The 288,358-nt window shown below is 46.5% G+C and overlaps 1 protein-coding gene and 1 long non-coding RNA gene across 6 annotated transcripts; one reads left to right on the plus strand and one right to left on the minus strand.

Annotated features, from left to right (window-relative positions):
* Window positions 1-40,551: 40,551 nt before the first annotated feature.
* Window positions 40,552-224,465, minus strand: LOC147114649 (DNA topoisomerase 1-like). 5 transcript variants are annotated; one of them, XM_085992493.1, is made up of 25 exons: window positions 224,330-224,465; window positions 224,174-224,213; window positions 185,294-185,435; window positions 184,140-184,239; window positions 180,178-180,227; window positions 176,417-176,525; window positions 172,626-172,681; window positions 169,188-169,289; window positions 167,489-167,605; window positions 160,086-160,178; window positions 141,794-141,857; window positions 127,104-127,273; window positions 117,132-117,247; window positions 114,062-114,183; window positions 92,090-92,212; window positions 86,138-86,325; window positions 83,241-83,385; window positions 62,125-62,268; window positions 50,121-50,306; window positions 46,181-46,249; window positions 45,871-45,985; window positions 44,131-44,258; window positions 42,487-42,581; window positions 41,385-41,534; window positions 40,552-40,750 (listed from the first exon to the last, which is right to left on the minus strand). In XM_085992493.1, exons 1-25 carry the CDS (start codon window positions 224,360-224,362, stop codon window positions 40,648-40,650), a joined length of 2,760 nt encoding a protein of 919 aa, XP_085848619.1. In that variant the 5' UTR covers window positions 224,363-224,465; the 3' UTR covers window positions 40,552-40,647. The 5 variants fall into 5 exon arrangements, with proteins under 5 accessions (XP_085848619.1, XP_085848621.1, XP_085848620.1 ...); XM_085992495.1 differs by lacking the exon at window positions 169,188-169,289 and having other exon boundaries at window positions 224,330-224,463; XM_085992494.1 differs by lacking the exon at window positions 160,086-160,178 and having other exon boundaries at window positions 224,330-224,463.
* On the plus strand, window positions 223,976-230,975 carry LOC147114650 (uncharacterized). The gene is made up of 2 exons (XR_015078971.1): window positions 223,976-224,200; window positions 230,226-230,975. It is a non-coding gene; the product is annotated as an uncharacterized LOC147114650 (long non-coding RNA).
* Window positions 230,976-288,358: the final 57,383 nt, after the last annotated feature.

The following is a 288,358-nucleotide window of genomic DNA, read 5'->3' on the forward strand; positions in this document are numbered from 1 at the left end:
TTCTTGGATGATGAAAAAGATGAAGAGTAAGATGAAGCAGAAAAAGAGCGCGTATGACAGATGTCAGGTTGAGAATACAAGTGAGAATCAGACTGAATATAGAAAGTTCAGAGGGGAAGTGAAAAGAAATAAGGGGGGCAAAGAGAGAGAGTATGAGAATAGATTGGCAGCTAACATAAAAGGGAATTCAAAAGTCTTCTATAGGCATATATAAATAATAAACAGGTAGTAGGAGGGGTGGGGCTGATTAGGGACCAAAAAGGAGACCTACACATGGAAGCAGAGGGCATAGCTGAGGTACCAAATGAGTACTTTGCATCTGTCTTCACCAAGAAGATGCTACCAAAGTCATAGTGAAAGAGGTGAAAGAGTGGAGATACTGGATGAGATAAGAATTGATAAAGGAGGTACTAGAAAGGCTGTCTGTACTTAAAGTTAATAAGTCACCAGGACTGGATGGGATGCATCCTAGGATGCTGAGGGAGGTTAAGGAGGAAATCGTGGAGGAACTGGCCATAATCTTCCAATCTTCCTTAGATACAGGGGTGGTGCCAGAGGACTGGAGAATTGCAAATGCTACACCCTTATTTAAAACGGGTGTAAGGATAAACCCAGCAACTACAGGCCAGTCAGTTTAACCTAGTGGGGAAGCTTTTAGAAACGATAATCAGGGACAAAGTTAACAGTCACTTGGACAAGTGTGGATTAATTAAGGAAAGCCAGCATAGATTTGTTAAAGGCAAATTGTGTTTTACTAACTTAATCGAGTTTTTTGATGAGGCAACAGAGAGGGTTGATGAGGGCAATGCGGTTGATGTGGTGTATATGGATTTCAAAAAGGCATTTGATAAAGTGCTTGCCAGCAAAGATAATAGGCTTGCCAGCAAAGTTGAAGCCCATGGAATTAAAGGGACAGTGGCAGCATGGATACGGAATTGGTTAAGTGACAGGAAACAGAGAGTAGTGGTGAACGGTTGTTTTTTGGACTGGAGGAAGTGGTGTTCCCCAGGGGTCGGTACTAGGACCACTGCTTTTCTTGATATATATTAATGACTTGGAAGTACAGGGCACAATTTCAAAATTTGCAAATGACACAAAAACTTGGAACAGTGAGAAGGATAGTGATAGACTTCAAAAGGACATAGACAAGCTGGTGAAATGGGCAGACACATGACAGATGAAATTTAACGCAGAAAAATACGAAGTGATACATTTTGGTAGGAAGAATGAGGAGAGGCAATATAAACTAAAGGGTATAATTCTAAAGGGGGTGCATGAACAGAGAGATCAGGGATATATGTGCACAAATCGTTGAAGTTGGCAGGGCAGGTTGAGAAAGTAAAAAAAAAGTTAAAAAGTGCAAATCCTTTCCCCCCCCCCCCAAATATAGCAATGGCCTTTTCCCTAAATTACTTGCAACTGCTGCATTTTGCCACAATGGACTCTCACAATGGAACTTGATCCACAGGAGCTGTGACCAGGTCAACAGCACCACAGAGAGCTCTTGGAGGCAGCAAGTGGAGGCAATGGGTGTGGAGCAGCTGGAGACAGTACCAGACAGAAGGCCTACATAATATCAGACCATGGTATCTGTTATCAGGGATGACGTATCTGAGGTCAAAGCGGTCGATTTTGTGTGGGTAGTGTTATGTTCATTAATAACTAGACATTCTTATTATGAACAGCTAGCTTCTAGCTAGACATTTATTCAGTACACGTTCTCTAGGTACAGCATCTGTAGAGATTCAGCATGTGTACTTCTGTGTGCAGGCAGCCATCTTGACTACTGCCTTGTGGGTAGCCTAGTGCATCGTGGGTAGTGTAGTCTTAAACACATACAACCAAACACACAGCAGTATACAGCTCTATACAGCTCTACGGCTCCATCTAGTGTACTATTCTAGAATGACATGTTATTGATCATTACATCCCCTTTCTTTGAGGTTAAACAAAATCAATATCAATCAATATCAATCAACTTTCAAGAAACACGATAAAGAAGATATCAGTAACACTTTTGTTAGTGCTCTATAAACATAAACATTTTCACAACAGTCAATACATTTTCGATATGGTTTTCTTTGTACTCAAAGATTAAGTCTATCAGGCTTTTTTACTTCACATGTGGATCTTCTCAGCACGGGTAAGTCTGATGTGTTTTCATGAGATTGTTCTGGTGGTGAATGACAAGATTCAGTTGCGGCATTGTCATCGACTTGCTGTTGGATAGTTTCTTGTGTTTTCAGGAGGGAACGGCGGTTCCTCCTGAGAATCTGTCCTTCCTCAGTTCTAACAGTGTATGACGTTGGTCGTACTTCCTCAAGAACTGTAGCTTTCCTGTTCCATGCATCTGGATCCTCAATCCTGACAACATCATCCCTTGTCAATGGTTTCAGAGTTTTGGATGACTTGTCACAGTATGATTTCTGTTTCAGCTTTAGCAATTGAAGTTTCTGTCTCAGTTCCTTACTTTGCTTTTCATTTGCACAGCAGGGCAGCGTGGTGCGCAACTTGCGACCCATTAGTAGTTCAGCAGGTGAAGAACCACAGTCTAAAGGTGAGGCTCGGTAGCTCAGCAGGGCGAGATAAGGATCGGACTTGCTTTCTGTCGCTTTCTTCAGTAGCTGCTTGAGAACTTGAACACCTTTCTCTGCCTTACCATTTGACTGAGCATACAAAGGACTGGATGTGATGTGCTGAAAGTCATACTGTGCTGCAAACTGTTGCCACTCCTTACAGATGAAGCACGGACCATTGTCGCTAACGGCAATCCTGGGAATTCCATGTCTGGCGAAGATGGATTTCACATGCATTATGACACTGCTTGCTGTGGTGCTTGAGAGCAGCACCATCTCAGGATAGTTAGAATAGTAGTCAATCACTATTAGATATTCTTTACCATTCAAATGAAAGAGGTCCATACCAACATTTTGCCATGGTGCTGTTGGTATGTCAGCTACTATCATTGGTTCCTTTGTTTGTTTGTTTTGGTGTTTCTGACATGTCTCACATTTGCCTATCATGTTCTCAATGTCCTTATTTATGCCAGGCCAATAAACAGTGTCTCTTGCTCTCCTTTTGCATTTTTCAATTCCGAGGTGTCCTTCATGAATCCTTTTGAGCATGTCTTGACGTAGAGCCTGTGGAATGACTATTCTGTTCTGTTTTAGTAATAGTCCACTTGCAACACTCAATTCTGACCTTATGTGAAAATATTTTGGACAGGAACCTTTTGGCCAACCATGATGAATGTTCTCTATTACTGTTTGTAACACTGTATCTTTCATAGGTCTCATTCTTTTTGGGAGAACAATGTGTATCAAATTTCTTTAGCACATCGTCTAAATTTTCTCTGTTCTCCTCTGGATTAAATACAAATGTATTAAATACCTCTATCGCCTGTGGGCCTGCAACCGTGAGCAGCAACGCTATTTTCCTTGCATCTGGCTTCGTACCGAACCCAATGGCAGCAATGTAGAGTTCAAATTGTTGTTTGAAAGTCCGCCAATTGTAGTCGACATTTCCCGTGAGATTCAAAAACTCCAGTGGCTTCAAATTCTCCATGTCGCGTTTCACAATTTTGAGCAGATCTTCACCAATCCTGGTACCATGTTATGTTCATTAATAACTAGACATTCTTATTATGAACAGCTAGCTTCTAGCTAGACATTTATTCAGTACACGTTCTCTAGGTACAGCATCTGTAGAGATTCAGCATGTGTACTTCTGTGTGCAGGCAGCCATCTTGACTACTGCCTTGTGGGTAGCCTAGTGCATCGTGGGTAGTGTAAACTTAAACACATACAACCAAACACACAGCAGTATACAGCTCTATACAGCTCTACGGCTCCATCTAGCGTACCATTCTAGAATGACATGTTATTGATCATTACAGGTAGGAGATGAGAAGAGATGTCACAACATGAAAGGTGGGATGGATATGTTAATGAGTGGTTTGTGAGTTTCTTTGTGAATCATTTGATTGATTGTGCGCGAATTATTTTTTTGATTTTACTGGTATATAGTGAGATGGGCAAGGAACTATCATGACAGCTGAATGTAGGAGAAAATAAATCTATAATATGATTGGGAGAAATTTTGTTTTTATGCAGCTTGATTGGTTATTTTCTAATTATTCACCAATTAGAGGCAAACAGAAGAAAATTAATCAACATGAAAGACAAATTTTTGATCAGATAACTGTATTACATAACCTATAGACTGACTTATTATTGTATAATGTACATAGACTGATATCCATTATTATTTAAACCATTTGAACTCCTTGATTAAATTCCAACATGCATCTCATTCTGTAGTTTCCTTTATAAACCAACCAAACTTTTCAATTGAATTCCAGCACGTAACTCACTTCTGGGTATCCCTTATTCTATATATAAACCATTTGAACCCTTTGATTAGATTCTAGCCTGTAACGCAGTCTCAGGTATCCATTATTATTCTGTATTAAAAAAAATTGAATTCCTCAATTTGATTGCAGTCTCTAACTCATTGTTGGTATCCGTGATTCTGTGTATAAACCAGTTTAGTCCACCGATTAGATTGCAGTGTATAACTTACTGCTAAGTATCCATTAGATATCAACACTCTGGCCTGTTTATTTTTATGGTGTATCAGGAGTAGGAATCCTGGTTGTTTTCTTTTTATCTGTCAAGCACATGGATGCTGAAGCCAATTGTAGCTCTCCTACTTCATTTACTTCATCTTCCCTCCTGCTCTTTTCACAGTCAGTCATGTCCTTCTCTGTGGACCTTGGTCTTTGCTAATGTTTTCTCATGTTAAGAAAATCCAACATTTTTTGCCAACTATCTGATTTTATTTATTTTTTAATCCAAATTTAAATGTGAAAATGCCATTACTTAATATTAGCTAGTTGTTTTCCATAGATGTTTCTGTGGCTTGGCATACATTTAAAAGCAGCACTACCTGTCTCTAAACTGGTTTTTAGTCGTTCTGTTTGCATCTGGACGCACCTTAATCTATTCATCTGTTGTCAACGGTTGTTAGGTGTATGCACTTGATTAATCAGTTAAAAGCCCTATATGCTTTAAATAGTCGAATGGCTAATATTGCATTACTATCACCAACTCAAGTTGTTGTAGCTAATAATATTTATTTATAATAGCAAAATACTTAACTCTGTTTCTCTCTCCATGGATGCTGCCTGGCCTGCTGAGTTTTTCCAGCGTTTTCTGTTGTTATTTATTTATTTATGTTTTACTCCCGTTGTGCCAATTAGGTATTCTCCCCTGGAGTATTGGCAAGAATGATTGTAATTAGGTAATCTCTGATGTATGTCGTAATGTGGATTTTTTTTGTTGAATTGCAGAAGGTCAAGAGCTGGAGGAAATGGCAGAGGAATTCAGATCAATTGGAGATCGCCCATGGTGGAGGCTTGGTTCCTAATTTCAGGGTCAAAAGGGGCATTTGTTACAGGGATGGAATATGCATTCTGTGCTTGGGGCAGTAGGAAATAAATAGAGGGTGAGTTGGAAAAGTAGTTGAAAGACAAAGGCAGGAATTATGAAGCAAGTGCAACTGAGTGGAGTGGATGGGGATTAATTACATAAAGACTTGCATTTATATAGCACCTTTCATGATCTCAGGATGTCCCAAAGCGCTTTACTACTTTTTGAAATGTAGTCACTGTTGTAATGTACAAAATATTACATGCAGTGGCTAGGCTCAGGCAGCGATTGGCTTGAGCTCCCCCAGGCCTTTCTTAATAGGTTTAAAGGAGCATGCCTGGGACAACTACAGATTTTAATTTACATAACCAGCTTGGATTCAGAACTCAATGCAAGTTGATCAAATTTTCAGGTGATATCAAATTGGCAGGGGCAGTGGATTCAGCTCACAAATTAAAAAATTAGTTGAATAAAATATAAAAGTCGGTAGAAAAATAGTTGAAATTGAATGCAGAAAAGTATTAAGAATTGCACATACCAAAAAAGAGTGGATGGGCAGACTCCACAAATGTTGAAATAGGCTTACCCCTTATCCTTAGACTGTGACCCCTGGTTCTACATACGAACATAAGAAGTAGGAGCAGGAGTAGGCCATACGGCCCTTCGGGCCTGCTCCGCCATTCAATAGGATCATGGCTGATCCGAACCTAGACTCACGTCCACTTCCCTGCCCGCTCCCCGTAACCCTTAATTACCTTATCAGCTAGGAAACTGTCTATCTCCATTTTAAATTTATTTAATGTCGCAGCTTCCACAGCTCTCTGAGGTAGCAAATTCCATAGATTTACTACCCTCTGAGTGAAGAAGATTCTCCTCATCTCAGTTTTGAAACTGCAGCCCCTTATTCTAAGATTATGCCCCCTAGTTCTAGTCTCACCCATCAGTGGAAACATCCTCCCCGCATCCACCCGATCAAGCCCCCTCACAATCTTATATGTTTCGATAAGATCGCCTCTCATTCTTCTGAATTCCAACGAGTAGAGGCCCAGCCTACTCAAACTTTCCTCATAAGTCAACCCCCTCATCTCCGGAATCAACCGAGTGAACCTTCTCTGAACTGCCTCGAGAGCAATTATATCTTTTCTTAAATATGGAAACCAAAACTGTACGCAGTATTCCAGGTGTGGCCTCACCAGTACCCTGTATAAATGAAGCAAGACTTCCCTGCTTTTATACTCCATCCCCCTTGCAATAAAAGCCAAGATTCCATTGGCCTTCCTGATCACCTGCTGTACCTGCATACTAACCTTCTGTGTTTCATGTACCAGGACCCCCTGATCCCTTTGTACTGTAGCACTTTGCAGTTTCTCTCTATTTAAATAATAACTTGCTCTTTGATTTTTTCTGCCAAAGTGCATAACCTCACACTTTCCAACATTATATTCCATTTGCCAAATTTCTGCCCACTCACTTAGCCTGTCTATGTCCTTTTGCAGGTTTTTTATGTCCTCCTCACTCACTGCTTTCCCTCCCATCTTTGTATCATCGGCAAACTTGGATATGTTGCACCTGGTCCCCTCCTCCAAGTCGTTAATATAGATTGTAAAGAGTTGGGGTCCCAGCGCTGACCCCTGCGGAACACCACTAGTTACTGATTGCCAACCCGAGAATGAACCATTTATCCCAACTCTCTGTTTTTTGTTAGATAGCCAATCTTCCACCCATGCCAGTATATTACCCCCAATCCTGTAATTTTTTATCTTGTGCAGTAATCTTTTGTGTGGCACCTTGTCAAATGCCTTTTGGAAGCCCAAATACACCACATCCACTGGTTCCCCTTTATCCACCCTGTTTGTTACGTTCTCAAAGGATTCGAGCAAATTTGTCAAACATGACTTCCCCTTCATAAAACCATGCTGACTCTGTCCGATTAAATTATGCTTATCCAAATGTCCTGTTACTGCTTCCTTAATAATGGACTCCAACATTTTACCAACCACAGATGTTAGGCTAACTGGTCTATAGTTTGCAGCCTTTTGTCTACCTCCCTTTTTAAATAAGGGCGTTACATTAGTAGTTTTCCAATTTGCTGGGACCTTTCCTGAATCCAGGGAGTTTTGGAAAATTACCACCAACGCATCCGCAATCCCTACCACTACTTCTCTCAAGACCCTAGGATGTAAGCCATCAGGTCCAGGGGATTTATTCGCCTTAAGTCCCATTATCTTACCGAGTACCATCTCCTTAGTGATTTTAATCGTGTTTAGCTCCTCCCCCCCTATAGCCCCCTGTTTGTCCAGTGTTGGGATATTTTTAGTGTCCTCTACTGTAAAGACTGATACAAAATATTTGTTCAGCGTTTTTGCCATCTCCATGTTCCCCAATATTAATTTCCCGGTCTCGTCCTCTAAGGGACCAACATTCACTTTAGCCACCCTTTTTCTTCTTATATAACTGTAGAAATTCTTGCTATCTGTTTTTATATTTTTTGCTAGTTTACTTTCATAATCTATCTTCCCTTTCTTAATTAATCTTTTAGTTATTCTTTGCTGGCTTTTAAATGCTTCCCAATCTTCTATCCTCCCACTAGATTTGACTACTTTATATGCCCTTGTTTTCAGTCGGATACTATCCTTTATTACTTTACTTAGCCACGGATGGCTGTCTTTTCTTTTACGCCCCTTTTTCCTCAGTGGAATATATTTTTCTTGAAAGTTGTGAAATATCTCCTTGAATGTACACCACTGCTCATGTACCGTCTTACACCTTAATCTATTTTCCCAGTCCACTTTAGTCAACTCTGCTCTCATACCTTCATAGTCTCCTTTATTTAAGGATAGTACGCTGGTTTGAGATCCAACTCTCTCACCTTCCAACTGAATTTGGAATTCAACCATGTTATGGTCACTCATTCCAAGGGGATCCTTTACTAGGACATTTTTTATTAATCCTGTCTCATTAAACAGGACCAGATCTAAGATTGCCTGCCCCCTGGTTGGTTCAGTAACATACTGCTGAAGGAACCCATCCCTAATGCACTCTATGAACTCTTCCTCAAGACTGCCCTGCCCAATTTGATTTGTCCAGTCAATATGAAAGTTAAAATCTCCCATGATTGTAGCTATTCCCTTATTACAAGCCCCAACTATTTCCTGATTTATACTCTGACCAATAGAGTTGCAACTGTTAGGAGGCCTATAGACTATGCCCACTAGTGACTTTTTCCCCTTATTATTCCTTATCTCCACCCAAACCGTTGTTTGGATACCCCTGAATGTTTAGTTCCCAGTCATGGTCACCCTGCAGCCATGTCTCCGTAATGGCCACCAGATCATACCCATGTGTAGTTATTTGTACCGTCAACTCGTCTATTTTGTTACGAATGCTGCGTGCATTCAGATAAAAAACTTTAAAATATGTTTTGTGACAATTTATTCCTGCTTTTATCCCCTTTACTACTTTACCTTTATCTTTATATATTCTGTCCCTTCCTGACATGCTCTGGTTTTTAATTCCCCCACTGCTACCTTGCTCTATTGCCTTCTTCGCTGACATTTTTATTTTTCGCTCTCTTGAAACCTCCCCCCCACTAATTAGTTTAAAGCTCTCTCTACAGCCCTAGTTATTCGATTCACCAGGATTCTAGTCCCAGCACTGGCCAAGTGAAGTCCGTCCCAACGGAACAGCTCTCTCCCGTCCCAGTACTGGTGCCAGTGTCCCAAGAAGCAAAACCCATTTCTCCCACACCAGTCTTTCAGTCACGCATTTAACTCTCTGATTTTATTTACCCTAGCCAAATTTGCTCGTGGCTCAGGTAGTAATCCAGAGATTATTACCCTTGTGGTTCTGCTTTTTAATTTGGCCCCTAGCTGCTCATACTCCCTCAGCAGAACCTCTTTCCTTGTCCTATCTATGTCATTGGTACCAACATGGACCACGACAACTGGATCCTCCCCCTCCCACTCCAAGTTTCTCTCCAGCCCAGAGGAGATGTCCTTAACCCTGGCACCGGGCAGGCAACACAACCTTTAGGACTCTCACTCTCGGCTGCAAAGAACCCTATCTATCCCCCTAATGATACTATTCCTGACCATCGGGAACATCCTTCCAGCATCTAGTCTCTCTAGTCCTGTTAGAATTTTATAACTTTCAATGAGATCCCCTCTCATTCTTCTAAACTCCAGCGAGTACAAGCCCAATCGACCCAATCTCTCCTCATATGTCATTCCTGCCATCCCAGGTATCAACCTGGTGAATCTTCGCTGCACTCCTTCCATGGCAAGAACATCCTTCCACAGATAAGGCGACCAAAACTGCACACAATACTCAAGATGTGGTCTCACCAAGGCCCTGTACAACTGCAACAAGACATCCTTGTTCCTGTACTCAAACCCTCTCGCTACGAAGGCCAACATACCATTTGCCTTCTTAACCGCCTGCTGCACCTGCATGCTTACCTTCAGCGACTGGTGCACAAGGACGCCCAGGTCTCATTGCACTTCCCCTTCTCCCAATCTATTGCCATTCAGATAATAATCTGCCTTCTCGATTTTTGACACCAAAGTGGATAACCTCGCATTTATCCACGTTCTATTGCATCTGCCATTCTTCTGCCCAATCACCCAACCTGTCCAAATCATACTGGAGTTTCTTGGCATCCTCCTCACAGCACACACGCCCACCCAGCTTTGTGTCATCTGCAAACTTGGAGATATTACATAGTCATAGAGTTTTACAGCACAGAAAGAGGCCCTTCGGCCCATCGTGTCTGCGCCGTCCATCAATCCCTGTCCAGTCTAATCCCATTTTCCAGCATTTGGTCCATAGCCTTGTATGCAATGGCATTTCAAGTGCTCATCCAAATGCTTCTTGAATGTTGTGAGGGTTCCTGCCTCTACCACCCTTTCAGGCAGAGAGTTCCAGATTCCAACCACCCTCTGGGTGAAAAAGTTCCTCCTCAAATCCCCTCTAAATCTCCTGCCCCTTACCTTGAATCTATGCCCCCTTGTTATTGACCCCCCTACTAAGGGGAAAAGTTCCTCTTTATCTACCCTATCTATGCCCCTCATCATTTTGTACACCTCAATCAGGTCCCCCCTCAGCCTTCTTTGCTCCAATGAAAACAACCCCAGCCTGTTTAGTCTTTCTTCATAGCTGAGGCGCTCCATCCCAGGTAACATCCTGGTGAATCTTCTCTGCACCCTCTCTAAAGCAATCACATCCTTCCTATAGTGAGGCGACCAGAACTGCACACAGTACTCCAGCTGTGGCCTCACCGGCGTTTTGTACAGCTCCATCATAACCTCCCTGCTCTTATATTCTATGCCTCGGCTAATGAAGGCAAGTATCCCATATGCCTTTTTAACCACCTTATCTACCTGTTCCGCTGCCTTCAGGGATCTATGTACATGCACACCAAGGTCCCTCTGACCCTCTGTACTTCCTAGGGTCCTACCACTCATTGTGTACTCCCTTGCCTTATTTGTCCGTCCAAAATGCATCACCTCGCACTTTTCAGGGTTAAATTCCATTTGCCACTTTTCCGCCCATCTGACCAACTCGTTTATATCTTCCTGTAGCCTGAGGCTTTCCTCCTCACAATTTACCACCCCACCAATTTTCGTGTCATCTGCGAACTTACTGATCATACCTTTAACATTCTCATCCAAATCATTTATGTAGATCACAAACAGCAAGGGACCCAGCACCGATCCCTGAGGTACCCCACTGGACACAGGCTTCCAGTCACAAAAGCAACCTTCGACCATCACCCTCTGCCTCCTGCCACTCAGCCAGTTTAGGATCCAACGCGCCAAGGCACCCTGGATCCCATGGGCTCTTACCTTCTTGACCAGTCTCCTATGCGGGACTTTGTCAAAAGCTTTACTGAAGTCCATGTAAACCACATCCACAGCATTTCCCTCATCCACACACCTAGTCACCCCCTCGAAAAATTCAATCAGATTTGTCAGACATGATTTACCCTTGACAAAGCCATGTTGACTATCCCCGATTAATCCTTGCCTCTCCAAGTGGAGACTAATTTTGTCCCTCAGAATTTTTTCCAATAATTTCCCTACCACAGATGTTAGGCTCACTGGCCTGTAATTCCCTGGTTTATCCCTGCTACCCTTCTTGAATAATGGTACTACGTTAGCTGTTCTCCAGTCCTCTGGTACATCCCCTGTGGCCAGAGAGGTTCTGAAAATTTGTGTCAGAGCCCCTGCAATCTCCTCCCTTGCCTCACACAACAGCCTGGGATACATCTCATCCGGGCCTGGGGATTTATCCACTTTTTGGCCTGCTAAAACCGCTAGTACCTCCTCCCTCCCGATGCTAATATGTTCAAGTATGTCACAGTCCCCTTGCCCGATTTCTATGTCTACATCATCTTTCTCCATAGTGAACACAGATGCAAAAAATTCATTTAAAACCCCGCCTACATCATCTGGCTCTACACACAGATTGCCACTTTGGTCCCTAATGGGCCCTACCCTTTCCCTGGTTATCCTCTTGCCCTTAATATACTTATAAAACATCTTAGGATTTTCCTTTATTTTGCTCGCCAGTGTTATTTCATGGCCCCTCCTCGCCCTCCTAATTTCTTTTTTAAGTATGCCCCTGCACTTTTTATACTCCTCTAGGGCTTCCTCTGTCTTTAGTCTTTTGTAACTGCCAAAAGCCCCCCTTTTTTTCCTAATGCATTTTTGTATATCCCTTGTCATCCAAGGTTCCCTTTGCTTGTTGGTCCCACCCTTGACCTTTACAGGAACATGTTGGCGTTGTACTCTCTCTATTTCCCTTCTGAAAGCCTCCCACTGCTTTGATGTGGATTTTCCTATAAGTAGCTGCTTCCAGTCCACTTTGGCCAGATCCTGCCTTATCATATTAAAATCGGCCATCCCCCAATTTAGAACCCTTATTTCCGGGCCGTCATTGTCTTTTTCCATGACCACCTTAAATCTCACCGAATTATGGTCACTGTCGCCAAAATGCTCTCCTACTGACACTTCCACCACTTGCCCGGCTACATTCCCTAGAATTAGGTCCAGTACCGCCCCCTCTCTTGTAGGACTTTCTACATGTTGGCTCAAAAAGCTCTCCTGCGTGCACTTTAAGAATTCTGCACCCTCTAAGCCTTTCACACTCTGACTATCCCAATTAATATTGGGGAAGTTGAAATCCCCCACTATTATTACCCTATTATTTTCGCACTTCTCTGAGATTTGCCTACATATCTGTTCCTCTATCTCCCCCTGACTGTTTGGAGGCCTATAGTACACTCCCAGCAAGGTGCTTGCCCCCTTTTTGTTTTTAATTTCTACCCATATGGCCTCATTAGAGGAACCCGCTAATATATCATCCCTCCTTACAGCAGTAATCGACTCCTTAATTAGTATTGCAACACCCCCTCCCCTTTTACACCCCCCTCTGTCTCTCCTGAAGATTCTATACCCCGGAATATTGAGCTGCCAGTCCTGACCCTCCCTCAACCATGTCTCCGTGATAGGAACAATATCGTACTCCCATGTGTTCAACAACAACTTCAGTTCATCCACCTTATTTGCAAGACTCCTTGCATTAAAATAAATGCCTTCCAGCCTTGCCATATTCCCTTTTGCCCTCACATATTTTCTCTGCCTTCCCAGCTGACTTGTTTTTTCCTCTGTATTTGGCTGTAAATCACCCCCTACTATAGCTCCACTCTGTATCCCATCCCCCTGCCAAGTTAGTTTAAACCCCCCCCAGCAGTGCTAGCAAACCTCCCCGCAAGGATATTGGTCCCCCTCTGGTTCAGGTGTAGACCGTCCGACTTGTACAAGCCCCACCTTCCTCAGAAGCAGGCACAGTGATCCAGGAAACTAAAGCCCTCCCCCCTGCACCATCCCTTTAGCCACGCATTCATCTGTTCTATCTTCCTATTCCTATACTCACTAGCACGTGGCACCTAAATTCTTGCTGCAGGACCTCATCCCTCTTTTTACCTATGTCGTTGGTACCAATGTGGACCACGACCACTGGCTGTTCACCCTCCCCCTCCAGAATGCCCTGCAGCCGCTCAGTGACATCCTTGACGCTGGCACCAGGGAGGCAACAAACCATCCTGGATTCACGTCTACGGCCACAGAAACGCCTATCTGTTCCCCTTACTATAGAATCCCCTACCACTATTGCTCTCCCACTCTTTTTCCTCCCTTCCTGGGCAGCAGGAGCACCCCCAGTGCCAGGAAGTTGGCTGCTGCTGCCTTCCCCTGGTGAGTCATCCCCCTCAACAGTATCTAGTTCCCTCGTCCAGATCATTAATATATATTCTGAATAGCTGGGGTCCAAGGACCAATCCCTGCGGTACCCCACTAGTCAGTGCCTGCCACTCGGAAAAAGAGCCATTTAGTCCAACTCTTTGCTTTCTGTCTGCCAACCAATTCTCTATCCAAGTCAATACCTTGCCCCCAATCCCATGTGCCTTAATTTTACACGCTAATCTCTTATGCGGGACCTTATTGAAAGCCTTTTCAAAGTCTAAATCACCACATCCACTGGTTCTCCCTTATCTATTTTACCAGTTACATCCTCAAAAAGTTCCAGTAGATTAGTCAAGCACGATTTACCTTTTGTAAATCCATGTTGACTTTGTCCGATCCTGTCACTGTTTTCCAAGTGCTCTGCTATTACATCTTTTATAATGGACTCTAGCATTTTCCCCGCTACCGATGTCAGGCTTACTGGTCTGTAATTCCCCGTTTTCTCTCTACCACCTTTTTTGAACAGTGGGGTAACATTAGCTACCCTCCAATCCATGGGTACTGTTCCAGAGTCTATCAAATTTTGGAAGATGACCAGCAATGCATTTACTATTTCTGGGGCCACTTCCTTAAGTACCCTAGGATGTAGATTATCAGGCCCTGGGGATTCATCGGCCCTCAATCCCATCAATTTCTCTAACACCATTTCCCTACAAATACTGATTTCTATCAGTTCCTCCCTTTCATTAGACCCTATGTCCCCCGACATCTCTGGGAGGTTATTTGTGTCCTCCTTTGTGAAGACAGAACCAAAGTATGTATTTAATTGGTCTGCCATTTCTTTGTTCCCCATTATAAATTCCCCTGATTCTGACTGCAAGGGACTTCCGCTTGACTTCACCAATCTTTTTCTCTTCACATATTTATAAAAGCTTTTACAGTCAGTTTTTATGTTCCCTGAAAGCTTACTCTCATACTCTATTTTCCCCCTCTTAATTAATCCCTTTGTCCTCCTTTGTTGAATCCTATACTGCTCCCAATCCTCAGGTTTACTGCTTTTTCTGGCCAATTTATATGCCCTCTCCTTGGATCTTATGCTATCTCTAATTTCCCTTGTTAGCCATGGTTGAGTCACCTTTTTTGTTTTATTTTTATGCCAAACTGGGATGAACAAATTCTGTAGTTCATCCATGCGATCTTTGAATGTTTGCCATTGCCTATCCACCGTCAACCCTTTGAGTGACATTCCCCAATCAATCCTACCCAACTCACACCTCATACCATCGTAGTCTCCTTTATTTAAATTCAGGACCCTAGTCTCTGAGTCAACTACTTCACTCTCCATCTTAATGAAGAATTCTATCATATTATGATCGATCTGACCCAAGGGCCCTCGTACAACAAAATTGCTAATTAATCCTTTCTCATTACACAACATCCAGTCTAAGATGGCCTGATCTCTAGTTGGTTGCTCGACATATTGGTCCAGGAATCCATCCCGTATATACTCCAGGATTTCCTCCTCCACAATATTGTTACTAATTTGGTTAGCCCAATCTATATGTAGATTAAAGTCACCCATGATAACTGCTGTGCCCTTATTGCACGCTTCTCTAATTTCCCTTTTAATGCCATCCCCAACCTCTGCATTACTGTTTGGAGGTCTATATACCACTCCCACTAACATTTTCTGCCCCTTGGTATTTCTCAGTTCTACGCATACAGATTCCACATCATCAGAGCTAATATCCTTCCTTACAATTGTGTTAATCCCCTCTTTAACCAGCAATGCTACCCCACCTCCTTTTCCATTTTGCCTATCTTTCCTGAATATTGAATACCCCTGGATGTTGAGTTCCCAGCCTTGGCCACTCTGGAGCCATGTTTCCGTAATCCCAATCATATCATATTCGTTTACCTCTATTTGCGTAGCTAATTCATCCATCTTATTACGAATGCTCCTTGCATTTAGACACAAAGCCTTCAGGCTTGTTTTTTTAACGCTCTTAGGGCTAGATTTTCAGTTTAGGCAGTTTTGGGGCGCTAGCTTTAGCGCCCGCCCGAAGTTAGCGCCCGCCCCAAAGTAGCGCCCCGTTGCCGGGAATTCAGTGGCTTCGCCCTAAGAGGTTGGTGGAGCGCTAAAAGAGGCGTTCCACTACTCTCTTTAGGCGCTAAGCCGGCGGTCCAGAGGGATAGCGCCCAGGCGGGGCGCAGCACGGGTGCGGTCATTTTTGCACTGACAGCAGACCCCGTGGTGCCGACCAGCTCTTAAAGGGGGAAGGGACGAATTGGTCTGCTGCCACGCCCTGCACACTGCAGCCTTGCAAAGAGGCCTCAACACTACTGCTCAGCCCCAGGGAGTCATGGCAACGCCAGAGAAGGCCCGTCAGCGTGCCCTGCGCTTCTCAGAGGGTGATCTGGACATCATGCTCACAGCTCTGGAGGTGAGGCGCAAGATCTTGTTTCCAGACAGTGGGAGGAATCCAACCCACCACGACTACACCAAAGCCTGGAAGCAGATCGCCCAGAGGGTGACGTTCACCGGCGAGGCCCCCAGGACCCACACACAATGCCGTAAGAAGTACAACGATCTGACCAGGATTGTGAGGGTGAGTAGCCTTTCCAGTCTCCTCCTCATTCTTGCATGTACACCTGACATGATGGGCAAAGGGACCTGAAAGTCCTTTTGGCCAGCCCTCAGCCAGCAGCATTGGGACAGTCATGAGCATCAAATGGCCATTCGGCACTCTACACTTTGGCCAAGCTATTCCACCATGGGAGGCAGTGCACACTACATCAGGGCTTCACTCTGTCCAAGCTATTCCACCATGGGAGGCAGTGCACACTACATCAGGGCTTCACTGCGCACTTACAGCCCGTCCTTTCTCTTGCAGGCTAAAGTAGCGTTTAATCGCCAGGCCCGTGCCAGGGGTGGCCGCGCCAAGCTGCAGAAGCTCACTCGGCTGGAGGAGCGCGTGTGTGTGCTCATGGGAGCACGTGTGATTGTCCCCACAGCGTGCGGTGTATCCGACCCTCCACTGCCCGGCAATGGTAAGGACCTCGCCTTTTGGCCCTCTCGCGTCGCACTGGCCCATCCGAGCTACCTCCTTTGCCACTGTCCCACCAATGCGCTGAATCCCACCAGTCCTAACTCCCTCGCTGACGCCGTCTCCTCACTCTGAAGCTACTCTTGTGCATTCCTGCTTTCAGCTGGTGACGACCAGGACCCTGAGGCTGCCAGTGACAGCACCTCCAACCAGGAGGAGGAGGAGGAGCAAGCCGGACCTTCGGGGGAACAGTCACGTCCCGCAGGAGAGGAGGAAATGCTCGACACCTCCTCACTGGACGAGTGCCTGGAGGAACTGTCGCAGGGCAATGCAGCTTCTGGGACCAGTGGCGTCCAGCCACCCAGCAGCCGTGCGCGTGGCCCGCGGCCTTCCCCCCAAAGGGGGGAAGGATCAGAGGGGAGTGCTGCTGCTCGGCACACTCGCCGTCACCAACGCGGCAAGGGTCCCCTAGTTCGGCCCCCTCCTCCCCAGCGGGAGAGTCGCGACTCCAGTCCGGACACCTTCACTTCGGAGGAGGTGCGGAAGCTCGATCAGATGGCCGACGACTCGGACCGGCGCCACACGGAGCTCATGAGCGTGGTGGGGCGCATGCCTGAGGCCATCGAGTCGCTGGCGACCAGTGTGCGCGAGTTCGGGGCAGCAACTGCCGCGACTGGCCGCATGCTAACTGATGCCGTCAAGACCCTGGCGGATGTGATGCGCGCGCACACCAGGACCACAGGGCCACTCACTGCTGCCACACGCGCTGTCTCAGGCAGGCATCGCCAGGGCAGGCGCCGCGCTGGACCATCCCAGCAAGCCGGCCGTCGGCTGATTGCTGCGGATCCTGCAGTGCGGGCCCGGCCGAGTGCCACCGCGCCACAGCACCAGCCAGCGCATCCCAGACGCCAGCTGGCCCACATTGCACCATCCGTCGCCGCCATTCCCCCTCTGGGGCGTCAAGGGCAAGCGGCTGCAGCTGATGGTGGCCAGGCTCAGGCGCGCCACTCAGGAGACGGCCCCTCGAGGCCCAAACGCCGTGTAGGCCGCCCCCCAGCGGCATCTGGCGGAAGGGCATCTGAGCCTCAGGCGCCTTCCCCCAGCCTCGCAGCAGCCACTGGGCAGAGCTTGCGAAGGAGCAGCAGGCAGGGCAGGGGAGGCAAAATGCTGGCCAAGGTCTCGCCCTCGCGGGCCACTCAGTAGAGGGTGTGGCCAGCTTTCCTTTAATATGGCGGTGGCCATCTTTATTTTGCCCATGGTTGTGCTTTTGGAGGGCTTTTTTTTTGCGTTAGGCCGACGTTGAGGCCCGGTTTCAATAAAGGTGGAGTGGCTCCTCCCCAGTTTGTGGGAGTGAGTCGTTTGTTGGGCTTTTTGTGGGGCCCGTTTATTGTTTTTGGGGATTCATGTGGGAAGGGCTTTTCATTTTTGTTTAATAAAAAATTATCTTTATTCATGCAGTCTCCATGGTTGTTCTTCTTAGTGTTTGTTGGCTTCGCCGGCTGAGGGCTTGTGGAGCGGCTGCATTCATCTTCCCTCATGGCCCCTGGCCATTCCCTGACAGGGGGCTTAGAAGTACCGTGTAATAAGGTGGCGTCGTGCGGCCCTTGGCCCTGGTCGCTCCCTCCTGGGAACGTACTCCTGCTCCTCCTCCTCCTCCTCCTCCTCCTCCTCATGCTCCTCCTGCTCCTCCTCCTGAGGTGCTGGTCCAACGTCAGGTGGCAGTGCCTGAGTCCTGCGGATAGCCAGGTTGTGTAGCATGCAGCAAACCACCACAAATTGGGAGACCCGGTCCGGCGAATACTGGAGAGCTCCTCCGGAGCGATCAAGGCAGCGGAACCGCTGCTTGAGGACCCCAATAGTTAGCTCGATGATGTTGCGGGTGGTTTGATGGCTCTCGTTGTAGGCCTCTTCAGCAGCGGTCCTGGGCGCGCGGAGCGGGGTCATGAGCCAGGTGCACAAAGGATAGCCTTTGTCCCCGAGTAGCCATCCTCTTGGGGGAGGCTGTGCCTGGAACATGTCATGCACAGTACTCTGCCGCAGGATAAAGGCATCGTGGCTGCTGCCTGGGAAGCTGGCATTGACTGCCATGATGCGCTGCTTGTGGTCACAGACCAGCTGCACATTCAGAGAATGGTAGCCCTTCCTGTTGCGATACTGCTCGCCATGCTCCAGAGGGGCCCGCAAAGCCACATGCGTACAGTCAATGGCGCCCTGCACCAAGGGGAATTCCCCGAGTCTGGAAAATCCCAATGCGCGCTGATGCTGGCTCTCCAGGGCCATGGGGAAGGAGATGAATTGGCTTCTCCTTCTGAACAGTGCTTCGGTCACCTGGCGGATGCAGCGATGCGCGCCGTACTGGGAGATGTTTGCTATGTCCCCAGCAGCGTATTGGAAGGAGCCGGTGGCATAGAAGTTCAATGCCACTGTCACCTTCACTTCCACCGACAGAGACGTCCTGCACCTGAGCTTTGGCCGCAGATCTCGGCGAAGCAGGTGGCAGATCTCTGCAATCACCCCCTTCCGGAATCGGAGCCTTTTAACACATCGCGCGGCACTCATGTTTAGGTAGGAGCGCTGCTGGCGGTATAGCCTGACTGGGTAAGGCCTACGTGGCCGACGCCTGTAGCCCCCTCTGCCTCTAGCCAGGGCTGCCCCTCTCACAATACGTCTGCGAGCCCTACGGACATGGAGCTGCAGCTCCGCGTTGGCACCCCATGCAACCCCCATCAAATCCTGGCAAACACTCTAATTTCCAAATGGCCACTTGCAGCGCTGTTGCCTGAGTCCAAAAATACCTGGCTCTTGCTGCTTGAAACCAGTTAGCTATCCTCCTTGTTGTGTCTCCAGAAATGCGTGGCACAAGACTGTTTTCTGAAATAATGGATGGCCTTTATACTGGAGAGGACGTTCCCTTTAATTAGCGCCCCCCGGGGCCCGCGCTGGTTGTGTTGCGTTCCTTTTTCCAAACGCTCCGGCCGCCCGCCGCACAATGGGGCGGTCCGACTGAAGTTTGCAATCGGGGCGGCCAAAGGGCGTTGCACGAGGATGTGACGTCATTTTCTGCGCGCGCATCCGGGCGGGCGCTAAACTTTGCGCCGGCGCTAACGGGCAACTTAATTTGGGGCGGGGCGCAAACTGCGCTGCGCCCGGGCGCTACACGCATAGCGCCCGGAAATCACTTCTCTTAAGGCGCTAACTGCTGGCGCAAGCAACTGAAAATCTAGCCCTTAGATCTTTTAGAATTATTATTTACTGTGGCCATATTTGATTTAAACCCTTGGGCCTAGAAATTGAGTTTGCGCTGCGCCAGGGCTTTAGCGCCGGAAGTTAGCGCCGGCGCTAAAGCCCTTTGCGCGCGCCAAAAATTCAGTAGCGCCGCGCCCAAACGGCTGCCGGCGCTACTGAAGGGTTTTAGCGCCTGAAAACTGGCGCAACGCGCCGCATTGCGGCGCTATTCCGGCGCTGCGGCACCCGCTGCGGTGCGGCAGGCTCGGGAAGTGCAGGCCTCCTCCTTCCGTTAAGGAGGAGCTGCCTGCACCCGGCCGCGGCCCGCGCAAATCTCATCAAAAATGAGCCCGGCACCTCGGACAAGTGCCGGGCTTGCATCTGTTCCGGGGGGGGGAGCGGGGAGAAGTCCGGGGAGGGAGCTGCGGGCAGGCGGCCGGCGGGAAAGCGGCCGGCCGCCGCGCCTCCTTAAAGCGCCGGCGCAGACTCCGGCAACACTCGTTTGCCGGAGTCTTAGTTGCGGCTGCCACTGGCGAGGCGGCCGCAACTGAATTTCGGCTTGGGGCCGGGTTACCACGGCAACCGGGACGCTGCGCACACCGATGACATCATCGGTGCCGGCGCAGCGCTACCGGTCTACCGCCGCGGAAGGGCACCAGGCAATTTAGGAACCGGCGCCAATTGCAGCGCTAGGCCCTCTAGCGCCGCAAAATCGGTGCTAAGGGCACTGAATTTCTAGGCCCTGATGTCTCTGTCTGCCATTTTTGTTTTTCTCCTTCCTGTCTTTTGCTTTTATCCTTGTTTCCCTGTCCTCTGTCTCCCCGCTCAGGTTCCCAACCCCCTGCCATTTTAGTTTAAACCTTCCCCCAGAGCACTAGCAAACACTCCCCCTAGGACATCAGTCCCAGCCCTGCCCAGGTGCAAACTGTCCGTTTTGTACTGGTCCCACCTCCCCCAGAACCAGTTCTAATGTCCCAGGAATTTGAATCCCTCTCCCTTGCACCATTCCTCTAGCCACGTATTCATCTGAAATATCCTTCTATTTCTACTCTGACTAGCACGTGGCACTGGTAGCAATCCAGAGATTACTACCTTTGAGGTCCTATTTTTTAATTTACCTCCTAACTCCCTATATTCAACTTTTAGGACCTCATCCCGGTTTTTACCAATATCGTTGGTACCTATATGCACCACGACAACTGGCTGTTCACCCTCCCCTTCCAAAATGTTCTGCAGCCGCTCTGAGACATCCTTGACCCTTGCACCAGGGAGGCAACACACCATCCTGGAGTCTTGTTTGCGGCCGCAGAAATGCCTATCTATTCCCCTTACAATAGAATCCCCTATCACTATAGCTCTCCCACTCTTTTTCCTCCCGTCTTGTGCAGCAGAACCACCCCTGGTGCCAGGAAGTTGGCTGCTGCTGCCTTCCCCTGGTAAGCCATCCCCCCTATCAGTATCCAAAGTGGTATATCTGTTTAAGAGGGGGATGGCCACAGGGGACTCCTGCACTTCCTGCCTGCGCCTACTACCCTGCTTGTTGGTCACCCATTCCCTTTCTGCCTGTGCAACCTTTGCCTGCGGTGTGACCAACTTGATATCCACGATGTCCTCTGCATCGCGAATTGTCCAGTATGTATCCAATCGCAGCTCTAGCGCCGCAATGCGGTCTGCCAGTAGCTGCAGCTGGATACACTTCCTGCACACATGGTTGCCAGGGGCATGGGAGCGATTCAAACCGCTCACAAACAGCCAGAGGCATAACTGACTGAGTGCATGTGCCAACCCCACCACCCCCTACAGAAATGGCAACCGCGGCAGGACACCGGCAACAGGGTTGCGATACAGTAGACAATGGTTCGGATGAGCAAACCATGATGGAGGAAAGGATTTCTGATTATGTGTTTAGCAAGGTGAATATCACTAAGAAGTGGATCACCACTCTGTTAAAGGCTGGGCGTCCGGTTGATGCAGCAGCTAAGTGGACAGAGGGAAAGGAACACAAGAAGTCCTTAGAGAAGGCAGTTTTAAAAAGCAGGTCCAGCTGTTGGACAGGATCGTTGCAGCACAGGCAGTCGAGTTAAGGGAGTCAGCCCTGGAGATCCAGGATAAGGCTCTCACAGGGGAGAAGTTATTAGTAACTTTGCAGGCTTTGAATCAGGAGAGAGTGCATTTAATGGGAGAACACAAGGCCCAGTTGGAATACCTACGGTGCCAAGTCACCGAGGCCAAGGGAAATGAGTTAAGGTTGCGGGAGAAAAACGCCCGCTTGGCAAGGCAGATTAGGGAACAGGAAGAGAAAGTACAGGAGGTAAAGGCCGCTTACAAGCTAGTGAGCAAGCAGGGGTTTGAGGAGGAAGACCACGGCCCCTGTAAAGAGATGATAGAAAATCTGAGCCGGGCCCTCCGGAAGGCAAAAGGCATGGTATGCCTCATAAGCCCAAAGGCAGGCCAGGCAGATTTTATGGGGAACGAGGGGAGGACAGTTCCAACGTCACCGGTAGTGCCTAGGGACGACCCAGTTGAGAGAGAGATCTTACGACCACCACCCGTAGCGCCAAGTTTCAGCGAGGTTTGGCAACAAGGGGGGGTGGAGGCGGAGGTGGAGCAATTCCCGCCCGAGAGGTCGGAACCAGGACCAATGTGCCCAGCACGGCATCGGAGGTTCGGCCCACCTGCCAATGGCGACAATGAGGGACCCCTCCAAAACCAGTTCGTATTACCCCTTAACACCCAACAGCTTAGGGCTATGGTCAACCATATCCCGAGGCTCTCTGAAAAGGGAGACCCCTCGATCCACTTCAGGGAAGTAGAGCAGGCAGCCAGCGTCAACGGCTGTGATGACGCTGAGAAGGCCAAGATGCTGCTATTCTCCCTGGAGAGTAGTCTCCTCCAATCCCTCTCTGACGAGTGTAAAAGGGGGCAGAGTGGGTACGAGGAGCTTAGAGATGCGGTTCTGGAGGCCATGGGGATGAATGAGGGAAGTCCTTTCTCCCGGGTGGAGAAGACGATCCAGCTACCGGGGGAAACCCCGCAGGCTTTTGCGGACTGGCTGTGGCCGGTGTACCGGAGGGCCTGTCTGGGGACGCCGGACCAAGTGTTCCTGAACGGGGATCTCCTGGCCCATTAGCTCCGTTGACTGGTGGCGAACAGCTTGCCACAGGTCCGGGCCAAGGCAGAAGCCTGGTTCAACCCCAAAAATCCCCAGACCACCGAACTCACGGTGATTAGGCAGCTCACTCTGGCCTATAAAAATGGTAGGGGAGCCGATGCACACCCACCCAAAGGGAAGGTGCATGAGGCAAAACCCGGACCGTGTAGGAAAGAGTGGCACCAGGAAGGGAGTAACCCCCCCAACACAAAAACCAATTGTTACGGGTGTGGGAAGGATGGTCACTGGCAGAAGGAGCGCAAAAACCCTTGGAAAGATAACAAGGGAAAGCATTCCACAGCCCCAGCCCAAAAGGCGGGGGCAGGGATCCCTTCCGCAGAGGTCAGGTCACTTTTGGACACCATGAGGTCCTTATTGACTGGCCAGGGGAGAGTAGCAGCCGCCACCGGTGCTCTGACCCCATCAGCCCCATCCAACCCACAGCCGTGACTAGAACAAGCGCAGCCTGTCTACCTGTGTTCTCTCCGGTATGATGAGTGGAAAAGACCCCTTTTGGAGATGGAAGTGGAAAAGGTGATGGGGACCTATCTGTTAGACACGGGGGCATCATGCACCTCGGTCTACTCAGCTAACCGCACCATCTCGCCTCTCTCTAACGGGGTCCCATACAGTCTATCGGGGTTCGTGGGTAAAGAACAGGCTGGCTCGTTTTCCATCCTGCTCACCATTCGGCTAGGACCGCTCCGCTCCAAGTGGACCTGTGTCCTGATGAAATGGGAAGTAGAGGGTGGAAGAGGGGTCCTGGGGGCCGACTTTATTGTGGGCCATGGGATCCTAGTGGATTTAAGAAATCATTGCCTTTGGGGGGCAGGTAAAGTAAACAACGGTGAGATCGTAGTAATCCCGGGTTGGAAGGGGACCCTCTGCACCATGAAGCCCAAAGAGGATTGTGATGAAATATATGCCTTCATCACCCCCTGTGTTTTACCTGCTTTGTATTGTGTGTGTACCGCCCCCTTTTTCCTATTGTGTGTATTGGCTACGCCCCTGTCTTTTGCCATATAAAGGTCTCAAGAGCTGTATGAGTCATTCTAGCAGGCGAACCCGATGTGTAAAGACCTGCAAAGTTCTTCGTGATTAAAAGCCTTTAGTTGAATCCTTAAACTCCTTGTCTTTGAGTTATCGATGGCACATCAATTTTAATCACTGAAACAACAAGATGGATCGACTACTGAAACCAGAGCGCTTGGATCTGGACCCCCATGCCTCAGATGCAGCCACACAGTTCGGACACTGGTTCCAATGCTTCGAATTTTTCATTGCAAACTCATCCACCGCCATAGCAGCCGCCACCGGAGACGGGAAACTGGGAATCCTGCGAAACTGGGTGAGCCATCGGGTCTCCCCTCTCATCCAAGACGCCACCAGCTACGGGGATGCCTGCACCATTCTGAAGGCCCACTACGTGCGGCCAATAAACGAGGTGTACGCCAGGCATCTTCTGACTACTCGCACGCAGCGGCATGGTGAGTCACTAGAGGACTTTATGCTAAGCCTAAAAGTGCTGGGCAGAGACTGTAACTGTAAGGCCGTGTCTGCCACCGTGTACACGGAGGAGCTGATCCGAGACTCCTTTATTGCGGGCCTCAGCTCAAATTACATTCGGCAGAAGCTGTTTGAAAAGGAGGGACTGGACTTAAAACAGGCTATGGGTATAGCGCGATCGCTGGATATGGCCCAGAGGAACTCTGAATCCTGTTCCCCAGGCCATGCTGCCCACTCCGCCTCGTGCGCGCCATGGGGGCCGCCATCTTGGAAGCCATCTTCACCTCCCAGGTCTCAGGCCAGCCCAGCACCATCGGAGCCCCAGCCCCCACCCAGGAGCCCCACTACTGCCGCGATGCATCGGGACCCGAAATGCTACTTCTGCGGCCAGGACAAACACTCCAGGCATCTGTGCCCAGCGAAGGGCACCACCTGTTTTAAATGCGGGAAGAAAGGACATTTCAGCAAAGTCTGCAGAGGGAACCCCGCCTCCAACTCCACCACCGCCGCGTGCGCGCCGTGGGAGCGGCCATCTTGGAAGCCATCTTGTCCACCCTCATGGAGTCCACCATCTTGCCCCGACTACACGGACCTCCAGGACCCACTGGTGGCCTCGATCACAGTGGATCAATCCAGGCCGCATCCGTTGTCTAAATCGATGATGGACATAGAGGTAAACGGGAACAAGGTTAAATGCTTGATTGACTGCGGGAGCACCAAAAGCTTTATTCATCCTAGCCTGGTAAAACGACTTTCACTAACGATAGTCCCCACACAGGGCAAAATCGCCATGGCTGATAAGACTCATACCTCAAAAATCACAGGTTTCTGCGCGGTTATGCTGTCGGTAAAAGGCACTGATTACAGAGATTTTAAACTATTGATAATGCCAGATCTCTGTGTGACTGTGATCTTGGGTCTGGACTTCCAGTGCCACCACCAAAGTATCATGCTTACCTACGGTGGGTCCCAGCCGCCCCTCACAGTGTGCGGTCTGGCTACCCTGAAGGTCAAGCCCCCCTCTCTGTTCGCCAACCTCGCACCCAACTGTCGACCCATAGCGACCAAGAGTAGGTGGTACAGCTGGGAGGATAGACGGTTCATTGCGTCGGAAGTAGAAAGACTCAAGCGGGAGGGTATCATCGAATGCAGTACCAGCCCGTGGCGCGCCCAGGTAGTAGTAGTTAAGGGTAGCGAAAAGAAGCGGATGGTGATAGATTATAGCCAGATGGTTAATCTATACACCCAGCTAGATGCCTACCCTCTGCCCCGCATAGCGGATATGGTTAACCAAATCGCGCAATACCGGGTGTTTTCCACCATCGACCTAAAATCGGCATACCACCAGCTCCCCATTAGGCCGGAGGACCGTCCATACACCGCCTTCGAGGCGAACAGACGCCTCTACCACTTCCTCAGAGTCCCCTTTGGGGTAACGAATGGGGTCTCGGTCTTCCAGCGGGAGATGGACCGCATGGTCGATAAGAACCAGTTAACAGCCACCTACCCATACCTAGACAACGTCACCATCTGCGGCCACGACCAGCAAGACCACGACTGGAACCTCGCGAGATTTCTGAAAACCGCCCTCAGACTCAATCTCACCTACAACGAGGATAAGTGTGTCTTTAGCACCACGCGCCTCTGTATCCTGGGCTGCGTGGTGGAAAACGGGAAAATCGGTCCGGACCCCGACCGATTGCGCCCCCTACGGGAGCTACCCCTACCAAACACTCCCAAGGCCCTGAAAAGGTGCCTGGGGCTCTTCTCCTATTACGCCCAATGGGTCCCCAATTATTCCGACAAGGCCCGTCCCCTCCTGAAATCAACGTCCTTCCCGCTCACGGCCGAGGCCCACGCCGCCTTCAACAGCATTAAACATGACATTGAGAAGGCCGCGCTGCGGGCAGTGGACAAAAACATCCCTTTCCAGGTCGAAAGCGATGCGTCCGATTTTGCCTTAGCAGCCACCCTCAACCAGAATGGGCGGCCCGTAGCCTTTTTCTCAAGAACCCTCCAAGGGCCCGAGATCAGGCACTCCTCGGTAGAGAAGGAGGCCCAGGCCATAGTGGAGGCAGTGCGGCACTGGAGGCACTACCTAGCCGGCAAACGCTTCACCCTGCTTACCGACCAGCGGTCGGTAGCCTTCATGTTTAACACCAAACAGAGGGGGAAGATCAAGAACGACAAAATTCTCAGGTGGCGGATCGAACTCTCCACATTTGAGTACGACATAATATATAGGCCGGGGGCCCTCAACGAATCCCCCGACGCCCTATCACGAGGGATGTGTGCCACCATCCAGGGGGACAGGCTACAGGGCCTCCACAATGGCCTCTGCCACCCAGGGGTCACCCGGCTATTCCACTTTATAAAATCCCGTAACCTGCCCTATTCTATCGAGGAGGTCCGGTCTATGACCAGGGACTGCCGCACCTGTGCGGAATGCAAGCCCCATTTTTTCAGGCCCGACCGAGCCCACCTGATCAAAGCTACACGGCCATTCGAGCGCCTGAGCTTAGATTTCAAGGGACCACTCCCCTCCACCGACCGCAATGTGTACTTTCTCAACATTGTGGACGAGTACTCCCGCTTCCCATTCACCTACCCCTGCCCAGACATGACCAGTGCCACGGTCATCAAGTGCCTCGGCAACCTGTTTTGCACGTTCGGCATGCTCAACTACATCCACACTGACAGGGGGGCGTCGTTCATGAGCGACGAACTGCGCCAATACCTGCTGTCGAAGGGGATAGCCACGAGTCGGACCACTAGTTATAACCCCCGAGGTTATGGGCAAGTGGAGAGGGAGAACGCGATAGTGTGGAAGGCGGTCACCTTAGCACTAAGGTCTAAAGGCCTCCCCACCTCCCGCTGGCAAGAGGTCCTCCCAGACGTGCTCCACTCGATAAGGTCGCTACTGTGCACTGCTACTAACGCCACTCCTCACGAGAAGATGTTTGTTTTTCCCCGCAAATCAACCTCAGGAGTGTCCCTACCCTCGTGGCTCTCCACCCCAGGGACCGTCCTATTACGAAAGCATGTGAGGGGCCACAAAATGGATCCACTTGTGGAGGCAGTACACCTACTCCACGCAAACCCACAGTATGCATACGTCAAGCACGCCGACGGGCGTGAGGACACCGTGTCCATAAAGGACCTCGCCTCGGCAGGAAGCGACGACGACCCATCACTACCACCCCCAGAAGAACCACCACCACCCCCAGGCTTACCACCCCCAGAAGTACCTGCAACACCCCCAACACATGGGTATGCCAAGGAGGGCACCACGGACTCCTGGTTGGAACCCGTGGTACTGTTGCGACGCTCAGGAAGGACTATCATACCCCCGGACAGACTAAATCTGTAGAAGGGGTGAATGTGATGAAATATATGCCTTCATCAGCCCCTGTGTTTTACCTGCTTTGTATTGTGTGTGTACCGCCCCCTTTTTCCTATTGTGTGTATTGGCTACGCCCCTGTCTTTTGCCATATAAAGGTCTCAAGAGCTGTATGAGTCATTCTAGCAGGCGAACCCGATGTGTAAAGACCTGCAAAGTTCTTAGTGATTAAAAGCCTTTAGTTGAATCCTTAAACTCCTTGTCTTTGAGTTATCGATGGCACATCAAGGATTATAACCTCGGGCTCATGGTCAGCAACACCCCACGGGAGTTCCAGGCATTTGTGCAGGCCCACCTGGCCATATTTGCCACTCACAAACACGACTGCGGGAGGGTCACAGGGTTTGAGGTCAGCGTAGACGGGGACCCCATGGCCCGACCACAGAAACAGTATAACTTCCCCAGGGAAGCAGAGCCAGACATGGAAGCAGCCATGTCCTCGTTAGTGCAGCAGGGAGTGCTGAGACCGATAGCTAGCTACCCACGTGAATTTTCCGTTATGGCCGGTCAGAAAGCCGGACAATTCCTGGAGGGCCACCGTGGACTATTGTGTGCTCAATAATAACATCCCAGCCTGTACACCCACAGTAGCAGCAGTCGCCGACCTCATAGGGAGTATTCCACCATCTGCAACCACTTTCACGATGCTGGATATTTCCAATGGGTTTTGGTCCATCCCTGTAAGGAGGGAGGATCAGTACAAGTTTGCCTTTACGTTTAAAGGGCAACAGTACACGTGGAACTGTTTGCCGCAGGGCTTCCACAACAGCCCCAACATTTTCCATCAGTGCATGGCGAACAGTTTAAGGGATTTTAGCCAGCCCAGGCAGTTGGTCCAATTTGTGGATGACCTGCTCCTGTTCACTGATTCGAAAGAGGAGCATGGCCCACTATTGGCTGAACAGCTGGAGCGGCTAGGGCAGAAGGGTTTCAAGGTGAATCCCAAGAAAGCGCAGATCGGCCAGCAGGAGGTGAAATTCCTCGGCCTGACCGTGCGCGCTGGAGAAAGGGCCATAGATAAGGTAAGGAGGGAGGCGGTACAAGAACTACTGGTCCCTAACACAGTAACGGGTGTGAGGTCGTTTCTAGGGCTAACCGGGTACTGTAGAGACTTTATTGAGGACTATGCAGCCACCGCAGCCCCTCTGCTCCGAATCCTACACAAGGGAGTGGAGTGGCTTTGGGATGAGGGTTGCCGGGCAGCATTCATCAGGCTCAAGAAAGACTTGCAGACCGCACCAGCTCTAGGGGCCATAGATGGGGGGAAAGAGTTTTTCCTGGAGGTAGCAGCCAGCAGGGACAGCCTGAGTACTATGCTGCTCCAAGAGCGGCATGGCCGGCTGTGGCCGGTGGTCTACTCCTCCCGGATACTCACAGATGTGGAGAGGAGCTAATCCAACTGTGAGCAGCACCTTTTGGCCACACATTGGGCTGTGAAAAGATCACTGATCTTCACAGGCACCTCTCCCATCACCCTCCTCACCCATCACACACCCACCCAGATGCTTCTGGGCGGGAAGATCAAAGATGGGACAGTGAGCAGTGCCTGCATTGCCCGCTGGGCCTTGCTCCTCTCACAGATGGATCTGAAGGTGAAGGGTCTCTGTGAACCAAAGCTCGCAGCCAACCTGGTATATCCTGGAGCAGCCCACCGGTGTTCCATTGAAGGGGTTTGGGAAGTAAACCTAGGTTTACGGGCTGGGATACATCCCACAGGTTGCGAAATCTATGTAGACGGTTCCAGCACGGTATCTGCTGGCGAGCGTCTCACGGGGTGTGGAGTTTACGACCCAGCGGCGAACATTGCCCTGGCGATTAAGCTCCCAGCACCATGAGCGCCCAGCAGGCTGAACTGTCCGCGGTAGTGTACGTTGTTACACACCCCAAAATCTTCCCCGCCCCCTACACGATTTGCTCAGACAGCATGTTCATGTGCAATTTGTGTATGGAGTACCTGGCCATCTGGTCCTGCTGTGGATACACCTCTGCTGACGGGAGACCCCTCACAGTAAAACCCCTGCTGGAAAAGATCCTGGCAGCAGTGGGGGAGGAAGGGGAGGTTTTCATTCACAAGGTGAAAGCCCATTCCTCCACAGAACCCCACGGCCAAGGCAACCAGCAGGCTGACTTGCTCGCCAAGGAGAGTGCCCGCACAGGCACTTTCTGGGACCCATTTGGGTCCAGACCCATCGCGGCGGTCAGAGGTAGGGATGGGACCCAAGGGAGTGTAGGGGTAGCATTAGCCCCAGACCTTAAGACGGTCCAAGCCCAAGACCCCGTCCTCAAAGCAGTCCTTAGCGCTGTAGCTGAGGGAAAGGGAGTAGAGGGTCCGTACGGCACAGCGACCCTCTCCGTTAAAGAAGGTATGCTGTTTCGGGGGGAGCAGTGGGTTGTGCCGCAGCAGCACCAGAGGGAATTCCTTCAGTTGGCCCATGAGGGTCCAGGAGCGGGACACCCCGGGCCTGAGACCACCTGGCAATAGGTGGAACAGGTGGGATGGTGGCCGGGACTCAGGGACGATGTCCGCGAGTTCTGTGCAGGCTGTCTTGTGTGCGCTGCGAATAACCCCGACCCTCACAAAAGGAAGGTACCTATGGGGCACGTCAGGAGGGTAGAGGGACCATGGCAGTCGATACAAGTCGACTACATCGGGCCCCTGCCCACTGCCCAGGGAGGCTATAAGTACTGCCTAGTCCTGGTGGACGTGTTTACCAAATGGGTAGAGGCCTTTCCCTGCAGAACAGCCACAGCTCTGGGTACTGCTAGGATCCTGGTCCGGGAAGTGTTCTCGCGGTGGGGACTACCACAGTATGTGGAGTCCGACCAAGGGAGTCACTTCACCGGACAGGTGATGCAGAACACCCTGATGCTATTAGGCATTGAAGGGAAATGGCATGGCCCACAACCCGCAGCATCAGGGATTGTGGAACGTATGAATCGGACCCTAAAGGAAAGGTTAAGGAAGGAGATGGTAGACTTGCCCCGTAAATGGGCTGAAGTCCTACCGCTGGTTTTGATGGGGATCCGAGCCAGCCAGTCTAAAAGCACGGGGTATTCCCCGTACGAGCTAATGACTGGCAGGGTTATGCGGACCCCCACCCATGTACTAGCCCTGGTGCTCACGGAAGGTCAGCTCAGGGAGGTAAACCAGGACAGGTTCGCCCAAAACCTCTTTGAGCACCTGAAGCAGGTCCAGGAGCAGGCGGCTGGGAACATGGGAAGGCAGCATCCGAGTAACCGATTGCTGCTCGAACTGAGAAAGCACCACGAGTGGGAGTTAGGAGATCAGGTCATGGTAAGAAACTATGCCCGAGTAGGAAGTTTGGAGCCATTGTACATGGGGCCCTACAGCATTGTAGATAAAGCCAGCCCCATGGTATACGCCGTGAAGATGCCCCGGCGTACAAAATGGTTCCATATCAACCAGTGTAAGCTGTTTACACCTGAAAGGGGAAAACAGCCAGATGAGGTAAGGTCTGAGGTTAAAGATCCTCAGCCTGCAGCAGGAGCGAGTTCACAGGCTGCACAGACAGGCGCTGTGGCTTGCTTGAAGGGAGGGGCCATCCCGCCCATCGATTGGGACCCCCCCCCAATCTTCTGGGACCCAGACGAGGGGGAGGGACCTGAGGGCGAAAACCCCGCCCCGGACCCAGCCATGGGACCTGGGGGCGGAGACTCTCAGTTCGCAGCAGCAGGCTGCGAAGAGTTACCTGCCCCTAGCCCAGGTTCGGGAGAGGTCAAGCCTGAGCGAGCAGCGGTTCGGGTTAAAGGCCCATCGGCCAAGAAAGCCCCACCTGCCAAGGCCCCTAGAAGGTCCCCACGGACGCCCCAGCTGAGAAAGCCATGGTCACCAGCCCTCCAGTTACCAAGGGCCGCCCCTCGAGTCAGGGAGAGGTTCAAGGACAGAGGTCCTCAGCCAGCAGCCACGGGCTGCGAGGGACCAACACTGCAGGACGGTGCGGCCACACCGGAGGTAGCGGTGAGCCGCAGTCCAACCAGGAATTAGCCTGGCCGCCCGGAGACGGGCGGCGGATGTATATAGTTTTAGTTTAAGCTTTGGTTATTGTTAAGTTAGGTTTTTAGAAGTTTAAGTATTTAGCTTAAGTTTGGGTGTTTTAGTTTAAGTTAAATAAGGTGATGGGTAGTTTTAAGTAAGTAATCTGCTAAGAGTGTGTATATTTGGGTCGAGGTCGCGGGACCCGACCATGCTTCACCAAGCCAGAGAATCTCTTGGGGACCTGGCTGCATGTTTTTGCATCTTTTGCAGAAAGACTTTCAGGATGGAGGGGATTGTGATCCTATTCGCCCTGATTGGGATGAGCGTTGGAAGACGAGGCGACGTACAGGATTCCCACATCTACGGGTGCTCGGGAGATAGAGCACCTATAGCGACCGATGGAAGCGGTGAACGGGATGTGGAGGAGACCGCCGTCTACGTCCACGAGGGAAGGTGGCCAGGCTGGCTGGGGTCCAATTCATCTCAGTACTCCAGCCAAACCGGATTCACGTACGGGGAAGCCTCCCTCCTGTGCCCCAGGGTACGGGTCGTTACCACGAGGGTCAGCATCACCGTTGGAAAGCGAATATGTTTAATGTGTAAAGGACACATTCCTCTGGATAGGTGGTGGTGGCTCAGAAAGCTGAGCAAAGATATGAGGAACCCTGAAGTCGAGTGGGAACGGTTGGGGAACAACACCCACCGGACGATTACAGGGACTCATGGAGGATTAAGTACGTGTTGGGACAAGTGGTGGGAACCAGACCAAGGGACTTATATCTGTATGTGGGGGTCAGAGAAGGTCTGCCCCGCAGGCATATCCATTATTTTCCACCGGCAGTGGCAAGACGCCAGGGAGGGGATGAGGTGGGATACCAGCCTGAAGGCGTGCGCAGTCCCATTCTCCCCGATCCCAGTCAATGCCACTGAGCTTGTAACCCACCCCCGTAAGCCCCTGCCCACGGCGCAGGCAGCGAGGATACACAGGGAAGATTGCCCCACCACCACCAAGGGACCAGGGAATGCATTGGTACTAGTACCTACCGATCAGATGCTGTACCAGGGGGTACACTACGTGGTAGCCTCCGTGATTTTAAATCTCACCGAGGTACATTTACCGGAGTGGTGCCCCAAAGAAACAGAGCAGCTATACCAGGCCCTATTAAAGGACATGTTCAAGAAGTTCTATGAGTTCGATTTCGCCCACGTGGACAAAACCGAACTGTACACCACACACCGAGAATTTTTGGGTAATGCAGGGAGGCAAAGAAGGGGAGTATGGAATGATGTTTTTACTGCGTTTAATACTGGGTCCTCTGTCATCAACAGTTTGGATGACTTAGAGCAGCAGACCCAGATAAACGGCCTAAAAACACAGTTAAAGAAAATATTACTGGATGAGAACAAGGTAGTGGGCTCGGAGTTGCATGAGAACCAGGCCATGATGGTCCATTTAAAGGAAATCATAGTGCAGTTGGAAAAGCACGCAAAGACGGTAAATGCCCTCATAAGGGAGGACAGAAATGCTTCTGACCAGGCTGCGCAGAATGAGGTGTGCGTGCTATACGGGGCGTGGTTACTGGGCGAGGGCCGCAGTAATCTGGAGGATTTAAAACAGGGTTTATTCCCCTCCTGGATTAGCAACAAGCACCTCGCAGCCCTCCACCCATTTGAGAATGCATTAAGCCCGTGCCAACTCCGGCTAGCCTCCGAAGCCTACCCAGTCCCCGTGGATTGTGGGCGGTCCAACCACACAATCATGGGAGTAGTAGTTAGGATGCTGGTCATGGGTAGGACAGCCCGACCCATGCCGGTATACAGGGTTGAGAACATTGGAGTCATTCAAGGGGGTGCACACATTCGTTTCACAGCGGTCCCACCTTACGTCATAAAGTGGGAGCACGCTATGACAGGTACTGACCTCTCAGAGTGCCGGAGCCAGGGAGCACACATAATCCTGTGTCCCCAGCACTTGAATGCCTATTCAAAACTGCAGTGTGGGTTCAGAGCTGCTGGCGTGAAGCCTATAAATTGCACCATGGAGGCAATGGCACAAGGCCATGTTCCCCCGCAAGTAGCATATATAGGAGGTGGGACATATTGTGTCACCACCGGCGTGTCCCACTACCAGCATGGACAGCATAGCTGGTGCCTGGTTAGTGACAGCAGTTTCTGTTTTAAACCCGAGGCAGAAGTTCAAGTGGCCCAGGAATGAATTGTCCCCATTCCTGAACCCTCCACTGTTCACCTCACTGTGAAGAATTTTATGAATTTGCAAAAGTACGTAGTGCACTTTGGCTACGAAATTCCCCCTCTCCCTGAACACCTTACCAAAATACTCAAAGCCGTTATAGTTTCGCAGAAACATTTTTACACTCTAGAGCAGAAAACAGTAGAGATAGGGACTAAGATATTAGATATTGTGATTCCACCCTGGTGGGGCATTTTCAATAACATAGAGGTCCCTTCGTGGATCAGACTGGTTTTCCACATTCTTGTGGTTTGCCAGCTAGGGATAGTGTTGTATTTAGTTTGCATTCAGTGTAAGGGAAAAGGTCAGTTGTTAGAATTCCGAAACCAGAGGATCTGGAAGGAACATTATGTAAAGGTGGAGGGAGATACGCCTGTTTAAGTCTGTTTTCCTTGTATTCTGATTAAAGATGATTGTTTTTTTGTGTTTAATGTTTTTAATAAAGGTTTTTCTGTTTTTTTTTGCGACGCATTTAATAAAGATGTGTATGTACCAAGTGGTTCAGGGGTGTTGGACCCCTCCATGCTTGGATGTGTGTAAAGTCTGTAATTTATCCTATGTATGCTTTTGTACACTACATTTTCGCGGAATGGGAAGTGCATGTGTCGTGGGTATATTAGATAGGTAATTACAGGGGAAGGTTGACTATGGAGGGTCAGAAAAATTTTGCTCACCTTGTAAGAATGATACTTCAAGCAAGTTTTAGTATCACAAGTGGGAGTGTAGGATTCACAAAATTTCCACATTTCCCCAAGGTTATTACAGGTAGACTATCCCTTATCCGCACTTCCGAAAACCTCTGAAAACCGAAAGCTTTTTCGTGGAGCGTAACTGGAGTATTTATGTTCTATATTTATCCCACTATTTAATTTACCAAATTATTACTGTACAAATAAACTGTAATACTATTTATAGTCTTTATTTATCCCACTCAGTGTGAATATTCATAAGGTTCGCTGCAGAAATATTAATGTGTTTGCTTACGGGGTGCTGCCCAGACCCCTGCTAGGGTGTTACATACTGATTCTGAATACCATTCTGAAATCCGAAAAATTCCGAATTCCGAAAAACATCTGGTCCCAAGGGTTTCGGATAAGGGATAGTGCACCTGTATTAATAAAAGGGACACTGCGTGGACATTTTAATAAAAGGGTACCCAAAGATGGCGTCCGCACCTCGTGGCCGAAAGCCTGTAAAATTTTAAAAGCATGGACTCTGTGGCACAAGCTGCTTTTGGAGAAATCGAAACCTAAAATGCAGTTTCTGTGAAGGGCTTTTGTATTTTAAAAAGCAGACAGCAGGACTTTGAATATGTATTAAGTCAAATCGGAGACAGATCAAAACCAGTTAGGCCTATACTTAAGGCCATCAAGCAGTTTGCATAAATAATCGGAAACAGCTTAGGGAAGCCATCGAGGCTGGTCAGGCTGATTAAGATGCATTAATAACAATACAGCTCAGACATCAGGCCAGTAGATGCGATTACCGGCCATCTAAAAAGTTAGTTTAGATTGCTACCATTATTTAAACTAGCCTGCCAAGATTGGGACAATGAACTAACCTGATTTGGCGCACAGATAAGGGCCATCCGAAGGAGTATAACTGAAGGCCCCGGGTAACAATCTCTCTCTCTGGCTCTCGCTCCTTGCCCTCGTGGCTGCTGCTCTTCCCCCGTCCCGCGCTTACCACCTGGCCACCGCCCGTGCCTTTCCCCATCCCATCAGGAACGCCCGACATTGCACCAGGCGGACACGGACAAACCAGGCCAGGCGAGGCAGGACGAGACGAGGTGAGGAGGCGGGACGAATGGGAAGACAATTGAAGAAAAGCTTTGAATAATCGGGCCTTCAATCCAGCCGACCTGTGACTATCTTCATGCAAACTCCAACTGCCGCTTGAGGGAGAGGAACCATCATCCCTGCAAGGTAAAGTACCCAAGCAAAGACTTTAACCTTAGGGTACTGGTACCTGGACGACGCCCTTGCAGCACCCCGAGACCACATGACGACAGCAGGCTCCAGAGAGCACAAAGAGCGAACCCCAAGCCTCAACGTTGTTTGAATTCAGCAGATTTTGATTGGTGAGCATAAATTCTGGCCCCTCATAGCTTAATCTAGTTAGGTATAGGGGGTGGGATAAGGAGATTATTAAGATAGTTGTTTTCCCTTGATGTGCTGTGTGTTCCCCATTCCCTGTATAAGTATAGTTATTTTGTATTTGCCTGTAATTTTACACTAGTAACTTCTCATAAGTTTGTGTTAATTTCTATTTTGTTTAATAAAATCTTGGTTTTGCTTACATCCAAACCACCTGCCTACTCGAGTTTTCTGTATCGCCGCCTGTACCTAAGTCCGGTGTCTAGAACGCAGGGGCGTGGGAGCGATTCGAACCGCTCACAAACAGCCAGAGGCATAACTGACTGGGCGCACGCGCCAACCCCACCACCCTCTACAGTAGATAAAGGGGAACCAGTGGATGTAGTATATTTGGATTTCCAAAAGGCATTCAATAAGGAGCCACATAAAACGTTATTACACAAGATTAGGGCTCATGGGGTTGGGGGTAATATAGTAGCATGGATAGAGGATTGGTTAACTGACAGAAAACAGAGAGTAGGGATAAACAGATCTTTTTCAGGTTGGCAGGCTGTAACTAGTGGGGTGCCGCAAGGATCAGTGTTGGGACCTCAGCTATTTACGATCTATATTAATGACCTAGATGAAGGGACCGAGTGTAATGTATCCAAGTTTCCTGATGATACAAAGCTAGGTGGGACAGTAAGCTGTGAGAACACAGAGTCTGCAAAGGGATATAAATGGACTAAGTGAGTGGGCAGTAAGGTGGCAGATGGAGTATAATGTAGGGAAATGTGAGGTTATTCACTTTGGTAGGAAGAATAGAAAAACAGAATATTTTTTAAATGCTGAGCAACTTTCAAATGTTGGTGTTCAGAGATATTTGGGTGTCCTCGTGCAAGAAACACAGAAAGCTAGCATGCAGGTACAGCAAGCAATAAGAAAGGCAAATGGCAAGGGGGGGGGGAAGTAGAGGGCCTTGGTGAGACCACACCTAGAGTATTGTGCACAATTTTGGTCTCCTTATCTAAGGAAGGATATACTTGCCTTGGAGGCGGTGCAATGAAGGTTCACTAGTTTGATTCCTGGAATGAGGGCTGTCCTATGATGAGAGATTGTGTAGAATGGGCCTATACTCTCGGGAGTTTAAAAGAATGAGAGGTGATCATATTGAAACATACAAAATTCTGAAGGGGAATCGACAGGGTAGATGCTGAGAGATTGTTTCCCCTGGCTGGAGTGTCTAGAACTAGGGGGCATAGTCTCAGGATAAGGGGTAGGCCATTTAAGACCAATATGAGGAGGAATTTCTTCACTAAGAGGGTTGTGAATCTTTGGAAATCTCTGCCCCAGAGGACTATGCATGCTGAGTCTTTGAGTATATTCAAGGCTGAGATAGATTGATTTTTGGACTCTAAGGGAATCAAGGGATATGGAGATCGGGCGGGAAAGTGGAGTTGAGGTCGATAATCAGCCACAATCTTATTGAATGGCGGCGCAGACTTGAGGGGCCTACTCCTGCTCTTATTTTTTATGTTCTTATGTGGTCCAGAGCTGAGTGGTCCTGGTGGAACCCAAACTGGGCAATAGTGAGCAGGTTATTGGTAAGTGGCGCTTGATAGCACTCTCAACGGCCCCTTCCATCACTTTGCTGATGATTGAGAATAGGCTGATGGGGCAGTAATTGCCAGATTGGATTTGTCCTGCTTTTTGTGGCCAGGACATACCTGGGCAATTTTCCACTTTGTCAGGTAGATGTCAGTGTCGTACTGGAACAGCTTGGCCAGAGGCATGGCTAGTTCTGGAGCACAAGTCTTCAGCACTGCAACCGGAATGTTGTTGGGCCCATAGCCTTTGCCGTATCCAGTGCGCTCAGCCGTTTCTTGATATCACGTGGAGTGAATCGAAGTACGTGGAGTATAAAACGGAGAGAGCTAGGAGTCTTAGCCATACATCTTAGAACCTGATGCTCAACAAACCAGTACAGAACAGTAATAAACAAAAGCCAATAGAATGAGTCTTGACAAAGGGTTTTGACCTGAAACGTTGACTCTATTTCTCTCTCCACAGATGTTGCCTGGCCTGGAGAGTTTTTCCAGCATTTTCTGTTGTTACTTAGAATGTTGAACTATATAGCCAAAACAGTAGAATGCAATTTAGAAGAGGTAGTAAACAAACTTTATTGTACTCTGGTCAGATTGCACCTTGAATACGACATCCGGTCCTGGTCACTGAGACACAAGAGATAGAGGCTATATCCTAACATCAAACGGCTGAACTATGAGGAAAGACTGGAGGGATGAGCTTTTCAGACTGGGAAGCAGAGATCAGAGAGATATAGACAATATTAATTGGAATAGAAATGGTAAACCTGCAATTACTTTAAACAGAGAGTAGGACAAAGAGAAACAGATTCAAGCTAGTCAAGTCAATTTAGGACCGTCTGAAAATTCTTCATACAAGGCATATTCAAAATATGAAACAGACTTTATATATAGAGTAATGGAGGCAAAAACCCTGGAATCATTTAATAAAAAATGCAGGGAGTGGCAGAAGCATAAGGTTGTTCTGAATGGATGAATTAAGATGGGTTGAATGGTCTTCATCCTCTGTAATTATCATGTGATCTTATAACTGGATTATTTTAAGTGTATTAGTGGAGAAAAGGTGAAAGCATTTTGTTGATGTGGATCAAGATATTTTGAATTTATATTTTCCTTGGCTTGCCCTTTTAAGACTGCTGGGGTGGCTGAATTGAGAAGAGTCAGAAGAGAAGGGCATTGGTCGACGTGGATGGGTGAATAGGAAACTACATTTCAATGTACACACAGTTGTCTGTAATAGGCCCAGGGCCAGAAACCTGGCTTCGCCCTCCTCGGATAAACTTGCCTCATTTCTGGTATTCTGGATTGATAGTTACCTGTGGTGCTCACTTCCCTCTTCTTGAAGACTTGGTTGGTCCTATCACGTTCAACACAATGCCACAGATAGCAACTCTCCTCTTGGCAACTTGTTTCTGGGAGGCTTTGCTTATTTTGCACCTGTCATTTTGTTAATTTTAAGCTGGTACATTTGACTTTAAACCAAAGCAAACATCACACTACTGTACTAGATTATGGTTTAGCAAAACTCAATTCAAATAAGTGACATTGAAATTTGCAATTGAGAGTAGACACTTACGTTTGCCCGTAAATTAAACAAACATTCTCTTTGTTTACGTGGTGTTTGTTCTGTCTATGGAGGCATGAGGTGGGATCAAGATTTGGTGTTCTGTTGCTTGGTGATTTCCTTTATGTAGGCCTGCTATTTTCAGCTTTCTGTTCTGGTTCTTCAGATTTATTTGTTGGGGAGGGACAATATACATAGCAGAAAATCTTATGCCAGTTACTAGTTCTGTTGTGAGAAGAGGATTTCAGAGCATTGTCTATTGCTTTCCGGTTGTTCCTTAAACTTCTCATTTTTTCAGGTCCAGCATATGGAAAAATATTGAGGTTATTGAAATTATTCTGGGGAAAATATTTTTTTTAAAGATTGTTTCAGGTGGCCTTATCACATAACATCACATAACATTAAACTCACACCTATGGGTACAATCTTTTTAGAATGTTTTGACTGTGCACTGTATTTAATATACAATTAATAGATTCCTCTTTGCTTTCTTAGGCCTAGGACATAGGAATTACCTGACCCTGAACCCAGATGAACACCAATCTACAAACACAATGGGCAGATGCTCTAATTTTCCAACCCGCTGTTTCATAGTACTTGGTTCCCATTCAACTGTTGTGTAATGCTTATAATCATTTGTTTTTGCTCGATGCTATTGTCAATGGCTTGAGCGACACTGACATACTGCTTTGTTGTGGGTGATATTCACCTGCAATTGCAGTGCAGTGTTTGAGCACTTATACAGGTAACATCCCAAGAATTTTGAGGTGATTGAGAGATGTATTGAGGTGCTATATAAATGCAAGTTTATTTATTTTTTTCTTTCGAAGCACCTCATGGCTTCCCAACGTGCGCTTACAGACATGCTGCAATACAGCACTACTAAGCCAAAACTTTTACTTTCATTAAGCTTTACATATTTCAATAACTTTAATCTCAATTCTTTCCAATGAACATTTCCTATGAACTGTGCAACAAAGCAAATTTATCAAAAAATGATATATATTATAAATCTGTAAATAATACAAACCTATTGAAAGAAACACAGATTCAGTGAACAGTGTTCAAGTGCAAATCTTTATAATGTAACATCTTTTTTTGACTCCCTGAGGTATTGTGTAATTGCTTCTCGAGGTGAACATTTGCATTTTGTTTTAGAATTCAAAGTCCTCATCGGTCATATCGATAGCCCAGGCAAATTTCTCTCTCTGCGTCTTGTTGTAGATCTTCTCAATTGCAACGCCCCACTTCTTGCACCTTCAACAAAGAAAGGAGATAATTGGGTAAACATATAGCTCACATTTAGGCTGCCAGTAATTTTACTGTAATTTCATAAATATGCAAGATTATACAAAAAGTTAATACAATGACAAGAGTTGACATCTTTTACCAAATCCAAAACCAGGCAAGATGAAAAACAGTCAAAGGGTAGGATCAGGGCCTGAGTTCTGACATTTGGGGGATGAAGGAGAAAGAGAAATATCTCAAAAAGACTTGTTAGAAATATGCTAGAAAAAAAACAATGAATGCTAATTTGAAATAAAAACAGAAAATGCTGGTCAGTCAATATCTGAAAAAGAGGAGAGACAAGGTCAAGTTTTTAGAGGAGAAACTTTGTTAGAACAGAATCGGAATCTGGTCTCCAGTTTATGCTTTAGAATAGTTCCAGGCACCTCACTCAAAAACTGAATTTGGCGAGTGGGGGTACAACAATATTAAAATATCTGAACGCTGCCTCTACGGCCAACTGTTTGGCTCGTAACTGCCATACCCAACCAACATTGTTTTTCGTAGTTTAGATTATTCAGGACATCAAATGATATCAATCCAATGGCCACATTGCGGCAGCTGAGGTAGCGTTGTATGCCAAAAACTTTGTAGTTTTACTGACCAAGCCACGGTGATCCTGGGATCAAGGTAGTTGAGTTTGGACGTGCCCAACGCAATCTGCTTGTTCTCCTCTCTGTCTGTTGCTTGAACCTCCAGCTTCATCAGTTGTTCCTCTAACCTCTCTAACTGCTTCTTCTTCTTCTCCACCACCCTGCACAAAGAAACTTCATGTCAGTCCCTTTAGAACAAGATCATTTCAACAAAAGTCATCTTCATTTCTAGTCTCCTTGCTCCAACAGGGCAAGCAGGTCATTTCACAATTCTTTGGGAAGCGATAGCAAAGTCAAGACGGCTCACTTCTAGGCCAAGATTTCATCACGGCTCTCTTCACCCCCACCTCCCCCATCCCAAACAATTTACTTTCCAACTTATGCTGGGATACAATTCCACAGCTCCTCTGGTTGCTCCTTTCCGACGGGGCCATTATCAACATGTGGTTATTGACTGAACGTTGACAGAGCATTTGATGAAAGGGTACAATCACAGCGGTGTCTGGTTCTCACTAGACATCTTTCAAGAGTTGATAAGGTAGAGAGATAGAGAGAGAGAAACTATTTCCTCTGGTGGGGAATCCAGAACAAGAGGGCATAACCGTAAAATTTGAGCTAGGCCGTTCAGGGGTAATGCAAGGAAACACTCCTTCACACAAAGGGTAGTGGAAATCTGGAACTCTCTCCTCCAAAAAGCTGTTGAGGCTAGGCGAATTGAAAATTCCAAAACCGAGACTGATGGATTTTTGTTAGGGAAGGATATTAAGGGTTATGGAACCAAGGCGGGTAGATGGTGTTAAAATACAGATCAGCTATGATCTAAGTGAATGGTGGAACAGGCTCAAGAGAGCTGAATGGCCTCCACCTGTTCCTAGCCTACCAGTGCTGGGCTCAGCTCTGTATAGCACCATTTTGCCAATTGATCAAAGTAGGAGAGTAATGCTTCTTTTTAAAACAGAGAATGTGAATATTGCAAAAGTAGACAATTATTTTCTCCCATTTGAACTACAAAAATTGAGATTAAAAAACATTTTATTCTTTCCTATTGAAGGCCCTTGCTTCAACAGGAAGCTGTGTAATGAGTCTGTGTGGTCCTACTCAGGAAATACTTACTGTTTTGATCTTTCATCTTTTTTCATTTTGTAATCCACCTTGGCATTTTTCAGATCTTTCTTGGTCATATTAAGAAGTTCTTTTTTTGCTTCAATCTGCCAATAGAAAAATATGAACTCTAAATCACAGCCTGTTTGTTACTGCCACGTTTACAGATTACCAGCCCAAGAATCATCAGTCAGAAAGGGATCTCACAGGTAACCTCCCTTTCCTCTTCCTAAGCATGGCTGGCCCTTCAGTCACTCATCCAACTGGACATTCCTCAAGTGTGAACCTAGACAAAGTGCGTCAACCATCTATTTGACCATGATGGCCTCAGTCAAATCCTCACTGGATTTCAACAGATGCAGCATTCAGAGTAGTAGGTGCCAGATCCTAGCTGATTAAACTGCCCACTCGAAGTGGCACAGAGGTAGACTATAGCATCCCACTGCTATGCCAACAATGGAGATCAAAGCTGGAATTGGACTCTACTGCATTTCCACATCAGGTGGAGCTGAACCTCCTCTAGCTTAAAAAAAAATTCTGTATCAAACAATGTTCCCGCTTTTTTTTTTTTTTAACGTAAATTGTTACGATCCGGAATGCACTGCCTGAAAGGGTGGTGGAAGCAGATTCAATAGTAACATTCAAAAGGAAATTGGATATGTAAATCGAAAAGTAAAAACTTGAAGGGCTATGGGGCAAGAGCAGGGGAGTGGGACTAATTAGACAGCTCTTTCAAAGAGCTGGCATTAGGTACGATGGGTCAAGTGGCCTCCTTCTGTGCTGTAAGATTCTATTTTTTATTTTTACAGACACAACCCATTCCCTCTTACTGATGGCATTGTTGAGCACTGTGGAAGTAATGGTTGTCAAGTGTAGCCATCTGCAGGTTTTTACTGATATTGGAGCCCCTAGGCTGCAATCCTGAGCAGGGCTGTTTTAAAAGGTTACTCTCTCATCTACCACTAGAAACATACGTGTGCTCAATTTTTTTTACTTCAAAATAAAATGCATTCTTCACAAATTTTTCAACATATTTCTTTCTTTCTCTCACTCCACAGCTGGTAACCTCTAAAACCATGCCAAACAAATGGAGCAACAAATCTGCTGAGAATAACAGGTGATGTGAGATAAGTCATAAGTGGCTCCAGGCTGTAGCATCAGTACCTCAGAAAGTGATTCAAAAGTACCATCATGCGCGATTTAAGAGGTGACCTAATTGAAGTTTTCAAAATTATGAAGAGAATTGGTAAAAATATTCCAGGCAAATTGTTCACTATGGTAAAGACTTTGGATACAAGTTAAAAATTAGAAAGTTAGGAACGTGTAGGGAGGTCCAGTGGAATGTTTCCAGCCGAGGTGTAATGGCATTGTGGGACTAGTTATCCAAGAAAGGCCTTTAAGCCAGATGGTATAAATGGGTTTGCAGCACAATCTGAAATGTTTCGAGAGGAAGGATTGAGAGATGCGGTGAGAAGTTGGATAGAAACGGCTGAGAATCCATTAAAAATGATGAGTTTGCTTGCACTGAATGTCCTGTTCCCATTATTATTAGAATATGTAAGAAACACAATATTCACTTTGTGCTAGTTCAATGAATGAGTATTGTTGTGTTTATTGCAGTGTGCATTTTCTGCTCTGGTTGTCAAGACATTCTACCTTGATCTGAATGTTTTTCATGGATTTCTCAAAGGTTTTCGGGGGCGCCCTCTGGTGGTTGCAGAGAATGGCCACTGCTCTGTTGGCTCGGTTGTAGGCCAGGACTTTTTCTGCGATACTTTCTTCGGCTGTAAAGAAAAAAAAAGCAAACCATGTCCTTGATCAAATAACTGAATTACAGTAAAAGCTGCTTATTTAATTGTTTCAGGTGGGTAAGGTTTTAGAAAAGGCAGAAATCCTGTGGCATCAACTTTTTGTCAAGGATCACAAATCATAGGAACATTAGGTCATTCATCCACTTAAGCCGGTTTTACAATTCAATTAGATCATGGCTGACCTGTAGTACCTTAACTCGATTTACCCACCTTTGCTCCATATCCCTCGATACCCTTATCCAACAAAATCTATCAATCTCAGTCCTGAAAGCTCCAATTGACCCATCATTCACAGCCTTTTTAGGGAGAGAGATCCAGATTTGCACTACCTTTTGTGTGACAAAGTGTTTCCGGATTTCACTCTGCTTTTCTATTTTTCCTACCTAAGTGTATAACTTCACATTATATTCCATTTGCCATGTTCTTGCCCACTCACTTAGCCTGTCTATATCCCCTTGAAGCCTCCTTGCATTCTCCTCACAACTTACAATCCCACCCAGCTTTGTATCATCAGCAAACTTGGATATATTACATTTGGTCCCCTCATCCAAATCATTGATGTAGATTGTGAATAGCAGAAGCCCAAGCACTGATCCTTGCGATACCCCACTAGTTACAACCTGTCAACCTGAAAATGACCCATTTATTCCAATTCCGTTTTCTGTCAGTTAACCAATCCTTAATCCATGCTAGTATATAACCCCCAATCCCATGAGCCCTAATTTTGTTTAATAACCTCTTGTGCAGCACCTTATCGAATTCCTTGAGGATCCAAATACACCACATCCACTGGTTCTCCCTTAACTATTCTGCTAGTTACAACCTCAAAAAACTCCAACAGATTTGTCATACATGATTTCCCTTTCATAAATCCGTGTTGACTCTGCCCAATCTGATTATTATTTTCCCAAGTGCCCTGCTATCACGTCCTTAATAATAGATTCTAGCATTTTCCTACTACTGTACTGATGTGAGGCTAACAGGTCTGTAGTTCCCTGTTTTCTCTCTTCCCTCCTTTCTTAAATAGTGGGGTTACATTTGCTACCTTCCAATCTGCAGGAACCGTTCTAGAATCTATGGAATTTTGGAAGATGACAACCAATGCATCCACTATCTCTATAGCCATTTCTTTTAAAACCCTAGGATGTAGGCAATCAGGTCCAGGGGATTTATCGGCTTTCAGTCCCATTAATTTCTCCAGTACTACTTTTTTACTAATACTAATTCTTTCAGTTCCTCATTCTCACTAGACCCTTGGTTCTCCATTTACGGATTTTTTTTTGTGTCTTTTTCTGTGAAGACAGACAAAGTATTTGTTTAATTTCTCTGCCATATAAAGTGCAGAAAGAGGTTGATGTTTTCGGTGCAGTTAAAGCCTAAAGCAAGGCGATATTCTGTTGCTTATCGGAGTCACAAGGAAGATTCTGTAGCTAAAGCATAATCTAAAGTTAGGTTTTTTGTACCGTATCCCATTTCTGATGAAAGGTCAGTCATACCTGAACCATTAACCCAACTCCATTTTCTATTCTTATTCAGATTCGATTTTATGCCAACAAAAGGATTCAATGACAGGATAATCACTTACGGTCAGTCAATTCTACCAACTGTTCTTGCAGTGTGATGGAGGCATTGTACGTTCGGAACACTTTGGCAGTGAGCCCCTCCATCAACTCCTGAAGGTGCTTGTTCAGATCAGAGGTCTAAAGATAGAAAATAAAACTCTAGTTCTTTTTCTTAGCTCCAGAAAGAGGTCTAGATTAGTCTATGGTCGGTGGTAGTAAGCTGATCTAAACAGATTCCTCTCAGCATTAATTCGTACAGGTATACATGAGGGTAGAAAAAACTGAGCATTAGATAAATGTACATTAGTGAGATTCACAAAAAACAAAACATACGTTCAATCTGTCAAACAGGTCATCTGTAGGATCCTTATTCTCCATGAATAATTTTAGATTCTTGAACACCTGGGAGAAAGAAATACAAATATCATTAAGGAATTGTATATGCTGCACAAATACAGGCATAAGAAAGAAACAAAGAACGTGCAATTATATAGCTCCTTTCACGACCACAGGATGTCCCAAAGCACTTTATAGCCAATTAAGAACTTTTGAAGTGCAGTCACTGTTGTAATGTAGGAAATGCAGCCATCAAATTGCGCACAGGAAGGTCCTGCAAACAGCAATGAAATATATAACCAAATAATTTTTTTGTTGGTCGTTATTGGTTGAGGGATAAATATTGGCCAGGACACCGGGGAGAACTCCCTTGCTCGTCTTCGAATAATCCCGTAGGATCTCTTATGTCCACCCGAGAGAGCAGACGGGTTCTCGGTTTAACATTTCATCGGAAAGACAACACCTCTGACAGTGTAGCACTTCCTCAGTACTGCAGTGAAATGTCAGCCTGGATTATAAGAACACAAGACATAGGAGCAGTAGGCCATTCGGACCCTCGAGCCTGCTCCGCCATTCAATAAGATCATGGCTGATCTTGTATCTCAACTCCACTTTCCTGCACAATCCCCATATCCCTTGATTCCCTTAATATCCAAAAATCTATCGATCTCCGTCTTGATTATAGTCAACGACTGAGCCTCCACTGCCCTCTGGGGTAGAGAATTTCAAAGATTCACCACCCTCTGAGTGAAGAAATTTCTCCTCATCTCAGTCCTAAATGGCCGACCCCTTATTCGGAGACTGTGACCCTTAGTTCTAGACTCCCCAGCCAGGGGAAACATCCTCCCTGCATCTACCCTGTCAAGCCCTGTAAGAATTTTGTATGTTTCAATGAGATCACCTCTCATTCTTCTAAACTCCAGAGAATATAGGCCTAGTCTACTCAATCTGTCCTCATGGGACAATCCCCCCATCCCAGGAACCAGTCTGGTGAACCTTCGTTGCACTCCCTCTATGGCAAATATATCCTTCCTTTGGCAAGGAGACCAAAACTGTACACAATACTCCAGGGGTGGTCTCACCAGGGCCCTATATAATTGCAGTAAGACACCTTTACTCTTATACTCAAATCCTCTTGCAATAAAGGCCAACATACCATTTGCTTTCCTAATTGCTTGCTGTACCTGCATGTTCACTTTCAGTGATTCGTGCACAAAGACACCCAGGTCCCTCTGAAGACCAACATTTCCCAATCTCTCACCATTTAAAAAATGTTCTTGCCCACTCACTTAGCCTGTTTGCATCCTCCTCACAACTTACATTCCCACCTAGCTTTGTATCATCAGCAATCTTGGATATATATTACATTTGGTCCCTTCATCCAAATCATTGATATAAATTATGAATAGCTGAGGCCCAAGCACTGATCCTTGCGGTACCCCACGAGTTACAGCCTGCCAATCTTAAAAGGAGCCGTTTATTCCTACTCTGTTTTCTGTGTTAACCAATCCTCAATCCATGCTAGTATATTACCCCCAATCCCATGAGCCTTAATTTTGTAATAACCTCGTGTAGCACCTTATCGAATGCCTTCTGAAAATCCAAATACACCACATCCACTGGTTTCCCCCTCATCTATTCTGCTAGTTACAACCTCAAAAAACTAACAGATTCGTCAAACATGATTTCCCTTTCATAAATCAGTGTTGACTCTGCCCAATCCTATTATTATTTTCTAAGTGCCCTTTTACCACGTCCTTAATATATTCTAGCATTTTCCCCTACTACTGATGTCAGGCTAACTGGTCTGTAGTTGCCGTTTTCTCTCTCCCGCCTTTCTTATATGTTCAAGTCTCTGGAGTGGGCTTGAACCCACAACCTACTGACTCAGAGGGGAGAGCTACAAACTGAGCCATGGCTGACATTTTATGAGGCATAGTCATATAATGAGGAAAGATCATGTGACCGTCTAGAGTGTTTCATTATAATCCAGGACCAGAATCACAGGATTGCAGTCACTAGGATTTTAGTAAAGTTCAATAATATGCAAGTGAAATACTCCTATTGTGCCCACTACAAAAAAGTACTCAGATACAATTATAGATGTTCTTCCAAATTTGGGTTCTGTTTGGACGGCATCTTGAAGTATTTAACACTCATCGAGTTAGTGGTGGAGGCAACCTGCGATGCAACTAATCAGAGGTGATGAATTAAGAGCACCTCTTCTAATGGCTCAGAGGAATTAGCCAGAGTAACTAAGTCACACAGACCAGGAAGATCCTAGCTTACTAGGATTCTCACTTCTGATTGTTATGCAGTGGACCCTGTTGGAAGTGGCTGTCTGGTGAGGACAGAATTGGGGTCAGCTATAATGTCTCATGCAATCTAGTGACCCCATCCGCTGTTCCAAAAATTTCAAATCCAATCATGTTAACCAAAGGCTTACACTAAAATCAAATGACAAAAGTTAGCACACACTTCACTGTGTTCTGCAGTTTTCATAATACATCATTTTTGACATGTGCTAAGTACTTAATTGGCTGTAAAAAGCACTTTGGGACGTCCGGTGGTCGTGAAAGGTGATATATAAATGCAAGTCTTTCAAGTCCACAGTATTCAATTTACTGTTGAACCAGCTGATGATATAGTTGTGACTATATATAGAGGGAGATGCTAGGACACAAGTTGCTGAACTGTTGGGACCAAGAGAACACCATACCAAGGAAGCTAACTAGTCAAGGATGACTAATGTAGGATGCAAGGTTAGACATTCTAGAATTTCGTTCAATTCCCCTTTGGGGCAGGGCTGGGAGAAAATCTTGCGGAATCCTACCTCGGGAGATTACATTTTCAGGATCGAGTCTGGGCTAGATTGTTACACTATCTGTAAAAGGAATTAGCAACTACCTGTAATAGGATTAACGGTCGTCTCTCAAACCGACCTTGTGTTCTTAAAGAATGTGGTATAATTCCCCCCCACCCCCTACATTCACTTCTCAAAACTAGGAGGAACAATTCCCTCGTTACTAATCCATTCAGTGAAAATCTGAGAACTAGAATCGATATTCATATTGGCTATTTGAGTATTAGCACAGAGCATAAGTGCACCAAACCAGAGTGGTATGATGGAGGCTGTGCTTTTGATTGCACCTCACAGTAAGTTCACAATCTCAACTATGATGTCTGGCGGGGGCTCGGTGTTTCAGCAGGTAACTGGTGTAGTACCAAAAGTCTTACACATCAGAAAGGTCCTGGGTTTGAACTGTGGTGCCAATTTAGCCAATTGCAAATGCAACAGGGACAAGGGATTAAAAATTTGCCTTGGTATCCTCAGATTTGGAGAAGCAAGGACGATAAAATCCCAAAAGGCTACCCATCACTTTCCAGCAACCGTACTGGGAATACACATGTACGGGCAAGGTTCAGGTTTGGCTGTAGTGCTCCACTATGACCAAATAACCTGCTACACTCATTGTCTCACTCGCATTAGTATATGGCTTGATGGGGATGGGTAGCTCTCTGGTGCTATTCTTAATGCTAGCCCAGACAAATTTTGTCACCAGTACATGAAAACTGAGCCAGATCTCATCCTCACCCAAAATTCCCATTTTCAGCAACATTCAACAGCAATCAGGAGACGACGACAATGTCCCTTCAGTAGCTCAGACATCAAGGTCAATTTAGCAAGCTCATTGTAGTCCCTTCGACTCAGCTCAACATAGGCCATGTTGCTGGTCTGTGTGACTCAGCACTGCACCATTTGACACATTCACAACTGAACCACTGAAGGAGTTTGTACAGATTTGAACAATCATATTTTTGGTTCTAAACAGCCATTAATGAAATATAATTGAATCAACCAAATTAAGGCAGGCTAAGATGCTGAATGGTGTTACGTAGTGGCATTTGCATTTCTTACTGGAGATGCAGTCTGTACCTGTTTTTCCACTGGAACCTCGTTGTAGTATCTAATAGAGTCCTTTCCCAGGAAGTCAAATTCTACCACGCACTGCAATCCACCATGGCTATCATGCAATTTAATATGCTCAACACGGAGTGAGCAGCAACCAACTGTATCGGCAGTCTCTCCTTCCTCCTTCTCATTCCCAGCTCTCAACGCTAGCTACAGAAGCACAGAAAATAAGCTACTTAATTAAAGTGCGGGTTAAAAAGTAACCTTATTGAATGAAATACAACTATCCAATCATTGCCCATGCATTGTAGCTTGAAGGAACTTATTCAATCTTCCTCCATTGGGATGACAATGATGTGATGTGAACAGTGAGCAATTCCAGGTGCTGTCTTCTCTCTTCTGCCCCCCCCCCCCCCCCACTCCCACAAATTGTCCACCTTTACCCTTTTTCTTAATGACCTGGCTAACACTGCACTCTAGGTTCTACGTTAGTGGTGTCCAACCTGCAGCTCTCCCAAGGCCTGGCAATTTGCTCCATGGAGCCCGAGCTTACTTTGTGCTCAAGTCTTATTTGCTGGTTTGGCCTGGAGTTAGTAAACAGATGTTTTATTAGTAGATAAATACAAAATCCTGACAGCAAGATCTTTTGATGATATCAGAAAAGTGAGATATATACAAATTAATGGAAATGCAGTTATGAACACCAATGCTTTACAGTGATGTGGTCAACAGAAAAGCACACATTCAACACTATTTCCAACTGCTGCCTCCAAAACTGTAGCTTAGTAACTGCACCATGTAGCATAGTAGAGAGTCATAAAGGGCAAGAAGGATCCAGTCCCTGTCTGTGTCTAGTCAGTTCATCACAGCTATGAAATAGCGAGGTTATGAATGAATAGGAAGGGAAAGAAATATGATAGAAGTGTTTTAAATTATGAAAGGATGGGACAGAGAACATCGCGGGAGGCCCAAGGAGCATAAATACAGCGCAGGCGCAGCAAGAGCATCGCATAACAATCAGGGAGAAAAAGTAACCTCACAACCAGGCGGAGCACAAGGAATTACAGGTAAGTATTTAGGATATGTTGTTTGGCAGTTAGTGTTGCGTTAGCTTAAGAATTTAGTTTATTGGTTAGTGTTTAATGGTTAGTTTTTTTAGTGGTTAGAGTTTGTGTTTGCTAAACAGTTAAACAGCCATAAAGCTAAACAAACAATTTTAAATTACTGTTAGCCAACATGGCAGGGCAGCTGTGGTCGGTCACATGCACATCATGTGGGAACTCCACAACACAAGTGCCACCAAACTGCTCGAGCTCAAAGTTTGAGCTTGAGGGGCAGTTGGCATCACTACAGTGCAAACAGGAAGCTAAGAGGTTTGTAGATAGCACGTTTCAGGAGGTGGTCACCCTGCAGTTAGAGAGTTTGGGCGGTGAGGGAGTGGGTGACCAGGCAGACTAGGAGGAAAAGGCAGGCAATGCAGGAGTGTGGCACTCAAACCGATATTTAGTGTTGAATACCAGCGAGGGTGATGACACCTTGGGGGAGTGCAGTCGGAAACAAATCCTCAGCACTGAGTGAGTCTCGGCTTCAGGGGGGGGGGGGGGGGGGGGGGCACAAGAAACTGTAGCACTGCAGTTGTTAGGAGGATTCAATAGTCATTGGAGTAGACAAGCGTTTCTGCAACAACAGATGCGGCGTGTTGCCTTCCTGGTACCAGGGTAAAGGATATCACTGAACGGATGCAGGACATTCTGTGAAGGGAAGGTCAATAGCCAGAAGTTGTGGTCCATATTGGAACCAATGACAAAATTAGGAAAAGGTTGAGGTCCTACAGACAGACTTTCAGCAGCTAGGAAAGAGATTAAACAACTGGACCTCAAAGGTGGTAATTACTGATTACTCCCAGTGCTACATGCTAGTGAGTACAGAAACAGGAAAATAGTGCAGGTGAATGTGTGGCTGGAGAAGTGGTGCAGGAGGGAGGGCTTCAGATTACTGGGGCATTTGGACCAGTTCTGGGGCAGGAGGAACCTGTGCAAGCTGGACGGGTTGCACCAGAACAGGGCTGGGACCAATGTACTGGCAAAGAGGTTAACTAACTGATGCTGTGGGAGAAGAGTTTAAACTAATTTTGCAGGGGGAGGGGCACCAGAACGCAGCAGCAGAGAGGAGACAAGGTGTATAGAAAACTAGGAGGGTCAAACAGCAACAGAACAAAAAATAATGTAGAAAGTGCAGGAAGCAAATGGAAAAAAAGTAAAGCAGACTAGCATGGTGTTGGAATGCATGTGTGTTAATGCAAGGAGTGTTACAAATAAGCTGAGGAGCTACAGGTGCAAGTTGCCACATAGGATTATGATAATAGTGGCTATAGCAGAAACCTAGCTTAAACATGGGCAGGAATGGGAACTAGACATTCCTGGCTACAATGTATTCAGGAGGGATAGGGAAGCGAAGGGAAAAGAAAGGAGGCGGGGTGGCAGTATTGATCAAGGATAATATTACAGTTCTACAGAGGGACGATATATTAGAGGGTTCAAAGACTGAATATATTTGATTAGAGTTAAGGAACAGAAAAGGAGCCGTTACATTGCTGGGTGTTTACTATAGACCCCCAAATGGCACAAAGAAGATAGAGGAGCAAATCTGTAGGCACATTTCAGAGAAATGTAAAAATAATAGAGCAGTAATAACAGGGGATTTTAATTGCCGTAATACAGACTGGGAGGAAAAAGAGTAAAGGAGGGTGAAAAAGTCTTAAATTGCGTACACAAGAACTTTCTTAAATCAATATGTTTCTAGCCCAATGAAGCAGTGCTGGATCTAGTTCTGGCAAGTGGAGTGTGTTTCAGTGGGAGAACATCTGGATAATAGTGAGCATAATATAATTAGGTTTAAAGTAGTTATGGACAGGGACAAAGAAAAATCAAAGGTGAAAATAGCAAACTAGAATAGAGCCAATTTCAATAACTTGAGAAAGGATCTAGCACAGGCGAACTGGAAAAAAAGATTGGCCAGTAAATGAGCAAAGGTAGACCTTCAAGGTGGAGATAGTTTGGATAAAAATCAAGCATATTCCCATAAGGAGGAAAGATAAGGCATCCAAAGCTGGATGACAAAGAAAATAAGAGGTTAAAATAAAACAGGAAAAGTAGTTGACAAATGTCAGGCGTAGAATACAATCGAAAACTAGGCAGAATACAGTGAGTGCAGGGGGAAATTAAGAGAGAATACAAGGGCGGCAAAGAAAGAGTGTGAGAAATGATGAGCAGGTAACAAAGAATCAAAAAATCTTTTTTAAACATATAAAAAGTAAAAGTATAGTTAAAGAAATGGTGGGGCTGATTAGGGACAAAAAAGGCAATCTTCTTGTGGAGGCAGAGGACGTGACCGAGGTACTGAATGAGTATGTTACATCTGTCTTCGCAAGAGAGGATGAAGTTAATGTTAGAGTAGAGGGGGAGTAGAGATATTGGATTGTATAACAATAGATAGAACAGAGGTGCTAAATAGGTTGGCATCACTCAAAGTTAACAAGTAGTGAGTATAGGAACAGGAGGATAGAGCAGATGAATGCATGGCTAAAGAGTTGGTGCAGGAGGGAGGGCTTTAGTTTCCTGGATCACTAGGTCTGGGTCTGGGTCTGCTTCTGGGGAAGGTGGGACTTGTACAAGTCGGACGGGTTGCACCTGAACCGGAACGGGACCAACATCCTTGTGGGGAGGTTTGCTAGTGCTGTTTGGGGGGGGGGGGGGGGGGGTTTAAACTAACTTGGCAGGGGGATGGGATACGGAGTGGAGCTATAGTAGGGGGTGATGCACAGATATAGAGGAAAAAACAAGTCAGCCTGGAAGACAGAGCAAATATGTAACGACACAAGGGAGTATGGCAAGACTGGATGGCATTTATTTTAATGCACAGAGTCTTGCGATTAAGGCAGATGAATTGAAGGTGTTGATGAACACATGGGAGTATGATATTGTTGCTATCACAGAGACATGGTTGAGGGAGGGGCAGGACTGGCAGCTCAATATTCCGGGGTATAGAATCTTCAGGCGAGACAGAGGGGGGTGTAAAAGAGGGGGTGTCGCAATATTAATCAAGGAGTCAATTACTGCAGTAAGGAGGGATGATATCTTAGCAGGTCCCTCTAATGAGGCCATATGGGTAGAACTTAAAATCAAAAAGGGGGCAAGCACATTGCTGGGAGTGAACTATAGGCCCCCAAACAGTCAGGGGGAGATAGAGGAACAGATATGTAGGCAAATCTCAGAAGTGTAGAAATAATAGGGTAATAATAGTAGGGGATTTCAACTTCCCCAATATTAACTGGGATAGTCAGAGTGTGAAAGGTTTAGAGGGTGCAGAATTCTTAAAGTGCATCCAGGAGAGCTTTTTGAGCTAGCATGTAGAAAGTCCTACAAGAGAGGGGGCAGTACTGGACCTAATTCTAGGGAATGTAGCTGGGCAAGTGGTAGAAGTGTCAGTAGGAGAGCATTTTGGTGACGGTGACAATAATTCGGTGAGATTTAAGGTAGTCATGGAAAAGGACAAAGATGGACCGGAAATTAAAGGTTCTAAATTGGGGGAAGGCCGATTTTATATGATAAGGCAGGATCTGGCCAAAGTGGACTGGGATCAGCTACTTGTAGGAAAAGCCACATCAGAGGGAGTCTTTCAGAAAGGAAATAGAGAAAGTACAACACCAACATGTTCCCGTAAAGGTCAAAGGTGGGACCAACAAGCCCAGGGAACCCTGGATGTCAAGGGATATACAAGAATGGATTAGGAAAAAAAAGGGATGCTTTTGGCAGATTCAAAGGACTAAAAACAGTGAAAGCCCTAGAGGAGTATAGAAAGTGCAGGGGGGTACTTAAAGAAATTAGGAGAGCGAAGAGGGGGCATGAAAAAACACTGGCAGGCAAAATAAAAAGGTAAATTCCAAGGTGTTTAAGTATATTAAGGGCAAGAGGATAACCAGGGAAAGAGTAGGGCCCATTAGGGACCAAAGTGGCAATCTGTGTGGAGCCAGAAGATGTAGGTGGGGTTTTAAATGAATATTATGCATCTGTGTTCACTATGGAGAAGGACGATGTAGGCATAGAAATCAGGCAGGGGGATTGTGATATACTTGAACAAAATAGTATTGAGAGGGAGGAGGTACTAGCAGTTTTAGCGGGCTTAAAAGTGGACAAATCCCCAGGCCCAGACGAGATGTATCCCAGGCTGCTGTGTGAGGCAAGGGAGGAGATTGCAGGGGCTATGACACAAATTTTCAGAACCTTTCTGGCCACAGGGGAGGTGCCAGAGGACTGGAGGACAGCTAACATAGTACCATTATTCAAGAAGGGTAGTAGGGATAAACCAGGGAATTACAGGCCAGTGAGCCTAACATCAGTGGTAGGGAAATTATTGGAAAAAAATCTGAGGGACAGAATTAGTCTCCACTTGGAGAGGCAAGGATTAATTAAGGATAGTCAGCATGGCTTTGTCAGGGGGAGATCATGTCTAACCAATTTGATTGAATTTTCCGAGCAGGTGACTAGGTGTGTGGATGAGGGTAGTGCAGTTGATGTAGTCTACATGGACTTCAGTAAAGCTTTTGACAAAGTCCTGCATGGGAGACTGGTCAAGAAGGTAAGAGCCCATGGGATCCAGGGAAATTTGGCACATTGGATCCAAAATTGGCTTAGTGGCAAGAGGCAGAGGGTGATGGTCGAAGGTTGTTTTTGTGACTGGAAGCCTGTGTCCAGTGGTGTACTGCAGGGATCGGTGCTGGGTCCTTTGCTGTTTGTAGTGTACATTAATGATTAGATATGAATGTAGGAGGTATGATCAGTGAGTTCGCAGATGACACGAAAATTGGTGGAGTGGTAAATAGTGAGGAGGGAAGCCTCAGGCTACAGGACGAACTAATTGGGTTGGTCAGATGGGCAGAACAGTGGCAAATGGAATTTAACCCTGAAAAGTGTGAGGTGATGCATTTTGGGAGGACTAACAAGGCAAGGGAATACACAATGAATGGTAGGACCCTAGGAAGGGCAGAGGATCAGAGGGACCTTGGTGTGCATGTACATAGATCCCTGAAGGCAGCAGGACAGGTGGATAAGGTGGTTAAAAAGGCATATGGGATACTTGCCTTCATTAGCCGAGGCATAGAATACAAGAGCAGGTTATGATGGAGCTGTACAAAACGCTAGTTAGGCCACAGCTGGAATACTGTGTGCAGTTCTGGTCGCCACACTATAGGAAGGATGTGATTGCATTAGAGAGGGTGCAGAGGAGATTCACCAGGATGTTACCTGGGCTGGAGCGCTTCAGCTATGAAGAGAGACTGGACAGGCTAGGGTTGTTTTCCTTAGAGCAGAGAAGGCTGAGGGGGGGACCTGATTGAGGTGTACAAAATTATGAGGGGCACAGATAGGGTAGATAGAAATGAACTTTTCCCCTTAGTAGAGGGGTCAATAACCAGGGGGCATAGTTTCAAGGTAAGGAGCAGGAGGTTTAGAGGGGATTTGAGGAAAAACTTTCACCCAGAGGGTGGTTAGAATCTGGAACTCACTGCCTGAAAGGGTGGTAAAGGCAGGAACACTCAACATTCAAGAAGCATTTAGATGAGCACTTGAAATGCCATAGCATACAAGGCTATGGACCAAGTGCTGGAAAAAAGGATTCGAATAGATAGGGCTTGATGGCTGGCGCAGACATGATGGGCCGAAGGGCCTCTTTCTGTGCTGTATAACTCTATGGGCTCGATTTTGTCAATGGGGAGCTTTTGGAGGCAGGACTCCCACTTTTTGGGTTGTAGTCCCGCCTCCCATCGACTTGTGGGCAACCCACGTTAGTTTCCCTTAATTGACCTGGTTAAGCCCGCCCAGCGGGCTTAGCAGGCCAATTAAGGGACACCCGGTTACTGGTGACGTGAGCGATTGACATTTCATCAAGAGCTTTTGACAGATGAAAAATCAGCGTTTGACAGCTCTGTGAAGCTGTCAAACTCTGACAATCTGTCTTCTAACTTGAGTCCTTCTACTCAGACTCAGTTAGAGAGCTCTCCAGACCAGAAAGCAGAGGCTGCAGCTTTTGACAGTTCAGCAGCCATTCTGCTTTCTGTGCCGGTGAGCTGAGGGACTCCCGAGAACTGAAGGAAGGAAGCCTGCAGGAGAAAGTAAAGGTAAGTAAAACTTATTAAAACACTTACCTCTGCACACATCCACCCATCACTCACCTGCACAACGGACATCTCGACCCCTCCAACACCTTCTGACCGACGGTCCGCCTCGCTAACTTGGCGTGGTTCGGAGCCGTCGGACAGTCCACACTTCAGGACTAAAAATAGGGATTAGGCAAAAAACTGCCTGTTAACAGGCAGTTAATTGGCACTCATCCCCTTCCGAACTCGGGGAGGCGGCTCTCAGCACAATTTGGGTACCCGCCTCCTGGGACATTGGCACGGAGGCGGGATGGTTTCCTACCCCCCGATTCTGCAATTTTCCCACCACTCCCGCCTCCAAACCCACCCCCTCGGGGCTTGGAAAATCGAGCCCAGAGACTCTATGGGCTGGATTTTGTCAATGGGGACGTGATGGAGGTGGGACTCCCACTTTTTGGGTTGTAGTCCCGCCTCCATCGATTTGTGGCCAACCCACGCTATTTCCCCTTGATTGACCTTGTTGAGCCCAGGCCAATTAAGGGACACCCAGTTACAGGTGACGTCAGGGATTGACATTTCATCTGTCAAGAACTTTTGACAGATGAAATATCAGCATTTGACAGCTCTGTGAAGCTGTCAAACACTGACAATCTGACTTCTAACTTGAGTCCTTCTCCACAGACTCGGTTAGAAATCTCTCCAGAACAGAAAGCAGAATGCTGCAACTTTTGACAGCTCGCGGCCATTCTGCTTTCTGTGCCGGTGAGATGAGGGACTCCCGAGACCTGAAGGAAGGAAGCCTGCATTAGTAAGTAAAACTTCTTCAAACACTTTGCACACACCAAACACACTTACCTCTGCACTCATCACTCACTTGAACACTGGACATCTCGAAACCTCCAAGCCCTTCAGCCTGACGGTCCACCTCGCTAACTTGGCGTGGTTTGGAGCCGTTGGGCAGCCCACACTTCAGGGCTAAAAATAGGGATTAGGCCAAAAACTGCCCGTTAACTGGCAGTTAATTGGCACTAATCCCCTTCCCGCCTCGGGGAGGCGGCTCCCAGCACAGGTCGGGTACCCGCCTCCTGGGAAACGGGCATGGAGGCAGGAAGGGTTCGTGCCCCGATTCTGCAATTTTCCCCCCACTCCCGCCTCCAAACCCACCTCCACAGGGCTTGGAAATTCGAGCCCTATGACTAAGTCACCCGGTCCAGATGGGATGCATCCTGGATTGCGGAGGTAAGTTGGGATGGAGATAGCAGAAGCTCTGACCATAATCTTTCAATCCTCCTTGGATATGACGGTGGTGCAAGAGGACTGGAAGATTAATAATGTTACACCTCTGTTCAAAAAAGGGGAGAGGGATAAACCCAGTAACTGCACGCTAATCAGTCTAATGTCAGTGGTGGGAAAACAGCTAGAGACCACTGTTGAGGACAAAATTAATTCTCACTTGGAGCATGGGTTAATAAAGGGACAGCCAGCATGGATTTGTTAATAGCAAATCGTGTCTGATTAATCTGATTGAATTCCATACATGTATCTACTGCACTACCTTCATTAACCCTTTTTGTTATTTCATCAAAGAATTCAAAAAGTATTTGATAAAGTACCTCATAGCAGACTTATTCAGAAAATAGAAGCACATGGTTTTAAAGGAATAGTGGTAACTTGGGTACATAATTGGTTAAAGGGATAAGAGGCAGAGAATAGTGGTGAACAATGTTTTTCTGAATGGAGAAGTATGCACAGTGGGGGCCCTTGGGGTTGGTATTAGGGCAAATGCTTTTCTTGTTATATAGAAAATGACCTGGACTTGGGTAGAGGGAGTACAATTTGGAAGTGTGTGGATGATACAAAACGTGCCAATGTAGTAAATAATGAGCATGATAGTAGCAGACTTCAAGAGGACATAGACAGAGTGGCGAATTGGGCAGATGCAATTTAATGCAGATATAAGTGTGAAGTGCACACTTTGGGAGAAATAACATGGAGGGGCAGTATAATATAAATGGTACTATTTTGAGGGGGTGGAAGAATAGAGGGACCGAAGGGGGCATAATCACAAATCTTTGAAGGTGGCCGGGCAAGTTGATAAGGAAGTTAAGCGTATGGGATACTTGGCTTTGTAAATTAGGGCATTGAATACAAAAACAAGGAAGTCATGCTAAACCTTTACAAATCTCTGGTTAAGCCTCAACTGGAGTAGTGTGCACACCTCTGGCCACCACACTTTGGGAAAGATGTCAAGGCCCTGGAGAGGGTAGAGAGGAGGTTTACTAGGATGATACCAGGGATGAGGGCACTCAGTTATGTGGCGAGATTGAAGAAGCTGAAATTGTTCTTCTTAGAGCAGAGAAGGTTAAGGGGACTAATTTGCAGGGTTATGGGGAAAAAAGCAGGGGGTGTGGGACTAAATTGGACAGCTCTTTCAAAGAGCCGCACAGGCATGATGGGCTGAATGGCTTCCTTCTGTGCTGTAACATTCTATGATGCTGGTGTCACGACCAAGGGGCCATAGATGCAAGGTAAGTGTAAGGGAGCAAGAAAGATTCCTTTACAGAGTTGTGAAGCAGTAGAATTCACTTCCAGAGTGAGCGGTTGAGGCAGAGGCTAGGCCAACATTCAAGATTAGATTGGAGAGGTAAACGAAGGAAAAGGGGATAAAAAGATACGGAAACTGGGTGGGTAAATGCGGTTCAGATTAATTGATTGCATGGAACATCAACATGGACTGTTTGAGCCATGTTGTAACTTTTACATATTTTTAGGACTAGGTAAATTCATAGAACCATAGAAACTTACAGCACAGAAGGAGGGCATTTGGCCTGTGCTGGCTCTTTGAAAGAGCAATCATGCTCCGTCACACATCCACGCTTTTTGTCCGTAACCTTGTACGTTCCTCATCCTCAAGTACCTGTCTAATTCCCTTTGAAAATTATTTATGAAATAAGCTTCCACCACCTTTACAGGTAGAGCTTTCCAGATCCCAACAACTCAAAAAAAAACTGTCCTCAACTCCCTCTAGATCTTTTCCAATGATTTTAAATCTAGGACCTCTGATTTTTGACCCACTTGCCAGAGGGAATAGTTTTTCTCCATCTACTCTATCAAAACCTATCATCTTGAAAATCTCCATTAGGTCGCCTCTTAACCTTCTCTGTTCCAAGGAAAATAGTCTTAACTTTTCCAACCTTTCCTCATAACTGAAGTCCCTCATCCCTTGTAATATCCTGGTAAACCTCCTCTGTACCCTTTCTAAGGCCTTTACATCTTTGCTGAAGTGTGCTGCCCAGAATTGTCCACAATACTCCAGCTGAGGTTTTAACCAGTAATTTATAAATTTTTAGCATGATCTCATTGCTTTTATATTCTATTCCTCTAACAATATACCCAAGTAACTCAGATGCTTTTTTAACTACCTTATCAACTTGCCCTGCTACCTTTAAGAATGCATATATATGGACACCAAGATCATCTACACATCAAAATTATGCTATTTATAGTATACTGTCTTTCCATATTAGTCCTCCCAAAGTGCATCACTTCACATATCTGCATTGAACTCCATCTGCCGTGCTTCTGCCCATTTCACCATTCTGTCTGTCATCCTGAAGTCTACAACTATCCTCAGCACTATCTACTACATTGCCAAGTTTAGCATCATCTGCAAACTTTATGATGTTCTCCCTAGGTCATTTATAAAGATTGAAGAGAGTAATGGACCTAAAACTGATCCTTGAACACCACTGCAAACCACCACCTAGTCTGAAAGACATTCATCCATCACCACCCTTTGCTTCCTGTCACTGAGCCAATTCTGAATCTATACCACCACTTTCCCTTAATTCCATGGGCTTTCATCTTAACAAGCCTCCTGTGTGGCACTTCGTTAAATGCCTTCCCAAAGTCCATTTATACACAACATCTACTGCACTACCTTGATCATCCTTCTTTGTTACTTCATCAAAGAATTTAATTGTTAGTCAGAATGATTTGCCTTTAGCAAATCTATGCTGGCTCTCCTTGATTAACCCATGCCTTTCTAAATGAAAGTTTATTTTGTCCCTGATGATGGTTTCCAATAACTTTCCCACCACCAATGTTAGACTGACTGGCCTGTAGTTTATTCCTCTCCCTTTTCTTGAATAACATTAGCAACCTTCCAAGTTCCCCTCCAAGTCACACACCATCCTGACTTGGAAGTAAATTGCCGTTCCTTCATTGTCACTGGGTCAAAATGCTGGAACTCCTTTCCTAACAGCACAGTGGGAGTACCTTCACCACACAGGTGGCTCACCAGCACCTCTCAAGGGCAACTGGGGATGGGCAATAAATGCTGGCCTTGCCAGCGACGCACACATCCAATGAATGAATAAAAAGTAGTCTTCTGGCACTAATCCTGTATCCATTGAGGATTGAAAGATTGTGACCAATGCTTTTGCTATTTCTACCTTTGCTTCTTTCAGCAATCTAGGATGCATTCCATTCAGACCAGGTGACTTACCAACTTTCAGCAATGCTAATCTTTTTAATATATCTTCTCTATCTAGTACTATCCTGTCCATAACTTCTTTCTCCTCTTTTAGTGTAACCTTCACATCAACCGCTGCCTTTGTGAAGACAAATGCAAGTACTTATTTAATACTTTAGCCATATCCTCTGCCTCTATGAAGATTTCCCTTTGGGTCCTTAATACACCCAACTATTTCCCCATGATAATTGCTTACACTTTATAAATTGTTCATGGTCTGGAAGAAAAGGTCAAATGGCCTTTTCTTGCACCATGTTTTGTTATGAAAAGTTCTCCTGCATTGACCTCATTCACCTTGAACAGTGTAAAACAAATACAGTATAAACACAAAAACATTGTACTTTGTCAATGAAATACAGTGCCACTGCTCGTTGTCGTGATTTCATTTCCCTCGATTTCCAGTCTACACGATACTGAGTTCGGATTGCAGCAATCCTGTCCTTCAGGCGCCGGGCTACTTCATACTTCTGCCAGTCCTTTTCACCCTGATAGTATTACCAGAAAACAATACAAAGTTAGTCCTGTTCATCAGTTACTTACTGGAGATAACATTTTACTTTACTGTAGAGTTAAAGAAAATGGATCCAGAGCACCTCGCCCTCAGCACCTCAATAGCTTGTGTGGAACTGATCGATATAGATCCAGAAATTCCCAAGTTCATTCAAGTTTGTGTGGAGTTAGCTAATCTCAACTAGGACAGTCGTAGAGATACTATAATCAGTATCAGCACCCCTGGGCTACACTACTACTACAACAACAACTAGTATTTATATAGTGCCTTTAACGTAGTAAAACATCAAGGCGGTTCACAGGAGTGTTAGAAGACACAAAGATTTGACACCGAGCCACACAAGGAGAAATTAGGGCAATGACCAAAAGCTTGGTCAAACTGGTAGGTTTTAAAGAGCGTCTTAAAAAGAGGTAGAGAATTCCAGGGCTTAGGGCCTAGGGAGCTGAATGCACGGCCACCAATGGTTGAGCAATTAAAATCAGGGATGCTCAAGAGGAGCGGAGAGATCTCAGGGGGTTGTGGTGCTGGAGGAGATGAGAGAGATAGGGAGGGACAAGGCCATGGAGGGATTTGAAAACAAGTGAGAATTTTTAAAATCGTGGCGTTGCTCAGCGGGGAGCCAATGTAGGTCACCGAGCACAGTAGTGATGGGTGAACGGGACTGGTGCAAGTTAGGGCATGGACAGTAGAGTTTTGGATGACCTCAAGTTTACGTCAGGTAGAACATGGGAGGTCAGCCAGGAGCACGTTGGAATAATAAAGTCTAGAGGTAACAAAGGCATGGATGAGGGTTTCAGCAGCAGATGAGCTGAGTCAGGGGTGGAGACGGGCGATGTTACAGAGGTGGAAAGAGGCGGTCTGAGTTGTGGCATGGATATGTGGTTGGAAGATCATTTCAGGGTCAAATATGACACCAAGGTTGCGAACAGTCTGGTTCAGCCTCAGACAGACGCTAGGGAGAGGGATGGAGTCGGTGGCTAGGGAAGAGAGTTTGTGGCAGGGACCGAAGACAATGGCTTCGTTCTTCCCAATATTTAATTGGAGGAAATTTCTGCTCCTCTAGTACTGGATGTCGGACAAGCAGACTGACAATTTAGAGACCGTGGAGGGGTCGAGAGAGGTGGTGAGGTACAGCTGGGTGTCGACATGTTGAAACTGACACTGTGTTTTCGGATGATGTTGCTGAGGGGCAGCATATAGATGAGAAATAGGAGGGGGTCAAGGATAGATCTTTAGTGGACACCTAAGACAACAATGCGGGAGCAGGAAGAGAAACCATTGCAGGTTCTCTGGCTACGATTAGATAGAAAAGAATGGAGCCAGGTGGAGTGCAGTCACACCCAACTGGACGACAGTGGAGAGGCGTTGGAGAAAGATGGGGTGGTCAACCGTGTCAAAGGCTGCAGACAGGTTGAGAAGGATGAGGAGTGATAGTTTAGCTTTGTCACAATCACAAAGGATGCTATTTGTGACTTTGATGAGAGCTGTTTCGGTACTCTAGTGGGGCGGAAACCTGAGGGTTTCAAACATGGAGATCCGGGAAAGATGGGCATGGATTTGGGTGGCAACAACATGTCAAGGACTTTGAAGAGGAAAGGGAGGTTGGAGATGGGGTGGTAGTTTGCTAGGACGGAGGGATCAATGGTTGTTTTTTTTGAGAGGGGTGATGACGGCAGATTTGGAGAGGGGGACAGTACCCGAGGAGAGAATGCTTAACAATGTCAGCTAACATGGGAGATAGAAAAGGAAGTTGGGTGGTCAGCAATTTAGTGGGGAATCGGGTTGAGTGAGCAGGAAGTGGGTCTCATGGACAAAATGAGCACAAAGAGGTCATGAGGGGAGATTGGAGAGAAACTGGAGAAAGATGAGAGTTCAAGGCTAGGGCGGGGGATGCTTAGAAAAAGTTTGGCCTGGTGGGCTCAGGAAAGGCATGGAAGTGGCAGAGGCAGCTGATCAGATGGTCTCAATCTTGGAGACAAAAGTCCATGAGCTCCTCACACTTGATGTTGGAGACGACGGGAGAGGGGTTTAAGATGGTTAGCAGTAGAGAATAGAAGCTGGCGGTTATCTTTGCATTCCAGAATGATCCTGGAATAGTGAGCAGTTTTGGCAGGCGAGAGCAGGACCCGATAATGCTTTGCGGTCAAGCCAGATCTGGTGGAAAATGGCTAAACATGTTGACAACCATATCCGTTCAAGTTCCTTGGACTTATGAGGGTCGTACCAGGGGGAACGGCCAGGGTGAGAGAGTGTAACGGTTTTAATAGGGACTAGGGCATCAAAGGTGGTGGCGAGGGTGTGTTTGAGCAAATCGGTAACTGCATAAATGACGTGGTGAATGGAGAGCCAAAGGCTGGACAGTTGGGATTTCTAAGTGCAGTTGTAAGCGAGTTGGGAGAGTTTTTTTCCCCGGAGCGGACACAGAAGTAAGGTTGGGGGCGGGGGAGAAAGAGAAGAAAAGGGGGATGTGGGTGGAGAGAGATGGCCTTATCTGCGATTGACACGATGGGAGTAGCGAGGCTACGAGAGATGGCAAGGTCGAGGGAGAGCCATGAATATGGGTTGGGGAGTTTACATGAAGGGAGAGATTTAGGGAGGATAGGAGAGTAGTGAACTCAGAGGAGAGCCTGATGAATTGAGAGGAGATGATAGAGATGAGAGGGGAAGCAGCCAGCTCTTCCCCCTCTGCATGGCTATCGAGAGATTCTGGCTTGAAAGCGTGCATGTGTGTACATTGGATGAGGAAGAATCAGGCTTAGATTTGATGCTCCCTATGGTCCAACAGCCTTAGACATGGTGTAGCTTCACATACAAAGGCTGCTGCTTCTAGAAGGGGACCCCATCCCCCCAAACACCTGCCAGTATCTTCAGAAGAGATACTGGATGGCTATTGCTGCCCCTGAAATGTATTCCCTCACCCCTACCAGCATGTTAGTACTTGCAGGAGGAGAAGAGTTGAAAATTTGATGAGGGGGAGAATGAGGGGGGCCTTGATTTCTCAAAACTTTAAAAAAAGGATTTAATAAAGGATGGGAAGGACTTCAACCACTCAATCAGATCTGTACCCGCACACAACGAGATCTGTAATCTTTATGTTCTGCATTCTTTTACCCACGTTATGGTAACCATCAGCAGTGCAGTGTGTTCTATAGAAAAGCTGACATTAGTGAATGTGCAACAGAAGTGTTATTCATACAGGAGCCAGGCAACATCTGATACACGATATTCCCACAACACATAACAAATGAATGCCAATGACTCCTATACCAACATAGGTCATTTCAGTTAACTTTCGGAGCACAGCTAACAAACTCACTAATGAAGGACATAAGAAATAGGAGCAGGAGTAGGCCCTTCGAGCCTGCACCTCCATTCAATAAGATCATGGCTGATCTTTTACCTCATCTCCACTTTCCTGCACTATCCCCATATCCCTCGATTCCCCCAATATTCAAAAATCTATCGATCTCTGTTTTGAATATAGTCAACGACTGAGCCTCCACAGCCCTCTGGGGTAGAGAATTCCAAAGATTCACCACTCTCTGAGTGAAAAGATTTCTCCTCATCTCAATCCTAAATGGCCAACCCCTTATTTTGGACTCTCCAGCCAGGGGAAACATCCTCCCTGCATCTACCCTGTCAAGCCCTGTAAGAATTTTGTATGTTTCAATGAGATCACCTCTCATTCTTCTAGGTTTCAGAGAATATAGGCCTAGTCTACTCAATCTCTCGTCATAGGACAATCCCCCTATCCCAGGAACCAGTCTGGTGAACCTTCGTTGCACTCCCTCTATGGCAAGTATATCCTTCCTTAGGTAAGGAGACTAAAACTGTACACAATACTCCAGGGGTGGTCTCACCAGGGCCCTATATAATTGCAGTGAGACATTTTTACTCTTATACTCAAATCCTCTTGTAATAAAGGCCAACATACCATTTGCTTTCTTAATTGCTTGCTGTACCTGCATGTTAACTTTCAGTGATTCTTGTACAAGGACACCCAGGTCCCTCTGAATACCAACATTTCCCAATCTCTCACCATTTAAAAAATACTCTGCTTTTCTTTTTTTCCTACCAAAGTGGATAACCACATTATATTCCATTTGCCATGTTCTTGCCCACTCACTTAGCCTGTCTATATCCCCTTGAAGCCTCCTTGCATCCTCCTCACAACTTACATTCCCACCCAGCTTTGTATCATCAGCAAACTTGGATATATTACATTTGGTCCCCTCATCCAAATCACTGATGTAGATTGTGAATAGCTGAGGCCCAAGCACTGATCCTTGCGGTACCCCACTAGTTACAGCCTGCCAACCTGAAAATGACCCGTTTATTCCTACTCGCTGTTTTCTGTCCGTTAACCAATCCTCAATAAGAACATAAGAAATAGGAGCAGGAGTAGGCCAATCGGCCCCTCGAGCCTGCTCCGCCATTCAAGATCATGGCTGATCTGGTCCTAACCTCAAATCTTCTATCACTCTGCATCCACCCGAACCCATGTGATCTCCCGGGAGAGGCGAAAAACCAGATAAAAGACCCAATGGCCAATTTGGGAGAAGAAAATCTGGGAAATTCCTCTCTGACCCATCTAGGCGATCAAAATTCTTCCAGCTCACTCTGTCCCTATATTTTCTACAGTACTTATGCTAGTATATTACCCCCAATCCCATGAGCCCTAATTTTGTTTAGAAACATAGAAAAATAGGAGGAGTAGGCCATTCGGCTCTTTGAGCCTGCTCTGCCATTCGAGCCTGCTCCGCCATTCAATATGATCATGGCAGATCCTCTATCTCAATACCATATTCCCACTCTCTCCCCATACCCCTTGATGCCTTTTGTGTCTGGAAATCTATCTATCTACTTCTTAAATATATTCAGTGACTTGGCCCCCACAGCCTTCTGTGGTAGAGAATTCCACAGGTTCACCACCCTCAGAAGAAATTTCTCATCAGTCCTAAATGTCCTATCCCATATCCTGAGACTGTGACCCCTTGTTCTAGACCCCCCCAGCCAGAGGAAACATCCTCCCTGCATCCAGTCTGTCTAGCCCGGTCAGAAGTTTATGTTTCAGTGAGATCCCCTCTCATTCTTCTAAACTCTAGTGAATACAGGCTTAGTCGACCCAATCTCTCCTCATACGACAGTCCTGCCATCCCAAGAATCAGTCTGGTGAACCTTTGCTGCACTCCCTCTATGGCAAGTATATCCTTTTTTAGGTAAGGAGACTAAAACTGCACACACTACTCCAGGACATCCTTGCTCCTGTTTTCAAATCCTCTTGCAATGAAGGCCAACATACCATTTGCCTTCCTAACTGCTTGCTGCACCTGCATGTTTGCTTTCAGTGACTGGTGTACAAGGACACCCAGGTCCCTCTGTATATCAACATTTCCGAATCTATCACCATTTAAATAATTCTCTGCCTTTGTTTTTCCTACCGAAGTGAATAACTTCACATTTATCCACGTTATACTGCATCTGCCATGTATTTGCCCACTCACTCAACTTGTCTAAATCACCTTGAAGCCTCTTTGCATCCACCTCAACTCAAAATCCCACCTAGTTTTGTCTCGTCAGCAAACTTGGAAATATTACATTTGGTTCCCTCATCCAAATCATTGATATATAGTGTGAATAGCTGAGGCCCAAGCACGCATCCCTGCGGCACCACACTAGTCACCCTGAAAAAGACCCATTTATTCTTACTCTGTTTCCTGTCTGTTAACCAATTTTCAATCCATGCCAGTATATTACCCCCAATCACATGTGCTTTAATTTTGCACACTAACCTCTTATGTGGGACTTTATCAAACACCTTCTGAAAATCCAAATACACCACATCCACTGGCTCTCCCTTATCTATTCTACCAGTTACATCCTCAAAAAACTCCAGTAGGTTTGTCAAACACGACTTCCCTTTCATAAACCTATGTTGACATCTAATCCCGTTGATATTTTCTAAGTGTCCTGTTATCAGGTCTAGGGAGTTGGTCACACTGCAGGTAAAGGCTGCACAGGCAGGAAGGGAATGGGTGACTGCCAGGCAGAGTAGTAGGCGCAGGCAGGTAGTGCAGGGGTCCCCTGTGGCTATCCCCCTCTCAATCAGATATACCGCTTTGGATATTGTTGGGGGAGATGGCTTATCGGGGGGAAGGCAGCAGTAGCCAACTTCCTGGCACCATGGGTGGTTCTGCTGCACAGGACGGGAGGAAAAAGAGCAGGAAGGATGTTCCCGATGGCAGGGCAGTCCAGAACCAGGGGTCACAGTCTAAGGATAAGGGGTAAGCCATTTAGGACAGAGATGAGGAGGAATTTCTTCACCCAGAGAGTGGTGAACCTGTGGAATTCTCTACCTCAGAAGGCAGTTGAGGCCAATTCATTAAATATATTCAAGAAGGGGTTAGATATATTTCTTAAGGCTAAAGGGATCAAGGGATATGGGGAGAAAGCAGGGACACGGTACTGAATTTGGATGATCAACTATGATCTCATTAAATGGCAGAGCAGGCTCGAGGGGCCGAATGGCCTACTCCTGCTCCTATCTTCTATGTTTCTATAATAGACTCTAGCATTTTCCCTACTACTGATGTTGGGCTAACCGGTCTGTAGTTCCTGGTTTTCTCTCTACCTCCTTTTTTAAATAGTGCGGTTACATTTGCCACCCTCCAATCTGCAGGTACTGTTCCATAATCTATAGAATTTTGGATGATGACAACCAATGCATCCAATATTTCCATGGCTACCTCTTTTAGTACTCTGGGATGCAGATTATCAGGCCCTGGGGATTTATCAGCTTTCAGTCCCATTAATTTCTCCAGCACTATTTTCCTTTAATTCCTCCTTCTCACTGGAGTCTTGGTTCCCCAGCATTTCTGGGAAGTTATTTGTGTCCTCTTCCATGAAGACAGAACCAAAGTATTTGTTTAATTGCTCAACCATTTCTTCATTCCCCATTATAAATTCTCCCATCTCTGACTGTAAAGGACCTACATTTACCTTCGCCAGTCTTTTCCGTTTCACATACCTATAAAAGCTTTTACAATCCGTTTTTATATTTTTCGCTAGTTTGTGCTCATTCTATTTTCCATTTATCAATTTCTTGGTCCCCCTTTGCTGATTTCTAAAAAGATCCTAATCCTCAGGCTGACCGCTTTTTCTGGCAACTTTATAAGATTACGCCTTTGACTTAATACTAGCTTTAATTTCTTTTATTAGCCATGGTTGGATCACTTTTCCTTTTGGGTTTTTAATGCCCTGGAGGAATATATGTTTGTTGCAAATTATGCATTATTTCCTTGAATGTTAGCCATTGTATGTCCACCTTCATACCTTTTAGTGTAGTCTCCCACTTTTAGTGTAGTCTCCCACTCTACCATGGCCAACTTGTCCCTCATACCCTTGTCGTTTCCTCTGTTTAGACTGAAGACCTTAGTTTCAGATTGGACTGCATCACTCTCAAACTTAATGTAAAATTCAATCATATTATGCTCACTTGTCCCTAAAGGCCCCTTTACCACAAGATTATTGATTAGCCCTTTCTCATTACACAGTACCAGATCCAGAATAGCCTGTTCCCTGGTTGGCTCCTCCACATATCGATCCAGGAAACTATCTCGCATGCATTCCAAGAATTTGTCCTCCGCCCCATTAGTGGTAATTTGATTTGCCCAGTCAATATGTAAATTAAAGTCCCCCATGATTACTGTATTGCCCTTGTTACATGCACTTCTAATTTCTTGATTGATACGTGCCCTACATTACCACTACCATTTGGTGGCCTATACACAACTCCCACCAATGTTTTCCACCCTTTGCTGTTTCTTGGCTCCACCCAAACTGATTCCAGTTCTACATCACAATCTGCTGAGCCAAGATCTTTTATCTCTACCGTACCGATCTCATCCCTTATTAACAGCGCTACGCTACCTCCTTTTCCTTTTTGTCTGTCCTTCCTAAATGTTAAGTACCCTGGAACATTCAGTTCCCAGCTTTGGTCCAGGTACAGAGATCATTAAAATGTCATGAATAGATACAGAAAATAATCAAAAAGGCTAATGGAATGCTGGCCTTTATATCTAGGAGGACTAGAATAGCATAATTACAACTATAGCCATACAAAGCCCTGGTTAGACCACACCTGGAGTACTGTGAGCAGTTCTGGGCACCACACCTTAGGAAGGATATATTGGCCTTGGAGGGAGTGCAGCATAGGTTTACCAGAATGATACCCGGACTCCAGGGGTTAAAATACAAGGAGAGATTACACAAACTAGAGTTGTATTCTCTGGAATTTAGACGGTTAACAGGTGATTTGATCGATGTTTTCAAGATATTAAGGGGAACCAATAGGATAGAGAGAGAGAAACTATTTCCACTGGTTGGGGAGTCTAGGACTAGGGGACAGAGTCTACAAATTAGAGCCAGATCTTACACACAAAGGGGGAGAAATTCGGTTGGTAGCGCCAGCAATTAGCACCTAAAGAGGCCGAGAAGTGGGGCGCTAACCAACTAGCGCCCGGGCGCAGTGAACCCTGCGCCTCTTCCCATATTGAGTGGACTTTTAGTGCCAGCGCTAAATCTTAGCGCCCGCTCACGGGCGCAGGCAGATCATGACGTCATTTCAGTGTGCAACGCCTTTTTGGCGCCCCGGACTGGAAATTCAGTGGCGCCCCCCTCCGTTCCGCCTGGCGCTAATAAGGACAGCTTACCTGGAACGTTCCCCAGTCGCTCTCGGGCTGGGGGGGCGTTCTTTAAAGGGGACTGCACTGGTATAAAAGCGGCAGCCATTTTGGGAGCACAACTTCTTCGAGAGTTTCACAGAGTTGCTGAGCTGCACTCAGAGCCATTTCACCAGTGAGCCAGCGCTGGCAGAGGAACTTCAGCCTTCTGACCATCACCTTGCTGCTGGTGAGCATTTACAACGGGAAAACTTTCTTGTGCGCTATTATGGGGGCTGCATTGGAGGGGAACGTCCTGCTGCTGAACCATCTGGAAAGGGCACAGAGAGGCAGGGAGAGAGGGGCAGGCATGGCCAGACGGAGGAGGGCCAACAGACGTCGCCACATCAGACCGTACGCTGCCAGGGTTTTCCGACAGCAGTTCTCTTACTTGAACATGTCAGAGGAGCAGTGTCTCTCAAGGCTGCGCTTCAGAAAGGAGGTGGTGACTGAGCTGTGCCACCTGCTTCAGCCAGATCTGCAGCCTCAGATAAGGTGCAGGACCTCTGTCGGTGGCTGTCAAGATGACTGTTGCCCTGAACTTCTACGCGAGCGGCTCCTTTCAGGCCGCAACTGGGGACATAGCCAACATATCGCAATTTGCGGTGCATTGCTGCATCCGTCAAGTAACTGATGCCCTGTTTAAAAGGAGGCGGCAGTACATCTCCTTCCCTCTGACACTGGGCAAGCAGCGGGAGCGCACAGAAGGCTTCGCAGCAATAGCGGACTTCCCCATGGTGCAGGGCGCCATTGACTGCACGCACGTGGCTTTGCGGGCGCCTGTATTGAATCCGGAGGAGTTCCGCAACCGCAAGGGGTTCCATTCCTTGAATGTGCAGCTGGTCTGTGACCACCGACAGCTGATCCTCGCAGTCAATGCGCAGTTCCCAGGCAGCAGCCACGACGCCTTCATCCTGCGCCAGACTTCAGTTGCAGACCTTTGAGGCCCCGGCTCACCCAGGAGGCTGGCTTCGCAGTGACAAGGGCTATCCTCTGTGCCCATGGCTGATGACCCCGCTCCGTTCGCCCAGCACCCCTGCTGAAGAGCGCTACAATGTGAGCCATCAGGCAACGAGGAACATTGTGGAGCACACAATCGGTGTGCTGAAGCAGCGGTTCCGCTGTCTGGACCATTCCGGAGGCGCCCTGCAGTACTCACCTGAGCGAGTCTCCCACTTCGTGGTTGTATGTTGCATGCTGCATAACCTCGCTATCCTACGCACCCAGCCAATGCCAGCAGACACTGAAGCACCAGCAGAGGAGGAGGAGGAGGAGGAGGAGGAGGACCAAGACGGGAGGGAGGCACAAACTGGAAAGGCCGTCCGTCAGAGGCTGATCAGAAGTCGCTTCTAGGCCCCTCTCACGGAATGCTTGGTGCCATTCGAAGAGCAGCAATGGAACCGTTCTGATAACCCAAAGCCTATGAAGGGCAATATGAATGTAAATAGCAGACATGGCCAATGTAAATAAAAACATTTGTTTATTTTGCAAAATGTGCTTCCTTCCAACATGACAAAGCAATGGCAACAGAAAGCAAAACTAACACTCTAACACATAAGTGTCTCATACACCCGGTAGACTATCCAAAACATAACTAACATTCAGACCAGGTGACTCGCACACCCGGGAGACTATCCAAAACATAACTAACATTCAGACCAGGTGACTCGCACACCCGGGAGACTATCCAAAACATAACTAACATTCAGACCAGCATCCACGGCCTTGATTTCTACAAATAAGACGTTTCAGCAGCACCTTCTACTCTTTCCCCCTTGATGGTGATCTACTTCTCTTGCGAGAACGGCCCCTTCCCTCCCTGCAACTCCTCCGTAATGGGACCCCAGTGGCTGCATCAAGGCTGGGGGAGGTCTGCTGACTGTCCGAAAGCGCAGATGCCCGAGGGACGACCTCTGGGCTTGGAGGGCCCGGATGCTGACTGCTCCAACTGTGCATGGGTGGAAGCAGTCTGTCCTGCAGGTGGTGGCAGCTGCAGTGGAAACGTGCCAGTGGTGGCATGAGAATGCTGTCATCCTGAGGGCGGACACCTGCTCTGTGGTCGGCCGACACACTGGCACTCTTGACGGGGCAGTACCGCAGCATGCGCACCAATCGGCTGGTCCACAGATTGCTGGCCTGCTGTGGTGCTGCAAGGGCCCCGGGTAATCTTGCCTGATCCAGCGAGGGTGGCAGCAGTCAGTGGTCACGTGGCCTCAATCTGAGTTTGCATGAGACCAGCGAGTGACTGCGTGGCAGCACTCAGCACTTCCGTGGCAGGTGCCAGTGCTTCGGTGAAGCCCTGGACAGTCCTTTCCAGTGCTTCGGTGAAGCCCGGGACAGTCCTTTCCAGGGCTGCCCCGAAGTCCTGGACAGTCCTTTCCAGTGCTGTCCCAAAGTCCTGCGCACTCCTTGCCTGTGCTGCCCCGAAGTCCTGCGCACTCCTTGCCTGTGCTGCGCCGAAGTCTTGGACACTCCTTGCCAGTGTCTCGATGGATTCAGGCATCCTTGCCACTGCAGCCATGAGCTCAGTGTACCCAAGCCGAGCCTGGGCGCGCATTTCTGCGAGGGCACGCACCTCTTCTGCGCTCTGTGCAGCAGTACTCGCAGCCTGACTCGCCCTCCGGGGAGACGGCCCCCGAGCTTCCCTACCCCCCTTGCGTTGCTGCAGCCCGCTGGGTCCTGGAGCTGGTTCCTCCTCAGAGCCTGCCCCCCTCCAGGGAAGTACTATCCCCAGTCTGCAGATGGGCTGGCTCGCCGGAGGGTGGTACGGATGGTCCGGCTTCCTCCTGCTCGTCGCCTCCGGAGTCAGTGGCAGCTTGAGGGCCCGGCTCCCGAGCTGGTGATGCAGCATCTGAAAGCAGGGAGGTTGAAGAGTGGCTTTAGCAAAAGGACAGGGTGGCAGCAAGGGACGCATGAGTGCTGCAATGCTCTGACATGGGTCCAGAGTGAAAAAGCATGCTGGTGGGGGGAACAAGTGGAAGGAGAGAGTTCAAAAAGGTGATGACCTTACCATCGCTGTGCACAATGGGGTCGGCAGCTCCAGTGGTGACACGGCCAATCATCCAGCTTCCAACAATCTGGTGGACTCGTTCCTCCAGGTCCGTGAGTGTCTGCCGGCAAGGCCGACCTCCTCCGGTACGAAGCTGCTCCCTCCGGTTCCTGGCCAGCTTGGCCTGCAGGAGAAAGGACGGGAAGTGATGATACATTATGCCCTGAGCTGACATCACATGCCCCCCATGGTAGAATAGCCCTTACATTATGCCCGGAGCTGAATGTGCGTGTGTGTTTCCAGAAAGGGCCATGTGTGCTGGCTGACAGATGGCCATTGGGGCTTCGCGCACCCTCTGGCCATAAAGTCAGGTGCAGATTGATGCGCTATCAATTACTCATAAAAGACTGAGAGTTAGAAGAGTAACTAAAGGCTTTTATTAACAACAGAATGGAGGTCTGCCTCGAGTGGTCGACCGGTCCAGGATACCAAGGGCTGGGGAGCAGTCACCTTTATACTAGGACCTGTGGGAGGAGTCAGCCGAGGCATGTCCAGGCATGTACACAGTGGAATACAAACAGGAATACAAACAGTGGTTTACCACACAGATGGAGGGATGAAGATGATTGCGAAAAAGACACTCACCCTAACGACCAGAGTGAGGTCGTTGAACTTCTTCCTGCATTGCACAGGAGTCCTGGGCACGATGCTGCTGGAGGCAACTCTTTGACAAACATCCCTCCAAGCTCTGCAGTACTCGCTCGGATGAGGCCTCCTGCCATTGTCGGGGTACAGCACAGCTCGCTGGTGCTCCACTGTGCCAACCAAAGCATCCAATGCCCCATCTGTAAAGCGCTCCGCTCTCTGCCTCACCCTCTCCATCTGTTGAAAGTTTGGAACGCCACAGAATGCACAGCGCCGATTTTGAGGCCTACAAGGCACAGGCCTAGAAATTCAGTTGGGCGCGCCAGCCGTTAGCGCCTTAGGAGGAGTAGATCTCGAGCGCTAGGCGCTTAGCGCCCGGGCGCAGCGCGATCTGCGCCTCGCCCCAACTTCAGTACACATTTAGCGCCGGCGCAAAGTCTTAGCGCGCGCCCTGCTGCGCGCGCAGATCATGACGTCATTTCCTAGTGCAACGCCCTTTGTGCGCCCCGAACCGGAACTTCACTCGCGCCGGCCCATTGTGCGCCGGGCGGCCCTAACGACTGTGAAGTGGAACGGTACACAGCCGAGGCGGGCCGCGGGGAGCGCTAATTAAAGAGCACTTACCCTGCACTATAAAGGCCAGCCATTTTGCAGCATTCACTCTTGTGCAACGGTTTTTTGGAGAGAGACCAAGGAGAAGGAGAGCTTACTGGTTTGGACCAACACTAGGACAGGTATTTTTGGCTCAGGCCAGAGCTTAGCAATTATCTTTGCCTTCATTGAGAGCTCAGTGTTTGCCAGCATAGAATGGGGGCTGCATTGGGTGCCAACGCCAACTTTCAGCCTTATGCCAGAAGGGCTTACAGACGCCGTGAGTGGCAGCCCTGGCTAGACGCAGAGGGGGCAACAGGCGTCGCCAACTGAGGCCTTACCCACCCAGGGTATACCGCTAGCAGTCCTCCTATCTGACCATGTCTGCCGCGAAGTGTGTTAGGAGGCTGCGATTCAGAAGGGAGGTGGTTGCAGACATCTGCCAGCTGCTTCACAGAGATCTGCAGCCACAGCTGATGCGCAGGACGTCTCTGTCGGTGGCAGTGAAGGTGACGGTGGCTCTCAACTTCTATGCCACCGGCTCCTTCCAATCCGCTGCTGGGGACATCGCTAACATCTCCCAGTTCGCCGTGCATTGCTGCATCCGCCAGGTGACCGATGCCCTTTTCAGAAGGAGACAGCAATTCATCTCCTTCCCCATGACCCTGGACAAGCAGTAGCAGCGTGCAGTGGGATTTGCAAGAATAGCGGGCTTCCCCATGGTGCAGGGCGCCATTGACTGCACGCATGTGGCTTTGCGGGCACCTCTGGAGCATGCCGAGGATTACCGCAACCGGAAGGGCTACCATTCCCTCAACGTACAGCTGGTGTGTGACCACAGGCAGCGCATCCTAGCTGTCAATGCCCGCTTTCCAGGCAGCAGCCACGATGCCTTTATCCTGCGACAGACAACTGTGGCTGACATGTTCCAGGCACAGCCTCACCCAAGAGGATGGCTTATCGGAGACAAAGGCTATCCTTTGTGTACCTGGTTCATGACCCCGCTCCGCGCGCCCATGACCCCTGCTGAAGAGGCATACAACGAGAGCCATCAAGCGACTAGGAACATCATAGAACAAACAATCGGCGTCCTCAAGCAACGGTTCCGCTGTCTCGATCGCTCCGGGGGAGCCCTCCAGTATTCGCAAGAGCGAGTCTCCCAATTCATCGTCGTTTGCTGCATGCTGCACAACCTGGCTATCCGCAGGACTCAGGCACTGCCACCTCACGTTGGACCACCACCTCAGGAGGAGGAGCATGAGGAGGAGGAGGACGAGGAGTACCAGCCCAGGAGGGAGGCAGAAGGTCCAAGGGCCGCCCGTCGGCGGCTTATTGAACGTCACTTCTAGGCCCCCTGTCAGGGAATGGCTTGTGCCAATGAAAGAACATGATTGCAGCCGCTCCGCAAGCCCTCAGCCGGTTAAGGCAACAAACACTTCAAAGATCAAACATGGACAATGTTAATAAATAAAATGCTTTATTGTACAAACTCAGGGCCCTTCCCACATGAAAACCAAAAACAGACGAAACCCCCAAAAAACACTCAAACACATTACTCGCTCCCACAACCTGGAGAGGATTAACAAAACAGTGCAACTAAAATGGCCGTCATCCTCGGCCTTCGTAAAAAACAAACATCACATCCTCGACCTTCAAAAAACAAACATCCAATTCTCGGCCTTCAAAAAACAAACACATCTGGCCACACATTCGACTTTTTGGCCCGCTAGGGCGATGCCTTGGCCATTTTTGTGTGGCCCCTGCCCGCCCTGCTGCTCCTCCTCAAAGTAAGGCCATTGGCTGCTGCAAGGCTGGGGGCAGGCTCCTGAGGGGCACATGTCGTGACGGCAGATACCCTTGGGGGTCGGCCTAGTCGAGGTCTGGCCGTCGAGCGGGCGGCTGTTGAATGCTGCAGCTGTGGCTGGCCAACATCAGTCGCTGCAGCAGCTCCTGGCAGCTCCACTGGGGGAGTGGCAGTGGCGGCTGGAGGAATGGGGGCAAGCTGGCGGATGGCAGGCGCTCGCTGGTCGCCTGAGACACTGGCACTCGCCCGGGCCAGCACTGCAGCATGTGCACCAATCTGCCGAGGGACAGACCGCTGTGCTGCTGCAGCGCGCCGGGTGCCCTGGCAATGCCTGGCTGACACAGCGAGTGTGGCAGCAGTGAGTGCCCGTGTTGCCCTGTTCAGTGACCTCATCAGAGCACCCACTGACTGCACGGCACCACTGATCAGCTGCCCACTCGCTGCCTGAGCTGCCCCGAATGCCGCCCGACTCGCTGCCTGCTCTGCCCCGAATTCCGCCAAACTGATGGCCTGTGAGGCCCCGACGTCGGTCACACTCCGAGAGGGGGACTCTATGGCCTCAGGCAACCGTGCCCCTACCCCCATGAGCTCCGTGTGCCGGCGCTCCGAGTCCGCGGACAAGTCCTCGAGGCATCCCATCTCCTCGGCGAAGACCATCTCCGGACTGGAGGTCGGACTCTCCCTCTGGGGAGAAGGCCGCCGAGCTGGCCGACCCTTCCTGCGTTGCTGGACGCCGCTGGGCCCAGCAATTGGACTCCCCTCCGACCCTTCCCCCCTCTGGGGAGGAGGCCGCTGAGCTTCCACCCCCCCTCCCGCGTTTCTGCAGGCCGCAGGTCCCATGAGCTCCCCTCCCCTCCGACACTTCCGCCACGCTCCCCTCCAGGGAAGACGTGTCCCCTACATTGGCATGGGTTGCCGCGGCTGAGGGTTCCCCTGATGGGCCGCCTTCCTCTTGCTCCTCCTCCTCTTCTGAGGGGCTGTCACTGGCAAGTTCAGGGACCTCCTCCTCACCATCTGAAAGCAGGAAAGCACAAGACTAGCTTTAGAGTGAGGAGAGGGCGTCAGCGAGGGATGCATGAGTGGTGGCATTCAGCGCATTGGTCGGACAGTGGCAAAGGATGTAGATCTGATGCGCAAGTGGGACGAGAGAGGTCCAAAAGGTGATGTCCTTACCATTGGTGCCCAGAACAGGGTCGGCTTCTCCACATGCAACGGGGCCAATCACCCGGCCACCCATGATGCGCTCCACGCGATGTTGCAGCTCGGTGAGCGGCTGGATCTGGAGTCGGCCTCCCCCGGTCGCAGTCCGGCTCTTCTTCCTATTGGCCAGCTTGGCCTGCAAGAGAAAGGACGGCCTCTAAGTACAGTGTGTAGCCCTGATCTTGTGTGCACTGCCTCCCATGGTGGAATAGCTTGGCCAGTGTGTTAAGTGCAGAATGTGCAATTGATGTTCATGCCTGTCCCATAGCTGCTGCATGAGGGCTGGCCATTAGGGCTTTCAGGTCCCTTTGCCCATAATGCGAGGTGCATATGCAAGGATGAGGAGGACACTGGAAAGGGTACTCATCCTGACAATCCGAGTGAGGTCATTAAACTTTTTGCGGCATTGGACACCGCTCCTGGGGACCTCGCTGTTGGCTGACACCTTGCTGGCGACATGCCTCCAGGCTCTCCGGTAGACGCGGCCCGGCGCCTTCCTGCCATTGTCCGGGTACAAAATATGGCGCCTCTTCTCCACAGCACCAACCAGCACACTCAGATCAAGCTCTGAGAAGCGCTGCGCTCGTTCACGGGCCTTCTCCATACTTTGAGGCGCTATTTGGGTCCAGCAGCAGTGTTCAGGCCTAGCTGGAGGGCTCCACTATCCAGGGCGTGGCAGCAGACCAAGTCGACCCTTCCCCCTTAAGAGCTGGCCGGCGCCAGGGTGTCTGCTGTCAATCACGAGATGGCCGCACCTGCGCTGCGCCCGGCCTCGGCGCTCTCGCTCAGCACCTCCGGCTTAGCGCCTAAAGAGAGGCGTGCAGCGTCAGTTTTAGCACTCGACCAAACTCTTAGGGCGAAGCAAATGAATATCGGAGAAGTGGCCTCGATTTTGCGCCGGGCGCAAACTTTAGCGGCCGCTCGACTTTACCGCCCCAAAAGTGGCTACAATGAATTTCTAGGCCACAGAGTGTGGCAGCTGATCCTAATTGACCTGCCCCCTTAAGAGCTGGCCGGTGCCAGCATGTCTCGGGGAAATCGATTATTGACAGCACCTGCGCTGCGCCCGGCCGGCGAGAAATTGAGTAGCGCCGCCGGGTTAGCGCCTTAAGAGTCCTGTGCAGCACCTGATTTTACGCCGCAATCACCTTGAGGGGCGCAGCAACCCAGTATCGCTCGAGGTAGCGATAAGTTGCGCCTGGCGATAAAATTTGCGCAGCGCCAATTCTAGCGCCCCAAATGGGGCTATACCGAATTTCTCCCCCAAAGTGTGGTAAAAGTTTGGAACTCTTCTGCAAATGGCAACTGATACTAGATCAATTATTAATTTTAAATCTGAGATAGGTTTTTGTTAAGCAAAGGTATTAAGGGATATGAGGCAAAGGCAGATATATGGAGTTAGGTTGCATGATCTCACTGAATGGGAGAACAGGCTTGAGGGGCTAAATGGCCTACTCCTGTTCCTATGTTCCTAGATGTTTCAAAAATTGCCTGTATGGTTGATAGTGAGGAAGAAAGCTGTAGACTGTAGGAAGATATCAATGGACTGGTCAGGTGGGCAGAAAAGTGGTAGATGGAATTCAATCCGGAGAAGTGTGAGGTAGTACATTCGGGGAGGGCTAACAAGGCATGGGAATACACAATCAATGGTAGGATACTGAGAAGTGTAGAGGAACAGAGGGACCTTGGAGTGCATGTCCACAGATCCCTGAAGATAGCAAGATAGGTAGATAAGATAGTTAAGAAAGCATACGAGATACTTGCCTTAAACACTTACAGCTACATGACTGAACTCAACACCTGTGTGCATGGAAAATCACAGCTGTAGGTTTGCATTCCAACACTGACAAAGTGCATTAGTGTGGAGATGCCGGTGTTGGACTGGGGTGGACAAATGTAAGAAATCACACACCACCAGGTTATAGTCCATAAGCTTTATTTGAAATCACAAGCTTTCGGAGCGCTGCTCCTTCGTCAGGTGAAGTGGAGAGATGCATAAAAGCACAGCTTATACAGTCAGAGAATAATGTCAGATGTTTACAGGTAATCTTTCTAACTGCCATTTATCACACCTCAGCAGAGAGATAATCACAGCAATCAAAGGTGTAAATGGTGTCCAAACAGGTCAGTCAGGAAAACATTACATCAAAGAACAATGAGGTGGGGTCACAAGGGGTCAAATGTTGCAGATGCTGGGGTCTGTATGAAAAACAAAAAAAGACAAAACTTTTTTTTTTGCTGGGAATCACAGCAGGTCCGGCCGCATCTGTGTGGAGAGAACAAGCCAACGACAACTCGAGTCTGGATGACCCTACGTCAGGTGGGGTTACATGTAGCGTGACATGAACCCAAGATCTCGGTTGAGGCCGTCCTCATGGGTGCGGAACTTGGCTATCAGTTACTGCTCGACGATTTTGCGTTGTCGTGTGTCTCGAAGGCCGCCTTGGAGAATGCTTACCCGAAGATCGGAGGCTGAATGTCCCACCAGGTACATGGTACATACTCATGTGACTCGGCCAACGTTGTCTACCTCATACATTGCAGGAAAGGATGCCCCGGAGCATGGTACATCGGCGAGACCATGCAGACACTGCGATAACGGATGAACGGACACCGCGCAACAATCGCCAGGCAGGAGTGTTCCCTCCCAGTCAGGGAACATTTCAGCAGTCAAGGACATTCAGCCTCCGATCTTCGGGTAAGCATTCTCCAAGGCGGCCTTCGAGACACACGACAACGCAAAATCGTCGAGCAGAAACTGATAGCCAAGTTCCGCACCCATGAGGACGGCCTCAACCGAGATCTTGGGTTCATGTCACGCTACATGCAACCCCACCTGATGTGGGGTCATCCAGACTCGAGTCGTCGTTGGCTTGTTCTCGCCACACAGATGCGGCCGGACCTGCTGTGATTTCCAGCAAAAAAATGTTTTTTGTCTGTTTTTTTGTTTTTCATACAGACCCAAGCATCTGCAACATTTGACCTCTTGTGACCCCACCTCATTGTTCTTTGATGTAATGTTTTCCTGACTGACCTGTTTGGACACCATTTACACCTTTGATTGCTGTGATTATCTCTCTGCCGAGGTGTGATAAATGGCAGTTAGAAAGATTACCTGTAAACATCTGACATTATTCTCTGACTATATAAGCTGTGTTTTTATGCATCTCTTCACTTCACCTGACGAAGGAGCAGCGCTCCGAAAGCTTGTGATTTCAAATAAAGCTGTTGGACTATAACCTGGTGTTGTGTGATTTCTTACAAAAGTGCATTAGGGCATTCCAAAGATTAAGTGAACAACGCTGGTCCAGAACATTTGTAAGCTGTTCCCAGTACAGTAACCTTATTGGATCTGTTTGCACAAACATGTTGCAAAGGGAGGATTGACCATTAACTGATTTATTTCACTTTTAAGAAAAGGGCCTAGAAATTAGGCTGGGGCGCCAAAGTGGCGCAAAAGTCGCCTGAGCGCAGGATTTAGCGCAGCGTTTGAGGCTTCAGCGATCGTCAGATATTCAGTTTCATTGCCCCTCGAGGGACACGGGGCGAGACTCGAGGCGCTCCCCGTCCCTCTTAGGGCGCTGGAACTGAATATCGCAGCGCAACGTGCCGCAGCGCCACACGCTGTGGTACTGCAGGCCTTCCTCCCACTGTTAAGGGGGAGGGGCCTGCAACAGCGCGATCCCCACTCGCGAGTGCCGGCAAACGAGCCCGGCACCAAGAAGTGGTGCCAGGCTCTCGGGAAACAGCCAGCAATGCCGCGGGGGGGGGGGGGGGGGGGGGGTGGTTAGGAGGCCGGGGACGGAGGTGCTGGCAGGCGGCCGCCCCGCACCTCCACCTTAACTTGCGCCGCTGCCGGCACAGTAAGGCCCCGTGAACCAGGCGTGGGTAGCGAATGGCGCAACTGCGGCGTTCGCTACCAAATATCGCGAACGGGGCGCTGCGCACACCGATGACGTCATCGGTGGCGGCGCAGCGCAAAAGGCTAACGCTACCATTATCGCCCCAAGTCAGTATCGCGGGAGGTGCAGCCAGTGGCGCTACAGCCACTGCCTGCCTCTTTAGGCGCTAACAAGTGGCGCTACTCACCCAATTTCTCCCCCAATGTGTTTAAAGGTGGCTGCAGAACTCATTAGAATGGTGTTCTTAAGCAGAAGTGGTTTTGTAGCAGCAGTCGTCTGGTATCATGCTCAAATGTAGAGCCTTGGCAGTGAATATAAATGGGTTATTGGACGAGGATGTTGCCTGGGTTGGTGAATTTTAGCTACGAGGAAAGATTGGCTAGGCTGGGTTTGTTTTCTTTGGAACAGAGGAGGCTGAGGGGGAGACCGAATTTGAGGTGTATAAAATTGAGGGGCTTAGATAGAAAGGATAGGAAGGACCTATTTCCCTTAGCAGAAGGGTCAATAACCAGGGGGCATAGATTTAAAGTAATTGGTCAGAGGTTTAGAGGAGATGCGGGGGGAAATTTCTTCACCCAGGGGATGTTGGGGGGTCTGGAACTCACTGCCTGAAAGGGTGGTAGAGGCAGAAACCCTCATCACAATTAAAAAGTGCTTGGATGTGCACTTGAAGTGCCGTAACCTACAGGGCTACAGATCAAGAGCTGAAAAGTGGGATTAAGCTGGATAGCTTTGTCGGCTGGCACAGACAAAATGGGTCGAAAAGACCTCCTTTCGTGCTGTAAATTTTTATGATTCTAAGTAGCTTCACTCCCCCCCCCTCCCCCCCAATTTACCTTATAAATTCTCAATTTGGAATAATTCAATCAAATATCCTCAACCTTCTCATGAAAAGGGCCCCAATCTAGAAGGCTAGGTTAAGTAAAGTGGCAGTGATTAGATGTCACTGAGCTTGTTTTTAAAAGATTATAGGTTGCAACAGGAAGGCAAGATGGAGTTCTAGAAATTTGTGGCCCTGGGAAAGAACAAGTCAATAAATCTTGTGCCTATTAAACCAAGAAGAAAATGATAATCATTCTGTCAGAGAACACATACCTTAAGTTTGGAACTCGGGTTGAGCATGATGTATTTAATGAGTCCCTGGACATTTTCTGTCCATGATGCCAGCCAGGTTACTTTATTATCGAAACGCACCTCCTTCCACTCGTGATTTTCTGGGGGAACTGGGATCTGGGAATCCCTGAATAAAATAAGCTTAATTTAGAAAAACAGACTGTCTGAACAGGTTAGACTATCGCAAATTATATTTGTGAACTAGACTACTCAGTGACAGATCAGCAGACTGGTTTCATTTAAATGTATAGAAGGTGACAGGGCAGCCTCCTGTATTGCATTCAGGATTTAAGATATCCTGAGTTCGGTGATATTTTAAGAGCATTTACTACAAAGATTTTTTAGTACCTGGGTGCTTGGATATAGAACTATAATTGATTATCTAATGAGGAAAAAGATTGCACTGACTATGTATACAGCCCAACAGCCAGTAGCTCTGAAAATATACAGACCGGTAAGCCTGACATCAGTAGGTGGGGAAAATGCTAGAGTCCATTATAAAAGATGTAATAGCAGAGCACTTGGAAAACAGTTCACAAAAGGTAAATCGTGCTGGACTAATCTACTGGAATTTTTTGAGGATGCAACTGGTAAAATAGATAAGGGAGAACCAGTGTATGTGGTGTATCTGGACTTTCAGAAGGCCTTTGATAAGGTCCCGCATAAGAGATTAGCGTGTAAAGTTAAGGCACATGGGATTGGGGGCTAGGGATTGACTTGGATAGAGAACTGGTTGGCAGACAGAAAGCAAAGAGTTGGAATAAACGGGTCCTTTTCCGAGTGGCAGGCAGTGACTAGTGGGGTACCGCAGGGATCGGTCCTTGGACCCCAGCTAATCACAATATATATTAATGATCCAGAGAAGGGAACTAGATGTAATATCTCCAAATTTGCAGACGACACAAAGCTGGGTGGGCGTGTGCGCTGTGAGGAGGATGTCGAGAAACTCCAGGATGATTTGGACATGTTGGGTGATTGGGCAGAAACATGGCAGATGCAATATAACGTGGATAAATGTGAGGTTGTCCACTTTGGTGGCAAAAACAGGAAGGCAGATTATTATCTAAATGGCAATAGATTTGGAGAAGGGGAAGTGCAACGAGACCTGGGTGTCCTTGTGCACCAGTCGCTGAAGGTAAGCATGCAGGTGCAGCAGGCGGTTAAAGGCGGCAAATGGTATGTTGGCCTTCGTAGCGAGAGGGTTGGAGTACAGGAACAAGGATGTCTTGTTGCAGTTGTACAGGGCCTTGGTGAGACCACATCTTGAGTATTGTGTGCAGTTTTGGTCGTCTTATTTGAGGAAGGATGTTCTTGCCATGGAAGGAGTTCAGCGAAGATTCACCAGGCTGATACCTGGGATGGCAGGAATGACGTATGAGGAGAGATTGGGTCGATTGGGCTTGTACTCGCTGGAGTTTAGAAGAATGAGAGGGGATCTCATTGAAACTTATAAAATTCTGACAGGACTGGACAGACTAGATGCAGGAAGGATGTTCCCGATGGTCAGGGAGTCCAGAACCAGGGCACACAGTCTAAGGATAAAGGGTAGGCCATTTTAGGACAGAAATGAGGAGGAATTTCTTCACCCAGAGAGTGGTGAACCTGTGGAATTCTCTACCACAGGTGGTGATGGAGGCCAGTTCATTAAATATATTCAAGAAAGAGTTGGATATATTTCTTAAGGCTAAAGGGATCAAGGGGTATGGGGAGAAAGCAGGGACCGGGTACTGAATTTGGATGATCAGCCATGATCGCATTGAATGGCGGAGCAGGCTCGAGGGACTGAATGGCCTACTCCTGCTCCTATCTTCTATGTTTCTATATGCGTGCAAGCAATCCTGGCATTTACACTGGGTCAGGGTGATGTCTATCAATGCCTTTGCTGCTGACCCTTCCGGAGACTGCAGGATCAGGAGGAGGGCACCTAAATTATATGGGGCTAATGGAAACCTGCCTGCCCCAAGCTGCTGTGAAATCCAGCCTCAACCTGCCAAGTCATCCCCACCACCAGGAACTTAGCAATTTGACTAACGTAATACCCTTGCACAAGGGGGACTCAAAGTACCAAATTAATAATACTACCAGATCTGCCTATTTCTGATTGACGCTCCCTGTTGGGAGCAGGAGGCCAGTGAAATTACTTTTATAAAAGACAGAAAGAAAGAAAGAAAGAAAGAGAAAAAGAGAGCGAGAGAGAGCGCGAGAGCGAGCGAAAATGGAGAAAAGAGAGAGAAAGAAAGAAAGAAAAAGAAAGTAGTGAGCAAGTGCAGGTCTTTGTGTCTCTGCTTCTTTCCCTTTGGGTGACAAGCCATTTTCCCTTGCTTAGACTCCCAAGGTGGGCCCCACTTCTGCTGGGTTACTTTTTGCTTCATATGAAACAGCAAGGCAATTCCCCCCTCTGCACCCCACACAAATAGAAGTGATTGTCACAAGAAACAAGTGAAACTCAGCCACAACCATATTGGGAAAATGGTTAAGCAATGGGATCAGTTCACATGTTCAAAAAGGAAATGGCACGGGTGAGAGGAACAAGATGGAAAGATAAAAACAGAGAGGACTTCTTCACTCAGAGGGTAGTAAATCTATGGAATTTGCTACCTCAGAGAGCTGTGGAAGCTGCGACATTAAATACATTTAAAACGGAGACAGACAGTTTCCTAGCTGATAAGGGAATTAAGGGTTATGGGGAGCGGGCAGGGAGGTGGACGTGAGTCTAGGTTCGGATCAGCCATGATCCTATTGAATGGCGGAGCAGGCCCGAGGGGCCGTATGGCCTACTCCTGCTCCTACTTCTTATGTTCTTATGTAGGACCTAAACGACAGGGCAGGCTGGATTCCCCGTATTGCTATTTCTTGCATTCATCACATAAACCACTTACTTGCTGCAGTTGATAGTAACATCTTCAGGCATGATCCTTTTCTTTAGCTTTCCCATCTTTGGATGGTTGCCACGCCCACGAAACAGCCCCGGTGGCTCGATTTTGAAGTTAGCGATTCTTTCCCGATGCCCATCCATTACACAGTAGCCATACTCCTCGGTGATTGCATCTTGCTCTAACTTTAGTTTCTGTAGCGAAAGAGTGGATTTTCACTGGACAATTCTAAGTTTATTGAGATTTAGGGGTCCATGTACAGAAATCACAAACTAGTGGACAGGAACAACAATTTTTTTTTTTGAAAGGCTAATGGAATGTTGGCCTTTATCTCAAGGGGCCAAGGTGGATAAATGGAGTTGATACAGATCAGCCATGATCTAATTGAATGGCACAACAGCCTTCAGGAGCTGTTCCTATTTTCCTCTATTCAATTAGATCATGGCTGATCTGTATCAACTCCATTTATCCACCTTGCTTCAATATCCCTTAATACCCTTACCTAACAAAGATCTATCAATCTCAGTTTTGAAATTTCCAATTGACCTATCTTCAGCAGATTTTTGGGGGAAGAGTGTTCCAGATTTCCACCACCCTTTGTATGAAGTAATGCTTCCTGATATCACCCCTGAATGTCCTAATTCTAATTTTAAGATTTAGCCCTCTTGTTCTAGACTCCCCTACTAGAGAAAATAAGTTTATTTTTATCTACCGTATCAAATCCTTTAATTATCTTAAATACCTCAATTAGTTCACCCCATAATCTTCTACACTCAGAGGAATACAAGTCTAATCTAGGCAATCTGTCCTCATAATTTAACCCTTTTAGCCTGGTACCATTCGGGTGAATCTGCACTACATCCCTACCAAGGCCAAAATATCCTTCCGGAGGTGCAGTGGCCAGAACTGAACGCAGTACTCCAGGTGCAGTCTAATCAGAGCTTTATACAACTGTAGCATAACGTCCACCCTTTTTATTCCAGCCCCCATGAGAAAGGCCAACATTCCATTAATTCCATTTTGTTTGAGAGGTCATGCCTCTGCTGTTTCTGACATCAGCGCCATTGAGTAACGGTTTCAGTGCACTCATGTGATGTGACTAATGTCATCTTTGGACTGGCAGTCTGGCGCTTAGCAGTTTATGCTTTGTACATTTTTATGATTCAAACATTCAGAAAAGACTCAAAAGGCCACAAAATATTTTGGAAATGAATCCTACAAGTCTGAAGAAAAAAACCTCACTACTGGTAATATGCACATCAGGTCAACCAATATTCATCAGAGAAAAGGTTAAATATGTTGGGCAGGATTCACCAAATCTCAACTAACTTGTTAGAAATGGACTGCAAATAGTATAGCAAGGCACATGCTTGCCACAGCTGCACCAATATCAATATAGTCACCACAGCCAATCACTTCTGGATTTCTTCCCCACGTTCTGCCTTTGAACTCTAGCCTCACACAGAAAATGTGCTGGATCACATCACCTGACTTAACCAGTATCAATCTACAACCAGAATAGCAAGTACAGGAAACTCTTTGGTATCCGGCACCGACGGGACCGGGATGGTGCCAGTTGATTAAAAATTCCAGATGATGGAGAGGGTTATCTACCGAGGCTATTTTTAACAAACAAAAATGAAAGAAATAAAGAAATGTGCAGTATACAGTGATTGGGTACTCACCTACAGAATGTTGTTAAATGAATGGTGGAAGATGCTTAAGTACAGTACTGCCAGTTGAGGGTAATCCATAACTCTTTAATGACTTCCGACAGCGCCAAGAGGCCGAGTAGTGGCAGTTTGGAGAACTACCCCCACTGACTAACTCGGCCACTGCGGGAGACTCGGACTCGGCAACATTTCCGGTTATTGAGGTGTTGTTTTCGGAGTATGAATTTTGCCGGTTAATAGAGAATTCTGGATATTTAGGTGCTGTTTAAACGAGTTTCCTGTATCTGAATTTATTTTTCATAAAAACGTAAACATTTATTTAGCTTAATTTCACCATATTTGTTGTCTGTGCTATTTATGTTTTACTCATATTCTGCCTTTCTCTTCTGAAGACACCAAGGTAAAAGACAATGTACAGCAGTAGCCTGTTGGCACCTTAGCCAAGTGGTCAGTCCTTAAATGTGAGCTTTGACAATCAGTGGAGTCAGCCTATTCGCTGACGGGAGCATCACAGTCGAGTCTGATCCTATACTCACTATGTTCTCATGCAGTCCTGCAGAAGTCACCGGATAGTGATCAGGAGCAAGTGTGCTGGATAATTTTGGCTTGCCTAGTCCTGGGGTGCTGAGGCCAATTATGCCATCCCTATTACTGCCCATGGTACTGATCAGCTCACTCAACACCAACTAGGAAGTGAACCAGAGATCTTCCTGGTTTGTATGGTTCAATTCCACACTGTCTTCATCAATGGAGCCATCAGCTTCTATTTGTTCTGTAAATAGAATGTGCATCAGGGCAGCTGGTCAAAATAAGCTAGTCATGTTACAGACAAGGCGCCAATCTCATGAATCCTCCATTTCCATGTTCGCCATGAGGTGCTTTTTGCTCTGGGTAAGGGGTGCATTTTTGTATTCATTAAGTCGCCTGATGTCGGCAGTAAGAAATTCAATCTTCTTTCAATTCGGTCACCACCGTCACTGACAGGTCAGGTATAGCCAAGTTTAAATGCAGAGCAAAGATTTCTTTAATCTGTATCTCAAACCAACTCCTACACCACCAGTGTGACATTTTTGCATTTCTCATACCAATCATCCTCTGGCCTCAGTGGGACTAGCTAATAATAATTGTTGCTAAGGCAGCAGTTTGTGACGTCAGCCTATATCTCATTGAAACATAAGATTCTGAGAGGACTTGACAGGGTAGATGCTGATAGAAACGTAGAAACAGAAGATAGGAGCAGGAGTAGGCCATTCAGCCCCTCGAGCCTGCTCTGCCATTTAATGAGATCATGGCTGATCATCCAAATTCAGTACCCTGTCCCTGCTTTCTCCCCATATCCCTTTAGCCTTAAGAAATATATCTAACTCCTTCTTGAATGTATTTAATGAATTGGCCTCAACTGCCTTTTGTGGTAGAGAACTACACAGGTTCACCACACTCTGGGTGAAGAAATTCCTCCTCATCTCAGTCCTAAATGGCTTACCCCTTATCCTTAGACTGATACCCCTGGTTCTGGACTCTCCCGATCGGGAACATCCTTCCTACATCTAGTCTGTCTAGTCCTGTTAGAATTTTATAAGTTTCAATGAGATCCCCTCTCATTCTTTTAAACTCTAGCGAATAGAAGCCTAATCGACCCAATCTCTTCATTCCTGCCATCCCAGGCATCAGTCTGGTGAATCGTCGCTGCACGCCCTCCATGGCAAGAACATCCTTCCACAGATAAGGCGACCAAAACTGCACACAATACTCAAGGTGTGGTCTCACCAAGGCCCTGTACAACTGCAGCAAGACATCCTTGCTCCTGCACTCGAATCCTCTCGCTATGAAGGCCAACATACCATTTGCCTTCTTAACCGCCTGCTGCACCTGCATGCTTACCTTCAGCGACTGGTGCACAAGGACACCCAGGTCTCGTTGCACTTCCCCTTTTCCCAATCTATTGCTGTTCAGATAATAATCTGCCTTCCTGTTTTTGCCACCAAAGTGGATAACCTCGCATTTATCCACATTATACTGCATCTGCCAAAATCATACTGGAGTTTCTCTGCATCCTCCTCACAGCACACACGCCCACCCAGCTTTGTCTCATCTGCAAACGTGGAGATATTACATCTAGTTCCCTCGTCTAGATCATTAATATATATTGTGAATAGCTGGGGTCCTAGCACCGATCCCTGCGGTACCCCACTAGTCACCGCCTGCCACTCGGAAAGAGACCCGTTTATTCCAACTTTGCTTCCTGTCTGCCAACCAGTTCTCTATCCAAGTCAGTACCTTACCCCCAATCCCATGTGCTTTAACTTTGCACATAATCTCTTATGCGGGACCTTATCAAAAGCCTTCTGAAAGTCCAAATACACCACATCCACTGGTTCTTCCTTATCTATTCTATCAGTTACATCCTCAAAAAATTCCAGTAGATTAGTCAAGCATGATTTACCTTTTGTAAATCCATGTTGACTTTGTCCGATCCTGTCACTGTTTTCCAAGTGATCAGCTGTTTCCCCTGGCTGGAGAGTTTAGAACTAAGGAGCATAGTCTCAGGTTAAGGGGTTGGCCATTTAGGACAGAGATGGGGAGAAATTTCATAGAAACATAGAAGATAGGAGCAGGAGTAGGCCATTCGGCCCTTCGAGCCTGCTCCGCCATTCAACGAGATCATGGCTGATCATCCAAACCCTAACACCCGGTCCCTACACCGACAGCCATCCCACCCAAGCCCTATCCCCGTAACCCCACGTATTTAATCCCCCCTAACAGTTACTAAGGGTCAATTTTTTTATCATGGCCAATCAACCTAACCCGCACATCTTTGGACTGTGGGAGGAAACCGGAGCACCCAGAGGAAACCCACGCAAACACGGGGAGAATGTGCAAACTCCACACAGACAGTCACCCGAGGCCGGAATTGAACCCGGGTCCCTGGCGCTGTGAGGCAACAGTGCTAACCACTATGCCACCGTGCTGCCCCTCAGTTGTGAATCTTTGGAATTCGCTAGCCCTGAAGGCAGTGGATTCTCCATCGTTGCGTATATTCAAAGTATATTCATAGGTTTTTGGACTCTAGGGGAATCGAGGGATATGGGGATCAGGCGGGAAAGGGGAGTTGAGGTCGAAGATCAGCCAATATCGTATTGAATGGCGGAGCAGGCTCGAGGGATCTTTGGCCTACTCCTGCTCCTATTTCTTATGCACAGTACAAAACTGGGCTGAGACTCTCAGGTCATTTCAAGTCTTACACCCAGAGACATTTTTAAAATAAAGTTAGTTGGATAAAAGCATGGAATCCACCACTGCGCTACAGAATTTTCTAAGTAAGCTATTGATAAATGTAGGATTTTCATTGGCCGGGCAGAGGTCACCAACCTGAAACTTTAACGCGGTTTCTCTCACCACAGAGGCTGCCTGACCTGCTGAGTATTTCCAGCATTTTCTGTTTTATTTCAGATTTCCAGCATCCGCAGTATTTTGCTTTTGTATTAGAGCTTATTGTGCAGATTGGCAGCAGCAAAGGCTTATGGAAGTATATGCAAGGATAGTGCTGGTCTTTAACCAGCTGAAACCACAAGTTGACAAGGACAGAGCACGAGTAAGCTTTCCCTCGCTAGTCTAACTAGGAACAGTTACCCATTAAGGTGTTGGCTTGCACGATTATCTGGTACTGAATGAAAGGGATTTCAATCTCCAGGGGTAGGTTATCCCATCAGGTCCCATTAATGCACCAGGCTGCCTGATCAATAATCAACAGTCCCTTGGAGTACTATGGCAGTGGAGAAGCCAACAGTAGAGATGGAGAGATTTTACCCCAACACATCAGTATGAACCAGGTCACCACAGAAGTTCACAGCAAAGGAGGCAGCCATTTCAACTACTGAGTCTGTGCTGGCTCTTTGATAGAGCAATTCAAACAAATTCCACTACCAAACACTCTCTCCATAACACTGTCTTAAAGAGTTTTCCCACAACTGATGTTAGACTAACTGGTCTCTAGTTACCTATTTCATCTTTCTCTCTCTTCTTGAGCAAAGATATTGTACTGATTTATCTCCAATCCTATGACAAATTTGCATATTTAAAGAGCAGACAAGTTTGGGCTCGACTGTGATGTGCCTCCCTGCTTGAATAGCTTGCTGGCATTCACCATCTAGGCTCTCACAAATAGTCATTTGGGTGAGCTGCCAATACCTGTTGGATTGTACCCAGTACCCCAGCATGAATCAGTGCCTAAGGACAGGAGAGGAAGTTAGCAACAATTTCTTCTACTTGACAAATATATTCTCACCTGCTTCTCCTCCTTGGGCAACATTTTCTTGGCCTCTGCTTTTTCAGTGAAGTAGCGATGCAGGTTGCTGAAATCGCATTTACTTAGGTTGGTGATCGTCATCCTCTCATACTTGTTCATTTCCTGTACTCCAGAGGAAGTCCATAACAGTAAATGGGTTACGTTGCATTAGCAGACAGGATTCATCACTCAGATAGGCTCACAGCCTTTCATTTTTATTACCTTCAGGACTTATTATGCAAAACTGTACTACTTGGGCACCAAATCATGCTACACATGGTAGTGTAGAAAATCGTAGCTGTCATGGAGAATAGTATTTGTATAATGCCTTATAACCAATGAATGACCTTTGAAGTGCAGTGACTATTACATAAGCAAACTGAGCTGCTGAACTGCACACAACAAAATTCCAAATAATGTGGCAAGTGATTGTTGTGGGATATACGAACATATGAAAATGACAGGCAGGAAAAGATCATCAAGTCTGCCCCACTCGTGATGCCTGAAGCATAGTGATTAGACACTCCCTTCCCACCTGTAGCCATGTAACCTCCTGGGAGAGGCCAAAAAAGAGAAAAGCCATAGAGCAATTTAGGGGCCAAAAATGTGGAAAATCTCTCTCCAATCCAGTTAAGGAAATAAAATTAGTCCAGGAGACCACATTGATCATGCTTATATTACCTTGTTCACCCACCTTTTATAGGATGTGATCTCTGCTCCAGCCTGGAACTGGTTTAGTTCTCTTTTGAAAATATGCAGAGGGTCTGGACCCACTGTACGACCCGGAAACTTGTTCCATGGCAAAAGACACACCTAACACTAATCTGGTCCTACCTTTGCGTAATTTATACACATGACCCCTGGTCTTCCCCAATCCCTCAGCAGGAAACTATCACGATGTAATGTACAATCACGAGAAAGTCCATAACAATGAATGATGCAGTCAGTTATCAGAATCGATAGTGGGATGCAATTCATCCAAATAGCATGTATTCAAATTAACAACACTAACCCAAACAAGCTACTTTAATTCTTTTACCTTAAATAGCTAACAAGGCAGTGCAGTGATTTTGTTTGATTTTTAAAAAAATACTTAAAACCTATGATACTTAGCATTGCTATATCTGTTCCATTATACCTGCATGGTTCCGATGAGGCTCATCACCAGGTTGGGTACAAAATTCAATGAATCACCTCAGCAGAATTCATGGTAGATACATTTGAAATGCTTACAAGGTACAAGTATGCCACTTGATGCATGAAGATCAAACTGAATGGTATCATTAGACTATGTTATGTGTAATAATAGGAGACATGTTATTTTCAAAATACCACAAATAGAAGAAACGCAATGTGTTAATACACAGAAACATAGTCCATGCATCAGTGGAAAAGGTCATAGAGTCATAGAGTAATACAGCACAGATAGAGGCCCTTCGGCCCATCGTGTCCGCGCCGGCCATCAAGCCCTGTCTAATCTAATCCCATATTCCAGCATTTGGCCCGTAGCCTTGTATGCTATGGCATTTCAAGTGCTCATCCAAATGCTTCTTAAATGTTGTGAGGGTTTCTGCCTCCACAACCCTTTCGGGCAGTGAGTTCCAGACTCCAACCACCCTCTGGGTGAAAAAGTTCTCTCTCAAATCCCCTCTAAACCTCCCGCCCTTTACCTTGAATCTATGCCCCCTAGTTATTGACCCCTCTACTAAGGGAAAAAGCTCCTCAGCATCCATCCTATCTATGCCCCTCATAATTTTGTACACCTCAATCATGTCCCCCCTCAGCCTCCTCTGCTCCAAGGAAAACAAACCCAATCTGCCCAGTCTCTCTTCATAGCTGAAGCGCTCCAGCCCTGGTAACATCCTGGTGAACCTCCTCTGCACCCTCTCGAACGCGATCACATCCTTCCTGTAGTGTGGCGACCAGAACTGCACACAGTATTCCAGCTGTGGCCTAACCAGTGTTTTATACAGCTCCATCATAACCTCCTTGCTCTTATATTCAATGCCTCGGCTAATGCCTTTTTTACCACCTTATCCACCTGTTCCGCCGCCTTCAGGGATCTGTGTACTTGCACACCCAGATCCCTCTGACCCTCCGTCTTGCCTAGGGTCTTACCATTCATTGTGTATTCCCTTGCCTTGTTAGTCCCCCCCAAAGTGCATCACCTCGCACTTTTCCGGGTTAAATTCCATTTGCCACTGTTCCGCCCATCTGACCAACCCATCTATATCGTCCTGCAGACTGAGGCTACCCTCCTCGCTATTTACCACCCTACCAATTTTTGTATCATCCGCGAACTAACTGATCATACCCTTTACATTCATATCCAAGTCATTAATGTAGACCACAAACAGCAAGGGACCCAGCACCGATCCCTGTGGTACCCCACTGGCCACAGGCTTCCAGTCACAAAAACAACCTTCGACCATCACCCTCTGCCTTCTGCCACTAAGCCAGTTTTGTATCCAATGTGCCAAGGCACCCTGGATTCCATGGGCTCTTACCTTCTTGACTAGCCTCCTGTGCGGGACTTTATCGAAGGCCTTACTGAAATCCATGTATACCACATCCACTGCGTTACCCTCATCCACACACCTAGTCACCCCCTCAAAAAATTCAATCAAATTAGTCAGACATGATCTTCCCTTGACAAAGCCATGTTGACTATCCCTGATTAATCCTTGCCTCTCCAAGTGGAGACAAATTTTGTCCCTCAGGACTTTTTCCAATAATTTTCCTACCACTGATGTTAGGCTCACTGGCCTGTAGTTCCCCGGTTTTTCCCTACTTCCCTTCTTGAATAATGGTACTACATTAGCAGTTCTCCAGTCCTCTGGCAGATCCCCTGTGGCCAGAGAGGTCCTGAATATATGTGTTAGAGCCCCCGCAATCTCTTCCTTTGCCTCACACAGCAGCCTGGGATACATTTCATCCGGGCCTGGGGATTTATCCATTTTTAGGCCAGCTAAAACCGCCAATACCTCCTCCCTCTCGATGTTAATATGTTCGAGCATATCACAGTCCCCCCGCCCTATTTCTATGTCTACATCGTCCTTCTCCATAGTGAAAACAGATGCAAAAAATTCATTTAGAACCCCTCCTACATCTTCCGGCTCCACACACAGATTGCCACTTTTGTCCCTAATGGGCCCTATTTTTTCCCTAGTCATCCTCTTACCCTTAATATACTTATAAAACATCTTCGGATTTTTCTTTATTTTGCTCGCCAGTGTTATTTCATGGCCCCTCCTTGATCTCCTAATTTCTTTTTTAAGTATCCCCCTGCACTTTTTGTACTCCTCTAGGGCTTCCTCCGTCTTTAGCCTTTTGTATCTACCAAAAGCCCTCCTTTTTTTCCTAATCCATTCTCGTATATCCCCTGACATCCACGGTTCCGTGGTTTTTGGAACCACTCTTGACCTTTACGGGAACATGTTGCCATTGTATGATCTCAATCTCCCTTCTGAAAGCCTCCCATTGCTCCGAAGCGGATTTTCCTACAAGTAGCTGATCCCAGTCCATTTTGGCCAGATCCTGCCTTATCCTATTAAAATCGGCCTTCCCCCAATTTAGAACCTTTATTTCCGGCCCATCCCTGTCCTTTTCCATGACCACCTTAAATCTTACCATATTATGGTCACTATCACCAAAGTGCTCACCTACTAGCACTTTTTCCACTTGGCCGGCCACATTCCCTAGAATTAGGTCCAGTACCGCCCCCTCTCTTGTAGGACTTTCTACATGCTGGCTCAAAAAGCTCTCCTGGATGCACTTTAAGAATTCTACACCCTCTGAGCCTTTCACACTCTGACTATCCCAGTTAATATTGGGGAAGTTGAAATCCCCCATTATTATTACCCTATTATTTGCACATTTCTCTGAGATTTGCCTACATATCTGTTCCTCTATCTCCCCCTGAGTGTTTGGAGGCCTATAGTACACTCCCAGCAAAGTGCTTGCCCCCTTTTTGTTTTTAAACTCCACCCATATGGCCTCATTAGAGGACCCTGCTAATATATCATCCCTCCTTACTGCAGTAATTGACTCCTTAATTAATATTGCGACACCCCCTCCTCTTATACCTCCCCCTCTGTCTCGCCTGAAGATTCTGTACCCCGTGTGATGAAATATATTCCATTCATCACTGCCTGTTTTCTGTGTCTTGTAACTGCCTGCTTTCTGTGTCTTTTCCCTTCCCCCAGTCCTCATGTATTATGTATTGGAATGTGCTGGAATTGGTTGTGTGCAGGGCTCCGCCCATACCTGGCTCCTTTGTAATCTAAGTCAGTCGGGCATCAGCCTCCTGAAGGAAGACATCTCTCTAGTTTACGTGTTATGTTCTAAGTTAATAAAAGCCTTACTTTTGTTCTGCTAACTTCGAGTCTCGGAATAATTGAGGCACATCAATTTTATTAACTTAATTTTCAACACTATGGATCAACTCCTGAAACCCGAACGTTTGGATTTGGATCAACATGCTCCGGACGCATCAGCACGCTTCGGACACTGGTTTGACTGTATGGAATTCTTCCTGGACAATTCCGCAGCCGTCAAAGACGCTACGGACACTGCGAAGATGAGACTCGGAATGCTACGGAATTGGGTAAGCCACCGGGTTTACCCCCTCATCCAAGACGCCGATACGTACCTGGCCGCCTGCAACACCTTAAAGGCGCATTACCAGCAGCCTACGAATGAGGTGTATGCTAGGCATCTACTCGCTACTCGCGCACAGCGACCTGGGGAATCGGTGGAGGAGTTCCTAAGCATCCTGAAAAAGCTTGGCAAGGACTGTAAGTGCCGAGATGTAAAAGCCGCAGTGTACACCGACGAGCTTGTTCGCGATGCCTTTATCACAGGCCTCAGCTCCACTCACATCCGGCAAAGACTGCTGGAAAAAACGGAGTTGGACCTGAAACAGGCTGCGGACACCGCGCGGTCCCTGGAGATGGCCCAGAGAAACTCGGACACCTACTCTTCAGCCCGCGCCGCCCACGTGTGCGCCGCCATCTTGGAAGGCATCTTCCCCGCCCGGCAGCCCGACACCGGCGGGGCCCAGCTCTCCCCCCAGAAGCCCTACGACAGCCGCGACGCGTCAAGGACCCAACTGCTACTTCTGCGGGCAGCCAAAGCACACCAGAAACCTGTGCCCGGCGAAAGGCACCACCTGCTTTAAGTGCGGTAAGAAGGGGCACTTCGGGAAGGTGTGCAGAGGGAACCCCGCCGGAAAACCAACCGCCGGAAAACCCGCCACCGCCGCGTGTGCGCCGTGGGAGCGGCCATCTTGCCCGACCTCGTGGGGTCCGCCATCTTATGAGCAGACAGCGTGGACGCCATCTTGTCTCGATCAGGGCCCTACAGTGGCATCGGTCACAGTGGACCAGACCAGGCCGCATCCGCTATCCAAATCAATGGTGGACATCGAGGTAAACGGGTGCCGGGTTAAATGCTTAATTGACAGTGGAAGCACGGAGAGTTTTATTCACCCTGAACTGGCACAACAACTCTCCCTAAAGGTGGTCCCTGCTCAGGGTACCATCTCTATGGCTGATAAAACCCAGACATCGACCATTCTGGGTTACTGCACGGTACAATTGTGCGTTAACGGAACTGTGTATGATAATTTTAAAGTATTAATCATGAAGAATCTATGTGCGAGCGTGATCTTGGGTTTGGATTTCCAGTGCAACCACCAAAGCATCACGCTCAAGTACGGTGGGTCCCAGCCGCCCCTCAGTGCGCGGTCTGGCTACCCTGAAGGTAAAGCCGCCTTCGCTATTCGCAAACCTTACCCCTAACTGCCGGCCAATAGCGACCAAAAGCAGGAGGTACAGCTGGGAGGACAGGCGGTTTATCGCGACCGAGGTAGACAGGCTCCTGAAAGAGCGCATTATTGAACACAGCAACAGCCCGTGGCGCGCCCAAGTGGTAGTGGTAAGGGGTAGCGAGAAGAAACGGATGGTGATCGACTATAGTCAAACGATCAACAGGTACACCCTACTAGACGCCTACCCGCTACCCCGCATATCAGAAATGGTGAACCAAATCGCCCAATACCGGGTGTTCTCCACCATCGACCTCAAGTCAGCGTACCACCAGCTCCCTATCAGACCAGAGGACCGCCCGTACACCGCCTTCGAGGCGAACGGACGCCTCTACCAATTCCTCAGAGTCCCCTTTGGGGTGACGAACGGGGTCTCGGTCTTTCAGAGGGAGATGGATCGCATGGTCGATGACCACCACTTGCAGGCAACCTTCCCCTACCTCGACAACGTCACCATCTGCGGTCACAACCAGCAGGATCACGACTCGAACCTCGAGAGGTTCCTGAAAACCGCACAAAAACTCAACCTCACCTATAACGAGGACAAGTGCGTTTTCAACACCACGCGCCTCTGCATACTGGGCAGCGTGGTGGAGAATGGGGAAATCGGACCAGACCCCGACCGATTGCGCCCCCTACGGGAGCTGCCCCTGCCCAACACTCCCAAAGCCCTGAAAAGGTGCCTGGGGTTATTTTCTTACTATTCCCAATGGGTCCCCAACTACTCCGACAAAGCCCGCCCCCTCTTGAAAGCATCCTCTTTTCCGCTCTCTGCTGAGGCCCACGCCGCCTTCAAAAGCATTAAGCAGGATATTGAGCGGGCCACGCTACAGGCAGTGGACGAGAACACTCCATTTCAAGTGGAAAGTGATGCGTCCGATTTCGCCTTGGCGGCCACCCTCAACCAGGCGGGGCGGCCTGTAGCTTTCTTCTCGAGGACCCTCCAAGGCCCCGAGATCAGACACTCCTCCGTGGAAAAGGAGGCCCAAGCCATCGTGGAGGCAGTGCGCCACTGGCGCCACTACCTAGCCGGCAAACGCTTCACCCTACTTACCGACCAGCGATCGGTAGCGTTTATGTTCAACAATAAACAGAGGGGGAAGATTAAAAATGATAAGATTCTTAGGTGGCGGATCGAGCTCTCCACTTTCGAGTACGACATCATTTACCGGCCAGGGGCCCTTAACGAATCCCCTGACGCCCTCTCACGAGGGATGTGTGCCAGCGCCACCGAGGATCGGCTACAGACCCTCCACAACGACCTCTGCCACCCAGGGGTCACGCGGCTGTTCCACTTCATAAAGTCCCGTAACTTACCCTACTCGATTGAGGAAGTTTGGTCTCTGACCAGGAACTGCCGCACTTGCGCTGAGTGCAAGCCTCGGTTCTGCCGCCCAGATAGAGCCCACTTAATCAAAGCTACACGGCCCTTCGAGCGGCTCAGCTTAGATTTCAAGGGCCCCCTCCCGTCCGTCGACCGCAATGTTTACTTCCTGAACATTGTGGACGAATACTCCCGTTTCCCATTCGCCTTCCCCTGCCCAGACATGACCAGCGCCACGGTCATTAAATGCCTCAACAGCCTGTTCTGCCTGCCAAGCTATATCCACACGGATAGGGGGGCGTCCTTCATGAGTGAAGAGCTACGCCAGTACATGCTGTCCAAGGGGATCGCCACGAGCCGTACCACCAGCTACAACCCCCGGGGTAACGGCCAGGTGGAGCGAGAGAACGGGACAGTGTGGAAAGCAGTCACTCTAGCTCTAAGGACCAAGGGCCTCCCTATCTCCCGCTGGCAGGAAGTCCTCTCGGATGTGCTCCATTCGATACGGTCGCTATGGTGTACGGCCACTAATGCCACGCCTCATGAACGAATGTTTGTCTTTCCTCGGAAATCCACCTGAGGCGTATCCATGCCGTCATGGCTCTCCACCCCAGGTCCGGTACTCGTGCGAAGGCATGTGAGGGGCCACAAGACGGACCCTCTCGTGGAGCCAGTACACCTACTCCACGCCAACCCCCAATACGCATATGTCCGGCACGCCGACAGAAGGGAGGACACCGTGCCCATAAAAGATGTCGCCCCAGCCGGCATCGACAACAACCACGGCAATAGCAGCGACGACGATCACAGCAACCCTTACCCACCCACTACTCTTTCATCACCCCCGGAAGAACATCGACCAACGGCACCCCCACCAACAACTTCAACAACCACTTCAACAACCCCGGCGGCACCCCCGGCAGAGACCCAGGAGGCTACCGGGGACACCCAGCCGACACCCGCGGCACCACAACAGCCACGTCGGTCGCAGAGGACTATCAAACCCCCGAACAGACTAAATCTATAGAAGGGGTGAATGTGATGAAATATATTCCATTCATCACTGCCTGTTTTCTGTGTCTTGTAACTGCCTGCTTTCTGTGTCTTTTCCCTTCCCCCAGTCCTCATGTATTATGTATTGGAATGTGCTGGAATTGGTTGTGTGCAGGGCTCCGCCCATACCTGGCTCCTTTGTAATCTAAGTCAGTCGGGCATCAGCCTCCTGAAGGAAGACATCTCTCTAGTTTACGTGTTATGTTCTAAGTTAATAAAAGCCTTACTTTTGTTCTGCTAACTTCGAGTCTCGGAATAATTGAGGCACATCACCCCGGAATATTGAGCTGCCAGTCTTGCCCCTCCCTCAACCATGTCTCCGTGATAGCAACAATATCATACTCCCATGTGTTTATTAGCACCTTCAGTTCATCCACCTTATTTGCAAGACTCCTTGCATTAAAATAGATGCCATCCAGCCTTGCCCTTATATATTTGCCCTGTCTACCAAGCGGACTTGTTTTTTTCTCTATAATTGGCAGCACATCCCCCCCTATTTCAGCTCCCCTCTGTATCCCATCCCCCTGCCAAGTTAGTTTAAACCCCCCCCAACAGTGCTAGCAAACCTCCCCGCAAGGATATTTGTCCCGCTCTGGTTCAGGTGCAACCCGTCCGACTTGTACAAGTCCCACCTTTCCCAGAAGCAGGCCCAGTGATCCAGGAAAGTAAAACCCTCCCCCCTACACCAACTCTTTAGCCACGCATTCATCTGCTCGATCCTCCCATTCCTATACTTACTAGCACGTGGCACTGGGAGTAATCCAGAGATTACAACCTTTGAGGTCCTGCTCTTTAATCTGTTACCTAGCTCCCTAAATTCTTGATGCAGGACCTCATCCCTCTTTTTACCTATGTCGTTGGTACCAATGTGGACCACGACCACTGGCTGTTCACCCTCCCCCTCCAGAATGCCCTGCAGCCGCTCAGTGACATCCTTGACCCTGGCACCAGGGAGGCAACAAACCATCCTGGATTCACGTCTACGGCCACAGAAACGCCTATCTGTTCCCCTTACTATAGAATCCCCTACCACTATTGCTCTCTGTGGTAAACCACTGTTCGTATTCCTGTTTGTATTCCACTGTGTACATGCCTGGACATGCCTCGGCTGACTCCTCCCACAGGTCCTAGTATAAAGGTGACTGCTCCCCAGCCCTTTGTATCCTGGACCGGTCGACCACACGAGGCAGACCTCCATTCTGTTGTTAATAAAAGCCTTTAGTTACTCTTCTAACTCTCAGTCTTTTATGAGTAATTGATAGCGCATCAATTTTATTAACAACATTTTTATAATGGAGAAGATCCTCACACCAGCATGCCTGGACTTAGATCATCGGGAGGCGGACTCATCCACCAAGTTTACTCACTGGCTTAAGTGTTTCGAAAAATTCCTGACCGCCTCCGAAGCAATCAAATCGGACGAGGACAAACTGGATGTCCTGACCTCCAAAGTGAACCACCGAGTGCACTCGGTCATCCAAGACGCGACCTCGTACGCGGACGCTATCAAGCTCCTCAAGGACCAGTACACGCGCCCAGTGAACGAAGTGTACGCCAGGCACCTCCTGGGGAGTCGTAAACAACAACCTGGGGAATCGACCGTGGAATACCTTCAGGCACTGTCTGTGCTTGGCCGGGCCTGTGGTTGTAAGGATGTAAAGGCCGCCGTGTACACAGAGGAACTTATCCGGGATGCTTTTGTAGCGGGCCACAGATCCAATTACACCCGACAGCGACTGTTGGAGCAGAGTAACCTCGACCTCAACAAGGCCTCTGAACTCGCACTATTGTTGGATGCAGCCTACCAGGGCATGGATGCCTACTCCTCTGCACCGTGGACGCCGCGGGGAATGACAGCCTGGGACACGGTAGGACCGCCTCATAGCGCCGTGCCACCCCAGCCACACCCCAACAACGGCCCAACTACCGCAGCAGTGTCCCAAGGCCAGAAATGCTACTTCTGTGGCCAGGCAAAACACCCCAGAGCGCGCTGCCCGGCGAAAAACGCGATCTGCTCGGGCTGCGGGAAGAAGGGACACTACGCTAGCGTCTGCAGGGCCAAAGCCACCCCGAACCCCAGCAGCGCCGCGTGTGGGCCGCCATCTTGGACCTCCCCGGCCATGTGCGAATCACCGGTACAGCAGCCATTTTGGACGCCTCCAGCCACATGGGGATCATGGACGCCGCCATCTTGGACGACAGCCGGGACGCAGCAGGCCCCCGACACCGCCTCATCTGATACCCGCAACGACACACCGACCCCTACGCTGGCATCCGTTACACTGGACCAAGCGAGACCGCACCAACTGGCCAGTTCCACAATGGACATTAAGGTAAATGGTCACGATACAATCTGCCTTTTTGACTCTGGGAGCACGGAGAGCTTCATCCACCCCGACACGGTGCGGCGTTGCTCTCTCCCAGTCCTGCCTGCGCAACAGCGGATTTCTATGGCCTCCGAGTCCCAGTCGGCGGACATCGGCGGCTACTGCGTGGTGACACTCGTAGTAGACGGGACCGTGTACGATCATTTTAAACTTCTGGTCCTGCTGGGGTTAGATTTTCAGTGCCACCTTAAAAGTGTTACGATGGCGTACGGTGGACCCCTACCCCCACTCACAGTCCGCAGCCAGCAGCTTCCAAATTGCCCGCCGCGCACCAGGTGCAACCTCTCCACACTCAGTCACCCCCCCACCACTGTTTGCTAACCTCACCCCCGACTGTAAGCCCATCGCCACAAAGAGCAGGCGATACAGTGCCGGGGACAGGGTTTTCATTAAAACCGAAGTGGAGCGGCTCCTGAAAGAAGGGATTATTGAGGGCAGCACCAGCCCCTGGCGAGCCCAGGTTGTGGTCGTTAAGACCGGCGAGAAGCAGCGCCTGGTCATCGACTACAGCCAGACAATAAATCGCTACACCCTGCTGGACGCCTACCCACTCCCCCGTATAGCTGATATGGTCAACCAGATCGCGCAGTACCGCGTCTTCTCGACCATTGACCTGAAATCAGCGTACCACCAGCTCCCCATCCGCCCTGAGGACCGCCAGTACACTGCCTTTGAGGCAAACGGCCGCCTCTTATCACTTCCTTAGGGTTCCCTTTGGCGTCACCAACGGGGTCTCCGTCTTCCAAAGGGAGATGGACCGGATGGTAGATCAAAATGCGTTGCAGGCCACTTTCCCATATCTGGACAATGTGACCATCTGCGGCCGTGACTTGCAGGACCATGACGCAAACCTCGAAAAATTCCTCCGCACCGCCCAACTCCTAAACCTGACATATAACAAGGAGAAGTGCATATTCCGCACAAACCGCCTCGCCATCCTTGGCTGTGTTGTGGAACACGGAGTCATCGGCCCCGACCCCGACCGGATGCGTCCCCTTATGGAACTCCCACTGCCCCACTGCCTCAAGGCCCTGAAGAGGTGCCTAGGGTTTTTCTCCTATTACGCCCAGTGGGTCCCCTACTATGCGGACAAGGCCCGTCCGCTGATCAAGTCCACCTCTTTTCCCTTGACGGCAGAGGCCCGCTTAGCCTTCCACCGTATCAAGGAGGACATTGCCAAAGCCACCATGCACGCAGTGGACGAATCCATCCCCTTCCAGGTGGAAAGCGACGCGTCCGACTTTGCCCTGGCCGCTACCCTCAATCAGGCGGGGAGACCCGTGGCCTTCTTTTCACGAACCCTCCAAGGCCCGGAGACCAGACACTCCGCTGTTGAGAAGGAGGCCCAGGCGATTGTGGAGGCTGTGCGTCATTGGAGGCACTACCTGGCCGGAAAACGATTTACCCTGCTCACTGACCAGCGTTCAGTTGCTTTTATGTTTAACAACAAGCAGAGGGGCAAAATCAAAAATGACAAGATCTTGAGGTGGAGAATCGAACTTTCCACCTACAACTACGAAATCTTGTACCGGCCCGGGAAGCTAAATGAACCCCCGGATGCGCTATCGCGTGGCACCTGCGCCAGCGCGCAGATCGATAGACTGCGGGCCCTCCACAATGACCTCTGCCACCCGGGGGTCACCAGGTTCTTCCACCTCATCAAGGCCCGCAACCTGCCTTACTCTATTGAGGAGGTCAGGACCATGACCAGGAACTGCCAAGTCTGTGCTGAGTGCAAACCGCACTTTTATAGACCAGACAGGGCCCACCTGATAAAGGCCACTCGCCCCTTAGCGTTGATTTTAAAGGGCCTCTCCCCTCCTCCGACCGCAATGTGTACTTCCTCAATATTATTGATGAGTACTCCCGTTTCCCGTTCGCCTTCCCCTGCCCGGACATGACCAGTGCCACGGTCATTAAATGTCTGAACAACCTCTTCACCCTGTTCGGCTTCCCCAGCTATATCCATAGCGACCGGGGCTCATCGTTTATGAGCGACGAACTCAGTCAGTACCTGCTAACTAGGGGTATTGCCACAAGCAGGACCACCAGTTACAACCCCCGGGGGAACGGACAGGTGGAAAGAGAAAATGCGACAGTTTGGAAGGCCGTCCTGCTAGCCTTAAAGTCTAGGGGCCTTCCAACCTCCCGCTGGCAGGATGTGCTCCCCGATGCGCTCCACTCTATTCGGTCACTGCTCTGCACTGCCACTAACGCCACCCCTCATGAGAAAATGTTTGTCTTCCCAAGGAAGTCCACATCGGGGACATCGCTACCGCCATGGCTGACGTCCCCAGGGCCGGTCCTACTGAGAAGACACGTGAGGACCCATAAAATGGACCCCCTGGTCGAGAGGGTCGACCTCCTCCACGCCAACCCCCAGTATGCTTACATCGCATACCCGGACGGGCGGGAGGACACAGTCTCCATAAGAGACCTTGCACCCTCGGGGGCCGCAGTAACCCACTACCACCCCCCCCCCCCCACGATCCGATATCCAGCCCCAGCAGACGGCAGGCCTGGGCCCCGCGACCCGCTCGACATCTACGAGGACGACACGCCTGTGCCACAGCCTACGCTGGACTCGACGCCAGAAGCTTCACTACCCCTGCCGTCGCCACGCCGATCACAGCGGCAGCCAAGACCTCCGGAGAGACTCCAATACACTAACTTTTAATACACTTCACCCCGCCGGATTCAATTTTAAACAAGGGGTGAATGTGGTAAACCACTGTTCGTATTCCTGTTTGTCCTGTTTGTATTCCACTGTGTACATGCCTGGACATGCCTCGGCTGACTCCTCCCACAGGTCCTAGTATAAAGGTGACTGCTCCCCAGCCCTTTGTATCCTGGACCGGTCGACCACGCGAGGCAGACCTCCATTCTGTTGTTAATAAAAGCCTTTAGTTACTCTTCTAACTCTCAGTCTTTTATGAGTAATTGATAGCGCATCACTCTCCCACTCTTTTTCCCCCCTTCCTGGGCAGCAGGAGCACCCCCAGTGCCAGGAAGTTGGCTGCTGCTGCCTTCCCCTGGTGAGTCATCCCCCTCAACAGTATCCAAAGCGGTATACTTGTTTGAAAGGGGGATGTCCGCAGGGGTTCCCTGCACTACCTGCCTGCCTTTGTTGCTCCGCCTGGTCACCCCCTGTGCTGCCCTACCCTGAGGCGTGAACAACTCGCTAAACGTGCTATCCACGAGCCTCTCAGCATCGCGCATGCTCCAAAATTCATCCACCCGCAGCTCGAGCGCCGCAATGCGGGCTGCAAGTAGCTGCAGCTGGATGCATTTCCCGCACACATGGTCGTCAGGGACACTGGCAGCGTCCCTGATTTCCCACATGGAGCAAGAGGAGCAGAACACGGGTCTGAGCTCTCCTGCCATGACTTACTCCTTTAATTAATTAAAAAATTTATTCAATACCCCAGTTACAGGTATACTCTAGGGCGCTTTATTTACCAACTGTCCCCACTACACCAGAGACCCTAGAAATTTAACACCACAGAAGTCAAGCTTGTATTGAAGAGAAATACTCACCAACCAATCACTTACCTGCTCCCTGGTGACGTCACACTCTGATTACTTTTTACCTCTCTCCTCTGCTGTTGATTTGGTATGCCTCGCTGCTCCCTCTGGTCGGGCCTCGTTGGTGGAGCCGGTTTTTAAGCCGGGCTCCGCCTTACCTCGCCTCGCTGCTCCCTCTGGTCGGGCCTCGTTGGTGGAGCCGGTTTTTAAGCCGGGCTCCGCCTCACCTCGCCTCGCTGCTCCCTCTGGTCAGGCCTCGTTGGTGGAGCCGGTTTTTAAGCCGGGCTCCGCCTCACCTCGCCTCGCTGCTCCCTCTGGTCGGGCCTCGTTGGTGGAGCCGTTTTTTAAGCCGGGCTCCGCCTCACCTCGCCTCGCTGCTCCCTCTGGTCGGGCCTCGTTGGTGGAGCCGGTTTTTAAGCCGGGCTCCGCCTCACCTCGCTGCTCCCTCTGGTCGGGCCTCGTTGGTGGAGCCGGTTTTTAAGCCGGGCTCCGCCTCACCTCGCCTCGCTGCTCCCTCTGGTCGGGCCTCGTTGGTGGAGCCGGTTTTTAAGCCGGGCTCCGCCTCACCTCGCCTCGCTGCTCCCTCTGGTCGGGCCTCGTTGGTGGAGCCGGTTTTTTGGTCTCGATCTTGGCTGTGCAGTTTGTCACTGAATAAAAGATTACTTCTCTACAGAGAAAAGGGGGAAATTAAATAGAAGGAACACTTCCCCATGTCTGTCAATTCTTGGAAGAATTATCACTTCAACCCGATCTTCAACGGCACCATCATCACGGAGTTTCCCAGCATCAACATCCTGGGAGAAAATCACCAATGACCAGAAACTTGACTGGACCAGCCATCTCAACAAGGTGGCTGTAAGAGCAAAGCAGAGCATGGCTCCTAGAAGTGGATCCCCTCCTGACTACTCGGAAGCCTCTCCTTCAAACTACAGACTTGAGCCATGTAGATGTTGAATACTCACCTCTCATCTAGATGGGAACAGCTGCTAACAGAAGAAGCTGGACACCATCCAGGACAAAGTAGTTCACTTGATTGGTGCCCTTGCCACTGGACTCAAAATCCAGCCCCCTCTATCACCAGTGCAATGTGGCTGCAGTACGTACTAAAAACAGGATGCACTGCAGCAATTCACCGCGCTAAATTTGACAGCACCTGCCAGGCCCTTGATCTCCAACACCAAAGAGGGCAAAAACTGTAAAATCATGCAAGTGAATCACCTGCAAGTTTCCTCCAAGTCACATACCATTCTGACCTAGACATATACTACTGTTTCTTCTTCGTCACTAGGTCAAAGTAAGCACATAACATAAGAATTAGGAGAAGGAGTAGGTCATATAGCCCTTCGAGCCTGCTCTGCCATTCAGTAAGATCATAGCTGATCTTCACCTCAACTCTACTTTCCTGCCAGATACCCATATCCCTCGATTCCTCTATAGTCCAAAAATCTATCTATTTATCTAGCTCAGCCTTGAATATGCTCAACGATGCAGCCTCCAAAGCCCTTTGGGGTAGAGAATTCCAAAGATTCACAACCTTCAGGTGAAGAAATTCCTCCTCATCTCAGTCTTAAATGGCCGACCCCTTATCCTGAGACTATGCCCCCTAGTTCTAGACATTCCAGCCAAGGGAAACAATCTCGCGGCATCGAAGCTGTCAATCCCCCTCAGAATTTTGTAGGTTTCAATGAGATCACCTCTCATTCTCCTAAATGCCAGAGATTATAGGCCCAATCTACTCAATTTCTCCTCAGAGGACAACCCTTTCATCCCAGGAATCAGTCGAGGGAACCTTCATTGCACCGCCTTGAAGGCTAGTATGTCCTTCCTCAGATAAGGCGATCAAAACTGTACACAGTACTCCATGTGTGGTCTCACCAAAGCTCTGTACAATTGTAGTACGACTTCCTTACTCTTGTACTCCAACCCCCTTGCAATAAAGGCTAACATACCATTTGTCTTCCTAATTGCTTGCTGTACCTGCATGCTAACTTAGTGTTTCCTGTACGAGGACACCTAAAACTCTCTGAACACCAACATTTAATAGTTTCTCACAATTTAAAAAATATTCTGTTGTTCTATTCTTCCTACCAAAGTGAATAACTTTACTTTTCTTGACATTATACTCCATCTGCCACCTTATTGCCCACTTCTATGAACCTGTCTATATCCCTTTGCAGACTCGGTGTCCTCCTCACAGCTTACTTTCCCACCTGGCTTTGTATCGTCAGCAAACTTGGATATGTTGCACTCAGTCCCTTCATCCAAGTCAATAATAAGGGATGTCCAGAGGCCTGGACTAATAATCCAAAGGCACTAGATCAAATCCCACCACAGCAGCCGTGGAATTTAAATTCAGTTAATTAAATAAAAATCTGGAATAAAAAGCTAGTGGTGACCAGGAAACTACCAGATTGTCTTAAAAACCCATCTGGTTCATTAATGTGCTTTAGGGAAAGAAATCTGCTTTCCTTACCTGGTCTAGCTGATGTGTGACTCCAGACCCACAGCAATGTGGTTGACTGACCTCTGAAATGACCTAGCAAGCCACTCCGTTGTACTCAAACCGCTATAAGAAACAATAATTTAAAAAACGGACGGATCACCTGGCATCAGCTTCGGTCATGACAACGGCACACCCAGCCCAGTCAACCCTGCAAAGTCCTCCTCACTAACATCTGGGGACTTGTGCCAAAATTGGGAGAGCTGTCCCACAGACTAGTCAAGCAACAGCAACAGCTTGACATAGTCATACTCACAGAATCATACCTTTCAGCTAATGTCACAGACTCCTCCAACACCATCCCTGGGTCTGTCCTGCTGGTGGGACAGGACATATCCACCAGAGGTGGTGGCACAGTGGTATACAGTCAGGAGGGAGTGGCCCTGGGAGTCCTCCACATTGACTCTGAACCCCGTGAAGTCTCATGGCATCAGGTCCAACATGGGCAAGGAAGCCTCCTGTTGAGTACCACCTACCGCCTTCCCTCAGCTGATGAATCCGTACTCCTCCATGTTGACCACCACTTGGAAGAAGCACTGAGGGTAGCAAGGGCACAACGTGTACTCCGGGTACAGAATGTACTCCACCACAATTTGTAACCTCATGGGGACTTCAATGTCCATCACCAAGAGAGTGGCTCGGTAGCACCACTGCTGACCGAGTCCTGAAGGACATAGCTGCCAGACTGGGCCTGCGGCAGGTGGTGAGAGGGCCAACACGAGGGAAAAACCTACTTGACCTCGTCCTCACCAATCTAGTGGAGACGAAGTCCCGTCTTCACACTGAGAACACCCTCCATTGTGTTGTTTAGCACTACCACTGTGCTAAATGGCATAGATTCAGAACAGATCTAGCAGCTGAAATCTGGGCCATCAGCAGGAGCAGAATTATAATCTACCACAATCTGTAACCTCCTGGCCCGGCACACTACCATTATCAAGCTAGGCGACCAACTATGGTTCAATGAGGAGTGTAGAAGAGCATGCCAGGAGCAGCACCAAGCGTACCTAAAAATGAGGTGCCAACCTGGGGAAGCTGCAACACAGGACTACATGCATGCTAAACAACAGAAGCAGCATACTACAGACAGAGCTAAGCAATCCTACAGTCAACGGATCAGAGCAAAACTCTGCAGTCCTGCCACATCCAGTCATGAATGGTGGTGGACCATTAAACAACTGACGGGAGGAGGCGGCTCTATGAATATCCTCATCCTCAATGATGGCGGAGCTCAGCACGTGCGTGCAAAAGTCAAGGCTGAAGCGCTTGCACCCATCTTCAGCTAGAGGTGCCGAGTGGATGATCCATCTTGGCCTCCTCCTGAGGTACCCACCATCACAGAAGCCAGTCTTCAGCCAATTCAATTCACACCACGTGATAAAGAAACAGCTGTGCACACTGAATACAGCAAAGGCTATGGGCCCCGGCAACATCCCGACTGTCATGCTAAAGACTTGTGCTCCAGAACTAGCCTCGCCTCTAGCCAAGCTGTTCCAGTACAGCTACAACACTGGCATCTATCTGACAATGTGGAAAACTGCCCAGGTATGTCCTGTCCACAAAAACCAGGACAAATCCAATCTGGCCAATTACCACCTCATCAGTCTACTCTAAATCATCAGCAAAGTGATGGAAGATGTCGTCGACAGTGCTATCAAGCGGCACTTACTCACCAATAACTTGCTCACCGATGCTCAGTTTGGGTTCCGTCACGACCACTCTGCTCCAGACCTCATTACAGCCTTGGTCCAAACATGGACAAACGAGTTGAATTCCAGAGATGAGTGGAGAGTGGCTGCCCTTGATATCAAGGCAGCATTTGACCAAGTGTGGCATCAAGGAGTCCTAGTAAAATTGACGTCAATGGGAATCAGGGGAAGACTCTCCACTGGCTGGAGTCATACCTAGCACAAAGGAAGATGGTTGTGGTTGTTGGAGGCCAATCATCTCAGCCCCAGGACATTGCTGCAGGAGTGCCGCAGGGCAATGCCCTCAGTCTAACCATCTTCAGCTGCTTCATCAATGACGTTCCCTCCATCATAAGGTCAGAAGTGGGGATGTTCATTGCCACTTATCAGCTCAAACCTGAATGTCGTCCAGGTCTAGCTACATGCGGGCATAGACTGTTTAATTATCTGAGGAGTTGCAAATGGAACTGAACACTGCAATCATAAGAACATAAGAAATAGGAGCAGGAGTAGGCCAATCGGCCCCTCATTGGAGTTCAGAAGAATGAGGGGCGATCTTATTGAAACATATAAGATTGTGAAGGGGCTTGATCGGGTGGATGTGGTGAGGATGTTCCCAATGATGGGTGAAACTAGAACTAGGGGGCATAACCTTAGAATAAGGGCCTGCTCTTTCAAAACTGAGATGAGGAGAAACTTCTTCACTCAGAGGGTAGTAGGTCTGTGGAATTTGCTGCCCCAGAAAGCTGTGGAAGCTACATCATTAAATAAATTTAAAACAGAAATAGACAGTTTCTTAGAAGTAAAGGGAATTAGGGGTTATGGGGAGCGGGCAGGAAATTGGACATGAGTCTATGTTTGGAACTGTCATGGCCCTGTGGGTAACGGAGCGGGCCCAGGGGCCGTGTAGCCTGGTTCTGCTCCTACTTCTTGTGTTCTAATTATGTGTTAGATTTCAGGAGATGGTTCTATTCCTGTTCCTGGCTGGGGTGGAGATCACCTTTTACAGAAGGTAAGTACTGTAGAAAATATAGGGACAGTGATCTCCTGGACGAGTTTCGATTGCCTAGATGGGTTGGAGAGGAATTTCCCAGATTTTTTTCTCCCAAATTGGCCATTGGGTTTTTTAAATCTGGTTTTTCGCCTCTCCCAGGAGATCACATGGGTTCGGGAGGGATGTAGAGTGATAGTAGATTTGAGGTTAGGATCAGATCAGTCATGATCTTATTGAATGGTGGAACAGGCTCGAGGGGCCGATTGGCCTACTCCTGCTCCTATTTCTTATGTTCTTATGATTGCAGTGTTCAGTTCCATTTGCAACTCCTCAGATAATTAAACAGTCTATGCCCGCATGTAGCTAGACCTGGACAACATTCAGGTTTGAGCTGATAAGTGGCAAGTAACATTCGCGCCACACAAGTGCTAGGCAATGACTATCGCCAACAAGAGAGCAGCTAACCACATCGCCAAATCCCCCAATAGCAACATCCTGGGGGTCATCATTGACCAGAAACTTAACTGGACCAGCCACACAAATACTGTGGCAACAAGAGCAGGTCAGAGGCTATGTATTCTGTGGCGGGTGTCTCACCTCCTGACTCCCCAGAGTCTTTCCACCATCTACAAGGCACAAGTCAGGAGTGTGATAGAATACTCTCCACTTGCCTGGATAAGTGCAGCTCCAACAACACTCAAGAAGCTCGACACCATCCAGAACAAAGCAGCTCGCTGGATTGGCACCCCATCCACCACCTTAAACCTTCACTCTCTCCACTACTAGCACACCGTGGCTGCAGTGTGTACCATCTACAAGATGCACTGCAGCAACTCACCAAGACTTCTTCGACAGCACCTCCCAAACCCATGACCTCTACCATCTAGAAGGACAAGGGCAGCAGGCGCATGGGAACACCATCACCTCAAAGCTCCCCTCCAAAGCACACACCATCCTGACTTAGAAATATATGACCGTTCCTTCATAGTTGCTGGGTCAAAATCCTTGAACTCCCTCCCTAGCAGCACTATGGGAGTACCTTCACCATGTGGGCTGCAGCGGTTTAAGAAGGTGGTTCACCACTACCTTCTCAAGGGCAATTGGGGATGGTCAATAAATGCTGGCCTTGCCAGCGACGCCCACATCCCAGGAACTAATACAAAAAGACATTATAAATAGCTGAGGCCCAAGCACTGATCCTTGCAGCACCCCACTAGTTGCAGCCTGCCAACCGGAAAATGACCCATTTATCCCTCTGTTTACCAATCCTCTATCCATGTTAATATATTACCCCCAACCCCATGAGCCCTTATCTTGCATAGCAACCTTTTATGTGGCACCTTATCAAATGCCTTTTGGAAATCTAAATATACTACATCCACTGGTTCCCTTTTATCCACCCTGCTAGTTACATTCTCAAAAAACTCTAATAATTTGTTAAACACGATTTCCCTTTTAATAAATCTGTGTTGACTCTGCCTAATCATATGATGATTTAAGTGCCCTGTACTACTTCCTTAATAATGGATACCAGCATTTTCCCCAATGACTGATATCAGGCTAACTGGCCTTTAGTTCCCAGTTTTCTCTCTCCCTCCTTTCTTGAATAGCGAGGTTACATTTGCTACTTTCCAATCCGCTGGGACTGTTCTCAAATCTATGGAATTTTGAAATATCACAACCAATGTATTCACTATCAATGGAATGTATTTTCATTGAGAATATTTCTTTAAGTGTCTGCCACTGCTTACAGTCATACCTTTTAATCTAATTTCCCAATCTACCTTAGCCAACTTACCACTCATACTCATAATTGGCTTTATTTAAGTTTAAGACTCTTGTTTCAGACTGAAGTATTTCACAGAAAAACTCAATGTGAAATTCTATCATATTATGATCACTCTTCCCCAGAAGATCCTTTACTATGAGATTACAAATTAACCCCATCTCATTACACAACACAAGATCTAAAATAGCATGTTCCCTGGTTGGTTCCATGACGTATCGTGGAATGCCTTACCTATCATTATTGTGGGATCTGCAGTGGTTCAAGGCAGCCCATTAACCCCACCTACTCAAGTGAACTAGGGATGGGCAATAAAAGTGCATTTGTCAGTGTTGCCCGTATCCCGAGAACAAATAATAAAAAAGCGCAAAGTACTATTCATACTGTGGACCAGCTCAGATTCTGTTCAGAGAATGTTAAAAATATACAGATGGTCTGTTAGCACCTGCAACAGTAAAAACAGATGCAGACTGAACTCTGCACTCAATTTGCTTAAGTTTTTAAACCCAAAATGGTAATTTGTCTTTTCTCTTTACTGATGCTGACAGGATTTCTAGCATTTTCAGTTTTAAATTCACATTTGCAGTTTTTCTATTTATCTTAGATTCCATTCATCCAGATTTTAAAAAACTGATGATTTTGAAAAGGAAGTGTCTCGGGACATCAAATTAAAAAATGTGAAAACCATCTCTTACTCATTCTCCCTCAGGACCTCTAACTGTGGAACTCCTTGCCTCCCTCAGTCTTCCAATCTACGGGCTTTTAAAGTCTAAACTTCGCGTCACCTAATCAATATTTCTTAGGACTATCATCTTCTATCCTACGCTTATCAACTTTGGCCTTGACTCATGATCTAGGTTTCTCAATTGAAACAGAAGTAAAACACACCTTCCGCCAGTCGTTAAAGAAGTTTTGTCTGAAGACTTCTTTTGTAGTGTACTCATGATCCAGCATCTTGGCGAAGAAGGTGGCCACTTCTTCTGCTACGAGACTCAACTTCATTTGATTTCCTACACACAAACAAACCCGATTTACAAAACAAACCATCACATGTGAAGAGGGGCAAAGAAAGTCTACTACAAACTAACTGTGGAGATTTTAAATAAAATGCATATTGAAATAAAACTAGGAAAATGTTGTGCGAGGTGTATTTCTATCAGCATCTGAAAAGAAAAAAAGGGCAGGTTACTGTGTATTTCTTTGCCAGAACCATAAACTGGTTAAAAAAAGTTACCTTCTGTTTTCAGATGCTGACTTATTTCCATGCACAGTATCCAAATTTCTAATAACTATTAATTTAAAAGATTAAGGACCAGAAGTAATTAGAACACTGCTCTTTCACCTGGAATCTATTCCATACAGATGAGCTGAAAGAATCTGCCCATTATGTGCTTCAAGGATAGCAAAGGAGTTTAGGGTTATTGTCAACCCAGTTTGAATTGGTAAATCTTACTCAGTTCAGCCGGTGTGGGGAATAGAAATGTCATACTACTTCAGCAAGTGATTTTTCAAGGTTTGTTTGGAGATGCAATTTATTTTAAAAAATAACATGTGTCTAGTTCAGTTGGTAGCACTCTCGCAAGTGACTCGGGAGGTTGAGAGCTCAAGCCCTACTATGGACTTGAGCACAAAATGTAGACCAACACTTTACTGAGAGTATGCTGCATTGTCAAATTGCCATATTTTGGACGAGAAGATAAATGAGGCATCATCTATCTGCTCAGATAGATATAAAAGATCCCTTGGCAATATCTGAAAGAGTGGTGAGTTCTTCCAGTGCCCTGGCCAATGCTGATCCCTCAATCAACAAGGTTCCACACAAAAGATTACTGATCAAGATAAGAAATCACAGGATTGGGGGTAATATACTGGCATGGGTGGAAGATTGGCTATCTAACAGAAAACAAAGAGTTGGGATAAATGGTTCATTCTCGGGCTGGCAATCAGTAACTAGTGGTGTTCCGCAGGGGTCAGTGCTGGGACCCCAACTCTTTACAATCTATATTAACGATTTGGAGGAAGGGACCGAGTGCAACATATCCAAGTTTGTCGACGATACAAAGATGGGAGGGAAAGCAGTGAGTGAGGAGGACATAAAAAACCTGCAAAAGGACATAGACAGGCTAAGTGAGTGGGCAGAGATTTGGCAGATGGAATATAATATTGGAAAGTGTGAGGTTATGCACTTTGGCAGAAAAAAATCAAAGAGCAAGTTATTATCTAAATGGAGAGAAACTGCAAACTGCTACAGTACAAAGGGATCTGGGGGTCCTGGTGCATGAAACACAAAGTTAGTATGCAGGTGATCAGGAAGGCCAATGGAATCTTGGCTTTTATTGCAGGGGGGATGGAGTATAAAAACAGGGAAGTCTTGCTGCAATTATACAGGGTATTGGTGAGGCCACACCTGGAATACTGCATGCAGTTTTGGTTTCCATATTTAAGAAAAGATATACTTGCTCTCGAGGCGGTTCAGAGAAGGTTCACTCGGTTGATTCCGGAGATGAGGGGGTTGACGTATGAGGAAAGGTTGAGTAGGTTGGGCCTCTACTCATTGGAGTTCAGAAGAATGAGAGGCGATCTTATCGAGACATATAAGATTGTGAGGGGGCTTAATCGGGTGGATGCGATGAGGATGTTTCCACTGACGGGTGAGACAAGAACTAGGGGGCATAATCTAAGAATAAGGGGCTGCCCTTTCAAAACTGAGATGAGGAGAAACTTCTTCACTCAGAGGGTAGTAAATTTATGGAATTTGCTACCCCAGAGCTGTGGAAGCTGCGACATTAAATAAATTTAAAATGGAGATAGACAGTTTCCTAGCAGATAAGGGAATTAGGGGTTACGGGGAGAGGGCAGGGAAGTGGACGTTGAGTCTAGATTCGGATGAGCCATGATCCTATTGAATGGCGGAGCAGGCCCGAGGGGCCGTATGGCCTACTCCTGCTCCTACTTCTTCTTATGTTCTTACAATCAAAAATATTACATTGCTGTTCATTCACTGTGCGTAAATTAGCAGGTGCGCTTGCTTATACAACAGCGACTACACTTCAAGAATAATCCATTGGTTGTAATGCACTTGGGATATGCCGAGGACATGAAAGCGCCACATAAATACAACTTCTTTAAGAGTAGACATGGCTTTACTCGGCCTCAGGGTATTCCTGATTAGGGATTTAAACATGGGAAGGGGACCAATACCTGCCGCTGAGGATCACTCCGTGCAGGTTTTACCTCCCCTTCCTTTCCTGAAAGCACTGACCTATATAAAACCGTATGATTCCATTGGCGTTTCCAACCTCCACATCAGGCAATACACTAACAACTGAGCTACTGGTGAGCCTGAACCGACAGTTTAAAGCATCATATTTAGAAACAACAGAGAACCAAGACAAACCTGTAAATGAACAGCTATATTTGTAACATTTAGGAGTAAAAGAAATTTGATAGAGGAGGAAGGTTCACTTTCTTCCCATTTATGTATTTATTGTAAAACTGACATTCAATACAAACAGGTGAATAACAGAATCGAACATATAAATTACACATAGCACATCACAATAATGTATTTTTGTAACCACGAGCAAAGCAACAGGAGAGCAGGTAGTTTATTGTATATCCTATGATGATTGGGCCATTTCATAGCATGCAATCACAACTATTATGTTGCACAAAAATTATCTGAAGTGTAATCCTTGTAATCTGAAGTTACTCTTTACTGTGCATCTTACCAGCTCCCTACTTTAAAAAAAAATTGCCAAGTTTGAGGGCATGAAGGGGCTTCACAATACTTGAAAAAAGCATCCCCTACTAGTCACTGACATTTTAATCTGCTATACTAGGTATCCTTGTTGCCTCGTTGAGTAATGCTCGAAATGATTAAAAAAAGTGCATCTTCTGTTGATAACTTACCCAGACCATTGGTGCATTAAAAAAATGGCTGCCCACTGTAACTCACCATTGTAACAGAAATCAACGTCAAAAGGAAGTGGCTCATATTTGGGTGCAAACAATGGACCTTTGTGTTCCAGAAACATCCATTTTACGCCATCCTCATAGTGTTCCTCTTCCCACCTGATGACGGAACCAATACATCCCACAGGGAAGAAGAGTTAGAAGAGACCAATACTAAATATTTTGCAATGACATATTTAAGCAATAGAAAAGACTACCTACCTGCTAGTGTCTAATTAATTCTTTAAATCAATGGTATGCTCCACAGGCAAGGCCACATTTCAGTAATTTTTCCCCCAGAAAGTCCCAGGGGATAATATCCTTATGCTTACAAAGCTATGATGGGATGACATCAGAATGTATCCTATTTGATCATTATAAAATGCCGGACCACATGCACACCCCTTCCCCCAGCCACATGGAGGCTTCACTTCATCCTGACACAAAAATCCCAAGAGTAAAAGGAGAAGACCCAATGAATTTATTACCAGTAAAGCTGAGGGAATAGGAGGCCTGCGTGTGTAGAGGCCTTAGGTCAGCTCAACTAAGTGACCTGCCAACATTTGGAACAGGTCCCGGAACCATAACCTTACAAAGTTGAGTACCTTCAGGAGACAAAGGGGGTAAAAACCTAGAAGGGGAAATGAACCTAGTCATCAAGAGGCATCCTCAGCAGGTATTTGTAAATCCCTAAACAAGCAAGATCGGGTTGGTCAAAGACACTTGATTGTACTCATCCATAACAATGAGCAAAACAATTTTGCAAGATTAGAATTTTAGATCACATTAACCAACAGGGTTAAAAGGGAGAACAATTTAACGAAGAACCTGAATGGGAATGAAGATTTCTAGACCCCTTACATTAATTGAAAAAGCAAAGGATATCTCAAAGAAATATGGAAGATTGATAGCTTCTCGTGGATAGAGCGTCACCCACAGGTGCCAAGAGAACTCTAATGTTGACCTTACACGAGCGAGGGTTATACCACCAGGAGGACCAATTAATGTATTTCTTTCTCTTCTCAGAAGCCAACAAAGTCTGCACTACTGGAGATGAAAATCCTTGGCCTCCTCAATGTCCGTTTATCTCCATTTGTTGAAACAATGGAGATCGGTGGTTATGCAAATCACTGACAAAGTAGGATCATCTCTGGGCAAATTCTTTCATGGTGGAGACCAGAAAAATGGCCCACCATCATACAGGAGCACAACTTTAGTGTTCTATGAATTAGTCCTCGTCCTTCATATATTTGGATTTCAAGCTAATCTAGGAGGTTAAAAAAATAACTTGCTTGGAACACTTGTAAACATCATATCCTGTTTAGCTCAAGATCAGACTTCTTGTAGCTGTCAACCCCCTGGAATGTGGCAAAGACAGTTATCCAGGCTATCCCTGATGGGCAGCTCTAATGAGTGGTCTATAAATGGATAAATATGCAAATGCCGCAGCCTTAGGGAACACTCGGGTTAAATAAAATATATTTATGGCTGCTACTGTGGAAACTAAACAGCAAGAGTTTTTGAACAGGTTGGACAGCAATGTTTAAGCAGGCATTTTGTATATTTTCTGGACAAAGCCTAAATGATTTGAGGTAACCACCATATTTTTTGACAAACTTGTTCAGTGATCAGACATTGGGTGAAAGATGTCCATCTTTTGGGAACCAAAAACCATGATGAAAATCTTTTTTGGGGAAAGAAATTGCTTAATTGCAAGGGACCATCTATCTTGGATGCCACCAGCTTGGTAATGCCCCAAGAAGCTGCAGAAATGTGAAAGATCGGATTGTAGGGTTTACACTCTGATAGGAACATAGGAACAGGAGTAGGCCATTCAGCCCCTCGAGCCTGTTCCTCCATTCAATGAGATCATGGCTGATCTGCGGCCTAATTCCGTATACCCGCCTTTGGCCCATATTCCTTAATACCTTTGCTTAACAAAAAGCCATCAATCTCAGATTTAAAATTAACAATTGATCGAGCATCAATTGCAGTTTGCAGAAGAGTGTTCCAAACTTCTACCACCCTGTGCGTAGAAGTGTTTCCTAATTTCACTCCTGAAAGGTCTGGCTCTAATTTTTAGACCACGCCCCCTAGTTCTAGAATCCCCAACCAGCGGAAATAGTTTCTCTCTATCTACCCTATCTGTTCCCCTGAATATCTTGAAAGCTTCGATCAGATCACCCCTTAATCGTCTAAATTCTAGGGCATACAACCCTAATTTGTGTAATCTCTCCTCGTAACTTAACCCTTGGAGTCCGGGTATCATTCTGGTAAACTTACGCTGCACTCCCTCCAAGGCCAATATATCCTTTCTAAGGTGTGGTGCCCAGAACTGATCACAATACTCCAGGTGCGGTCTAACCAGGGTTTTTTTAATTTTTTTTTATAGTTTTTGTATAGATTGTCTTCTGACTTGATCTTTGAAATCTATCTGCACTATATTTGCTGTGAAGCAAAGTAGATAGCTTCACATTTACACAAGATGACAGATGACTACTGAACCTAAAAAAAAAAAAACTGTGTGTTTTTCTGCTGGCTACCTTGGATTGGACCTAGATCAAAGCAGTTTGCTCTAGGATCTTGGCTAAAAAATACAAAGGCTGCTGTTTCTGCCTCATTCTATAGGCTGGTTTAGAGATCCTACTAATAGTACTTGCAAACTTCAAACATTTCCATCAGTTTTCAATGAAAAAGCCCTCCCGTTGAAGGGCATCTGCAGCAGCTTTGTTTGCAACTTATTGAGATGCACGGCCATACAAGTCATTCATCAAGATTTCGGTGTTAAGCTGCTACATTTACAAAGCTGCAGTTGCGAGAAGGTCTGGAGGAGGTCCTCCAGCAACTACAGGAATGGCTCACTGGCAGGGCTTTGAATGTCAATTATTACAACCTGGAGCAGAGCTACTTGCTTATAAAAGATGAGCAATGAATTTAAAACCAGGTTATCTTGATTAGGGCAGACTCCTTAGTGATGACATTTTGACCCCACAAATTATGTCCCAGCTGAAGATCTCGTCACAAAGAAATAGAATCTGGTACACTTCTCCAGGTTGGTGGCAGGAATTATTATGTATATATACAGGCTAATTAGTACACGCAATTTAAGTCTATGTGCCGCTTCCACACATCTTTCCAGACCCCCTTGCGCATACATGAGTTAAAACCTGTAAAGATCAAAGAAGTTGACCTTTAAGAGATCTGCAGCAAATGGTTCTAATCCCAGGGTAAGGACAGGCTGCCTGAATGAGGCCCTTGGTATTTGAGGAATCGCCAGGCCTCTTGGCTCTCTGATGCCAAGACGAAACTCTTCCTTCCACAGGATCTCAGGACTGTCTTGATGCCAAGGTGAACTCCATCACTGCTGACTGACATGGCAGACAGAATGAGAAAATGGAATTGCCATTGCAAATCATTAGTACTGATCAGATCAAATAGAGTTGCAGCTGGTATCAAGCTGGCTATTTGGGCAATTAGCCTGCGGCATAACGGAATTAGAATTGTGCATAACCAAAGTTTTGATGGGACAGAGGGGTGGTCAGCACCTACCCCTTACCAATTTTACTTCCGTGTTTAACACGTTTTTCACAGTCTTAGCAAAAAAGGACACACTTTATAAGCAGCCATGTCATGTGTACCACAGAACGCAGAATCACAAGAGCCTCTGACCATAAAAGCTCAGGTGTAAGTCAATGTTTGTTGCCCCCATACACTGAAACATTTAAAAAAAGGAGGAATTCATCACGTGGCAACAGAAGCAGACCATACCAACAATCAAAAATATTGCTAGGGATGGAGTGAGATCAAAATGTTTTTCCAAAGGTGAGATAACATGATTTAAAACCATGGGTTCATCTTTTTGCAGAGGTATGGGAAAGATCATGCACTTAATGTTCAATGTTATGACATCACAAGCACCAAGCAGAAGGGAAATGGTCTGTCCAGGGGTAGGGAGCATTACTTTTTAGTCGAAGCACTGAAGAAAGTAGCAAGATTGATTTGAGTTTCAATTTTAATCCCTAGCATGAAAACCCTTAGGTAGGCCAAGTGTCACCAATTAGGGAGAGCATCCCAGTGGCTCCACTGCAAGAGCAGAAGAAACAACATCACCAGCCTGATGGCCACCCCCAGAGACACCCAATCCCCCAGGAAACGGTGCCAATAGACTGGAAAGTCAACATCTCTAGCTTGCAGTCTGGTCTGGAGTTAGGGGGCCCGAGAAAAAGTTTCAGGTCATTTGAATTTATATCCAATGTCGTTTGTAAGAGACACACAGGTACAAAGATCATCACTGGAGCTGCACAAGAGAGATGCAGGTTGTACTCAAGGGTTTCCTTATCAACATTAGAAAGAAAATTGGCATTTTTAAAATAAAAATTACAATCCATATATTACTTTATTTTATAAAATTGGTTAGTACTATGAACAAAAATCATCTCCTCTCATAGTACTGTACCTTGACCTTACAGGGCAGAGTAAAGAACAGTACAGAGGTATGGCTTCCACCATCCCCAGGGGTACTTGAGGATTCAAAGAATGAAGAATTAAAATCATAAACTGTTTCAATTTACCATAATTGTTTTGAGTTAAAGATTAGACCACAAACTCACCATCATAGACATTATTCTTCATCTACTGGAAAGGCAGCTTTTGAAAGCTTTTTAGGCAATATATTGGGGTGCTGAAAACGGATATGAACTGCTCTCAAGGTAGTCTACATCATCTCTGGGAGAAACTCCACAGCTACCAAGAGGTGCAGCACAAAATTAACATGCAGCAGCAGCACAAAGCTATGTGTAACAGACATTGTACATTAACATTTCATTGCCTGTGAAACACTTAGAGATGTTCCTTGGAGCTGCGATAAGGCACTCTAGAAATAAAAAAGTTTCCTTTAAAGTCATTGCCCTTCCCCAGATGTCTCCATTTAAAAGCACTATATAGGGGTAAGGCATTATTTTTTCCTCACTTACTCAGACAGCTATTTATAAAGGAGCTACATGCTGTCATTAAATTGGAGGGAACCTTTCCTAATGGTATCATGAATACCTACTGGTTTTCATTATCTTGTGCTTACACTATTTTCTGATGTGGACTTACACAAGCAATCCCTTCCCACACCCTCAAAAGCTCAAACCTAAAGTGCCGGTGTGGGTCATATACAATCTTCAGTGAATAGTGAGTCAGCAGTTTGTAGGATGCATTGATGTCATCGTCATTCAAGCTGCCATTCGTCTTCTCATTACCCCCCAACGTGGCTACACTCAAAGTGGCGGACCTGGTGACGCAAGGAAATGGAGCTCCATAATTCAGCTTTTTAAATTTTTGGCAAAAAAAAAAAAAAAAAAAATCTACCAATTGCTATAATTTAAAAAAGGAAAATAAAGTTCCACTTTATCTAGCAATCATAACGTAAAAGAACAGATCAGATAATTAAAATGATTAGTGATGCTGCTCTGCAGTTTAACAACAGGCATAAATGTAATGCCACAGCACGGTGGCATAGTGGTTAGCACTGTTGCCTCACAGCGCCAGGGACCCGGGTTCGAATCCGGCCTCGGGTGACTGTCTGTGTGGAGTTTGCACATTCTCCCCGTGTTTGCGTGGGTTTCCTCCGGGTGCTCCGGTTTCCTCCCACAGTCCAAAGATGTGCAGGTTAGGTTGATTGGCTATGATAAATTGACCCTTAGTGTTAGGGGGATTAAAATGTGTGGGGTTACGGAGATAGGGTGGGATATGTGTTGGTGTAGGGGTTACGGGGATCGGGTGGGATATGTGTCGGTGCAGGCTCGATGGGCCGAAATTGCCTCTATCTGCACTGTGGGGTTTCTGTGATTCTGTGATAGTGTTGCAGTTTGATTCCATATAGCAAGAAATATGCCATATGAGTGGCGTTAATATTTGTCTTTGAGGCAATTATTAGTGGAGTCAGAGACAAATCACTTTCATGTCAGCTTTGGCAGGAGACCATCTGTTCCTCTATTCTATCACAGCAAATTATCTACTCTGCAAACTGGTGTTTCGGAGTAAGAATGTCAATTGGGGGAGCTTTGTTCTAGGTCCCTATTCTCATTAAGACCAGAGTTGAAACTGCTCCAATTCATTTCAAATCAGGCTCCTTAGAGCCAGCAGTTCCTGGTATCTTTAGTCTGTGGCAGATTCAAACTTGGGTCAAGCGGTGAAAAGACAGTGTGCTACTTCACTGCACCACCCAGGCTTAGATTGGAGATATTGGGGGAGAAATTGGGTGAGTAGTGTGATGAAATATTCCATTCATCACTCATTGGTATTCTCTGCCTGTGACTGTGGTTGGTTTCAGTTTAATTTCCCTTACCTCAGTTCCGTTTCCTCACCATTGTATTGTACTATGTGTAGGGCTCCGCCCATACCTGGCCCCTATGTAAGCTGGCCCAGCCTGCATCACATCCAGTACGGCAGACCTCTGGATGGAAGATACCTCTCCTCTGTGTGTTACCTTCTAAGTCAATAAAAGCCTCGTTTTGTTTCGCTAACATCGAGTCTCGGATTTATTGAGGCACATCAAGTAGCGCCACCTTTTAGCGCCTAAAGAGGCAGGCAGTGGCTGTAGCGCCATTGGCTGCGCCTCCCGCGATATTCAGGAGGGGCGCTAATGGTGGCGTTAGCCTGTTGCGCTGCGTCGCCACCGATGACGTCATCGGTGTGCGCAGCGCCCCATTCGCGATATTTGGTAGCGAATGCCGCAGTTGCGCCGTTCGCTACCCGGGCCCGGTTCACGGGGCCTTAACTTGCGCCGCTGCCGGCACAGTAAGGTGGAGGTGCGGGGCGGCCGCTTTTTCGGCGGCCGCCTGCCAGCACCTCCGTCCCCGGCCTCCTAACACCCGCCGCCACCCCCCCCCCCCGCGGCATTGCCAGCTGTTTCCCGAGAGCCACGCACTTCTCCTTGGTGCCGGGCTCATTTGCCAGCACTCGCGAGCGGGGATCGCGCTGTTGCAGGCACCTCCCCCTTAACAGTGTGAGGAAGGCCTGCAGTACCGCAGCGTGCCGTGCCGCAGCGTGTGGCGCTGCGGCACGTTGCGCTGCGATAATCAGTTTCAGCGCCCTAAGAGGGACGCGGAGCACCTCGAGCCTCGCCCCGTGTCCCTCGAGGGGCACTGAAACTGAATTTCTGGCGATCGGTATTACTCCGATCGCTGCGCTAAATCCTGCGCTCAGGCGACTTTTGCGCCACTTTGGCGCCCCAACCCAATTTCTAGGCCATTAAGTTAAACCCATCGCCCACAGTACACACGACCCAAAAGCACTCAATACATTGGGAGCTTCAACCTGCTGCGACACAAGACACTTTGGGGATTTACCATTCTCTGGTTACAGACTGTTTAACAACTTTGCATAAAATTCCTTTTTTGTGCTATTTAATAGATCAATAACTAAAAGTTAAAAAGATATCACAAACACATTAAACCAGGCCACTACAGGAAATTAAAGCTCTCTGGAAGCAGTAGCTGCTACACCAAGACACTTAAAACAGACAGCAGCAGCGACAATTTATCGTCTCGTCATGGAGCGAAGCATTATATAGAACCATATAGAACAGAAGGCAGCCATCCGGCCCATCATACCGGTGCCGGCTCTTTGGAAGAGCTATCCAATTAGTCCCACTCCCCTGCCCTTTCCTCGTAGCCCTGCATTTTTTTCCTTTTCAAGTATGTATCCAATTTTCTTTTGAAAGTTACTACTGAATCTACTTTTACCATCCTTTCAGGCAGTGCATTCTAGAACATTTCTCGCTGTGTAAAAAATTTCTCATCTTCCCCCCTGGTTCTTTTGCCAATTATCTTAAACCTGTGTCCTCTGGTTACTAACTCTCCTCCTGCCAGTGGAAACAGTTTCTCCTTATCTACTCCAGCAAAACTCCTCATAATTTTGAACGCTTCAATTAAATCGTCTTAATCTTCTCTGCTTGAAGGAGAACAATCCCAGCTTCTCTCGTCTCTCTATATAAATTTAATTAATTAAATATCTCTATTTACTAACCTGGGAGTATACCTTTAATCACTAGGCCCTATACTACTACGACCAAAATATTGTTCAGTTCTCTAGAGAATCAAACTTGATAGCGGTCTAATTACTGGTCTGGTGAAAGCTGGGACCCTGCGGTTTCATCGGGCTCCACAGTGCCACTGGAGGGTTGCAATTGTCGTCACTATTTTTAGCAGCTTTTGATGAAAAGTTCTGTTCTTTAAAGACTTCACTTTCAATAATGGGCAAGCTGAAAACGGTGCAACCAAGCATCTCTTCCGCCCACCCCGTCATTTCCCTATTTTCCAGTCAATTAAATCTCACACACACAAGACATATAGCGAGGCTATCACATCGCCTCAGGAGTGAAAGGACAGAGGGTTTCAGGGGTTAACCAGTATAAAATAAATTAAAAATGCTTTGAAGACAGTGTTACCAGTTAACCTTTTGTTTCTTGAGAACAATCCCACCTGATTACAGAATTGAAAGTTGTAACCTACCTCTTTCCTGCAAAATGTGCTCTCTGAAGAACAGAAACTGTGCATCTTAAAGTCCTCACAGATAAATAGGTGTGCTTAATGTTGAAGTTAGCAAAGGCTAGTTTTGTTACAGCAGCCACACATCTGAACATAACAAAACACTGTCAGCAGAGATCCCCAGAGATTAGCTTACTTCAAAACACACTGCACTGAAAAAGAAACCCCCTACACATAAAACACTTGCTTCACTCATTACTGCTACATTTTGAACTTCAACCTGGAAACAGTTCCTATGGTCCTGCTAATTTTTTCCCCTGCAGACAACACATTTCTGCACATGGTAACTGATCCTACAGACTAGCACAAGCCTCGCTTTCAGTTCCTAGGGGAGGGAGAAGAGAGAAAACAGGGTGATGAAGAAAAAGGGAATAAACAGCCTACTTATTGTTGACAGTTTCAAAGTGAAAACAAATACTTTTCAACTCAATAGCAATTAGATTTATTTTAGAATTTTTGTTCCTTTACAAACACTCTCAGGCAGTTTCTGGGCCCTGTCATAAATGCGGTGTCAATTTGAAAGTAATGCAAGGCGATTCTATTTAACCAATTTTCTTCCTGTAGATCTTAAACATATTGAAAGAATCTTATAAATCTTTCAAAAAATAAAGTGGAACAGGGTCTCAAATGTCAGCCTTGGCTCAGTAGTAGCACTCTCACGAGTCAGAAGGTTGCGAGTTCAAGCTCCATTCCAGAGACTTAAGCACACAATCTAAGCCGACACCCGAGTGCAGTACTGAGGGAGTGCTGCACTGTTGGAGGTGTTGGCTTTCATGAGACATTAAACCAAGGCCCCTCAGGTGGACATAAAAGGTCCCATGGCACTATTTGAAGAGCAGGGAAGTTCTCCCAGTGTCCTGGACAATATTTATCCCTCAACCAACACAACAGATAATCTGGTCATTTATTTCATTATTGTTTGTGGGACCTTGTGTGTAAATTGGCTGCCACATTTACTACATAACAACAGTAACTACGCTTCAAAAGTACTTCATTGGATATGAAGTGCTTTGGAACATCCTGAGGTCATGAAAGGCGCTATATAAATGCAAGTCTTTCTTTCATGCAGGAACCTCTTTTAATGTAAAGAAACCACAAATTTAACAGGGAAGGAGAATCTCGTGGCCAATTTTGGTGGGTTTAAAAAGAGAGGCTGGTGATTTTATATTGTTACTCTCTCGCCCCTCTTTTCCACCTCTTGCATTTTAAATTGCGAAAACAGGCTTATTAAAAATCTAATGCATTAAAATACCCCTCTCAACCCATAGCAAGGTGGGCATATCTCTGCTCCCAATCCCACCTATTTTTGAGGCACTGCACAGAGGTTGTACAAAAAGAGAGAAATAATGAATGCATCAAAAGGTAACATGAAGTTAAAAAAATTGAAGGTGGTACAATTACACAACAACTCTTCCCCATCCCAAACCAATTCATCTCACCATTTCCATTTAGCTGCATCTTTTTTCTTCTCTTCCTCCCCTTTCAATTGGGTCTTCCTTTTACCATCCTTCAATTTCTGCTTTCTCCCCTTCTTCTCTTTGACCTCGATCTTCACACTCCTCTTTACCTTCTCTGGTTCCCTTCTTGATGTCTTGCTTGCAGATGATGTCTGTTTTGAAATTAAAAATAAAAAACCTTTTTTTAAATGAGCATTTTAACATGGTATTCAGGAGCACAGTAAGAGAGGACAAAACAAAAAGGTTACTGCTGTCCATTTTAGTGAGGTTTATTTTCCCTCTTTCAGGAAGTACCGAGAACAAATACTGCAGCGTATATTTCCTGGTTACTAAGAAAGGAACACATCTTTATTGTGGCAAACTGATCTTATTCAGCCAAGCTACCCAGTTCAAACCATTCCCAAAAGCCACTGAGCACAAGGTAATTCATTCAATCTTCTCTCTCATTTCTGTAGTGTTTTACTTACTTAGTTATTCATTCATTTTGAAATAACATTCGGGTGAACTTTATCTTGGGTCGGGGCGGCGGGGGGGGGGGGGGGGGGGGGGAGGAAATGACAGCACTGGTAGGGAATACTACACTACTTTTGGTGCCCAGAATGCACAAACATTCCCAAGCACAGAATAGCCAGTTGCAAAAAGTAATTTGGCAATAAATCCTTAGCCTCATCTCCATAGCCTCACACTACCTTACCTCAGCATTTATCCCTGCAAGCACCCTCCACTTGTTCAACACCACCTACTCCTCATCTCCCACTCCATCAGCAGCGCACCTTCAAACAATATACCCCCACCCACTGAACTCCCTCACCCAGCACCTCCCACCCTACATTCAGATATAGTAGTGTAGTGCTCATGTTACTGGACCAGTAATCTAGAGGCCTGGACTAATAATCCAGACAATGCAAGTACAAATACTACCATTTGAGAATTTGAATTCAGTTTCAAAATATCTGGAAATGAAAAGCTGGTATCAGAAAAAGTGACCACGAAGCTGTTGAATTGTCGTAAGAACCTGCTGGTTCACTAATATTTTTCCAAAGGACATTACCCCGTCCTTACCCAGTGTGGCCTATATATGACTCCAATCCCATACCAATGTGGTTGACGTTTAACTGCCCTCAAAAGGTGACCTAGTAAGCCACTCCATTGTATCTCTCCACCACCAGTGCAACAATGTACCCCACCTAGAAGATGATGCACTGCAGCAACTCGCCAAGGCTTCTTCGACAGCATCTCCTAAACCCGTGACCACCAACACCTAGAATGACAAAAGCAACAGGCACATGGAAACACCACCACCTCCAAGTCACACACCGTCCTGACTTGGAACTATATCACTGTTCCTTCATAGTCACTGGGTCAAAATCCTGGAACTCCCTACCTAACAGCACTGTGGGAGTACCTTCACCACATGATTGCAGTGATTCACCACCACCTTCTCAAGGGCAATAAATGCTGGCCTTTCCAGCAATGCTCACATCAAGAATGAATTTTTTTTAATTTGTTTTTTTTTAAACTCACAGGGGAGGTGCTGAGCAGAATCAGATGTTTCTCTCCATCCAAGGAGGAAGGGAGTGTCTGGATGGATCCTGGGAGATCAAAGCTAACTTATACCCATGTGTAACTTTCTCAAGATTCAGCTGAGTACCTTTTCAACCAGGCCCATTTTACCAGCAGAACTGTCAAGAGTGCAATATTGCAATTTTGAGGGAAAGCTTCAGGTGTCTCATCAGTCTGGGGATGTTCTATACTTTCACCTGGCTAAGATCTCAAGTAGTTCTATAGCTTTGCCTTAAGGAAAGACCTTCTATCAGAGGCCTTTGATAAAGACAATCAAACGCATTGATGGATTAGCCAGATAAGCAGTAGCTGCCTAGAGGATGTGAAGTTTCTGGCTGCAAAATATTTGAGCCCATCTGATATCAGGTCCTTCTCTTGATTGTTACCTCTGTCCACTGCACGAGCAAGTTGTTCAATCTTCCCTTTCTCACCATAATTATTTCATAAAGATAGACATTTCTCTGCATGCATCAAGTCACTTGGATCCCATTCATGCTACCTCAAAGCCACTTCCAAATATTGACAATAAACCATGGGGGAAAAATTCAGTTGCTTTGCACCTCGTTAGCACCCTAAGAGGGCGCAAAGCCAACTAGTGCCTGGGCGCAGCGCTGCCAATGCCTCCTGTGAAATTCAGCAGGTGGTTAGCGGTAACAGTTAGCGCCCCGTGTTGCTGCGCCACCGGCGACGACGTCATCGCCGTGCGCAGCGCCCCAGCCGCGATCTTAGGTAGCGCCCCCAGTCAGGGGGTCCTACCTGCGGCCGGGGCGTCGCTAGTTAAAGGGGAGGTGGCGGGCGGCCATTTTTATTGCTGGCCGCCTGCCAGCACTTGCCCCCATAAAGCCCCCAACGGGGTGCCGGCTGCTCACTGAGCCCAGCACTCCTCTCAGTGCTGGGCTCATTTACCGGCACTCCCGATGCCTGGTGGCCCAGCTGGGCGCCAGGATGCGCTGCGCCAGGCCCCTCCCCTTTAATAAGGGGAGGAAGGCCTGCAGTACCGCGGCGTGACATGCCGCAGCGCCACAATATTGCCTCGCAGCGCCCCAAGAACGACGCGGGGCACTTCCAGTAGCGCCCCTTCTCCCTCTGAGCGCTACCTGGGAAAATCAGCCGTGGGGGCGCTAATTTTTTTGGGGTTGTAAAAATAGCGCCCCAGCGAAGTTAGCGCCCCAAAGGGGGCGCGACTCAATTCTTCTCCCCGTGTCTGCAAAATATTAATCAAAACCCATACTGTAAATGTGCCTACCGTTACTTTTCAATGTGTTGCCTTTTAGTACTGAAATAAAGAATAGATTGGCCTTCCAAAGCTAGGCTTTATTAACTTTAAAATCAGCAGCATATCTTTCCACATCCAGTCCCAACTAAAGCTAGAAAAGGACTGAATTTAAGGTAGCCACAACACATCATGTGATCATCAACTACCAATGAGATTACAACACATATCCCAAGGCAGTTAACAAACAACGAATCACAATACTTTTACTAATCAAGGAATAATCACCACAAGTACTAGTATAGGATGTACAATCTCTCACACTATGATTCATGCTTCTCCGGGTGCTACACAAGTGGGCAAGGTCTTATATGGCTTATGGCATGGAGGTGACCCTCTCAACCAAGTCCCAAGATGGTGGACCTATTGCTTCTGTTGTATGCACAAGGGCAATCAGGTTCTGCTTCCTTTCTGCCACATGTGCAGGCATCTCAGGGGTATGATGGGAAGTCATCCATCAGTTGCTACCCTGAGCGACTGCACCATCATGTAAATACATTCTTGCCATCCCACTAGTACTCGGCTCTAGATATGTTCGGCCATTGATTGGGAAAGGAGACATAATGGTACCGATCAGATCGGTAAAATCCTGAGAGGGCGGTCTACAATTTGTCAAAGCCAAAGGAGGCAGCCCTCTCTAATATGGCATCCAAGGCCTCTGGGGGAACCTAAAGAGTGCATGTTCGTAAGTTAGCAGACGGAAAGGGTCGTTACAGCCGAACCTGATCCTGTCCTCACTTGACACTCTCATAAGTATACCTTCAAGCAGGGGACTGACCTGCTCCAAAGCCTATTGAAAGTCAGCTGATAAGATGTGCATGAACACAAACCTGGCTGACTCTCCTGCAGATTTCCCCAACCTGCCCTTCATTTAGTATTCTTCTACCCCAATCCCTTAATTCTTCACCACAGAGCCACTGCTGTTATTGAAAACTCAGCCTGTGTCCCACCACTTTGCAGCATTGTCAACCCAGTGAGTCAAGGTTGGCTCCTTCCGTCTCTCCTGAATGTTTACAGATGAAGCATCACTGGAGAATGCAATCAACAATGGAGACAACAATGATCCAGGGATACAACATGCGTAATTTTGATGGCATTCCATCAGTGCGGTACCTGAGACTCCAACATTAATTCGGACATGGTGTCCCAACTGACAGGAACAGGAAAAACAAACAAAAATCCTGTAGATCTTCTATTTCCCACACAAAAATTCACATTACAGTACTGTACTATTTTAACATCCTTGTTCAATCTACTCCAATCCTACTGTTCAGGGTCAGCGTCCTTCTCCAATTGCTTGCTGTGCCATTTTAAGGAACAGGCCCTCAGGTCTCATTTGAGAATCAAAAAATGAAAACAGAAAAAAAAATTGTAAAGGGTTTGCAAATTAGTACAAGCAAATCAGTAGTTTAAAAAAAAATCCACACATACTTGTGTGGTAAAAAAAAAATCAGAGAAGATTTTTAAAAAAGGTTATACATATACTCCTGCAGGTATGACTACATCACAATAAAATAGCAACATCACAAAGTGCCTAAAATTTAGCAGTTTTAGCTCATACTGATTTTACATTTACAAAAGTTGTGAATGTTTTTAATGGACTGAGATTATGATAGCCAGCTAAAAGTGGGCTAATAGCTCCACTCAAGAAGTGACCTCATCACTTGTGACTGATCGGCCAGCTTCAATTGTGGTGTTCTTCACTGCGTCATAGCCCTTTGTCCTGTAATATTCAGTATAACTAATGAATTCAGGACACCTACTACAATTCAGACCAGTCAGTTAGAACATTGTGCTCTTTAGGAGCTACCCAGAATAATGTGACCAAACATCTCTTCTATCCTGCATGACAGAGTTTTTTAGGTTTATGTGCCAAAACATACAAAACTGCCCGATAATTCAACAACTCACTTAAAATATCCCATAACAATAGAAACAGTGGAAAGTCACCATAAAGGCCATTTAGAATCATAGAATAATACAGCACAGAAGGAGGCCATTCACCCCATCATGCCTGTGCTGGTTTGAACGAACTATCCAATTAGTCTCACCCTCTTGCTCTTTCCCCATAGCCCTGCAGATTTTTTACTTTTAAAGTATATATCCAATTTCCTTTTGAAAGTTACGAATGAATCTGCTTCCACCACCCTTTCAGGCAGTGCATTCCAGGTCATCATAACTTGTTGCATAAAAATGTTTTCTGGTCAACTCTCCTCCGGTTCTTTCGTCAATCATCTTTAAATCAGTGTCCTCTGCTTACCGAAAATCCTGCCAGTGGAAACAGTTTCTCCTTTTATACTCCATCAATGCCCTTCATAATTTCGAATACATCTATTAAATCTCCCTTTAACGTTCTCTGTGCCAAGGAGAACAATCCCAGCTTCTCCAGTCGCTCCACATAACTGAAGTTGCTTAGCCCAGATACCATTCTAATAAATCTCCTCTGCACCCTCTACAAGACCTTGACATTCTAAAGTGTGGTGCCCAGAATTGGACAAAACACTCCAGCGGAGGAAGAACCAGAGATTTATAAAAGCTTAGCATAATTTCCTTGCTTTTGTACCCTATGGGCTGGATTTTGTCATTGGGGAGTTTTTGGAGGCGGGACTCCCACTTGTTGGGTTTTAGTCCCTCCTCCATCGACTTGTGGCCAACCCACGCTATTTTCCCTTGATCGACCTTGTTGAGCTCACCCAGCGGGCTCAGCAGGCCAATTAAGGGACAGCCAGTTACAGGTGACGTCAGCGAGTGCCGTTTCATTTGTCAAGAGCTTTTGACAGATGAAATGTCATTGCTTGACAGCTCTGTGAAGCTGTCAAACACTGACAATCTGTCTTCTAAGTTGTGTCTTTACTCACGACTCAATTAGAAAGCCTTCCTGACCAGAATGCAGAAGGCTGCAGCTTTTGACAGTTCAGCGGCCATTCTGCTTTCTGTGCCGGTGAGCTGAGGGACTCCAGAGACCTGAAGGGAGGAAGCCTGCAGGAAGAAGTAAAAGGTAAGTAAAACTTATTAAAACACTTACCTCTGCACACATGCACCCATTACTCACCTGCACACCAGACAGCTCGGCCCCTCCAACTCCTGCAGACCGACGGCCCGCCTTGCTGACCCTGGCGAGGTTCGGAGCCGTCGGGAAGCCCACATTTCAGGGCTCAAAATAGGGATTAGCCAAAAAACTGCCCGTTAACTACCTGTTAACAGGCAGTTAATTGGCATTAATCCCCTTCCCGCCTCGAGGCGGCGGGACCCGGCACGGGTCGGCTACCCGCCTCCTGGCAAGATGGCATGGAGGCGGGTTGGGCACCCACCCCCAAATTCTGCCATTTTCCTGGCAGTCCTGCCTCCCCAGGGCTGGCAAAATCCAGCCCAGTGTCTCTATTTATAAAGCCAAGGATCCTCTTTTTTTTTTTTTTTTAAAAACAGCTTTCCCAACTTGTCCTGCCACCTTCAAAGATTCATGTATGCAAACCCCCAAGTCTCTGTTCCTGCATCTCCTTTAAAATTGTATCATTTGGTTTATATTGCCTCTCCTCATTCTTCTTCTCAAAATGAATCACTTCACACTCTGCTGCATTAAAATTTCATCTGCCAGTTGCCTGCCCATGTTTGTCTATGGCCTCCTGAATTCTGCTACTATCCTCCTCATTTGTCAGATGTGGGATGGAATAGGATAGGTGTGGAGTTCATGCTCCTCAAGAGCCCTCCCTCTCCCAGTGTGACATATTAATTTCTTGTATCAGCCATCCTTGTGATGTCTGAGGGAACATGCTATTTGGACAGTTTTGTATTTTGGATCGGAGTTGAGACATCCTCAAAAACATTTTGCATAGGGTGCCCGTTTGGGGAAAGAGAGGGAGGGAGATCCCATTTGTGTGGATTAATCCTCAAGGTCCTGGAAAAGACAGTGTACCCTACATTTAAGACACTGTACTAAGTGCAGCTTCTTAAAAGTGCTGCAGTGAAGAGTCTACAATTTTAAAAGATAATGCAAAAAGTCAAGGCAATATTTTTTAAAAGAATAGCTAAAGGCAAACAATTTCCTAAGTTAGAAACATTCTGCCAAAAAGCAGAGGATCATTTGTGTGCATGTTTCTCCCCTATTTCTCCTCTCCAGTTCAAGTAGCTTCCTAATACCTGACCTGTGACTTTTTGTCATGTGCTGACAATGGGCCAGACTGGATGGACCACTCAGCATCTATCTAGGCATCTAGACATGAACAAGGCACATCCAGCCCAGTTGACCCTGCAAAGTCCTCCTTATTAATATCTGGGGGCTTGTGTCAAAATTGGGAGATCTGTCCCATAGGCTAGTCAAGCAACAGCCGGACATAGGCATAGTTCTGAGTATGATTATCAGCCAACGTCCGAGACTCCACCATCATCTTTGGGTATGTCCTGTCCCACCGGTAGGACAGACCCACTAGAGGAGATGGAAGGTGTCGGTGACAGTGCTATTAAGCAGCACTTACACCAATAACCTGCTCACCGATGCCGAGTTTGGGCTCCCCAGGTCCACTCGGCTCCAGACCCCATTACAGTCTTGGTCCAAACATGGACAAAAGAACTGAATTCCAGAGGTGAGGCGAGAGTGACTGCCCTTAATATCAAGGCAGCATTTGACAGAGTGCGGCATCAAGGAGTCCTAGTAAAATTGAAGTCAATGGGAATCGGGGGGGGGGGGGGGGGGGGGGGAAACGCTCCACTGTCTGGAGTCATACCTTGCACAAAGGAAGATGGTTGCGGTTGTTGGAGACCATCTTCAGTTGCTTCATCAATGACCTTCCCTCCATCATAAGATCAGGAGTGGGGATGTTCCCTGATGATTGCCCAGTGTTCAGTTCCATTTGCAATTCCTCAGATAATGAAGCAGTCTATGCCCGCATGCAGCAAGACCTGGACAATATCCAGGCTTAAGCTGATAAGTGGCAAGTAGCATTTGCACCACACAAGTGCCAGGCAATGACCATCTCCAACAAGAGAGTCTAAACACCTCGCCTTGACATTCAATGGCATTAGATTTTTGGACTCTAGGGGAATCAAGGGATATGGAGATCGGGCAGGAAAGTGGAGTCGAGGTCAATGATCAGCCATGATCTTATTGAATCTCGGAGCCGGCCTACTCCTGCTCTTACTTCTTATTACCATTATCAGATCCCCCCACCATCAACAAGTGGGGGTTAGCATTGACCAGAAACTTAACTGATCAGCCACATAAATACTGTGGCTACAAGAGCAGGTCAGAGGCTGCAGAGAGTGACTCAGCTCCTGAGGCCCCAAAGCATTTCCACTACTTACAAGGCACAAGTCAGGAGTGGGATGGCATACTCTCCACTTGCCTGGATGAGTGCAGCTCCAACAACACTCAAGAAGCTCAACACCAGCCAGGACACAGCAGACCGCTTGATTGGCATCCCATCCACCATCTTAAACATTCACACCCTCCACCAACAATGCAACATGGCTGCAGTGTGTACCATCTATATAATGCGCTGCAGCAACTCGCCAAGGTTTCTTCAACTGCACCTCCCAAACCCATGACCTTCACCACCTAGAAGGATGAGGGCAGCAGGCGCATGGAAACAACAGCACCTCCAAGTTACACACCATCCTGATTTGGAAATATATCGCCTTCCTTTATCGTCGCTGGATCAAAATCCTGGAACTCCCTACATAACAGCTTCACCACACTGACTGCAGCAGTTCAGGAAGGTGGATCACCATCACCTTCTCAAGGGCAATTGGGTATGGGGAATAAATGCTGGCCTTGCCAGTGCTGCTCACATCATGTGAATGAATACATGCAATTTTTTTTTTTTTTTTTTTTTTTTTTTTTAAAAAAGGTCTTTATATTCAATCTTTGACAGACATTATATAATCGCATTTCCAGTATACGTCGCGGATAGCATTCAGTAACCTGATGAATATATGATTTATGAAACTCGAAAATGTGGTAAACAATGAGGAAGATAGTAACAGACTTCAGGAGGACATACTCAGACTTGTAAAATGGGCAGACACAGAGCAGATGAAATTTAAAGCAGAGAAGTGTGAAATTTTGGTAGGAAGAATGAGGACAGGCAATATGAACTAAATGGTATAATTTTAAAGGGAGTGCAGGAACAGAGACCTAGAGGTTCACATACACAAATCTTTGAAGGTGGCAGGACAAGTTGAGAAAGCATATGGGATCCTTGGCTTTATTAATAGAGGGATAGCGTTCAAAACAAGGAAGTTATGCTAAATCTTTATAAAACACTGGTTAGTCCTCAGCAGGAATACTGTGTTCAATTCTGTGCACCACACTTTAGGAATGATGTCAAGGACTTAGAGAAGGTGCAGTAGAGATTTACTAGAATGGTACGAGGGATAAGGGACTTCAGTTATGTAGAGACTGGAAAAGCTGAGGTTGTTCTCCTTACAGCAAAGAAGGTTAAGAGAAGATTTGATAGTAGGTGTTCAAAATAAGGAAACTGTTTCCAGTGGCAGAAAGGTCAATAACCAGGTAACTGTCAAAAGACCAGAGGTGACATGAGGACACAGCGAGTTGGTGTGATCTGGAATGCACTTCCAGAAAGTGTGGTGAAAACCAATTCAATAGTAACATTCAAAAGAGAATTGGATAAACACTTGAAGGCAAAAAAATTTACAGGGCTTTGGGGAGAGAACAAGAAAGTGGAATTAATTGGTAGCTCCACCAAAGAGCCAGCGCAGGCATGATGGGCTAATTGGCCGCTGTAATGTATACAACATTGAAGGGACTACTTTGTCTTGTGGATGTACATCCTTAGTTGCGAGCGTATATAACAGATGCGTATCGATTTGTATAGTCAGTGCCGAAGTTCCAGTTACCCAGTAAAGATCACTTGAAGTTACGCTCAGTCTCTACTGCTTTATTATTTTATGTAGTTGTGTATAGCGGTACAAACAACAAATTGGCGACGAGAATTATGAACCTACGTCTTCCTATTCTGGCATCGCATCCAGAGGACACCAAAATGTGGAAGAAAGGAGCGAGAAGGTAGAGAAAACGGAGCACGCTTGCTAAGCTAGGCAGGGGATACGTAAGTCAAGTGAAAAGTGCACAGGACTTGCATGACGCTAGCTAACTAGTAAAAAAGAAAAACGGGTTTGGAAAAAAAAAAATGGCGATGATTGGCACAATTGCAGCATTTGATAGCAGCATTGAAGACTGAGCAACTTACATTGAAAGAGTGGAGTTGTACTGTGAGGCGAACGGAGTGGAGGTAGAAAAGGAAGCCACTGTTTTGCTGAGTGTTATGGGTGCAAAGACATACGGGCTGCTACGTAGTTTATTAACCCTGAAAAGCCAGCAAACAAAACATTCAAACAAATAGTGGACACACTCCAAGGCCATTTAAGCCCCAAACCACTGCTCATAGCCGAAAAGATTTAAATTCCATAAACGGAACCAGAGCAAAAATGAAAACATTTCTGAATATTTGGCAAAGTTGCGCAAATTATCAGAACATTGCCAATTTGGAGTGGGCTTATCAGACGCATTGAGGGACAGATTTGTGTGTGGCATGCAAAGTGAAAGCACACAAAAGAAGCTCCTGTCTGAAAAAGACCTCACATTGGAGAAGGCTGAGTATTGCAATATCAATGGAAGCAGCAGCACGTGGCGCTTTAGAAATTCAACAAAAATCCCTGGAATATTCAACTAATAAAATGTCACTGAAACAAGAAAAGAAGTGCTATCGCTGTGGCAAAATGTCACATGACCACAATGACTGTTGGTTTAAAGATAAAGACTGCAGACGAGGGCACCTTGAAAGAGTCTGCAAAGCAAATAAGAAGCCGAAAACAAACAATACAGAGTAACAAAAAGGTACATCAAGTGACTGAAAACAAGAAACCTTTCAAAGATAGATACAAGAAGGTACACCACGTGACTGGAGACAGTTCAAATAAAGAAAAAAGTGACACAGACTCGGAGGAAGAGGATCTGGCTTGTCTAAAACTACACAGTGTGAAAGAGACAGGGGATCACAGAATAATATGGGTTACTCCAGAAGTGGCAGGAGTTAGGCTGAAAATGGAGTTGGACACAGGCTCAGCTTTAACAGTGATCTCTGTACATGACTACAAACGACTGTTTTCACACATACCGCTAAGGCCAACTAAAGTACTGTTAAAGACATACACAGGACAAAGAGTATGCTCCAAAGGTAAAATAAAAGTGAAAGTGACAGTGGCATACAAAGAAAAAAAAATTCCGTAATTGAACCTCTATGTAGTGGAAAATGGAGGACCACCATTACTGGGACGCGAATGGCTCAGGAAAATACAATTGGATTGGCACACCATCCAAGCACTGTTTATGTCAGCAAAGGAGGACAGCAATGCCACTCCTGAGAGACTGTCACAAATACTCTCTGACTCTCAGGAAGTGTTCAAGAAGGGAATAGGAACACTTAAGGGCATGAAAGCAAAAATTAAGATTGAGGAGAACGCAAATCCAAAGTTCCACAAGGCCAGACCAGTGCCTTATGCAATTCACCCTTCAGTAGAAGCAGAGCTGGAGAACTTGGAGCAGTTAGGGGTCCTGTCCAAGGTGGATTGGAGTGCATGGCCCACACCTATAGTTCTAGTGATGAAGAAAACCTCCAGCACAAAACCAGGAAAGCCAAGAAAAGTGTGCATCTGCGGAGACTTTAAAGTGACTGTTAACCCAGTCCTCCACACAGTACAGTACCCATTGCCTCGCATTGAGGACATCTTTGCTTCCCTGTCAAGAGGGGAATGCTTCACAAAGATTGACTTGGCCCAGGCCTATCTCCAAATGGAAATTGATGATGCATCAAAGAAGTACCTGACAATAAATACGCACAAAGGCCTTTACTAGTACAATCGGCTGGTATTCGGAATAGCATCAGCTCCTGCAATCTGGCAAAGGGCAATGGACCAAGTCCTGCAGGGGATCCCAGGTACTCGGTGTTATCTTGATGACATCATCATTACTGGCAAGAATGACAACGACCACCTTTCCAACCTCGAACAGGTGCTCATCAGGTTACGGGAGTATGGGCTCCGAGCGAACCGAGACAAGTGTGAGTTTTTCAAAAAGGAAATCTCATACTGTGGACATGTGATTGACAAGGACGGTTTACACAAGTCTCCAGACAAGACTGAAGCTGTGATTAATGCACCAACACCTGAAAATGTATCTCAGTTGAGATCATATCTTGGACTGGTGAACTACTATCACAAGTTCTTGCCCAACCTATCCACAGTGTTACATCCACTAAATGCACTGCTACAGACAGGGTCACAATGGAAGTGGAGTGACAGCTGTGAACAAGCTTTTCAAGAGAGTAAAAGATTACTTCAGAAGAGGTGCTAGCTCACTTCGACCCATCCTTACCTATTCGACTGGCATGTGATGCTTCACCCCATGGCATTGGTGCCGTGTTGTCATATAAGTTCCCAGACGGCTCAGAAAGACCAATAGCCTTTGCCTCAAGATCATTGACTACAGCTGAACGCAATTATGCACAGATTGACCGAGAAGCCCTCAGCCTTGTGTGGGGAGTCAAGAAATTCAACCACTACTTGTATGGTCAACAGTTTACACTGTTAACTGACCATCAGCCTCTCGTTTCAATCTTCAACCCAAGGAAGGGCGTTCCAGTGATGATGGCACAACGGCTACAGCGATGGTCACTCTTCCTAGGGGCTCACCTGTATGATATTGAATACAAGGGGACCAAGCAACATGGCAACGCCGATGGTTTGTCACGTTTACCACTGCCGACCTCAGAACTACAACAGTTGACTCAGCAGAGGTATTTCACACAATAGTTGAGCAGCTACCAGTGACAAACTCCCTCATTTGAAAGAGAAACACGCAATGACCCTACATTGTCAAAAGTTTATGACATCACTGTGAAGGGATGGCCAGTGCATGGTGACTCATTGTTTCCAGCATTCTCAGCTCGGAGGGAGCAGTTATCAGTGTGTCGGGGAACACTGATGTGCGGCTCACGAGTTGCGATTCCTCCCAAGCTTCGTAACCGAGTGCTAGATGAACTGCATGAAGGCCACTTGGGTATGGTAAAGATGAAAAGCCTTGCCCGTGGATACATGGGGTGGCCGGGAATTGACAAACAGATCGAGGACCTGACAAAGAGCTGCTCAGGATGTCAAAAGGTCCAGAACGCACCACCACAAGCCCCTCTCCATCCATGGGAATGGCCCTCATCACCATGGCAACGTGTGCACATTGACTTTGCTGGACCGTTCATGGACTCCATGTTCTTGATTGCAGTCGATGCACATTCCAAATGGCCCGAGGTCATTAAAATGAAATTAACCACATCTGAAAAGACCATTTCAGTTCTGAGGACCATGTTCGCTAGAAATGGCCTACCAGAACAAATCTGCACAGACAATGGACGACAATTTGTCTCTGACGAATTCCAAGGTTTCATGAGGAAAAATGGAATCAAGCACTACACATCTGCCCCGTACCATCCAGCTACAAATGGCTTGGCAGAAAGATTTGTACAGACTTTCAAGAAGGCCACCAAAGCAATGTACAGCGAGAATCTACCACTGCAACACAAGATAGACAATTTCCTCTTGGCTTATCGGAACGCAGTACACGCAGCCACTAATCCGACTCCAGCGATGATGTTTCTGAACAGGAACCTGAGATCTCGCATGTACCTTCTTAAACCGAATGTACGTCGTGATGTAGAGAACAAACAGTTCAAACATTTGAATGCTAAGCCAACAAGAAGCTTCAGTGTGGGACACTCAGTTCTTGCTCGTGATTTCCAGACGGAAAAGTGGCAACCAGGTACAATATCCACAAGAGAGGGACCACTGATGTATACTGTGGATGTGGGAAGAGAACGTTTTCAGACGTCATGTGGACCAAATTCTGGATGTTCAGGTGGAAAACACCCCTATACCTCGCCCAGACTCACCTGACATGGAAACAGACACTCCTGATTCATCAGCACCAGCCTCATCCACAGCTGAGAGCTCTACCTGTGCCGATAGCTCACCTGATGCACCTGTACCTGTACAGTTTCATTCCCCAAAGCAAGAGAGTCTGGAGAGGCATTACCCAGAGGGGCAGAGGAGGCCTCCCCAGAGACTTGACTTGTAAAAGGGCTGTTGACAAAATAAAATGTTATGTTGGAATTTGAATTTTGTTACTGTAAAGACAGGCTCTGTATGTTAATTATAGAAATGTTGCGTTAATATACTATTAAACTAAAGGGGGAGGAAGTGTAATGTATACAACATTGAAGGGACTACTTTGTCTTGCTGATGTACATCCTTAGTTGCGAGCGTATATAATAGACGCGTATCGATTTGTATAGTCGTTGCCAAAGTTCCAGTTACCCAGTAAAGATCACGAAGTTACGCTCAGTCTCTGCTGCTTTATTATTTTATGTAGTTGTGTATAGCGGTACAAACACAACAGCCGCCTTCTGTACTACATCATTCTATGAATCGATTCCAATTCTTAATTGGAGGCCAATAAATAGGAGCTCAAATGCTGCACTAGTTGGGATCAGTTAACTCAACACAGACCTAAAGCTTAGGTTACACACCAAGTGGTACCATTACCCACTAAATCCTGTATTACATAGGAATTACAGGACAAAAAGACCAAAGTCCATCTAGTTTAGCTTCTACCATCCTGGTAGTCACAATAATAATGAGCTGTTGACGAATTATGGCAGTTTGCCTCCTATTCATGTGGGTGGTGGAAATCAGACCAATGTAAAAAAAATTAGTTTATTTTGTAAATTACAGCAGTGTGATCGCTAACAAATAGAAACCTATAAAAGCATACCTGAGGTATTTCATCATTCTCTTTAGCTTCCTCCACTTTCACCTTCTTGGGTTTGGCCACTGACCTAAAAATAAAGCAGAAGAGGTAAATGTTTTTTTTTTTTTAAAGTTGGTAATCAGAAAATTTAAACTATACGGACCCATATTAAGGGAACATGTTTTGAAGTGTCAACTTGCTCAGGTGGCAGCATTCTTGCTTTCTGAATCAAAAGCTTGCAAGTTTCAACCCCATTCGAGGCTGACACTCTAGCACCGTGTCATTACACAAAGCTCTTGTCTGCCTTTCAGGTGAATGTTAAAGATTCCATGGCTGTATTTGAAGAACAATGAGTTCTCAGCATTCTGGCCAATAATCTTCCCTCAGGCAACAGGACACCAAAAATCTAAATTAGACATTCATCACATTGCTGTTTGTAGGATCTTGCTGTTGGCAAAATGGTTGCTCTATCATTACAATGCATTTCAAAGTGATTACTTAGATGTGAACTGCTTCAAGACATGAGGGGCAGGACAAAACACAAATGTTTCTTTATAAAAAGGAAAAAAAACTGAAAATTACAATAAAAAATTATTTCAAGCTCACACAATGGCTCATTTGGCAAAACAAATACGACTGGGCCATAGGAACCAAGTGGTTTCTGGGTTGAGTTCAGCTAAGATGACAGGTAGGGGCCTCAGTCTAGGGGGCTGTTTGGTGGGTAATATCTTCAGTTCTGTGCTGCTGTGATCACAATCCAATGATACCTGCTGGAAAGGTTTACTTATGTGGGCAAGGATAGGAGAGGCCTCAACTGTGAAGCCCCCATTCAAGTAGATTGCCGACACTCATGGCCTGGGCTCACACGGAAAGAATGGTAACTTATGTAAGTTATCGGAGCATGCCTGGCACCCTCAGAATCATAACTGATAGAAGCCAGCAGCTTAAGGGAGAAAGCGCACACCCCTTTTTCCAAGCTTCAACAGTTACCCAATTTATTATGCACAACCCTTATACCCTAGAAATGTTTTCACATTTTAAACTGATTGGGAAGCAAATTGCCTGAGCTTATCCTGAGTGAGGGAATGAAGATGCAAAATAGCTGCACACTGGAGAGATTACCAGCTCTACAATATTCTATTTAAATCCATATTGGTTTAACTAATTAAAATCAGGAGCCCACCCTCTCAACATAGATGTAGTTAGGCAGTTAATCCTATGCAAGATTATGACTGAAGCAGTATGAGCATTGTTGCCATTTAAGACACACCTCCACATTTGTAAGGAACAGAACAGCTGCTGCAGATGCATCTCAACATTCTGTATCAATGCAAAGAAGTCTGCCCAGAGCAGAACAAACATGTTTACTGGCCTATCCATCACCGTTTGTACCTCTAGCCCTCGAATTCACCAGATGCTCAAACTCAAATAGCCATTCCCTGCCAAACTAGGATAGTTAAAGCATGCTCATTCTGTGGGGTTGCAATATTCATTCTTCAGGCCTTTCTGTGCTCTTAACCATTACAGTGTAAAGCTTGAGGGAAAAGCTGTCTTCATTACACATGCTGTTATGGCACCTAACTTCCTTTCTTCCATTTCTGACTTTCTCGTCACTGCTGACAAAAGTATTTATTTCCCTCTTCTCTGTTCCTACATCCCTGTGAAACGAAGTTCTGTAAGCACCCAAGGCTAAACCGCTTCATTCCACGCTTTCCTCCACTTCATGCCGTGCACTCCTTGTCTATAGCATTATGTATAGAACACTACTGGGTAAATTGCCAATGGAAACTGAAGTCACATTGTCACAAGTGTGACATCACTCAACCTCACAAAGAAGGTTTCATTAAATCAAAAATTCTCAAGCCTACTCTCAAAATTTATTACTGGCAAGAAAGTTGGGTATGGTATCCTAGTGGTTATGGCACTGGACTGACAACCCACAGATCATGAGTTTTAAAAAAAATTTGTTCATGGGATGTGGGTGTCACTGGCAAGGCCATCATATATTGCCCATCGCCAGTTGCCCTTGAAAAGGTGGTGGTGAGCCACCTTCTTGAACCACTGCAGCCCGTGTGGTGAAGGTACTTTCACAGTGTTGTTAGGGAGGAAGTTCCAGGGTTTTGACCCAGTAGTGATAAAGGAATGGCGATATACTTCCAAGTCAGGATGGTGACTTGGAGGGGAACTTGGAGGTGGTGGCGTTCCCATGCGCCTGCTGCCCTTGTCCTTCTAGGTGGTAGAGGTCGCCGGTTTGGGAGGTGCTGCCGAAGAAGCCTTGGTGAGTTGCTGCAGTGCATCTTGTAGATGGCACATACTGCAGCCACGGCACTCGTGGAGGGAGTGAATGTTCACGGTGGTGGATGGAGTGCCAATCAAGTGGGCTGCTTTGTCTTGGATGGTGTCGAGCTTCTTGAGTGTTGTTGGAGCTGCACTCATCCAGGCAAGTGGAGAGTATTCTATTACACTCCTGACTTGTGCCTTGTAGATGGTGGAAAGGCTTTGGGGAGTCAGGAGGTGAGACACTCGCCACAGAATTCCCAGCCTTTCACCTGCTCTTGTAGCCACAGTATGTGTGTGGCTGGTCCAGTTAAGTTTCTGGTCAATGGTGACCCCCAGGATATTGATGGTGGGGGATTTGGCAATGGTAATGCCATTGAATGTCAAGGATCGGTGGTTAGACGCTTGCTTGTTGGAGATAGCCATTGCCTGGCACTTGAGGCACGAATGTTACCTGCCACTTATCAGCGCAAGCCTAATTGTCATCCAGGTCTTGCTGCATGCGGGCATGGATTGCTTCAGTATCTGAGGAGTTACGAATGGCGCTGAACACTGCAGTGCTGAGCAAACATCCCCATTTCTGACCTTATGTTGGAGGGAAGCTCGTTGATGAACAGGCTGAAGATGGTTGGGCCTAGGACACTGCCCTGAGGAACTCCTGTTGTGATGTCCTGGGACTGAGATGATTGATCTCCAACCACCACAGCCATCTTCCTTTGTGCTAGGTATGACTCCAGCCAGTGGAGAGTTCGCACCCCCGATTCCCATTGACTTTAGTTTTAGAAACATAGAAAAATAGGAGCGGGAGGAGGCCATTCAGCCCTTCGAGCCTGCTCCGCCATTCAATATGATCATGGCTGATCCTCAATCTCAATACCATATTCCCGCTCTCCCCATACTCCTTGATGCCTTTTGTGTCTAGAAATCTATCTCTTTCTTAAATATATTCAGTGACTTGGCCTCCACAGCCTTCTGTGGTAGAGAATTCCACAGGTTCACCACCCTCAGAAGAAATTTCTCATCTCAATCCTAAATGTCCTACCCCGTATCCTGAGACTGTGACCCCTCGTTCTAGACCCCCCAGCCAGGGAAAACAGCCTTCCTGCAGACAGTCTGTTTAGCCCGGTCAGAATTTTAAACATTTCAATGAGATTCCCCCCTCATTCTTCTAAACTCTAGTGAATCCAGGCCTAGTCGACCCAATCTCTCCTCATACAACAGTCCTGCCATCCCAAGAATCAGTCTGGTGAACCTTCGCTGCACTCCCTCTATGGTAAGTATATCCTTTCTTAGGTAAGGAGAACAAAACTGCACACAGTACTCCAGGTGTGGTCTCACCAAGGCCCTGTATAACTGTAGTAAGACATCCTTGCTCCTGTACTCAAATCCTCTTGCAATGAAGGCCAACATACCATTTGCCTTCCTAACTGCTTGCTGCACCTGCATGTTTGCTTCCAGTGACTAGTGTACAAGGACACCCAGGTCCCTCTGTACATCAACATTTCCCAATCTATCACCATTTCAATAATTTACTAGGGTTCCTTGATGCCACACTCGGTTAAATGCTGCCTTGATGTCAAGGGCAGTCACTCTCACCTCACCTCTAGAATTCAGTTCTTCTTGTCCATGTTTGGACCAAGGCTGTAATGAGGTCTAGAGCAGAGTGGTCCTGGCGGAACCCAAACTGGGCATCAGTGAGCAGGTTATTGGTGAGCAAGTGCTGCTTGATAGCACTGTCGACGACACCTTCCATCACTTTGCTGATGATTGAGAGTAGACTGATGGGGCGGTAATTGGCTGGATTTTAATTTAGTAATCTAAAGAGAAAGGTCAAGGCAATAGAGCAGTGTAGCGATTTGGGTAAAAATAAGCAGAGTGTGACAGGAAGGGACAGAGTTTAATGGTAGCAGTGCAGCAGAGAATAAGGTCAAAGCAGGGAATAATGGTAAAAAAATTAAATTAAAGGCTCTTTATCTGAATGCACAAAGCATTTGTTACAAGATAGATGAACTAGTGGCACAATTAGAGATAAATGGGTTTGATCTAATAGCCATTACAGAGACGTGGTTGCAAGGTGGCCAAGGTTGGGAACTAAATGTTCCAGGGTACTTGATGTTGTGTATGTACCTTTAAGAGAATAACTGGTCTCAGACTGCAGTACCGGCAGTGACCACCCCTGTATAAAAGGCGCTAGAGAGCCCGTTTAGTTTCGTTATTGCCTTCCACCAGTAAAGGTCTGTTTGTTTTCACTCCTGCTAGTTCGTGTCTCAATCATCCACGGACTTAACACTGGCGACGAGTAAGAAACGAACTTACCTGCAACGCAGCAGCAGCTCCGACGACGTTGAAGGTCGGAGCCAGAAGAAAGAAAAAAAAAAGAGGCCATTGAAACTCGGGAAACGGGCGTCGACCGTCAATCATCGATTTCAAAACTTGCAGGAGAGACTGTCCAGAGCCAGGCTGGGTTCCTCGGTCCGTGGTTTCCCAGCTAATCGGGCTGGTGGCAGGTAGTGCTCTGATCCTTCCTGGGCTGCGGCGGGCTGAAGCTCGATCGGGTGGCTTTTCAACGGGGCCAGGCAGCGGGTCGGGAAGCAAAGAGAGAGAGAGGGTGGAGCACACAGGGCGCGGCCGGTGCATCGAAGCCGGGCAGCGTTCGGACCTAAGAGGGAGGGAAGTGTCCCAGAGGGTCCGCTCCACGACGAGAAGATAATAAAAGAAAAAGAATATTTAACGCGCAGGAAACTGTGGAAAGCAGCGTTAACAACAGCGGGGAAGAAGGCAACGCGCGGGAGGCGCCATTTTGTTAAATCGGGGAAGAAGGCAAAGCGCGGTTTTAGATTTGCAAGATGCCGAAGACTGGCTGTATCACTGCTTTTGATAACATATTAGAGGACTGGACCACGTGTGTGGAAAGAGTCGAGGTATATTTCGAGGCAAACGAAATAGCGGAGGGGAAAAAGGCATCGATATTGCTAAATTAATGGGCGCTAGAACGTACGGCCTATTGCGGGATCTGATTACTCCAGCCAAACCGAAGGCGAAGAGTTTTAACGAAATTGTTGCTGTCCTACAGGAACACTTAAACCCTGCACCGCTGTTGATAGCGGAAAGATTTAAATTCCACAGGAGAACTCAGCACAAAGATGAGAGCAATGCTGAGTATCTTACGGAACTACGCAAGCTATCAAAGCACTGCCAGTTCGGAGCAGGACTGGCAGATACCCTACGGGACAAATTTGTCTGTGGACTCCTGAGTGAAGGAACACAGAAGAAGTTACTCTCAGAAAAAGAGCTGACGCTAGATAAGGCTTTCAGCGTGGCAGTATTGTATGAAGCAGCAGCCAGGGGAGCTGCAGAAATTCAACAAAAACCACAGGAATACGGCACCCACGAAATGACACGGGGATTTGCAAAATGTTATCGCTGCGGCAGAACTAACCATGACCAGAAGGACTGCTGGCCCAAAGACAAAATATGCAGACAATGCGGGAAGATTGGACACATTGCACGAGTTTGTAGGTCTGGGAAGAAGACCAGCGACAACAAAAAGGCTACTAAGGAACCGTACAAGAAAGTACAAAAGATGACGGACAGTAGTTCCAAAGACCAGATGAGCGATAGTGAATCCGGAAACAGGAGACTAAGCTGTCTCAAACTTCACAATGTAATCGCAAAAGAGGTATTTCAACAAGAACTGGGCACGCTTAAAGGCATAACCGCCTCGATAAAAATAGAAGAGAATGCAGTTCCCAAGTTTTTCAAAGCGAGACCGGTACCATATGCAATTCGCCCAGCCGTCGAGGCAGTGCTGGAGAATCTGGAGAAGGCGGGCGTGTTGTCCAAGGTCGACTGGAGCGAGTGGGCAACACCCATCGTTCCGGTCATGAAGAAAACGTTAAGCAATAAGTCCGGAGAGCCAAGGAAGATTCGCATCTGTGGGGATTTCAAGGTGACGGTGAACCCTGTCCTTCGCACAGTACAATATCCTCTTCCAAGGATAGAAGACATCTTCGCCTCGCTGTCTGGAGGGAAGCGTTTTACAAAAATTGACCTAGCACAAGCATATTTGCAGATGGAGGTTGAAGAGTCCTCTAGGAAGTATCTCACGATAAACACTCACAAAGGTCTTTACCAGTATCATCGATTGGTATTCGGAGTAGCATCGGCTCCGGCGATATGGCAAAGAGCGATGGAACAAGTCCTGCAAGGGATTCCGGGGATTCAGTGTTACTTGGACGACATCCTTGTGACAGGTGAAGATGACAGTGAACACCTTAACAACCTAGAACAGGTGCTCATTAGACTACGGGAACATGGGCTGCGAGCCAACCGCCCCAAGTGCGAATTTTTCAAGAAACAGATATCGTATTGTGGCCACGTGATTGATGAAGAGGGGTTACATAAGTCCCGACAAAATTGAAGCGGTTGTTAAGGCCCCAGCGCCTGAAAATGTGTCGCAACTGAGGTCATTCCTCGGGTTGGTGAATTACTATCATAAGTTTTTGCCGAATTTGTCGACAATTCTGCACCCACTGAACGCCCTGCTACGAACTGGGGTAGCATGGAAATGGAGCGATGATTGTAAGTGTGCTTTTCAGAAGAGTAAGGACTTAATCACTTCAAAAGGAAGTATTGGCTCACTACAACCCAGCACTGCCAATCAGGCTGGCGTGTGATGCGTCTCCCTACGGCATTGGGGCGGTACTGTCACATAAATTCCTTGATGGTTTGGAGAGGCCGATAGCTTTTGCGTCACGCTCGTTAACTTCTGCCGAGCGTAACTACGCCCAGATTGACAGAGAGGCCCTCAGCCTAGTGTGGGGGGTGAAGAAGTTCAATCACTATCTGCACGGTCAAAAATTTACTCTACTAACCGATCATCAACCTCGTCTCCATTTTCAACCCTCAGAAGGGCGTACCGATAATGACAGCACAACGGCTGCAGAGATGGTCCCTTTTCCTAGGGGCACACCAATATGACATCGAGTACAAAGGAACTAAACAGCATGGAAATGCTGATGGATTGTCACGTCTACCGTTACCGACGGTGGAAGAAGACGACCTTGCAGTGCATCCAATGGAGTTATTCCACTCGACCATAGTCGAATGTCTCCCTGTGACGAATGCAAACATAGAAAAGGAAACACGGAATGACCCGACACTATCACGGGTCTATGATTTAACGGTGAAGGGATGGCCAGCACATGGCGAACCACTGCTGCCAGCATTCTCGCCGAGAAGAGAACAGCTGTCAGTGTGCAGAGGAACCGTGATGTGTGGATCCAGAGTAGTAATTCCACCTAAGTTGACGGATAGAGTGCTCAATGAGCTTCATGAGGGTCATCTGGGTGGGGTAAAAATGAAGAGCTTAGCCAGAGCGTTTGTGTGGTGGCCGGGAATCGAGAGAGAAATCGAAGAGATGACCAAGAGCTGTGCAGGATGCCAGAAGGTCCAAAACGCCCCACCACAAGCTCCTCTGCATCCATGGGAGTGGCCCTCATCTCCATGGCAAAGGGTGCACATTGATTTTGCTGGTCCCTTCATGGGCTCGATGTTTTTAATTGCGGTGGATGCACAAAGTGGCCAGAGGTAATAAAAATGTCCTCAACCACCACGGAAAAAACTATCACAGTTTTACGAACCATATTCGCCAGGAATGGGCTGCCTGAACAGATTTGCTCTGACAATGGACCACAGTTTGTGTCTGAAGAGTTCCGGAGGTTCTTAACGAACAATGGTGTTAAGCATTACACATCTGCCCCATATCATCCAGCCACTAATGGATTGGCCGAGAGGTTTGTCCAAACATTCAAGAAGGCTATCAAGGCAATGTGTAATGAAGATATACCCCTACAACACAAGGTGGACAACTTCTTGTTTGCCTACCGGAATGCGACACATGCGGTTACCAACCAAACTCCAGCCATGATGTTCTTCAATCGAAGACTACGATGCCGCTTGGATTTGGTTAAGCCAAATGTCCGAAGAGATGTGGAGAACAGGCAGTTTCAGAGTATGAATGAAAGGCCGATAGGAGTTTTAAGATAGGTCAACCAGTTTTGGCCCGGGACTACCGCACTGAGAAATGGCAACCAGGAACGATTTGTACACGACAAGGACCTCTCATGTATACCGTGGACGTTGGGGAGAGCATTGTAAGATGCCATGCTGACCAGATTCTAGAGTCACTGGAAAACGTCAACTCCACACCATGATCTGATACACCTGGTAGTGAAATCGACGTTCCAATTGCAGCTACCGCAGAACCGGTAATATTGGAAGCAGATGAACCAAACAACGACATTGATGCCGACGCAACATTGCCAGAAGAACCTGATACCCCAAAGAGGCGTTATCCAGACAGAATCAGGAAGCCTCCTCAAAGACTGAACTTATAATTGCTTAAACTTAATCAATGTATCTAGCAACAGTAATTGTGATTGTAATTCGTTATCATTTAGTTGTTAAATGAATGTTATGTACTGTTTATCTAAAAGGGGAGGAATTGTTGTGTATGTACCTTTAAGAGAATAACTGGTCTCAGACTGCAGTACCGGCAGTGACCACCCCTGTATAAAAGGCACTAGAGAGCCTCTGTTTAGTTTCGTTATTGCCTTTCACCAGTAAAGATCTGTTTGTTTTCACTCCTGCTAGTTCATGTCTCAATCATCCACGGACTTAACACTTGACGTTTTGAAAAGACAGACAGAATGGAAAAGGAGGGGGGAGTAGCCCTGATAATAAAGGATGACATAAGGACAGTAGCGAGAAAGGATCTCGGCTCGGAAGATCAGGAAGTAGAAATCAAATGGGTGGAGATAAGAAATAACAAGGGGCAGAAAACGCTGGTAGGAGTAGTATATAGGTCCCCTAACAGTAGCTATACCTTTGGACAGAATATTAATCAAGAAATAATAGGAGCTTGCAACAAAGGTAATGCAATAATCTTGGGGGACTTTTATCTTCATATAGACTGGACAAATCAAATTGGCAAAGATACTCTAGAGGACGAGTTCATGGAATGCATTCGGGATAGTTTCCTAGAAAAATGTGTCATGGAACCAACCAGGGAACAGGCTATTTTCGATCTTGTATTGTGTAATGAGACAGGGTTAATTAGCAATCTCATAGTAAAGGATCCTCTGGGGCAGAGTGATCATATGACAGAATTTCACCTTAATTTTGAAAGTGACTTGCCAAAGTCCAAAACTAGAGTCTTAAACTTAAATAAAGCCAATTACACAGGTATGAGGAGTGAGTTGGCCAAGGTAGATTGGAAAAAGAGATGAAAAGGTATGGCGGTAGATAAGCAGTGGCTAGCATTTAAAGAAATATTTCATAATTCTCAACAAAAATACATTCCATTGAGAAACAAAAACTCCACAGGAAAAAAGTGATGCAACCGTGGCTAACTAAAGAAGTTAAGGATAGCATTAGTTTGAAAGAAGAAGCTTATAATGTTGCAAAGAATAATGGTAAACCTGAGGATTGGGAGAGTTTCAGAGACCAGCAAAGGTTGACCAAAAAATTGATAAAAAGGGAAAAAATAAAATGAGAGAAAACTAGCAAGAAATATAAAAGCATATTGTAAGAGCTTCTACAAGTATGTAAAAAGGAGAGTAGCAAAAGTAAATGTTGGTCCTTTAGAGGCTGAGACAGGAGAAATTATTATGGGGAATAAGGAAATGGCAGAAATGTTAAACAAATATTTTGTATCTGTCTTCACAGTAGAAAACACAAAAAGCATACCAAAAATGGTGGGGAACCAAGGGTCTAATGAGGGTGAGGAACTTAACATAATTAATATAAGTAGAGAAAAAGTACTAGAGAAACTAATGGGACTAAAAGCTGACAAATCCCCTGGACCGGATGACCTACATTCTAGGGTTCTAAAAAAGGTGGCTGAAGAGATAATGGATGCATTGGTGTTGATCTTCCAAAATTCCCTAGATTCTAGAATGGTCCCACAGGATTGGAAGGTCACAAATGTAACACCACTATTAAAGAAAAGAGGGAGAGAAAAAACAGGTAACTACAGGCTAGTTAGCCCGACATCAGTCGTAGGGAAAATGCTGGAATCCATTGTTAAGGAATTGGTATCAGGGCACTTAGAAAATCATAACATGATTAGGCAGAGTCAACATGGTTTTTATGAAAGGGAAATCGTGTTTGACAAATTCATTAGAATTTTTTGAGGATGTAACTAGCAGGGTAGATAAAGGGGAACCAGTGGATGCAGTATATTTGGATTTCCAAAAGGCATTTGAAGGTGCCACATAAAAGGTTATTACACAAGATTTAGGGCTCATGGGGTTGGGGTAGCATGGATAGAGGATTTGGTTTACTGACAGAAAAGAGAGTAGGGATAAATGGATCTTTTCCAGGTTGGCAGGATGTAGCTAGTGGGGTGCCACAAGGATCAGTGTTGGGGCCTCAGCTATTTACAATCTATATTAATGGCCTAAATGAAGGGACCGAGTGTAATGTATCCTAGTTTGCTGATGATACAAAGCTTGGTGGGACAGTAAGCTGTGAGGAGAACACAGAGTCTGCAAAGGGATATAGATGGACTAAGTGAGTGGGCAGTAAGGTGGCAGATGGAGTATAATGTAGGGAAATGTGAGGTTATTCACGTTGGTAGGAAGAATAGAAAAACAGAATATTTTTTAAATGGTGAGAAAATTGAAAATGTTGGTGTTCAGAGAGATTGGGTGTCCTCGTGCAAGAAACACAGAAAGCTAGCATAAAGATACAGCAAGCAATAAGGAAGGCAAATAGCATGTTGGCCTTTATGGCAAGGGGGTTGGAGTATAAGAGTGAGAAGTCTTGCTACAATTGTACAAGGCCTTGGTGAGGATTGCGATGGGCCAGGCGACAAGACGACGGTGTACATAACCAAATGCTTGGTGCACTGGAAAGCCTGCGCACAATATCAAGGAGCATGGAGGAGTCCAGGGCTTTGTGCAGAGCTTGGAACCCAGCCTTTCAAACATGCAATGGGTGGGCACCTGCATCAACACCTGTGTAGCCCACCATGATGCAGCATCTGATTGCCTATGTCACAGCTTGCACTGCAGCACAAACAGCTTCCAAAAGGTCTGAATGCTGCAGCGGAAGCTCAGATTGCTGCCTTGCAAGCTTAGACTGCTGCCACCATACCACTGTTCAAAAGGGCTTCCAGGAGTCCATCAATCTGTTCTCCAACAGATCAGTAGGACTGTTGAGGTGCCGCCCCGGGAGAGTGGCAGTGGCTCCGTGGAACATGAACCTGCTGTCCTCTCTTAGGATGACAGCATTCCTGTTCCTACCTCTGCCACTCCACCATTGCCCTTGCCAGTCAGCCTAGACTTCTACAGCCCAGACCGAGATGCTTGAGGTCACCCTCCAAGGCCATCTGCAGTCCCCTCAATTGAAGGTCAGTAGCCTTCCACCACCCATGCAGCAGCCATTGGGGAAGCACCTCGTTAGGACTCTAGGATCAGCAAAGGCACACAGAGGAGACACTAAGGGGATGCACAAGGGTGATTAGTTTGTTTTTGCATGCACGATAAAATGATTGAATTTATAAAATTGAATTGGAATGTGCATTTTCTGGTGGTTTTTAATTTTATGTTGTTGGAAAGAGGACGAAGTGATGGTCAGTGATAGAGGAAGGTTAAGCACGGTGGACTGTTGGAAGATGTGATTGAGGTTACTGGTATCGCTCATGAATTATTTGATCATGTAGAGCCAAAGCAGAATGAGATTGTCTACATGGTAGCCTCCTTTGCTGTTCCTCCACATTCTGTTGTACTTCCTCCACTTCTTTCTCCCCCTCCTCTCTCATCTAGCAGCTTATCCTGCTCTTCATGGCCTCTTCATTCTCCCAGTCATGCTCAATTCTCAGAAGCCCTACCGTGCCACCCATGTCTGGAGCAAATTGTTTCATTTTAAAACTTGTACTGAACAGAAAAGTACTTCAGCACCAGCCAGGGCACTCCCTGAAGACTATTTAAACTTTAGCCAAGTACAGGAAAGGATCCAAAAACACATACAATTGCACCAGCAGCCAAAAGAAATAATCCAGCAACTAACCTGCAGGCAGTTCATGATCCCTTTAAATAGCGTTAGTTGGGGGGGGGGGGGGGGGTCCTTTATGCCGTTTAATGTCATCTTTAGCTGTGCGAAGTTAAGACAGGACGTTGGCAAGAGTGTGCAGTTGGGAAATGGCAGCGTTTGCATCAAATTAGCATCATGACATGCCTGCTCTGCATGTTGCTGGCGGTCGTTAGGTGCATGTGCAAAACTCCTGTACCAAGATTGTGTCCTGTGCATCTTGGACCCCATTTGCGAGTGTTAGGTGGCCGAGTAGTGCCTAAAAACAGGCGCTACACAGAACATAGCCCCTATTGAGAGCCGAAGAAAAAAAAACTTCTGTTGGGTTCCTGGGTCTTGCTGTGTGGAGTGCGTTGGTGTTTGATGGGGTTGATTAAGTGAGCTTTTGTAGCATTTTATTTGCCTAGATTTTGCTGTAGCAGGGCATCCAACAGCATTTGCCGTTAGTTAGACTTGCCCTTGCATGTTTAGGTGTTTGAATTTTTTGTATGGCATGTTGCTGAAAGTGCGATCTAATAATGCTGCAATGAGGGAAATTGGGCATCTGGAACCCGAGTGAGCAGGGCAACCAACTCTATCTCCTTAATTAATCAGATTCTAGGATTGAGAAATAAACAACACAAGGACCAAGAAGAAAGTATAAATTAAAGTGGGTGAATTCAATGTCAAATCAGGTACGGAAAGAGAAATTAAAAAAAAAAGAGGGAAAGAAAGATTAGATTGAGAGGGAGAAGAGTGTAAAAGTTTTAAATTTGACATTTTTTAAATCTCCAACAAAAATTAATCCCTGAAGGAATGAGACTCCACACTTGTAAGAGTTAATTTTCAGTGCCAGAGGTTGATTGATAGTAATTAACACTTACTACATTGTTAAAAGGGTACTTGCAGTTGAAATGACAAGACTGAAACTTCTGTGGTGAGTTTAGTTCATATCTACTGTGGAAATACAGCAACTTCACGACATTCAATACATTTCAATGGTGAGGCTGACAGCGAGATGCCATTTTCACAAAAATAACGATGGAGCGGCACAACTCAGACAGCAACTTTTGGATACTGGCATTTAAACATGTATCGGCTCCTCGCCTGAAGTAGCTGTACCATTTACACATAAATAACAGTGAGCACTATTAGGCTACCATTATTTTAAAGAGTAAAATCTGGCCCAATACAACACTGAGGTACTGTGAGTAACAATTGTTTGATGCGAGATACGTAGGAAGGATGAAGGTCCGCGGTTTATGACTAGGACATGACACGCCTCATGACAGCTTCCATTGATTATTCCTCTGAAGTGCCATGGAATGTTTTTCTATGTTAACGGCACCATATAAATGCAAATTGTTGTTGTTCCAGTCAATGTCTTAAAGCCACTTGTGGTAAAGCAAAGCATGTACCAAGAACCCAGAGTGGAAAAGCTTCTAATTTTCCTGTCTTCTTCTAGTGATAATCCTGAGCAACAGTATATTTGTTCTGTGGATCTGAGCGATACTGGCAACAGTAACTTTACAGCACTTAACGTCGTAAAATGTCCCAAGGTGCTTCACAGGGGCATAATCAGACAAAAACTGACACCAAGCCAAAGAAAGAGACATTAGGACAGGTGACCAAACGCTTGGTCAAAGAGGTAGGTTTTAAACAATCTTAAAGGAGAGGTAGAGAGATGAAGAGGTCTGGGGAGGAAATTCATGAGCCTAGGACCTAGAGGCATGGTCATTGGGCGAAGGAAGTGGTGGATGCACAAGAGGTCAGAGTTGGAGGAATGTAGAGTTCTCAAAGGATTATAGGGCTGGAGGAGGTTACAGAGATAGGGAGGGACGAGGCCATGGAGGGATTTCAACACAAGGATGAGAATTTTAAAATCAAGGCGTTGGTGGATCGGGAGCCAATGCAGGTCAGCGAGCACAGGGATGATGGGTGAATAGGACTCGATGAGAGTTAGGATATGGGCAGAAGAGTTTTGGATGAGTTCACGTTTATGGAGGATGGAAGCTGGGAGGCCGGTCAGGAGAGTATTGGAATAGTTAAGTCTGGAGGTAAAAAAGCATGAATGAAGGTTTCAGCAGCAGATGGGCTGAGGCACGTGCAGAGACAGGCAATATTAGAGGTGGATATAGGTGGTCTTTGTGATGGAGAGGATATGGGGTCAGAAACTCAGTTCAGGGTTAAATAGGACACCAGGGTTGCGAACAGTCTGGTTCAGCCTCAGACAGCGGCCAAGAAGGAGGATGCAATCTGTTGCTCGTGAACGGAGTTTGTGACAATGGCTTCGGTCTTCCCAATGGAGGAAATTTAGGCTCATCCAGGACTGAATGTCGGACAAGTAGTCTGACAACATAAAGGCAGTGGAAAGAGAAGTGGCGATGATGTAGAGCTGGGCATCATCAGCTTCCATGGAACTGGATGTTGTGTCTTCAGATGATGTCGCCAAGTTGTAGCATATAGATGACAAATAGGAGGGGGGCCAATGATAGAGTAATTAAGTACTTTTGAAGTGTAGTCACTGTTATAATGTAGGAAACACAGCAGCCAATTTGCTCACAACAAGGTCCCACATACAGCAATGAGATAATAACCAGATAATCTGTTCTGGTGAAGTTAGTTGAGGGATAAATATTGGCCAGGACACCAGGGGGAAACTTCCCTGCTCTTCTTCAAAAATACAGTAGTGCCATGGGGTCTTTTACATCCACCCGAGGGCAGATGTGCCTCTTTTTAACGTCTCATCTGAAAGGTGGCACCTCTGACAGTGCAGCACCCCCTCAGTACTATACTGAAGTGTCAGCCTAGATTTTGTGCTCAAGTCTCTGGAGTGGGATTTGAAGTTACAACCTTCTGACTCAGAAGCAAGCGCTACCACTGAACCACAGCGGACGTCTAAATACACTAGTAGGGTTACTGCTAAAAAATAGATCAAGAATTTGACTAGTCATCGTCTGATCACAAACATGGTGTGTTAGAAAACGATCATAAATGGCATAGTTTGTTAATCTCCCTGCTACACGAGATAGTTCACCATCGGATCATTTAATGCTCGGAAAATTGAAATCCCCACATTACAGACAACACCCAATGTGGGTGCTTTAGCAATTTGTACCTGCAGGAAGAAAGATTAATAAGTCGTATATTGAAAATTCTATGGCGTTGTACTATCTGCTAATTAATCCCAGTTCTGTGAACACAGTATCACACTGCTCCAGACACATTAACTACACAAAATAATTATAATTCCTCCATCCACCCACGACAAATACCAGAGCTAGATTCACAGCTTTCAATACTCAGTCCAAGCACATGTCTTCAGCACTCTATTTGCTGACAAATCTCAAATTCATACTCCACAGCAACTTCCATTATGGTTAGAAAAACTCACTGCAGGCCTCATGAGCTGGCGAAGCCAAGGCAGTTCCATCACCCGAGACAAATTTATCACAGACTAAAGGATTTCCTAAGCATCTGTGAACAATCAATTGCAGCAATTACATCCACTAAAAATCGTGAATATACTTGCCCTCTGCTTGTTCATCTCAGCTTCAGGATCAGTGTACTGATTGGAGACCAGGTAATTCCCAACAGGAAATAAAAGTAAGGAAATCTGAAGCACGGCCATTGCAAATCTTTAAGATATTCTCTCATGGGCACAGTGTAGTATGGATATCTCTTGTTTAGCTGAATAATTTTTTTTTTTTTTTGGGAGAGGTCACTAGCATGGCCAATAGGGAGTGCCTATGGAGATTGTCTATGAACGTTGTCTATATGCATTTGATAAGGTTACGTACAAGAGATTGGCCCTGAATTTAGGATCTGGATGATGGCGAACTGGCAGCTTTCGTCGTCATTCCGCCTATGAAACTGACCACAACTTCGGGATTTGGTGCATGGAAATCCTGAAGTTGCAGTCTGTCATTCACTGCTCCGACACAGGCTGCGCTGTGTCCCGCCCCCCCACCTCACAGGGCCGGCAATCAGTGTAATCACTCAAATCAAGGAAAATTATTTAGCGCCATTAAATTCCCCACTAAAAGTTAAGCCCAAAGGGGGATTAGGTGTATCTGGGGTTTTAACAGCATATTGACTGCTAATCAAAGGTTATGGCCCTGAAATACTAATTTTGTGCAGTGTTAAATTTATCAATTTTAATAAAAATTAAAATTAAGAAACTTTAAAAAAAAGTTTTTTTTTTTTTTTTAAATAGTTTGTTCGTTATTTCGGGTTTGCCTTTTCCCCATGCGAGAGCCCCAATCTTTGTTTTGCTCTCTAACTATTTTAAAAAGTTAGAATTTTAAGAGCTTACCCACTTAATGTTCGCTGTCTGAGAATTCTGCGTTTTGACTGGCTGCTTAGACAGCCTGCTGACGTCACAGCAGCTCACACAAGGGGATTCCCACTATACTTCGTTGATTCGAACTGAACGCCGGCAAACCCAAACCTCGACAGAGATCGCAAGGTCTTTGTGTGCAGCTTACTTCGGGGCCAGTGGCGAACAGCTTCACCGCTGACCGCAAATTCCGGGTCATTATTAGAAAAAATAAAGTGCACAAAATTGGAGGTAACCTTGTGACATGGGTCTGTAATTGGTTGGGAGGTAAGAGATGGAGAGTTGGGATAAAGGGCTCATTCTCAAATTAGTGGGATGTGACGTGGTGTTCCCCAGGGATCTGTATAGGGCCTCAGCTTTTCACCATATATATTAATGACTTGGATGAAGGAAGAGAGAGTTGCATATCTAAGTTTTCAGATGACACTAAGAGGCACAGTAAATTGTGTAGATGAGGTCGAAGATCAGCCATGATCTTATTTAATGGCGGAGCAGGCTCGAGGGGCTGTATGACCTACTCCTGCTCCTAATTCTTATGTTCTTATGAGAGCAGGAAGTTACAAAAAGGGACAGATAAAGTGAGTGGGCAAAACTATGGCAGGTGGAGCTTAATGCGAAGTCATCCATTTTGGACTGGAGAAAGAAAAATCTGAATATTTTCTTAATGATGAGAGACTTGGAGCTGTGGAGGAGCGAAGGGACTTTTGGTGCCCATGTGCACAGATCACTAAAAGATACACACAAAAAGTGCACAGGTACAAAAATGATCAAAAAGGTTAGTTGAATGAGTTTTCATCTCAAGGAGCTGGAAAACAAAGAAAAGGAAGTGATGCTTCAGTTATACAGAGCCTTGGTCTGACCCCATCTGCAGTACTGTGTTCAGTTTTGGGCACTGAACCTCAGGAAATATATATTGGCCTTGGAAGGGGAACAGCACAGATTCACCAGAATGATACCAGGGTTTAGAGTTAAATTATGAGGACAGGTTGCATAAACTTGGCTAGTATTCCCTTGACTTTAGAAGGTTGAGTGGTGATCTAATCATGGTCTTTTAAATGATAAAAGGTTTTGATAGGGTAGATACAGAGAAACTATTTCCTCAGGTGGAAGAATCCAGAACAAGGAGGCATAATTTTAAAGTTTGAGTTAGGATTTTTAAGGAGACAAATCAGAAAACACTTTTTCCACACAAAGGGTAGTGGAAAAATTGGAACTCTCCCCCAAATGCTGTAATTTGCTGAGTCAATTGAAATTTTCAAGACCAAGATCAATAGATTTTTGTTGCATAAAGGTATAAAGGAATATGAAGCAAATGTAGATAAATAGAGCGGAGATCAGCAGCGAAGGCTCGAGGGGCTGAATGGTCTACTCCTGTTCCTATGTTCTTAAGACAGCTGCATTGGTCACGATTAAGAAAACACAATAAACACAGATCTGCTGTTTTAGACGTTTACACTGGATGGGCTGGTTTACAGGGCAGCTGTGGGGAAGTGTGGCTTTAAATAGAAAGTGGAAAAATCAAAAGGGAGAAACAATTGGTGTTCAATAAATATCGGATAACTGAACGGCTTCATTAGACCAACCAAATCATTGACTGCCACCATATCACGTCATTTAGACACTTACTGGTCAGAACTGGTGTCACAGTAGACCCTTTTCATTTTCTTAGTACTTTCAACAGGAAACTGATCTCCATCCAGGTCTTGTTCTTCACCCAACCTACAATCATATAGAAAACAAACTTCAGCTTTCTAAATGGGCAGGCTTTCATATTTTCATGTCATAGCCCCTCGCAGTGAAGCTCTTCATCTTAGCCTTCCCTTCCTTCCCACCACAAACAGCAAGAAAACTTCACCCTCCTACAGAAGCCCATGGTTTTGTAGGTTTAGTTTTGTTCAGACTAATATTTACTTACTGTCTTTGTTCTAAAGTACAACTACAACAGCCTAGTTTTCATGTCCCTTTTTATTATGTGTTCTGGTTGGTCAAATTTCATAGATTACACTAAACTGGGGGTGGGGGGGGGGGGGGGGAAGACACTGAAATAAAGAATAGATTTGCCTTTCTAATCTAGGCTTTATTAACTTAAAAATCGTGTAGCACATCTTCAACACCCAGTCCCAACTAAAGGCTGGAAAGAACTGAATTTAAGATGGCCACCACAAATCACATGACATCAACTACCAATGAGATTACAGCATATATCCCAAGGCAGGAAACAAACAACCAATCACAATACTTCTTACTAAACAAAAATAATCACCACATTCACCCCTCCTTTTAAAATATACTCCAACCTAAATAACCTTTACAATTTATAATTATTTACAACTAAAACTATGCACAGACAAAATAAAACTATTCAACATGACACAATACTAAGTGAGCAACAACAAATAGTAATATTGCACATAAGTATCTCTCAACTAAAACAATATAATATAATATTTCAACAATTTTAAAACATTACTATCAACTTAAAAGTCCATTTTCAATCGGTCAACTGGATATCTTGTTCGTGTCGACCTTCTTAACCTTGGTGAAAATCCTTGCCCTCCCACACCAGGAGACACAGAAGTATCTTCTGCAGGAAGGCTATCCATCTCCCGATTTTCAACGGTTTCCGGATTAGAAATCCCATCAGGAGGTAAACTGGGACGGTCATGAACATCCATCGAGGGCTGACTAATAGAAGTATAATTATCTGCAGTCGGATTGGAAATATTCGTAGTATCTGTAACAGCATCCACATTATCTGAATCATGACTATTGTTAATATCCTCAGAAGAGGGCTGGCCACCACAAGGAGCCAAGTCTTTAATTGAAACGGTACTTTCTTTCCCATCTTGGAATCGAATATGAGCATATTGGGAATTTGCCTCCAACAGCTCCACCTCCTCCACTAAAAGATCATATTTTGACAATCTAACATGGCGTCGAAGCAGCACAGGTCCCTGCATAGTAAGCCATGAAGGTACCGAATATCCCGTAGTAGATCTCCGCGGATAGTTAAAGAGCCTTTCATGGGGGGTCACATTAGTAGCCGCTGAAAGCAATGATCTAATGGAATGCAGGGCATCAGGCAGTACCATTTCCCATTGTGTATTCTTAAGGTTCCGGGATGTCAAAGCCAACATAACTGCCTTCCAGATCACCCCATTGTATCGTTCGCACTGTCCATTACCCTGGGGATTATACGGGGTAGTTCTGCTAGTAGAAATAACCCGACTCTGAAGGTATTCCTTCAACTGGGAAGACATAAAAGAACTTCCCTGATCTGAATGGATATACGCAGGCATCCCAAAGATGACAAAGTTGAGTCAGACATTTGATAACTGTAGCAGCTGATACATCGGCACAAGGAAAAGCAAAAGGGAACCTTGAAAACTCATCCACAACAGTAAATATATATCGGTTTTGAGTAGTTGAAGGAAGAGGCCCCTTAAAATCGACGCTCAAACGTTCAAAAGGAGAAGTAGCCTTTATAAGATGAGCTCGTTGAGGCTTAAAGAAATTCGGTTTACACCGAGCACAGATAGAACATGATGAAGTCATCCGCTTGACGTCTTCAACTGAAAAGGGCAAATTCTTACTGCGTACGAAGTGTATCATCCTCGTAACCCCAGGATGACATAAGGCATTGTGAAGATTAATAAGCGTATCTCCATGAATCACAGAACAATAAGCCCTCGACAGCGCATCAGCAGCAACATTATCCTTCCCCGGACGATAAACTATATCAAAATGGTAACATGCCAACTCAATCCTCCACCTCATTATTTTATCATTCTTAATCTTTCCAAAATGTTTGACATCAAACATAAAGGACACAGACTTTTGATCAGTTACCAACGTAAAATGTCGCCCCGATAAATAATGTCTCCATTTACGCAGTGCATCTACTATTGCATACGCCTCTTTCTCTATTGAAGAATGCCTTTTTTCACTATTGTTCAAGGTACGTGAGAAAAAGGCCACAGGTCTTCCATTTTGGTTCAGAGTAGCCCCAATTGCAAAATCAGAAGTGTCCGTCTCAATCACAAAAGGAACCTGCTCATCAATAGAATGCACAACTGCTCCAAGGATATCCTTTTTAAAATTATCAAAACACGTCCTGGCCTCCCATGATAGAGGATATGTCGTAACCCGAATAAGAGGCCGGATCTTGTGAGAAAAATTTGCAATCCAATTAGAATAGTAAGAAAACAGTCCAACAACTCGTTGCAAAGCCTTAGAATTAGTAGGACAAGGTAAATCAATGGTCGCAGACGTTCTGGGTCTGGTTTAATCTTGTTTCCCGAGATAATGTACCCCAGTAGATTTACCTCAGTGGTCGAAAAGGTACACTTCTCTTTATTGAAAGTTAAACCAACTTTTTCCGCAGCTTGAAGGAATCTTTCTAAATTAGAATCATGCTCCACCCTTGATTTGCCACACACCGTGATGTCATCTAAGTATGAAAAGGTGTCAGAGAGAGAGTTATCACTTATAAAAGCATCCATTGCCCGTTGAAAACAAGCAACACCATTAGTAACACCAAATGGTATTCGGCAAAACTGATACAGCTTTCCACCAGCCTCAAAGGCCGTATATGGTTGATCCTTCTTAACAATAGGAATCTGATGATAAGCACTCTTTAGGTCAATAGTGCTAAAAACCTTATACTGAGATACTTTATTGATAAGCTCATCAATCTTAGGCAAAGGGTACGCATCTAATTGAGTATACCTATTAATAGTTTGGGAATAGTCTATCACCATTCGTTTCTTATGTCTCTCGTTAGTCGTGACAACTACCTGTGCCCGGCAAGGCGAACAACTAGGTTCAATGATTCCTTCCAATAAGAGACGTTGAACTTCAGAATTAATAAATTCTCTATCCTGACTGCTATACCTTCTTGACTTGGTAGCAATTGGCTTACAATCCGACATCAAATTGGAAAAAAGTGATACTGGAGGAATAGATAAAGAGGTTAATCCACAAATAGATAAAGGTGGCTTAGTCCCTCCAAATGAAAGACTAAGAGACTCGTGTAACTGAAGCACATCATGTCCAATCAAAATATCCGCACAGAGATTAGGCAAAACAGATAGGCGTATATCAGTATACGTATTACCTAGAAGAATCAATTTCACAAGGCAACAACCAGCTACTTGTGAAGTGAGAGTCGTCTGAGCCATACACACCTGATAGGAAACAGGCGAAATTTTCAAATGCTTCTCCTTCGCAAACTGAAGACTTATAAAACTCTCGGTACTGCCCGTATCTATAAGGGCCTTCACTTCCAACCCATTAACTTGGGCCGTAACTATAGCTTTGTTTAGGCCATGAGCAAATGCAGCAGAAATTGATGCAATAAACGCCCTATCTAAAGGCTGAATAGTCACAGAGGAGGTAATTGAACCTGATGATTTACACACACGTGCGTAATGACCTCTCTTGCCGCATTTACTACACACAGCCTCCCGAGCAGGACACTTCAGACGAGGGTGCCGGACGTTCCCACAAAAAATAACACTTCTGAATCCTAGAGGCAACAGCCGCTGAAGTAGAAACTGTTTCAGAATCTAGTAAACCACTCCTATTAAGTCCACATAATTCCTTTTCATCCGGAACTGCCGAAACCACAGTCACAGGCCGATTAAAAAGAGCATAAGAATCTGAACTTCTCTGAGCCACATCCAATGTAGAAGCTTGCTCAAAAGCACTCTTAAGATCCAAAGTCTTATTTTCTAACAACCGCTGACGAATTGATCTAGACAGTAATCCATTAATAAAAGCATCCCGTACCGATTCATCCTTATATTAGGGTCAGCATTGAATCGTTCTGGTTGAAGATATCGCTCCATTCTGACAAAGTTAATAAATTGAAATAAAGAACAGATTTGCCTTTCTAATCTAGGCTTTATTAACTTAAAAATCCTGTAGCACATCTTCAACACCCAGTCCCAAATAAAGGCTGGAAAGAACTGAATTTAAGATGGCCACCACAAATCACATGACATCAACTACCAATGCGATTACAGCATATATCCCAAGGCAGGAAACAAATAACCAATCACAATACTTCTTACTAAACAAAGAATAATCACCACAGACACCAAGGAAGAGATAATATTGGTAAGTGGACAGAACTATGGCAGATGAAATTCAGTTCAGGTAAGTGAAAAGATGTACAGTTGGAAAGAAAAAAAATTGAACAATTAAGAAGAAGTGGTATCAAACTAGCTAGAGGAGAGGCTGAGAAAGATCTGGGAGTAAACGTAAACTTGACATTGACCATGTCCAGCCAACATACAACAGCAATCAAAAAGTAAACATAATTCTGAGCTATACTGGCAAAACAACAAGTCTGAAATCATCTTGCTGAATCAGTATCTGGTCAGGCCGCACCTTGAACAATGCATTAATTCTGATCACTGAGGAAAGAGGGCAACACCAACATCTTGGAAATGGTGCAGCGAAGGATTATAAGACTGATCACTAGAGGACTGAGTAATGAGGAAAGGTTAGAAAAACACAGCGCCTTTCGAGGCTGAAAAATACTAACCAAGAGGGAACCTTACAGATGATGTGGAGATGCCGGTGTTGGACTGGGGTGGACAAATGTGAGAAGTCGCACAACACCAGGTTATAGTCCAACAGCTTTATTTGAAATCACAAGCTTTCGGAGCGCTGCTCCTTCGTCAGGTGAAGTGAAGAGATGCATATAGGCACAGCATATATAGTCAGAGAACACTGCCAGATGATTACAGGTAATCTTTCTAACTGCCCTTTATCACACCTCAGCAGAGAGATAATCACAGCAATCAAAGGTGTGAATGGTGTCCAAACAGGTCAGTCAGGAAAACATTACATCAAAGAACAATGAGGTGGGGTCACAAGGGGTCAAATGTTGCAGATGCTGGAGTCTGTATGAAAAACAAAAAACATTTTTTTTGCTGGAAATCACAGCAGGTCCGGCCGCCTCTGTGTAGAGAGAACAAGCCAACGACGCCTCGAGTCTGGATAACTCTACGTCAGGTGGGGTTACATGTAGCGTGACATGAACCCAAGATCTCGGTTGAGGCCGTCCTCATGGGTGCGGAACTTGGCTATCAGTTTCTGCTCGATGATTTTGCGTTGTCGTGTGTCTCGAAGGCCGCCTTGGAGAATGCTTACCCGAAGATCGGAGGCTGAATGTCCTTAACTGCTGAAGTGTTCCCCGACTGGGAGGGAACACTCCTGCCTGGCAATTGTTGTGCGGTGTCTGTTCATCCGTTGTCGCAGTGTCTGCATGGTCTCACTGATGTACCATGCTCTGGGGCATCCTTTCCTGCAACGTATGAGGTAGACAACGTTGGCCGAGTCACATGAGTATGTACCATGTACCTGGTGGGTGGTGTCCTCACGTGTGATGATGGTATCTGTGTTGGATGATCTGGCATGTCTTGCAAAGGTTGCTGTGGCAGGGTTGTGTGGTGTCGTGGTCGCTGTTCTCCTGAAAGCTGGGTAATTTGCTGCGAACGATGGTCTGTTTGAGGTTAGGCGGCTGTTTGAAGGTGAGTAATGGAGGCATGGGGGTGGCCTTAGCGAGGTGTTCGTCATCATCGATGACATGTTGAAGGCTGCGAAGAACATGGCGTAGTTTCTCCGCTCCGGGGAAGTACTGGACGACGAAGGGTACTCTGTTGGTTGTGTCCCGTGTTCGTCTTCTGAGGAGGTCTATGCGATTTTTCGCTGTGGCCCGTTGGAACAGTTGATCGACGAGTCGAGCGTCATATCCCGTTCTTACGAGGGCGTCTTTCAGCATCTGTAGGTGTCCATCGCGTTCCTCCTCGTCTGAGCAGATCCTGTGTATTCGCAGGGCTTGTCCATAGGCGATGGCTTCTTTAACATGGTTAGGGTGGAAGCTGGAGAAGTGGAGCATCGTGAGGTTGTCCGTGGGCTTGCGGTAGAGTGAAGTGCTGAGGTGTCCGTCTTTGATGGAGATTCGTGTGTCCAAGAATGAAACCGATTCTGAGTAGTCCATGGTGAGTTTGATGGTGGGATGGAACTTGTTGATGTTATCGTGTAGTCTTTTCAGTGATTCTTCGCTGTGGGCCCATAGGAAGAAAATGTCGTCGATGTATCTGGTGTATAGCATTGGTTGGAGGTCCTGTGCAGTGAAGAAGTCTTGCTCGAACTTGTGCATGAAGATGTTGGCGTATTGGGGTGCGAATTTGGTCCCCATGGCTGTTCCGTGTGTTTGGGTAAAGAACTGGTTGTCGAAGGTGAAGACATTGTGGTCAAAGATGAAGCAGATGAGTTGTAGGATGGCGTCTGGAGATTGGCTGTTGTTGGTGTTGAGTACTGAGGCTGTCGCAGCAACGCCGTCATCGTGGGGGATACTGGTGTAGAGTGCCGAGACGTCCATCGTGGCGAGGAGTGTTCCTGGTTCAACTGGTCCGTGGGTGTTGAGTTTCTGTAAGAAGTCTGTAGTGTTGCGACAGAAGCTGGGGGTTCCCTGTACGATGGGTTTCAGGATGCCCTCGACATATCCAGAGAGGTTCTCACACAGGGTTCCGTTGCCTGATACGATAGGACGTCCGGGTGTGTTGGCTTTGTGTATCTTTGGGAAGCAGTAGAAGTCTCCCACGCGGGGAGTACGTGGGATGAGAGCGCGTAGGATGCTTTGAAGGTCTGGATCGAAGGTCTTGATCAGTCTGTTGAGTTGGCGGGTGTGTTCTTTGGTCGGATCATGTTTTCATGAGTGACAAATAAAAAAGTGAATGTTTACAACCAAAACAAATCAAACTTTTCACTTTGATGCCTACTGACCAGATGTACATTTCCAGCTGTTTTTATTAGAAATTTAGAAGCAATGCATGTTTGTTATCAACAGCGAATTAATGAAAGTAGATTGTCCCTGACATTTTCTATATAAAATTTAATGATTCCATCCCCTGCCTAAACAGAAATTGTGTTTATTTTTCAGACTACATTTATGCAATCTCCATCACCTTCACAAGAGTTCCATAAAAAAAAAATTGGGTTGCAAATTCACTCACTTTGTAGAAAGATCCTCATCACTCTGCTCCTCATCGCTTTTCTCCTTTTGCTTACTTTCATGATTTCCAAAATCTTCCTCAGTGGTTTGTGGCTCTGATTTCACATTCAAATTAAGCCTTTAAAAAAAGAGCAATTTATTGTGTTTTGAACACATTAAGGACATACCCAGCACAATGCTTTTGCAAAGTAATTCCCTAAAACACATTACATGATTAATGGGAGAGAAGGGGGGAAAAAAGCTCTCAGTAGCCAAGTAGAGAAGCACTGGCTAGGGTGACCCATGTCCACCCAATGGGACAAGGCACGACAAGTGGCAGAGACATGGAAGATAGGAGAAAATAGAACAAAAGTTGTTTTTGGCAACAAACTTAAGTTGGATTCTGTGCAAGGGTGGTCTCACTTTGCTGTATGAATGCGGTGCTGAGCAAGGAGCAGATCCACTTGGCCCATACATGCAGGATTCCAGGCGGCAGGCAGTGGTTAACAAGCAGAAAGCTAAATTAAAGGATCAAGCCCCTCAGCTAAAGCTCACAAAGCCAACAGCAGTGTACGGCGATGATGCTCAGAAGAGGGAAGGTGAATGGACAGATCAAATATAACTATTTCTCACAGAAGATGGTGCTTAGTGTTTGGACTGCACTGTCCAAGGAGATGATTGAAGCCAGTATCAGTCATTGTGACTGAGCGTTGGACAAGCATGTGGTGAGGAAAATGAATTCAGGGACTAAGATAGCGTACTGTGTATTCTGTTTTTGGACTCTGGGGCCGGCAAGGTATACTAGAGTGGCCTTTCCTTTTGCTACCAACCACTCAGTATTGTTTCGATTACAGCATGTTTAGTCAGCACTCGTTTCTTTTGGTTCTGTGCATAGGACTGAGGCAAGTATAACTTTACAGGGCACTGGATTATGTTGGCTGGTGAAAAAAAAAAGTACAATTCACATTCCTCCATAAAACACAGCATCTTATACAACATGGGTCAAACATCAGAATGACTTACAAATCTACTTTACTTTATATATAAAGTTACTCATGATTTTTATACTTTGTGCTAGAGCAGAGGCCATTGAATAACCGCAAATATAAAAAAACCTCAGCAAATTTGAAAGAACAAAAAATGGTGGAAACACAGAGCAAGGTAGTCAGCATCTGCAATGAGAAATGATAGGTTCATGTTTCCATTCTGTTCTCTTTACAAATGCTGCAAACTTAATGAATTGTTAACACTTGCTGTTTGCACTGTTTTATAAATGACTAAAATTTGATTGACTACAAGGTGGCAGGGCAGTGCACTGCAACAAGCTACAGGATGGAGACAAGAGTGATTGCTCCATTCTACTCATTTCCCACCTCAATGCAGAGAAGTGATGAGTGGGGGGGGGGGGGGGGGGGGGGAGATCAGGTTAGGTCTCGGAGGGAGGAGCGAAAATGTCCAATGAGGAGTTCCACAGCAGCTGCATCCATCTGCTTCTGGGTACACGATGCCAGTTTCTCATTCTGTCACAGACAACATCTAACGGTGAGAAACTAGCAAGTGGAGAAACCTCATGGGACTGAAAAAGGTTCAAGAAATGATTTGACTGATCTCAATCCAATTGATAACAGACCTTGTATTTATCAATACACTCCACCACCAGACAGTAATCCTCACCACTAACAAAAACAAAACTGCAATAGAATGAACATTTCTCATCTTACTCCTCTGAAAGCTCATCATCCTTCTCTGGAGTTTCTTTGCTCTTTATTTTTTCAGTTGTGTCTCTATAATCACTGCCTATTGATTCCAGCTCATCATTTGGTCTACAGTACAAGAAAAATATACCTTGGGTCAGTTCACCAAAAAGGTTTCAATTAAAATGTGTACATTTCTCACGCAACAGCTGATTGGAAAAGTATCAAACAGTAAATCTCCATGCTGGTAAACTAAAGATTAAGTCCATAACCAGGGGACAGCCTAATTATAAAGGAGGCATTTAAAAGAGGATTTCAGCTTATGAGAATCAATGATCAAAAGGTCAAAATCCCATTCTCAGCAGAAACATTCAAACACTAACATGAACTTCTAAGTGGATTGGTAAGTCCAGGTTACTGATCAGCTGTTAGAACTGCACAGTCAGCATCGCTCAACTGTTCAAAACGATTCACCAGGACTATAAACAGCTGGGAAGGGCTCATCACAATGCCAGTTTGAGACTAAATTAAGCAAGAAAATACTGAAAAGTTGGGGCTTTTTTTTTGTCAGAACACAGATCATGGGAGAAGTGTTTAAAATTATGAACAGATGGAACAGGGTGGATAGGTAGCAGACTGTTTCTAGTAGTTGAGGGGTCTAGAACAAGGGGCTACAGATACAATTGAATGCATGAGATTTAGAACAGTGAGCAAGAGAAACATCTTCAAACAGAGCCTTGTACTGAGGCTGTAGAATTCACTTCCAATGTTAGTGGTTAAGGCAGAGGCTATGTCAACATTCATGATTATATAGGAAAGGTGGTTGAATGGAAAGTGGCTGAAGCGATATAGGAACAGCATGGTTAAATGTGATTAAACTTTGCTTACATGGAAGGTAAACATCGACATGGACTGGTTGGGCCGAATTACCTGTTTGTGTAATTTCTAAGCACAAGCAGCAATAGCGGCAGCAGTTGCTGTTATCAGCTGATATTTAAAGTGCTGATGTTAAGAGGAGAGGCTCTGCAAGTGATCAATCAACTGTTTAAGTGCCACTTAGTACTGAGTCACAGTACACATGGCAAATTGGCTATAGTGACTATTTGGGCTCTGGCCAAACCAATCTGGTTTCTACAGGGTCTTCCTAGTGTATATGGCTCAGCTACTCCCAGGATAAACTCAGCCAGGGGGAAGTCGATATTTTTAAACGTACCGTGGACTGGCTTTGCGTACCAGCGTTAGGGAATAGCATCCGTTGGAAATTATACTTCAGAAAGTGCTGGAAGTCCACAGCAGATTAATCAACAACAGCAACTTGCATTTATAGTGCCTTTAATGTAGTGAAACATCCCAATGATGACATTCCTCATCCCCAAGCACCTTGTGATTTTGATGTTTATAAGTTCTGAGCTTTTAACTACCAAGTGGTATACTGACTCGTCCAATAGCATTCAAATTCCCAGTAAGAGAATCAAAGACTCACATATTTCCATTTGAAGAATGAGATAGCCTAGGAAATAAAATGACAATTGCCAAACTCCTGCTGCCCTGGAGCCCCAAATACTGCTGATCTCCTGACCCAGACATTCAGATAACAGCTACTTATCCTTTGAAGCTCTTGATCCAGAGTCTGAGGTATTAGCTACAAAAGGTTCAGTTGCATTTCACCTGGTTTATGTAAAACTTCTTAATCAAGAGTATGCAAAATGAAAGTGAAGATAATCAAGGTTCTGTTGTGTGAGCCTTGCCATGGAGTATTGAAGAGTTGATCCTAATTCTGTCCTCACCTGATGTCTATACTTCCAGCAGAGACCAGAAGTGGGAAAATCTGGCTGATCGTTTCTTAACCAACTGTATGCAGCACCCCTACTGCCAATTCTGTTGCCAATTCGGCACAGAACAGGATTTGAAGCTGGGGCCATAGGAAAGCCTACTAATTAATATTTTGAAATCTGCTGAAAGAAAAATGCAATTTTTGCACCATTTCTTCACTGTCACACTTTGTTTCTAGGGTTTAGGAGAAGGGCAAGGATCATTTCAATTTGGACTTCTCCATAATCAATCGTCATTTCACGAACTGACAGGAACCACACTACCACTGAATGCTCATATCCCCATCTTTATTCTTTCAGCAGTATAAAAAGGATAATTCGCTGAGGCAGCAGTAGAAGCTGTACAATTAGCTTCAGTACCCTTGGGTAAGGAGATAAACAATAATCAGCCAGGAGTCCCATTATTAATTATTGCCTAGTGGCCACATGCTGGAGGAGTTACTTGTCTGAAGTCATCCATCCAGAGAAAATGCAACTTCCTCCTACAGCCACTGTAGCATTCAATTGTTTCTTCAATGATTCTAGCATTACTGCCTCCACTAACCTATCTGGAATTCTATACCAGACATTGATCACTGTGAAGAATTTCCTGATATCAGTCCTAAAATTACCTTGTACTAGTGTTTAAACTTGTTCCATCTAGTGCTACTCCCACAGTTTAATAAAAAAGTTACCTGGAATATTACTTTGTGTATCTTTAATCTTATACACCTCTAAGATGCCTCCTTTCTAGGCTGAAAAACCCAAGCTTCTTCATTCTTTCCATACAACTCAGACTTCTGACACTAGGGATAGCCTTGCGGCTCTTCTCTGCACTGCCTCCAGTACTTGAATGTCTTCGCGACCAGAACGGATCGCTGTCTTCAAGGTACAGTCTGACTGCTCTACAGTTTGATCACTACTTCCTCTGACGTAGTCTATTGTCCTGGCTATGTAGTTCAGCATCCTTTTGGCTTTGTTGATTGCTGTTCAGCATTAGTTGGAAATATTTAGTGTCAAGTCTATGAAGACTCATAGGTCTCTTTCAAATTCACTATTAGCTATTTTAACACCATTAAATGAAGTATTAGCTATTTAACACCATTAAATGAAGTATTTGCATTGGTTATTTATCCTTCCTCTGTCCAGCAGTTTATATTGACAGCATTAAATTTCATCTGACATCGTTCTGACCATGTACATATCTTGTCCAACTCGTGCTATAATTTGAGCCACCTCTTCAGATTTCACTGGATTATCTTAGTTTACCATCTGTAAATCTGATTACTTTGCATCGAATAAACCAGTATTGACCAGGAAACACATCTTCCCTTTAGTCTGAATCCATGCTGAGCACTGTTAACCAGGTTATAGTTACAGAGTAGCCTCAAGTTCACTCCTGATGATCAGTTTCATTATTTTACATAGAATGGAAACAAGATGTCCTCCACAGTCAAACAGCCTACAATATTCACTATCTAGGCTGACAGGTAAAAACTGCCATTTGAGTTAGGTGCCACTGGCACCCATGAAAGCCTAAAGCCTTAACCTGTAAAATGGAAAAAATAATAAAAATCACTGTAACCTGGTTGCCGTGGTAGAGATAATTCATCAGAATCAATCAGCTAATCAAAAAAAAGAAAAACAAAATTACCTGCTAAGGCTATTTTCTTTCTTGTCTTGTGGTTTATTGGAGGAATTACTCTTTTCCTGCAAAAATAGTTTAGAATACTAAATAATACTTGCCTGTATATATTGCACTTAACATTGAAACATCTATCGCAAAACTCTTCATACAATGAATTATTTTTCAGGTGCTGTGACTAATGCAATGTAGGTGAATAATAGCTATTCCGAACCAGTAATTTCCAACAAGTTGAATACATCTGTTTTTGATGATACTGATAAAGCTAGATTTCCTAAAGAAACATTCCTTTTGAATCAATCACCACCTGAACTTCATTCTGATCACAGTATTGTACACTATGGCCCCGATTTTCGGGCAGCTGTCGGGCGGCTTTTCATGCGGCCGTGGTCCGAAAATCGCGGAAAAAGCGGGTCGGGACCCCCCCCCCCACCGCCTGATTCCCCGCTCCGTCCGACTTTCAGACCGCCGTTTCCACGCGCCCCGCTTCAGTCCCACCCGTCGCTGGCGGGACTGCTCGTCGGAGCACTAATCACCAATGATCACCTTGTTGTTAAGGACGATTTTCCCGTGCCGTTGCGACTTTGGGGCTTTCCCCACCTGAAACCCGCCTGCGGGGAACCCCGCCGATGAGAGCTGGCGTGAAAACAGCTGGCTTGCTTGCTTGCAGCAGCAGGTCGCTGAGGGCTGAAGAGATTTAAAGAGGCAGCATTTGCAGGCTGCAGGACCTTGTTGATCAAGGCTTGGGGGAACTATTTGAAGCCTTAGGAGCAGCTGCAGAAAGTGGAGCCTCACACACTTCTTCAGTGTGAGCTCCTGGGAAGCCCCTCTCACCACCCTAACTCAGGACCTCCTCAACCGAGGCATCTGCTAGAAGCATGGGAGGCCTTTGGCACCTTCCCTTCCTGGCATTAGAGGATCTCCAACAGCAGAGGTGACAGCAGCAGAACCAGGAACAGCAGGATGATTACCAGGAGCACCAGGCTGCTGCTCACTCACCTGAAGCTGCACAAGCCAGAAGGGGCCAGCGCTTGGAAGTGGCTTGAGAGCACCTTGCTGCGCTTTAGGGGGCCAGTGGGACCCGTTTCTGCACTGGCAGTCCTACTCAGAAGGACTTCCATGAAGATCTGGTATCTCTGTTCAACAGATGGCCAACGCTCCTCAAGAGATGTCATTCTCTTATGAGCACTCACCATGTTTTCCGTATGCTGGCGAGTTATCTCCTCCATGGAGGTTGCCAACCTTTCCATGGTGCTGCGTTCATGCACCAATGACTCCACAAAGGCTCTGCTCATGGTCGCTATGGACTCCTCCATTCGCTCCACACTCGCAGCGACCCTGGAGACAAAACCTGCCAGAGACTCCTGCATCTGTGCATGGAGATCCATCACCTCTTCTCTTGCGGATGGACCCAGAGGCAGAGGGTCGTCATGCAGCACAGCTGAGCTGAGCTGGCAGAGTCCTGCGCCCTCCGACGAGGACTCTCCACTGCTGTCCCTGTCTCCAGAATCTGCTGAGGCTCACTTGTGAGCTGTGAAACACCAGGTGACAACACTACTCTATGTCCCGAAGGTCCCCCCGAGGTGTGAGTGTCTGCGCTGGTGCTGGGTGCGCTTACTTCTGCTGATGCTGCGCCCTCAGAGGTTGGAGCTTCCTCTGAGGAGTCTGGCTGCACAGCCTCTTCCTCCTCCACAGTGAGGACAGGGGCTCTGGATGGTACTGTGGGGGAGTAAAGGAAGGAGTTAGAGATGTAATGCCAAGGTTCTTCTGGTGACTCCCAGCGAATTGGCATCTGCTGACACCTGCATCCATGCAGCATTGGTCTCAGTGGGAGGCCTCTTCCTCCCTGACCTAGGGAAGAAGACCTCCCTGTGGGCCCTAACCCCATCCAATAATGCCTGCAGTGAAGCCTCGTCGAATTTGAAGGCAGCTCGGCCTCTGCCGCTGGCAGCAGCTGGTGCAGGCTCCTCTGCCATTGTGCAAGAGTGGTTGAGAAGCCTGCAGAGGTGGAGAAGCTTGCTGGACACTTTGAAAGCACCACGAATGATGACATCATAGTATGGGGATTTCTGACTCGAATTGGACAATTAGCAAGGCTTCCCACATGCTGGGAATTAATTGGCCACTTGAGGGAAAATTGCGTGGAGCTGGCTGACACTTTTTTTTATGTGTGTCAGAAACCCCACATTCGGGGAAATCCGACCATTCCCCACACAAGCCGAAAATCGGGGCCTATAAGTTTCAAGATACTGGCTTTGCTTGGTTGGTTTTGTTTGTGTCTGCCGCACTTATTCAGTCTGCCCAAAGATGGCGGGTGAAAGCTTTGTGATATCTCTACAATCTACTGTGGCAACTCCACCGAGAAACTAGTCTTGATCCTAACTAATGCACCAATTATTTTATGCCGTGCATCCTCCATTTCAGCACACAAGATCACCTCATTGTGGACAGAGTGCAATTTTAACCTACTATTTTGCATCAAGTACCCCTTACAGATTGACAACTTGTTCCCATGAGAGAATAACTGTGGGCTGGGACGGCACGAGAAGGCTAGTGCACACCCCCTGCCTCCACATGATCCCTCGTTGGGAGGTCAGCATGGTGTGATGCGTGGTCTCATTTGGCTCACACTACCCAGGTATATTAAGTACTGTTTTCAGATATCTCACTTTCACTCTGCATGCTTGTGCTGTGCTGTACAGGTCTGTGACCCAGGCAGCCTGAACCCCTGACATGCTGCAGATTAGTGGAGCCCTTGTCCCATGGAATTGGTGTCCATCACAGCTGGCTGTGCTAAACTTGCATAAATTTTGCTTCACTTTGCAGCTCAAACTTGGTTCCTAAACTTAATTTCATGAACTAATCTGCTTACAGTAAAATGCTTCAACGGCACTATTACTTTATAATTACTATAAAGCCCGATGACAAAGTCCTTCTTGGATGCATCTTTAAGGCCTGGGAGGGTGTGTTCTAGATCCTGGAGGACCTCTCATCCTTGGTGGTCTCATTCCTGGAGGAATTCCAATGGGAACTCTTCTGCTAGAAGGCATCCGCATCGGCGGTGATCCAAATGGAAGTCGCATGCCAGGAGGTGGTCCCATAAAGCCTGGCCTTGGCTCACCAAGGTTCAGAATGGGCGGGGCCCCCCTTATTGATGCACAGGGTTGAGGGACAGCAGAAAAGTTAGGAGCCTGAGGGGCCAATGCCAGTTGCGAGGGACCTCCGACCCCTCTTACCGGTCTTGCAGGTACTTGAACCATTGGCATGCTAGCTGGTATCTCTCTCCCTGCTGCTAAAAGTGCATCATACTGCAAAGACAAAGAGACCTACTCCATTCTTAACTCATCCAAAATAGACAATATAAACACCCTTTGGCTAAGGGCACACCTTTTGCCCCAAAATGCACGAGGATTTTCCTTACCTCCAGAAGCCCAATTGCTCTTCACTGGATGTGGATATACCAGTGTCAAACAGCACCCCATATCCAGCAAGCCTTCCATTTGGTGCTCAGAGTGAGCAAAAGCAAGTACTGAGCCACAAACATATCTTTAAAGGAAGCTGAATTGATGTCATTAAGGGGGGAAATTGAGTCAGAGACACTAATGGAACAGCTTGATTTCTGTCTCTGTCCCCTTGTGGAGATAAGGGAGAACCATAGTTTTCCTTAAAGTAGGGGGCCAAGAGGTGGTGGTAATGGGAGGGAAGGAAGTAAGTTCCTGGCAGCAGAATCATGCCTGGTCTCTGATTGGAATAGACTTGATGGGCAAATAACTCCAAACTTTAACACTGTGCATAATTACCCTTTCTTTGTGTTTCCTATCCTTATTTTTCTGTTTCCTGGCACAGAATTCTTTGAGCTGTTCATCCATACCCATGAGCATGTCTTCAAAGGATTCCTGACATGAAGATCTGTGCAAAATAAAAACATGAAGAAAAAAGTTCAGGATTGTGATCCACAATATTCATGAAGCACCAACTGACAAGGTTTTAAAATGGCCTAACAACCTCCCAAGGTGCTTCACAAATTGGCTTAATGAAAACAGAGGGTTAGCTAGGAAGGAAGTGATTAAGAGGGGTACGTGAGGCCAGGTTCAAGAGATAGATTTTGAGGAGGTTTTTAAAAAGGTGCAGAGAGACATGAAGAGGCAAGGAGGTTTATGAAGGGAGTTTGAAGGTGTAGGAGCAAGGCAGTTAAGGGATATGCCACCAACGGTGGTTTGATGGGAAAGGACATCCACAAAAGGTCAGAATCAGAGGAACAGAGCATTCAAGAGGGGGGTGGGACTGGAGGAGATTGCAGAGATAGAGTAGAGATTTATACAGAAGTACAAAGATTTTGAATGTGTTAGAAGATGGGGAGCCAGGGTAAGTTAGCAAAGATAAGGGTAATGGATGAGAGTAATTTAGTTCAGGACAGGATACATATGCGGAGTTTTGGACAAGTTAGAATTCATGGAAAGTGGTGGATGCGAGAGCATCAGAATATTGAATCTGGAAATAAATGTATTCATAAGGGTTTCAGTAGCAGAGGGCCTGAGGTAGGGGAGGAGGCAGGTGATCTTGGTGGTAGGACATGGGGCTTTAAAGCTCAGCTCAGGGTCAGACAAGATGCCAAAGACTGTGAAATACTTGGTTCAGCCCAAGAGCGAGACCAGGGAGCAGGAAATGTGGCAGAATGCATAGGAAGAGGAAGTTGAAAGGAGGCATTGCTGGATCTAGTCCTGGGGAATAAAGTGGGTCAAGTGGAGGATTTCACAGTGAGAGCATCTCGGGAATAGTGATCATAAGGTTTAGATTAGTTATGGAGAAGAAGGAGCAATCTTAATACTTAACTGGAGGAGAGCGGATTTCAGCAATTGGAGGTAAATTGGAGTCAAAGACTGGCCGACAGAAATGTACAAAAGCCAGGAAGTTATACTAAACCTATATAAAACACTAGTTTGGCCCCAACTAGAGTAGTGTGTCCAATTCGGGGCACTACACTTTAGGAAGGATGAGGGGCTTTGGAGGGATTTAACTGGAATGGTTCCAGGGATGAGGGATTATAGTTATGTGGATAGACTGGAGAAGCTAGGATTGTTCTCCTTAGAGCAAAGATGGCTAAGAGGAGGTTTGATATCATTAAGGGTTTAGATAGAGTAAACAAAGAAAATGTTTCCAATGGTTGAAGGGTTGATTACCAGAGGGCACAGATTTTAGGTAATTGGCAAAAGAACCAGAGGCAACAGGAGAAAAAATTATTTTACACAAGTGGTTAGGATTTGGAATGCACTGCCTGAAGGGTGGTGGAAACAGATTCAATAGTAGCTTTCAAAAGAGAATTGGATAAATATTTGAAGGAGAAAAAAATTGCAGGGGTATGGAGAAAGAGCCAGTGAGTGGGACTAACTGGATTGCTCTTCGAAAGAGCCAGCGCAGACTCAATAGGCCGAATGAGAGGAGGTAAATTGGTGTTTTTCCACACTGGAGGGTTGTCTCCAGGTCAGTTTAGGACTAATTCTCTCAGTACAAAATTTGCAGACAAGGCAAAAATATACAGCAAAATTAACTGTAGAGGAATGTAAGTGACTTCAGGAGAGGGCGACAAGGTTAGTGGATGAAATTTAATTTAGTTAAATGAGAGATGATGCATATTGGGAGGAAGAACAAGGAAGAGAAAATATCCACTAATTAATAAAACTTTTAAAGGCATGGAGAAATAGACACTTTAGGGATTCAGATAGACATTTTTAATAAAAGTGGATGATGAAGCTGCTTTTCTTTTTAAAAAAAAAACCTTGAAGATTTCAGGTTTTAGAAATAGGGAAAAAGAGTACAAAAGCAAAAGGAGTAACGCAACCTATGGAAATCATTGGTTAGGCTGCAGTTAGAACACTGCTCTACTTTAGGAAGGATACCAAGACTATGGAGAGGATATAGAAAGATTTACAGGAAACTTTCGATTTACTGGCACCTAAATAACCAGAAATCTCAGTTAACCGGCAAAATTCAGGAGTAGGTTTTACTTCATATTCTACTTGTGTTCCTCCATCTGTTGCTGTGCAAGAACATAAGTAGGAGCAGGAGTAGGCCATACGGCCCCTCGGGCCTGCTCCGCCATTCAATAGGATCATGGCTGATCCGAACCTAGACTCACGTCCACCTCCCTGCCCTCTCCCCGTAACCCCTAATTCCCTTATCAGCTAGGAAACTGTCTACCTCCGTTTTAAATTTATTTAATGTTGCAGCTTCCACAGCTCTCAGGTAGCAAATTCCATAGATTTACTACCCTCTGAGTGAAGAAGTTTCTCATCTCAGTTTTGAAACGGCAGCCCCTTATTCTAAGATTATGCCCCCTAGTTCTAGTCTCACCCATCAGTGGAAACATCCTCACCGCATCCACCCGATCAAGCCCCTTCACAATCTTATGTTCCGATAAGATCGCCTCTCATTCTTCCGAATTCCAATGAGTAGAAGCCCAACCTACTCAACCTTTCCTAATAAGTCAACCCCCTCATCTCCAGAATCAACCGAGTGAACCTTCTCTGAACTGCCTCGAGAGCAAGTATATCTTTTCTTAAATATGGAAACCAAAACTGTACGCAATATTCCAGGTGTGGCCTCACCAGTACCCTGTATAACTGAAGCAAGACGTCCCTGCTTTTATACTCCATCCCCCTTGCAATAAAAGCCAAGATTCCATTGGCCTTCCTGATCACCTGCTGTACCTGCATACTAACCTTCTGTGTTTCATGCACCAGGACCCCCAGATCCCGTGTGGCTGCAGCTGTTGCTAAGCTACAGAGATGCTTGGAACTTGTGGCCATTGTTCTGCAGTTCAACAGGGTTTGTTGCTTTATACGGAGCGGTCAGCTCTGTATTTTTTACTATAGCTTTTGGTTATCCGGAATTTTTGATGAACCGGCGCCACGTCAGTCCCGTCCGTGCCGGATAAAAAAAAGTTTCCTGTATTAGGACAATACTAAGGCAAGATGCTTTAGGGAAAAAGGCTCTTTACACTAGAAAAAAATTAAAAAGATTTGAGAATTATGAAGAATTTTGATCAGGTAAATAGGGGTAAAACTCTTTCACTGGAGAGTTGCTAACTAGATCACCACCAAAGGAAGAGGTTAGGAGCAATGTTCCCCCTAAGGTGCAGGGCCGCACATCAATCAGGAGGTCCTACGCAGGCCGTTCACAAGCTGTTGCCGCTGGAAGACACTGCACATGCTCGACCGTGTAAATTTAAAGGGCCAGTGCACAAAACATTTTAAAAGGGAACATTGGTTAGGAGGTTCCTTTTTTTTTTATAAAAAGGGTGTTAGGATGTAGAATGCCCTACCATAAATAGTGACGGAAGCAAAATCCATAATATAGCTTTTGAAAGGGACGTAGATAAATATTTGAAAATATTTTTTATTTTAAAAAGGATATGGGAAAAGATGTAATTGAATGGATAGCTCAGAGCTGGCAGACACAATGGGGGCAAACAACCTACTTCTGGTGTTGTAATTTATTTGATTTAAAAAAAACCCTCACTTTTTCATTCAAAAAAGATACTGCACAAGAATATTTCCTTTACCTCTTCAGTAAGTTTTCTTTCACTTTCTTTTCTGTAGTGTCATAGCTCTCCTGTAACAAATAATGAACTATTTTGTTAATATTATTCAGGGATTGAGACATCATAAACCACCACAAGGAAATCAATCGTCCAGACCCAAAATGGCTACTGTATATACTATGTAGTGAAATGTATTTTTTTGCATTACTCTTTGGTCCTAAATAATCAGACAGCTGATAAATCCCAAGTCTTTCATTAACCTTACCACCTGTCCAGCTTCCTACTTTAAACTTTAAACACCAACCACTAAAAAGATACTCTCTAACCTTTCCCTCACTTTGGGTCCAGGAAAAGTCCCTGCTTCGAACAGGCATAATTTCCAGGTTCTCTTCCAATGGCTTACTGGGTAAATGCACCAAAGCTGTACAAAGTTGTAAGGTCTCCGGTATAATCTGCATTGTATAATGAGTTGGCTGATCTCAGCCACTGAGGCAGCCGGGATGCTGTAAATTGCTTCAGCATCACTGGAGTCGAGGTGTGGATGTCGACAGAGAATAAGGCTTGGCCATGATAAAACAGCAGCCTTGGGTCACACAAGAAGAATGGCGAAACGGGTAAGGTACTGGAGGGTGGGCAGCACCCAGAAAACTGCACGCCTGTGGGAAGCAGCACCTTTAGAAAACGAGGGGAGAATATTGGGAAGGTGGGGGGGGGGGGGGGGGAAAAAAAGGCCAGCAAGCATAATTTCTATCACGATTTACCCTTTGCTCAATTTTGTCCATGAGACCCACTGCCTGCTCCCTCGACCCTATTCCCACCAAACTGCTGACCACCCAACTTCCTTTTCTGGCTCCCATGTTAGCTGACATTATTAATGGTTCTCTCCCCTCAGGTACTGTCCCCCTCTCCCTCAAATCTGCCGTCATCACCCCTCTCCTCAAAAAACCAACCCTTGACCCTCCATCCTTGCAAACTACCGCCCCATCTCCAACCTCCCTTTCCTCTGCAAAGTCCTTGAACGTGTTGTCGCCTCCCAAATCCGGGCCCATCTTTCCTGCAATTCCATGTTTGAATCCCTCCAATCAGGTTTCCACTTTTACCACAGTACCGAAACAACTCTGTCACAAATGACATCCTTTGTGACTGTGACAAAGGTAAACTATCTCTGCTCGTCCTTCTTGACTTGTCTGCAGCCTTGACACGGTTGACCACTCCATCCTTCAACGCCTCTCCACTGTCGTCCAGCTGGGTGGGACTGCACTCGCCTGGTTCCATTCTTATCTATCTAATCGCAGCCAGAGAATTCCCGCTCCCGCATCATTACCTCTGCTTTCCCCCATGGATCTATCCTTGGCCCCCTCCTATTTCTCATCTACATGTTGCCCCTTAGTGACATCATCTGAAAACACAGTCAGTTTCCACGTGTACGCTGACGACACCCGGCTCTATCTCATTACCTCTTCTCTCAACCATTCCACGGTCTCAATTGTCAGACTGCTCGTCAGACATCCTGTTCTGGTTGAGCAGAAATTTTAGATACATAGAAGATAGGAGCAGGAGTAGGCCATTCGGCCCTTCGAGCCTGCTCCGCCATTCAATGAGATCATGGCTGATCATCCAAATTCAGTACCCGGTCCCTGCCTTCTCCCCATATCCCTTGATCCCTTTAGCCTTAAGAAATATATCCAACTCTTTCTTGAATATATTTAATGAACTGGCCTCCACCGCCCTCTGTGGCAGAGAATTCCACAGGTTCACCACTCTCTGGGTGAAGAAATTCCTCCTCATTTCAGTCCTAAATGGCTTACCCCTTATCCTTAGACTATGACCCCTGGTTCTGGACTCCCCGGCCATCAGAAACATCCTTCCTGCATCTAGTCTGTCCAGGCCTGACAGAATTTTATAGGTTTCGATGAAATCCCCTCTCAATCTTCTAAATTCCAGTGAGTATAAGCCCAATCGACACAATCTCTCCTCATACGTCATTCATGCCTTCCCAGGTATCAGCCTGGTGAATCTTCGCTGCACTCCTTCCATGGCAAGAACGTCCTTCCTCAGGTAAGGCGACCAAAACTGCACACAATACTCAAGGTGTGGTCTCACCAAGGCCCTGTACAACTGCAGCAAGACATCCTTGTTCTTGTACTCGAACCCTCTTGCTACGAAGGCCAACATACCATTTGCCTTCTTAACCGCCTGCTGCACCTGCATGCTTACCTTCAGCGACTGGTGTACAAGAACACCCAGGTCCAAAAGATGTGCAGGTTAGGTTGATTGGCTATGATAAATTGACCCTTAGTGTTAGGGGGATTAAATACGTGGGGATAGGGTGGGATATGTGTTGGTGTAGGGGTTAAGGGGATCGGGTGGGATATGTGTCGGCGCAGGCTCGATGGGCCGAAATGGCCTCTATCTGCATTGTGGGGTTTCTGTGTTCTGTTCTTTGCACTTCCCCTTCTCCCAATCTATTACCATTCAAATAATAATCTGCCTTCCTATTTTTGCCACCAAAGTGGATAACCTCACATTTATCCACATTATAGTGCATTTGCCATGTTTCTGCCCAATCACCCAACCTGTCCAAATCGTGCTGGAGTTTCACGACATCCTCCTCACAGCATACCCTCCCCCCCAGCTTTGTGTCGTCTGCAAATTTGGAGATATTACATCCAATTCCCTCGTCCAGATCATTAATATATATTGTGAACAGCTGGGGTCCTAGGACCGATCCTTGCGGTACCCCACTAGTCACTGCCTGCCACTCGGAAAACGACCCGTTTATTCCAACTCTTTGCTTTCTGTCCACCAACCAGTTCTCTATCCAAGTCAATACCTTGCCCCCAATCCCATGTGCCTTAATTTTGCACGCTAATCTCTTATGCGGGACCTTATCGAAAGCCTTCTGAAAGTCCAAATACACCACATCCACTGGTTCTCCCTTATCTATTTTACCAGTTACATCCTCAAAAAATTCCAGTAGATTAGTCAAGCATGATTTACCTTTTGTAAATCCATGTTGACTTTGTCCGATCCAGTCACTGCTTTCCAAGTGCTCTGCTATTACATCTTTTATAATGGACTCTAGCATTTTCCCCACTACCGACGTCAAGCTTACCGGTCTATAATTCCCCGCCTTTTCTCTACCACCTTTTTTGAATAATGGGGTAACATTAGCTACCCGCCAATCCATGGGTACCGTTCCAGAGTCTATCGAGTTCTGGAAGATGACCAGCAATGCATCTACTATTTCTAGGGCCACTTCCTTAAGTACCCTGGGATGTAGATTATCAGGCCCTGGGGATTTCTCCAATTAAATATTGGGAAGGCCGAAGCCATTGCTTTCAGTCCCCGCCACAAACTCCGTTCCCTAGCCACTGACTCCATCCCTCTCCCTAACATCGGTCTGAGGCTGAACCAGACTGTTCGCAACCTTGGTGTCATATTTGACCCGGAAATGAGCTTCCGACCACATATCCGCAGCATAACTAAGAATGCCTATTTCCACCTCCGTAACATCGCCTGTCTCCACCCTTGCCTCAGCTCATCCGCTGCTGAAACCCTCATCCATGCCTTTGTTACCTGTAGTCTTGACTATTCCAATGCACTCCTGACTGGCCTCCCACATTCTACCCTCCGTAAATTTGAGGTCATCCAAAACTTGGCTGCCCATGTCCTAACTCACACCAAGTCCTGTTCAATGACCCGTGCTTGCTGACCTACATTGGCTCCCGGTTAAGCAACGTCTCGATTTCAAAATTCTCATGCTTGTTTTCAAATCCCTCCAAGGCCTTGCCCCTTCCTATCTCTGTAATCTCCTCTAGCCCCACAACCCCCACCCGAGATATCTGCGCTCCTCTAATTCTGCCCATTTGAGCACCCATTATAATCGCTCAACCTACGTTAAAGGCGCTATGTAAATACAAGTTGTTGTTGTTGTTGATGAAAAAAAAAGACCAGCAAGCAAAATTTTTACCACGACTTACCCTTTGCTCAATTTTTACTTCCTTGTTTATTTGCATCTTCGAGGTGTCTTCCTTGTGCTTTTTGTTCAGGTCATTTTCTGCCACATTATTCCTGCGTTTCCTACAAACACATTTTTATTTCTTTTTTTTTAAAAAAGGAGGAAAGAAATGAGAAGGGGAACACAAATCCTGGTTTAAACTTCCAAAGCAGGCTGCCTGTGATTTCATGCTCCACACTATAGGTGTACACAAGCAATGATTGGAATGCTAAATGATCACTTCGTTTCTCTGGTGGAGAAGTCTTTATGGCAGGCCTTTAATTGAAGACTATACAACGGGAGGAGTGGCATATCCATAAATCAGTAGCCACCGACTCATACCCAGCATGAAAACAAGGTTCAGAGAACTTCAGTTGATCTATCAGCACAAAACAATTAGTAACAGGATTTGAGTAAAATCAGAAAGACTCCAGCGATTGAGTCCTGACCATCCGATAAAGGGAATTAATTGGCCATATATTATAGAATACAAAGGTGACCATTTTATGGAGGATAATTCCCAATTAGTTCCTCCAGCTTTTGGCCAGGAACATTATGCGTAGACAAGTGGCCGCTTTACAGATTTGTATCATTTTCCAGAGCGTCTGAGGGGGACCCGAAAGAAAAATAAGCATTAAGTTGACAGCCATCCACATTTCCCCGCCCCCCCCCCCCCCAACTCTGGCATTTAAATTTAACCAAGTAATTTTAAAATGCAATTCACTTAGTTATTGTATCAACGCATCACTTAATAGATCTGATATTTATACAACTGTAGACCTAACTGTACACAATGCACAAGCTAGAAGGTTTGACAATGAATACATTAAAAGATGCAACCCCTGAGCTATTAGTTATGGTGTACATTAAATGCCCAATGAGAGAGAGAGAGAGAGAGAGAGAGAGAGAGAGAGAGAGAGAGAGAGAAAAAAGGAGAGAATACAGAGCTACTCATTTTCCACAGGTCCATAAACCTATTATAAATATATAGACAGATGAGAGCTTAAATGCACCAAGTGACTAGACATTGGTCAGTCTGAACAATGTATGTCACAGGATGCTTTAGCCCTTTACGACACCATCAATGTCAAGCTCTTCTCTGCATCAACAGTGTTACAAATTTCATTCAGATGTTACCTGTGACTTGGTTCTCTCTCAGCCTTGGGCTGAGGTGGTGAATTATGTTTTGAACTCTTGCTTTTCTCATTCTCATTGTCCTTTGTAGATTTAGTGACCTTTTTTTCTTTCTCATTGTCCTTTGATATTGCATCTTTCAGGCCTGAAATACAGGTATTAAAATTGATAACACAAATGATAAGCAAGCAAGAAATATTTGAAAAAGCAAAATACTGCAGATGCTGGAAAAATAGAAAATTCTGGAAACACTCAGTAGGTCAGGCAGTTTCAGTGCAATAATTTCAAAATGGGCTATTCTTGGGTGGGGTTGATTCAAATAGATTTCATGTGTATCCCACAAATGAAAATTAAACTTATTTCACTCTTTGTTATTGCCAAAAACTTGGATTTATAGAGGTTTAATGTAGAAAAAACATCCTAAAGTTCTTCACAAAAGTGTATTCAAGAAAAAAATGACACGAGCCAAAACAAAAGGGTGACCAAAAGCTTGGTTAAAGGAGGTGGCTTTAAAAGGTCTTAAAGGAGAAAGATGTGATGAAGCGGAGGAGTTTAGGGAGGAAATTCCAGGACATGGGACCCATTTGGCTGAAAGCACGGTGCCAATAGTGGAGAGATTGGGGGTGGGGTGGGGGTGCACCCGAGGCCAGAGGTAAAAAAAAAGAATTGGGGTGGAGGGAGGGGAGAAATGGTAAAGTGCTGTGCTGAAAAGTTTAGAAATGGCCAAGGGCAAGACTAATTAAAGTATTTAAATACTAGGATAAAAATTTTACATTTGAGGCACTGTGAAACTGGGAACCAATGAACAGCAAGGTCATGGGTGATCCGACAGCAGGATGTGGTGCAGGATTGGATAAGGGCATCAGAGTTTTTGATAATCTGAAGTTTAGAAGGTGGAGGATGCAAAGGTGGCCAAGAGAGCATTGGAAAAAACCACCTCTGGAAGTGACAAAGGGCTTCAGCAGCAGATGGGCTGAAGTACAGGCGGAGGCAAGTGATGGCAGAGGTGGAAATAAGCAATCTTTGTGATGGAGAAGATATGTAGTTGGAATCTCAGCTCAAGGTCGAATAGGATGCCGAGGCTCCAAAAAGCCCGAGCAGGATGGAGTTCGTATCAAGGGTAAAGACAGTGGCCTAGAAATTCGGGTTGAGGGCTTCCCGCGGGTGTAAGCCCCCGACCTGCACTTACCTTGCGTGCCGGCCGTTGAGCTGTGGGTCCCCCGTGGAATTCTGATCCTGGGCCTCCTCCAACTGCCAGCGCGCAGTGCTTGCGTATCCCAGGGGCGCAGTTAGTTCGATGCATCCCCTGGGATCACGTGGGCCATGGGGAGCCAATCGGAGCAGGGAATGCTTCATTCATACGTTTGACAGGAAGGGCTGTCAACTTATAAATACTACAAGCCCTAAAACATCACTAAATCTTCAAATAAATTTTAAAAAAACATCACATTTTTTAAATAAACTATAAATTACATGAAATAACTATTTTAAACAATTTAAATTTTTGAAAAAAATAATTTAATTTTTTTTAACGGGGCTAAAAATAAACTTACCTTGCTTTAAAGTATTTTCAAATAATAAACCCGTGTAAAAAATGTTTTAATTTTAATTAATTCACCACTTACCTTGTAAAAAGCAGGCCTTGCGACTGCTTTTTATATGTGTAACTTCTGGAGACTTAGCCTCCCAGGAAAACCTGCAAAAAAAACGTAAGTTCGATGCGCACACGCAGCCTCTCCTGTGCACGCGTTTGAACTCTGAACCCCTTCTTTCAGGGGAACGGAAGTGCCGGTTTCCCGCACATGCACAGTGCATGCAGGAAACCGGCACTTCCATTGGGCTTATGGGCGAGTACCCCGTGCGTACTCACCCATGGAGACCCGAATTTCTGGGCCAATGGCTTCAGTCTTCCCAAAGCGTTGCTGGAGGAAACGTGAAAGATAGGAGGAGTTCAGGGCTAGGCTAGAATAGGGCCTCAGATAATGTTTGGCTTGGTGGGTAAGGGGAAGGGGGCAGAAGCAGCAGAGTGGCTTGAACAAATGAAATACCTTGGTGATAAAGACCATGAGCTAATCATGCTAGTTGTTAGAGGTGAAGGTGGAAGGAGCAGAGCAGAAAGGTTTAAAGAGATGGCTGGTAGTACAGAAAATAAACCCGAGGTTGTTTTATACCATGTACATGCTAGGTGTGAAAATGAAAACATTTGAAACTGGTCCCAAAGCGCCCTCCAATTAAAAAAAACCCTGCGTTAAACTTTCCAATTTACAATGTAGCCATGTCATTGTTCTGCAGGAGATTGTTGCTGGTAATGCAGCTCTCTGACAGGAAAGAACTTGCATTTATATAGCACCTTTCAGGACATCTCAAAGCACTTTACAGTTAATGAAGTGCTTTTGAAGTGTAGTCACTGTTGCAATGTGGGAAACGCAACAGCCAATTTATGCACAGAAAACTCCCACAAACAGCAATGTGATAATGACCAGATAATTTGTTGTTTTTTTTTTTTTAGTGATGGTGATTGACAGATAAATATTGGCCAGGACACTGGGGGTAACTTCCCTGCTCTCCTTTGAACAGTGCCATGGGATCTTTTACGTCCACCCAAGAGAGCAGATGGGTTTTGGTTTAACATCTCATCGAAAGACGGCACTTCAGACAATGCAGCACTCCCTCAGTACTGCACTGGGGTATCAAGCCTAGATTTTTGTGCTCAAGTCTCTGGAGTGGGACTTGAACCCACAACCTTCTGACTCAGGAGCGCTACCAACTGAGCCACAGCTGACACTATTATTTTCCAAGTGCCCTGTTACCACGTCCCTAATAACAGATTCTAGCATTTTTCCTACTACTGATGTCAGGCTAAGTGGTCTATAGATCCCTGTTTTCTCTCTTCCCTTCTTTCTTGGAAAGCGGGTTTAGATATGCTACCTTCCAATCCACAGGGACGCCTCTAAAATCTAGGGAATTCTGGAAGATCAAAACCAACACCGCTATCTCTGTACAGGAAACTCTTTTATCCGGCGCTGACGGGACCGGCGTGGTGCCGGTTGATCAAAAAGTCCGGTTTACAGAGAGATATACTTACTAAGGTACGAGAGCCGTACATGGCCACAGATCCAGGCATCCCTTTTGCATGGCAACAGGTGCAGGAACCCCGGTTACACGGCCACTAACATGAAGTAAAACTTACTTGAACCTACTCTTGAATTTTGCCGGTTAAGAGAGATTTCCGGTTATTTAGGTGCCGGTAAAGAGAGTTTCCTGTCGTTACTTCTTTTAAAAACCTAGGATGTAGGCCATCAGGTCCAGTTTGGCAGTTGAAGTGCAGTCATATGCCATGGAAGCAAGAGATACACTGAGTCCCTCAGAAGCCACCCCAAAATTTCACTTTCTTCCCTGAATAGGGCTGAGAGGTTAGAATTCCTCATAGAAACATAGAAGATAGGAACAGGAGTAGGCCATTCGGCCCCTCGAGCCTGCTCCGCCATTCAATGAGATCATGGCTGATCATCCAAATTCAGTGCCCTGTCCCTGCCTTCTCCCCATATCCCTTTAGCTTTAAGAAATATATCTAACTCCTTCTTGAGTATATTTAATGAATTGACCTCAACTGCCATGACAAACCCCTGCATATTTGGCAGTGACATAGTATTTTATATAGCTGGTCATACAGTGGAATCTCTTTCTATTGAGGAAATTTAAAAAGGAGCCCAGTAGGAGTACACAATGCAATATGGGCAACATTTATTGCCCCTTGAACTTGAGAAACCAGCAAGGAGAGAACTAAAGAACAGTGAAGCTTCTGCCATGGACTCAACACAAAATGGATGAATTCCCTAGGTCTCCTGCTGAATGCTGGCCTGGATGTTGCAGAGGTCCATGACCAGCAGCATAAAAATTGAGAGCTGTACTGGCTTGGACAGCCATTGGCTGGACTGTTGAGGCACTTGATTGTGACTGCAGGTCATTGTGCTGAACATAGTATAGATTCTCAAAGACCTCCTCAGTGAATTAAAGTGAAGGTACAGTCTCAGGGCCTTATAAGCAAGTTGTCCTCATCTTTGATGTTGCCTCACTCTTCTTTCTCCTCCATCAAGATTGCAAAAGTAGGAATCCACATAGGAAACTCATGCTGCTCCATGGTATATCGGTGGGGGTCAAAAATACACTAATGCCCGACAACAACATCTTACTTGCGTGTGTAGAATAGAGGTGTACCTGTAGGATTTAGTAAACATTAAGATTCTATAACCATTTTTATATAACTATAATGTGAAATTGTATATTAAAAACCTAAAAGCCTGTATAAAATGGCAAATGGCTAAGAGCAAAGCAGGATGGGAAATTATGCCAACTTGACTAAAAAAAAAACTTTTTAATTACTGAAGTAATGGAATGTAGTGCTAAGTCTATGGAGACGAGGAATTCGGTAATACTGTATTATGCTTAAAGAGATAAGAACCAGAGAGAGAGAGAGATAGGAGTTGGAGACATCCCTCATTGGTACAGCTATAGGATGGACAGACTGTTTAGACAACATCTTGAGAAATGGTCTGTGAAAAGTGAACATCTAAAGATAAGGGCCCTTTGTTATGCAGAGAAAGACCTAGTGGGATTAACAAGGTCATAAGATGGCTAACAAGGAAAGCGAGACATTTACCAGGTGTCAGAGGGTTAATTACTGCCACATAGGCAAAATGAGGGGAAAAAGGGTATAAAGATACAGGTTTTGAACATCGAAAGTAGCGCACCACGTAACCAGAGTTTGAGAAGCTTCAGTCAACAGACACAGCAAGAACCCAGAGAAGCGAGCTTCAGTCAACAGAACACAGCAAGACACATCGGGAGACTGCCAGTCACTCGGAAGGAACGCCGGGGTTCGAACGAACAGACTGACTATCTTCTTGTTCAGTATTACTTCTTTGTACTGGATGTTTAATGCTTAATAAACCTGTTTTACTTATACTCAATATACCGGTACCCACAGTGGTTTGTGTAGTCACGGACAAATTATTATAAGAGCTTTTGAAAGCTACAAATTGGCGCCCAACGTGAGGCTCGACTATTAACTGAAACCAGGTCTATTGTGCATAAGGCAGGCACTTGGATTTTCGTTTGACCAATGAAGGTCCTTGTTGTGTTTGTACCGCTATACACAACTACATAAAATAATAAAGCAGCAGAGACTGAGTGTAACTTCAAGTGATCTTTACTGGGTAACTGGAACTTCGGCACTGACTATACAAATCGATACACGTCTGTTATATACGCTCGCAACTAAGGATGTACATCCGCAAAACAAAGTAGTCCCTTAAATGTTGTATACATTACACTTCTCCCCCTTTAGTTTAATAGTATATTAACGCAAAATTTCTATAATTAACATACAGAGCCTGTCTTTACAGTAACCTTTTTGTTTTCTTAAAAGTAACAAAATTCAATTTCCAACATAACATTTTATTTTGTCAACAGCCCTTTTACAAGTCAAGTCTCTGGGGTGGCCTCCTCTGCCTCACGTCTCTCCAGACTCTCTTGCTTTGGGGAATGAGACTATACAGGTACAGTTGCATCAGGTGAGCTATCAGCACAGGTAGAGCTCTCAGCTGTGGATGAGGCTGGTGCTGATGAATCAGGAGTGTCTGTTTCTATGTCAGGTGAGTCTGGGCGAGGTATAGGGGCGTTTTCCACCTGAACATCCAGAATTTGGTCCACATGACGTCTCAAAACGTTCTCTCCCACATCCACTGTATACATCAGTGGTCCCTCTCTTGTGGATATTGTACGAGCAAGAACTGACTGTCCCACACTGAAGCTTCTTGTTGGCTTAGCATTCAAATGTTTGAACTGTTTGTTCTCTACATCACGACGTACATTCGGTTTAAGGTCCATGCGAGATCTCAGGTTCCTGTTCAGAAACATCATCGCTGGAGTCGGATTAGTGGCTGCGTGTACTGCGTTCCGATAAGCCAAGAGGAAATTGTCTATCTTGTGTTGCAGTGGTAGATTCTCGCTGTACATTGCTTTGATGGCCTTCTTGAAAGTCTGTACGAATCTTTCTGCCAAGCCATTTGTAGCTGGATGGTACAGGGCAGATGTGTAGTGCTTGATTCCATTTTTCCTCATGAACCCTTGGAATGCATCAGAGACAAATTGTCGTCCATTGTCTGTGCAGATTTGTTCTGGTAGGCCATTTCTAGCGAACATGGTCCTCAGAACTGAAATGGTCTTTTCAGATGTGGTTAATTTCATTTTAATAACCTCGGGCCATTTGGAATGTGCATCGACTGCAATCAAGAACATGGAGTCCATGAACGGTCCAACAAAGTCGATGTGTACACGTTGCCATGGTGATGAGGGCCATTCCCATGGATGGAGAGGGGCTTGTGGTGGTGCATTCTGGACCTTTTGACATCCTGAGCAGCTCTTTGTCAGGTCCTCGATCTGTTTGTCAATTCCCAGCCACCCCATGTATCCACGGGCAAGGCTTTTCATCTTTACCATACCCAAGTGGCCTTCATGCAGTTCATCTAGCACTCGGTTACGAAGCTTGGGAGGAATCGCAACTCGTGAGCCGCACATCAGTGTTCCCCGACACACTGATAACTGCTCCCTCCTAGCTGAGAATGCTGGAAACAATGAGTCACCATGCACTGGCCATCCCTTCACAGTGATGTCATAAGCTTTTGACAATGTAGGGTCATTGCGTGTTTCTCTTTCAATGAGGGAGTTTGTCACTGGTAGCTGTTCATCTATTGTTGTGTGAAATACCTCTGCTGAGTCAACTGTTGTAGTTCTCGGAGGTCAGCAGTGGTAAACGTGACAAACCATCGGCGTTGCCATGTTGCTTGGTCCCCTTGTATTCAATGTCATACAAGTGAGCCCCTAGGAAGAGTGACCATCGCTGTAGCTGTTGTGCCATCATCACTGGAACGCCTTCCTTGGGTTGAAGATTGAAATGAGGGGCTGGTGGTCAGTTAACAGTGTAAACAGTTGACCATACAAGTAGTGGCTGAATTTCTTGACTCCCCACACAAGGCTGAGGGCCTCTCGGTCAATCTGTGCATAATTGCGTTCAGCTGTAGTCAATGATCTTGAGGCAAAGGCTATTGGTCTTTCTGAGCTGTCTGGGAACTTGTGACAACACGGCACCAATGTCATGGGGTGAAGCATCACATGCCAGTCGAATAGGTAAGGATGGGTCAAAGTGAGCTAGCACCTCTTCTGAAGTAATGAGTCTTTTACTCTCTTGAAAAGCTTGTTCACAGCTGTCGCTCCACTTCCATTGTGGTCCTGTCTGTAGCAGTGCATTTAGTGGATGTAACACTGTGGATAGGTTGGGCAAGAACTTGTGATAGTAGTTCACCAGTCCAAGATATGATCTCAACTGAGATACATTTTCAGGTGTTGGTGCATTAATCACAGCTTCAGTCTTGTCTGGAGACTTGTGTAAACCGTCCTTGTCAATCACATGTCCACAGTATGAGATTTCCTTTTTGAAAAACTCACACTTGTCTCGGTTCGCTCGGAGCCCATACTCCCGTAACCTGATGAGCACCTGTTCGAGTTTGGAAAGGTGGTCGTTGTCATTCTTGCCAGTAATGATGATGTCATCAAGATAACACCGAGTACCTGGGATCCCCTGCAGGACTTGGTCCATTGCCCTTTGCCAGATTGCAGGAGCTGATGCTATTCCGAATACCAGCCGATTGTACTAGTAAAGGCCTTTGTGCGTATTTATTGTCAGGTACCTTTGATGCATCATCAATTTCCATTTGGAGATAGGCCTGGGCCAAGTCAATCTTTGTGAAGCATTCCCCTCTTGACAGGGAAGCAAAGATGTCCTCAATGCGAGGCAATGGGTACTGTACTGTGTGGAGGACTGGGTTAACAGTCACTTTAAAGTCTCCGCAGATGCACACTTTTCTTGGCTTTCCTGGTTTTGTGCTGGAGGTTTTCTTCATCACTGGAACTATAGGTGTGGCCCATTCACTCCAATCCACCTTGGACAGGACCCCTAACTGCTCCAAGTTCTCCAGCTCTGCTACTGAAGGGTGAATTGCATAAGGCACTGGTCTGGCCTTGTGGAACTTTGGATTTGCGTTCTCCTCAATCTTAATTTTTGCTTTCATGCCCTTAAGTGTTCCTATTCCCTTCTTGAACACTTCCTGAGAGTCAGAGAGTATTTGTGACAGTCTCTCAGGAGTGGCGTTGCTGTCCTCCTTTGCTGACATAAACAGTGCTTGGATGGTGTGCCAATCTAACTGTATTTTCCTGAGCCATTCGCATCCCAGTAATGGTGGTCCTCCATTTTCCACTACATAGAGGTTCAATTGCGGTATTTTTTTTTCTTTGTATGTCACTGTCATTTTCACTTTTATTTTACCTTTGGGGCACACTCTTTGTCCTGTGTATGTCTTTAACAGTACTTTAGTTGGTCTTAGCAGTATGTATGAAAACAGTCGTTTGTAGTCATGTACAGAGATCACTGTTAAAGCTGAGCCTGTGTCCAACTCCATTTTCAGCCTAACTCCTGCCACTTCTGGAGTAACCCATATTATTGTGATCACCTGTCTCTTTCACACTGTGTAGTTTTAGACAAGCCAGATCCTCTTCCTCCGAGTCTGTGTCACTTTTTTCTTTATCTGAACTGTCTCCAGTCACGTAGTGTACCTTCTTGTATCTATCTTTGAAAGGTTTCTTGTTTTCAGTCATTTGATGTACCTTTTTGTTACTCTGTATTGTTTCAGTTTTCGGCTTCTTATTTGCTTTGCAGACTCTTTCAAGGTGCCCTCGTCTGCAGTCTTTATCTTTAAACCAACAGTCATTGTGGTCATGTGACATTTTGCCACAGCGACAGCACTTCTTTTCTTGTTTCAGTGACATTTTATTAGTTGAATATTCCAGGGATTTTTGTTGAATTTCTAAAGCGCCACGTGCTGCTGCTTCCATTGATATTGCAATACTCAGCCTTCTCCAATGTGAGGTCTTTTTCAGACAGGAGCTTCTTTTGTGTGCTTTCACTTTGCATGCCACACACAAATCTGTCCCTCAATGCGTCTGATAAGCCCACTCCAAATTGGCAATGTTCTGATAATTTGCGCAACTTTGCCAAATATTCAGAAATGCTTTCATTTTTGCTCTGGTTCCGTTTATGGAATTTAAATCTTTCAGCTATGAGCAGTGGTTTGGGGCTTAAATGGCCTTGGAGTGTGTCCACTATTTGTTTGAATGTTTTGTTTGCTGGCTTTTCAGGGGTTAAGAAACTACATAGCAGCCCAGATGTCTTCGCGCCCATAACACTCAGCAAAACAGTGGCTTTCTTTTCTACCTCCACTCCGTTAACCTCACAGTACAACTCCACTCTTTCAATGTAAGTTGCCCAGTCTTCAATGCTGCTATCAAATGCTGCAATCATGCCAATCATCGCCATTTTTTTTTTCCAAACCCGTTTTTCTTTACTAGTTAGCTAGCGTCATGCAAGTCCTGTGCACTTTTCACTTGACTTACGTATCCCCTGCCTAGCTTAGCAAGCGTGCTCCGTTTTCTCTACCTTCTCGCTCCTTTCTTCCACATTTCGGTGTCCTCTGGATGCGATGCCAGAATAGGAAGACGTAGGTTCATAATTCTCGTCACCAATTTGTTGTGTTTGTACCGCTATACACAACTACATAAAATAATAAAGCAGCAGGGACTGAGAGTAACTTCAAGTGATCTTTACTGGGTAACTGGAACTTCAGCACTGACTATACAAATCAATACGCGTCTGTTATATACGCTTGCAACTAAGGATGTACATCCGCAAAACAAAGTAGTCCCTTAAATGTTGTATACATTACAGTCCTTGTGGAAGGTTAGGTTATCTAACAGATAGTGTCTCTTTCACATACAGTAAGAATGTCGAGTGAGAATTTTTTAATACACTTTAAAGCAAAATTAATGAAGAAGTGTGAGGATGCACAGTTGCAGAGGTTAATAGTAGAATGTCTAACAAAGGATGTGAAAGTATCTTTCGAGGACGTTGTTGCGTTCATTGAAAAACAAGTTAAGGAGATGAGATGGAAGCCAGATAGGGCAGCGCACCTAATGGCTTATGCGGCAGTGTATTGTGTAGAAGATAAAGAAACCTTCCTAGAGATGGAAGATGATCAGGATAAATTAGAAAAAGACAAACTACGGCTTATACATGAGAATCTAACGTTATTGGGCGAGAAGTCAAAATGGGAGAAAGAAGCTGTAGAGTTAAAAAATAAGAATGAAGTTCTTCAGGTGACAGGTCAGTGCTTCAACAGCAATAATGCAGCAACAGAGTATTAACACAGTTCACGGCAGCGCTGCAATGCAGAATCTTGGAGGCTAAAAGCCAAGTAGCCTAATGACAGTCTGATCAGCCAATTAAATGATTCACGAGGAGCCCCGAGAGGCTCTTCAGCCCCCCCCACAGGGAGTTGGACCACCGGCAATGTCAGAATACTATACAACAATTAGAGAAACAGTTGGGTAAACAACAGGCTGTAATAGCGGCAGTCAAGGGACTAGACCCCCCCGGGAGTTACGATCAACAATGCGAGGGGTTAAGCGGAGAGCTATGTTCTCCCTTGATATCCCCTTCCCGAGAGGCCCCCGTCTCGTATACCACCATCAACTTGGCTGAGAGACCCCCAGCCTATGCCAATAACAAGATCATAAAAACCTCAGTGGACGAGCCTGCACCTGTTAAAGCCCCGGTTAATGTTCTGACCCACACCCAGGTGATTCCTAACGTGCCACCAGCTGAGGGTGAAGGAACACAAGCAGTACCACAGGCCCCCCCGGGAATGCTGTGGGCAGGCACTTATGAATGGCCCCAGCCCCTGAATTATGCAGAACTACAAGCATGCATCCAACAATTCGGACCAGTTAACCCACGAACATGCCCTATAGAGCTAAGGCAACGTATAGTGGCATTCCGGAATTACCACCATAATTTTGAGGACAGTGACATGAAAAATGTTATAATGTCTGACTTGACTCCGGACCAGTCTCCCATTCCTAGCCTTTAATGTGGGGAAACACCCTGAATAATTTAATCACATACACACAAACAGCTCTAGGCTTGGATACTATTGATTTGGTCCAGAAATTAAACCAGACCTAAGAAGGGCCTCATGAGACCACTGCTGTATTCGGGGATCAGTTGTACGCTGTTTGAGATGATGCAGGCACGCCCGAATGATAATGTCTTAAACGGGAAGAATGAGGCAGCATTTAAGATAATATACTTAAAGAATATTCAGACCTCACTGCGAGCAGCCTTAGGGCACACTGTCGGCCACAACTCGCAATCGACAGACATTTTAACAGATGCTAATTCTGCATGGGCCTGCGCTAAAACTCAGGTCCAGGCACCAACAATAGAAACGCCAGTGAATGTAGTTGAGGGACCCCTTGGCCTCTCCAGCGTCAGTGGGAGGAATAACAATAATTACCTGCGAAATGGTCTGTCCCGATCACCCCATCCAGCGGATAGTAGGCTAGACGCCATGGACTCATGTATTGAGAGAATGTCATGTATGATGCAGACACTTGCAGGGATCCAGATGTCAGAGTGCCCTGTGGCCCCAACTATGAGCTAGTTATATATTTTGATAAAGTCCTGCATAAGAGATTAACGTGTAAAGTTAAAGCACATGGGATTGGGGGTAAGGTACTGACTTGGATAGAGAACTGGTTGGCAGACAGGAAGCAAAGAGTTGGAATAAACAGGTCTTTTTCCCAAGTGGCAGGCAGTGACTAGTAGGGTACTGTAGGGATCTGTGCTAGGACCCCAGCTATTCACATATATTAATGATCTAGACGAGGGAACTAGATGTAATATCTCCAAGTTTGCAGATGACACAAAGCTGGCTGTATGTGTGTGCTGTGAGGAGAATGCCGAGAAACTCCAGTATGATTTGGACAGGTTGGGTGATTGGTCAGATGCATGGCAGATGTAGTATAATGTGGATAAATATGAGGTTATCCACTTTGGTGGCAAAAACAGGAAGGCAGGTTATCTGAACGGCAATAGATTGGGAGAAGGGGCAGTGCAACGAGACCTGGGTGTCCTTGTGCACCAGTCGCTGAAGGTAAGCATGCAGGTGCAACAGGTGGTAAAGAAGGCAAATGGTATGTTGGCCTTCATAGCAAGAGGATTAGAGTACAGGAGCAAGGATGTCTTGCTGCAGTTGTACAGGACCTTGGTGAGACCACACCTTGAGTATTGTGTGCAGTTTTGGTCACCTTATCTGTGGAAGGATGTTCTTGCCATGGAGGGAGTGCAGCGAAGATTCACCAGACTGATACCTGGGATGGCAGAAATGACATAGGAGGAGAGATTGGGTCGATTGGGCTTATATTCGCTGGAGTTCAGAAGAATGAGAGGAGATCTCATTGAAACTTATAAAATTCTAACATGACTAGATGCAGGAAGGATGTTCCCGATGGCGGAGGAGTCCAGAACCAGGGGTCACAGTCTAAGGATAAGGGCTAAGCCATTTAGGACAGAGATAAGGAGGAATATCCAGAGAGTGGTGAACCTGTGGAATTCTCTACCACAGAAGGCAGTTGAGGCTAATTCATTAAATATATTCAAGAAGGAGTTCTTGAAGGCTAAATGGATCAAGGGATATGGGGAGAAAGCATGGACAGGGTACTGAATTTGGATGATCAGCCATGATCTCATTAAATGGCGGAGCAGGCTCGAGGGGCCAAATGGCCTACTCCTGCTTTTATCTTCTATGTTTTCTATGCTATTCCCGCCCCCACCATTGCCACAACAACTCAACGGCCCACAATGACGGGGTCCAGCCCCATCGGCCTGGTCTGAAGTGGGGTTCAGACGAGATGGCCATGGTCGACCAGTGGTCTCAGCTTTGCTGCCTGGGGGCCGACAGCAGACTATGCTAATGGACACTGGGTCATCTGTTACAATCCTGCATTCCCCAGACTCCGAACGCCAACTTGAAATAGGCAAAAGTAGCTTTGTCAGAACAGGAGTCACCAGTGCACAAGCACCGATATATCCGGGGAAGAACTTCGTATTTCCCTCGAGGCCTTCCCCGTAAAAATTACCGATCCATTGTACATGTGTATGACAAATAGAATGGGACTACTTGGGAATGATACCCTAAGGGGAATGACAGCCATTATAGATTACAATCAGAACTGTTTATGGATTGAATCTAAACCGGGAAACATAGTGCAAATTTCAGATGCCCACTCGGTGTTTGCTATAAAGAAGCCTGAGCAGATCGCGCTGCCGACACATTCCCGGCCTGCTGTTAACTCCTTAGTGGCTAAACATGTAGCAGCCCTTGCTAAATCTAAACACGACTGCGGGAGAATGGAAGTGGAAATGCGAATTAATGGGCCATCCCATCACGCATGTAAACAATACCCAATTCCCCAGGAAAGTATTCCATATTTGCGAAGTCATTGTCTCATTAGAAGAGCAGGGAGTACTACGCAAAGGTTCGTTTACCACTAATTCCCCTGCATGGCTGGTTAGGAAGCCAGATGAATCCTGGAGGCTTAGTGATTAGCGAGCCCTAAACAAAGCTTCCCCACGTCAGAGTCCAACTGTTAGTCAAGCCCCTTCGCTATTGACATCCATACCCCCCCCAAGGCCACTGTCTTCTCTACCCTAGACATAGCGAATGGTTTTTTGGAGTATTCCAGTTGCTCAGGAGGACCAATACAAATTTGCTTTCACGTTTGAAGGGCAGGGCTACACTGCCATCAATCTTTCATTAATATATGGCACGAGCAGTTAAAGCCTTCTCTAAACCATCAGCCCTTCTACAGTACGTTGACGACCTGCTCCTGGCTACTGAAACAATGCAAGAACACCTAAAACTTCTAGATGAGTTGACAGGGTTAGTGCAGAATACAGGGCTGAAAATAAATCCAAAAAAGGCTCAGCTGGCAAAAGATAAGGTTACCTTTCTGGGAGTAAAGATTTCAGTGACTGGCCTCAGTCCAGACCATCAAAAAGGTAGAGAGACTATTCAGAGACTTCCACTGCCAGTTTCAAAGACCGCACTGCGATCCTTTTTAGGCTTGGTTGGATATCAGCGAAATTTTATTCTGAACTTTGCAGACTTGGCTAAACCTTTGTATGATCTTTTAAAGGGCGATGCGGAAGAAGTACAATCCGTATGGAAAAACCACCATACTGCTGCAGTTAGTGCCTTGAAACAAGCCATGATGCAGGCTACTGCTCTCATTTCCCCGGAACAGTCAGCCCTTCCATCTAGGCTCCACCCCTATCAGCCTAACTGCCGTTAAGTCAGAACCAAGCAATCAGCAAGACACTACGTCCCATCGCGTACGCCTCACGTATCTTACAAGGGATAGAAAGCACATTCTCAGCGTGTGCACGCCACCTGTTGGCCACATTTTGGGCAGTCAATCATTTTACTTACATCACCGGACTACAGAAAGTGATTTTGCATTCACCACACATGCCCCTTAATCTGCTGCTAAAACCAAGACAGACTAAGGTGTCCTCTCAGCGAATCAGTAAATGGACACTTGAATTGTTACAGCGAGACCTGGACATTACTCCTAAATGAGCTACACTGTTACCCCTTATGCTCATCTATGAGGGAAGCCCACACCAGTGTCCATTACCAGTACTAGATATGGAACCAAACCCGGTAAAGGCGAATGCTGTACCTGGAGCTCGAAATGTGTACGTAGACGGATCATCATACTATGTAGACGGCCATCCTAGAACTGGATGTGCCCTCATTGATATGGACACTCCAGATTGGTCAGTGGGATTCCAGGTTCCCACCCACTCCTCCCAACAAGCAGAACTAATTGCTATAATTCTCGCTGCACACTACACAACTACGGATGAAACGAATATCTGGTCCGATAGCAGCTATGTCTGCAATGCAGTCATGACCCTTCCCCTATATCATACAAATGAGTTTTGCTCATCAGATGGTAAATCTTTATTACATTCTGGTCTCCTCTGTAAGCTATGGAAAGTGCTCCAGGAGCGAGTCGCCCCTTGTCATGTGGGGAAGGTAGCAGCCCATCTGAAAGATTCATCCCCTCACTCCCGAGGTAACCAAGCAGCCGATCGCCTTGCTAAAGAGGCTGCCGACAATGGCAATCCATTACCTTGGTGGGTGATGAATGACACTCAAAACACCCGTAGTGGGAGCGGTTTCCAAAGTCAAAACCATTGATCTTTTGGCCCTACAGGATTCACGTGCTCCCTATGCACAAGTAATAGCCTGGCATGAACAAGGACGCCCACTACCAGCAACCACCCCATGGGCAGACTCAACTGTAGTACAACATAGTGCAGATAAAAACCCTCCCCTGCTAATGGTCAGGAATAAAGAGGGAGACTTAGTAGTTTGTATTCCTCCCCAATTAAAGGAAGAAATTCTGGCCCTCTTCCACTCTCACCCTACAGCGGGACATTGCTCAATGGCCACTACACTACAGAAGTTATTACCTGTTTGCTGGTGGCCTGAAATGGAGCAGCATGTGGAGCAATATGTTAATCACTGCCTGCCATGCCTACAAACAAACCCTCCTTCATGTTCTAATCGCGCCTTACTTAGGTCACAACCCCCTCCCGAGGGACCATGGACACACCTACAGATTGACTTTATTGGTCCGCTAACAAAATCCAAGGGTACCTATGAATATGCGCTCGTTGTAATTGATCAGTTCGCTAAATGGATCGAGGCGTTTCCCACAAGAAACAATAAAGCGCGCACTGTTGCCCGAATTCTCCTGAGTGAGGTGTTCTGTAGGTGGGGATTACCACTACAAGTGGATAGTGATCAGGGTCCATACTTTACAGGGGCAGTTTTCACAACCCTACAAGAAATGTTACAGATAAAATATAAATTGCACATTGCGCACCATCCACAATCATCAAGGATTGTGGAGAGGGACAATCGAACTCTAAAAACTGCTGCAGAAGCTGTGTACAGAACACCCCACTCAGTGGACTAATATGTTGCCCTTATGTTTAATGGCAATACGTTCTACCCCACACAGGACTACGAGGGTAAGTCCATATGAGGCTATGACAGGGAGACAAATGCAGATACCAGGACACATAACATTGGGGAATAATACACCATTAAAGTTACAACCCTGTAGCCAAAAATGGTTACAAACCTTGATAGATCATATGGACGAGGTGAAACAGGCTAGGGCCATTAACACAGGCAAATCGCGTGAACAAATCAAGCGCTATTATAAGAGGGTAAAATCATTTGCGTATGATGTTGGAGACAGAGTAATGTTACAAAATTTCTCTGCAAAAAAACTCATTCGAGTTAAAATGGACAGGCTGCGTATCTACTGAATGTTCCATATGGTCCAAAGGGAGAACCTAAACTGAAATGGTTCCATATTAATCAGATGAAAACTTGTTGTTAAGAATTAAGATGTTGTGAAGGAATAAGCCAAATAACCTATTCAGAAAAATACACCATTCGATGAAAAAATTCTGGCCTTATTAAAACATGAAACCGGGTCTGGAAATCTAGAAACCCAACGATGACAAAGCTGCGATAGCATTCTGGCTATTGAGATAAGATAAGTTGTTGACACTGAATCAATAACCTTATTGAAACAGAAGGTTAAAGGCTCCTGAAGTCTGAATCTTTGGGAACAAGACAACAGTTACCCGGTACAAGGTGTTTTAATTTACACCGCGTAAAGCACATAAAAGTAACAAGCCTTCATGAAAATGACCAAGTAAAACACACCTGCAGTTACATCGTTTTTTATGGTAAACTTAGAACACCTAAAGAGACATAGTTCTGTAGTACTACCAGCTGAGGTGACTAAGAACTGCAAGGGTCAGCAGAAAAGTGACTAGAGATAATTAGCTTACATCAGCAGAAAACCTTAAAGGAAATACCACTGGAAAAAGGGTATAAATATTGAACTCTCAAATGGGATAATAGACTCGCTTGAAGGGGCAAAGCGATTCTCGGCTTCACAGCTAGCTCTGTAAGTCTCCAACTCTTTGTACCTCGGGGATCAAAGGTACTGTATTTGATTTTGGTGGATATCCTGCATAAAACTAAGAACTGTAAAACTGTAGCGAAGTTAAGATTTGAGAGTAGGTTCTCTGATAGAATTCTTTTGGAACTGTTAACGTTGCGATTGACTCACCAACTGTAAATTATATGTCGGTTCTTTAATAAATCTATATATTTTTAGAATTGTCTCACATAATACTCTATCAAACTCGCAAACTCAATCTCTGTACACTCTTTGGTGAGGAGTTGCAGAACTCTGAGAGTTTTCCAGACCCTCATAATATCCGGAACCTTAGTCTAGCTAAACTTATTAAAAGTGCTATCTGGAGGACGGTAACATTTTCAGGTTGTTCCTTTCCTTTAGGGAGAGATAGTCCGGACCTTTAGACCCAATTAAGCATCTTTAGGATTCGGCTACCTCAAACTTTAGTTGAAAGTGAACGTCTGAGGAATACGCCTGATCTGGGGTAGCCCTAAAGGGGATAGGACTAGTAATTATCCTTTCAATGTTACATTCTGGTCTACCCACAGATCAAAGATGTGGCTCTGTATATGGATATTGATGATTGGATGTGCAGCGAGCTCTACGGAGGTAACAAAAACCTTTGACATTACCATTAACATCTGTACACCGGACGAAGGAGGCGAATGCACCCCACTCCCCATCTATGGAATGGAACTTCAAATTGTTGGCGGACATAAACAATCAAAGAACCATAATGGTTCATCTGAAGACATACTGGGGGGGGGGGTTTCGGTTTGGATCAGAAACAGTACAAAAAATATAACGTGATGGGTTGTGGTACACTACAAGGAAAGGTGTATAGTTGGGAAATAAAAGGGTATGGTGTATGTATCAGGTGCAGGATAAGGGACAGCAAAGGCCCAAATGTGTGGAAATTCCGGAAGGAAAATAATGGAATCTGGGACAGGTACAAGAATCAAACCAGGGCCCAGTAGCTTCAGAAAGTAAGGAATATGTACAATTATGCTGACCTCGGTGGTGGAAGAAACATACCGGCCAGTATTCTTGTATTGGGTCAAATATTATCATGGGCTTTAAAAATCAGGATGATGATTGGCCTATCCCCGAATATGATATAGAGTACCTCAGCAGGAAATGATATTCCCAGAGATGATAAAAAGCTCACCTCGGCAGAGAATAAACCCTTTATGACAACCTTTAAACGTTGGGGAAATTATAGGGATCCCGAGAATAAAGATAGCAGCATAGTAGAATTCAAAAATGCGGTAACTGGATGTGTAAGGGAAGATAGGTATTTCTATAGCGTTGGACGCACACCCTATGAGAAAACAAACCATTCAGAGCCCCAAGAGGGAGTACTCGAGAAACAATGTCCCCATTTAAAACCGGGACCTGGGAATGATCTTGTAATTATCCCTACCTATAAAGCAGTGTATCAAGTAATACCGGAAGTAGCCCCTGTTATCCTCAATTTAACAGAACTAATACTACCAAAGTGGTGCCCTAACAAAACAGCACAATTAACTCAAAGAATACTGCAGCAGGTTTTTAGCCAATACTGGGAAAAGGTGACTTTGTCGACAAGCATAGAGAAAACAGAAGGGGCTTTCCACCATGAGCTTAGTACCACTCAAGAGGACAGCCAGGGAAAGAGTAGGCGGAGAAGAGGATTGATAAATGATGGGCTTACAGGTTTCAACACAGTAACATTGGTAATTAACTCAATGGACTCTGCAGATTTACAGAAACAATTACAAACGGCAAGGGGAAAAATTGAAGGAGGTACTCAGTAAGAAAAACAACATAGTAAGTGAGGAGCTAAGGGAAGATCAGGTAATGGCCATACACCTGCGGAATATCAGACACGAGATAGGAGGACCATGCCAAAAGAATTAATGATCTGATTAGAGAAAACAAAAATGCCTCGGATCAAAAGCAGCCCATAATGACGTATGCATTATGTACAGGAATTGGCTGATTGTTTTCCCTAGTTTGTTCATTCAGAGCATCAATAAGGGACATCTCCCCACATGGGTCACTAACAAACATCTGTCAGGGCTGTCCAGTTATTACAATAAAGAATTATGTAAGATCAGGAGTTTAATTAGGATTCACCCTGTCAAACACGAATGCCACGAGGTAGGGAGTCAAAGGTTAATACTTCCTAGTCTAATGAATCGAACCAGGCCCAACCCCATATTTAGAATAGAGAATATATAGTAGTAAAAGGAAATACTATTAACCAATTTCTCACGGCACCACAATGGTTAGTACAGTTAGCAAAACTAACATGGATTGAACCAAACCTACAAGAATGCAGTACAAATGAGGATGCTCTTGTTTGCCCATACAGTTTATACGACCATTCAAAGGACACCTGTGGATATGGTTGGAATAAAGAAAGGTTAAACTGTACTATGGAAGTGACAGGCCCCTCAGATGTAAGGACTAGAACAGCCTATGTACGAGAAGGAAAGTAAAGTATTGTCTTACCACCTTAGAAAACTCTTAGTCACGGAACACTTGAATGTTCAATAACCCCAGGGACCTACTGTATTACACCTACAAAGACGACGGTAATAGGAGGAAGAATTCTCCTCGCAATAGCCTCACATGGCTAACAGTGGAAGATGATTTAAAAATAAATCTAGAAGATTATGTCACTAAATTCGGATGAGCTACCTGAAGCATTAACCGAACTAATAAATCAAGTGAGCACCTCCCAACGCCATTATAATACAACGGTGCAGGGGAATAAAGCCATAGCCGAGGAGATTCCAGATATCAAGGTCCGGACACACTGGTGGGATGTAGGAACAAATATGGAAATCCCTCCTTGGATTAGAATAATTTCCCATGTACTAACATGCTTACTACTATACACCTGCTACCTTAAAAACCTAATGCACGAAACCCGATAGCGTTTAAATATGATTACAGCCCAGAATATTTTAGAGTTACATAAACGTGGGAAGACAAACCCATATGTAAGATTTTAGTTTTGAGGGGTCGGCAAATGCCTCGCCCTCAAGGTAGGGATCTGTAGGATAGAGGTGTACCTGTAGGATTTAGTAAACATTAAGATTCTATAACCATTTTTATATAACTAAAAATGTGAAATTGTTATTAAAAACCTAAAAGCCTGTATAAAATGGCAAATGGCTGAGAGCAAAGCAGGATGGGAAATTATGCCAACCTGACTAAAAAAACTTGTGTTTTTAATTACTGAAGTAATGGAATGTAGTGCTAAGTCTATGGAGACTGGTGGAGATGAGGAATTCGGTAATATTATGCTTAAAGAGACAAGAACCAGAGAGAGATAGGAGTTGGAAACATCCCTCATTGGTACAGCTATAGGATGGACAGACTGTTTAGACAACATCTTGAGAAATGGTCTGTGAAAAGTGAACATCTAAAGATAAGGGCCCTTTGTTATGCACAGAGAAAGACCTAGTGGGATTAACAAGGTCATAAGATGGCTAACGAGGGAAGCAAAACATTTACCAGGTGTCAGAGGGTTAATTACTGCCACGTAGGCAAAACAAGAGAAAAAAGGGTATAAAGATACAGGTTTTGAACACCGAAAGTAGCACACCACATAACCAGAGTTTGAGAAGCTTCAGGTCAACGGAACACAGCAAGAACCCAGAGAAGCGAGCTTCAGTCAACAGAACACAGCAAGACATATCAGGAGACTGCCAGTCACTCAGAAGGAACCCCAGGGTTCGAACGAACAGACTGTGACTATCTTCTTGTTAAGTATTACTTCTTTGTACTGGATGTTTAATGCTTAATAAACCTGTTTTACTTATACTCGGAGTGGGCCTTTGGCGTAGCGGTAGCATCCCCGCCGCTGGGCCAGAAGGCGTAGGGTTTCGAACCCCGCTCCAGACAGTCCCGGCAAGTGGAGTCGGAGTTCCGGCTCTAAATTCTGGGTTGACATCCAGCGGGATACTTGTGTCCGTGGGTGTGGGTGCCCCCCCCCCCCTCACTCATATGGGTTGTGGGAGCCTGTAAAACCCTCCCGCCATAGGACTAACCACCCTAATGACTGGTACGAAGATGGTTACGGTCACGGAAGGAGCGTTAATCGTGGCCAGAAATCCTTCCACCACTTCATACAGTTCCCCAAAGGGAACAGTGTGAAGACACGTACGACGACGACTTATACTCAATATACCTGTACCCAGAGTGGTTTGTGTAGTCACAGACAAATTATTATAAGAGCTTTTGAAAGCTACACGTGTGCATGCTTTCGAGGACATACCTATGCAATATTCCACATTGCTGGCTAGATGCCAATGCCCTAGCCGAACTGAAATAGCTCGTTTTGATGTGCAGGTCTTTAGCATACCAGTCTGGAGATTGTCAGCACCCACACCCTTCAACTGTTTCCACTCCACTCCAGCCACATCTTAAAATCACATGGGGTGAACAGCATAAACTAGACACCAGCATCTATGATGGAGGAGACCGCGGGAGCAGTATGCGCAAGATCATCCACTGGCACTTAGCTAAAGATTGTGGCGAATGGTGGTGGACAATTAAACAACTAATGGGAAGAGGAGGCTCCCTGAATATTCCCATCCTCAATGATGGTGGAGCCCAGCACGAGTGCAAAAGACAAGGCTGAAGCATTTGCATCCATCTTCAGCCAGAAGTGCCGAATGCATGATCCATATCGGCCTCCGCCAGAGGTCCCACCATCACAGAAGCCAGTCTTCAGCCAATTCGATTCACTCTACGGCTGAGCACACTGGATACAGGAAAGGCTATGGGCTCTGACAACATCCCGGCTGTTGTGCTGAAGACTTGTGCTCCAGAACTAGCCGCGCCTCTAGTCAAGCTGTTCAAGTACAGCTACAACACTGGCATCTACCCAACAATGTGGAAAACTGCCCAGGTATGTCCTGTCCACAAAAAGCAGGACAAATCCAATTAGGCCAGTTACCACCCCATTAGTCTACGCTCAATCATCAGCAGAGCTGAAAAGGTGTCATTGACAGTGCTACCAAGCTGCACTTACTCACTGATGCTCAGTTTCGGTTCTGCCAGGACCACTCAGCGCCAGACCTCATTACAGCCTTGGGTCCAAACATGGACAAAGGAGCTGAATTCCAGAGGTGAGGTTAGAGTGACTGCCCTTGACATCAAGGAAGCATTTGACCAGGCAATGACCATCTCCAACAAGCGAGAGTCTAACCACCGCCCCGTGACATTCAATGGCATTACCATTACCGAATCCCCCACCATCAACATCCTGGGGGTCACCATTGACCAGAAACTTAACTGGACCAGCCACATAAATAATGCAGCCACAAGAGCAGGTCAGAGGCTAGGTATTTTGTGGCGATTGTCTCGCCTCCTGACTCCCCAAAGCCTTTTCAGCATCTACAAGACACAAGCAAGGAGTGTGATGGAATACTCTCCGCTTGCCTGGATGAGTGCAGCTCCAACAACACTCAAGAAGCTCGACACCATCCAGGACAAAGCAGCCCGCTTGATTGGTGCCCCATCTACCACCTTAAACATTCACTCCCTCCACCACCGGCATAACATGGCTGCAGTGTGTACCATCTACAAGATGCACGACAGCAATTCGCCAAGGCTTCTTCGGCAGCACCTCCCAAACCCGCGACCTCTTCCACCTAGAAGGACAAGGGCAGCAGGCGCATGGGAACACCACCACCTCCAAGTTCCCCTCCAAGTCTCACACCATCCTGACTTAGAAGTATATTGCCGATCCTTCATAGTCGCTGGGTCAAAATCCTGGAACACCCTACCTAACAGCACTGTGGGAGTACCTTCACCACACAGACTGCAGCGGTTCACCGATGTTCACTTTGGGTTCCACCAGGACCACGCGGCTCCAGACCTCATTACAGCCTTCATTCAAACATGGACAAAAGAGCTGAATACTAGACGCGAGGTGAGCGAGACCGCCCTTGACATCAAGGCAGCATTTGACCAAGTGTTGCATGAAGGAGCCCGAGTAAAATTGAAGTCATTGGGAATCAGGGGGAAAACTCTCCACTGGCTGGAGTCATACCTAGCACAAAAGATGATGGTTTTGGTCATTGGGGAGGCATCTCAACCCCAGACATCGCTGCAAGAGTTCAGGGCAGTGTCCTAACCCAATCATCTTCAGCTGCTTCATCAATGACCTTCCCTCCATCATTAAGGTCAGAAGTGGGTGATCCAATCCGGTGATGCTGATTGCAGTGTTCAGTTCCATTCGCAACTCCTCACATAATGAAGCAGTCTGTGCCAGCATGCAGCAAGACCTGGACGACATCCGGGCTTGGGGTGATAAGTGGCAAGTAACATTCATGCCACACAAATGCCAGGCAATGACCATCTCCAAGAAGATGAAGTCTAAACAAACCAGCGGATGTAGTATATTTGGATTTCCACAAGGCATTCGATAAGGTGCCACATAGAAGGCTGCTGCACAAGATAAGGGCTTATGGAGTTGGGGGTAATGTATTAACATATAGAGGGAGGATTGGTTAATGGACAGAAAACAGTAGGGATAAACGGTTCATTTTCCAGTTAGCAGGCTGTAACTAGTGGGGTGTCGCAAGGATCAGTGTTTGGGCCGCAGCTATTAAAATCTATAAGAAGGGACAGAGTGCAATGTATCCAAGTTTGATGACACAAAGCTAGGTGGAAAAGTAAGCTGCAAGAGGACACAAAGAGCCTGCAAAGGGATATAGACAGGTTAAGTGAGTGGGCAAGAAGTTGGCAGAAGGGAGTATAATGTGGGGAAATGAGAGGTTATTCACTTTGGAAGGAAGAATAGAAAAACAGAATATTTTTTAAAATGTTGTTGAGAGATTTAGTTGTTCTCGTACAGGAAACAGTTAGCATACAGGTACAGCAAGCAATTAGGAAGGCAAATGGCACATTGGCCTTTATTGCAAGGGGGTTAAAGCACAAGAGTAATGAAGTCTCAACTACAATTGTACAGGGCTTTGGCGAGTCCACACCTGGATTTACTGCGCAGTTTGGTCTCCTTATCTGAGAAAGGACAGGCATGCCTTAGAGGCGGAGCAACAAAAGTTCACCAGATTGATTGATGTGATGTCCTGTGAGGAGAGATTGAGTAGATTGGGCCTGTACTCTGAGTTGAGAAGAATGAGCGGTGATCTCATTGAAACATACAAGATTCTGAGGGGAATTAACAGGATAGATGCTGAGGTGTTGTTTCCCCTGGCTGGAGAGTCTAGAACTAGGGGGCATAGTCTCAGGTTAAGGGGTCGGCCATTTCTGACTGAAAGGAGGAGGAATTTCTTCACTCGGAGGGTTGTGAATCTTTGGATTTGTCTACCTCAAAGGGCTGTGGATGCTGAGTCATTGAGTATATTCAAGGCTGAGATAAATAGATAAAATAAATCTTCAGCCAGAAGCACCGAGTGGACAATCCTATCGGCCTCCTCCTGAGGTCCCCACCATCACAGAAGCCAGTCTTCAGCCAACTCGATTCACTCCACGTGATATCAAGAAATGGCTGAGCACACTGGATACAGCAAAGGCTATGGGCTCCGACAACATCCTAGCTATCGTGCTGAAGACTTGTGCTCCAGAACTAGCCGCACCTCTAGCCAAGCTGTCCCAGTACAGCTACAACACTGGCATCTATCCGACAATGTGGAAAACTGCCCAGGTATGACCTGTCCACAAAAAACAGGACAAATCCAATCCAGCCAAAGTACCGCCCCATCAGTCTACTCTCAATCATCAGCAAAGTGATGGAAGCGATCATCGACAGCGCTATCAAGCGGCACTTACTCACCAATAACCTGCTCACCGATGCCCAGTTTGGGTTCCGCCAAGAACACTTGGCTCTCAACCTCATTACAGCCTTTGCCCAAACATGGATAAAGGAGCTGAATTCCAGAGGAGAGGGGAGAGTGACTGCCCTTGACATCAAGGCAGCATTTGACAGAGTGTGGCATCAAGGAGCCCTAGTAAAACTGAAGTCAATGGGAATCGGCAGGGGGTGGGGGGGATGGAGAGAGAAAGAGGAAGAGAACTCTCCACTGGCTGGAGTAATACCTAGCACAAAGGAAGATGGTTGTGGTGGTTGAAGGTCATTCATCTCAATCACATGACATCGACGCAGGAGTTCCTCAGGGCAGTGTCCTAGGCCCAACCATCTTCAGCAACTTCATCAATGACCTTCCCTCCAACATAAGGTCAGAAATGGGGATGTTCGCTGATAACTGCAGTGTTTAGTGCCATTCACAACTCCTCAGAAAATGAAGAAGTCCATGCCCGCATGCAACAAGATCTGGATGATGTTCAGGCTTGGGCTGATGTGTGGCGTGAATGTTGCCTGCCACTTAAGTGCCAGGCAATGACCATCTCCAACAAGTGAGAGTCTAACCACCGCCCCTTGACATTCAATGGCATTACCATCACCGAATCCCCCACCATCAACATCCTGGGGGGTCACCATTGACCAGAAACTTAACTGGACCAGCCACATAAATACTGTAGCAACAAGAGCAGGTCAGAGGCTAGGTATTCTGCGGCAAGTGTCTCACCTCCTGACTCCCCAAAGCCTTTCCACCATCTACAAGGCACAAGTAAGGTGTGTGATGGAATAATCTCCACTTGCCTGGATGAGTGCAGTTCCAGCAAGACTCAAGAAGCTAGACACCATCCAGGACAAAGCAGCCTGCTTGATTGGCACCCCATCCACCAGCTTCAACATTCACACCCTCCACCACCGGTGTACCATGGCTGTAGTGTGTACCATCTACAAGATGCACTGCAGCAACTCGTCATGGGTTCTTCGGCAGCACCTCCTAACCCACGAACTCTTCCACCTGGAAGGTCAAGGGCAGTAGGCGCATCGGAACACCACCACCTCCAAGTTCCCCTTCAAGTCATACACCATCGTGACTTAGAAGTATATTGCCAATCCTTCATCATCGCTGGGTCAAAATCCTGGAACTCCCTACCTAACAGCACTGTGGGCATACCTTCACCACAAAGACTGCAGCGGTTCAAGGCAGCGGCTCACCACCACCTTCTCAAGGGCAATTAGGGATGGGCAATAAATGCTGCCCTTGCCAGCGACACCCACATCCCATAAACGAATAGAAAAATAATAGATTTTTGGACTCTAGGGGAATAAGGGATATGGGGATTGGGGGCTTGGGGGGGGGGGGGTGGAGAAGTGGAGTTGAGGTCGAATATTAGCCATGATCTTATTGAATGGTGGAGCAGGATCAAAGGGCCTACACCTGCTCCTAATTCCTCTATTCTTATGTTCTAACCACTTCCCCTTGACATTTAACAGCATTACTATCATGGTCCCCACCATCAACTTCCTGGGCAAGGGGAGGGGGTTCATCGACCAGACACTTAACTGGAACCAGCCACATAAACACTGCGGCTACAAGAGCAGGTCAGATGCTGAGTATTCTGCAGCAAGTGACTCACCTCCTGACTCCCCAAAGCATTTCCACTGCCTGCAAGACACAAGTCAGGAGAATGATGGCATACTTTCCACTTGTCTGGATGAGTGCAGCTCCAACAAGACTCAAGAAGCCAGACACCATCCAGGACAAAGCAACCTGCTTGATTGGTACCCCATCTACCACCGTGAACATTCACTCCCTCCATCACCACCACCTACAAGATGCACTGCAGCAACTCGCCAAGGCTTCTTCAACAGTACCTCCTGAAACCACACCCTCTGCCACCTAGAAGGACAAGGGCAGCGCATGGGAGCACCACCACCAAGTTCCCCTCCAAGTCACACACCATCTTGACTTGAAAATATATCACCGTTCCTTCATCGTCACTGGGTCAAAATCCAGGAACTCCCTAACAGCACTATGGCAGTACCTTCACCACACAGACTGCAGCAGTTCAAGAAGGCAACTCACTACCACCTTCTCATGGGCAATTAGGGATGTCCTATAAATGCTGGCCTTGCCAGTGACACCCACATCCTGTGAATTAATAAAAAATGACCATCTTCAGCCAGAAGTGGCAAGTGGTTGATCTTTCTCGGCCTTCTCCCGAGGTTCCCACCATCACAGATGCCAGTCTTCAGCAAATTTCATTAATACCGCTTGACATCAAGAAACAGCTGAGTGCACTGGGCACAGCAAAGGCTAAAGCCCCCGACAACACCAGGCTTTAGTTCTGAGGGCCTGTGGTCCAAAACTAGCCAAACTTGTAGCTAAGCTGTTTCAATACAGCTACAATACCCAATTATGAGGAAAATTGCTCAGGTATGATATGCCCACAAAAAGCATGACAAATCTAACCTGACCAAATAACACTATTACCCTACTCCCAATCAGCAAAGTGATGGAAGGAGTTGTCAACAGTGCTACCAGTGGCATTAACTCTCTAATGCTGAGTTTGGATTCTGTCAAGATCACTTGGCACCAGCCGTCATTTACAGCCTTGATCCAAACATGGACACAAGAACCCGATTTTCAAGAGGGGGGTGGATACAGTGCACGCGAGCCCTGAAGTGGGCGACGAATTCATGTACGATCTTAACGGCCACGTTCATTACAATATCTTTCCTTGCTGATCCGCCCAAACCCTGCCAGATTCAATACCTGGCCAGCAGGTGAGCGAGAGCAGGAATTTGGCGGCTGGAGGCCACAGTCAGGGGCCCTGTAAGTGGAAGCGAATGAGAGCAGAGGGTGGGGGAGGGAAAACCCTTGGCATTTGAGGCCCAAGGAATTCCTGCCCCTCCTGGCCCACAAGGAAACCTAAAATTAAATTTAATTGCTTACCTACCTGGGCCACTTCTGGCCACGATCCACCTCCTCGCAGGTCTAGCTTGACAGGGAAATAGTCACTGGTTCCTCGCTCAGGCCTTCTGACTAATATTACAGTCATCGGGACCCTATCTGCATTTTAAAGAAGGACCCTACTTCCTTCCTGTGGAAGTCCCGCTCGCCTGCTCAAAAAAGCAGGTTAACATCGAGACATGATGAGAAAGCAGCGGGATCAGAAGGGGCAAGTGATTGTCCTCATTTTAACTGCCTCAGGCCTGGTTTCTGCCAGGCAGGGAAGGTTAAAATTGGGGCCCCAAGTGAGAGGAAAGAGTCTGTCAAGGCAGCATTCGACCGAGTGCAGCACCAAGGAGTCTTAGTAACATTGATCAATGGGAAACTCTCTCCAGTGGATGAACTCCACAAAAGCAGATGGTTTTGGCTATTGGAGGCCAATCATCTCAGTCAAGACATCACTGCAGGAGTTCCTCAGGGCAGCGACCCAAGCCCAACTATCTTCAGCTGCTCATCATGGACCTTCCATCCATAAGGTCAGAAGTAGGTCTGTTTGCTGTTGATTGCAGTGTTATGCTCCATTTGCAATTCCTCAAATACTGAAGTAGCCTGCATGCAGCAAGAACTGGACAACATCCAGGCTTAGGTTGCTAAGTGACAACTAACATTCATGCCACACAAGTGCCAAGCAATGACCATCTCCAACAAGAGAGCCTAACCACTTCCCCATGACAGTCAATGGCAATACCATCACCAAGTTCCCAACCATCAACATCCTCGGTTTCATTATTGACTATAAACTCAATTAGACCAGCCACATAAATGCTGTGGCTACTAGAGCAAGCCAGAAACTGGGTATTCTGACATGTGGCTCACATCCTGATTCCCAAAAGTCTTTCACCACCTACAAGGCACAAGTCAGGAGAGTGTTGGAATACAAAGCAGTCCACTTGAGCGGCACATCACCTACAAGCTGAAACATCCACTCTCTTCACCACAGGCATACCGTGGCTGGTGTGTGACCTATCTACAGGATGCGCTGCAGCAACTCGCCAAGCCTTCAGCAGCACCTCCCAAATCAGGACAAGGGCAGTAGGTGCACAGGAGCACCATCACCTCCAAGCTCCCCTCTAAGTCACGCACCATCCCAACTTCAACAAAAATCACCATTCCTTCATTGACACTGGGTCAAAATTCAGCAGCTCCCCATCACTGAAGGCGAGACTTCTGTCTTTACAAGGATTGTGCCGTGCTTACTCCTACAAATGTTATCGTGAACAGAACAATCTGCGTCAGGTAGTTTGGTTTGGACAAGGTCAGGTAAGTTACTCCATAATGTTGGTTTCCTCACCATCTGATGCAGGTCCAGTCTGACAGCTATATCTATCAGGACATGGCCAGTGATGGTACTGCCAAGTCACTAAGTGGTAAGCACTGAAGTCCCTCATCTAGAGTAAATTCTGTAGCCTTCCTTCCCTCAGTGCTTCCTCCAAGTGGTGTTCAATATGAAGCACCACTGATTTTTTTTTCAGTTGAGGTGGGGTGCAGTAGATGGTAATCAGTAGATTTCCTTGGCCTTGTTTTAGCTGAAGCTATGAGACTTGAGTCAGTGTTGAGGACTGCCAGGGCCATGTCCACCATGTATACCCATGTGTCCCGTCCACTGGTCAGGCTATCCTGCTGATGAGCACGGTGGCATAGTGGTTAGCACTGTTGCCTCACAGCGCCAGGGACCCGGGTTCGAATCCGGCCTCGGACGACTGTGTGTGGAGTTTGCACATTCTCCCCGTGTTTGCGTGGGTTTCCGCCGGGTGCTCCGGTTTCCTCCCACAGTCCAAAGATGTGCGAGTTAGGTTGATTGGCTATGATAAATTGACCCTTAGTGTTAGGGGGATTAAATACGTGGGGTTACGGGGATAGGGTGGGATATGTGTTGGTGTAGGGGTTACGGGGATTGGGTGGGATATGTGTCGGTGCAGGCTCGATGGGCCGAAATGGCCTCTGTCTGCACTGTGGGGTTTCTGTGATACCCATGGATGCTGATGGAAAGTCTGGAATCTTGGCTGATAACACAACTATCAAGCTAGTCCCTTTTCAGGTCTGTATGACTCACTACATACTAGAGGATGCACTCACCATGCCACTGGAAAGGTTGTTCACTGAACCATAGGAGCAGGGACCTTAAAACAGTGGATACTGAAACTAGGTACCAAAAATTAAAGCATTCTATTTCCTTGAACTAACATTCCTTACCTTGAATGCAAACTTCACAAAAATCTTTTGGAAACTGTTCACGTCATCTGGTGAAAAGATTGACCTCAACTATGATGCCGCCAGGGTAAAACAGCCATCAAATAGTTACCATCTTACCTCAAAAATGAGCTCTTAAGCAAGGTATCAACTACTGTAAAATGATTATTCAGGATGAATCATCACTTTCATGAGAAGGGAAATTTTGAAAAGTATGTAATTCAGCACCCTAAGGTAAAATTGAAATGTTCTACTTCTAAGAGGCCAAGTCCCTCAAACAGGCCTGAGTCTTAATTTCCAAGTGAAGGATATGGGGATTTTATTACTGCTCAATCAATTTAATTTCAAGTGCTTCCTGGTTTTCATTACTCCTCACTATCATTTGCATTTTTCAAAAAAATCCAGCAATAACAAAGAAATTTCTGCTGCCAGGGACACACTAAAGGTGGCGACTGATATCATGCTGCCACATATTAAGAACTTCTCATCAGGGATCACCAACTGAGTTTCAACATGCAACTCTCAGCCAACCAGAATGTTGTACTTTCAAAATACTGCAATTGACCATCAAACTCAGTTAACACCAGTTAATTATGAAAACTTTTTTTTTTTTTTTTAGGAAAAGAGAGGATTGAGTAAGGGAGGCTGGAGTAAAGGAAAATTTAAAAAAAGGTAATTTTGGGAAGAAAACTCAGACAAAGTTTAAAAAGAAAACTATTGGGAAAGGTCAGGCTTGGAAAGGATAATGGAAAAAAATGAACAGATGGACCCCATATGGTTCAGAGCTATGAGGCAGTGAAGGATGGTTTTGTGGTGGTCTTCACTGGAGAAAGGTTAGTACCACCATTTGATGCAATATAGTATGCATCCTTGCTGCGGTCAGGATGATGGCAGTGCATTCACGTTTTATGGGATGTTGCTCACTGTTGTGCTGGTATCTGCGGTCTGCCTTGCAAGGGCTCAAAACCACTCTCCCCAGTTTTCTAAATGATCAGCTACTGATTATCCTCCTTGGGATGGCATATGGCAATAAGAAGGGTTTCTTTGGGGTAAAGTTAGCTCCAAGATGGAAGTTAGTCTGGCAATGGAACACTGGAACAAAGTCAATCCTATATGGCAGTGAGTAATCAGATACCAAAGATGGACAAGGTCACAGTACTCCAAGGACATTGCTGAGGATTGATTGCCTGATTAGTCTGCAATATAAAACTGTCACCAAGAGAATGAGAAGGGGTTAGGAGGAGTTTCTTAATGCAGAAAGTGGTTAGTGGATGGAATTCTTTACCACAGGGAGTAGTTGAGGCAGAGGCTGCTGTACCTTTTAAGGGTAGAGCTGGTAAGCATTTTAAGCAGAAACTATGAAAGACAGAATTGTACAGCTATGATGGGCTGAATAACCTCCTTCTGTGCTGTATCTTTCTATGGCTCTAAATCTAACCCAGATGTTTCTAAAAGGCAGTTTGTACAACATAACTACTTTGGAATTTTTCAAGAATATAACAGAGCTCATGAACATACAATATCTAGAGTTCAGGAAACATTTTGACAGTCCCTCCAAACTTTTGGTTAAAATTAAAGCTCCTGCAATTGAAGACGAAGTTGTAGGTTAGATCTAACTGTTCATAGGAAACAAAAAAAGGTATCAATCAATGTTAATTATAATTGGGCAAACAATATCCAAAATCAACTTGAGTTTTGCTGTCCATTATATTTATTGCTGACCTTGAAAGTGGTATTGCAAGTGCAATGTCTCAATTGGCAAACAGCAGTTATGTGATAAAGTAGTGTCCGAGAGGTATTGTTCAAGGTGATCTACTTACCAATGAGCCATTTGAGTACAAGAATTTAATGTTCGTATATCTGCATGCCTCCAATGCCATCCCTGAACCCTAAATAAATTAATTTAAAACTCGATGGCCCACATCCTGTCCTACACCAGTCCCGCATCACGTATTCTCTCAAATGTACATTGGCTCCGTTCTCCCAATACGTGAAGTTGAAAATCCTCATCCGCATTTACAATTCCCCCATGGCTTCACTTTACCTTGTATCTGCTTCCTCCAGCCCTTCATTCCAGCCTGCACCTTTCATTCTTTAGCCTGTGCATTTCCCCCTTTCTCCACTCCTTCATTGATGGCACAGCCTTTAATCAGCTTGGCCTTACTCTCTTTAAAAACACTCTTTCTACACACACGCCCACACAACCAGCATAAAGTATGAATCATTCAGAAAGCAGAAAACAGATATTACAGACACAACAAAAATCAAGGGCGAGAAAGGCCAGTCAGCCCATCGAGCCCAATCTATCGAGAATCCATGTACGATTCTATCTTAAGACTGCCCGCCCACATCTCCCCTGGAAAAAAGAAAATCAGTGTTAAATATTATTGCTGTCAATTCCCTTTAGAGATCACAATGGCACAAAAAAAATAACCAATCACATTCTACAAAACCAAGCCAATTCCATAAGGTAAAAAAGTTTTCAGCCATTATGACTGTCGTCACTCAGTCTATGTCTTAGAAGTTAGATTTTTATGGCTAAATGTTGTGAATTATGATGATACAGGCTTCTTAATAAAAATTGTTTTCTAAGAAAATATGAACTCTATTTATCAAGTTAATGTAGATTAACCATCGATTTAGCAAGAGCCCGATATAGACACATAAAGAAGATGAGTTAGAGCACAAGATTTATTTATGTACTTTCCTTTGCAATTTTCTCATGAACACCACAGGTGATGCACTCATTTAATATGAGGTATACAGAAATAGATATTATTGCTAATATGCAAATTATACAACAAACAACTGAAGCGCAGCAGGAAAAATTCAATGTTGTTCTTCTCTCTTGTTTTTGCTGCTTTTCTTCCCTTCTTTCCTGAAGGAGGCGGTTCATACAGAGATACAATTCCACAGGTGCCAACCATCCTCCAGTACATCATCCAAGCGGCCATTCTTCACATGAATCTAGATGATACAACTTGACCATCTCAACCGAGCATGATCCTGTCCTCAGCAGACATTTATTTATGCACACTTTCCATCAGGGGTAACTAACTACTGGCTGACATACTTCCACTCCCTCCCACCCTCCTCACTAGCTCCAGTGTGCTAAAGCCAATTGAAGCTAGCTATCTAAATAGTTAAAACTGTTTATCAAATGTGTTTGGGTGTCTAAGGAACTTACAAGACCAAGTAAGTTACATTGTTAATACTTAAGTTTAAATTGGTGATTTGGAGAAGGTCTCTGTTAAAACCAGAAAACAAAAGCAAGGAGCGATCACAAAATTAAAGAAACCATGAGTTAAATATAGTGAGGAATTATGCTGGCAAATTAGAGTTAATGTACAGAACTCAGTAAAGGCAGACAATTTAAATATTTGGAATAAAATAAAGCCTGATTTGAGAGATACAGGATTGCTGTAAGTTGCATGGTAGATGGAAGTGTTCTGAGCTCTTGTATCTGAGCAAGTGGAATAAAATTAGGCACTTTTTGTTCTTCTACTTTCTACAGCTTTCTTGCACATTAATAGAATCACCTGCAATAACCTTCTGCAACAAAACCAGAGACTGGATAGTCCATAGTACCAAAACACAAAATCTGTTTAAATCTCGGGGGAAAAAAAAGTCCAGATACAAGGGTTGTAGGACCAATATGGAAAAACTGGATTCTGGGAGAGAAGACCATTCATATAGGATTGCTCCCAGCCAGTGTATGCAAGTCATCAAGGAACTTGATCTCTTGTGATAAAAAGGTCCATTCAGTGGATAATTGTTTCTTGAGGGAGGCCATTCACAAAGTTAGTAATCATTGTTATCCAGAAACTGAGGCGCCTGCTATTGTTCTGTACTTGTGTTATGTGGCAGCCTTAGAATTACTTCTTTTTGCAACAGTACTCAATCTCTAAAGCATTACTGGAAGGGCCAATGACTTCTTACTTCAATTCAATTCAAATTGCTTTATTGGCATGACAAGGTACATCTTATGTTGCCAAAGCACCAAAAAACATGTATGATTGAACACGTAAACGCAGATCTAGCCATACAGTGTATAAACAGATATATCCCTGTATGTATAAAATACACACATATAATATGCATATAATCTTTTCTTAGATTTAATGGTTGTCCCTCTGCTTATGGCAAGCTGTAACATAGTTTGCCGCTAAAGTTACGCAATTTCTCTGTTCCCCTAATAGATATGGGAGTTTTTGGTCGTCATTCAAATTTTTGAATTCAGGGCATATTTTTATGAATTTTGGGTAGAAATTCCCCCTTATGTCCTGATAGTTTCCACAAGTTGTGAGGAAGTGCATCTCTGTCTCCACCACTCCCTGACTGCAGTGAGAGCATATCCTGTCCTCTCTTGGCAGCCAGGTCTGCCTGTGTCTGCCTTTTTCGATGGCCAGGCTATGCTCACTAAGTCTGTACATAGTCAAGGTTTTTCTCAATTTGCTATCTTTTACCATGGTCAGGTATTCAGCCATGGTGTATTGTCTGTTTAGGGCCAAATAGCAATCGAGTTTGTTTTGGGTTTTTGTTGTTTCTGTCCAATAGGTCAGATATTTTTCCTTTTGTTTAATAACCATTGTGTTGGGTATAATTCTCTGTGCTAGGATGTCACTGTCCTGGAGCTGATTATTATTAGTAGTGTTAGTACAGGTACACTATCCCTTATCCGAAAGCCTTGGGACCAACTGAGTTTCGGTTTTCGGATTTCAGAAGGTATTATTATAAGACTGGGAAATTTGTATTTAATATAAATTTTAAAAGTTCAGGCTACCTCTTGCGACTGTTCCGTGTCTCATTCCCCTTCCTGCTTCTCTGGAAAGCCAGATATCGGCTGACTCCTAAGCTGGCCCGCAAATCAGGTCGGGTCGGGTGGGGGAGAAAAGAATATCGGACGGGCCGCGGTTTAGGTCGGGGGGGGGGGGGGGTGGGGAGAAAAGAATATCGGACGGGCCACGGTTCGGGTCGGGTCGGGTGGGGGCGGGAGGAGGAAAGAATATCGGACGGGCCGCTGTATTGTTGGGTTCACTCTCCCAGTACCTCCTTCACACTGCCCGGCTCGGCCTGCAATCTCCTACCCAGGAGGGAACTCTGTGACCCTCTGCCCTGCTCAGCGTAAGTCGTGCGCCACTCTGGTCACGTCGTGTGCACGACTTACGCTGAACGAAAAAACTTTCGGTTTTTAGAGGTTTTCGGAAGTTCGGATAAAGGATAGTCTACCTGTAGTTACTTCACTGAGTCCCAGGACTAGTTGACTGAGGGGACTCTTCTCTACGATCATCTCTTGGCATTTCAGGGCTTCGTAATGATAGCAGTGGGGGTTGCTCATTTTTAGGTGTTTCCAACACTCCACTGCTGGTTAATAATCTTGAGCAGTGTAATGTTGACAAAACAAAGAAGAACCAACATGAAATGGTAGGTGGTCACAATATTCCATTTCAAAATGCATTCAGTCAACTATTTCAACTTGATCCTAACCATACTATAAAAGTATCCCTATTTACCTGCAATACCCAATAAATCGATAGGCTGCACGATAATAGGCTGCACGATAATAGGGTTTCAGTGTTGAGCTTTGCTAATGTTAGAAGCACCGCAATAATTTTTTTCAGGAACAAATCTGGATAAAATCTTGCCAGTACAGGCAGGTAGGTACCTGTTTCTTTAAAAAAATTCAGGGCCTCTTCAAAGTTAGAAAAAGCAGGGACCCTCATTTGTGGAAAAATCAGAGACCCTCCCACTGAAGTATATTTTCAACTGCTCCCATTGAGGGACCTTTCCTACCCCCCACCCCCTTCATCATGAAGGTAATTCATCCCACCAAGGAACTATTCATACCCACTCCATCAGTAGTTTTCCCAAGCCCCATTAGATAGTTCCACCCACCAGTGAGATAGTTTTCCCACACCCCGACTCACTCCTCTCCCCACCCTGCCCCGCCCCCATCTTGACCCTCTAACCTGGTTTGACTTGAACTAGACCTTGATTACCCATGCGCAATGCCACAGGAAAGCGAGAAATGTCAGATTGTTTTTAGGCCCGAGTACCCATTTGTTCTCCATCTTGCTAGAGAAGAACTTGTAGCAAGTTTCAAGGAACATTCTGGCTGTTATGATCTCAATTCGAAAAAAGACTGGATCCCATCCTTCTATTATTGAAAGACTTCTACAGGTACAGTATCCATCCACACGAGTGGATAGAAATGTTTAAGACTACTATGCTGGCAATAGGTACAGTAATAGGGATTGCAAAAATCTGATTTGTTATTGCTCCTGATGAGATCAGCCCCAGATGCTGAAGTAGAGGCTGCAGACAATAAGGTAAACTGGTGAGGTTCTCAATTACCACAGGGTGTTGGGTGTTGTGTGTTCTATCAGGCATGGTCTAGAATCTTACTGTTGGACAACTGATGTTTTAAGGAGAATTCTGTTGCGATTTTGTGTTTTCCAAATTAAACTGAAGACTATTAGCTTGCCCAGCTTTTTCTTTAGTGTGCCCTCACCAGTCATTCCTGGCATGGCTACAGTCACTCATTCAGATATGCTGTTAGCATTGACTTTATAAAGATCTTGGGAGCCAAGTAAGCCAAAGATGCTGCTCCCTGCAGATATTTTCTAGGACTGTCCCAGATAGCTGTTCATCCATTAGATTTATGGTCAATATGGCTACAAGCTGGGCTCATTAAAGAAAGACTTGCATTATGTAGCATCTTTCAATACCTTAGGGTGGCCCAAAGCGCTTTACAGCCAATGAAGTACTTTCAAAGTGTAGTCCCCGTTGTTGCAGATTTTTTTTTATATATAAAAATGGGATTTTCTCAAGACGACATTTTTACTTCTATAAAAATACAACTTATTAATTCAAAAATGGCTATATTCAAGTATTGGACAAATCCTTATATTTCTTTTGGTCCATATCAGATTTTTATATTTTGCTGTATTTTACATTTTACTGTATTTTACAAAGTGCGATTTATTTTGCGCAACCACAACAGGGTTCCCCAACATTCCAAAATTTATTGCATGCTATTAAATATTCTATTAGTTTTTTTGATTACGAGTCTTAAATATGCCTGCTTTGTATATGAAATATTTAATAAAAAAATAAAATAAAGCAATAAAAACTGCAGGTGTATTGAAAAAAACTGCAGGTTCCAGTACATACATTAGACGTGAAATTTTTGTGAAACTATATTACAAACATTTTTTCAATACGTGTTTAGCAAAATATAACGGCAGGGTTGGGAGGGAGGGGCAGAGTGCAGGAGACACAGGATGGGGTGGGGATGGGACGGTGGGTGGGGTGGGGACACGGGGTGGGGTGGGGTGGGGACACGGGGTGGGGTGGAGACAGGGGATGGGGTGGAGACAGGGGATGGGGTGGAGACAGGGGATGGGGTGGAGACAGGGGATGGGGTGGAGACAGGGGATGGTTGGTGGGGACGCGGGGTGGGTGGAGGGGACGCGGGGTGGGTGGAGACACAGGGTGGGACGGAACGGTGGGTGGAGATCCGGGGTGGGGTGGGGACACGGGGTGGGGTGGGTGGGGACACGGGGTGGGGTGGGTGGGGACACGGGGTGGGGTGGGTGGGGACACGGGGTGGGGTGGAGACAGGGGGTGGGGTGGAGACAGAGGATGGGGTGGGGATGGGATGGTGGGTGGGGACGCGGGGTGGGTGGAGACACAGGGTGGGACGGAACGGTGGGTGGAGACACGGGGTGGGGTGGGTGGGGACACGGGGTGGGGTGGAGACAGGGGATGGGGTGGAGACAGAGGATGGGGTGGAGACAGAGGATGGGACGGAACGGTGGGTGGAGACACGGGGTGGGGTGGGTGGAGACACGGGGTGGGGTGGGGTGGGTGGAGACACGGGGTGGGGTGGGGTGGGTGGAGACACGGGGTGGGGTGGGGTGGGTGGAGACACGGGGTGGGGTGGGGTGGGTGGAGACACGGGGTGGGGTGGGGTGGGTGGAGACACGGGGTGGGGTGGGGTGGGTGGAGACACGGGGTGGGGTGGGGTGGGTGGAGACACGGGGTGGGGTGGGGTGGGGGAGGAGGTACAGAGTGGAGTAGGTGGGGAAAGTTGGGGAGATGCAGGGTGGGAGAGGTGGGGGAGGCACAGAGCGGGGGAGGCACAGAGCGGGGGAAGCGCAGGGAGCGGGGGAGGGCGCAGGGTGGGGTAGATGGAGGCGTGAGGTAGGCCCTGGGTGGTAGAGGCGCACGGTGGGATGGGTGGGGGGGAGCACAGGGTGGGGTGGGTGGTAGAAGTGCAGAGTGGGGGAGGTGGGGGGAGTTGGGTAAGTGCAGGGTAGGGTGGGTGGTAGAAGTGCAGAGTGGGGGAGGTGGGGGGAGTTGGGTAAGCGCAGGGTAGGGTGGGGTGGGTGGTAGAAGTGCAGAGTGGGGGAGGTGGGGGGAGTTGGGTAAGCACTGGGTAGGGTGGGGTGGGTGGTAGAAGTGCAGAGTGGGAGAGGGGCAGGGTGGGTGGTAGAAGTGCAGAGTGGGGGAGGTGGGGGGAGTTGGGTAAGCACTGGGTAGGGTGGGGTGGGTGGTAGGAGTGCAGAGTGGGGGAGGGGCAGGGTGGGGGTGAAGCAGAGGTAACTGAACGCATCCGCGGGAGGGTGGCGAGTGTGCGTGCGCACGCGGGCGGTGATTGACACTAAACCCAGAGACGGTTGACGGTTTTCCGAAGGGACCCCGGTGGGTGAGGGGGAAGGTGGCAACAGCCTGGGGCGGCCTCCCCCAAAATAACTGGCCGGCACCAAACGGCAGAGGGTAAAGCGCCATCCGTCACCCGGCGGGACTCGGAGAGAAAATCCCTACTCACCGCTTGAGGAGGAGCCTGAGTGCTGAGGTAAACTCTCCCCCTGCGGGACAGACACAAACATCAAACTTTAACATCAAATAAATACTAAAATACAGAGGTGGTGGAATAATTCAATCACTCGGTGAGAACTTTTTTTCTTTCATTTAAACCTCTCACCTCCGATAAAGTTAAAGGCACAGCTCCGCTCATTATATTTAATGGTCACGAAGCCGTTAATTTGATTTTAAATTGAACACAAACTGTCGACGCCACTGCTCCTTCTCTCCCCCTCTTATAACCTGCACCAAGTGCCGAAATAAACGCACTGCGCATGTTCCCGACTCGCACAACCCGACTTGACCTCTCCCGCCCAGCACTATGTCCAGAGTTAGCAGTCTTGTTTTTTTTTAATTAAAACATTGTTACCATTTACTTTTGTATCTTTAAAACAATTTTGCAAATTCTTATAACAGGATTTGTATAAGCTCATACACAACACGAAATATTTATACTAATACACACTTGTTTTTTTAATGTAAATACAAATGTGCCTTATATGTTGTAGTAGGCTTGCTTTATAAATTCATTTTAACAATAAATATACAATATGAATTAATTCTGTATGTTTATATACATAAGTCCTCTATTTTTAACATTTATTACTGATATATAAGTAAATAATGCAGAATATCAATAACAATATTAAAGTTGAAAAATTATTATTTTGAAATAATGGTGTCTGCCTATATATATATATAATATGATATGAGCAATGTTGAAATATAATCACAAGAACTACAATTAAAGGCATGCAGTTCACTATCGCTGAAGTCCCAAGTTATATAATTCCATCTTCAATTAGAGGGTGAGAAGTTTGGATCTCAAACAAGCGTGCTAAGCTTGAATAAAGGAGGCTATGAAGGTATGAGAGCGGAATTGAGTAGAGTGGATTGGGAAAATAGATGAAAGGGTAAGACGATACATGATCAGTGGTGTACATTTAAGGAGTTATTTTACGACTTCCAAAAAATATATATTCCACTGAGAAGAAAAGGGTGTAAAAGAAAAGACAGCCATCCATGGCTAAGTAAAGAAATTAAGGATAGTATTCGACTAAAAACAAGGGCATATAAGGCAGCCAAATCTAGTGGGAGGATAGAGGATTGGGAAAATTTTAAAAGACAGCAAAAAATAACAAAAAGATTGATTAAGAAAGGGAAGATAGGTTATGAAAGTAAATTAGCAAAAAATATAAAAACAGATAGTAAGAGTTTTTATAGATATATAAAAAGAAAAAGGGTGGCTAAAGTAAATGTTGGTCCCTTAGAGGATGAGACCGGGAAATTAATGGTGGGAAATATGGAGATGGTAAAAACACTGAATGAATATTTTGTATCAGTCTTTACAGTAGAGGACACTAAGAATATCCCAACACTGGACAAACAGGGGGCTATAGGGGGGGAGGAGCTAAACACGATCAAAATCGCTAAGGAAGTGGTACTCGGTAAAATAATGGGACTCAAGGCAGATAAATCACCTGGACCTGATGGCTTACATCCTAGGGTCTTGAGGGAAGTGGCGGTAGGGATTGTGGATGCATTGGTAATAATTTTCCAAAACGCCCTGGAATCAGCAAAGGTCCCGGCAGACTGGAAAACTGCTAATGTAACACCCTTATTTAAAAAGGGCAGTAGACAGAAGGCTGGAAACTATAGACCGGTTAGCCTAACATCTGTGGTAAGTAACATTTTGGAGTCCATTATTAAGGAGACAGTAACAGGACATTTGGATAATCATAATTTAATAGGACAAAGTCAGCATGGTTTTATGAAGGGGAAGTCATGTTTGACAAATTTGCTGGAGTTCTTTGGGGAAGTAACATACAGGGTGGATAAAGGGGAACCAGTGGACGTAGTGTATTTAGACTTCCAAAAGGCATTTGACAAGGTGCCACACAAAAGATTATTGCTTAAGATAAAAAATCACGGGATTGGGGGTAATATTCTGGCATGGATAGAGGATTGGCTATCTAACAGAAGGCAGAGAGTTGGGATAAATGGTTCATTCTCAGACTGGCAATCGGTAACTAGTGGTGTTCCGCAGGGGTCAGTGCTGGGTCCCCAACTCTTTACAATCTATATTAACGATTTGGAGGAGGGGACCGAGTGTAACATATCAAAGTTTGCAGATGATCCTAAGATGGGAGGGAAAGTAGTGAGTAAGGAGGACATAAAAAACCTGCAAGGGGACATAGACAAGCTAAGTAAGTGGGCAGAGATTTGGCAGATGGAATACAATACTGGAAAGTGTGAGGTTATGCACTTTGGCAGGAAAAATCGTAGAGCAAGTTATTATCTTAATGGCAAGAAACTGGAAATTACTGAAGTACAAAGGGATCTGGGGGTCCTGGTGCACGAAACTCAAAAGATTAGTATGCAGGTGCAGCAAGTGATTAAGAAGGCTAATGGAATGTTGGCTTTCATTGCTAGGGAGATAGAATATAAAAATAGGGAGGTATTGCTTCAGTTGTACAAGGTATTGGTGAGACCGCACCTGGAATACTGCATACAGTTTTGGTGTCCATACTTAAGAAAAGACATACTTGCTCTCGAGTCAGTACAAAGAAGGTTCACTCGGTTAATCCTGGGGATGAGGGGATGGACATATGAGGAGAGGTTGAGTAGATTGGGACTCTACTCATTGGAGTTCAGAAGAATGAGAGGCGATCTTATTGAAACATATAAGATTGTGAAGGGGTTGGATCGGGTGGATGCGGGGAGGATGTTCCCGATGATGGGTGAAACTAGAACTAGGGGGCATAGTCTTAGAATAAGGGGCTGCTCTTTCAAAACTGAGATGAGGAGGAACTACTTCACTCAGAGGGTGGTAGGTCCATGGAATATGCTGCCCCAAAAAGCTGTAGAAGCTACATCATTACATAAATTTAAAACAGAAATAGACAGTTTCCTAGAAGTAAAGGGAATTAAGGGTTACGGGGAGCGGGCAGGAATTTGGACACGAGTCTAGGTTCGGATCGGATATGGCCCTGTGGGTAGCGGAGCGGGCCCAGGGGCCGTGTAGCCTGATCCTGCTCCTATTTCGTGTGTCTAATTCTGTTAGATTCAGGAGATGGTTCTGTGATAGTAGATTGGCGGTTAGGATCAGATCAGCCATGATCTTATTGAATGGCGGAGCAGGCTCGAGGGGCCGATTGGCCTACACCTGCTCCTATTTCTTATGTTCTTATAATTTGATTGTCACCACTGGCCATTTACTACTGCTGGTTTAAAAACACTTTTATATCTTTCTGAAAATGAAATAAAACTATCCAAACGGGTTCCACAAACATATATAAACAACAGTGTATCTTGAGATTGAGCGGAGATTGATGAACTGTTCTTGCCACATAGGCAGAATGAAGATGTCACCATTATGTATCATTGTTTGTGACTGACACACAAGGTCATTGACCCAAGATTAATACCTTTATTTACAGCTAATCAGCCAAGGTTCCCACTGCTACTTGCTGGTTAGTCCCCACCCTGTTAAGAAATGGACATCAGGAGAGGACATGTACAGTTTAGGCTCTGATGCCCTCAAGCCCCATAAGGGAATAGCCTGACAACACTTGCTGTCTGAACTCATATGCAAAGAATGGCCACTTGGATGAGGTATCAGGGAATTGCTGGAGCCATACAGCAAAATATTGCATTTATATTGAGCCTTAAATGTAGCAAAACATCCCAAGATGCTTCAACCAGACAAAAATTGACACCGAGCCAAAGAAAGAGACATTAGTTTGGTCTTGGTCAAAGAGATAGGTTTTAAGGAGCATCTTAAAGGAGGAGAGAGAGGTGGAGAGGTTTAGGGAGGGAATTCCAGAGTTTAGGGCCTAGACGGCTGAAGGCACGGCCACCAATGGTGGGGCGAAGGAAGTGGGGGATGCACAAAAGGCCAGAGTTGGAGGAACGCAGAGATCATAGAGGGTTGTAGGGCTGGAGGAGGTTACAGAGATAGGGAAAGGCAAGGCCATGTAAGGCAGGAAAACAAAAATCTAGAAACAGTATCTTTTTGTTTCAGCTAGTAATCGTATAAAAACATAAATAAGATAGGTTATTCCTGGTTGGCACAGGAACACATTCATTTCTCAACAGTCTAAATGTTAATTGTGATATCTTTCTCCTTTTAAAAAAAGGCATAAAAATTTATGACTGTATATCTACATATATTGAATTAACATTAATTTATTGTTTTGATGCAACATGAGACGTTTTGGTGATAAGGCACATTATAAGTGGAAGCATTATACTATTGTTGTTCTTATTCCTATCAGATAGAATCATAGAAATTTACAGCACTGAAGGAGGCCATTCAGCCCATTGTGTCTATGCCAGCTGGTGATACCTCATTTGCCAAACCTTGAGTTGTCACTCACCCCTAGACTCAGTGTCACTCACCCCTCCCCTGTATGTACGCATACGCTTGCCTCCCCTGTGCGTGCACACTCTCACAATCTCCCCCCACCCTGTGCAGATGAGCTCGGTCTCCCCCCCTCCTTTCCCCAGATGCACACACGCTCCACTTAACACCCCTGCGCACACCCCCTGACTTATACTGGGATATAGTTTCAAAGGTGCCAGCTGTCCTTCAGTATCTCTTTAAACCAGCTATCCTGAATGCAAAACTTAAAGACAATGTTAGTAGGCAATTTACAGTCAAACCTGATCCTATTCTTACCTAATATCTGCATGCCTACATTTTATAGCTATGGTTGCTGGATAGGGATAAGGCGTGTGACCTGGGCAGATTCTTTTTCTACTTCCCTAAATCAAAAGCTTTGAGGCCATGTGACATTCCCTCACCAGGACCGTGGCTGGTAACCTTGGTATAGTAGTGTACTGGACGAGCAACCCAGAGGTCATGAGTTCAAATCCCACCATGTCAAGCTGTAAAATTGAATTCAATAAATCTGGTAATTTGTAGGCTAGCACTTGAAAAAACTGAACTGGTTCACTAACCACCGCTACCTGGTCTGGCCTACATGTGACTTCAGTCCATAATATATGGTTGACTCAAAATGCCATCAGGGCAACTAAGTTTGGCCAATAATTAACTCCGGGCACGAGCAGTGTGGGTGGGGAGCAGGGCAAGCGGGAAGCTCCCAGGCCGCGCTTCAATTTCATTGATGGCCCCACCCGATCACGTCTAAAATCGGGCAGTCCGCCACTTGATGTGCACAATTTCAGGAAGGCCTCCCGAGGCCTATTTAAGGTAGGAATGCACCTCTTAAAGAGAGGTTGTTTTGAATTTAGTTTCAGCAGTGTTAGAAATAATTATGGCAGAGATAAGTCAGAGGGCGGCCCCCAGTTTTTCTGATGCCTCCCTGGAGGTCCTTGAGGAGGAGGTCAGGGCAAGGTGGGAGGTACTCTTCCTTAGCACCCGCAGAAGCATTTGCAGGTGCACACATGTACTGGCCTGAACAGAGGTGGCTGACCAGGTTAGTGCCATGACCTGGCTTCAGTGTCGAAAGACTTTCATTGACTTCATAAGAGCAGCGAGGGTGAGTACACCTCTCTCATAACATCTGACAACCAATATTCGAGGTCCCAGCAGGCCGTTCACCAGCTGCAACCGCTGGAAGAGATACCGCGCATGCATGGCCGCACAGCGAATGTAAAGGGCCCATGCAGGGAAAAAAAAATTAGAGGGAACATTGTTGACAACACTCTTTTCAACCCCTCCCACACCACTCTTAACAATTCCCTCCTCTCCATCCTTTAGCATACAATCACAAGACCTCACTGCAGCACCTCTCTTTCTCATTCCAAACATACTTATCTTTCTTACATCTCTTCACACCACACAGTAACATCATTCACTTCTCACATCCTAGCACTTACACAACCACCAACTCTTCTCAGCAGTCCTTTGTCACTTCACATTCCACACACTTTCCCCTCCACATTCTCATTGCATCCTCCTTCTTCTCCACCCCCCAACACATGCACAAACCCTACACATCACCACTTATCTTTTCAATATCCACTCAGTAACTCACATTCTCTTTCTGTAGGACAAGACAACACCTAATGCCAGGATGAGGACAAAGACTGGTGGATGAATATCCAACATTATAGCCCTCAACCCCTGAAGATTATTTACGTAGGCGGAGCCCTGAGCATTGGGGAAGGCGAGGCTAGCAGCTGCATATTACTGGTAGCCCTTCATTCATCTCAGCAAATATTTAGCAAGCTTCGCAACTTCCAGTTGTATTTTCAAGACTATCACCTGATAATATTCAGCTTCTCCTAACTTTTGCTGAAGAGGAAAGGGACAAGAGGCTCCTGAAGAAGCTATCTCGGATGAGGGCAGTCCTGCTGAGGATGCACACGCTTCATCCCTCCCAAGCACTAGTACAGACATTGGCACTCTGCATAGGCTAAATAGTGAGGCAGAGATCTGCATGTGGTGAAACATGCAGTGGTAAGTACTGGTGGCAGGGACAGGCCAGAAGAGAGCTTGCTGGAGAGTGAGGTCCTCTCCCAGCTCTGCTGAGCAGGACAGAACTGAAGACTTCAGAGGCCCACCTTGAAAAGAAAACTACCTTCCTCACATAAGCTCGAGCACCCAGAAGTCACTGGCCACAAGCATCTCATGGGTCCCAACATGAGGAACAGCAGCCTTCTGCCAGCTTTGCTGAGACCACTAGGGGAGCATCTCATAGAAGTAGTAGAGTTAGAAAACTATGAGTTGATGTATGAGAAATTAATGGAAGTAATTATTATGTTTACCAGTAAATTAATCACCTTTATCACTTTTGGCACTTTGGTCTACAGTGTGCTTTTGTAGCAACTTTTGAGTCTGCATTGTCAGCATGTCATTGACATATAAGTTGTCTCAACAGCTTAAATATGCTTTAATGCAGAATTAAGAGAACGGTGAAGGATGTAATAAGGACTTTTAATGCAGAGGGGTTCTGTGTCAGTTTTGAGGGCAGGTGAATGAGAAGGTCACTGGAATTGCTGAGAAGCACAGCCTCCTGATGCACTATTTTTCAGAAAGATCCAAGAAAATGACTCTTGGCCTGTACACCCTGTGTGCTGGGTATGGCCTCCTACGAGCAGCCGCCCCCCTCACCTGCTGTCTTCTAATAGGCCCAGCTGCTGCTGCTGCTAGTTGCTGAGGCAGCTGCTGTTTCACCTCTTCATCCACTGTTCCTCCATCCAAATAAAACTAGCAGCAATACCACTAAGCAGATACATCTTACTGAGGGTAATAAGGCAGAAAAAATTAGAAAGAAGTGATCTTGAAGCTGAAAACTCTCCTAGCAATCTAAATAGCACAAAGTTCCAGTGATCCAATTAGTTGTAGGCGAATACCCATTTAAATACTGCTTCAATAACTGAAAGACCAATTTCCCAGGTTTTACTGGCGGGTTGAGCACTGGGTAGGACTTCTGTGATTTAGAGTTAAAATGGCGTTGGGGTCTTAATTGCGTCATAGCACCCTGATTTACATGGGGGTCCCTAAACCTTGGCTCTTGTGCCCCACTGTAGAGCGGGCAATTAAAATTGGGGCTAAAGAATAGCAGGAGCATTGCTTTGGGAGTACTTTCATAAGAACATAAGAACATAAGAAATAGGAGCAGGAGTAGGCCAATCGGCCCCTCGAGCCTGCTCCGCCATTCAATAAGATCATGGCTGATCTGATCCTAACTGCCAATCCACTATCACAGAACCATCTCCTGAATCTAATAGAATTAGACACACGAAATAGGAGCAGGATCAGGCTACACGGCCCCTGGGCCCGCTCCGCTACCCACAGGGCCATGACCGATCCGAACCTAGACTCATGTCCAAATTCCTGCCCGCTCCCCGTAACCTTTAATTCCCTTTACTCCTAGGAAACTGTCTATTTCTGTTTTAAATTTATGTAATGATGTAGCTTCTACAGCTTTTTGGGGCAGCATATTCCATGGACCTACCACCCTCTGAGTGAAGTAGTTCCTCCTCATCTCAGTTTTGAAAGAGCAGCCCCTTATTCTAAGACTATGCCCCCTAGTTCTAGTTTCACCCATCATCGGGAACATCTTCCCTGCATCCACCCGATCCAACCCCTTCACAATCTTATATGTTTCAATAAGATCGCCTCTCATTCTTCTGAACTCCAATGAGTAGAGTCCCAATCTACTCAACCTCTCCTCATATGTCCATCCCCTCATCCCCGGGATTAACCGAGTGAACCTTCTTTGTACTGACTCGAGAGCAAGTATGTCCTTTCTTAAGTATGGACACCAAAACTGTACGCAGTATTCCAGGTGCGGTCTCACCAATACCTTGTACAACTGAAGCAATACCTCCCTATTTTTATATTCTATCCCCCTAGCAATGAAAGCCAACATTCCATTAGCCTTCTTAATCACTTGCTGCACCTGCATACTAACCTTTTGAGTTTCGTGCACCAGGACCCCCAGATCCCTTTGTACTTCAGTACTTTCCAGTTTCTTGCCATTAAGATAATAACTTGCTCTACGATTTTTCCTGCCAAAGAGCATAACCTCACACTTTCCAGTATTGTATTCCATCTGCCAAACCTCTGCCCACTTACTTAGCCTGTCTATGTCCCCTTGAAGGTTTTTTATGTCCTCCTCACTCACTACTTTCCCCCCCATCTTAGTATCATCTGCAAACTTTGATATGTTACACTCGGTCCCCTCCTCCAAATCGTTAATATAGATTGTAAAGAGTTGGGGACCCAGCACTGACCCCTGCGGAACACCACTAGTTACTGATTGCCAGTCTGAGAATGAACCATTTATCCCAACTCCCTGCCTTCTGTTAGATAGCCAATCCTCTATCCATGCCAGAATATTACCCCCAATCCCGTGATTTTTTATCTTAAGCAATAATCTTTTGTGTGGCACCTTGTCAAATGCCTTTTGGAAGTCTAAGTACACTACGTCCACTGGTTCCCCTTTATCCACCCTATATGTTACTTCCTCAAAGAACTCCAGCAAATTTGTCAAACATGACTTCCCCTTCATAAAACCATGCTGACTTTGTCCTATTAAATTATGATTATCCAAATGTCCTGTTACTGTCTCCTTAATAATGGACTCCAAAATTTTACCTACCACAGATGATAGGCTAACCGCTCTATAGTTTCCAGCCTTCTGTCTACTGCCCTTTTTAAATAAGGGTGTTACATTAGCAGTTTTCCAGTCTGCCGGGACCATTGCCGAGTCCAGGGAGTTTTGGAAAATTATTACCAATGCATCCACAATCCCTACCGCCACTTCCCTCAAGACCCTAGGATGTAAGCCATCAGGTCCAGGTGATTTATCCGCCTTGAGTCCCATTATTTTACCGAGTACCACTTCCTTAGTGATTTTGATCGTGTTTAGCTCCTCCCCCCCTTTAGCCCCCTGTTTGTCCAGTGTTGGGATATTCTTAGTGTCTTCTGCTGTAAAGACTGATATAAAATATTCATTCAGTGTTTTTGCCATCTCCATATTTCCCACCATTAATTTCCCGGTCTCATCCTCTAAGGGACCAACATTTACTTTAGCCACCCTTTTTCTTTTTATATAACTATAAAAACTCTTACTTTCATAACCTATCTTCCCTTTCTTAATCAATCTTTTTGTTATTTTTTGCTGTCTTTTAAAGTTTTCCCAATCCTCTATCCTCCCACTAGATTTGGCTACCTTATATGCCCTTGTTTTTAGTCGAATACTATCCTTAATTTCTTTACTTAGCCACGGATGGCTGTCTTTTCTTTTACACCCTTTTCTTCTCAGTGGAATATATATTTTTTGGAAGTTGTAAAATAACTCCTTAAATGTACACCACCGATCATGTATCGTCTTACCCTTTAATCTGTTTTCCCAATCCACTCTACTCAATTCCGCTCTCATACCTTCATAGTCTCCTTTATTCAAGCTTAGCACGCTTGTTTGAGATCCAACCTTCTCACCCTCTAATTGAATATGGAATTCAACCATGTTATGGTCACTCATTCCAAGGGGATCCTTTACTAGGACATTTTTAATTAATCCTGTCTCGTTACACAAGACCAGATCTAAGGTTGCTTGCCCCCTGGTCGGTTCAGTTACATACTGCTCAAGAAACCCATCCCTAATACACTCAATGAACTCATCCTCAAGGCAGCCCTGCCCAATTTGATTTGTCCAATTAATATGATAGTTAAAATCCCCCATAATTATAGATGTTCCCTTATTACAAGCCTCAACTATTTCCTGATTGATACTCCGTCCAACAGAGTTGCCACAGTTCGGAGGCCTATAGACTACGCCCACTAGTGTTTTTTTCCCCTTATTATTCCTTACCTCCACCCAAACTGTTTCATTATCCTGATCTTTTGACCCAATATCATTTCTCTGTATTACAGTGATTCCTTCCTTTATTAACATAGCCACCCCACCTCCCCTTCCTTCCTGCCTGTCCTTCCTGATCGTTAAATAACCTGGTATGTTTAATTCCCAGGCATTGTCACCCTGCAGCCATGTTTCTGTAATGGCCACAAGATCATACCCATATGTAGTTATTTGTGCCATTAACTCATCTATTTTGTTATGAATGCTACGTGCATTCAGATAGAGAACTTTCAAAGATGTTTTGTGACACTTAGTTCCTGCTTTTGCCCTTTTTATTACTTTACCCTTTTACTCCATACCTTCTGCCCCTTCCTGACATGCTTTGGTTTTTAATTCCCCCACTGCTACCTAAGTCTATGACCTTCTCTGTTGTCATTTGTATTATTTGCTCTCTAGGAACCTCCCCCCGACTAGTTAGTTTAAAGCCCTCTCTACAGCCCTAGTTATATGATCCGCCAGGACTCTAGTCCCAGCACTGGTCAAGTGAAGCCCATCCCAACGGAACAGCTCCCTCCTGCCCCAGTACTGGTGCCAGTGTCCCAGGGAGCAAAACCCATTTCTCCCACACCAGTCTTTGAGCCACGCATTTAACTCTCTAATTTTATTTGTCCTAGCCAAATTCGCTCGTGGCTCAGGTAATAATCCAGAGATTATTACCCTTGTGGTTCTGCTTTTTAATTTGGCCCCTAGCTGCTCAAACTCCCTCAGCAGAACCTCCTTCCTTGTCCTATCTATGTCGTTGGTACCAACATGGACCACGACAACTGGATCCTCCCCCTCCCACTCCAAGTTTCTCTCCAGTCCAGAGGAGATGTCCTTAACCCAGGCAACACAGCCTTCGGGACTCTCGCTCTCGGCTGCAGAGAACTCTATCTATCCCCCTAACGATACTATCCCCTACCACTACAACATTTCTTTTAACTCCCCCCACTTGAATGGCCCCCCGCTCCACGGTGCTGTGGCCAGGTTGCTCATCCTCCCCGCAGTCCCTGTTCCCATCCCCACAGGGAGTAAGTGCCTCGAACCTGTTGGACAAGTGCAAGGGCTGCGGCTCCTCCAACACTACCTCCTGGATCCCCGTACCTGCCTCACTTCTAGTCACACCATCCTGACCCTGGCCACGGACTACATCTGAATTAATTAATCTAATTGGTGTGACTACCTCCTGATACACAGAGTCCAGGTAACTCTCCCCCTCCCTGATGTGTCTCAGTGTTTGAAGCTCGGACTCCAGCTCTTCAACACGGAGCCAGAATTCCTCGAGCAGCCAACACTTACTGCAAATGTGATCACCGTGAGCATCAATGGTGTCCACCAGCTCCCACATATTGCAGCAGCAACACATCGCCTGATCTCCCATTCTATGTAATTAATTAAATTTATTAATATTATTCTTAAATACCCTCTGCCTCGATTCTAGATGGTGACTATCACACCTTAGAAATATAAACCAAAGAGATTTAAGCTTAAAAAGGGAGAAATACTTACCAACCAATCACTTACCCGCTTTCTGGTGACGTCACACTTGGATTACTTTTTACCTCTCTCCTTCCCTCCGAGTTCCCAGACTGGAGACTGGTAAACCTACCTGGTCTCTGGGACTTTTATAGCCCCGCTCTGCCGCTCAGGATTCCCGCCGACGCTGTGAGGCCTTACCTGGTCTCTGGGACTTTTATAGCCCCGCTCTGCCGCTCAGGATTCCCGCCGACTCTGTGAGGCCTTACCTGGTCTCTGGGACTTTTATAGCCCCGCTCTGCCGCTCAGGATTCCCGCCGACGCTGTGAGGCCTTACCTGGTCTCTGGGACTTTTATAGCCCCGTTCTGCCGCTCAGGATTCCCGCCGACGCTGTGAGGCCTTACTTGGTCTCTGGGACTTTTATAGCCCCGCTCTGCCGCTCAGGATTCCTGCCGACGCTGTGAGGCCTTACCTGGTCTCTGGGACTTTTATAGCCCCGCTCTGCCGCTCAGGATTCCCGCTGACGCTGTGAGGCCTTACCTTTCAGTGGAGCAGTGGCATTATTTAGACACTTTGGCCTAGAAATTCAGTATAGCCACGTTTGGGGCGCTACAGCCAGGTGTTCGCTAAATTTTGCGCCCGGCGCACCTTAGCGCCACCTTCACCGATATTCAGTTGCATCGCCCCAAGAGGTTGCTGCAGCGCTAAAGCAGGCGATGCACGACTATCATAAGGCGCTAAGCCGGCGAGCCGGGGCGCTACCACCGAGGGCGGGCGCAGTGCAGGTGCGGCGAGTTGCAGACACTCTGGCACCGGTCAGCTCTTAAAGGGGGAGGGTGGAATTGTTTGGCTGCCATGCCCTGCACACTGCAGCCCTGAAGCAAGGCCTGACCACTGCTGCTTGAACTGTTCAACGCCCAGGACAATGGAGAAGGCCAGGGAGAGAGCGCAGCGCTTCAGCGAGGGTGACCTGAGGGTACTGGTTGGCGCAGTGAAGCGCAGGCGCCTTGTCCTCTTCCCTGGAGGTGGCAGGAGGCCGCTGCCCAACGAGTATCGGAAAGCCTGGAGGGAGGTGGCAAACAGGGTGACCTCCAACAGCGTGGTTGGCAGGACTCCACTTCAATGTAGAAAAAAGTTCAACGACCTCACTCGGGTTGTCAGGGTGAGTACCCTTTCCAGTATCCTCCTCATCCCTGCATGTGCACCTCACTTTATGGCCAAAGGGACCTGAAAGCCCTAATGCCCAGCCCTCATCCAGCAGCTATGGGACTGTCATGAAAATCACTTGCACATTCAGGACTTTACACACTGTCAGGGCTATTCCGCCATGGGAGGCAGTGCAGGCAAGATGAGGGCTATTCCACCGTGGGAAGCAGTGCAGGCAAGATGAGGGCTTCACACTGTCAGGGCTATTCCACCATGGGAGGCAGTGCAGGCAAGATGAGGGCTTCACACTGTCAGGGCTATTCCACCATGGGAGGCAGTGCAGGCAAGATGAGGGCTTCACACTGTCAGGGCTATTCCACCATGGGAGGCAGTGCAGGCAAGATCAGGGCTTCACATTGTCAGGGCTATTCCACCATGGGAGGCAGTGCAGGCAAGATCAGGGCTTCACACTGTCAGGGCTATTCCACCATGGGAGGCAGTGCAGGCAAGATCAGGGCTTCACACTGTCAGGGCTATTCCACCATGGGAGGCAGTGCAGGCAAGATCAGGGCTTCACACTGTACTTAGAGGCCGTCCTTTCTCTTGCAGGGCAAGCTGGCGCACAACCGAAGGCAGCAGCGACAGACCGGGGGAGGCCGTCCTGACCTCAAACAGCTCAGCGACCTGGAGCAGCGTGTGGAACGCATTATGTCAGGCCAGCTGATTGGCCCCGTCGCCAGTGGAGATGCCGACCCTGTTCTGGGCCCCAATGGTAAGGGCATCACCTTTTTGACCTCTCTCTTTCCACTTGCGCCTCACACCAGCATCCTTTGCCACTATCGAACCAATGCAGTGCATAGCAGCACTCATGCCTCCCTCGCTGCCGCCCTGTCCTCACTCTAAAGCAACTCTTGTGCCTCCCTGCTTTCAGATGGTGAATCGCCAAGTGAGGAGGCGGGCCCTCAAGCTGGCACTGTGTCTGAATCAGAAATCGAGGAGGAGGAAGAGGAAGCCGGCCCATCAGTGACACCCTCAGCCGAGGCAGCCCATGGCCATGATGGGGACACGTCTTCCCTGGAGGGGGGAAGGGTCAGAGGAGAGTGAAGCTCCGGGGCCCAGCGGGCTGCAGCAACGCGGGAGGGTTGGGGAAGCTCGGCGGCCTTCTCCCCGGAGGGTGAGTGCGGCCTCCAGCCCTGCTATGGTGAGCGCAGAGGAGGTGCGGCTCCTTGCGGAAATGGGCGCTCAGGCTGAGTGCAGGCACACTGAGCTCATGGCTGCAGTGGCAAGGATGCCTGACTCCATAGAGTCACTGGCAAGGAGTGTACAGGAATTCGGGGCAGCACAGGCCAGGAGTCTGCAAGAATTCAGTGCAGCACAGGCCAGGAGTCTGCAGGACTTCGTGGCGGCACAGGCTAGGAGTCTGGAGGACTTCACTGCATCACAGGCGGCTTCTAGCCAAGTGCTCAGTCGTGCCGTGCATTCACTGGCTGGTGTCATGCAGACACAGACCAGGGCCACACGGGCACTAACTGCTGCCACCCTCGCTGGATCGGCCAGGCATCGCCGGGGCACTCACCGCGCCGCAGCAGCCCAGCAGTCTGTGCTTCAGCAGATTGCTGCGCATGCTGCAGTGCTGGCCCGTGCGAGTGCCAGTGCATCAGCCGACCAGGGAGTGCCTGTGCTCTGTCAGGTTGGCAGCATTCCTGCAGCCAACACTGTCACTCCTCCACTGCAGCTGCCACCACCCGTAGGACAGACTGCTGCCGCCCAAGCAGAGTTGGAGCAGTCAGCAGCTGGCCCCTCCAGGCCCAGAGCTGGTCCAGGCCGACCCCCAAGGGCATCTGCCGTCTCACCATCTGACCCTCAGCAGCCTTCCCCCAGCCTTGCTGCAGCCACTGGGGTCCCATTGAGGAGGAGCTGCAGGGCGGGAAGTGGCCACTTGCGGAAGCGAGACGGATCACCCTCGCAGGGAAAAAAGTAGAAGGTGTGGCCAAATGATTTTTTGATATATGAAGCCGAGTGTGTTCTTTTATATATGAAGTCCGAAACTGTTGTGTTCATTTATATATGAAGGCCGAGACTGTTGTGTTCTTTTATATATGAAGGCCGAGACTGTTGTGTTCTTTTATATATGAAGGCCGAGACTGTTGTGTTTGTTTTTTATAAAGGCCGAGGATCATGGTCATTTTTGTTTAACTGCTTTTTGCATTTTCTGAAGGCTGTGAGAGCCAGTTATGTCTCTGACTGTTTTTTGGGGGGTTTCTCTGAATTAGTTTGTCATGTGGGAAGGGCACAGAGTTTGGACAGTAAAGAATTTTCTTTAATCACACTGTCCATGTTTGCTTTTGGAAGTTTTTGTTGCCTTGACCAGCTGAGGGCTTGCGGAGCGGCTACATTCATCTTCTTTCATTGGCACAAGCCATTCCCTGAGAGGGGGCCTAGAACCGAGTTGCAATAAGCCACCGACGGACGGCCCTTGCACTTTGTGCCTCCCTCCCGTCTTGGTGCTCCTCCTCCTCCTCTGGTGGTCTTCCAATGCCTGCTGGCAGTGGCTGAGTCCTGCGGATAGCCAGGTTGTGCAGCATGCAGCACACTACAACAAAATGGGAGACTCACTCAGGCGAGTACTGTAGGGCTCCCCCAGAATGGTCCAGACGGCGGAACCGTTGCTTGAGCACGCCGATTGTGTGCTCAATGATGTTCCTGGTTGCTTGATGGCTGTCATTGTATCGCTCTTCAGCAGGGGTGCTGGGTGCACGGAGCGGGGTCATCAGCCAGGTGCACAAAGGATAGCCTTTGTCCCCGAGAAGCCATCCTCGTGGGTGAGGCTGGGCTTCGAAAATGTCTGCCACAGAAGTCTGGCACAGGATGAAGGCATCGTGGCTGCTGCCTGGAAAGCGGGCATTGACAGCTAGTATGAGCTGCCTGTGGTCACACACCAACTGCACGTTGAGCGAATGGTAGCCGTTCCAGTTGCGGTAATCCTCAGCATTCTGTAGAGGTGCCCGCAAAGCCACATGCGTGCAGTCAATGGCGCCCTGCACCATGGGGAAGCCCGCTAATGCTGCAAATCCCATTGCACGCTCTTGCTGCTTGTCCAGGGTCATGGGGAAGGAGATGAACTGACGTCTCCTTCTGAAAAGGGCATTGGTCACCTGTCGGATGCAGCAATGTACCGCGAACTGGGAGATGTTGGCAATCTCCCCAGTAGCGGATTGGAAGGAGCCGGTGGCATGGAAGTTGAGAGCCACCGTCGCCTTCACTGCCACCGACAGAGACGTCCTGCTCCTCAGCTGTGGCTGCAGATCTCTGCGAAGCAGGTGGCAGATCTCAGTGACCACCTCCCTTCTGAATCGCAGCCTCCGAACACACTGCTCCTCAGACATGTTCAGATATGAGAACTGCTGGCGGTATACCCTGGGTGGGTAAGGCCTCCTGTGCCGACGCCTTTTGGCCCTTCTCCGTCTGCCCATGACTGGCACTCTCACGGCGTCTCTGAGCCCTTTGAATGCAATGCAGTAAGCCAATGTTTCCACCCATTGCAGCCCCCATTATATGTTTCGATTCAAGGCTTGGCACTGAAAGTTAAATCCAAGTGCAAAGCTCTGGCCTGAAGCCACAAGTACCTGTGCGAGCGTTGAGTCAAACCAGAAAGCTCTCTCCCTTTGTCTCCAAATATCCGTCTCTCACAAAGAAGGAGTGGAACAAAATGGCTGCCACTTATACTGCAGGAGGAGTCCCCTTTAATTAGCGCGCCCCGCAGCGACTGGGAACCGTTCCCCTCTACCAGTCGCTGGGGGCGCCAGGCGCACAGAAGGGCGGCGCCACTGATGTTCCGGTTCGGGGCGCACCAAGGGCGTTGCACCATGAAATGACGTCAGGATTTGCACGCGCAGCTGAGCGGGCGCTACGGTTTTGCGCCGCCGCTAAATCTTAAGTGAAGTTCGCGAGAGGCGCAGATCGCGCCGCGCCCGGGCGCTAGCCGCTTAGCGCCCCACTTCTCCTCCTAAGGCGCTAGCGGCTGGCGCTAACAACTGAATTTCTAGGCCTTCTTGTTATATTTTGTTGTCAAATCATAATCCTGTAGTCCAGGTGCAGTAATAGGTAGGATGACCCTGGTTGGACAAGCAGCGTGAAACTTGCCCTCCCACACACACACTTGGGAGTCCCTAAACCTTGGCTCTTGTGGTCCTGTGCCTAAGTTCTCTGAATTTATGTATGTGAGCTATGTCTATACAGAAAGACTGTGTGCATTCCATATTGGGCAAACTCAACTTCCCGAACTTTGGAGACTGATGTGCCAGGCACCCAACTGATCAAAACAAATGCTTTGGTGGATGTGGTGTTTTCAGCTCTGCAACAGATTAGCAGATTTTCTTTGGGTGTATTTTTCATTGTGCAGCAGTCGTTCATAAGAAAAAGAAAAGCTTGCACCTCATCATGACTCTCAGAAAGCTATCAAAGCCCTTCACATACAATGAATTACTTTCAAATAAAGTAGCAGCGATTATATAGGCAAACTTGGCAACCATTTTGCACACAGCAAAGTCCTATAACTAGCAATGAGATGAATCACTAATTAATCTGTTAATTAAGCTTACCTTGAAAGAGCATGGTCAGCCTCTGGAGGTCCCAAATTTGTTGTGGACATCCTTTACTGCCACCCAAGTTCTTTGCTGGTACCATCTGCACCCATTGTTAAGTTAGTATAAGGAAGTCCAGATTCTTATCCAAACATCAATTTTGCACTCCAGCTCATTGTTGCTTATTCTGTGGTTGGTTGTGAAACTCTCAGTGACCAGATAATTCCCCTACTATATGTAGTAACGGCCTGGGGAATTGAAGCTGTCTTTGAGAGAGAGCTACCATCATTGAAGGTTCCTGGGTGTGCTTACAATGAAAGTGACCAACTTGATTTGGGGGAAAGGGCAGCACGGTGGCATAGTGGTTAGCACTGTTGCCTCACAGCGCCAGGGACCCGGGTTCAAATCCGGCCTCGGGTGACTGTGTGGAGTTTGCACATTCTCCCCGTGTTTGCGTGGGTTTTCTCCGGGTGCTCCAGTTTCCTCCCACAGTCCAAAAATGTGCGGGTTAGGTTGATTGGCCATGATAAAAATTGACCCTTAGTGTTAGGGGGGATTAAATACGTGGGGTTACGGGGATAGGGCTTGGGTGGGATGGCTGTCGGTGTAGGGACCGGGTGCTAGGGTTTGGATGATCAGCCATGATCTCATTGAATGGCGGAGCAGGCTCGAAGGGCCGAATGGCCTACTCCTGCTCCTATCTTCTATGTTTCTATGATTTTGTGTTGACTTCTGGTGTGGAATGCAGTCAACCAGCATTCCATCAGCATTGGAAATCATTCATGATTTGGACCTGTACTCAAGTTTGGTGGCAACTAAGCTTTGATCTTCATGCAGCCTGGAGTGTAGTGTGGTTTTGTTATCTAAAGTCTCCTCTCGGGTTGCTGTAAGGTTGTATGTTGAAAAAGTTTCTTGCAGATTAAACCTCTCACATTTATAATTTGTCATTGATTTCCATTAAATTAGCAAAATTCACCGAGAATGGCTGGTGTGAGAAATTGAACATGTCACACTGGTGCAGTAAGTAGTGTTCTGAATTTAGGATTAAGGCAGCTTGTTGGGGCAGAGTAGTGAGAGCTTTAGGTTGCATCTGTTCTGTGCTATACAAAATCTGGGAGTGGCAAGTCCCTGTGTTTCACCTCTTTGGCACTAACATTGATAATCTTAATAGGCACAAAAATTTGCTTGAAAGAAACTTGCGTACAACATTATAATTGTAGAACTTGATTTAATATCACAACATGTATTTGGAAGGTGCCAATAAAAAGTAATAAAAATCAAAATATTGTGTGTAAGTGTGAGGAATTAAGTCATGAATTGGTCTCCTTATTGTTTCTTTGGAGATTGCTTACTTGCATGGGTCTGTGCAACTAACAGAATTGTTGCCCTTCCCATTTCATGACATGACCCATGAAGGATTACGTTGTGTCCTGACCTGACTGAAATAGGTTGTGTATGGCTGAGAGCACACAGCACCTGTTTGAAAGGCAGGATGTGCCTTACTAGTGCTGAGTGTGGGAACAGGGCTCACACTACTTGGGTACCTCACTATTCTTTCTGCGCAGTCTGTGAGATCAGCATATGCTGGGTTAAAAGTTAAAACAGCTTTCTGCTGAGCCTGGGTTGTAAATTGGCAAAGAGGATTTTGGGGAAAGGATGTCTTCAGGGGAAAGATAATAGTAGGATGTGTAAGAGTCATTCAACCATATTTCATAGAATCATAGAAAGTAGGACGGTAGGAGGCCATTTCGGCCCATCGTGTCCGCGCCGGCCAACAAAGAGCTATCCAGCCTAATCCCACTTCCCAGCTCTAGGTCCATAGCCCTGCAGGTTAGAGCATCCCAAGTGCACATCCAAGTACTTTTTAAATGTGGTTAGGGTTCCTGCCTCTACCACTCTTTCAGGCAGTGAGTTCCAGACCCCCACAACCCTCTGGGCGAAGACATTTCCCCACAAATCCTCTCTAAACCTTCCCCCAATTACTTTAAATCTGTGCCCCCTGGTTTTTGACCCCTCTGCTAAAGGAAACAGGTCCTTTCTATCCACTTTATCTAGGCCCCTCATAATTTTATACACCTCAATAAGGTCTCCCCTCAGCCTCCTCTGTTCCAAGGAAAACAAACCCAGCCTATCCAGTCTTTCCTCATAGCTAAGATTCTCTACTCCTGGCAACATCCTTGTAAATCTCCTCTGTACCCTCTCTAGTGCAATCACATCTTTCCTGTAATGTGGTGACCAGAACTGCACGCAGTACTCTAGCTGAAGCTTAACTAGTGTTTTATACAGTTGAAGCATAACTCCCCTGCTCTTGCATTCTATGCCACGGCTAATAAAGGCAAGCATTCCGTATGCTTTCTTAACCACCTTATCTACCTGGCCTGCTACCTTCAGGGATCTGTGGACATGCACTCCAAGGTCCCTTTGTTCCTCTGCACTACTCAATGTCCTACCATTTAATGTGTATTCCCTTTCCTTGTTAGCCCTCCCCAAATGCATTACCTCACACTTCTCCGGATTGAATTCCACTTGCCCTGACCAATTTATTGATATCTTCCTGCAGTCTACAGCTTCCTTCTTCAGTATCAACCACACAGCCGATTTTAGTATCATCTGCAAACTTCTTAATCATACCCCCTATATTCAAGTCTAGATCATTGATATATACCACAAAAAGCAAGGGACCTAGTACTGAGCCCTGCGGAACCCCACTGGAAACACCCATCAACCATTACTCTCTGCTTCCTGTCTCCAAGCCAGTTTTGAATCCAACTTGACACTTTGCCCTGGATCCCATGGGCTTTTAACTTCGTGAGCAGTCTGCCATGTGGAACCTAATCAAAAGCCTTGCTAACGTCCATATAAACTACATCAAATGCACTACCCTCATCTACCCTCCTTGTTACCTCCTCAAAAAATTCAATCAAGTTTGTCAGACACGACCTTCCCTTAACAAATCCGTGCTGACTATCCTTGATTAATCTGTGTCTTTCTAAATGAAGATTTATCCTGTCCTTCAGAATTCTTTCCAATAATTTTCCCACCACCGAGGTTAGGCTGACTGGCCTGTAATTATTCGGTCTATCCTTTTCTCCCTTTTAAAACAAGGGTACCACATTAGCACCCTCCAGTCCTCCGGCACCACACCTGAAGCCAGAGAGGATTGAAAAATGATGGTCAGGGCCTCTGCTATTTCCTCTTTTGCTTTGCTTAACAGCCTGGGATACATTTCATCCGGGCCTGGGGATTTATCCACTTTTAAAACTGCTAAACCCCTTAATACTTCCTCTCTCACTATGTTTATTTCATCTAATATTTCACACTCCTCCCCCCTCTCCTTTGTGAAACCAGACAAAGGGCTGGATTTTAATACAGGAGGCGGGACTACAACTTTCGGGGTTGTAGTCCCGCCTCCATCGAGTTCTAGCCAACCCACACAATTTTCACTTGATTGACCTTGTTGAGCCCGCCCAGCGGGCTCAGCAGGCCAATTAAGGGCCATCCGGCAACAGGTGACATCACAGATTGACATTTCATCAGTCAAGAGCTTTTGACAGATGAAATATCAGCGTTTGACAACTGTTTGAAGCTGTCAAACACTGACAATCTGTACTCCAGGTTAATTCCTTCCTCTCAGGCTGATTTAGAGATCTCTCCAGAACAGAAAGCTGAATGCTGCAACTTTTGACAGCTCGCGGCCATTCTGCTTTCTGTGCCGGTGAGATGAGGGACTCCCGAGACCTGAAGGAAGGAAGGCTGTGAAGGTAAGAAAAGGTAAGTAAAACTTCTTTAAACACTTTACACACACCAAACACACTTACCTCTGCACTCATGCACCCATCACTCACCTGGAACCCTCCAAGCCCTTCAGCCCGACGGTCCGCCTCGCTAACTTGGCGTGGTTTGGAGCCGTCGGGAATCCTACACTTCAGGAATAAAAATAGGGATTAGGCTAAAAACTGCCTGTTAACTACCTGTTAACAGGCAGTTAATTGGCACTAATCCCCTTCCCGCATTGGGGAGGCGGCTCCCAGCACAGGTCGGGTATCCGCCTCCTTTGAAACTGGCATGGAGGCGGGTTGGGGGTGGGAAGGGTTCGTGCCCCCCGATTTCAAGATTTTAAACCCGCACACACCTCCAATCCCGCCTCCACGGCCCAATGAAAATCCTGCCCAAAGTATTCATTAAGCACCCTACCGACATCTCCCGCCTCCACACACAGATTACCCTCATGATCTCTAATCGGCCCTACCCTTTCTTTAGTTATCCTCTTACTCTTAATATATTTATAAAACATCTTTGGGTTTTCCTTGATTTTACTTGCCGAGAATTTTTCATGCTCTCGCTTTGCTTTCCTGATATCCTTTTTAATTGCACCCTTTGCACTTTCTGTACTCCTCTAAAGATTCTGGAGTATTTAGCCCTCGGTATCTGTCATATGCCTCCCTTTTTTTCTTCATCCTACCCTGTATGTCTCTAGACATCCAGGGGGCTCTAGATTTGTTAGTCCCACCTTTTTTCTTTAAGGGCACATAGTTGGTCTTAACCCTCCGGATCTCCTCCTTGAATGCCTCACACTATTCTGACACTGATTTACCTTCAAGTAGCTGTTTCCAGTCCACTATGGCTAAATCCCCTCAGAGCTTAGCAAAATTTGCTTTTCCCCAATTTAGAATTTTTATTCCTGGTCTATCCTTGTCCTTTTCCATAACTACTTTAAATCTAACAGAATTATGGTCACTAGCACCAAAATGCTCCCCCACTGATACGCCTTCTACCTGCCCAGCTTCATTCCCTAAAACTAAGTCCAGAACCGCCCCTTCCCTTACTGCACAAGATAAAAAATCACGGGATTGGGGGTAATATACTGGCATGGGTGGAAGATTGGCTATCTAACAGAAAACGGAGAGTTGGGATAAATGGTTCATTCTCGGGTTGGCAATCTGTGACTAGTGGTGTTCCGCAGGGGTCAGTGCTGGGACCCCAACTCTTTACAATCTATATTAACGATTTGGAGGAAGGGACCGAGTGCAACATATCCAAGTTTGCCGGCGATACAAAGATGGGAGGGAAAGCAGTGAGTGAGGAGGACATAAAAAACCTGCAAAAGGGCATAGACAGGCTAAGTGAGTGGGCAGAAATTTGGCAAATGGAATATAATGTTGGAAAGTGTGAGGTTATGCACTTTGGCAGAAAAAATCAAAGAGCAAGTTATTATCTAAATGGAGAGAAACTGCAAAGTGCTACAGTACAAAGGGATCTGGGGGTCCTGGTGCATGAAACACAAAAGGTTAGTATGCAGGTACAGCAGGTGATCAGGAAGGCCAATGGAATCTTGGCTTTTATTGCAAGGGGGATGGAGTATAAAAGCAGGGAAGTCTTGCTTCAGTTATACAGGGTACTGGTGAGGCCAAACCTGGAATACTGCGTACAGTTTTGGTTTCCATATTTAAGAAAAGATATACTTGCTCTCGAGGCAGTTCAGAGAAGGTTCACTCGGTTGATTCCGGAGATGAGGGGGTTGACTTATGAGGAAAGGTTGAGTAGGTTGGGACTCTAATCATTGGAATTCAGAAGAATGAGAGGCGATCTTATCGAAACATATAAGATTGTGAGGGGGCTTGATCGGGTGGATGCGGGGAGGATGTTTCCACTGATGGGTGAGACTAGAACTAGGGGGCATAATCTTAGAATAAGGGGCTGCCCTTTCAAAACTGAGATGAGGAGAAACTTCTTCACTCAGAGGGTAGTAAATCTATGGAATTTGCTACCTCAGAGAGCTATGGAAGCTGCGACATTAAATAAATTTAAAACTGAGATAGACAGTTTCCTAGCTGATAAGGGAATTAGGGGTTATGGGGAGCGGGCAGGGAAGTGGACGTGAGTCTAGGTTCGGATCAGCCATGATCCTATTGAATGGCGGAGCAGGCTCGAGGGGCTGTATGGCCTACTCCTGCTCCTACTTATGTTCTTATGTTCTTATGTTGGGCTTGCTAGATACTGGCTAAAAAAGTTCTCCTGGATGCATTTTAGGAATTCCACACCCTCTATACCCTTCACACTAATTTTACCTCAGTTAATATTGGGGTAGTTGAAATCCCCTACTATTACTGCCCTGTAGTTTTTGCACTTCTAATAAATTTGTCTACATATTTGCTCTTCTATCTCCCTCTCACTGTTTGGGGGTCTGTAGTACACTCCCAGTTGAATGTGTCAACTTGATAACTTTGTTTAGGGAGGGGAAGGTTTTATTGCGACAATAAAACAATTAGATGAGTTGAGAGCCTGGATGTTTAATTTATGTTATTCTGTGGCATTTGTATGTACCTTTTGATGTACCGTGATTTTATTGGTAGTATGCATGGAATGTAGTGATCAAAAGCAAAATTTAGTGTAAGAAATGTAAGGAAACACTGGAATCATGGATAGTGTGATCTCTCAGCAGCTAGCTCACACTGGAATTGGATAGTGTGTGTCTCAAAAGCAGCTTGTGCTCACACTGGTTTGGTGAAGTGTGTGTCTCAGCAGCTCACATACTGGCTTTGTGTAGTATAAAAAGACTTGTGCACTCATACTGGTTGTGGATAGTATGAGGTTTCAATAAAGACCTGATCCTGCGTTACTACAACTGAGTGTGTGTGCAGTCTGACGTTTAAAGCAACAAAATGAAAAAGAACAAGAACAATAAAGCTTTCCAACACTGAGCTAGTTTCTTTTGATCGGGAAATGGAGAACACTTCATAGGGAAGGAGTGGGTTGTGGAAAATTACCATTGTGGTGTTGATATACCTATCAATTCATCCAATGAAAAGCGACGAGTTAAGATAGTAACTATAGGTTTTTATTGGCTAAATAACAGAGCCCACCCTCGTGGGTGATCGGGTCCAACAAGGAGGAATACCAGCCAGTCGACCACCTTTATACCTGGGCAAGCAGGCGGAGCCATGGGCGGAGTCAGCTGTGGTCAGCCCAGGTATAACAGCGTGACAAGAGGTGACCTTGTGTAGTGATACAACAGTGTAAACAGTGATAACCATAGTGTAACGATATAAACAGTGATAACCATAGTGTAATGATAGTGAACGATAAAAGTGGTTTACCACATTCACCCCTTATTTAAATTTGAGTCCGGCGGGGTGAAGTGTACTACCAGTTCGGGTATGTCAGTCTGTCCGGAGGCCTCGTAAGTCTTTCTGATCGGCACAGCTGCGGCGGCGGTGGTGCAGTATCCGATGTTACTGCTGGTGTCTGCGTGGTCGGCGAAGGCTCGTGGGGTTCCGGCATGCCGTCTACCTGGGCTGGATTTGGGGGGGTGGTGGGGGGTAACGGTGGTGTCTCAGGGGTGCCCGAGGGTGCAAGGTCTCGTAAGGAGACTGTGTCCTCCCGCCCGTCTGGGTATGCCACATAGGCGTACTGGGGGTTGGTGTGCAGGAGGTCCACCCTCTCGACCAGGGGGTCCGTTTTATGGGCCCTCACATGCTTTCGCAGCAAGACAGGCCCCGGAGAAGTCAGCCATGTTGGTAGCGAGGTTCCCGTAGTCGACTTCCTGGGGAAAACAAACATTCGTTCATGGGGGGTGGCGTTAATGGCCGTGCAAAGCAGTGACCGGATGGAATGCAGCGCTGCCGGGAGGACTTCCTGCCAGCGAGAGGTTGGGAGGCCCTTAGACTTTAAGGCTAAGAGAACGGCCTTCCAGACAGTCGCGTTCTCTCTTTCCACCTGGCCGTTCCCTCGGGGGTTGTAGCTGGTGGTCCTGCTTGCAGCAATACCTCTCGCTAGTAGGAACTGGCGAAGTTCCTCGCTCATGAAGGATGAGCCCCGGTCGCTATGTATATAGTTCGGGAACCCGAACAAGGCGAAGAGGTCGTTTAGGCATTTGATGACCGTGGTACTGGTCATGTCTGGGCAGGGGAAGGCAAAGGGGAAACGGGAATACTCATCAATGATGTTGAGGAAGTACACATTACGGTCAGAGGACGGGAGGGGCCCCTTAAAATCGATGCTCAAGCGCTCGAAGGGGCGGGTGGCCTTGATCAGGCTTGCTCTGTCTGGCCTAAAGAAATGCGGTTTGCATTCGGCACAGGTTTGGCAGTTCCTGGTCATGGTCCTGACCTCCTCGATGGAGTAGGGCAGGTTGCGGGCCTTAATGAAGTGGTAAAGTCTGGTGACCCCGGGGTGGCAGAGGTCGTTGTGGAGGGTCTGCAATCTATCAATTTGCGTGTTGGCGCATGTACTTCGTGATAGAGCATCTGGGGGTTCGTTCAGTTTACCAGGCCGGTACAAGATATCATAATCATAGGTGGAGAGCTCGATTCTCCACCTCAGGATCTTGTCGTTCTTGATTTTGCCCCTCAGCTTGTTATTAAACATAAAAGCGACCGAACGCTGGTCGGTGAGGAGAGTAAATCGTTTGCCTGCCAGGTAATGCCTCCAGCGTCGTACTGCCTCCACGATCGCCTGGGCCTCCTTCTCGACCAAAGAGTGTCGGATCTCAGGGCCCTGGAGGGTCCTTGAGAAGAAGGCCACGGGTCTCCCCGCCTGGTAAAGGGTTGCAGCTAGGGCGAAGTCGGATGCATCGCTCTCCACTTGGAAAGGGATAGACTCATCCACCGCGTGCATTGTGGCCTTAGCAATGTCTCCCTTTATGAGGGAGAAGGCTGCGCACGCTTCTGCCGTCAGGGGGAAGGAGGTGGACTTCATGAGGGGTCTGGCTTTGTCCGCATAATTCGGCACCCATTGGGCATAGTAGGCGAAGAGCCCCAGGGTTCTCTTCAGCGCCATTGGACAGTGGGGGAGGGGAAGCTCCATGAGGGGGCGCATTCTTTCGGGGTCGGGGCCGATGACTCTGTTCTCTACTACGCAGCCGAGGATGGCACGACGCGAGGTGTTAAACACACATTTCTCCTTATTGTAAGTGAGGTTCAGCCGTTGGGCCGTACGGAGGAATTTCTCCAGATTAACATCGTGGTCCTGCTGGTCGCGGCCGCAGATGGTGACGTTATCTAGATAAGGGAACGTGGCCTGCAGCCCGTTCTGGTCAACCATCCGGTCCATCTCCCTTTGGAAGACCGAAACCCCGTTGGTGACGCCGAAGGGAACCCTAAGGAAGTGGTAGAGGCGGCCATTCGCCTCGAAGGCGGTATACTGGCGGTCCTCAGGGCGGATAGGGAGTTGGTGATAGGCCGACTTAAGGTCGATGGTAGAGAATACCCGGTACTGTGCAATCTGATTGACCATATCAGATATGCGGGGAAGGGGGTATGCGTCCAGCTGGGTGTATCGGTTTATGGTTTGGCTGTAGTCGATGACCAGGCGGTTTTTATTGCCGGTCTTAACGACTATGACCTGGGCACGCCAGGGGCTGTTGCTCCTCTCGATGATGCCCTCCTTCAGGAGACGCTGCACCTCAGAGCTAATAAAAGCTCTGTCCCCGGCGCTGTACCGCCTGCTCTTGGTGGCGACGGGTTTACAGTCGCGGGTGAGGTTAGCGAACAGGGAGGGGGGCGGGACCTTGAGGGTGGATAGGCCGCAGGTGGTACGCGGTGGGCGGTTTAAAGGCTGCTGGTTGTCGACTGTGAGTGGGGGGAGGGGTCCACCGTATGCCAAAGTGACACTTTGAAGGTGGGATTGGAAGTCCAGCCCTAGTAGGACGGCAGCGCAGAGCTGGGGCAGGACGAGGAGTTTAAAATGTTTATACTCCATGCCCCTAACCGACAGGGTCACAACACAGTAGCCGCTGATGTCTGTAGAATGGGACCTCGACGCCATCGAGATCCGGTTGCGCGTTGGCTGGACAGTGAGGGAGTAGCGGCTCACCGTGTCTGGATGGATGAAACTCTCCGTGCTTCCGCTGTCGAACAGGCAGGTCGTGGCGTGGCCGTTTACTTTGATGTCCATCATGGACTTGGACAGGTGATGCGGGCGAGCTTGGTCCAGTGTGACGGAGGCTAGTGTATGGCTGAGCGAGCTGCTGTAGTCTGCGGGTGAGGCGGTGGTCGGGTCTGGAGACAAGGTGGCGGTCGAGTGTGGTGGACAAAATGGCGGCGCCCACGACGTTGAATAAAATGGCGGAGAAGATGGCCGCCCCCACAACTCACATGAGACACTGCTGGCGTCGGTGGCCTTGATCAAAGATGGCCGCCCCCACGACTCACGAGGGGATACTGGCATCTGTGGCCTTGATGAAAGATGGCCGCCCCCACAACTCGCATGAGGCACTGCTGGCGTCTGTGGCTCTCCCCCTGCAGGCCTTCGCGAAGTGGCCTTTCTTGTGGCAGTCGGAGCAAGTCGCGTTTCTTGCAGGGCAGCGCGTCCTCGGGTGTTTCGCCTGGCCACAGAAGAAGTAGCCGGCGGCCCGATCGCGGGGGTCCGATATCGCAGCCGGTACCGGGGGTGGCGGTCCCGATCGGTTCTGGGACGCCGACGCTGAGGTAGGTCCCAGAGGCGGCGGTGCGAGAGGTATTGCGGCCGGGGTCGGGCCCGAGTCCCAGGGTCGCGCAGCACAGTACCTGGAGTACGCCTCGAGGTCCCGATGGGCCACTTCCAGAGAGCGAGCGAGGGCTGCAGTTGTATTCAGGTCGAGGTCCTTTGATTCGAGCAGTCTTTGTCGTGAGTAGCCGGACCGAAGGCCTTTCACAAAGGCGTCGCGGATATTCCCTTCAGTATTTTCTGCAGCCGTTACAGCTTTAAAGTCACAGTCCCTGCCGAGTGTTTGTAGCGCCCGTAAAAATTCATCTACAGACTCTCCTGGCTGTTGCAAGCGGGATCTTAGGAGATGTCTGGCATACATAGAATTTACCGGGCTCCGGTACTGCTCTTTCAGCAGGTTGAGGGCGTCCTCGTATGTAGCAAGGTCCCGGATGAATGCAAATACTTTAGGGCTCACCTGGGCGGTCAGAACTCTTAGTTTGGATCCCGGAGGCACGCCGGATTCTCCCAGGTAGGATTCGAAACAGCTCAGCCAGTGTTCGAAGTCGAGGGCTGAGTTCGCTGCCTGTGGGTTTAGATCCAGGTACGGCGGTCGGAGGGCTCGCAGCCAGGCCGGCTGCTGTAGCTGTTGTAGCTGGCCGTTTGGCTGGTCGTTTGGCTGCTCCGATCCACTCATTTCAAAATTTAGCCAATAAAATTGATATACCTATCAATTCATCCAATGAAAAGCGACAAGTTAAGATAGTAACTATAGGTTTTTATTGGCTAAATAACAGAGCCCACCCTCGTGGGTGATCGGGTCCAACAAGGAGGAATACCAGCCAGTCGACCACCTTTATACCTGGGCAAGCAGGCGGAGCCATGGGCGGAGTCAGCTGTGGTCAGCCCAGGTATAACAGTGTGACAAGAGGTGACCTTGTGTAGTGATACAACAGTGTAAACAGTGATAACCATAGTGTAACGATATAAACAGTGATAACCATAGTGTAACGATAGTGAACGATAAAAGTGGTTTACCACAGGTGTCAATTAGCTCATAGTTATAAAATAAATGTAAAGCAGGTAATGAACACTCTCTCTCTCTCTCTCTCTCTCTCACACACACACACCCCAACCCCACCCAGAGATTTGTCCCTTGATTGTCATACCTGTTTATAGATGAAGAATTTCCAGGTGTCAGATATTAGCTAAAGTGCAAACGTTCCAAATCCCTGTCCATTTAAGACAATGTGACAGAGGTTTGATCCTACTCCGGTAAATTGGCTGGTATGTTCGCCCTAGAATGTTTTTATTTGTACACAAGTATAACTGGAAGGGAGCATTTGACGGTGCGTGCCCAAAGGCATTCAAGTTAATAATGGAAATTTTTAGATATTTGAAAGTCCCCAAAGTTTGCTCATACACATATAGTACAGCAATTCCCCAAAATATAGAATTGAAATTTTGACAATACAAATAAAATGCTTTGGGCTCGATTTTGCCAGGCCCGAGCAGGTGGGTTTGGAGGCATGTGAGTTGTTAAAATCGCAAAAAATGGCGGGCGGATCCGATCCCACCTCCAGCCCGCCTCTGAGCAATTTTCCCACAATCGTGGTTTCAGACCCCATTTCCATCCTGCCTCCAAGAGGCGGGATAGGCCCTTAACAATCAGTTAAGTGCCTCTATAATCCCATTTCTGAATTTAACACATTTCCCCCGTGCTGCATGTCACTTCTGGAACACGCCAGTTAATCCTGGCAGCCTCACAAGTGGATTGCTTACTAACAGCTGCAGCTCCACCATTAAACAGGAGTTTTTACCAATGATCATTTTCAGGTGGCAGAACTTTGTTGTCTCGGGTCTGGGGGAACTTTTAGCGGCCTACTCATTGTTGTGGGAGTTTGGAGCCTGAGACCCATCTCCAGTGTGACCTCCTGGGAAACCCCTCTCCCCACCTTGACTGAGCGCTTCCTCAACTGAGGCATATAACAGAAGAATGGGAACCATTTATTTCCTTTCCTCCTGGACATCAGATTCGGACGAAGACCAGCCCTGGCAGCAGCAGAACCCTGAACAACAGCAGCACCAACAGCAGGAGCAACAACAAGAGCGCCAAGCTGCTGTCACCCACCTGAAGCTGCACAGGCCAGAAGGCACCAGCGCATGGAAGCACGTCGCCGCAGGAGATACCCCCAAAACAGGGTTTACAGACAGAGGATGAGCTACCTCAACATGACTGAGCAGCAGTGCCAAAGGAGGCTCAGACTCTCGCGAGAGGTAGTGGGTGATATAACGTCCATGTGTAATTGAGACACGGACTGCAGGAGTTGGTTATAACAGGTGTTTACTGAATGGAGACAAAACTGGAACTACTATACAAAGTTACTGCATAGGCTTATATACCGGGGTGGTCACTACTGGTACTGCAGTATACAGGGGCTGCAGAATATAGTTCCTTCTTCAAAGTACATACACTACAATTCCTCCCCTTTTAGCTAAACAGTACATAACATTCGATTAATAATTAAGTAACATATTTACAATTACAGTTGCTATATACATTAGCTGAAGTTAAGCAATTATAAATTCAGTCTTTGAGGAGGCTTCCTAATTCTGTCCAGATAACGCCTCTTTGGGGTATCAGGTTCTTCTGGCAAAGTTGATTCGGGATCAACGTCGTTGTTTGGTTCGTCTGCTTCCAATATCACCGATTCTGAGGTAGATGCAATTGGTACTTCGGTTTCATCACCAGGTGTATCAGATCGTGGTGTGGATTTGACGTTTCCCAGTGACTCTAGAATCTGGTCAGCATGGCGTCTTACAATGCTCTCTCCAACGTCCACGGTATACATTAGAGGTCCTTGCCATGTGCAGATCGTTCCTGGCTGCCATTTCTCTGTGCGGTAGTCCCGGGCCAAAACTGGTTGACCTATCTTAAAACTCCTGGTCGGCCTTTCATTCATATTCTGAAACTGCCTGTTCTCCACATCTCTTCTGATGTTTGGCTTAACCAAATCCAAGCAGCATCTTAGTCTTCGATTGAAGAACATCATGGCTGGAGTTTGGTTGGTAACCGCATGTGTCGCATTCCGGTAGGCGAACAAGAAGTTATCCACCTTGTGTTGTAGGGGTATGTCTTCATTACACATTGCCTTGATAGCCTTCTTGAATGTTTGAACGAACCTCTCAGCCAATCCATTGGTGGCTGGATGATATGGGGTGGATGTGTAATGCTTAACACCATTGTTCTTTAAGAACCTCCGGAACTCTTCAGACACAAACTGTGGTCCATTGTCGGAGCAAATCTGTTCAAGCAGCCCATTTCTGGCGAATATGGTTCGTAAGACTGTGATGGTTTTTTCTGTGGTGGTTGAGGACATTTTTATTACCTCTGGCCACTTTGAATGTGCATCCACCGCAATTAAAAACATCGAGTCCATAAATGGACCAGCAAAATCAATGTGTACCCTTTGCCATGGAGATGAGGGCCACTCCCATGGATGTAGAGGGGCTTGTGGTGGGGCGTTTTGGACCTTCTGGCATCCTGTACAGCTCTTGGTCATCTCTTCGATTTCTCTATCGATTCCCGGCCACCACACAAACGCTCTGGCTAAGTTCTTCATTTTTACCCCTCCCAGATGACCCTCATGAAGCTCATTGAGCACTCTATCCTTCAATTTGGGTGGAATTACTACTCTGGATCCACACATCAAGGTGCCTCGGCACACTGACAGCTGTTCTCTTCTCGGCGAGAATGCTGGCAACAGTGGTTCGCCATGTGCTGGCCATCCCTTCACCGTTAAATCATAGACCCTGGAGAGTGTCAGGTCATTTCGTATTTCCTTTTCTATGTTTGCATTCGTCACAGGTAGACATTCGACTATGGTCGAGTGGAATATCTCCACAGGATCCACTGCAGGAGCTTCTTCCACCATCGGCAATGGTAGGCGCGACAATCCATCAGCATTCCCATGCTGTTTAGTTCCTTTGTACTCGATGTCATATTGGTGTGCCCCTAGGAAAAGGGGCCACCTCTGTAGCCGTTGTGCTGTCATTATCGGGACGCCCTTCATAGGGTTGAAAATGGAGACAAGAGGTTGATGATCAGTTAGTAGAGTAAATTTCTGTCTGTTGAGGAAGTGTACTTTTATAATACGAAATGGCTTCACAAGGTACAGAATAGAAAACACAAAATGGCTTCCATAGATTAGTAATTGCTAGTTCTGCTGAAAAAGCAGAACTCTCCAATTAACAAAATGACCTCAACTGTTAATTAGAACAAAGACCTTCAAAGGTACATACTGCTAGCCTCCCTATCTCTTTCTCATAGCTAGATGAAGAGAGTCCTTGAGTCATGTATAAACCAGGATGGGGAGTCAGAGAAGAACAGAACTTATAGATTAGATAACCCCATCTGTAGGCATTCCTTTTGTTCCAGTCCTTTTTATCCTTGATTACAGTTTGACTAACACTATATTTTTCTTGTTACTAATTATGATCTCAGACTTCGATCATGTAATTCTGAAGGCTTGCTTTAACTATAAATATGTTACCTTTTGCCTGTGATCTTAGAAGTGGTCAGCGTAGCCATTGTCTACACGTCCGCTTCCCTTGTATACAAGAACTAATAAAGTCTTCCTTTGACGATACTTTGTGTTTAAAGAGCCTTACTCGGAAGTCGAGACTTCAACAGTCTTACTTGGAGGTTCCACCGAGATCGCTTGCTGCCTTTCGGTAAGTCGCGGACAAAGACATCGTGAATTTTTAAGGACGGATCCTGAATGGCCACAGTGATGTTTTATCACATAATAAGGATTTCTCATTAGATACTGAATTGGTGCAGTCTGTTTCTTCCGACGGGAGTACTGCGATCAAGTTAAGACTCGTGTTTTAGATTTGAGTGAATCCTGTAACTTTTGCTTCTTTTATTTTAACGTTAGAAGGAGGAGGATACTGACGGCTCAGGTCTCAAAACTATCGGGCAAAGGAGACAAGGGAAAAGAAAGCGCTAAAAGTTAAAACTGAGCCGGGGTTAAAGTCCCGTGGCAGAAAGTATCGTTTGAGGATTGTCACTGTGTTTTAAAGACCTGTATTACCAGGCTCAGGATTATTCTCCGTTGAGATACCTTCTACGAGGGTTCAAGCCCCTCGCATTAAAGCATAAGGATTTTATATGAACATAGAGGTTAAGAATTATCGCAACCATTGTTTTCCGTTTTGTTTGTTGATTATTGACAACATTAAGACAGAAGACTTTCAAATAAAGTATGTTAAGGACTCAGCTTGTAGTGGCGTACAACGCAAACTGAGAATTGACTATTTGTTTAGTTTAGAGTATAAGATAAATGTCTGAGTATTTGGTCTGTTTGCCTGTTTGGGTGGCTGCATTACTTGTCATTTCTTTGAGTGTTGTTATTACTTGTTATTGTTCATCACTTGTGGTCCTTTGGACAGTCAGTAATAGTCGTAAGGGAGTAAAGGGTGAAACTTGCGATCTAGAAGAAGAGTGCCTAGTATAAATTAAGAACTAAAATTTTACTAAGATGGGAGCTTCACAGAGTATGATCCCAGAAAAAGGGACTCCCGTTTTTTTTTTACATCTTTAACAACTATGGTCGAATGTCCACAAATGATTTATCTAAATGGTCTAAATGGACCAAGAAAGACAAACACCCGTTCCGAGCTACGGACAATAGTCCATGAGTTACCGGACCCCTCAGAGGACTTAGAAAAAGCAATTAATGAGCTATTGTGGACGTCGACCAGCTACTCAGAGCTTGGTTAAAAGATTCCAAATCCCACCTTTTAACAGATGGTCCAGGTAGTTTCAACCGTATTAACGAGCATAGAATAAATCAGCACTGGAATCCTGAAACACTACCAACCGATGCATTCTGGACCAACTTATATACAACTATGCATGCTAAATTCCCAAAAAGAACCAATTGGACAAAAATAATTGAAACCACTCAGAAAAAAGGACGAAGACGTTGAGGATTATATAGAAAGAATAGAAGCAATTATGGGGCAACATTCTGGAATGACCAAAGAAAATTACCAGATCCCTTTAATTAATGCCCTTGTAAATGGTCTCAGAACAGAACTTAAAGAACCATTGACTTTAGTCTGCCTAGATTGGAGACATAAAACAACTCCTGAACTAACACAAATTCTGAAAGGCATTCAGGAGAGAAATAGAGACCAAAAGAGTAAGGTTTCCCTCTTAATGGAGCAGACAGCTCCCGCAGCTCCGACTGCCCAGACTACCATTTATTATCAGGGCCACTACAGAGGACGAGGCAGAGGGTATAATAGAGGCGGATTTAGAGGAAATAGTAGAGGAGGGACTGGCAGAGGCCAGTGGAACGGAAGAGGCGCAAACTCTCCGTGTTTTAACTGTGGTCAGATCGGACACTGGAAGTCCGACTGCCCGTTCCCCAAGCAGCAGAATCAAGGATGGGGAGGTGCCCCAAACAATGTAAATACCCAAGCCCAGGTTCACACTCGTCCGCAGACAGGTTTTACAACAGGGAATCCTTGGGGAGGTCAAAATACGGAAGGACAATTCGGATCCCCAGGGCAAAATTATTCAGCATGACGCGGAGAAACAGCCCCGAACGTTACCCACATTCTTCAATTACCTTCAGTATCACTAAATTCTAGCGATGAGCCATATTTATCCATAGAAATGCAGGGCAATAGAGTCCCTTTTCTCGTTGACACAGGAGCCACAACCTCACTATTAACAAAGCAATACGCTAGAGGAACTCCGTGTACTGGAAAGAATGTCACATGTGTAGGACTTTCCGGCGTCTCACAGACTATGACGTGGTCACAACCATTAGAAATACAAGCAGACAATTTCTCTGGCCAGCATGCCTTTCTTCTATCAGATGAAGCCCCTATGAACCTTTTAGGGAGAGATTTGCTGTGCAAAATGCAGGCAACAATAATTTGTTCAGAAAAAGGACTGCAGGTGCACATCCCTACCGACAGATGTACTATGTGCCCTTTACAAAAATGCTCCCCTCCCATCGTCTACCAGTGGACAAACAAAAACCAAGAATTAAGCCACACATTAATGATGATTGTAGGAGCACTGCAATGTGCCTCAAGAACAGTCTCAGAGTACCAGAAGGATTTGAAATTAGACAGCTGGCACATGAATCTGCATTGCACTGCCTTTTATGAAGGCACGGGAAAAGACACGACTATAAAAGACAGTTACAAACGTTTTTTTGGGCCATAACTTCCTGTTTTAGCTACTCAATTGGATCCCGTTGCATGCGGCCTGCCTGGATGCCTGCCAATTCTAGCTGCTGCCTAATATGCTGTACAACAAGCTCAAGGTATCACGCTCAATCACCGGACTATTTTATTTGTGCCTCATTCAGTTGAGGTGCTATTGACAAAATGCGCCACTCAACATCTGACATCAGCCTGCAGCAGTAAATATGAGGTTGAGTTATTATCCAACTCTAATCTCCTAATTCAAAGATGTTCGGCCTTGAATCCAGCCATGCTGCTACCCACAGAAGAAGACGGAACTCCACATTGCTGCGAAACGATCACCCAATTGGTGACTAAGCCTCAAACAGATTTATCAGAAACTCCTATTTCCAATCGTGACTTCGCGTACTACGTAGACGGGTCAGCCCTTAGGGATGACAAGGGATCACCTAGGGCTGGATATGCCATATCAGATGATCACTCGATTGTGGAGGCACTCTCACTACCTCAATCCTTTTCAGCAACAAGGGATTTATGTGACAGTACCGCTCCAACGCCGTAGGGAGATGCATCACACGCCAGTCTTATCGGTAGTGATGGGTTGTAGTGAGCTAATACTTCTCTTGAAGTGATCAGGCCTTTACACTTCTGAAAGGCCCACTTACATTCATCGCTCCATTTCCATGCTACTCCAATTTGTAGCAGGGCATTCAGTGGGTGCAGAATTGTGGACAAATTCGGCAAAAACTTATGGTAGTAATTCACCAATCCGAGGAATGACCTCAGTTGCGACACATTTTCAGGTGCTTAGAGCCTTAACTACCGCTTCAATTTTGTCAGGGGACTTATGTAACCCCTCTTCATCAATCACGTGGCCACAATACGATATTTGTTTCTTAAAAAACTCACACTTGGGGCGATTGGCTCGTAGCCCATGTTCACTTAGTCTAGTGAGCACCTGCTCTAGGTTGGCATGGTGTTCACTGTCATTTTCACCTGTCACTAGGATGTCGTCCAAGTAACACTGAGTCCCCGGAATCCCTTGCAGGACTTGTTCCATCGCTCTTTGCCACATAGCCGGAGCTGATGCAACTCCGAATACCAGTCGATTATACTGGTAAAGACCTTTGTGGGTGTTTATCGTGAGATATTTCCTAGAGGATTCTTCAACCTCCATCTGCAAATATGCTTGCGCTAGGTCAATTTTTGTAAAACATTTCCCTCCAGCTAGTGAGGCAAAAATATCTTCTATCCTCGAAAGAGGATACTGTACTGTGTGAAGGACTGGGTTCACAGTCACCTTGAAGTCCCCACAGATGCGAACCTTCCTTGGCTCCTCAGACTTATTGTTTAACGTTTTCTTCATGACAGGAACGATGGGTGTCGCCCACTCGCTCCAGTCTACCTTAGTTAGCAAGCCTGCATTCTCCAGATTCTCCAGCTCTGCCTCGATGGCTGGGCGAATTGTATACGGTACCGGTCTTGCTTTGAAAAGCTTGGGAATTGCATTCTCTTCTATTTTTATCAAGGCGGTTACGCCTTTAAAAGTTCCCAGTTCTTGTTGAAATACCTCTTTAGCGTTAGCCAAGATTTTTGACAATCGTCCAGGTGTGATGTCGTCATCCTTTTTACCAGCCACCGTCAGTGCCTGAATGGAGTGCCAGTCTAAACTTATCTTTCTGATCCATTCACGTCCCAATAACGGTGGTCCACCATCTTGCAGTATGTACAGATACAATTTCTGTATTTCCTTGCCGTTGTATTCGACAGGCACCCTTATTTTCCCTCTGGGGTATACTTTCTGCCCTGTATATGTCTTCAAGACAATGGATGTGTCTTTCAAGGGTATGTGTGAGAATAGCCGCTCGTAGTCTCGTCGATTCATGACGGTCAGGGCTGATCCTGTATCCAATTCCATTTTGACTTGGGACCCTGCTATCGTGAGGGTGACCCAAATGGTTCGGTGATCCTCTTTTGTGATTACGTTGAGTAGTTTGAGACAGCTTAGTCTCTTGTTCCCGGATTCACTATCGCTCTTCTGGTCTTCGGAACTACTGTCCATCATCTTTTGTACTTTCCTGTACTTTTCCTTAGTAGTCTTTTTGTTGTTGTTAGTCTTCTTCCCGGACCTGCAAACTCGTGCAATGTGTCCCATCTTTCCGCATTGCCTGCATGTTTTGTCCTTGGACCAGCAGTCCTTCTGGTCATGGGTTGTTCTGCCGCAGCGATAACATTTTTCAAATCCCCGTGTCATTTCATGGGTGCCATATTCCTGTGGCTTTTGCTGTATTTCCGCAGCTCCCCTTGCTGCTGCTTCATAAGATACTGCCACGCTGAAAGCCTTATCTAGCGTCAGCTCTTAGACTGAGAGTAACCTCTTCTGGGTTCCTTCACTCAGGAGTCCACAGACAAATTTGTCCCGTAGGGTATCTGCCAGCCCTGCTCCGAACTGGCAGTGCTTTGATAGCTTGCATAGTTCCGTAAGGTAATCAGCATTGCTCTCATCTTTATGCTGATTTCTCTTGTGGAATTTAAATCTTTCTGCTATCAGCAGCGGTGTAGGATTTAGGTGTTCCTGTAGGATATCAACAATTTCGTTAAAACTCTTCGCCATCGGTTTGACTGGAGTGATCAGGTTCCGCAATAGGCCGTACGTTCTTGCGCCCATTAAGTTTAGTAGTACCGATGCCTTTTTCTCATCGGCTACTTCATTTGCCTTGCAATATATTTCGACTCTTTCCACATACGTGGTCCAGTCTTCTATTGCATTATCGAAGGCAGTGATATTGCCAGTCTTCGGCATCTTGGAGATCTAAGATGGCGCCTCCCGCGCTTTGCCTTCTTCCCCGATTGAACAAAATGGCGCCTCCCACGCTTTGCCTTTTTCCCCGCTGGATTAAGATGGCGCCTCCCGCGCTTTCTGTCTTTTCCGCTGCTGCTAGCGCTGTTGCTGGTGTTTTTATGCCTTGATGGCGACGCCCTATGGTCTTCGCGCACTTCCCCCCCCCGCGCTGCTGCCAACGCCGCTCTCCACGGTCCCCGTGGCAAACTGCAGCTCCTCGCAGCTTTCTGCGCTTCTAATTTCTTTTATTTTAATTACTGTTCCCGTCGTCAGAGCAGACCCTATGGGACACTTTCCTCCCTCTTCTTGGGTCTGTACGCTGCCCGGCTTCGTCGCACCGGCCGCGCCCTGTGTGCTCCACCCTCTCTCTCTCTCTCTCCGCTTCCCGACAACGCTGCTCGGCCCCGTTGAAAAGCCACCCGATCGAGCTCTAGCCCGCCGCAGCCCAGGAAGGATCAGTGTACTACCTGCCACCAGCCCGACTAGCTGGAACACCATAGACTGGATAACGAAGCCCAGCTCTTGACAGCCTCTCCTGCAAATCCTCGAACTCGATGAACCAGAGGCGGTTGCCCACGGTCGACGCCCATTTCTTCTGCTTGTTTTTTTCTTTCTCTTTGGATTTCTTCCTTCTGGCCTCGACCTCTAACAACTTCGCTTCAGGGATGGATCCCCGTGAGGTGGTGCAGAACTGTAGGTAAGTTCGGATCTGTTCGTCGCCAGTATAACATCCGTGTGTAATTGAGACACGGACTGCAGGAGTTGGTTATAACAGGTGTTTACTGAATGGAGACAAAACTGGAACTACTATACAAAGTTACTACACAGGCTTATATACTGGGGTGGTCACTACTGGTACTGCAGTATACAGGGTCTGCAGAACATAGTTCCTTCTTCAAAGTACATACACTACAGGTGACACCTGCGCAATGCTACAGCAAGACCTGGAATCCAGAGGAGTGGGTGGACACCCCTTACCAGTGGCTGTCCATGTCACCACCGCACTCAACTTTTTTGCTTCAGCCTCATTCCAGGGGTCAGCAGCAGACATCAGCGGCATCTCCCAGGCGGCTGCACACACTTGCATTACGCAGGTAACCGATGCCCTCTTTGCCATTGTGCACAATTACATTAACTTCTCCAAGGATCAAGCAAGTGTAACCGCACATGCGGTTGGGTTTGCGAATCTGGCAGGCTTTCAAAGGGTGCAGGGTGTCGTTGACTGCACACATGTGGCCCTTAAGGCACCCCATCACAATCCAGGTATTTTTGTCAACCGCAAGGGCTTCCACTCCCTCAACGTGCAGCTGGTGTGTGACCACAAGAAGGAAATTTTGCATGTTTGCGCCAAGTACCCTGGCAGTTGCCATGACTCCTTCATCCTGCGCCAGTCTAGTGTGCCTCCGCTCTTTAGTCCACCAGACCAACTTTCCGGATGTCTACTTGGAGACAAGGGCTATCCCCTGAAGACATGGCTAATGACGCTTTTGCGGAGCCCATCCAACAAAGTTGAGGAGCGCTACAACTCCAGCCACATTTCCACCAGATCCATAATCGAGCAAACCATCGGCTTGCTGAAGATGCGATTCAGATGCCTTGATAGATCAGGTGGAGCCCTGCAGTACTCAGCAGCCAGGGTCTCCAGAATCGTAGTGGTCTGCTGTGCACTTCACAACATGGCACAGCATTGTGGCTTGCAGCTGGCTGAGGTACAAGTGGCTCAGCGCATAGCCTCCTCAGATGAGGAGGAGGAGAGCGACAACGAACAGATTGCGGAGGCGCATCAACCAGCGGCAGCAGCACGCGAGCACATTGCTGCCCGGGATGCAAGGGACGCACTCATCTTGGCCAGATTTGCTTAGCCTGCCCAATCAAACACTTTTGCCTCGCACCTTCATACCAGAGCATCGACAATGGACAAGAACCTGCAGATTCCTATCACTCTGACCACCATACTGACAATTACAAGTCACCCATAGCCCTCAATGTGGAAGTCCCATTTGCGAAATGACACAGGCCACAACTTCAACAGTTTGCCATCAAATTGTTTTATCATCACAATTCATGGATGGCTTTTCAAAAATAAACACAACAGAACACCCAAGTGACTACCCTTGTGACTACTTGTGCTTTATCTTCCTCTTACGCGTGCTCCTATGTGGTGCTTCCCCTGTGGCTTCAGCAGATGTGGAGGCCCCTTGCTCACTTTCTTGCTGCTCCTGTCTCAACACCTTTGGCGAGCATCCTCTGGGGTTGCGAGCCTGTGAGGGCTCGGCAACAGTCTGCTGCTCCTGCGGCTGCGCAGGGGCTGAGATGCCCATCTCAGTTGGGTGAGGACTCTGGTGGGGCTATGACCAAGGGCTCTGCAGTGGCATGGTCGTGTGAGTGCTTGGAGAGGACCCCCCACTTCCTTGTTCTCTGCCACCAACATCCCTCTCATGGGTCAGCCCCACTTCAGAGCTAGCAAGTGGTTTGACAGCATCTTGCTGCGCTTCAGGGGGGCGATGAGGACCCATTTCTGCACTGGAAGTCCTACTCCAGAGGACTTCCATGAACGTCTGGTTTCTCTGCTCAATAGCTGACCATCGCTCCTCAAGAGATGTCAGTCTATTCTGAACAATCACCATGTTTTCAAGACCCTGGCGACTAAGCTCCTCCATGGCGTAGCCATCCTCTCCTCTACGGTAGCCAGCCTTACCATGGAGGTAGCCATCCTTTCCACGGAGGTTGCCATCCTTTCTGTGTGATGCGTTCATGCGCCAATGCCTCCACAAAGGCTCTGCTCATGTTTGCGATGGACTCCTCCATTCACTCCACACTCACAGTGACCCTGGAGACAAAACCTGCCAGAGACTCCTGCACCTGTTCCTGGAGTTCTAGCACCGCTCTCCTTGTGGATGGAGCCGGAGGCACAGGGTCAACATGCAGCTGAGCTGAGCTGGGAGAGTCCTGCAGCCTCCAACCATCTGCTGATGCTCACTTGTGATCTGTGATACACCAGGTGACAACACAATATCTCGCAAAGGTCTCACCAAGGTGTGAGTTTCTGCGCTGGCGCTGGGTGCGCTTAATTCTGCTGACGCTGTGCTCTCAGAGGTTGCAGCTTCCTTTGAGGAGTCTTCAGGCTCAGGCTGTTCCTCCTGGACAGTGGGGAGTGGGGGCTGTCGATGGTCCTGTGGGGGAGTAAAGGAAAGAGTTAGACATGTGAGATAAAGGTTGCATGCACATTGAATTGTGCAGATGATCATAAGTCAATCTGTTAGAGCATCAGAATCATTATCAGTCACTCATGCAATGTGTCAATGAGATGAGATGAAAAACTATTCTGTCACCAGCTTGCTGAGATGCGCCTGTTGTGGTGAAAATAAATTCACATCTAAACCGTGTAAAAGTAAAAAGATGCAGTTTATTATCAGAGCTCTGGGAGAAGAGTCTCAGACCCCGAGGTCTGTGCGAGCACCTTCTCATTCTCTCTTGGTTGGTACAGCTTTTTATTCTATTTTCATCCAATCACATTGTATTACAATAATCACCTGATCACATTGTATTACAATAATCACCTGATCACATATGGATTCTTTTCAGTATTAGTAAAGGTTAGTTACATCTTACTATGCCTTTGGTCACAGGTCAAATTCCCATGACCCCTATATTCTGCTGTGTCTACAATTTTTAGCTAAAGCAGCATATTCCTTATCGCTTACGCAAAACGCACATATTCTGTCTGGTCCCACAACTGCGTCTTATCTTGGTTTTTTGAAGCTTCTCACATTGTTCTTTGTTTAGTTTTGCCTTTTTACGTAAGTCAATTTTTATTGTGATATTTCTTATCTCAACCTGGTTTCTTTTAGTCACTTTCACATGACCCCACTCCTTTGTTCTGATTTTAATTTTGCTGGCATCACTTAAGTAGTGGTCACCTCGGCTGTCTGAATTTTGAGAGGGTTTAATTTAACCCCTTCAATACAATAGCTAATTAATCCTCCCCTGCAATGATTCTGGCGGTTAGGCGCTCGTGACCCTTCTTGGTCTGCAATACTGGGCTGCAGGTCATAGGTTACAGTATCAACAACTCGTTTGTAACTGAGCCCATTCTTTCTGTTCTGTTTCTTATCTCTGCCACCTGGATTATGACATCTGGTTCTACAGGCTGCCATACCATATTTGCTAGGCTGAGGCTTCTTTAATAATCTACACAAGCCATTTTGTTTCTTTATGTTACTACTTTAAGTTTAGCTGATTTTATTAAATCTTTCTCACAGTTCAGCATTAGCTGTGTGTAGCTTGGTGGCTATGCCTTATCTTATTCTTGTAAGGCTCCATTGTATAAAGTCCTTGAGCTGGGCAGACATTTTATCGTCACCTGGCTTCTCCTCAGCTCTTAGTGATCTCGCACATGACCCCTCTCTCTTTAATTTGTTTGCCCTGCATTTTAAACACTGAAAGGATTTGCTTTTAACCCTTTCAATCCCTCCTGTTGGTCCCGCACCAAATTTAAACTTTGGCTAGGGATACCAACTTCTCTTCCACTTTTACCATCCCCGGGATTACTCCTATACTGATGGCTTAAACTTAGTACCTAAGTTCGTCTTTCCCCTCTGTCTATCTTGTTGTGCTAGGCGTGGTAGTCTGTGCAAATGACTAAAGAACTTTACATGTATGTTACTATCGCTATCAGTTCATTATCCTGCATTAACTGTTCGGTTTCTGGCTCGATATTGATTATATCAACTGTAGCAACCGGCACTATTCGGGACACAGCTGCCCTACAGCATGCTTTCAGAACCGTCATTATAACACAAAATAACACTACAACTATAATGACAATTATAAGTCCTTATCATTTCTATTTGTCTTTTGATGCTTGATATTCGACCTTGCTGGCATTTATGCTATCTTTTTCCGCTTGCCTGTTGTCAGTCCCTGGTCTAAGAATTAAAACCCACCTTTGAATCTAATAGCTATTTCTTACACGCCCGTCTGTCTGTCCCCCACTTGCGCATCCTCCTCCACTCCCACAATTTCCAGGGCCGCTTCCTCTGCAGTGGTGAGCTGGGCTATTGAGGGTGGCCCTCCCCCTGTCCTCGCCCTCTCCCTCTTATTGTGGGCTGTCTTTTCCTGCAATGAGGGACACAAGTGGAGTTTGAGTGAGAATGAAGGAGTGAGTGTAGAGAATCCATAGCATAGATGCTTGGAAGGAGACAAAGATGGAGTGAGGTGCCAAGACCAAGGCCCCTCCCTGTATGTTGTAAGTTGTTGTCATGGCATCACTGTGATAAGGAGTGTGAGGGCTGCATAGTCGAATAGTTAAGTGAATGTGAACATACAGAGAGGGAATGGGTAAAGTTGCAGTGATGTAAGGGTGAAGTGGGATGTGCAGGGGGAGGTTGACAAAGCAGAGTGCTGGTGATGAGAGGAGATGGGGATCAGATTGAGGGTCATGGGGATGGAATACTCACTTTTCCTGTGCGGAGAAGGTCATGAAACCTCTTTCTGCACTGCAGCCAGGTTCTGCTGCACATTGAAATGGCATTCACCTCCTGTGCCACTTGCAGCCACACAGCTTTGGTCTGTTGTGGAGGCTTTTTCCTCCTTGAGGAAGGAAAGAGCACTTCCTTATTTGCTTTTGCTCCCTTCACCAGAGCTTGGAGGGAGGTCTCATCGAATCTGGGTGCACACTTTGGTTTGGTGCTGGACATACTTGTAGTAGGAATCCCTCAGAAGAATGGTGATAAAGTTGTAAGGCTGAAAAAGAACCAAGGCTGCTTGCAGGCCTTAAATCCAGCTGCATAGATGACGTAATCGGAGGCGAGTTTCTGAATCAAAAGACTCATTGGGCCAGGGGTTCCCACACGCTGGAAATCAAGTGCCCAATTAGGGGAAAATCGCACTTTTGTCCCGCCTCACATCGGAGGCGGGGTCCTGACATGCTGACCACCTGACACGCCTCCAGCCTGCCCCTAATGACAAAATCCAGCCCTTTGAATTTAATCTTTGTTGGGCCATGAAGTTGATATATCAGACAGGCAGAGATTGGACTTGTGCAATGATATGTCTTGCACACAGAAGTTCTGGTGAGCAATCTGGAAGTCAAATTATTGGCATTTGGATAAGGGAGATTCACCAAAGGCCCTGAGAGGGAACGTACACATAAGGACATGTACATTCATGTCTTATCCCACACTAAAGGGATACATTTAACCTAACCCACCCAACAGGAATGGGGCATGTACAGGTAAAATGCCTGTTTAACACCTAGCCCGAAGTCAGTAGAGCATAACATTGAATGGGGTATAAAACGTGCATCTGACCCAAACCCACTGTGCTCCCATCAGGTGGGTTCAGTTAAAATGACCCCTTAAGTGTCATTTGTCCTCCACTCTATCCTCACTGGCATAGGAACAGGAATAGATCATTCAACCCCTCGAGCCTGTTCTGCCATTCAATTAGACCATGGCCGATCTGTATCTTAACACTTGTGCACTAACAATGACAATAAAGTTGATTATTATTATTAATAACCCTTAATACCCTACCTAACAGAAATCTAACAATCTGTTTTGAAATTTTCAATTGACCTAGCCATAACAGCTTTTTGGGAATAGAGTTCCAGATTTCCACTACCCTTTGTGTGAAGAAGTGCTTTCTGACATCACCCTGGACGGCCTAGCTCTACTCTTACGGTTATGCCCCTTGTTCCGGACTCTTCCACCAGAGGAAATCGTTTCTCTCTATCTAACCTATCAAATTCTTCAATCATCTTTAACACCTCAATTAGAGCACTCTTTATAAGAACATAAGAAATAGGAGCAGGAGTAAGCCATTTGGCCCCTCGAGCCTGCCTTGCCATTCAATAAGATCATAGCTGATCTGATCCTGGCCTCAACGCCACTTTCCTGCCTGCTCCCCTTAACCCTTTACTCTCCTGTAGCTCAAATATATGTCTATCTCCACCTTGAATATATTCAATGACTCCGCCTCCACAGCTCTCTCGGGTAGAGAATTCCAAAGATTCACGACCCTCTTGAGAGAAGAAATTCCTCCTCATCTCTGTTTTAAATGGGTGACCCCTTATCCTGATACTGTGCCCTCTAGTTCTAGATTCCCCCACAAGGGGAAACATCCTCCCTGCATCTACCCTGTCAAGCCCCCTCAGAATCTTATATGTTTCAATAAGATCACCTCTCATTCTTCTAAACTCCAATGGGTATAGGCGCAACCTGCTCAACCTTTCTTCATAAGACAACCCCTTCATCTCAGGAATTAACCTAGTGAACCTTCTCTGAACTGCCTCCAATACAAGTATATTCTCCTTAAATAAGGAGACCAAAACTGCACGCATTACTCCAGGTGTGGTCTCACCAACGCCCTGTACAGTTGTAGCAAGACTTCCCTACTTTTATACTCCATCCCCCTTGCAATAAAGGCCAACATTCCATTTGCCTTCCTAATTACTTGCTGTACCTGCATGCTAACTTTTTGTGTTACATGTAGGAGGACCCCCAGATCCCTCTGTACCACAGCATTATGTAGTCTCTCTCCATTTAAATAATAATTTGCTTTTTTATTTTTCCTACCAAGGTGGATAACCTTACATTTTCCCACATTATACTCCATCTGCCAAATTTTTGCCCACTCACTTAACCTATCTATATCCCTTTGCAGACTCTTTGGGCTGGATTTTCATTGGGTCGTGGAGGCGAGATTGGAGGCATGTGGGGGTTTAAAATTGCGAAATCGGTGGGCACGAACCCATCCCGTCCCCAACCCGCCTCCATGCCAGTTTCAAAGGAGGCAGGTACCCAACCCGCACTGGGACCCACCTCCCTGAGGCGGAAAGGGGATTAGTGCCAATTAACTGCCTGTTAACAGGCAGTTTTTAGCCTAATCCCTATTTTTATTCCTGAAGTGTGGGATTCCCGACGGCTCCAAACCATGTCAAGTTAGCGAGGCGGACCGTCGGGCTGAAGGGCTTGGAGGGTTCGAGATGTCCGGTGTTCAGGTGAGCGATGGGTACATGAGTGCAGAGGTAAGTGTGTTTGGTGTGTGTAAAGTGTTTAAAGAAGTTTAATTACCTTTACTTACCTTTACAGCCTTCCTTCAGGTCTCGGGAGTCCCTCGTCTCACCGGCACAGAAAGCAGAATGGCCGTGAGCTGTCAAAAGTTGCAGCATTCAGCTTTCTGTTCTGGAGAGATCTCTAAATCAGCCTGAGAGGAAGGAATTAACTTAGTGTACAGACTGTCAGTGTTTGACAGCTTCAAAGAGCTGTCAAACGCTGATATTTCATCTGTCAAAAGCTCTTGACAGATGAAATGTCAATCTGTGACAATTGCGTGGGTTGGCCACTACTCGATGGAGGCGGGACTACAACCCCAAAAGTTGTAGTCACGCCTCCTACACGCCTCCAGTATCAAAATCCAGCCCTTTGTGTGTCCTCGTCACAACTTGCTTTCCCACCTATCTTTGAATCATCAGCAAATTTGGCTATAGTACACAAGGTCCCTTCATCCAAGTCATTAATATAGATTGTAAATAGTTGAGGCCCCAACACTGATCCCTGTGGCACCCCACTAGTTACAGTTTGCTAACCTGAAAATGACCCATTTATCCTGACTCTTTGTTTTCTGTTAGTTAGCCAATCCTCTATCCATGCTAATATATTACCCCCAACCCTGTGAGCTCTTATCTTGTGCAGTAACCTTTTATGTGGCACCATCGAATGCCTTCTGGAAATCCAAATACAGTACATCTACTGGTTCCCCTTTATCCACCCTGCTTGTTACATCCTCAAAGAACTCTAGTAAATTTGTCAAACACGATTTCCCTTTCACAAACCCATGTTGACTCTGCTTAATTGTATTATGATTTTATAAATGTCCTGCTATTACTTCCTTAATAATGGATTCCAGCATTTTCCCAATGACAGATATTAGGCTAACTGAGCTATAGTTTCCTGCTTTTTGCCTCCCTCCTTTCTTGAATAGTGGCGTTACATTTGCAGTTTTCCAATCTGTTGGGACCTCTCCAGAATCCAGGGAATTTTGGTAGATTACAGCCAACGCATCCACTATCTCTGCAGCCACTTCTTTTAAGACCCTAGGATGTAGGCCATCAGGTCCAGGGGACTTGTCAGCCTTTAGTCCCATTAGTTTGCCTAGTACTTTTTCTCTAGTGATAGTCATTGTTTTAAGTTTCTCCCTCCCCATAGCCCCTTGATTAATCTTCTATACTCAAGGGAATACAAGCCTAGTCTATGCAACCTGTCCTCATAATTTTAGCCCCAGTGTCATTCTGGTGAATCTGCGCTGCACCCCTTCCAAAGCCAATATATCCTTCCTAAGGTGCAGTGCACAGAATTAAATGTACTACTCCAGATGGGGTCTAACCAGAGCTCTGTACAACCGTGCATAACCTCCATCCCTTTGTATTCCAGTCCTCTTGAGATAAAGGCCAACATTCCATTAGCCTTTTTAATTATTTTTTGTACACTAGCTTTTAGTGATTTCTGTACTTGGACCCCTTCGACCCTGTCATCAGCAAACTTAGAAAAAGGGCTGTCTATTCCTTCATCCAAGTTATTTATAAATATAGTGAAAAGCTGTATTCCCAGTACAGATCCCTGTGGGGTGCCTGCCATTTTGAGTACATACCCATTATACCTACTCTCTGTCTCTTTTTTATTCGTTCACAGGATGCGGGTGTTGCTGGCAAGGCAAGCATTTATTGCCCATCCCTAGTTGCCCTTGAGAAGGTGGTGGTGAGCCGCCTTCTTGAACCGCTGCAGTACTTGTGGTGAAGATATTCCCACAGTGCTGTTGGGGAGGGAGTTACAGGATTTTGACCCAGCGACAAGGAAGGAACGGTGATATATTTCCAAGTCTGGATGATGTGTAACTTGGAGAGGAACTTGCAGGTGATGGTGTTCCCATGCGCCTGCTGCCCTTGTCCTTCTAGGTGGTAGAGGTCGTGTGTTTGGGAGGTGCTGCCGAAGAAGCCTTGGCGAGTTGCTGCAGTGCATCTTGTAGATGGTACACACTGCAGCCACGGTATGCCGGTGGAGCAGGGAGTGAATGTTTAAGGTGGTGGATGGGGTGCCAATCAAGCGGGCTGCTTTGCCCTGGATGGTGTCAAGCTTCTTAAGTGTTGTTGGAGCTGCACTCATCCAGGCAAGTGGAGAATATTCCATCACACTCCTGACATGTGTCTTGTAGATGCTGGAAAGACTTTGAGGAGTCAGGAGGTGAGACACTCGCTGCAGAATACCTAGCCTCTGACCTGCTCTTGTTGCCACAGTATTGATATGGCTGGTCCAGTTAAGTTTCTGGTCAATGGTGATCTCCAGGATGTTGATGGTGGGAGATTCAGTGATGGTAATGCCGTTGAATGTCAAGGGGCGGTGGTTAGACTCTCACTTGTTGGAGATAGTCATTGCCTGGCACTTGTGTGTTACTTGCCACTTTTCAGCCCAAGCCTGAATGTCATCCAGGTCTTGCTGCATGTAGGCATGGATTGCTTCATTATCTGAGGAGTTGCGAATGGAACTGAACACTGTGCAGTCATCATCAAACATCCGCACTTCTGACCTTCTGATGGAGGGAAGGTCATTGATGAAGCAGCTGAAGATGGTGCCCTGAGGAAGTCCTGCAACGATGTCCTGGGGCTGTGATGATTGACCTCCAACAACGACAACAATCTTCCTTTTTGCTAGGTATGACTCCAGCCAGTGGAGAGTTTTCCCCGATTCCCATTGACTTTGATTTTACTAGGGCTCTTGATGCCACACTCGTTCAAATGCTGCCTTGAAATCAAGGGCAGTCACTCTCACCTCTCCTCTGGAATTCAGCTCTTTTGTCCATGTTTGGACCAAGGCTGTAATGAGTTCTGGAGCCGAGTGGTCCTACCTCCTAGCCAATGCCCTGGCCTTCACATATTAAATTTAATATCCTTGTCCTTGTCTTTAAATTTCTCCAGGTTAAAGGCACTATACAAATTAAAGCTGTTGTTGGTATTGTTGTTCTCCAGCTATTTTGTTCTACAACTAGTTTTGCTTTTCTCCTTGCACATCAGATGTCCAGTAATGGGTGAATCCTAATCTTCCTCAGCTTCAACATCTCTTTCTCCTCTTTGGATAGGATGGTCAGATTTTCTCTTAAGATCTCTGCTACAAAATGCAATGTGGCAAACAATGGTATAAGAGTGCAGGTGCTATCAACATTCTAGTTGTCCCATATTTGATGGACAGTGATAACATCATCCTACATCACAGAGTGCAAGTAAGCTGAGTGCAGTGAGACAAGAGCATTTGATGTTTAAATTAGTGTACAGAAATTTGTGACTTAGAGCTATCCTTTCAGGTCTGTTTATGGTCTTCTGTCTGGGGATTGAGGGGCCCGTATCTGCCAACTTACTCAGAACCTGACTTGGTGATTGGATCCTTCAAACAACTCTTTCTCTAAAAGTTCCAGTTCCACTAATGTTGATAGTTAACCTGTACATAAAAGCAACAGTGATTCTAACTACTTTTGATTTATCTTGTGCGTGAAGCAATAGATAATTTACTTGGCCTTGAAATTATCCCATGAGATAATGCCAGTGGAAGACGCTAAATATTCTGCTCAATAAAATAGCACATAACCTGTGCATTATCATGATTTCAATCCCAGGACACCGCTTTGATCCTGATCTGCCCATTAGAAATGTTCCCTGCTGCATTTAAGTGAAGCAGGGGGTGTGGCCACTTGTCCCCTGAGATTTTCCTGCATTTCTGTCTGTTGTGTATGTACCTTTAAGAGAATAACTGGTCTCAGACTGCAGTACCGGCAGTGACCACCCCTGTATAAAAGGCGCTAGAGAGCCTCTGTTTTAGTTTCGCTATTGACTTCCACCAGTAAAGACTTGTTTGTTTTCACTCCTGCTGGTCCGCGTCTCAATCATTCACGGACTTAACACTGGCGACGAGTAAGAAACGAACTTACCTGCAACTCGGCAGCACCTCAGATGACGTTGTTGAAGGTCGGAGCCAGAAGAAAGAAAAAAAAAAAATAGAGTCCAAAGAAACTCGGGAAACGGTCGTCGACCGTCAATCATCGGTTTGAAAACTTGCAGGAGAGACTGTCCAGAGCCAGGCTGGGTTCCTCGGTCTGTGGTTTCCCAGCTAATCGGGCTGGTGGCAGGTAGTGCTCTGATCCTTCCTGGGCTGCGGCGGGCTGAAGCTTGATCGGGTGGCTTTTCAACGGGGCCGGGCAGCGAGTCGGGAAGCAAAGAGAGAGAGAGAGGGTGGAGCACACAGGGCGCGGCCGGTGCTTCGAAGCCGGGCAGCGTTCGGACCTAAGAAGAGGGAGGGAAGTGTCCCAGAGGGTCCGCTCCACGACGGGAAAATAATAAAAGAAAAAGAATCAATATTTAACGCGCAAGAAACCGTGGAAAGCAGCGCTAACAACAGCGGGGAAGAAGGCAAAGCGCGGGAGGCGCCATTTTGTTAAATCGGGGAAGAAGGCAAAGCGCGGGAGGCGCCATTTTAGATTTGCAAGATGCCGAAGACTGGCTGTATCACTACTTTTGATAGTACATTAGAGGACTGGACCACGTATGTGGAAAGAGTCGAGGTATATTTCGAGGCAAATGAAATAGCGGAGGGGAAAAAGGCATCGATATTGCTAAACTTAATGGGCGCTAGAACGTACGGACTATTGCGGGACCTGATTACTCCAGCCAAACCGAAGGCGAAGAGTTTTAACGAAATTGTTGCTGTCCTACAGGAACACTTAAACCCTGCACCGCTGTTGATAGCAGAAAGATTTAAATTCCACAGGAGAACTCAGCACAAAGATGAGAGCAATGCTGAGTATCTTACAGAACTACGCAAGCTGTCACAGCACTGCCAGTTTGGAGCAGGACTGGCAGATACCCTACGGGACAAATTTGTCTGTGGACTCCTGAGTGAAGGAACACAGAAGAAGTTACTCTCAGAAAAAGAGCTGACGCTAGATAAGGCTTTCAGCGTGGCAGTATCGTATGAAGCAGCAGCCAGGGGAGCTGCAGAAATTCAATGAAAACCACAGGAATACGGCACCCACGAAATGACACGGGGATTTGCAAAATGTTATCGCTGCGGCAGAACTAACCATGACCAGAAGGACTGCTGGTCCAAAGACAAAATATGCAGACAATGCGGGAAGATTGGACACATTGCACGAGTTTGCAGGTCTGGGAAGAAGACCAGCGACAACAAAAAGGCTACTAAGGAACCGTACAAGAAAGTACAAAAGATGGCGGACAGTAGTTCCGAAGACCAGATGAGCGATAGTGAATCCGGGAACAGGAGACTAAGCTGTCTCAAACTTCACAATGTAATCGCAAAAGAGGATCACCGAACCATTTGGGTCACCCTCACGATAGCAGGGTCCCAAGTTAAAATGGAATTGGATACAGGATCAGCGCTAACCGTCATGAATCGACAAGACTACGAGCGGCTATTTTCACACATACCCTTGAGAGAGACATCCATCGTCTTGACGACGTATATGGGGCAAAAAGTATACCCCAGAGGAAAAATAAGGGTGCCTGTCGAATACAATGGCAAGAAAATACGGAAATTGTATCTCTACATACTGCCAAATGGTGGACCACCGTTATTGGGACGGGAATGGATCAGGAAGATAAACTTAGATTGGCATTCCATTCATGCAATGACGGTGGACGGTAAAAAAGATGAGGACGTCACTCCTGGACGATTGTCAACAATCTTAGCTAAAGCCAAAGAGGTATTTCAACAAGAACTGGGCACGCTTAAAGGCGTAACCGCCTCGATAAAAATAGAAGAGAAAGCAGTTCCCAAGTTTTTCAAAGCAAGACCGGTACCATATGCAATTCGCCCAGCCGTCGAGGCAGAGCTGGAGAATCTGGAGAAGGCGGGCGTGTTGTCTAAGGTCGACTGGAGCGAGTGGGCGACACCCATCGTTCCTGGCATGAGGAAAACGTTAAGCAATAAGTCCGGAGAGCCAAGGAAGATTTGCACCTGTGGGGATTTCAAGGTGATGGTGAACCCAGTCCTTCACACAGTACAATATCCTCTTCCAAGGATAGAAGACATCTTCGCCTCACTGTCTGGAGGGAAGCGTTTTACAAAAATTGACCTAGCACAAGCATATTTGCAGATGGAGGCTGAAGAGTCCTTTAGGAAGTATCTCACGATAAACACTCACAAAGGTCTTTACCAGTATCGTCGATTGGTATTCGGAGTAGCATCGGCTCCGGCGATATGGCAAAGAGCGATGGAACAAGTCCTGCAAGGGATTCCGGGGACTCAGTGTTACTTGGACGACATCCTTGTAACAGGTGAAGATGACAGTGAACACCTTAACAACCTAGAACAGGTGCTCATTAGACTACGGGAACATGGGCTGCGAGCCAACCACCCCAAGTGCGAATTTTTTAAGAAACAGATATCGTATTGTGGCCACGTGATTGATGAAGAAGGGTTACATAAGTCCCCTGACAAAATTGAAGCGGTTGTTAAGGCCCCAGCGCCTGAAAATGTGTCGCAACTGAGGTCATTCCTCGGATTGGTGAATTACTATCATAAGTTTTTGCCGAATTTGTCGACAATTCTGCACCCGCTGAACGCCCTGCTACGAACGGGGGTAGCATGGAAATGGAGCGATGATTGTAAGCGTGCTTTTCAGAAGAGTAAGGACTTAATCACTTCAAGGGAAGTATTGGCTCACTACAACCCGGCACTGCCGATCAGACTGGTGTGTGATGCGTCTCCCTACGGCATTGGGGCGGTACTGTCACATAAATTCCTTGATGGTTTAGAGAGGCTGATAGCTTTTGCGTCACGCTCGTTAACTTCTGCCGAGCGTAACTACGCCCAGATTGACAGAGAGGCCCTCAGCCTAGTGTGGGGGGTGAAGAAGTTCAATCACTACCTGCACGGTCAAAAATTTACTCTACTAACCGATCATCAACCTCTTGTCTCCATTTTCAACCCTCAGAAGGGCGTACCGATAATGACGGCACAACGGCTGCAGAGATGGTCCCTTTTCCTAGGGGCACACCAATATGACATCGAGTACAAAGGAACTAAACAGCATGGAAATGCTGATGGATTGTCACGCCTACCGTTGCCGACGGTGGAAGAAGAAGACCTTGCAGTGCATCCAATGGAGTTATTCCACTCGACCATAGTCGAATGTCTCCCTGTGACGAATGCAAACATAGAAAAGGAAACACGGAATGACCCGACACTATCACGGGTCTATGATTTAACGGTGAAGGGATGGCCAGCACATGGCAAACCACTGCTGCCAGCATTCTCGCCGAGAAGAGAACAGCCGTCAGTGTGCAGAGGAACCTTGATGTGTGGATCCAGAGTAGTAATTCCACCTAAGTTGACGGATAGAGTGCTCAATGAGCTTCATGTGGGTCATCTGGGTGGGGTAAAAATGAAGAACTTAGCCAGAGCGTTTGTGTGGTGGCCGGGAATCGAGAGAGAAATCGAAGAGATGACCAAGAGCTGTGCAGGATGCCAGAAGGTCCAAAACGCCCCACCACAAGCTCCTCTGCATCCACGGGAGTGGCCCTCATCTCCATGGCAAAGGGTGCACATTGATTTTGCTGGTCCCTTCATGGACTCGATATTTTTAATTGCGGTGGATGCACATTCAAAGTGGCCAGAGGTAATAAAAATGTCCTCAACCACCACAGAAAAAACTATCACAGTTTAACGAACCATATTCGCCAGGAATGGGCTGCCTGAACAGATTTGCTCTGACAATGGACCACAGTTTGTGTCTGAAGAGTTCCGGAGGTTCTTAAAGAACAATGGTGTTAAGCATTACACATCTGCCCCATATCATCCAGCCACTAATGGATTGGCCGAGAGGTTTGTCCAAACATTCAAGAAGGCTATCAAGGCAATGTGTAATGAAGATATACCCCTACAACACAAGGTGGACAACTTCTTGTTTGCCTACCGGAATGCGACACATGCGGTTACCAACCAAACTCCAGCCATGATGTTCTTCAATCGAAGACTACGATGCCGCTTGGATTTGGCTAAGCCAAACGTCCGAAGAGATGTGGAGAACAGGCAGTTTCAGAATATGCATGAAAGGCCGACCAGGAGTTTTAAGATAGGTCAACCAGTCTTGGCCCGGGACTGCCGCACTGAGAAATGGCAGCCAGGAACGATTTGTACATGACAAGGACCTCTCATGTATACCGTGGACGTTGGGGAGAGCATTGTAAGATGCCATGCTGACCAGATTCTAGAGTCACTGGAAAACGTCAACTCCACACCACGATCTGATACACCTGGTAGTTAAATCGACGTTCCAATTGCAGCTACCGCAGAACCGGTAATATTGGAAGCAGATGAACCAAACAACGACATTGATCCCGACGCAACATTGCCAGAAGAACCTGATACCCCAAAGAGGCGTTATCCAGACAGAATCAGGAAGCCTCCTCAAAGACTGAACTTATAATTGCTTAAACTTAATCAATGTATCTAGCAACAGTAATTGTGATTGTAATTCGTTATCATTTAGTTGTTAAATGAATGTTATGTACTGTTTATCTAAAAGGGGAGGAATTGTTGTGTATGTACCTTTAAGAGAATAACTGGTCTCAGACTGCAGTACCGGCAGTGACCACCCCTGTATAAAAGGCGCGAGAGAGCCTCTGTTTTAGTTTTGCTATTGACTTCCACCAGTAAAGACTTGTTTGTTTTCACTCCTGCTGGTCCGTGCCTCAATCATTCACGGACTTAACACTGTCCACTTACTATCACTAAAAATCACCACCACGGTAAAGGTGGTATTGGTAAACATGTATGAAGGCCCACAATAACAACAACTTGCATTTATATGGCGCCTTTAACGTAGTAAGAGGTCCCAAGGCTCTTCACAGGAGAGTTATCAAACAAGACTTGATACCAAACCACATAGGAGATATTTGGACAGATGACCAAAAGCTTGGGCAAAGAGGTAGTTTTTAAAGAGTGTCTTAAAGAAGAAGAGAGAGATAGAGAGGTGGAGAGGTTTAGAGAGGGAACTTGTCATGCCAATAAAGCGATTTGAATTGAATTGAATTGAATTGAATTCCGGAGCCTACAGCTGAAGGCACAGCCGCCAATGGTGGGGCTATTAAAATCGGGGATTTGCAAGAGGCCAGAATTGGAGGAGCGCAGAGGTCTCAGAGGGTTGTAGGGCTGGAGGAGGTTGCAGAGATAGGGAGGGGTGAGGCCATGGAGGGATTTGAAAACAGGAATGAGAATTTTAAAATTGAGGCACAGGTGGGAAAAGATCAGGAAACTGAAAGGTCACAGAGGAGTGCAGTTCTGCAGTGTTGTGTTGGCTGGGAGCCACTTCCACTACTTTGAAGCTGCAGCTTCTGAGTGTTCAAAAGATATTTTGTAAAACTTGCTGAGAATATAAAGGGTCCTCTGCATAGTGAAATAATGAATTTCCCTCTGGGGATTCCATTCTTCCTATGCTTTGAGAAAGATGATCTTGAGCATCACCGATTTTAATCGCTCCAACATTGGTGGCCGAGCTTTCAGCTGCCAAGGCCCTAAGCTCTGGAATTCCTCTCCATCTCTCTACCTCTCTTTCCTCATTTAAGATGTTCCTTAAACCCTACCTCTTTGACCAAGCTTTTGGTCATCTGCACTAATAACTCCTTATGTGGCTCGGTGTTGAATTTTGTTTTATAACGCTCCTGTGAAGCGCCTTGGAATGTTTTACAAGTTGTTGTTGTATAACATGGAGGAAAACAGGAAGGAAGCCAGGGGAGTGTGACATCATGCATGCAGATAACACCTGGCCCACAGGTATCTGTGCAGCCAGGTCTACAGACTACAGAGGACCAATGTTCCCTCTAATTGTTTTTTGCACACTGTCCCTTTAAATTTGCTGAGTAGTCACGCATGCATGGTATTGCTTCCAGCGGCAACAGCTTGTGAGTCGTCTGCACGGGACCTCCGGATTGATGTGTGGCTGCACCCCTGCGCACCTTAGGGGGAACTTTGCAGAGGACCCACATGGATTTTTCATATAGGCTACTTTTTCATCTGACACTGTCAGAGATATGCCAGCTGTTCAAACCTGACTTGCAGCTTCTTTCCACCAGGAGCATTGCCTTATCTGTGGCTGTGAAGGTGACAACAGCACTTTTATGCATCTGGATGCTCCCAGGCTGCCACTTCTAACATTTTCAGTTAGTTCATTGCTACATCAGACAAACCACAGATGCCCTGTTGAGTGCATTCAGTTCCACCTGGACCCAGCAAAGCAGAGAGAGTGAGGCATCGACTTCTTATGAGTGGCTGGATTGTCACATGCAGGATGCCTTAAATGTCACTTGTGGTTAAAAAAGCACCATTTTAAACCCCATCAACTTCATGAAGAGGAAGTAATTTAATTGCCCTGAATGTCCACTCAACATGCATGTAATGCATGACGAGCACAGTGTAGCCATGATGCTTTTATTCTCAGGCAATCCAGGATATCTGCAAAGTAGGTTGATGATAGGGAGCAGGGGTAACCACTTCAGTTTTGGCTGAAGACACTTTTTCAGCATCCAAGGACAGAGGCTGAAAATGGGTTCAATGAGGCCTTGGGCGCTACCAGTTTCATTGTGGAACAGACCAGCAGAATTCTCAAGCCCCGTTTCCAATGTGAGGTTTTCTAGAATTATAGTAGCTTGCTGCACCTCCATAAATTGGCCATTACAAAGGGATTTCCTAACAATACTGGGTCTGCTCTGACTACAGATGCAGGCTCAGCTTTACCTATTGGGAAAAGCCCCTGAAATCCTGGGCAATGAAATGGAAATCCAGACCTGATGTAGCAAGTCTCCGTCCCCTTTTCCTCTCTGTAGTACTTAGGAACTAAGTGTTCTCTGGGTAAAGGAAAGGATAGTAAAGGACTGCTGGACATCCCAAAGTGCTTTACAGCCAATTAAGTACTTTGAAGTGTAGTCAGGACTGAGATAGCTAGATATTGGGGCACTAAGGGAATCAAGGGATATAAGGATAGGGCGGGAAAGTGGAATTGATGTAGTTAAGCCATAATCTTATTGAATGGCAGAGCAGGCTCGAGGGACCTTATGGCCTATTCCTGCTCTTATTTCTTATGTTCTTCTGTAATGTAGGAAACACAGCAGCACAACAAGATCTCACAAACAGCAATGAGTTAATGATCTGTTGTTGGTAATGTTGGTTAAGGAATAAATATTGGCTAGGACACTGGTAGAACGCCCTTGCTCTTCTTTGAATAGTGCCATAGGATCCTTTACATCCACTTGAGAGGGTAGGCAGCGCCTTGGTTTAACATCTCATTCAAAAGGTGACATCTCCGACAGTGCAGCACTCCCTCAGTACTGCACTGAAGTGTCAACCTAGATTATGTGCTTAAGTTTCTGGACTTCAACCAACGACCTTTTGACTCAGAGCCTAGAGTGCTACCACTGAGCCACAGCTGACACAGTGGGCACTGCAAAGAGGAAAATTGGCCCTATCACGCTTCGCACAGTATCATCTCCACTCATATAGTGGAATATGCTTAGAGCAATCACACCTTGTATTGGTTGTACACACCTCAACAGGACTGGGACCAATCTCCTCGCAGGGAGGTTCACTAGTGTGGTTGGGGAGGGTTTAAACTAAATTGGCAGGGGGGTGGGCACCAGTATATAGAAGTAGAAAAAAGGAATAAGATGCATAAAAGAGGGAGAGTGGTGGATAGTACTGTTATGTCTGACATTGGTGATAGGTACTCGATTGCTTTGGCCTGAGCACATGGAGTTTGATAGTGCTGTTATCGTTGTATTGTGTCGGACATTGGATATAGGTATTCGATTGCTTTGGCCTGTAAGTGTGTGTTTGGATCAGCCATTAAAAGCAACATGAACTGAGCTCTGCATACGGACTCTGGATTATCTTTGCAAACGCAACATTTGGCGACGAAGATGTCTGAAATCTCTCTTCCACCACCTCCTCCCTTCCTTGCACTACCCGGTGAGCCCCCGATCCCATGGGTTCGCTGGTTACAGTCCTTTGAAACCTACCTCATTGCTCTTGGACTAGAAAATGTGAGTACAGCACAGAAAAAGGCACTGTTATCCCATTGCTTGGGAGCGGAGGGCCAGCATGTTCTTGGGACATTATGTGCAGCAGACTCAATTCAAACGTATGATGTGGCTGTGGCTCTGTTAAGCACACACTTCTCTGCCCCACAAAGTGCCCTCCTGCGGCGATTCATTTTTAGACAGCGTCACCAACTCCCCAGCGAGTCGGTGCATCAATACGTGGCTAATTTGAGGGGGTTAGCTAGCTCGTGCAAGTTCGGTGCACTACAAGACGAGATGGTGCGTGATCAACTAATAGAGCACACCAACAACGTGAGAGTGCGTGAAAGACTGTTACTCGAGTCCGACGATCTGTCGTTGTCACAGGCAGTCAACATTGCCTTTCAAGTGGAGTCTGCAGCTGAATGTGCAGCGAAACTAGCACACACACCCAGTGACAGCGCCCTCGGCCCCGACAGCTCTGACACGGTAATGCTCACGCGGCGGCAGCAACGCGCGCTACCGCGGCAACAGTGTGGAAACTGCGGATCTCGTTCACATGCTACCAGAGCGCAGAATTGCCCCGCGCACGGCCAAGCCTGTCGCAATTGTGGAAAACAAAATCACTTTGCCAATGTCTGCCGCTCTGTCCCTGTTGCTACAAATGAACACTCTCAGTCCTCAAGCAGTTGGCCTATAATTCACAATGTGAGCTCTGGGCCAGTAGTGGCTTTCAAGCCATGCACAATTAACCTGAGTGATGTGTGCATCCCTCTGTTGTTGGATACCGGTGCCAGCGTCTCACTGCTGAATGTGGACACATTCAAACGCTTTTTCAGCTCCCTGCCACTCTCTGCGCCCTCCACTGCCCTTTGCGGGTATGGTAATTCAAAAATTGGACTAGTGGGCTCAGTCAACCTCACTGAACGCTATGGAACAAAAGTTTTGCCAGATTTTTGTTTTCATGTGGCACGCCAAGGAGCTAACCTGATGGGACTGGATCTTTTCACTGACCTGGGTTTTTCTCTCTTCTGCACGTCGCCTCACCGTGGCACCAAACATGGCCAGCACTCTTCGAGGGTCTGGGCTGCCTGACTGCCTTCACCCACCAGCCCATGGTTGACTCCACCGTTACCCCTGTCATTCAGCCACTGCGCCGCATCCCGCTTGTTCTCTGTGACGGGGTCACAGCTGAACTAAAGCAGCTACTGGAAGCTGGCATCATCGAACCAGTTGATGCCTCCCCATGGGTCTCCAACCTGGTGGTCGCAGCGAAAAAGTCAGATGGTCTACGCGTCTGTGTCGCTCTTCGAGCAGTGAATAAGGCCGTAATCCCTGACAACTATCCACTGCCCACGTCAGAGGAACTCACAGCGCAGTTCTATGGTTCCATCCTGTTCTCGAAACTGGACCTTTGACAGGGCTATCTACAGGTTCCCCTCCACCCCAGCAGCAGGGACCTCACTGCTTTTGTGACACATGCTGGCGTTTTTCGGTACACCAGGATGCCATTTGGACTTAGCTCTGCACCCAGCTGCTTCCAAAAGCTGATGACCTCTATGCTCGCGGGCATTCCTGGGGTGGCCATCTACCTGGATGACATCATCGTGCATGTGCCCTTGACCTCCACTCACGACGAACGCCTTCACAGAGTTTTCACAGCTCTAGCAAAACACAAGCTCACAGTGAATGGTGAAAAGTGTGTCTTTGCTGTTTCAGAGATCGAATTTCTGGGGTTTCGGTTGTCGGCTGACGGTATATCCCCACTCCAGTCAAACGTGGATGCCATTCACAGCATCCCAGAACCCAGCTCTGCAGCACAGATTGCCTCCTTCCTTGGCATGACTGGGTACTACCTGAAGTTTTTGCCCCAGTACTCAGCCACCACAGCCCCACTGAGCCAGCTCCTGTGAAAGGATGAGCCCTGGGTGTGGTCACAAGCCTGTACGGAAGCTGTTCGCCTCCTCAAGTCACAGCTCACGTCGCCTCCAGTGTTGGCTCACTTTGACGTCGCAAGCCCCACCCTCGTCACCTGCGACGCGTCCGCTGCAGCTGTGGGGGCGGTGTTATCGCAGATACAGAATGGAGTGGAGAAACCAATCGCCTTTGCCTCCCGAGCCCTTAGCCCCACTGAACAGAAGTACTCAGTAGGCGAGCGTGAGGCGCTGGCATGCTTTTGGGCATGTGAGCGGTGGCACCTATACACGTATGGCCGTGCCTTCACCCTGCGAACCGATCACCAGGCTCTCACTGCCCTGCTGTCGACATCCGGCACGGGCCACAGACCACTGCGTCTATACCGCTGGTCTGACCGCCTCCGCCAATACAATTTCAGTCTCCAGTTCACACCAGGACGTGACAATGTTGTTGCAGATCTGTTCTCCCGCACTGTCTCTGCCCCAGCCCCACTCATCGGGTCTGAACACATGGAACAGGATATCGTCCAGATGCTGCACACGCCTCTCCAAACCACAGTCTCACTCCAGGAGCTCAAAGAGGCCTCTGAACAGGATCCGGCCCTCTCCCAGCTGTGCACCTTCATCAGAGATGGCTGGCCTCGCAAGGTGCCTGAGGAACTGTCTGCCTACTCCAGAGTTAAAGAGGAGCTCTCCTGCTGGAATGACTCCTGTGTTGCACGTGGGCTCTGCACTGTGGTCCCAAGTGCCCTTCGTACGCGTGTTTTATCCATGGCGCACGAGGGCCACTTGGGCATAGTGAAGCTCAAACAACGATGTCGAGACCTAGTGTGGGGGCCGGGTATCGACAGGGAAATCGAGGCCCTGGTCAAGGACTGTGCAGCCTGCCTTGTAAGTGGCAAGACTGGCCACCAAGCTCCTCCACCACTGCAACCCCTTGCCTGGCCCTCTCAGCCCTGGAAGCACCTGCAGCTGGACGTCTGCGGGGAGATCCATGGTGTCCCCCACCATCAACGGTTCCTAGTGGTGACCTATGACCTGCACTCAAAATGGCCAGAGGTCACTGCCGTGGGCTCTGTCACCTCTCGGGTCATCATCGATATAGAACATAGAAACATAGAAGATAGGAGCAGGAGTAGGCCATTTGGCCCTTCGAGCCTGCTCCGCCATTCAATGAGATCATGGCTGATCATCCAAATTCAGTACCCTGTCCCTGCCTTCTCCCCATATCCCTTGATCCCTTTAGCCTCAAGAAATATATCCAACTCTTTCTTGAATATATTTAATGAACTGGCCTCCACCGCCCTCTGTGGCAGAGAATTCCACAGGTTCACCACTCTCTGGGTGAAGAAATTCCTCCTCATTTCAGTCCTAAATGGCTTACCCCTTATCCTTAGACTATGACCCCTGGTTCTGGACTCCCCGGCCATCCGAAACATCCTTCCTGCATCTAGTCTGTCCAGACCTGACAGAATTTTATAGGTTTCGATGAGATCCCCTCTCAATCTTCTAAACTCCAGTGAGTATAAGCCCAATCGACACAATCTCTCCTCATACGTCATTCCTGCCATCCCAGGTGTCAGCCTGGTGAATCTTCGCTGCACTCCCTCCATGGCAAGAACGTCCTTCCTCAGGTAAGGTGACCAAAACTGCACACAATACTCAAGGTGCGGTCTCACCAAGGCCTTGTACAACTGTAGCAAGACATCCTTGTTCCTGTACTCGAACCCTCTTGCTACGAAGGCCAACATACCATTTGCCTTCTTAACCGCCTGCTGCACCTGCATGCTTACCTTCAGCGACTGGTGCACAATAACACCCAGGTCTCTTTGTACTTCCCCTTCTCCCAATCTATTGCCATTCAAATAATAATCTGCCTTCCTGTTTTTGCCACCAAAGTGGATAACCTCACATTTATCCACATTATAGTGCATTTGCCATGTTTCTGCCCAATCACCCAACCAGTCCAAATTGTACTGGAGTTTCACGACATCCTCCTCACAGCTTACCCTCCCACCCAGCTTTGTGTCGTCTGCAAATTTGGAGATATTACATCCAATTCCCTCGTCCAGATCATTAATATATATTGTGAACAGCTGGGGTCCTAGGACCGATCCTTGCAGTATCCCACTAGTCACTGCCTGCCACTCGGAAAACGACCCGTTTATTCCAACTCATCCTTGAGTCCCTCTTCTCTCGCTGGGGGCATCCAAAGGCCATCACCACAGACAATGGCCCCCAAATGGTGTCCATGGAACTCTCCTCTTACCTTGAAAGCAAGGGCATCCGTCACATATGCACAGCGTACTACCACCCCGAGTCAAATGGGGGGGTGGAGCGTTTTAACCAGACACTGAAAAATGGCCTCAGAGCACACTTATCCCAGGGGTGTGCATTTGACAAGGCCCTCCTCCACACACTGCTGCACTACAGAGCCTCCCAGCATTCCACTACAGGGGTTTCACCCGCATCCCTCATGCTAGGCCGTGAGCTCATGCTGCCCCTTGGCAGGCTCCGCCCCTCACTAGCTCAGAGCCCTGCTCCACGGGCTCAAGCCACAGTCGCTAGACAGCAGGAGAAGATGAAACTCCGCTTCGACCAGTCAAAGAGGGCCAAGGTGCCCAACATCTCAGTCTCCGATTGGGTCAGAGTCCGCAGGCCTCACCGCAACAATAAGATGGCCTCATTCTGGTCCTCCCCTCTCCAAATCAGCTGCCAACTTGGACCAGCCACTTTCTGCCTCACTGACGGCTCTCGGTGGCATGCCAGCCGCCTTCAGAAGGTGCCAGCACCCCCTGATGCAGGATTATATGGATCTAATCCCCAAGCCTTACCCCCAGAGTGGCGGGATGCGCATGTGGCTCAGCCAGCCAACCCTCAAGCAGATATTGTGCCTCAGCCTGCTCCTCACCAGTCCCCACCTCGGCCTGCTCTTCACCAGTCCGCACCTCGGCCTGTTCGTACACGTTCTCACCCTGGCCACCTACAGGACTTTGTCACTATGTTTCATGTTTGAAATTCTGTGAGGAGGGAGGAAATGTTATGTCTGACATTGGTGATAGGTACTCGATTGCCTTGGCCTGAGCACATGGAGTTTGATAGTGCTGTTATCGTTGTATTGTGTCTGACATTAGATATAGGTATTCGATTGCTTTGGCCTGTAAGTGTGTGTTTGGATCAGCCATTAAAAGCAACATGAACTGAGCTCTGCATACGGCCTCTGGATTATCTTTACAAACGCAACAAGTACTAGAGAAGGAAGTAGTACCATATTAGATAAGGAGGACTACGAGGAATACAAAGACAGGTTTGGAATGCATGTATGTAAATGCACAAAGTGTAGTGAATAAGGTTGGTGAGCTACAAGCACAATTAGCCATGTGGGAATATGACTTAGTGGCAATAATGGAAACGTGGCTTGAAAATGGTGAGGACTGGGTGCTTAATATTCAAGGATACAGTGGGTTGGATTTTACTTACCAAGACGAGTTGGGGGCGGGACTTGCTTTCCGGGTTCTTGTCCCGCCCCCAGCGACATCTGATGAACTGACGGTATTTTGCCCTGATTGGCCTTGTTGCCAGCCAATTAAAGGAAAGCCAGTGTCAGATGACGTCAGTTGATGATCACTCTTATCTGGTCATCTGCCGGTTTATAAAGGCATTTGCACCACACTTGTTTGACAGATGATTTGACAGCATTGAGGTGCTGTCAAACACTGACAATCACTGTACAAAGGTGAGCCCTTGCACTCAGGCTCTCCAATTACACTCTCCTTAGGATAAAACAGATGGCAGCTGCAGTTGAGATTGTAGAGGCCATCTGTCACTTCTCACTTTGCATCCTTCACACCAATTCTGCAGCTGTCATCCAAACACCAATATAACAACAGACCCATAGCACGACTCACTTACCCTGGTGGGGTTCTCTGATGTTGGGAAGCTCACATCAGAAGGCTCAAAATGGGAAAAAGCCTCTTAACTGCCTGTTAACTACCTGTTAACAGGCATTTAAGTGGCTATAATCCTCTTCCTGCCGCTAGGAGTCGGGTCCCTGCGCAAATCGGGTACCCGACTCCTGGGAAGATTGGTTGGAGGCGGGTTGGGAGTGGGTTCAGGACCCGCTCTCATTTTTTTTGAATTTCCCAGCAGTCCCATTCTA

The sequence above is a fragment of the Somniosus microcephalus genome, chromosome 7 (genome assembly GCF_052327205.1).
Source record: "Somniosus microcephalus isolate GS21.2 chromosome 7, FLI_Smic_1.0, whole genome shotgun sequence".
NCBI lineage: Eukaryota > Metazoa > Chordata > Chondrichthyes > Squaliformes > Somniosidae > Somniosus > Somniosus microcephalus.

Coding starts and splice junctions, on each gene's coding strand:
- LOC147114649 (XM_085992493.1), bottom strand. CDS start 224,362: ATGAGCGGAGCTGTGCCTTTAACTTTATCGGAG. Junction 180,228..184,139: donor AAGTAAAAATTGAGCAAAGG/GTAAGTCGTGGT, acceptor TATTTGTTACAG/GAGAGCTATGACACTACAGA. Junction 46,250..50,120: donor AGGTTCCAGTGGAAAAACAG/GTACAGACTGCA, acceptor TCTTTCTCCCAG/GTGTTCAAGAATCTAAAATT.